Source organism: Electrona antarctica, assembly GCF_951216825.1.
Source record: "Electrona antarctica genome assembly, chromosome: 20".
Classification (NCBI taxonomy): Eukaryota; Metazoa; Chordata; class Actinopteri; order Myctophiformes; family Myctophidae; genus Electrona; species Electrona antarctica.
Genome location: NC_136801.1, coordinates 18,233,427 through 18,521,784, shown reverse-complemented (window position 1 = coordinate 18,521,784; position 288,358 = coordinate 18,233,427). Strand labels below are relative to the sequence as shown.

At 42.3% G+C, this 288,358-nt stretch overlaps 1 protein-coding gene and 1 long non-coding RNA gene across 2 annotated transcripts in view; one reads left to right on the top strand and one right to left on the bottom strand.

The window, feature by feature from the left end:
* Nucleotides 1–75,955: 75,955 nt before the first annotated feature.
* Nucleotides 75,956–174,444, bottom strand: LOC306913087. The gene is made up of 4 exons (XR_013788476.1): nt 174,283–174,444; nt 172,422–172,795; nt 80,678–80,842; nt 75,956–76,107 (listed from the first exon to the last, which is right to left on the bottom strand). It is a non-coding gene; the product is annotated as an uncharacterized lncRNA (long non-coding RNA).
* Nucleotides 174,445–238,729: 64,285 nt separating this feature from the next.
* Nucleotides 238,730–288,358, top strand: part of LOC306912890 (cadherin-18) — a gene marked incomplete at both ends in the record, with an annotated part of 114,942 nt that continues 65,313 nt past the window's right edge. The window contains 3 exons of the mRNA XM_079489344.1: nt 238,730–238,987; nt 254,438–254,732; nt 271,621–271,740. Coding sequence (XP_079345470.1) covers nt 238,730–238,987; nt 254,438–254,732; nt 271,621–271,740 — 673 coding nt within the window. The remainder of the gene's footprint in view (nt 238,988–254,437; nt 254,733–271,620; nt 271,741–288,358) is intronic.

The following is a 288,358-nucleotide window of genomic DNA, read 5'->3' as shown; positions in this document are numbered from 1 at the left end:
CCATATCGGACAGCATACTATAGCATGCCGCTTTTCATCATTTTTGAGGATTTGAAAAAAAGATGAAAATCACTCCGAGACGATGGGCTATAGCCCATGGTCTCGAACGGCATACTATAGCATGCCGTTTTCCATCACTTTTGAGAATTGGAAAAAAAGACGAAAATCACTCCGAGACCATGGGCTATAGCCCATCGTCTCGGAGTCATTTTCGTCTTTTTTTTTTAATCCTCATTTTTCATCATTTATGACCATGGGCTATAGCCCATATCGGACAGCATACTATAGCATGCCGCTTTTCATCATTTTTGAGGATTTGAAAAAAAGACGAAAATCACTCCGAGACCATGGGCTATAGCCCATGGTCTCGGAGTCATTTTCGTCTTTTTTTTTTATCCTCGTTTTTCATCATTTATGACCATGGGCTATAGCCCATATCGGACGGCATACTATAGCATGCCGCTTTTCATCATTTTTGAGGATTTGAAAAAAAGATGAAAATCACTCCGAGACGATGGGCTATAGCCCATGGTCTCGGAGTGATTTTTGTCTTTTTTTCAACAGGCCATGGGCTGAACTTGAACCCACGACCTGTGGCTCACATAGACAGCAGCTTATCACAGAGTGCCACCATGCTCTCTGAGAAACTCCTCAGCTTTCCATCTCTTTCCAGTTCTCTTCTGGATGTTATTCTCCAAAACATGCTGCAGAGTGAAAGTAGGAGGAACTCAGCTGGATTTGAACTCACAACCTCTGGCTCACATGGACGTCATCTTAACAAGGGTGCCACTGAGCTCTCAGTGATTTTTAGCTTGTAAGTTGTTCTTCTTGGTGTCACTTTTCAAATGGGGCCTTGGGATCATGTACAGAGCATTTGAATGGTGCTGTGCATCAAAGGTGTCTTTAGTGCTTTTAAGTGTTATCGTGGATGTTAATCAGATAATACAGAGGAGAAACCATGACAGGACACAGACAGCCTCCCCATTGGTGGATGTGATCCTGGCAGCCAGCCCAGGTGTGTTCTGGTCCTGTTGATTGAGCTGAGAAGGACCTATAAACCTTCAAGGTTTATAGGTCCTGCTCTGCTCAATCAACAGGACCAGAACACACACTCGTTACTTTTCTTCCAGTTTATTATACTCGTCGTCACGCTACTAGTCCTACATACTTACACCTAGAAACCCCATTCAAACCTACTTAGGTTCATCTTACGGTGGACATGTTTGCCTGAAAAGGAATCTTTGAAATGTTTCATAGTTTTAGAAATATAGTGCTTTCAAATTTGAGAAATCTACAATGGGGCTCAATGGCAGATATTGGCACGTCAAAACAGCACTTTCACCTAGAAACTGCATTCACACTGTTTCAAATTCAGCTTACTGTGGAGACACATGCTGGAACTTTTTACTTTGAAATGTTTTGTAGTTTCTGAGTTATTTAACTTAAACGCCCAATGCATTCTCAATGGCAATAGCACAAACTTTGGCATGCTACTAGTCCTACATACTTACACCTAGAAACCCCATTCAAACCTATTTAGGTTCATCTTACGGTGGACATGTTTGCCTGAAAAGGAATCCTTGAAATGTTTCATAGTTTTAGCATGCTGTTTTTCATCATTTTTGAGGATTTGAAAAAAAGATGAAAATCACTCCGAGACGATGGGCTATAGCCCATGGTCTCGAACGGCATACTATAGCATGCCGTTTTGCATCATTTTTGAGGATTTGAAAAAAAGACGAAAATCACTCCGAGACCATGGGCTATAGCCCATCGTCTCGGAGTCATTTTCGTCTTTTTTTTAATCCTCGTTTTTCATCATTTATGACCATGGGCTATAGCCCATATCGGACGGCATACTATAGCATGCCGCTTTTCATCATTTTTGAGGATTTGAAAAAAAGGACGAAAATGACTCCGAGACGATGGGCTATAGCCCATGGTCTCGAACGGCATACTATAGCATGCCGTTTTGCATCATTTTTGAGGATTTGAAAAAAAGACGAAAATCACTCCGAGACCATGGGCTATAGCCCATCGTCTCGGAGTCATTTTCATCTTTTTTTTAAATCCTCATTTTTCATCATTTATGACCATGGGCTATAGCCCATATCGGACAGCATACTATAGCATGCCGCTTTTCATCATTTTTGAGGATTTGAAAAAAAGATGAAAATCACTCCGAGACGATGGGCTATAGCCCATGGTCTCGAACGGCATACTATAGCATGCCGTTTTGCATCATTTTTGAGGATTTGAAAAAAAGACGAAAATCACTCCGAGACTATGGGCTATAGCCCATCGTCTCGGAGTCATTTTCGTCTTTTTTTTAATCCTCGTTTTTCATCATTTATGACCATGGGCTATAGCCCATATCGGACGGCATACTATAGCATGCCGCTTTTCATCATTTTTGAGGATTTGAAAAAAAGGACGAAAATGACTCCGAGACGATGGGCTATAGCCCATGGTCTCGAACGGCATACTATAGCATGCCGTTTTGCATCATTTTTGAGGATTTGAAAAAAAGACGAAAATCACTCCGAGACTATGGGCTATAGCCCATCGTCTCGGAGTCATTTTCGTCTTTTTTTTTAATCCTCATTTTTCATCATTTATGACCATGGGCTATAGCCCATATCGGACAGCATACTATAGCATGCCGCTTTTCATCATTTTTGAGGATTTGAAAAAAAGATGAAAATCACTCCGAGACGATGGGCTATAGCCCATGGTTTCGAACGGCATACTATAGCATGCCGTTTTGCATCATTTTTGAGGATTTGAAAAAAAGACGAAAATCACTCCGAGACCATGGGCTATAGCCCATCGTCTCGGAGTCATTTTCGTCTTTTTTTTTAATCCTCATTTTTCATAATTTATGACCATGGGCTATAGCCCATATCGGACGGCATACTATAGCATGCCGCTTTTCATCATTTTTGAGGATTTGAAAAAAAGGACGAAAATGACTCCGAGACGATGGGCTATAGCCCATGGTCTCGGAGTGATTTTTGTCTTTTTTTCAAATCCTTGATGAAAAATGGCATGCTATATAGTATGCCGTCTGAGGCCATGGGCTGAACTTGAACCCACGACCTGTGGCTCACATAGACAGCAGCTTATCACAGAGTGCCACCATGCTCTCTGAGAAACTCCTCAGCTTTCCATCTCTTTCCAGTTCTCTTCTGGATGTTATTCTCCAAAACATGCTGCAGAGTGAAAGTAGGAGGAACTCAGCTGTATTTGAACTCACAACCTCTGGCTCACATGGACGTCATCTTAACAAGGGTGCCACTGAGCTCTCAGTGATTTTTAGGTTGTAAGTTGTTCTTCTTGGTGTCACTTTTCAAATGGGGCCTTGGGTTCATGTACAGAGCATTTGAATGGTGCTGTGCATCAAAGGTGTCTTTAGTGCTTTTAAGTGTTATCGTGGATGTTAATCAGATAATACAGAGGAGAAACCATGACAGGACACAGACAGCCTCCCCATTGGTGGATGTGATCCTGGCAGCCAGCCCAGGTGTGTTCTGGTCCTGTTGATTGAGCTGAGAAGGACCTATAAACCTTCAAGGTTTATAGGTCCTGCTCTGCTCAATCAACAGGACCAGAACACACACTCGTTACTTTTCTTCCAGTTTATTATACTCGTCGTCACGCTACTAGTCCTACATACTTACACCTAGAAACCCCATTCAAACCTACTTAGGTTCATCTTACGGTGGACATGTTTGCCTGAAAAGGAATCTTTGAAATGTTTCATAGTTTTTCATAGTTTTAGAAATATAGTGCTTTCAAATTTGAGAAATCTACAATGGGGCTCAATGGCAGATATTGGCACGTCAAAAAAGCACTTTCACCTAGAAACTGCATTCACACTGTTTCAAATTCAGCTTACTGTGGAGACACATGCTGGAACTTTTTACTTTGAAATGTTTTGTAGTTTCTGAGTTATTTAACTTAAACGCCCAATGCATTCTCAATGGCAATAGCACAAACTGTGGCATGCTACTAGTCCTACATACTTACACCTAGAAACCCCATTCAAACCTATTTAGGTTCATCTTACGGTGGACATGTTTGCCTGAAAAGGAATCTTTGAAATGTTTCATAGTTTTAGCATGCCGTTTTTCATCATTTTTGAGGATTTGAAAAAAAGACGGAAATCACTCCGAGACGATGGGCTATAGCCCATGGTCTCGAACGGCATACTATAGCATGCCGTTTTGCATCATTTTTGAGGATTTGAAAAAAAGACATTTTCGTCTTTTTTTTTTAAATCCTCGTTTTTCATAATTTATGACCATGGGCTATAGCCCATATCGGACGGCATACTATAGCATGCCGCTTTTCATCATTTTTGAGGATTTGAAAAAAAGATGAAAATCACTCCGAGACCATGGGCTATAGCCCATGGTCTCGAACGGCATACTATAGCATGCCGTTTTGCATCATTTTTGAGGATTTGAAAATGTATGACCATGGGCTATAGCCCATATCAGACAGCATACTATAGCATGCCGCTTTTCATCATTTTTGAGAATTTGAAAAAAGATGAAAATCACTCCGAGACGATGGGCTATAGCCCATGGTCTCGAACGGCATACTATAGCATGCCGTTTTGCATCATTTTTGAGGATTTGAAAAAAAGACGAAAATCACTCCGAGACCATGGGCTATAGCCCATCGTCTCGGAGTCATTTTCGTCTTTTTTTTTTTATCCTCGTTTTTCATCATTTATGACGATGGGCTATAGCCCATGGTCTCGAACGGCATACTATAGCATGCCGTTTTGCATCATTTTTGAGGATTTGAAAAAAAGACGAAAATCACTCCGAGACCATGGGCTATAGCCCATCGTCTCGGAGTCATTTTCATCTTTTTTTTAAATCCTCATTTTTCATCATTTATGACCATGGGCTATAGCCCATATCGGACAGCATACTATAGCATGCCGCTTTTCATCATTTTTGAGGATTTGAAAAAAAGATGAAAATCACTCCGAGACGATGGGCTATAGCCCATGGTCTCGAACGGCATACTATAGCATGCCGTTTTGCATCATTTTTGAGGATTTGAAAAAAAGACGAAAATCACTCCGAGACTATGGGCTATAGCCCATCGTCTCGGAGTCATTTTCGTCTTTTTTTTTAATCCTCATTTTTCATCATTTATGACCATGGGCTATAGCCCATATCGGACAGCATACTATAGCATGCCGCTTTTCATCATTTTTGAGGATTTGAAAAAAAGATGAAAATCACTCCGAGACGATGGGCTATAGCCCATGGTTTCGAACGGCATACTATAGCATGCCGTTTTGCATCATTTTTGAGGATTTGAAAAAAAGACGAAAATCACTCCGAGACCATGGGCTATAGCCCATCGTCTCGGAGTCATTTTCGTCTTTTTTTTTAATCCTCATTTTTCATAATTTATGACCATGGGCTATAGCCCATATCGGACGGCATACTATAGCATGCCGCTTTTCATCATTTTTGAGGATTTGAAAAAAAGGACGAAAATGACTCCGAGACGATGGGCTATAGCCCATGGTCTCGGAGTGATTTTTGTCTTTTTTTCAAATCCTCAAAAATGATGAAAAATGGCATGCTATATAGTATGCCGTCTGAGGCCATGGGCTGAACTTGAACCCACGACCTGTGGCTCACATAGACAGCAGCTTATCACAGAGTGCCACCATGCTCTCTGAGAAACTCCTCAGCTTTCCATCTCTTTCCAGTTCTCTTCTGGATGTTATTCTCCAAAACATGCTGCAGAGTGAAAGTAGGAGGAACTCAGCTGTATTTGAACTCACAACCTCTGGCTCACATGGACGTCATCTTAACAAGGGTGCCACTGAGCTCTCAGTGATTTTTAGGTTGTAAGTTGTTCTTCTTGGTGTCACTTTTCAAATGGGGCCTTGGGTTCATGTACAGAGCATTTGAATGGTGCTGTGCATCAAAGGTGTCTTTAGTGCTTTTAAGTGTTATCGTGGATGTTAATCAGATAATACAGAGGAGAAACCATGACAGGACACAGACAGCCTCCCCATTGGTGGATGTGATCCTGGCAGCCAGCCCAGGTGTGTTCTGGTCCTGTTGATTGAGCTGAGAAGGACCTATAAACCTTCAAGGTTTATAGGTCCTGCTCTGCTCAATCAACAGGACCAGAACACACACTCGTTACTTTTCTTCCAGTTTATTATACTCGTCGTCACGCTACTAGTCCTACATACTTACACCTAGAAACCCCATTCAAACCTACTTAGGTTCATCTTACGGTGGACATGTTTGCCTGAAAAGGAATCTTTGAAATGTTTCATAGTTTTAGAAATATAGTGCTTTCAAATTTGAGAAATCTACAATGGGGCTCAATGGCAGATATTGGCACGTCAAAAAAGCACTTTCACCTAGAAACTGCATTCACACTGTTTCGAATTCAGCTTACTGTGGAGACACATGCTGGAACTTTTTACTTTGAAATGTTTTGTAGTTTCTGAGTTATTTAACTTAAACGCCCAATGCATTCTCAATGGCAATAGCACAAACTGTGGCATGCTACTAGTCCTACATACTTACACCTAGAAACCCCATTCAAACCTATTTAGGTTCATCTTACGGTGGACATGTTTGCCTGAAAAGGAATCTTTGAAATGTTTCATAGTTTTAGCATGCCGTTTTTCATCATTTTTGAGGATTTGAAAAAAAGACGGAAATCACTCCGAGACGATGGGCTATAGCCCATGGTCTCGAACGGCATACTATAGCATGCCGTTTTGCATCATTTTTGAGGATTTGAAAAAAAGACATTTTCGTCTTTTTTTTTTAAATCCTCGTTTTTCATAATTTATGACCATGGGCTATAGCCCATATCGGACGGCATACTATAGCATGCCGCTTTTCATCATTTTTGAGGATTTGAAAAAAAGATGAAAATCACTCCGAGACCATGGGCTATAGCCCATGGTCTCGAACGGCATACTATAGCATGCCGTTTTGCATCATTTTTGAGGATTTGAAAATGTATGACCATGGGCTATAGCCCATATCAGACAGCATACTATAGCATGCCGCTTTTCATCATTTTTGAGAATTTGAAAAAAGATGAAAATCACTCCGAGACGATGGGCTATAGCCCATGGTCTCGAACGGCATACTATAGCATGCCGTTTTGCATCATTTTTGAGGATTTGAAAAAAAGACGAAAATCACTCCGAGACCATGGGCTATAGCCCATCGTCTCGGAGTCATTTTCGTCTTTTTTTTTTTATCCTCGTTTTTCATCATTTATGACGATGGGCTATAGCCCATGGTCTCGAACGGCATACTATAGCATGCCGTTTTGCATCATTTTTGAGGATTTGAAAAAAAGACGAAAATCACTCCGAGACCATGGGCTATAGCCCATCGTCTCGGAGTCATTTTCATCTTTTTTTTAAATCCTCATTTTTCATCATTTATGACCATGGGCTATAGCCCATATCGGACAGCATACTATAGCATGCCGCTTTTCATCATTTTTGAGGATTTGAAAAAAAGATGAAAATCACTCCGAGACGATGGGCTATAGCCCATGGTCTCGAACGGCATACTATAGCATGCCGTTTTGCATCATTTTTGAGGATTTGAAAAAAAGACGAAAATCACTCCGAGACTATGGGCTATAGCCCATCGTCTCGGAGTCATTTTCGTCTTTTTTTTTAATCCTCATTTTTCATCATTTATGACCATGGGCTATAGCCCATATCGGACAGCATACTATAGCATGCCGCTTTTCATCATTTTTGAGGATTTGAAAAAAAGATGAAAATCACTCCGAGACGATGGGCTATAGCCCATGGTTTCGAACGGCATACTATAGCATGCCGTTTTGCATCATTTTTGAGGATTTGAAAAAAAGACGAAAATCACTCCGAGACCATGGGCTATAGCCCATCGTCTCGGAGTCATTTTCGTCTTTTTTTTTAATCCTCATTTTTCATAATTTATGACCATGGGCTATAGCCCATATCGGACGGCATACTATAGCATGCCGCTTTTCATCATTTTTGAGGATTTGAAAAAAAGGACGAAAATGACTCCGAGACGATGGGCTATAGCCCATGGTCTCGGAGTGATTTTTGTCTTTTTTTCAAATCCTCAAAAATGATGAAAAATGGCATGCTATATAGTATGCCGTCTGAGGCCATGGGCTGAACTTGAACCCACGACCTGTGGCTCACATAGACAGCAGCTTATCACAGAGTGCCACCATGCTCTCTGAGAAACTCCTCAGCTTTCCATCTCTTTCCAGTTCTCTTCTGGATGTTATTCTCCAAAACGTGCTGCAGAGTGAAAGTAGGAGGAACTCAGCTGTATTTGAACTCACAACCTCTGGCTCACATGGACGTCATCTTAACAAGGGTGCCACTGAGCTCTCAGTGATTTTTAGGTTGTAAGTTGTTCTTCTTGGTGTCACTTTTCAAATGGGGCCTTGGGTTCATGTACAGAGCATTTGAATGGTGCTGTGCATCAAAGGTGTCTTTAGTGCTTTTAAGTGTTATCGTGGATGTTAATCAGATAATACAGAGGAGAAACCATGACAGGACACAGACAGCCTCCCCATTGGTGGATGTGATCCTGGCAGCCAGCCCAGGTGTGTTCTGGTCCTGTTGATTGAGCTGAGAAGGACCTATAAACCTTCAAGGTTTATAGGTCCTGCTCTGCTCAATCAACAGGACCAGAACACACACTCGTTACTTTTCTTCCAGTTTATTATACTCGTCGTCACGCTACTAGTCCTACATACTTACACCTAGAAACCCCATTCAAACCTACTTAGGTTCATCTTACGGTGGACATGTTTGCCTGAAAAGGAATCTTTGAAATGTTTCATAGTTTTAGAAATATAGTGCTTTCAAATTTGAGAAATCTACAATGGGGCTCAATGGCAGATATTGGCACGTCAAAAAAGCACTTTCACCTAGAAACTGCATTCACACTGTTTCGAATTCAGCTTACTGTGGAGACACATGCTGGAACTTTTTACTTTGAAATGTTTTGTAGTTTCTGAGTTATTTAACTTAAACGCCCAATGCATTCTCAATGGCAATAGCACAAACTGTGGCATGCTACTAGTCCTACATACTTACACCTAGAAACCCCATTCAAACCTATTTAGGTTCATCTTACGGTGGACATGTTTGCCTGAAAAGGAATCTTTGAAATGTTTCATAGTTTTAGCATGCCGTTTTTCATCATTTTTGAGGATTTGAAAAAAAGACGGAAATCACTCCGAGACGATGGGCTATAGCCCATGGTCTCGAACGGCATACTATAGCATGCCGTTTTGCATCATTTTTGAGGATTTGAAAAAAAGACATTTTCGTCTTTTTTTTAAAATCCTCGTTTTTCATGATTTATGACCATGGGCTATAGCCCATATCGGACGGCATACTATAGCATGCCGCTTTTCATCATTTTTGAGGATTTGAAAAAAAGATGAAAATCACTCCGAGACCATGGGCTATAGCCCATGTTCTCGAACGGCATACTATAGCATGCCGTTTTGCATCATTTTTGAGGATTTGAAAATGTATGACCATGGGCTATAGCCCATATCAGACAGCATACTATAGCATGCCGCTTTTCATCATTTTTGAGAATTTGAAAAAAAGATGAAAATCACTCCGAGACGATGGGCTATAGCCCATGGTCTCGAACGGCATACTATAGCATGCCGTTTTGCATCATTTTTGAGGATTTGAAAAAAAGACGAAAATCACTCCGAGACCATGGGCTATAGCCCATCGTCTCGGAGTCATTTTCGTCTTTTTTTTTTTATCCTCGTTTTTCATCATTTATGACCATGGGCTATAGCTCATATCGGACGGCATACTATAGCATGCCGCTTTTCATCATTTTTGAGGATTTGAAAAAAAGGACGAAAATGACTCCGAGACGATGGGCTATAGCCCATGGTCTCGAACGGTTTGAAAAAAAGACGAAAATCACTCCGAGACCATGGGCTATAGCCCATCGTCTCGGAGTCATTTTCGTCTTTTTTTTTAATCCTCGTTTTTCATCATTTATGACCATGGGCTGTAGCCCATATCGGACGGCATACTATAGCATGCCGCTTTTCATCATTTTTGAGGATTTGAAAAAAAGGACGAAAATGACTCCGAGACCATGGGCTATAGCCCATGGTCTCGAACGGCATACTATAGCATGCCGTTTTGCATCATTTTTGAGGATTTGAAAAAAAGACGAAAATCACTCCGAGACCATGGGCTATAGCCCATCGTCTCGGAGTCATTTTCGTCTTTTTTTTTAATCCTCATTTTTCATCATTTATGACCATGGGCTATAGCCCATATCGGACAGCATACTATAGCATGCCGCTTTTCATCATTTTTGAGGATTTGAAAAAAAGATGAAAATCACTCCGAGACGATGGGCTATAGCCCATGGTCTCGAACGGCATACTATAGCATGCCGTTTTCCATCACTTTTGAGAATTGGAAAAAAAGACGAAAATCACTCCGAGACCATGGGCTATAGCCCATCGTCTCGGAGTCATTTTCGTCTTTTTTTTTTAATCCTCATTTTTCATCATTTATGACCATGGGCTATAGCCCATATCGGACAGCATACTATAGCATGCCGCTTTTCATCATTTTTGAGGATTTGAAAAAAAGATGAAAATCACTCCGAGACGATGGGCTATAGCCCATGGTCTCGAACGGCATACTATAGCATGCCGTTTTGCATAATTTTTGAGGATTTGAAAAAAAGACGAAAATCACTCCGAGACCATGGGCTATAGCCCATCGTCTCGGAGTCATTTTCGTCTTTTTTTTTAATCCTCGTTTTTCATCATTTATGACCATGGGCTATAGCCCATATCGGACGGCATACTATAGCATGCCGCTGTTCATCATTTTTGAGGATTTGAAAAAAAGATGAAAATCACTCCGAGACGATGGGCTATAGCCCATGGTCTCGAACGGCATACTATAGCATGCCGTTTTGCCACATTTTTGAGGATTTGAAAAAAAGACGAAAATCACTCCGAGACCATGGGCTATAGCCCATCGTCTCGGAGTCATTTTCGTCTTTTTTTTTAATCCTCGTTTTTCATCATTTATGACCATGGGCTATAGCTCATATCGGACGGCATACTATAGCATGCCGCTTTTCATCATTTTTGAGGATTTGAAAAAAAGGACGAAAATGACTCCGAGACGATGGGCTATAGCCCATGGTCTCGAACGGTTTGAAAAAAAGACGAAAATCACTCCGAGACCATGGGCTATAGCCCATCGTCTCGGAGTCATTTTCGTCTTTTTTTTTAATCCTCGTTTTTCATCATTTATGACCATGGGCTGTAGCCCATATCGGACGGCATACTATAGCATGCCGCTTTTCATAATTTTTGAGGATTTGAAAAAAAGGACGAAAATGACTCCGAGACCATGGGCTATAGCCCATGGTCTCGAACGGCATACTATAGCATGCCGTTTTGCATCATTTTTGAGGATTTGAAAAAAAGACGAAAATCACTCCGAGACCATGGGCTATAGCCCATCGTCTCGGAGTCATTTTCGTCTTTTTTTTTAATCCTCATTTTTCATCATTTATGACCATGGGCTATAGCCCATATCGGACAGCATACTATAGCATGCCGCTTTTCATCATTTTTGAGGATTTGAAAAAAAGATGAAAATCACTCCGAGACGATGGGCTATAGCCCATGGTCTCGAACGGCATACTATAGCATGCCGTTTTCCATCACTTTTGAGAATTGGAAAAAAAGACGAAAATCACTCCGAGACCATGGGCTATAGCCCATCGTCTCGGAGTCATTTTCGTCTTTTTTTTTTAATCCTCATTTTTCATCATTTATGACCATGGGCTATAGCCCATATCGGACAGCATACTATAGCATGCCGCTTTTCATCATTTTTGAGGATTTGAAAAAAAGATGAAAATCACTCCGAGACGATGGGCTATAGCCCATGGTCTCGAACGGCATACTATAGCATGCCGTTTTGCATCATTTTTGAGGATTTGAAAAAAAGACGAAAATCACTCCGAGACCATGGGCTATAGCCCATCGTCTCGGAGTCATTTTCGTCTTTTTTTTTAATCCTCGTTTTTCATCATTTATGACCATGGGCTATAGCCCATATCGGACGGCATACTATAGCATGCCGCTGTTCATCATTTTTGAGGATTTGAAAAAAAGATGAAAATCACTCCGAGACGATGGGCTATAGCCCATGGTCTCGAACGGCATACTATAGCATGCCGTTTTGCCACATTTTTGAGGAACTGAAAAAAAGACGAAAATCACTCCGAGACCATGGGCTATAGCCCATCGTCTCGGAGTCATTTTGGTCTTTTTTTTTAATCCTCGTTTTTCATCATTTATGACCATGGGCTATAGCCCATATCGGACGGCATACTATAGCATGCCGCTGTTCATCATTTTTGAGGATTTGAAAAAAAGATGAAAATCACTCCGAGACGATGGGCTATAGCCCATGGTCTCGAACGGCATACTATAGCATGCCGTTTTGCCACATTTTTGAGGAACTGAAAAAAAGACGAAAATCACTCCGAGACCATGGGCTATAGCCCATCGTCTCGGAGTCATTTTGGTCTTTTTTTTTAATCCTCGTTTTTCATCATTTATGACCATGGGCTATAGCCCATATCGGACGGCATACTATAGCATGCCGCCTTTCATCATTTTTGAGGATTTGAAAAAAAGGACGAAAATTACTTCGAGACGATGGGCTATAGCCCATGGTCTCGGAGTGATTTTTGTCTTTTTTTCAACAGGCCATGGGCTGAACTTGAACCCACGACCTGTGGCTCACATAGACAGCAGCTTATCACAGAGTGCCACCATGCTCTCTGAGAAACTCCTCAGCTTTCCATCTCTTTCCAGTTCTCTTCTGGATGTTATTCTCCAAAACATGCTGCAGAGTGAAAGTAGGAGGAACTCAGCTGGATTTGAACTCACAACCTCTGGCTCACATGGACGTCATCTTAACAAGGGTGCCACTGAGCTCTCAGTGATTTTTAGGTTGTAAGTTGTTCTTCTTGGTGTCACTTTTCAAATGGGGCCTTGGGATCATGTACAGAGCATTTGAATGGTGCTGTGCATCAAAGGTGTCTTTAGTGCTTTTAAGTGTTATCGTGGATGTTAATCAGATAATACAGAGGAGAAACCATGACAGGACACAGACAGCCTCCCCATTGGTGGATGTGGTCCTGGCAGCCAGCCCAGGTGTGTTCTGGTCCTGTTGATTGAGCTGAGAAGGACCTGTCCTGCTCTGCTCAATCAACAGGACCAGAACACACACTCGTTACTTTTCTTCCAGTTTATTATACTCGTCGTCACGCTACTAGTCCTACATACTTACACCTAGAAACCCCATTCAAACCTACTTAGGTTCATCTTACGGTGGACATGTTTGCCTGAAAAGGAATCTTTGAAATGTTTCATAGTTTTAGAAATATAGTGCTTTCAAATTTGAGAAATCTACAATGGGGCTCAATGGCAGATATTGGCACGTCAAAAAAGCACTTTCACCTAGAAACTGCATTCACACTGTTTCAAATTCAGCTTACTGTGGAGACACATACTGGAACTTTTTACTTTGAAATGTTTTGTAGTTTCTGAGTTATTTAACTTAAACGCCCAATGCATTCTCAATGGCAATAGCACAAACTGTGGCATGCTACTAGTCCTACATACTTACACCTAGAAACTCCATTCAAACCTATTTAGGTTCATCTTACGGTGGACATGTTTGCCTGAAAAGGAATCTTTGAAATGTTTCATAGTTTTAGCATGCCGTTTTTCATCATTTTTGAGGATTTGAAAAAAAGACGGAAATCACTCCGAGACGATGGGCTATAGCCCATGGTCTCGAACGGCATACTATAGCATGCCGTTTTGCATCATTTTTGAGGATTTGAAAAAAAGACGAAAATCACTCCGAGACCATGGGCTATAGCCCATCGTCTCGGAGTCATTTTCATCTTTTTTTTAAATCCTCATTTTTCATCATTTATGACCATGGGCTATAGCCCATATCGGACAGCATACTATAGCATGCCGCTTTTCATCATTTTTGAGGATTTGAAAAAAAGATGAAAATCACTCCGAGACGATGGGCTATAGCCCATGGTCTCGAACGGCATACTATAGCATGCCGTTTTGCATCATTTTTGAGGATTTGAAAAAAAGACGAAAATCACTCCGAGACTATGGGCTATAGCCCATCGTCTCGGAGTCATTTTCGTCTTTTTTTTTAATCCTCATTTTTCATCATTTATGACCATGGGCTATAGCCCATATCGGACAGCATACTATAGCATGCCGCTTTTCATCATTTTTGAGGATTTGAAAAAAAGATGAAAATCACTCCGAGACGATGGGCTATAGCCCATGGTTTCGAACGGCATACTATAGCATGCCGTTTTAAATCATTTTTGAGGATTTGAAAAAAAGACGAAAATCACTCCGAGACGATGGGCTATAAAAATGGCATGCTATATAGTATGCCGTCTGAGGCCATGGGCTGAACTTGAACCCACGACCTGTGGCTCACATAGACAGCAGCTTATCACAGAGTGCCACCATGCTCTCTGAGAAACTCCTCAGCTTTCCATCTCTTTCCAGTTCTCTTCTGGATGTTATTCTCCAAAACATGCTGCAGAGTGAAAGTAGGAGGAACTCAGCTGTATTTGAACTCACAACCTCTGGCTCACATGGACGTCATCTTAACAAGGGTGCCACTGAGCTCTCAGTGATTTTTAGGTTGTAAGTTGTTCTTCTTGGTGTCACTTTTCAAATGGGGCCTTGGGATCATGTACAGAGCATTTGAATGGTGCTGTGCATCAAAGGTGTCTTTAGTGCTTTTAAGTGTTATCGTGGATGTTATCAGATAATACAGAGGAGAAACCATGACAGGACACAGACAGCCTCCCCATTGGTGGATGTGATCCTGGCAGCCAGCCCAGGTGTGTTCTGGTCCTGTTGATTGAGCTGAGAAGGACCTATAAACCTTCAAGGTTTATAGGTCCTGCTCTGCTCAATCAACAGGACCAGAACACACACTCGTTACTTTTCTTCCAGTTTATTATACTCGTCGTCACGCTACTAGTCCTACATACTTACACCTAGAAACCCCATTCAAACCTACTTAGGTTCATCTTACGGTGGACATGTTTGCCTGAAAAGGAATCTTTGAAATGTTTCATAGTTTTAGAAATATAGTGCTTTCAAATTTGAGAAATCTACAATGGGGCTCAATGGCAGATATTGGCACGTCAAAAAAGCACTTTCACCTAGAAACTGCATTCACACTGTTTCAAATTCAGCTTACTGTGGAGACACATGCTGGAACTTTTTACTTTGAAATGTTTTGTAGTTTCTGAGTTATTTAACTTAAACGCCCAATGCATTCTCAATGGCAATAGCACAAACTGTGGCATGCTACTAGTCCTACATACTTACACCTAGAAACCCCATTCAAACCTATTTAGGTTCATCTTACGGTGGACATGTTTGCCTGAAAAGGAATCTTTGAAATGTTTCATAGTTTTAGCATGCCGTTTTTCATAATTTTTGAGGATTTGAAAAAAAGACGGAAATCACTCCGAGACGATGGGCTATAGCCCATGGTCTCGAACGGCATACTATAGCATGCCGTTTTGCATCATTTTTGAGGATTTGAAAAAAAGACATTTTCGTCTTTTTTTTAAAATCCTCGTTTTTCATAATTTATGACCATGGGCTATAGCCCATATCGGACGGCATACTATAGCATGCCGCTTTTCATCATTTTTGAGGATTTGAAAAAAAGATGAAAATCACTCCGAGACCATGGGCTATAGCCCATGGTCTCGAACGGCATACTATAGCATGCCGTTTTGCATCATTTTTGAGGATTTGAAAAAAAGACGAAAATCACTCCGAGACCATGGGCTATAGCCCATCGTCTCGGAGTCATTTTCGTCTTTTTTTTTTTAATCCTCGTTTTTCATCATTTATGACCATGGGCTATAGCCCATATCGGACGGCATACTATAGCATGCCGCTTTTCATCATTTTTGAGGATTTGAAAAAAAGGACGAAAATGACTCCGAGACGATGGGCTATAGCCCATGGTCTCGAACGGTTTGAAAAAAAGACGAAAATCACTCCGAGACCATGGGCTATAGCCCATCGTCTCGGAGTCATTTTCGTCTTTTTTTTTAATCCTCGTTTTTCATCATTTATGACCATGGGCTGTAGCCCATATCGGACGGCATACTATAGCATGCCGCTTTTCATCATTTTTGAGGATTTGAAAAAAAGGACGAAAATGACTCCGAGACGATGGGCTATAGCCCATGGTCTCGAACGGCATACTATAGCATGCCGTTTTGCATCATTTTTGAGGATTTGAAAAAAAGACGAAAATCACTCCGAGACCATGGGCTATAGCCCATCGTCTCAGAGTCATTTTCGTCTTTTTTTTTAATCCTCATTTTTCATCATTTATGACCATGGGCTATAGCCCATATCGGACAGCATACTATAGCATGCCGCTTTTCATCATTTTTGAGGATTTGAAAAAAAGATGAAAATCACTCCGAGACGATGGGCTATAGCCCATGGTCTCGAACGGCATACTATAGCATGCCGTTTTCCATCACTTTTGAGAATTGGAAAAAAAGACGAAAATCACTCCGAGACCATGGGCTATAGCCCATCGTCTCGGAGTCATTTTCGTCTTTTTTTTTTAATCCTCATTTTTCATCATTTATGACCATGGGCTATAGCCCATATCGGACAGCATACTATAGCATGCCGCTTTTCATCATTTTTGAGGATTTGAAAAAAAGACGAAAATCACTCCGAGACCATGGGCTATAGCCCATGGTCTCGGAGTCATTTTCGTCTTTTTTTTTTATCCTCGTTTTTCATCATTTATGACCATGGGCTATAGCCCATATCGGACGGCATACTATAGCATGCCGCTTTTCATCCTTTTTGAGGATTTGAAAAAAAGATGAAAATCACTCCGAGACGATGGGCTATAGCCCATGGTCTCGAACGGCATACTATAGCATGCCGTTTTGCCACATTTTTGAGGATTTGAAAAAAAGACGAAAATCACTCCGAGACCATGGGCTATAGCCCATCGTCTCGGAGTCATTTTCGTCTTTTTTTTTAATCCTCGTTTTTCATCATTTATGACCATGGGCTATAGCCCATATCGGACGGCATACTATAGCATGCCGCTTTTCATCATTTTTGAGGATTTGAAAAAAAGATGAAAATCACTCCGAGACGATGGGCTATAGCCCATGGTCTCGGAGTGATTTTTGTCTTTTTTTCAACAGGCCATGGGCTGAACTTGAACCCACGACCTGTGGCTCACATAGACAGCAGCTTATCACAGAGTGCCACCATGCTCTCTGAGAAACTCCTCAGCTTTCCATCTCTTTCCAGTTCTCTTCTGGATGTTATTCTCCAAAACATGCTGCAGAGTGAAAGTAGGAGGAACTCAGCTGGATTTGAACTCACAACCTCTGGCTCACATGGACGTCATCTTAACAAGGGTGCCACTGAGCTGGTGTAAACCACTCCTACAACTGGCTTTTGTGTTTGAGTGGTGTAAACCACTCCTACAACTGGCTTTTGTGTGCAGAAAAAAATGAGCATGGTTGCTATGTTCAAAATAATTTCTGACGTAATTAAATCACACCCGGGTGAACTGGATGACCGTAGCAACCGTGGTCATTTTCTCTGCGCAAAAAAAGCCAGTTGTGAAATCACATCCGGGTGTGATACATACATTTATCAAAAATGATAGCTTTTTTTACTTAACATATTTTGTGTGATTTCATTACGTCAGACATTACGTCAGACCACAGCTGATCATGCTATATAAAACCTTACACCACTCAGTTCACACAGGTGTGATTTTTAGGTTGTAAGTTGTTCTTCTTGGTGTCACTTTTCAAATGGGGCCTTGGGATCATGTACAGAGCATTTGAATGGTGCTGTGCATCAAAGGTGTCTTTAGTGCTTTTAAGTGTTATCGTGGATGTTAATCAGATAATACAGAGGAGAAACCATGACAGGACACAGACAGCCTCCCCATTGGTGGATGTGATCCTGGCAGCCAGCCCAGGTGTGTTCTGGTCCTGTTGATTGAGCTGAGAAGGACCTATAAACCTTCAAGGTTTATAGGTCCTGCTCTGCTCAATCAACAGGACCAGAACACACACTCGTTACTTTTCTTCCAGTTTATTATACTCGTCGTCACGCTACTAGTCCTACATACTTACACCTAGAAACTCCATTCAAACCTATTTAGGTTCATCTTACGGTGGACATGTTTGCCTGAAAAGGAATCTTTGAAATGTTTCATAGTTTTAGCATGCCGTTTTTCATCATTTTTGAGGATTTGAAAAAAAGACGGAAATCACTCCGAGACCATGGGCTATAGCCCATGGTCTCGAACGGCATACTATAGCATGCCGTTTTGCATCATTTTTGAGGATTTGAAAAAAAGACGAAAATCACTCCGAGACCATGGGCTATAGCCCATCGTCTCGGAGTCATTTTCGTCTTTTTTTTTAAATCCTCGTTTTTCATCATTAAGAGTACCACAGACGAAAAACTGTCTAAGTCCAAATTTCAGACTGACCCCTCCACGAAAAGGCCTTGTTGTCCTGAACCCTTATCTATCATTTATATATTATGGATCAATAGTGTGGACTTAGACTGTTATTCGTCTGTGGTACTCCATGGGCTATAGCCCATATCGGACGGCATACTATAGCATGCCGCTTTTCATCATTTTTGAGGATTTGAAAAAAAGATGAAAATCACTCCGAGACCATGGGCTATAGCCCATGGTCTCGAACGTCATACTATAGCATGCCGTTTTGCATCATTTTTGAGGATTTGAAAATTTATGACCATGGGCTATAGCCCATATCGGACAGCATACTATAGCATGCCGCTTTTCATCATTTTTGAGGATTTGAAAAAAAGATGAAAATCACTCCGAGACGATGGGCTATAGCCCATGGTCTCGAACGGCATACTATAGCATGCCGTTTTGCATAATTTTTGAGGATTTGAAAAAAAGACGAAAATCACTCCGAGACCATGGGCTATAGCCCATCGTCTCGGAGTCATTTTCGTCTTTTTTTTTAATCCTCGTTTTTCATCATTTATGACCATGGGCTATTGCCCATATCGGACGGCATACTATAGCATGCCGCTTTTCATCATTTTTGAGGATTTGAAAAAAAGGACGAAAATGACTCCGAGACGATGGGCTATAGCCCATGGTCTCGAACGGCATACTATAGCATGCCGTTTTGCATCATTTTTGAGGATTTGAAAAAAAGACGAAAATCACTCCGAGACCATGGGCTATAGCCCATCGTCTCGGAGTCATTTTCGTCTTTTTTTTTAATCCTCATTTTTCATCATTTATGACCATGGGCTATAGCCCATATCGGACAGCATACTATAGCATGCCGCTTTTCATCATTTTTGAGGATTTGAAAAAAAGATGAAAATCACTCCGAGACGATGGGCTATAGCCCATGGTCTCGAACGGCATACTATAGCATGCCGTTTTGCATAATTTTTGAGGATTTGAAAAAAAGACGAAAATCACTCCGAGACCATGGGCTATAGCCCATCGTCTCGGAGTCATTTTCGTCTTTTTTTTTAATCCTCGTTTTTCATCATTTATGACCATGGGCTGTAGCCCATATCGGACGGCATACTATAGCATGCCGCTTTTCATCATTTTTGAGGATTTGAAAAAAAGGACGAAAATGACTCCGAGACGATGGGCTCTAGCCCATGGTCTCGAACGGCATACTATAGCATGCCGTTTTGCATCATTTTTGAGGATTTGAAAAAAAGACGAAAATCACTCCGAGACCATGGGCTATAGCCCATCGTCTCGGAGTAATTTTCGTCTTTTTTTCAATCCTCGTTTTTCATCATTTATGACCATGGGCTATAGCCCATATCGGACGGCATACTATAGCATGCCGCTTTTCATCATTTTTGAGGATTTGAAAAAAAGATGAAAATCACTCCGAGACGATGGGCTATTGCCCATGGTCTCGGAGTGATTTTTGTCTTTTTTTCAACAGGCCATGGGCTGAACTTGAACCCACGACCTGTGGCTCACATAGACAGCAGCTTATCACAGAGTGCCACCATGCTCTCTGAGAAACTCCTCAGCTTTCCATCTCTTTCCAGTTCTCTTCTGGATGTTATTCTCCAAAACATGCTGCAGAGTGAAAGTAGGAGGAACTCAGCTGTATTTGAACTCACAACCTCTGGCTCACATGGACGTCATCTTAACAAGGGTGCCACTGAGCTCTCAGTGATTTTTGAGTTGTAAGTTGTTCTTCTTGGTGTCACTTTTCAAATGGGGCCTTGGGATCATGTACAGAGCATTTGAATGGTGCTGTGCATCAAAGGTGTCTTTAGTGCTTTTAAGTGTTATCGTGGATGTTAATCAGATAATACAGAGGAGAAACCATGACAGGACACAGACAGCCTCCCCATTGGTGGATGTGATCCTGGCAGCCAGCCCAGGTGTGTTCTGGTCCTGTTGATTGAGCTGAGAAGGACCTATAAACCTTCAAGGTTTATAGGTCCTGCTCTGCTCAATCAACAGGACCAGAACACACACTCGTTACTTTTCTTCCAGTTTATTATACTCGTCGTCACGCTACTAGTCCTACATACTTACACCTAGAAACCCCATTCAAACCTACTTAGGTTCATCTTACGGTGGACATGTTTGCCTGAAAAGGAATCTTTGAAATGTTTCATAGTTTTAGAAATATAGTGCTTTCAAATTTGAGAAATCTACAATGGGGCTCAATGGCAGATATTGGCACGTCAAAAAAGCACTTTCACCTAGAAACTGCATTCACACGGTTTCAAATTCAGCTTACTGTGGAGACACATGCTGGAACTTTTTACTTTGAAATGTTTTGTAGTTTTGAGTTATTTAACTTAAACGCCCAATGCATTCTCAATGGCAATAGCACAAACTTTGGCATGCTACTAGTCCTACATACTTACACCTAGAAACCCCATTCAAACCTATTTAGGTTCATCTTATGGTGGACATGTTTGCCTGAAAAGGAATCTTTGAAATGTTTCATAGTTTTAGCATGCCGTTTTTCATCATTTTTGAGGATTTGAAAAAAAGACGGAAATCACTCGAGACAACGGACTCGGAGTTCGGTCTCGGAGTGATTTTCGTCTTTTTTCAAATCCTCGTTTTTCATCATTTTTGACCATGGGCTATAGCCCATCTCAGAGGGACAATGGACTATAGCCCATGGTCTCGGACGGCATACTATAGCATGCCGTTTTTCATCATTTTTGAGGATTTGAAAAAAAGACGAAAATCATTCGAGACCATGGGCTATATAGTCCATGGTCTCGAATGATTTTCGTCTTTTTTTCAAATCCTCGTTTTTCATCATTTTTGACCATGGGCTATAGCCCATCTCGGACGGCATACTATAGCACGCCATTTTTCATCATTTTTGAGGATTTGAAAAAAAGACGAAAATCACTCGAGACAATGGACTATAGCATGTCGTTTTTTCACGATTCTTTCAAATTCTCAAAAATCGTGAAAAATCGTGTGTCTTGTTTAATAATCTTGAGGATCCGCAGCAGTAGTCAAACCAGACAAACGCAGAAAATAAATTAAAAATAATAAACTATGTAAGTGTAAATACAACAAAATGAGCAGGGCACTTCAGGGAATTGAACCCTGTCCCGGTAAACCAGGGGTGCCAACACCAGTGCCTTCGTTTTAGTTTTGTTGTCTTACAGGCCCAGTGCCTCCCCAGTGTCCCCCCAATGCCTCCCCAGTGCCTCCCCAGTGTCCCCCCAGTGCCTCCCCAGTGCCTCCCCAGTGTCCCCCCAATGCCTCCCCAGTGCCTCCCCAGTTTCCCCCCAGTGCCTCCCCAGTGCCTCCCCAGTGTCCCCCCAGTGCCTCCCCAGTGTCCCCCCAGTGCCTCCCCAGTGTCCCCCCAATGCCTCCCCAGTGTCCCCCACCAGTGTCTGCCCAGTGTCTCCCCAGTGTCCCTCCAGTGCCTCCCCAGTGTCCCCCAGTGCCTCCCCAGTGTCCCCCCAGTGCCTCCGCAGTGCCTCCCCAGTGTCCCCCCAGTGCCTCCTCAGTGTCCCTCCAGTGCCTCCCCAGTGTCCCCCCAGTGCCTCCCCAGTGTCCCAACAGTGCCTCCCCAGTGTCCCCCCAGTGTCTTCCCAGTCTCCCCCAGTGTCCCGCCAGTGCCTCCCCAGTGTCCCCCAGTGCCTCCCCAGTGCCTCCCCGCAGTGCCTCCCCAGTCCCTCCCCAGTGCCTCCCCAGTCCCTCCCCAGTGCCTCCCCAGTCCCTCCCCAGTGCCTCCCCAGTGTCCCCCAGTGCCTCCCCAGTGTCCCCCAGTGCCTCCCCAGTGCCTCCCCAGTGTCCCCCCCAGTGCCCCCAGGGCCTTTAAGAGATAGAGATCCATTAATTATACATTACCTGTGTGATATCTTACACTATGGCCCATTGTAGAGCTACGCGTTGCTGCCATGGAATACATTTACTGTATATTTGATATACAGTATATACAGTGGGTGTTTTGTGTGTCCAGTAGATCCTCTATCATCCACTCCGCGACCAACACAGTCTCACTCGCAATAAAGCATGGACTTCGTGCCCTTGTCGTCCCACCCCTAATATTAACACTACAATTATGAAAAGTGATATGGCCACTGTCACGATCCATACACGTGGCTGTGCAGACCACAGCAGAGTTGCAAATTGTGAAAAACAAGCTCCCACTAAGCACCACAGGGATGGCAGATCAGTGGTGACCTTGAGTCAACCCACTGGATATACAGATCGTTCCCATATTCATTCAGATCAGTGAAACCATGACTTACCAATCATTAAAGGACTTATAGATTTGGCATCCTGGCCTTGCCCCTCTCCATTCATCATGCAGCTAATGAAAATCACTTTTAAGGTAACGGTCTCTCACACTCACTCACTCACTCACTCACTCACTCACTCACTCACTCACTCACTCACCCGTTTGTCTATTCGTCCCTGCAGATCCTTCAGCCCAGCCATTGGTGTGGAGCGTTCCCGACACTTCGCCATTGGTCGCCTGCTCCTCATCCTGCTCCTCCAAACGGCTCCTCCACCCGAGTCCACCTGATGGCATAAAGCCACCCTGAAGACTTCACTCCTGGCAGCTGTCATTCAGTTAAACCCTAGAGTAGAGTAGGCTAGTGACAGCGTGCCCTCTGTGCAGGGAAAGATCACTCATGGAGTAAAACATCATTGTAAGAGTTGCTATATTTAATTCATTCATTGAGAAAACCCCCACAAGAGTTCATTGCTACACGCCGTTTAAAGTGCATACTGTGTTATGATCAAGAACAGGTAGTAGGTATTTTTCTATAGTATTCTCACTGTTATCACTTAGGTAGACAAGCAGGCTCCTCACACTGTATTTTTGTTAGTATTTTTGTTATTTTTGTTATTTTTGTTAGTTGTTAGTTGTTTGTTAGTTAGATAGTTAGGTTTCCTTTTGCTAACCACAGTTAGGTTTGGGAGGGGTTTTTGTTATGATAAAGTGTAGATATTTTGCACTTGTAGCACTTATTATATTGTTACCTGTATGCCACAAAACAACAACTGGAATAAAACTTCACTTTTGGCATTAAAACCTTGCGCCTTATTTAAAATAACCATCATCACACACACACACACACACACACACACACACACACACACACACACACACACACACACACACACACACACACACACACACACACACACACACACACACACACACACACACACACACACACCTATTTACTTTGTAAAAATTGCACATATTACTTTTTTGTTTTTGTTTTGTTGGCTGAAAACATTTCATTTAAAAGGTCGAGAGAGATTACTGCTTTATTTTATAGCCTTTTTGGCTGATTGGTGACTCTTCTTCTTAATATTATGTGCTATTTTTACAAAGTAAATAGGTATAATATTACTAGTAGAGTAATAACTAGTTAATGCCCAACACTGACTATAGTATACTTTTAGTATACTATAGTATGTGTGGGCATACAGTAGATGCCTTCCAAAATAACATATAACACACAAAGCAGTAAATAAATTAAGTAAGTAAATTATGCGTGACACATTTGATTGATTTGTCAAAATCAAATGTTTTTCTTTCCATCTCTGATCTTAACTTTTTGTTTCCACACACCTTGACAAGTTGTAACTCATCTGCTCAACTACTACACCCTTTTTGTCCAAACTTACAAATTATAACCTAAAAGGTTGACCCACTAAAGTGTTATCAGGCAAGTATAGACATCATGTAGCATCAGTATATCAAATATAGTTCTCATAATATAAATACAATGATGGGAGATTATCTGACTGTCATGGTGACAGTGCTCAGAGCCTGTTTAGCAGCATGGCTGTGGAAGCTGTCCCTTAATCTGTTCATTGGGCATTCAATGCCGCGATAATGCCTGCCTGACGGCAGCAGCGTTAATGGCTGTGGTGGTGAGTGTCTTTGATGATCTGATTAGCCTTGACTATGCACTGCTTCAGGGAGGGAAGCTCACCTCCAATTACGAGCTGGGCCATCCGTACCACCCTTGAGGGCGGTGCAGTTCCCAATACCATAACCAGACGCTGATGCAGCTCCTCAGGATTCTTTCTACGGTGCTGTTGTAGAACGTGTGAATTTCTTCAGTCACCTGAGACAGTACACACTTTGCTGAGCCTTGAATGTGCCCTTGTGAAATCCATGTGAGGTCTTATATGTCCTTGATGTAGATGGGTAGTGCTCTTTTTCTCTGCTTCCTGTACTCGACAACATCAATTTGTATTTGATAGAAATGCAATACAAAAAAATGAAAAGTACATTCAACACCCGTGAAAAAAGGGGTGCTTTTCAACTCTGAAGGCAAATGGGGACAGGGGCACAAGCCCGCCAGGGGCCCTATCCTTGCGCATCATCATGCCTGGAGAAACTAGTCTCTTGGCAGTAATGTGTCGCTTGATTGGTAGCCTAATAGGCCTAATGTGGAACCAATGCTACATGGATTGTTGTTCAAGGTCCCACCAAAATGTGGAATGTTCTACAAACAGCAACCAAACGTTTCTATTCCTGTCCTAAAAACATAGCTGTCCTCAAATTAGAATTGGATTTAGATAATCTTATCCCCTACTATATTTCCCCTAGAGAGTCAAACAACACACTACCTCATGCATGCAGCAAGCTCTCAGGAATTACAATTCAATTCCCAAAGATCAGCGGGACTGAAACGTTAAAGCAGCAATAAACAACTGAGAAATCTATCAGTGTTGTTGACTTTATTCTATAGTATCATCCTCTGTCCCTCGACCTCACCCCTTTTCTTCTGTAAATATATCCAGTATTTCTGTTACTAGTGTTGTTCCTGATATGTAATGCATTGATTATTGTATGTCTTTCGTGATGATTAATTGAGTATAATGGACCACAACAAGACCCCTGGGGCTTTTTGTTAAACTTTTAGCATAGCTTTTGTAACTCAATCAATCAATCAATCAATCAATTTATGCAAGGAAACACACCAGCACAATAATATAGTGGCCGTCAGGCTGACAGAGGGAAATGAGGGCTAAACTATGTAAAAAAGAAAGGGCTAAATGTTACCTAGTATCCCTTTAAAGCTCTATTGCTTTACTCCCTGCACCACTGAGGGTGACATTTATCATAAGTAAATTAAAATCGGACTTATGGGCATGATTTTATTGTGTTGCCAACATGTGATGGCGTAGCTAATGAGACTGTGGTAATGGTGCATGTTCTCCCACAGGTATTGTTGCAGATGTGTCATTTTGGTTCTGCCAAGAAATTGCTTTGCCTTAGGCGGTGTACCCTAATGAGCTTTGATTTTCTTTTTCCTTTTAAAGAAAATAAAGCACCTGCCTGATAGTCCCCATTCTCCTGAAGAGGCCAATGAAAGACACAATTCATTTGGATTGTGTCCATTATTGTAACCTCGGCTACATTGAAAATGAGGGCTTGCCCCTCAACTAATGGAGTGCTTACTCAAAGCGCTGACAATGGTCCATTCATTCATACATTAGCAGTTGAAGCGGCGAACAGTCAACCACATCCTCACTTCCCACACCAATCTTGGCAAGCTAACACCGACCGACTCATTGGAGCCTGAGGCAATGTGGTGTTCATTGTCTTGCCCAAGGACACTTCGACATGTGGACAGGAGGAGCCGGGTTTCAAACCGCCAACCCATGGATTATTGGACCTCCTGGCTGCTCTACCTCCTGTACTGACTGTACTCCTGAGTCTAAATAAAGTAGTAAAATAAAGTATTCTCTGTGTATATGACTGTGTTAGACTGGGATCAGGTCGCTTTGCAGCAGGTTGATGATAGTAGCCTGTCTGGTAGCCTGGCTAATAAGCCAGACTCATATCACACTGGCAATTTTTTTTGCCAACGGCAGATTCACATCTGGCTTATTAGCCAGGCTAACGATTGGCTCGCTTAATGTAAATCGCTCTGGATTAAGAGCGTCTGCTAAATGTCTAAATTATAAATTGTAAATTCTAACTGTCTGGGTCTGGGGCGGATATGGAAACTGGTGTATGCATGTATGTGTGTGTGCATTCTGTAGACCGCACTGGCCAATTAGGATTTCCTGGTGTGGAAAGTGAAAGTGATATTAGAGAGTATCTGTGTTTGTGTGACATAAATTATAACACACTTCCCTCTGTGTATAAAATATGCAAGTATGCCAATCCTGCAATGGCATTAAAATAAACAGATACCATGCAGTGCTTATCACGCTATGCTTTCAACATCAATGCTTTTAGAACTAACGGAAAGGAGCGCACACCAGTAGTGGCAAGGTGCTGACCACAGGAGATAAAACTTTGACATGAGAAAAGAGGCCGCACAGCTCGTAGTCACGATGCTATAAACTTTTTAATAAACCAACGTTTCGGCAAGCAGGTTGCCTCCTTCAGGGTATGTACATCAATGCTTTCAACATCACCTGATGTGAGGGGGTAGTTTGCACAGAGCTGAGACCTCTGAGCATTTTACTGAGGGCGTTATAGGGGTATTCTAGCAGATATTCTGCTAGAATTATCAGAATTATGCACAATTCTAGGGTCATTAAAATGCAGGGACTTTTTCAATGGATTTGCAGCATCTTACACCGTGGCCTTCTTGCTAGTTAATTCAAATTAAGTCCATAAATTGCATTTGTGTGTTTTCCCACATGAAATGTGTATTGAAGTGCACAGTACTTACTCTGTCAAGAAAATAAAGCTTTTTGGGGTTCCAAATTAAAGCCAATCTCTGCAGCCAAATATATATGCTTTATAGAAGTACAATTTTGTAGAAAGACAATTTCACGGGACCGCACCCACGAAATACGCTTGTGTTTGCGCCACTACTTCTCCGCACATATAAACACGCAGGTCTTATTGAAAATGAATTACAAGGTGCGTTAATCGCTGACCATCTGAAAGCAGGAATCAACAGTAAATATGCATGTAAGCATGTTAACACAATTTCTCCCAACAGGGTTTTCTTTTTTTTATATCACAAAATAAATAGCAAAAATAAGTATTAATGTAGGTATTAGAACTAGAGAGGTCAGTATGAACAGACCAAACAAATACTCATTTCAAATGCAGATTTGAAATATTAAATAATATCCCATCACAAGGCTTAAGGTTAACATTAATCAAAACTATATGTATTACTTACAGATGATGCCTTTTTGAGGGCAAAACATGAAGGAAGGAACTGGATTCTGGATTGTAGGGAGGACTGCACCGCCCCAGCTATTCATTTCAATGGAGTTGCTCAGTGGCGTTTGAAGCAGTAGCGTTTCCAGGAATTACATTTTGGGCAGGCAAGATGTGTTTTCGTCGTCGTCGTCCCCACAATCCCCGCACAATCAGAAGAACTAAAGGTTTTCAAAGAGACATACGAGTAGGCTACAATGGCTGAAAGGTAGCATTTGCATTCCAATGGGTGATTGAGGGTCACGCTCTACGCGCAAAGGCCAGTCTGCTGCCCACTAATAGTTCTCAGGTCTGATGTTTGTCCTCTCTTTTTTCTCAGTGTATGGATTTTGGGCAGGCAGAAATGGTTTTGGACCTGTCCTCGCCTTATTGTACATACGCTACTGGTTTGAAGCACCCGGAAGACTGCCGGAAGTACCATTATAACTTGGCTCGAGCAGAAGGTGAGAGCGGTCTCAACTTTGAGGTCAGGGTCAGGGCACTTTACGCACATGACGTCACTGAGCGTCCGTCCACCTCCGTGATCGTCCCGGAACTCCTGCAGTCCCAGCTTTGGCCAGTAGGGTATTGGCAGCTTCAGTAGAGCACCAAAGTCATGACGTAACTCGCTCATTCCCTCGATTCCCCTGGTTCACAGAAGTAATTTCTCTATGGAGAATAACATGGGGTCATCTTAAAATCGTTTCATATAAGCATTGTGGTTTAAAAATAAACAAGCTGTCTCTGTGTTATTGTCAGGCAGGTGTCTCTGTATCGTTTGCGACAGTCAGTCACTCATATATGATATTTTTCACTGATATTTCTAGCGAAAATGTAACTAATTCAGCAGCAGTAACAATAGCGTGTCTCAGTCAGTTGATTCTTCATATCCATATGAGTGAAGTGGCCTGGATGATTTGTTTATTTTTCAAACACAGTTCTTATATGAGGCGATCTAAAGTCCCCCTATGGGGATTATAATGCAAATAAAAAGTATGCGAACCTGTGGATTTGCACCCTCTACCGATATTGACGTCAGACTTTGGTGCTCTGTTGACAATTTACAATTTAGGCATTTAGCAGACGCTCTTAATCCAGAGCGACTTACTGATTTTGTGTTTACTGATTGTGAACAGAACATAACAAAATGCCACACTGTGCCCGATATTGAAAAGCCTGGAATAGAGAATAGAGAGTGTTGAATGGAATTTGTTGCGTTAATCAAAGTGCCATTGAGCAAGGCATTGAAACTGAGTGACACAAATAAGTGTGATGAGAAGCCTGTGTACAAACCTGTGTGTGATTTGAATTCACATTTTAATTGCCTTGTGTAATTTCACCATAACAACCGACATCTAATTCTTATTGGATTAACATAATCAGGTGAGTGTTAAGGAAACACCACCTTAAATAACCTTTGTTTAACCACAGGGATCATTAAACTTCATCCAAGAATTGCTTCAGGCCATGCAGAGTTTAATGTCATGCCATTAGAAATCAGTCCCAAACACATTGTTGTCACATTAAAACCGCAAGCTAGTACTGAAGCAAATGCCAGTATAGGCCTATAACACATGCATGTGAATAAGTAACTAAATTAAAAATAGGATTTCTGTAAGACATAAAATCCAATTATGTTTTTTTCCAAAGCATTGCAAATGGAAGGTGAAAATGAAAAAATAAAAATACTGCAGAATTGTGATGATATTCTATTTTGTCTGCCTGAACAATACAACCACAAATGGAAACAAAACAATCTCTCTCTCTTTCTCTCTCTCTCTCTCTCTCTCTCTCTCAAATGCAGTAATCCCCTATGACCGATACCGATGAGCAGATGATTGAAGTGAATCAGGTCCCTCTTTGTATCACAAATCCAATCTCCTGGAAAAGAGACACAGAAAAGATTCACATCAGCAAAGGCGAACAACCTGCAGCAGTGTAAATTTAGAAAGTAACACTCTTGTTAGGGGCATCAATTGGGCTTTGTTAAATTGACGCCACTAGAAGATGGTGATTATCAATTTACTTATTGCTCAGAGAGAGAGAGAGAGAGAGGGAGAGAGAGAGGGGTGGCAATAGGGCTGGTGGGTGGTCATAGGAGGAAGTGAAGGACTGGATCAGGTGGGTGGTGCTACGGTGAAATCCAGGTTTTAATTGCAACCATAGGTCGCACTTACTATTAAAAAAACCTACATCTCCCGCAGTGAGATGTAGGGGCTTCATATATGGTCACGCCTTGTGACATCGTGCCTCCATATATGGTCACGCCTCGTGACATCACGCCTCCATATATGGTCACGCCTCGTCACGCCACCATATATCGCCATCTCCATATATGAAGATCACGACACTGACCTCATCTAACCCTGGATAACCATTCATGGAGAAGACTGGATGATCACCTAGATCTGCATATGGAGCCGGCCAGCAACTGACCTCAAACCTCTAACCCTTAGATCTCCAATATGGAACTGACCTGTTCTGACATTCCATATTATGTTGATCTGACCTCATCAAACCCTGCACTCAAGATACACTCCATATATGGCCAGTAGGCCTACAGAATTCATTCCATATGTTGATCTGACCCCCCATGCCAAAGCGGCAGTGCTCGCCCAGCAGTCTTCCATCTGCTGTCACCCAGGCGGATGCGTGCACGCCACTTCGCCCTAAAAAGGACGAGGTCCACATAGAACTAAAAAACAGCGCTAGGATGCAACTGGGACGTATCCTCAGTGATGTATCCCAAGGTCATCGGGTTTCGGGTCTACCAACATCATACCCCTCACTCGGGTGACGCAGCCGGGGTGATCAAGTCTTGACTTACGTCCCAGTAGCTACCCTCGATCAGTCCCATTAGGGAAAAACCAGGGACACACAATCCGCTGCTCCAGAACTACTCTGCTGGTACCGGGCGGCCCATCCAGCATGTGGAGGGACTAGGCATTGTGGGTTGACTCCTGGCCGGGAACCTCCTACGTCTCACCAGGTCCTCTCCTGCTCTCACCCCACATAAAAATAATTGTAGATTATTCCTCCTTCTATAATAATAATACCTGATTATGATGTTTTGCTTATATGAATCTTTTGAAATAATATATTTTTTTTTAATTTAGGAAAATAAAATTAGATTTTTACTCGAGTCGTGACCGATAAAAATTGGTCTGTGACCCACAAATGGGTTTGGGAAACATATATGTGATGGTCCTCGCCACTGCAGGAGAGAAGTGGCTGGTCAAGGGGGGCAGATCCCGTGTCGTCGGCTTTCCAGCAAGTGAGTGCTCTGTATAGGTTTTGTCCTTGAAACACACTTAGAGGGAGGAGAAGGAGGGTCACGGGCAAATCCCCAGCGAGGCCACCGGTGACAGGATGCATTTGTGCAATAGAGTGATGATGAGAGGGTTAAGGAGAAGGTGCAGGAAGCTGAAGATCTACCTGCGCGCTTGTGTGTGTGCGCAGGTGTGCGTGCGTGCACAGTGTACACATGTGTGTGATAGAGCGAGAGAAACAGTCTGCGTCTGCACCTTTGTGCGTCTGTGAGTGTGTGTGCACGTGTGTACAGTACGTGTGTGACTGTGACCTCTCCCTTCCCTGAAACGCTTGCAGTTTACTGTGGTAATCCCCAGCAGAACAGCTAAGGGGAATATCTGTGCTCTGTGTTTCCCCAGAGAAAAAGGTATAAGGTGAAGGTGACATGGGGAACTTATGATCAAAAATTGTGCTCAGCAGGTTAACAGCTTTCCCTGCTAGTGATTACTGGGCCTGTAACTTAGAAGACATACTGTAGTAGGCTCGTTAGTGATTTATAATTGTCTGATTCCTGTTAAGTAAAACTGTATCACTTTCTGTGGTGTAAGTGTTCTAAATCTACAATGATGGTATGCTTGTGTTGTGCTAAATAGTTACATTTCATTCCAGTTTTAACGTCACAAATGGTTAATTTATATTTATACAATCATACACATAGCCAACACAATCAATACACAACTCTGTATTGAACGAGGGGATTGCGCAATAGTCCGACATCCCGTTAGTCCGACTACGACGTGGTCGGTTAAGACTCACCCGTGTCCGGTTAACGCCTTTAGCGCCATCTAGTGGTAGCATACGCACACCTAAAGAATGCCACGCGTCCACTCCAACTCTACGGTGCTTGTTTCCTTTCCGGGTTATTCAGGAAGGTGGGGGCTGTTGTTATGAGCACAGTATCAGTCGCATTAGCTCAGACCCCTTAGCTATCATTACAACCAGTTACATTTGCTCAGCTATGCGGTAAAAACTCACAAATGATTTACGATCGTCGGGTGCGCGGCGGCCCACCATGGACAGCTCTCGAACCTTTAGAGATACAGCGCTTTGAAAATCCTGTTATAATGGAGGCTGGATGGACCTGGATTTAAAAATCCTATAGCTGGTGGGGACGGAGGCTCTCCATATTAACCGGAGCAATGCTAAAAGGTAAATAAACGGTCGACACTTTCATATATGGAGTATACATATTACAGGTATAGGTTGTCTACGAACATACGTGTAGATAGCACCAGTAGGTACCGTTAGCCTAGCTACGTTTATGAACGTAGATGGCAGCGAAAAATGTAAGACTCACACTATGGCATTTGTGTGCAGTTATCGTTAAGGTTAGGGTTTGTGGTCGGACTAATGAGCAGTCGGACCAGTGCCATGCAACCATTAATTGAAAATACAGAGGTCTTATACACCCGTCTTAATCAATGGGACACCAGTGGACAGTGTACACGTGTGAGCAGCTTCAAGTACCTCGGTGTGCACATCAATGACTCAAAGAAGCAGAGCTCGGGTGGTGCACTGGGAAAGTCCCTGCATGCCCACCACCACGGAGGTTGTGGGTTCGCTTCGGTGCATCTAGCTTTGTTGGGCTTGTATGTAAAACACAATTGGCCCGTGTTCAGGAGAGGGAAGCCGGGCGGGGAGGGTGACAGCACGTAATCCTACGGGCTGTGGCGGCACCTGTCAGCGGGGGGAGTAGGATGGAGGTTCTACATCCTCCTGGTGGGGGCTCGTATACATTGGGGAGAAAAAAATGGCGTAAAAATAATTAGCTACTACTACATTTAGAGGGAAAAATATAGATTAAAAGAAGAAAGAATATCCAATCCAATCCAACTTTATTTATAGAGCACATTTAAAACAACAACGTTGACCAAAGTGCTGTACAATTAGGCAAAGCAGCAATACAAAATAATAAAATACAGTAATAAAAACAATACAATACAATCAAACAGTTTAAAAGCCAAGGAATAAAAATGAGTTTTAAGATGTTTTAAAAACAGGTAGTGTTGGAGCCAGTCTGACACGGCTAGGTAGCTGCTTCCACAGATAAGAAGCAATGACTGGAAATATATGACTTCGAGATATGCATAGACTGTGGTAAAGAAAGCCAGACAATGCCTATATCGCCTCAGGACGTTCAAGGTATCTGAGTAGGCCCTGAAATCCTTCTACTATAGTACCGCCTAGACTAGACAAGGGCCCACACTGTCTGGTAGAATATAGCTCTCCCCAGGATCTGTAAGCCTAGTAACACACCATTTATGACAATGCAAACTGACAAGCATTTGAGGTGTCTCAAAGCCCAGCCCAGGGCTCAAGCCTCAGAAAGATTAGTCTTTTTCCCCCTGCATCTGGACACTGCAGTGCATGCACCATCTTTAATAATGCAAAAAAATGTATAGGTCTAGATATCTGTCAGTAAACGTAAAGATCAAATTAGCTTTGGGGGTCATGCGAGGGTTGCTTGTAGTTCACACAAAGCTTCAGACGTGCTAAACATACATGAGATCAAAACCATGGCACATGCAGCAAATGGCGAATAAAACTACAGCATACTTACTTTGCAATTATAAAGAGGCAGTCTTGGTAATTGTGTTTCGATCCGTTTCCATGCACATTTCTTATTATTCATGTTTAGTAGCGCCTTTAAGCTGCAGGCTAATGAAAATTTCCTCAAGCTTGCCCGCAGCTAAAGATGCCTGGCAATAACGCATTGAATCTTGACAAATATCTGCTCGTGTGCAAGGAAACGTGAACCTATCATGCAGAGTGCTGTACTCATTTAGCTGCCAGAAGCCCTTTAAGTCAGTCAAACATTTTAAGTCAGAGCATGTCGCTTTTTAACTCTTCCCTCTGTGTGTAAGATAGCCTTGTGGTGCCAGACCACACGCCAATTGAAGACCACATGGGCATACAGTGGGTGGGTGCAAGATCATTCACTATTTATGTATAATGGGTGCTGGACTGATAATTGTATAGTTTTTGTGCACTGATAATTGTCTATAGCACCGCCGTGTGAAAGCAGATGAGGGCATTTATTGATTTATTAAAATGTATGTTTTTTTAATTAAAATAAATGTTTTATGATTTTACTTTTTTAAGAACACTTTGGAGAACACAGAGTAATGGTGTAATTATTACACCATTAGATCACATTTACATTTTTTCCCTCTCACACACCCCTAGAGGCAGCTTGAGAACCCAAGATCTAGAGCAGGGAGCATTATGATAATTTCCTGATGAGATGAGATGATAATATACACACTTTATTGAGGCACTTTATTAATTCCCGAAGGGAAATTAAGGCGTTTACAGTAGTAGCATTATCAACTGAATATATGCAAGACAATGCAAAAAACAATACTCAGCAATACACAAAACACCTTCACAACCATATACAGTATACATAGGCCTATACACTCCTAATCACAAACAACCACTCACATCCGACACAATCAACGTGAGCAAGCAACACTGAGCCACATTCATTCGGGTTGTTAAACAGTTTGTAACTACGTTTAATAAGATCATAAGGCCGCTGCGTGTCCATGAGAGGTGTATTGTGTGCTGGGTACTTCTTCATTTCATTATTGAGCCCTGCACCAAAATAACTTTCATCTAATCTGGAGTGTGCAGGCCTTCTGCTTTTCTCTCAAGAATACAGGATGACATAGTTGACAAAGTACAGCTTGTGATTTCTAGTGCAGACACATTCATGCTTATCATCCTGCTTATTGGCATCTTTCAACCTGGCATCCAGTAAGGTTTTGTGCTGGTGAACCCTTGCGAAACAGGATAGGATGATTTAGATGTATCCAGCATGATGTAGAAAAAGAGTCCAGCAGAGACTCCATTTACAAACAGTTTTTAAGCAATCCACAATAGGACAATCAATACATGACTTCTAAATACAATAGGAGGGAGTTACATGGCTGTTGGCAGAAAGGAATGGTACACCTATGTTTTGATACTGTAGGTAGTGATGACCAGACTGAAAATGCTCATCCTCTTCCACAAATCATACATAGAGTGGAAGGGAGGGGTTATCCAGTGTGGAGTTGAGTTTGTCCCTCGTCCTCCTCTCTACAACTATGCCCATCCATCTCTAGACCAACACTGGAGCTGACCTTCTTTATGATCTTATTAACCCATTTTGGGCGAGAACCCCTTTTGGTGTTAGCATTATGTTATGCTTTAGCTATTGAAAAATAGCAGATCTACAAGCTCATAGCGCGCCACCGAGTGGCGCGCTACGAGCTTGTAGGTCTGCTATTTAAAAAAATCGAAGAACGACTGACATAGAAACATAGCTTTCTCAGAAAACTGTCAGGATGTAGAAGACATTTTTAGAATCTGATCTCAGGTGAAAATAGGTTAAACTTATCTAGCTCCCAGGCCTGGATGCCACCTCCCCAGCATGGTACATTACTAGCTCCCAGGCCTGGATGCCACCTCCCCAGCATGGTACATTACTGGATCTAGCTCCCAGGCCTGGATGCCACCTCCCCAGCATGGTACATTACTGGATCTAGCTCCCAGGCCTGGATGCCACCTCCCCAGCATGGTACATTACTGGATCTAGCTCCCAGGCCTGGATGCCACCTCCCCAGCATGGTACATTACTGGATCTAGCTCCCAGGCCTGGATGCCACCTCCCCAGCATGGTACATTACTGGATCTAGCTCCCAGGCCTGGATGCCACCTCCCCAGCATGGTACATTACTGGATCTAGCTCCCAGGCCTGGATGCCACCTCCCCAGCATGGTACATTACTGATGCCACCTCCCCAGCATGGTACATTACTGGATCTAGCTCCCAGGCCTGGATGCCACCTCCCCAGCATGGTACATTACTGATGCCACCTCCCCAGCATGGTACATTACTGGATCTAGCTCCCAGGCCTGGATGCCACCTCCCCAGCATGGTACATTACTGGATCTAGCTCCCAGGCCTGGATGCCACCTCCCCAGCATAGTACATTACTGATGTCACCTCCCCAGCATGGTACATTACTGGTGAGATGATAAGAGATTATCATCATCATTGTTGCTTTCCATGCAGGCAGTACCTGTAGTGTTTTCTGTTCTATCACACTATATTGGAACTTGACCTGCATGCCCTATATCTGTACTGGACTGTACTACTGATTCACTCTGGGAACTGCATAAGCATAATATATGTGTGAGGCCATGTGTTCTGCTTTATGATGACATTGCAGGGCAGATTCAATAATACAGGATTGAAGATCAGAAGGCTGAGGAAGGGCTATCAGGTCGAAACGTGTCCGCTGCGTGTCCATGAGAGGTGTATTGTGTGCTGGCTACTTCTTCATTTCATCATTGAGCCCTGCACCAAAATAAACTTTCATCTAATCTGGAGTGTGCAGGCCTTCTGCTTTTCTCTCAAGAATACAGGATGACATAGTTGACAAAGTACAGCTTGTGATTTCTAGTGCAGACACATTCATGCTTATCATCCTGCTTATTGGCATCTTTCAACCTGGCATCCTGTAAGGTTTTGTGCTGGTGAACCCTAGCGAAACAGGATAGGATGATTTAGATGTATCCAGCATGATGTAGAAAAAGAGTCCAGCAGAGACTCCATTTACAAACAGTTTTTAAGCAATCCAGTTGAATCCACAATAGGACAATCAATACATGACTTCTAAATACAATAGGAGGGAGTTACATGGCTGTTGGCAGAAAGGAATGGTACACCTATGTTTTGATCTTACTGTAGGTAGTGATGACCAGACTGAAAATGCTCATCCTCTTCCACAAATCATACATAGAGTGGAAGGGAGGGGTTATCCAGTCAGTGTGGAGTTGAGTTTGTCCCTCGTCCTCCTCTCGACAACTATGCCCATCCATCTCTAGACCAACACTGGAGCTGACCTTCTTTATGATCTTATTAAACGTATCTAGCTCCCAGGCCTGGATGCCACCTCCCCAGCATGGTACATTACTGGATCTAGCTCCCAGGCCTGGATGCCACCTCCCCAGCATGGTACATTACTGGATCTAGCTCCCAGGCCTGGATGCCACCTCCCCAGCATGGTACATTACTGGATCTAGCTCCCAGGCCTGGATGCCACCTCCCCAGCATGGTACATTACTGGATCTAGCTCCCAGGCCTGGATGCCACCTCCCCAGCATGGTACATTACTGGATCTAGCTCCCAGGCCTGGATGCCACCTCCCCAGCATGGTACATTACTGGTGAGGTGAGATGATAAGAGATTATCATCATCATTGTTGCTTTCCATGCAGGCAGTACCTGTAGTGTTTTCTGTTCTATCACACTATATTGGAACTTGACCTGCATGCCCTATATCTGTACTGGACTGTACTACTGATTCACTCTGGGAACTGCATAAGCATAATATATGTGTGAGGCCATGTGTTCTGCTTTATGATGACATTGCAGGGCAGATTCAATAATACAGGATTGAAGATCAGAAGGCTGAGGAAGGGCTATCAGGTCGAAACGTGTCCGCTGCGTGTCCATGAGAGGTGTATTGTGTGCTGGCTACTTCTTCATTTCATCATTGAGCCCTGCACCAAAATAACTTTCATCTAATCTGGAGTGTGCAGGCCTTCTGCTTTTCTCTCAAGAATACAGGATGACATAGTTGACAAAGTACAGCTTGTGATTTCTAGTGCAGACACATTCATGCTTATCATCCTGCTTATTGGCATCTTTCAACCTGGCATCCTGTAAGGTTTTGTGCTGGTGAACCCTAGCGAAACAGGATAGGATGATTTAGATGTATCCAGCATGATGTAGAAAAAGAGTCCAGCAGAGACTCCATTTACTTGTAAACTAACCCCATTTACAAACGTTTTCAGTACAACATACAGCTACAGAACAGGCACACAAAAAAACAGACCACACCCAATTTCCCGACCTGGTACATACAATATAGCTCCCCGACTCTACTATTACTCTACCATATGTTGCGTGCGTCTGTGCATTCGTGCGTGCACTCTCCAGCTTGGATGATGAGGTCATCTATCCAGCACTATGTCCTCGTCGACCTAAGCCAGGGATGTGGTACAGCTTTACATTTTGCAGACTAAAGGTACAGTGGTCAAGTTCAGCCACCTCTATGTGCAGCGGTGAGATACTGTATGGGATTAAGAATTGTCAGCTCTGATATGCTCCCCTTCCCAATTGCTGCTATCATGGGGCTTTATCTGTTTCTTTATCTCGACTCTATCCATATCTTTATTTGTTGTTATTTCCATAATGTTGTGTTAGCCCAGTATATTTGCAGACCTTACCACACTTGCATTACGCTGCTTGTACCTGTATGAATGGCGACAAATACACCTTCTTGATTCTTAATGCTGTAGGTAGGTGGTAACCTGACTCCGCCAGATGGGGCAGCAGAGAGTCCCCCCTCCTGGCCAATCAGCAGCAGCTATCCCGCCTCTAGCTGCTGCTGATTAGCCAGGCCGTTTTGTGGCCGGGCATCAAGTCTGCCTGAGAGTTCCCAGATGGGAGCAGGAGGGGAACCCAGTGTACTCTCTGCTGCCCCATCTGGCGGAGTCAGGTTAGGTAGGTGGCCGGCATGCAGGAAACCTAATTTATACCTAGAACTAGGCCGGTGCCCATTGGGAACAATGCCTGTTGGGAACAATCTCAGTGTCTGGATTTCCCCAGCAGGATAAATAAAGGTATCGGTCTAACACAATGCCTTTGGGAACGCATGCCCCTTTGGCTATGCAATACCTTTGGGAACGTATGCCCCTTTGGCTATGCAATGCACGCTCTACTCATCGGAGTACCCATTGGGAACGCATGCCCCTTTGGCTATGCAATGCACACTCTACTCATCGGAGTACCCATTGTACATAGCTGTTGTGTGTATCTGTGGTACCCGTGGTCAGAGTAGGCTACGTAGTGCAGTACTTAGTACTTAGTGCAATATCTAAGTCAGTACGTCAGTACTATGACATTATATTGATGCTATACAATATATATATGCAAACTTTGAAAGTCAATCATAGCCAATTGGAATGAAATATGAAATATCTGACAGACAGACAGACAGACAGACAGACAGACAGACAGACAGACAGACAGACAGACAGACAGACAGACAGACAGACAGACAGGGGTGCCTGCATGTGCATGTTGGAGATAATACATGAATGAAAGAAAGAAAGAAAGAAAGAAAGAAAGAAAGAAAGAAAGAAAGAAAGAAAGAAAGAAAGAAAGAAAGAAAGAAAGAAAGAAAGAAACATCTATGTAAGAATCCCCCTGTTCAAATGATTCACTTTTTATACATGGCACAAAAGGGGAGGGGGGCAGTGTGCAGAGCAGGAACATTGTAATCCTCTTAGTGACATGTACGTGCACACAGGCTAATTGACAACAGGAACCAGCTTGCATTTATAGCAGCCGTATCACCGTACAAAACCTTTTCTGGAAAAACGGATTCCATCCTCAGCCCCACCCACCACCTCTGCACTCTGCTTCCTTCCTTCTTTTTTGTAGCAACCATAGTTATTACTTTCCCCCTATTGACAGGTTCTGATGGAGGGGTTTAGTTTGGTGCTGCGAGCCCTGGAGCTCTCTTTGCTACTTAAATCTCATTTCACTAGGATAGAGTGGGAGGAAAAAAAGGAGAGAAGGGCAGAGGTGTCCATTCAGGAACAAAAAAAAAACTGGGTGGCCAAAAAACTTGATCATTTAAGTGCTAAACATAACAGATCTACAAGCTGTAGCAAAACATTGTGAGTGTGTAGATCTACTATTAGATTAGATCTACTATTATTTGATCTATAAAAAGAACATTGATAATTGTTTTTTAATGTCTGCCTATAATGACATATTATGAAAGTGGCTGATGAAAGCATGGCTGCAGACAAGAAAGCACAATGCTATAACATGTGTCACGTGTCACATGTGAAGTGGATTGAGATGCATTCAGCGCTGATATAAAACCTGATTAATCTGTTAAAAACTGAATTCTAGGTTAAATGTGAACACTAAGAACTTCAGGCAATTGCCATCCCCTGGGACCCCAAATGTTGCCCCTGCAGGGGCATATTGGGTAGAAATGCACTCATTTAAATAAAAATAAGTCTATGTCACAAGGACAGAAGTTGAATAAATAATGTGGCATGAGCCCAGAAGTTGATAGAGGCCAAATGTTTGACAGTTCGGGGCCCATTTCAATAACGGAATGAGCAGTCAATAGAACATTATTGATCCAATTTGTTTGCTGTTCGCTGTATAGCAAGTAGTGTTGGCAGGTGTGTCGGCAGAGGTGTCTGTCTATACTCTATAGTGTCCAACCCTCTGCATAGCGTATAGGAGAGTGTGTAAAGGCATGTGCAGCTCATTCAGATGGATCCAGCCTCCCAGATAAGAAGCCAAATGTCATCATGATGAGAGGATTGTGAAGGACAGAGTTTTGGCTTGAGGACTTAAAGTGTGATTTTGATTTGATTCGATTTTGGTAAAAGAAATATGAGTCAACACAATAAAGCCTAACTTAAACCCAGGATATACAAGCGTAATAAGACTTTTCCAATGTGGTCCTGCAACACACAATAACAATAAAGAATTGACATAGCACACAGCTCATGGCATGAACTACAAAATACATAACACTGAAAATCGCCTAAAATCCCTAACACATGTCAAACCATAAAAACTAGCCTGTAGCCGTAGCGTATTCCATAACAGTATGTTCACACTTTTTAGATTGTTTACACAGTGGCAGACACACGGAGGCAGCTCATTCCAAAGATAAATACATGTATATACTGTATAAAGAACTCTTGCCACAAGTGTGTATTTGGTTTGGCTGTTGAAAAGTAACATGGCTACTGGTGTGGCATATGTCAGTACTCTTAAACATCACCACATGAGGTCTGGTTCATACAAGGACACTGCATTGGTGGCACAGGGGTGCAGCAACAGATAGCCCACCATGGCACATTGCAGCAGTCAATGCAAGACTACTGACAACTTCAAGGTCATGTACTGTAGCAGTGTAGCACATACAAAGGATGTATAAGATCACTAATCATTCGGTGTATAAGCTGCAGGTTTATAACTAGGCAGTAAAAGCAGAATATCACTTTAATACAGGTTTGGTTTGTGTAATTACCTTGGTATGTGCTGCAAATATTTGCAAACATGTATTCTTTCATACTAAATGATTTCTAGAATATAGACCCTTGAGTCATCCAGGTGTAACAGGTGTCACCTTAGTTCAACTTGACATTTCAGAACATGCACAAAATATACAGTATTATTTTATCTCAGCTCTGGACAAGGCTGGAAAAAGTATTTCTGAGCACAATACCAAAATACAATGTAATGTGACTTCAGAAATTCTTACCACCTAAATGTTAAAATTGTGAGAAAGAAAGAAAGAAAGAAAGAAAGAAAGAAAGAAAGAAAGAAAGAAAGACAAATACAGTGCAGTTCTTCACATACTGTACACTATGTTTAGAATAGATATACAAATATGTCGTTTTGCCATTATTACAGGTCATGAAACGTTTCTAACATCTTGGCAGGTAATTTGATAGTCCCCCATTGTTCATTGTATGAAAAATGTATAGTTCATAATTTGTCCTGGCACAGCATGGTGCCTTAAGAAAACAAATTGCTCTCTGTCAAAGAAACTTTCTCAGCTTTCTAACATAAGAACATACCCAACACTAGAAAACAAATCTTTCTTCCTTTTTTCCCACCACTGAATCGAAAGGTGTCCATTTAAAGCATGTTCCTCTGTGAATGGCTGGTCTGGGCAAATGTCACAGAACAGTATCGAATCGATCAGATGTGTCACCGAACCGTGAGACATGAATTCCATTGAGCGTTGGACGGCCATCAACTAGTTTGTCCCCTCAGGCCTTTGTTCTTGCCCAGGAGCATTCTCACAAATTCAATGAATACTCATACAGTAGTACGTGTGTCGTGTGGCACATTGGTTTGCCTTGAGAGAGGTTGGCGTTATTAATAATTGAATGTTTGAATGTTTTTTTCATGAAGGTCCACCTGTTGCTGGTTCATCCTCACATCACACATGCTAGTCGATCGGTACATTCCATCTGTTGCAACTTGATTGAACAGAACATAAAAAAATAGCAACAGAGACAAGCAGTCCCACACACGCTGTAATAATATAGATGCTAGAGGGAAAATGCATGGTTTATTTGTATTTATAGATTGTCTGTCACGCAATCTGTAGTGAGGAAAAAAGATACGGTATCTTGGCTTGATTTACTCGTTGCAGGTGGTTTAAAAAAAAAAAAAAAAACAGAACAAGGAAGAGAATAAATTATAAATGTCAGTTTGTCAGGCCCCCTGAGAGGTTGAAGGTGTTTGTTTTGTCATTGCTATCCTCAATTATTCGGAGACATCATTCTCCTACCCGCAGGCACAGCATGGCACACCCCTACCCTGATGAATACCCCAGAGCTGTTTCTATAATTGTGTTTACTTGTTTACTTAAGGGCTGATGAGTAGAGATACAGTAGCGGTCATGAATGACATTTGGGGGAAGCAGGGTGTTTTAAAGACTGCAACAGCCTTGTATTTAACACCTGTGCCAGCCCCCTCCCCCCAAAGATAATATTTAATATGTTTGTCATTCTGGACCGCGTTAAGGAAAATGTGTGCTCTTAAAAAAAGATTAAAATACATTTGCATCCGAGATGGGATCAATGCCACTTGATATCAAGCATTTGACCCTCAGGCTACATCTACACTGAGATGGTTTTGTATGAAAACACCTACCGTTTGCTAAATTTGCACCTATCATTCACAGCATTCTGCTTTTCTTTTCCAGCTAAACTGTAAACATTTGGTTTCTTCGAAGTAGTTTCTGCAACTACATCAAATGGGCACGCATGTCCAGTGTACATGAACGATCATGTGATATGTGCATGCCTAGCGTGAGTGCATGAATGGCCATGTGTTTTCAGGCTTGGAATATGCACAGAGATTACTCCTGAACACTGCTTACTTACCTGCAAAATGTCTTAGTGAAAATGTAGATAAATAGTTATATCATAGATCAGGGGTTCCCAACGCTTTTCGCTCGACAACAAGAAAAATTGGTAAATCAGCTCCCAGCAAGCCAAATTACGTCATGATGACGTTATGATGACGTCCTCCGGTGACTTTCAGGACTAGGCCAGATCACAGCCCATATGGGGATGATCTTTACGTCATTTCCAGGACAAAACTACGTCTTCACCAGTTGAAATAATATAGCTAATTCTGCGCCAGATCTGACTAGTTATGATATGACTAAGTTGATCTGGCATTCTGGCCTCGATCGAACTCTCTCCGATTCATCCAGGAACGTCCGTCTTAGTGGGCAGAATTTATGTTGGTTGAAATCAGGTGATATTCTGGGCCAGATCTGATTAGTCTTGGTTTGACTTGATCTGGCTCCAATAGAGACGTCACTAATGTGTCCAGGTCCTGATCGTGCTTGCTGGGCTTTCACTACTTGTACTTTTTCTTCTTCTTCTAATTCATGGATTTTCCTTTTTTAACTGTATTTGTCAAATACAGTCAAAATATTTTATTATTTGTTTTTAAAGCCCTAAATGGTTTGGCCCCCCTGTATTTATCGGTTCTCATGGACCCATACTCCCCAGCCAGGGCCCTGAGGTCAGCTGACCAGCGGCTCCTGACCGTGCCAAATTCTAATTACAGGTCCAGAGGCAACCATGCTTTTTCAGTGGCCGGCCCCAAACTCTGGAACATACACATTAAGTCTGCCCGCTCCTTAGAGGCTTTTAAGGCTTTTAAGTTTGAAGTGCTTAAAACACATCTCTTCTCCCTGGCTTTCAATGTTGTTTGACTTAACCTGTCTAAATACTTGTGTTGCTTCAATGTTGCTTCAATGTTTTTTTACTATACTATTTGTGTTGATTGTATGCTTGTTTTATGATCGTGTACAGCACTTTGGTTGACCTTCTGGTCTTTGTAAATGTGCTCTATAAATAAAGTAAAAAAAAAGTGACATTCACTTGTGACAATACACGTGAACAATACAGCCCATGTTGGCTAGGTTTATATCAACACAATTCCAGTAGGAGAGAGAGCTTTCTCCAACCCCAGTCAGTGTCAATAGAGCATGGAGGAGATAATGCATTCCATGGGCCTGCAAGGGTCAGGTGTTAAATGGACTACCAAGGACACTGTGGAGGAAGAAGACAAGAAGGAAGGTTGAAAATAATACGGTGGTAACAATGGCTTCTGAACTCATGTCTCATAACCTCTAACCTTAGAGATAGTGTAGTAGCTTGTGCACGCACGCACGCACGCACGCACGCACGCACGCACGCACGCACGCACGCACGCACGCACGCACGCACGCACGCACGCACGCACGCACGCACGCACGCACGCACACACACACACACACACACACACACACACACACACACACACACACACACACACACACACACACACACACACACACACGGGTGTGTGTGTGTGTGTGTGTCTTTTCATTTGAAAAGTTTTAGTCAACCTTAGAATTAGGTATCTACTGTGGCCGGTGCGGAAACAAAAGCGTTTCCTGAGAACAACACAGGTTTACTGGGTTTTTGCTCCTCCGTTGTGCCAAAGGGAAAGTCTTTGGCTTCATACATCATGTGGAACGCTGGACAGCAGCATATCAGATGTTTCCCTGTTGAATAAATATGGGCTGGGCGTTCCTCAGCCGTAGAAGTGCATTTTTCACCGAGACCCGTTATCGCGCATGGTGGACAGGCGCTGCACACCATGGATTTCCTGTGACTGGGGCCAGCTTCAGAGGACAGCTCAGCGAGGCAGTAATCTGTAAAGAAAAGAGGGTTCGGTTCCTATAGAGAACATCACTCAAGCAAAACACAGTCGCTGAGATATGGCTGGGAGTTGCTGTTGTGGGCTTTCCAGTCATATCAGATGTTGCCCTTATGAATAAATATGGCCTGGTGTTACGTGCTAAAACTGTATTTTTCACCAAATTGTGACTATTATACGCCCAAGAAGTATTCACATTAGAAATTCGAAATGACTGGTCGAATGCTCTGAAAAGCCACAATATAATGTTATGCTTTTATTTTAAACATGGCAACAACCAAAATGGTACTAACATACATTAGTGCTGTAATTCTAATTCTGTGTGGGTATTAAGGTTAGCTACTTACAAAATGACCCTTGTAATGCAAGCTCTAACACCTTTAAAACCAGCTTCATTAAAACGCAAAACAGACAGAACCTCCACCTCTACCTTTCACCACTCCTCCCTCCCCCCTGGCCTCTCAGTATTGGTATTAATGAGCAAAATGATTTTTCATGCTTGTCACAGTCATTTCAGGGAATAACTACTGTCGGCTGCATGGCCCCAGGGCGTCTGAATAATGGGTCCACGCCAAAGTGTTCTTTCACAGTCGCCTGGAAATGAAAACATCATGTTCATTTGCTGCAGTGTTTTTGATAATAGGTTTGTAGATATAGGCCTATGTATTGATATGTAATGTTGAGTGGTTGGGTGGACAATAACACTGTGCAGATACTAGTGTAGACCAGTGGTTCCCAAAGTGGGGTCTGGGGACCCCCAGGGGTCCTTGAAGGAGTTCCAGGGGGTCCTCAGCTAAATGATAGTTTGGAACCAAATGGACCCTTATGGGTCTGTAACTCAGAGAGTGTACAAATGGAACCAAATGGACCCTAATGGGTCCATTTGGTTCCATTTGTACACTCAGAGTTAAATCAACATTGATTTTACAATATCAATTGGGGTCCCAGAGATAGAAAATGAGAAATTAAATGGGGTCGCATATAGACTAATGCAGGTCAAACTGGGGGTCCTTGCATGGCTGAGGGAAGTAGGGGTGCTGGGGGGGCTGTAGCACCCCCTCCCCCCAGGCACAGCCCCCCCTCGAACAGGAGAGAAAGAAAAAAAAAAGAGATTTAAATATGCTGTATCACAGTATTGGCACCTTATCCTGGTTAATTGCCTGTGTCAGTTCGTTCATATATAACTTGCGTGTGGAGAGGGAAAGTAAAGGCCACGTTTGCGCGTGAAAATGCGCGAAAATTCGCGTGCATGATGCGCGTGCACGCGCATTTTTGCGGCGCGCGATGCGCGCGCGCACCCCCAGGTACACGTTCAGCCCCTGCTAGTGTAAAGTACTTCCCACGGGCCTGGTCCTTGAAATTAAACGGGTTGAGAATCACTGCTGGCATATATTTTTCAAGTGGGGGGGTCCGCCGGCTAATCAATGTAAATTTGGGGGTCCTTGGCATGAAAAGGTTTGGGAACCACTGCTGTAGTGTAGAGAGAGAGAGAGAGAGATACTGAGATAGACTGATTTAATTACAATTAAACAAACTCAATAACTAGACCGAAAGTTTAGCCTCAGTCTCTTGTTAAATACCACCGCACCAAGCCGCTTGCCAAGCGGTAGTATTTGACGAGTTGGGTAGTCAATTGTGAATTCAATTCACAATTGAATTGATTGTGAATTCAGCGGTGAGCTGAATGCTGTCTTGATAATGTCCGCTTTTACGGTCGTCCCGTTTCGTAGGCTACCCCGCTAACCACGGGGTTATAAAAACAGACGGCACGCTTCAATATATTTGATGTAGTAATTCTGGGATCCACTCGTAAATTCCGATGGCTTATCATGGAGCTGTATGAATAAAACCAAACACTATAAGCTAAAACCATAAATGATTCCGGGGCTCCAGACAACAACGCTGATTGATCAGCTGGCATATCTCTTGAGAGATTCTATTTTACTTTGTCAATCATTGCTGTATTTGCATCGTGAAGATGCAGCATCACTCCCGATCTTCCGCCGTAGTCTGAAAACCCACCTTTTCAGACTCCATCATGGCCCATAGCACTTACCCTACCCCCCTTAGACAGCACTTCTTAGACTTATATAGCATTTGAAACAGACTTATAGCATGTCATGTAGACAGCACAATAAGTGCATTGTATGTAGTCATAGCACTTCATAGTATATATGTACAGCATAGTATAGCATATATGTGTAGTTTATATGTATAGTATCATTATATAGATATGTTCTAGTTATAGTTTATATGTATAGTGTCATTATATAGATATGTTCTAGTCACATTCTTAGCTTACGCATGTTTCGCGATAAATGCATTTTTACATATGTGATGTATTCCCATGCTTTTTGTTCTTGCCTATTGTAAATCGCTCTGGATTAAGAGCGTCTGCTAAATGCCTAAATTGTAAATTGTAAATTGTAAATTGTGAAGAATTTCCCCCTTCTCTCAAGTTTCAACTTCCAACACGAAACAAACTTGTTTCGCTTCTTTTTTTCTGTCCTCACCTCCTCCCACGACGGTTCAATGCCCCCCTCTCTCCACCCCTCCCACCGAGACTGAGGTGGGCGGGGATAAGTGGTGAGGAGGACAGGGGGCTTGGGTGTGGACATTGTTGGTATTGCAGCTGAAATGGCTTGGAATAGTTTCATAGAGAGGATCCAATCCAATCCAATCCAATCCAATCTTATTTGGGTCAGTGACGTGACACCCCTAAAAAAGTGTTTTTTAAAAACCTTTAAATAACAGGAATAAAAATCATTTACTTTTGTTCTACTCACTCTCATCTTTATGGAAACATATTTTGTTTTTAGATATTTTATTGGAATCAGAATGTATTCAGCATTTTGTTGTACTTGTGCCTAAAATCATCATATGGTGTGACATGACAATAATTGTTTATAAAATGAAAATGGAGTACACCTTTCTTAAGTTACTCACTTTATCAAAGTCCTTTATCATAACTAACCTGTAATCCACTATAGTTTTGTGAAAATTTCTTAAATCTGTATATTATTTTCGTAATCAACACTCAATGTGAGGCCCATGTTGTCGGTCTTTCAACATATTTTGTATTTATTGTGACACAACTTTCTCTAAAATTACACAAATATTTGTGACTCATCCTGATACTATTTGCTATGTAATCCATGAACATTAATGGTTTCATCATTAATAAAGGATTGAAAGGATGATTTTTTCACTATTTGGAACGTCACACCAAATTATTTAGTGTCACAGTCACACCGTATGATCATATCTTCATTTCTCAAAGCAAACTGTGTTTTAACCTACCTATTAGTGAGTACTGAACTTTACAGATTGATTAAACAATTACTCTGGAAAAACAGCAACAGGAAAATTGCTTTAACATTGAATAACATGCAAATGACTTAATAAAACAAAATTAAACACATTTTATTGTGGATAGTTGCAGATTTTAGGTGAAGCTGTTTAAAACAAATGTTTAAATGGACAAAAGAAACATGGGTCTTTGTTATTTATTGTTATATCTGTAGGAAAATACAGTTTGCATCATATGGTGTGACAAAAAAGTCATATGGCGTGACAGGCAGACAGTCACACCATTATGATATAGTGTCACACCATATTATGTTTTCTGCACTTAACATAACCTTGAGGCTACTAGCTACACATTAGCATGCTAACAACATGCTAGCTATAACAAAGCAACATAGATTTACATGTAATTATGACCAAAAAATCTAATAACTTTAGCTTTTTTAATGAAAAAGGTGTCACACCCACAGACACTCGGATGAGTCGCATTGGTCAGCGTTCCAACAAGATCGTATTTCATGGAAATGTTAAAATGATAATTCACCACAGACACCTGTCATGCTATTGTAATGCAAGTGCTGAGCAGCCTTACTGAAGAAGGATCTCTCTATCCCAATGGGTGTCCAAACAATTGCCTGTTGAAATTTCCCAAAATGGTGTCACACAATATGATTTTGGTTTGGGGGACAAAATCTTTTTGATCAGAAATTACTGAAAACATTATGCTTGGACTTTGAAAAGATTAGGCTCACAAATAAACATCTATATTATATTTATGGAATTTTTAAAAGAATTTTAGCATTTTTTCCCCTTAGTTTTATTCAAGTTCCTACTTTGAGAAACAGGGCCAGGACAGTCGCACCATATGATTTTTGCTATGTTTGGTTGAAAATTCTGAAGAAATGAGGAATGAAATGTTTTAATCTTGAGTATGTTCACATGAAGCATAATGTCCTGCACAATATTCAGAAGGTTTTTGACAAATATATTGTTTATTTATACGCGTTTGACACTGAGGACAGCAAAGGACAGCATGTCACGTCACCCACCCATTTATAGAGCACGTTTAAAACAACAAAGTTGACCAAAGTGCTGTACAATTAGGCAAAGCAGTAATAAAACATAATACAATACAGTAATAAAAACATATACAATAAAATCAAACACTCAGGAGTACACATTATTCACGGTTTAAAAGCCAGGGAATAGAAATGAGTTTTAAGGATGAAAATTAACGATTTGAGTGGATGTTTAGGCTTCAGTGGGTATAAAGAGGTATTAAAAGGAAACATTTATATAATAAATTTGATTTTAAATTCATGGTGGAGCCCCTTTAAAAGAATATGGACAATTGAGTTCATGAAACTATCAAAGAGTCATTTGAAAAGTAAAAAAGAATAACTTATGGTTAAAAAGGGGGAAAAAGAGTAATGAGAAATACATTTATATAATATTTAGTTAAAAACTGAACTGGATGTCCTGTGTATGTTTACAGGTGCATTAGTCATAATTGCATTTAAGCACTTCTGATGCACTTTGGCTAGTAACACATTCTATGCTTAAGCATACTGTAATATGCCTTTCCTATTAATGTGATATTGTGCCTTTGTTTTTACAGAATGTAATTTTGGGTAAAGAGTCACTGCAGTCATTTACTGATGCTACAATGATTGTGGTATTATTCATGAAGAAAATGGTAACAGGGTCACATGGTTATTGTAGGTTATAGACATAATGCTGCTAAAATATTGTGAAATGATGAGAAAATGTATTTGTAATTGTGAATGTTCGATTATTGCCGAAATTAAGATAAAGTACAGTTTGTGTTTGGAAGAGACAAGATTATTCACACATTGCTCCTTTTACAGGGGCGCTACACTTGGTCAAAGGTGACACCTTGGGGTGGGAGCGTATGTTCCCTCTAAACTAACACTAATACCTACCCTAACTCCTATCCCATAAGCCTAACCCTAAACCTAACCCAAGCCTAACCCTAAACCTAACCCAAGCCTAACCCTAAACCTAACCCAAGCCTAACCCAAACTCTAAACCAAAGCTACAGGGGCAGACAGGAAAGCACAAAACAAAACTTCAAAATAAAGGTACACAAGTGTAAAGTAAAACTCTTAACTAAAAACCCAGGAACATAAGAAAACACAGCAGAGTTACAAAACAGGTCACGGATCGTGACAATAACAGGTTGAGGCTATTTCTGCAGAACATAGCAGTTAGACATTGAAATAGAGCAGTGACCAGTGAAGGGTAGCGATAACCCAGTTATCCTTTATTTATTTATTTCCTTCCACTGATCCCATACATCAAATCTGTCTGGCAGTTAAGTGAATGGTTGTGTGTAATTACCTTGTGTGCCGTCTCTTTAGCAGTCTCCTTCAAAAGGACAGCTTAATCATCTTCTGCGTGCACGTCATGATGGTAAATTAAGACAAATGGCAAAAGTTTGGTGACAATGTGAAACTGAGCAAAACTAAGAGGAAGACAGGATGGTTAGCACTGAATTAGGATGGCTGAGACGACATGTCATCTTGTCACTCATCCTGCTATATATACAGTGCAGCGTTCCCAGCTTTTTCAATTATCTGGTAGTTTCATTATTATTACATTTTTATTGAAGGCCCCTATTGTTTTTCTACCGTCTTTTCTTCTTCTGCCACTTGCAGTTCTGTCAGTTCTGTGCTGTCGCTTTCCACGCAATTCGGCAATATGGTAGAAGAGGATCATGGGAAACGGTCAAGAACTGAACTGAGTCAGACCCTGGGGCAGACCACGGTGCAGTTGGAGGAAATACATCAACTCACTGGCCTTGGAACGTCTCAGGATCCCCCAGGAGGAAGTCACTAATGTTGCTCTAGAGAGGGATCAAGTCTGGAGCACTCTGGTGGAGCTGTTGCCCCCGCGGCCCGACTACGGATAAAAGAGGTTGAAGATAGTTGGATGGATGGATGGTTGGATGGATGGATGGATGGACCTCTGACCTTTAGATCTCCCCATTAAATATTTGTATGAATTATATGATATCTATCCACTCCTGGGATTTCCGTAGCCTGGTTAACCACTTCCCCTTGAAATCGTGTTTCCATTAATTTGTGTGGAGTTGAGTTGAGCCTGGACCCTGCTAATGCATGGTTGGGAGTACAGTGTTGACAGACAACCCCTTCAGCCAATCAGTGTAACAAACAAAGTGACGTCATTTCCAGTCTCCAACCATGTCATTTTTTGCATGGAATTTGCAATATATATTTTACGTATAACAGCAACATGTAATTTTGTTCACATTACTAAGGCTCTTTGATATTGATTGATTGATTGATTGATTGATTGAAACCATTATTTCAGGGGAATCCAATTGAGACCAGGGTCTCTTTTTCAATGGCGCCCTGTATACAAACAAGAACATTTACAGCAACGATTTTACATACATGACATGGACACACAGTACAACAAATTATATTATTACATTGCCCCTACAACGGACATTAATATACTTGGCATCTTTGACCAACAAGAATACAAAATAATACAGATACATTTCTCTGTCGTGGTTCGCCACTCTCTCTTTCTGTCTGTCTCTGTCTGTTGTTGTTTGGAAGTGAAGCGAGTGCAGACGGTCGCATACATGCATATGCTACGTCATAACTGTGCGCAGGCTGTGCAGGCTAACAAAAACAGATCTACAAGCTACAACGCAACTCTGTTTTTACCCATTGATAGCTTGTATAGATCTGTTCTATTTTTGCATGCCATGCAACAACCATCTACTATGCATAACTGAACGAATGAACAAAAACAAATGACGCTCATTTGTAACGAGTAACGAAGCGTGTTTTGGCAGAGTAAATAGTTATTATATTACAATTTCTGCAGAGTAATTCGTTATACTACTCGTTACTGGAAAAAGTAATAATATTACAATAATATGTAGCTAGTAGTACTGCCCAACACTGCATATCACAAAAAAAATCGGACCCCATGGCTATGCCTTCCCTGAGAACCGTGGGCCTAATTCATACATGATATGATGATGGACAGTATAACATTTATGCCATAAATTAGACTTAACCCATTATGTCCTGATAGGCAGATTCTATAAATGTCTTCCATAGGTTTACATGACATTATTTTTCCTTTTTCTCATCTCCTTTAGCCTTGTTTTGTTTTGTTTTGTATTCATGGACAGATCCTGTTGTTGTTTCTTTGAAGATCATTGTGCTGCCATTTGTGTGTTCTGGAAAAATATGTCAATAATTGTTTGAAAATTCTATGTCAAACATATTCCAAATCCTTAAGATTTATGAAAAAAACTTCAGTGGCTCTCAAACTTCTTCATGTATAGGACACCCAAAATGATGTATTTGGCTGCAGACCCCCATCTCAAAATATTTTGTTCCAGGCACCGCCAGAAGCAAAGATGTTAAAAAATGTTCGCTCTAAAACATTCAAAGATTTGCACAAATCCTCATGATTTTTCAAAGATGTACAAGCTCATATGGCACAAAGTGACACGCTATGACCTTGTACATCTGCAATTTTGAATAGCAAAATAAGTCTAACATGACACAGACGCTTTCCCGGTTTTAATGGCTTAAATGTCCCTCTGTAGGCATAAATTCAGCATTGTATCTCGTATGGCCCACATGTGCACCCAGGCAGTGTTGCATGCCTCACATTCCGCAGCCACAGGAGGAACGAGAGGCGAGAGAATACGACAACACATCCGTCACACGTCAGCCCCGCATCTAAATGTGAAGTGAGTTCATCAGCGAGTCCTCCATCATTTCCATGTGGCAGTTTATCATCAGGAGAGTAGCCCCATCATGCAATTTAACGCCAAACTGCTGCATGTGGCACCCTGCACCCCCACCCCCTGCTGTGCATACGGGTCGGGTTGGGGTAGAACGAATGTTCTGTGTGTGTGTGTGTGTGTGTGTGTGTGTGTGTGTGTGTGTGTGTGTGTGTGTGTGTGTGTGTGTGTGTGTGTGTGTGTGTGTGTGTGTGTGTGCGCACGTGCGCATCCACAGCATCCGTGCTTTGGCTGAGGAGGATGCTCAGCCTGTGGCCTGTTCTGATGAGATAAAGGGAGATGAAGATAAGAGCCGGCTTTACAGGGACAGTTCTGGCTCATGCACAAAGATTATCATGCAGTCACAACCATCCGTTGCAAATGCATCCTTACAAAAAAAAAGAAAGGAAAATGAAGAAAGAAAATCTGATAGTCTTCTGTGTCGGTATATGGAACACTACAGGAATTGGATTTTGCATGTAATTGCTGAAGGTCAACCTAGATTCCTCTGACTACACGTCCTAGTGTGAGCGAATAGGGGAAGCGGATAAACTTTGTTCTTTGTTTGACCGCACAAAAACTCGGATGTGTGTCTCAAAGCATATGATTATTGAGAGAATTGCGGAATTGGCACAGAATTGGCGGTACCATTGTCAACAGCATCAGAGGTTGTTGCAATTACCTGCACTACTTCACCGTGCTATGACGAAATAAACCCATGATAAAATGTAACAACGTGTAAGTCCCCTAATGCAATTCCAATGATAAGCTGTGTTGTTTTCACCCCATGAAGGAATGGCGGATTCGGCTATGCCCCAAAATACCTGTATGTGTCTCAAAGAATAATTATTTGTCTCCGCCAGGCCGAAGGCATGGCCGAGATTAGGTTTTGGCCCCTGTCCGTCCGTGTGTGTGTGTGTCCGTGTTTCCGTCTGTCTGTATACAGTTAATCTCTGGCACCGTTGACATGATCAACGTAAAACTGTGCACACACAGGCCAGAGCAGAAGCTCTGCCACAAATGTTTCAAATCTGCCTTTTATAGTGCCAATTATTGCCAATTAGGCCAATTATTGCAACAATTTGTTTTGCTATTAGTCATACAGATTTTGTCCAAACATCACTCAAATTGGTACACATTATCTCTATAGTGATGTGATCTGTGGTCTGATTTCTCATATTCCACCCCGGTTGGCTATGATTGGCTTCCAAAGTTTGTCGGGGTGGCTGTTTGGCACAACATGAGAAATAGGATCCAGCAGGACAGCACGCACATCTCAAAAACTTCTACGAGTGTTGAACAAAGATACGTATATGTGAAAGGAGATGAAGTTCGCACACCGGTCTTGAGCTCCAAGCTTTTATTTCATGAAGAGGATACAACGTTTCGACCCCTTCAGGTCTTCGTGAGGAAGACCAGAAGGGGTCGAAACGTTGTATTAGTTTCGTTGTTGTACAGCGTATGTACAATTTAGGTATTTAGCAGACACTCTTAATCCAGAGCGACTGTACAACAGCCCACTTCACATTTTGGCCTATAACTCATAGGTCATATACTGTACTGTAATCAACATATTGTTGTTTTCCATGGATAGGCTAACTTGGATCATGACACAATTTACAGGGCCTGATTTTGCCAGATTAACTTTTTGCTGTACTGTACCCCTACAGATTTCCAAAAGCAATGGTGCAGTGAAGATCCGGCCCTACTTCAAAACATATCAAACTCAAATAATTTAGTTAGATTCTCGTTAAAAAACCATCCCCTAAAAATCCCTAGAATGTGGAAATGTGCAACTTGAAATGTTGACACGTCTGTTAGTTTGGATGGTAGAATAAAAGCAAGCAACTACACGTTTTCAGCTTCCTTTTTTTGTCTTGACAGTTTCACGACAGGCAAGTTCATAAGTGAGGTTCCCTAAAAGGTATTGCAGTCGCACCATCCTCCATAGAATATGTGTCCAAGTAGTCTCTATGGGCGCTAAACGTTCATGTAAACAATTTACTGAATGCTAGTTCTGTTGATTAAAGGCAGATCACAATCTAATTCTAACCTTTTTTTTCTTTCCAAGGTCAAGGCGTTATGAGTCTTGGAATGCCAAATGCATGCACAGGGTTAATAGGGTCCACCGCTTGTACATTTCTCAACTAAACCCTCCTGTGAGACTGTATTCAGTATTCAGTAGCAGCACTGATATTGTGCCGGTCTCCTTCCCCTATACAGGAATGATTGATTTACATAGCAAATGCCGCATTCAGAGCATGTCTATAGCCATAGTCAGAGTTATGGGCCACACACAGCCACACAGCCACACACAGCCTGTGGTCAGAGGTCAAAACATATTATATCTGGAAAATGCAGATGCACTGATGTAGTTGATTATTTGGAACAGGATAATTACTTGCACAAGCAGAGCGTGCAAGTAATGTTGTTTGTCCAGTGCTCCGATGCGTATGTCTGTGGCTGCGTATGACGTAATGATTAATTTGTGCTTGATATGGCATTGGTTTCAGATTACATACATGTATACATAGGGGCATTACCTTTAATCCACCCGACACTGAAAAATATCATTATTACGTCACCATCGAGAGCCAGTTATACCCTGGCGTTGGTACATATCTTTATCACGTCATATGCTGCCACCGGACTAGCCCCATATGTGCCCTCTCCCTACGCTCATTCTGTAGCTCCGAGATGAGGTCACAGAAAGAGCCCCTCCCACCCCGTTCAGAGACGGCGCATGTTTCCACAATTCCCCATTGCTTACCCTTTTCTAAACAATTAACCAAAACCTTGAAGTGACGTTCCGGGTTTACACTAATTCAACGTCAACAACGGAAAAGAAAATCCAACTTTAAACGGTTACACGAGCGTTACAGCGGTTGTTTAGCATGTTTTTCAAGGAAGTTGAAAAGCTTTAGCGCCTCCCCGGCGCCTCCCCTGGTCGAAAATGTCCAACTGACTTCAGTTCACTCGACATGCCCGCGCACACGCACCAATCCCTTGATAAACATGGAAGCGGCTGACTAAACCAACCGCTGTAACGCTCGTAACCGTTTAAAGTTGGATTTTCTTTTCCGTTGTTGACGTTGAATTAGTGTAAACCCGGAACGTCACTTCAAGGTTTTGGTTAATTGTTTAGAAAAGGGTAAGCAATGGGGAATTGTGGAAACATGCGCCGTCTCTGAACGGGGTGGGAGGGGCTCTTTCTGTGACCTCATCTCGGAGCTACAGAATGAGCGTAGGGAGAGGGCACATATGGGGCTACCACGGGACATACACATCAAACGACCCAAGTAACCACAGTATACTGCTAATCAACTTACAAATTACATATACATATAGAGGCATTTCCTTTAATCCACCCGACACTGAAATATATCTTTATTACGTCACCATTGAGAGCCAGTTATAAAAACAAATAATATTATACTATATACTGTACGTGATAAAATATTTTTTTTCAACTAATATATAATCTGATATCCATGTTTTATTTTTCTTTGAGAAACTACAAGTGGATCCTAAATCGATGGGACTGTATTTATTTTATAGATAGAAGCTTTTACCATACTTCTTGGTACTTCTTCTACTTTTACAAACTACTAACATACAAAAAAATCCCTGCACACACTGATCACATCTGCAACTGGCATCAATGAAAACGTTGATGTATTATACTAAGCTAAATGCAGAGCTGGTCGGTGTGTGTGCAGGAATATATTTGTCTTGTCATGTAGACAGCACAATAAGTGCATTGTATGTAGTCATAGCACTTCATAGTATATAGTGTATAGTAGTCATAGCACTTCATAGTATATATGTACAGCATAGTATAGCATATATGTGTAGTTTATATGTATAGTGTCATTATATAGATATGTTCTAGTTATAGTTTATATGTATAGTGTCATTATATAGATATGTTCTAGTCACGTTCTTAGCTTACGCATGTTTCGCGATAAATGCTTTTTACATATGTGATGTATTCCCATGCTTTTTGTTCTTGCTTATTGTAAGTCGCTCTGGATTAAGAGCGTCTGCTAAATGCCTAAATTGTAAATTGTAAATTGTCTTTGATGTTTGGATTTAGTTTTTGTGGGGGGTTTTTTCTGATTCCCTGCACTACATCAGTGAATGCAGCTTGGTGATTTCTTTGATAAATGCTGATAGCTTCGTTTTAAGACATAATAAGCCCCATTATGAATACCACATTTGAAGAACAGCAGCATAATTGTCATGTCATGTCAAATCATTCTTGCCAGTTACTGAGTAATTTGCGCCATGTCTCCCATGAACCAATTTGATATGCTGCAAATACCTTTGCTTCAACAAACCCAAAGGACCCTCTGTCCGCACGCACGCACGCACGCACGCACGCACGCACGCACGCACGCACGCACACACACACACACACACACACACACACACACACACACACACACACACACACACACACACACACACACACACACACACACACACACACACACACACACACACACACACACACACACACACCTGGGCTGGAAGGTGTTGACGGTTTGACAGTTGACAATCTGTGCTAAGCTAATGAAAGGATCAAAGCCAGCTGGGGACAATTTTGAGAGCGAGTGAAGAAATGAGACATTACGGACGGTTTTATTTTTTTAATGGACGCAAACAACTGTATGTCTATGGTGTCCTGCTTTTCAAATGGCTTTGGAGAGTTCAAAGCAATCAAAATCCTTTCCTCCTTCCCTCTCCACATCCCTCTCTCCGACTTCGCTATCTGTCCGCCTGTTCTCTGGCATCTCCATAGCCAATATGGACACGGTTACACATCATTCATGACTGAAATCATTGCACCTCTGCTCTGTGTCCATGGCAACATTTGGAGCAGCTGGAAATGTCAGGAGGTGTGACCCAAATGGCTCACACTGTCTGTGAGACATTCCAAATGGCATCAATGAGCCAAAGCATCTGGCTCACAGGAGTTGTTTTACACAGTAAAGATTTGGCTTAACCCCCAGTTGGGGCGAGGCTGCAGCCGGCTGTGGTCACCAAAGCCATTATAATACTATACATACACAAAGAGAAGCAATTCTATAAGTCCGACGTCATTTTGTAGCCCTACGTTACGTCCGGGTCCAAGTGGCACCAGCTCCTGTCCGCATCTCATTGTAAATAGAATATCTAAACGTGTGAATCTTTTCACAATGACGTTATTTTTCAGAAAGGAAGCCATTGAGGGTTAAAATGCGTCTTAATGCTTCCAACTCAAGTAGAATTATTAATGTTCTGTACAAGTGTCCATGACAAAGAAAATATATGATGTGGACACAATAAAGACTATTATTATCATTATTATTGAAGGTGGTAACAGTGCATTTGCTCAGTACAATATTTCGGGGGCAAATTTAGAATGTGTGCATGGGTCTTAATGGGATAAACTACAACAACACCTATTATCTGCACAGTTCACAACATGTCCACGTTAACCTCAACAACCAAAACTAAAACATAATTTCAACAGCATTTGATTTGCAGTTTTTTGCACGTGTTGCTAATAAAACCTCTCACAGTGGTAGGATATACAATCTGTCCAGAATGTTACTGTACAATCATTACAGCTAGATGTGTTTGACAACCTCTGCCGGCTCATTCACAGCCAGATGTGAGCTGGAATATGATCTTTCTTTCTGACAAGACAGCTGACACAGGGAGGCACAAACCAAGTTCATCAAATACTGTATCTCAACCTGAACAGCCCCCTTCTATGTGGATGCTCCTACAGCTGATGCTGTCAGAAATCTGGCTATGTACTGTACAGAGCTCAATCTTTTTATTTCCCTAACCAGGTTACCCATTAAAGTACAACGTGACCCGGACAGCTTGCCAAGCAGTCCGGGCGCCCGTTCTCAGTGTGGACAGTGTGGCGTGGGACCCGATCCCGGCGGCATTTGCTTTGATATTCCAGGCAAACATCAAACTATCTACCTAAACAACGTTTTTATCAAAAGAACATTGTAATGATTTGTGGTCATTAAGCAAACAATAAAAATAAAAAGTATCACAATATTCCATAGTATAGCATCTATCAAAAAAGTTAACTAGAAGCCATAACTTCAGGCAAGATCTGTGGAGGAAAAAAAGCTGTTCTAAAGAGGAGGGGTGTATAGATTCCTAATTCCTTGCAAGAAAAGTGCACTCCTCGAACTGCAGATCTCTGCCAGGCCTGGTTGTCTACCCAGGGCTGAGATAGCCCAACAGGACAGGAGTAAGGTGCAGAGTCTGCAGACTGTGCACATTTGTAGTGCTCATTATGAACATAAAGAAAGCAGTTTTGGAGGTGTGCTCTATAGAGGCCCCTCAACATCGGATTATAATTTGGGTGTGATTTGATGTGGCGTTCATGATATATGGTGTTTTTTTCAGAAATATCCCCCTGCCCATAAAAATGCTTTGTTAAAAAGATAGGGTTTTAGTACACTTTTAAAAGCAACAATGGTGTGGTCCTCTCAGGTGGTCGGGGGAAGGACCTTTCACAGATGGGCAGCAGCAGAGCAGAAAACTCATGGTGCGGAACTTGGTCTTGTGGGAGGATGGAGAAGGTCGGTATTGGAAGAGTTTCAAGTGGTAGTTTCAGAGTTCTTTGAGGTAGGGGGGGGGGGGGGGGGGGGGATTGCCCTGGATGCACTGCCGTGTCATAAAGGAGAGCTTGTATTCAGCCCTGAAGGAGACGGTGAGCCATTGAAGTGAACGGAGGATGGGTGTGATTGATATGGTCAGCAAAATGGGCAGAGGTTTGATTGATTGATTGAAAATTGTATTAACAGTTTGCAGAATTACAGTACATTTCAAGCACAAACTCAATACAAAGGCTGTTAACTGTGAGTGGACGACCCAATTAAGCATTACACTTGTTTACAACAGGGTCCACCATGTTCAATTCATCAAAACATTTAGAGACGTACAAATAGACACTTCTATATAGACTGTAGCTCTTCTCACAACATTGACGACACAGGTCGGTTCTTTATAAACGGGCATTTATTGGGCATTCTTCTCATCCCTCTGCTGTTCCATGCCGTGAGAACTATGTTCACACATAGACAAAGAATATTGCAGTCACAAGAAAATCTTATGTTCATTCTGACATCTTGGGTCAAGTTTGTAAATCTTTAGTTTTGTGTCACTTGGATTATTGTTCAACTGTATGGTCATCTACGTCTAAAACAAATCTAGCTAAATTACAGGTTGTACAAAATAGGGCAGCCAGACTTGTTCTGGGCTGTTCTATAATAACTAGTATTGTAAATATGCACTCCAGCCTCTCATGGCTCACTATTGAGCAAAGAATCTCCTCAAGTTTGGCCACATTTTTCTTTTGTGTTATTAAGTCAAAGATGTCTCTGTTTTTGTTTGAACAAATAGATTATTGTCAAGATATACACACCCACAATACAAGACATGTTGTTAATGGGCATATCGCTGTACCTAGTTCAAACACAAACGCAATGAAAAACAAACATTATTTATAGAGCTATAGATTTTTGGAACAAGTTAGCACTTGATATCCGTCTAACAAATAATACATCAGCCTTTAAGAAAAAGGTAAAGAGTTATTTACTTGAATGACCTTGAACAACTTTAGGCTAAATACATTATATAATTCTATTTATTATTATTTGTTATACGTAATTGTTATACGTAATTGAGAATTGATGTATGTGATTTAATTGTGTTTATTATATACTGATATTGATGTAACTGAATTAATGCAATTCATGTTTTAGTTTTCTTTCTTTTTTTATGTGTTTTGTAAAATATGTTGTGGGATCCTTTTCAAATAAACAAATAAATAAACAAATATGGTCGTATTTCTACACTCTCATCAGGATCCTAGCAGCGCTGTTTTGAATGTACTGAAACCTCTGGAGGCTTGTGCTAGGCAATTACAGACGCAGACAGAGGTGAAACCATAATCTCCCATCCCAGGCCACTCCAGCCAGTCGGAGATACAACAATAATATTCTCCTCAGGCCAGTGTAACGCACTGGGCTTAATAAAGTGAGAATCCGCTGATCACAAAATGTTAAGTTGCAAGTACTGTGCAAGGACATGCAGAAGAACCCGTCCTCTGTGTGTGCTCCAAGGAGAGAGCTGTGTCCGTACCTGCTGCCTGCCTAAAGGACAATCATTTATACAGGGATGTACATTTTAGCTGACACCGTTATTCAGACTCATTTGTTCAGGATGAATGAGTGAGTGAGCAGGAAGGGGTTCACTTCACTGTCTTGGCTCTGTAGCAGGAGTGGCTGTTGATGATGATGGCAAGATGTTTGAGTTTTGGAGTGGTAGTGTTGCACCCACTGTTCAATATCTCTACAGTATCAATAATCAAATCTGTATTATGGAGGATTCATTGATTTGCAACTGCCAGGATGAGTAGAGTAGAACAGGATTACTGTGCAGGCAGAGCAATTCTACTCAAAAAAGGACTTTAGTTAATACTAAAAGTTCACATACTCAAACCAAAATAGGATCAGAATAGGAGTGTGTATGTGTGTGTGTGTGTGTGTGTGTGTGTGTGTGTGTGTGTGTGTCTCAGAAAAGAAGATAGAAGATAAATGAACTCCCCGCTCCCTTATTGGCAACTTTTCATGAAAATAGTAAAATATACAGACAGCTAGACTGATTTGAAATGCATCGCTCTTTCACACATTCAGCCTCATTCACAACTGTCTGAATGAGGCTAAATGCCCAGAATTAATTTAACCTGCCACAGAGCAGACACAGATAGGCCTACAAATGAACTAAAAATCACACTGCGTGAAGTGAGGGGCGCTCTTATCATGACCATACATCATCGTACATCATATCATTCCGACCAATCACAATTTGCGTCCTCAATTTTGTCTTCAATGTTTGTGTTTACACACTTTTGTCTTCAATGTTTGTGCTTACACAAACACTCGAAGCTGGACATAGGAGGTAGCGCCCCTCAAAAATAGACGATGTCTGTATGGGAGGCAAAACATATCACTATTGTCATGGCTGGTTATTGTGTGTGTGTGTGTGTGTGTGTGTGTGTGTGTGTGTGTGTGTGTGTGTGTGTGTGTGTGTGTGTGTGTGTGTGTGTGTGTGTGTGTGTTAACCCGGTCAATGCCAAATCTTGCACACACACTCCCTGGATGCCAACGATGACCCTCTGCCCTAAACTTTCCATGACGGCCTGCTATAGCGCCACCAGGAGACTGACTTTTGAAAAACACATTTTTTGATATTACTCCTCCAGATTCTGTCCAAAAATCCCGCAAATCGTTACACACTATCTCTATAGTCATGTGTTCAAGACGGATCTGTCCAATATTTCAGATTCCATCCTAATTGGCTAACATTGGCTTTCAAAGTTTGCAGGATTGGCCCGTTTTGAACAAAAAGCCTCAAATCGTGAACGCAGCGTGCAATTTACGTGAAATCTTTCACAGACTTTCCTACTAGGCTGAGGAATATATCCCACCCTTTTCACATTGGCCTGTTATAGCGCCACCAACAGGTGGATTTTTGCAAAACACATTTTTGAAACAAAATGCCTCAAATCATCTAATTGCCATCCAAGGCGTTAGAAGAAATGTCACCCTTTTCACATTGGCCAATTATAGCGCCACCAGGAGGCCACAACCTGACCTGCCCTGGTGGAGACCTGTGCCCCGAGGGGCCCCGAGGGGCACAGGTCTCCGTCTTCTAGTTCCATATTTTCTCATTTGTATGAGGGTAATTTACAGCACAGGTAACAAATAGAGCCCTTTATATAAAATATAAATATGCATACTGTTATATCTTATATTACAATTGGGTTAAAGGGGGGGTGGCTCATGCATACATGTATATTTGTGACACAAAATCACACCTGTGTGAAGTGAGGGGCGCTCTTATCATCTGCGCCGACCTCCTCCACATGCCCTAGTTCTTTCACGTCACTGAGATAAGGCATTACACAAAGCCCCACACTATACCACTTCTCTTTCATGTTATACCGAAGCAAATAATATTAACGAGAATTATATACATAGCCAATTAGCCGATTTGATTGTCAATGGCATTTAATGTTTAATGTGTGTTTGAGCCGATTTGCTCAGACACATATGACGTAAATTCTCCTTTCATTGTCAAGTTAGGACAAAAAGCTGTATATAGCTGTGTTGTTTTTATATAGCTTTTAGTTTTAGTCATAGTCTCTCGAATAGTTTTCATTTTGTTTTAGTCACATTTTAGTCACCTGGTTAGTGTTAGTCTAGTTTTAGTCGACTAAATGTCATAAGGTTTTAGTCGACTAAATCTACAGGTGATTTAGTCGAACAAAATGTATTTTGGCAGGCCTTGATGACTGTTTTTTTCACTTGCTGAAAATAGCTGATGTACAAGCTCACAACACGTCGTGTAGATCGGCTATTTTCAGCATGCAACCAAGAGTAAAATGACTTTTACTGGATCTCTTGTCCATTCCTAACATTTTAGTCTAGTTTTTATTTGTTGATGAAATTGTCAATATATTTAGTCTTAGTTTTAGTCATCATAGCTTAGTTTTCATTTAGTTTCCGTCAGTGGAAAAAGGTAGTCGACGAACATTTTTCGTCTTAGTTTTAGTCGACAAAATCAACACTGGTATATAGGAGGGGCTAGCGCCCCTCAAAAATAATTTAAAAAAGCAAGGTGTTGAGAGAATACTGTACATGTTGGTAATTCATAAGCACTGGGTTTAAATGCTGATTTAAATGATGAGCAAATTTGTGTCCTTGTGTGACCCAAATATCTCTTAATTTTCCAAGAGAGGGGCAATATGGTAGAAGACTGAGCAGATGGAATGTGCTTTTGCAAAGTTACACATATCTCACCATTAGGGACTCTGCATACTTGTGAACTTTAGCAAGTTAAATTTGACTGTTAACAAGACTAGTGTGAGTGAGAGGCAAGGCTGCTCCATGTTGGCAACATTGTGTGAGAAGGTGTGGACTGTGTGTGTGTGTGTGTGTGTGTGTGTGTGTGTGTGTGTGTGTGTGTGTGTGTGTGTGTGTGTGTGTGTGTGTGTGTGTGTGTGTGTGTGTACACACACACTATGGCGCATGGCATAGTTTTGCTGGATAACCTACTAGCATTAAACCAAGCATTTATCACCTGTGTATCAGGAATGCATACATGCTCTCAGTAAATGCCATTGCTATCCAGCCATATGATTTTGAGATATTTGTATATGAGTGAAAAGTTGTGCCTAATTGTGGTGACAAAGTGACAGCCATGGTGTGATTTGTCTACCGTTTTCAGTAGTATATGCAAAATCAGGATGGTTCATACTCTGAACTAGAGAGGAATACAAATAGGAGTGGTTTTGCTTTTTACTTTTACTTGAGCAAACTTTGTGAAGAAGAAATACTATACTTTTACTCGTTACGTTACATTGGGCTACATTCTATTTGTTACTTTTATTTTCAATGCAAGATCTGTTTATTTCCATTTCGCCAAAGGCTCTGTCACGCAACTCACATTCTCTGCTGGTTGCACACACAGCAACACAGGGGCTACTGTATGCCAGAGTGGACAACATCAACAGTGATCGACGGGGAAGCCACCAAGTTATTAGACCCCGTCCATTACATATTCACTGAGGTATACACAATTACAGCATGCGTGTAACTCCCTCCAACCGCCATCTATGGAGATCAATTGAGGCCCACTCGCCCACACCCAAAGTTCAGATCAATACGTTAATTACCACTAGGAAGTGCTAATCCATTGTAAATATATGCGCATGTGTATGTGGTGGACTGGTGGCTGCGGTATCTACATCTTCTATGCAAAACAAAACCTTTAGACATGGATAAAACATGCATACCGAAATATCCATACTCCATAGTAATGACTTCCTCTTGTTTTACAAATATCACTGCTTCTCATTCTTCCAGTTCCTTACACCATAGTGGACATGACGTCGAGCCTCACGGTTCTTCATCCACTATGGTGTAAGGAATCTTAATAAATATTTTAAGCTTTAGCGCTTATTCCAGTGTGCGGACCTTATATGTTTTCAATTTGATCTCTGTTCATTGAACCTCCAGGAGAGTAGAGCTGGCTGATGTTAACACACCCAAACACTCTTTCATATTGATATTGTGCTGCCTTATATGTTTGGTTTGATTTTATGTGCAACCTGAATAGCAACTAATACATTTCCCACACGCGCGTTGCCAAGTCGTCCGATCATTTTACTTTACCACGGTCCCTTTTTCATGTTATGTTAGTAATGCATGCTACACGGTAGGTTCAACTTCACTTCAACTGCAAAGTACTTTATTTTCCTTTTGGAACTTATTTTGCTTGTAGCTTGTATCTAAACAAATGGATGATGCTGATATGTTGAATGCTGACATAAATTGGTGGATTGGTATAGCTACATATGTGCTAGACTCCTAGCAGATGTATAGGCTTTGTTTGCAATAATAAACGTCCATTAGCACATTTAGGAACCAATAAGCAGAATTGAAGTTCTATTATTTTCACTTGGCATTTTGGATTCGCTTCCCGAGCTTACTGTGTATGTTCCAAATCACTGAACGTGTCCGTGTTGATGCTTGTCATTGTCACTAGAGGGCAGAAATGTGTTTATGCCAGCTTTTATGTTGAGTGAGTAACCAGAATTTTCGACATTCATCACACGGGCACCCGTCTGCTCATTGCCGTGGTAACAGATGCTGGCGTCATTAATCTGGAGTGCGTGGTGGAAACGACAGCGGTCCACCAGCCACCCCGTTGCCTATAGTCCTGAACTAACACAAAGTTTGCAGGTGAATCCGGAAATGTCTACTGGCTCACGCCTCGTTATCATTAGTGCCACATGGCTCTCTGTGGTGGAGGCAGACAGGTGCGATGGACCACTGACCCTGTAACTCTGTGACTAATGGACCCAGCATCAGCGCAGTAAATCTCCCAGGCAGAAGTGTGTCGCCCAGACCATGAGGATTCAAGTGGGGTCGGTAGAGTGGGATGGGATGGTTGCAGACTGGATACTTAATGTGAGGGTCTGGCACAGAACCCAATTAGCATTCAGGTTTATTTATTTAATGCCAAGTTGTACAAGTTGTATTGTTCTTTTGAGTAACCAATATTGAGTTACCGTGCTTCACCTAAGTAGCTATTCATCCTGTGCAGGCTGCAATCTTTAGATCCCTCAATGACCAAATGAAGAGACAAGTGAATATAACAAAGGAAACCGGTAGTTCACTTCTATTCCTCTCTACTACTATTGTGAGACATGTGCGCCGTGCGCACATTAAATGGAGGATTCTCACATTGGATGGTGTCACCTCAATAATTACAATCAATGCTACTCGATATAGTCTGTCATTTCCAACACATATTTTAACAAGCAGCAAGCTATATTTGCTTCAACTAATTACATTTACAGAAGGGTGTTTGCAGAATAGAATGCATACATGCAAAAGAGGGGAGACGGTGAGGAGATGACATAAGGCGTGGCCCCTGAGTATGGGTCCCCAGCATGTAGAAACTGCCAGATGCTGACTTGCACATGTTGAGCAATTTTCATAATTGCCATAATATGTGGAAAAAGGGGGGAAAAAAATCTAAAGGGGAAAAAAAAATCTAAATTTCATCATGTTTTAAGAAGCATATGATGTGTCAAACTAGGAGGTTTTCATGGGGCTGAATCCATTCCAAGCATTAGTTTTGCACAAAAAACACTCCTTGGGCTAAAAACAGCCATGGCCGTCATCACAAATGTGGATTCAGCATCATGAAAACCCCCTAGTTTGACATGTCACATGGCTACCTAAAGCATGATGAAAGTTAGATTTTTTTTGCCTTCTATAGGTTGTTAATGGCATGGTCACATTATGCCAATTATGACTCATTATGTCATAATGACTCATTATTACAATTATTGCTCAACATACAGTATGCAAGTTAGAATCCGACAGTTTCTACATGCTGGGGACCCATATACTCAACATTTGTAACATAAAACCTTGGTGTACTCAACATGTATGGGTTCACAATGGGGCTCTATGGGCTGGCAAGTAGACTATTATAAAAAAAAAAAATGGAAAATTTAAAATGGAAATTTAGAGTTGACATAGTATACTCTTCATGTGACCACCGCGCTCTGACTTAAGGTGCGTTACCCGTTCAAATCATATCATACAAACAAAGGTAATGGGTCGCACACACCAAGACTGCATTTCAATGATTTATTCCTGCATGTTGGACAGGAGACAAACGTTTCGACTATCCAGCCTCCATCATGTTTTTTTTTTACATAGTACACATAGTCCATGCATAAACTTTCATTGATGATTATATCTGGTTTCAGTATTCATTTATGATGTATTTTCTCTTTATTAAGGTTATTGTAGCGGTCAATTTGTATTGGTGGTGGGGAGGGGGGCGTGAAATGTTCTATGAGCAGGGTGTGGCTGTAAACAAGCATCTCGAGCTTAGTCCACTTCCCTGGGAAACAAAGAACATTTTAGGGGGTCCCCAGCCAAAAACATTGAGAACACCTGCCTTATTAGATCTTTTTAGATCAAGAGTACACAATTAGAGAATGTAGAACAATTGTTATTTTGATCAACGTTTGCCTGTTATGTCTCCTGTGGTACCACAGTCACATCAATACAGCATGGAATTGTTGACAAAATCTTATCCAACGACAACAAAATATTCTAAGTATTGGCTCTGAGAGGCTAAATCCCATCAAATGGTGGTCCGTGGATCAAATGCTGAATAAATATGGACCGAATAAATGGACCTTGCTATGAAAAGGGTTGAAAACCACTGTCGCACACTGATTGGCATCAGTCACAGCAGGTGATTGAAGGAGCGGATAAGGGCTGGACAATAGAGTCGCGGTCCGCCATCAATTTTTGTCAGTGAGTAATTTACTGAGTGTGGACTTGTTGCGTGGAGTGTGAAGGCAAAGATCGATGTGGACATGTCGTCCATACAGTACATGTACAAGAACACAGAAAACACACACACACACACACACACTCTGTGAACATTGACATCAGAATGAGCATTTACGGTACATGGTCACCACCAGTAATTCTTTTAATGACTTTGGTGGGATTGATAATAAACAGTGAAGGAGTGTAGAAAAAAGTTATTGCATGTACTAATAATGTAATACATATCAATTGTATTCATTTGACATCCTGGTTTTTCCACATTGTTATTTGTCTATGGCACTTTTGTATTGTATCTTGGCCTCCTTGATTGAATTTACTGGAGATAAATAAAGTGTGATCTAGTCTAATCTAAAGTGTTGGCATTTAATGATATATTTGTGCAGTGCTTAAGTGCCCATGCTTAAAGTAATACTCCACTTCAATCTTACCTAACCTTCATGTCTGTATCGGTTGGAGTAATCATAAATACACAGTGCTAAATCTGTTAAAGGTATATTCAGTGATTTCACTTAATTCAAATATCACTTATTTTTTCTTATTTTTTGGATAATCCTCCCTACTATAAAGTGTGCTGACCATATAAGGAGTTCCTCCCTGTCCCCAGTGAGCCCCTGGGGTCAAAAAACCCTAGTTTCGGTTTGGGCTTTGGGTGGCAAAGCCTTCATCCAATCAGGATGAGAGGGGCCTTCCTCCAATCATGATCGAGTGGGGCGGGCCTTGGTGCACATGCTGTTGGTCTGTTGTACTTCCCCCACTGTAGAGCGTGTGCATGTGCACATCTTGTTACCGGGTGGACCGGGTATTTTTCCAAATCACCCAAATCACTGAATGCTCCTTTAAAGCTCTCTATATTATCAAAGCAGCAAATCTAACGTGCCGCATTGCAAGACCAAGGACATGGTGGTGGACTAGAACTTTTTATTTTGGCCCAGGTACCCCCTCATCCTTGCCACACCGATGAGCATATACTTACAGTACAACCACATGTGTACATTTAGATGCCGTTGGAACTATTTGTATTAAAGACTTTCAATCAAAATCATTCAGACCCATTTCATAGTCATACACGGAAACCACTACTACGAAATGAATCATGTGCCAATAGTAATTTTATCCAAATGTAGTGTGTGCAGGCACACTTCAATTAGATAAGCATAATAGTAATGGCACAGATTAAACAAAGACTAATCTCTGAATTATTAACCCATTTTGGGCAGGAACCCCTTCTGGTGTTTTAAACATTATGTTATAATTTAGCTATTGAAAAATAGCAGATCTACAAGCTCATAGCGCGCGTCAGTCAGTCAGTCAGTCAGTCAGACAGACAGACAGACAGACAGACACACACGTTAGACAGCTATGTGTGGTACACACACATTAGTTAGACAACAAAGCGCTGTTGTGGCAGTCTGACACAGACACACACACACACGTTAGACAGCTAACTGCGCTAATTGTTGTTATTGCAATTTACGAGCTGCGTTCGCTTCCCGCGTTCACACGTCTTACTTGTACTATTTTGAGATGATACTATGTTCACTGTTTAGCCTGTTTTCATTGCGGCTCAAAAGGCACACAGAGAAAATCCCAGACCACAGAAAATCCACTGAACGTTCAAAGTTCAAGTTGTTTGGGTGTAATTGAGGTCATAAAAGCTAAAAGAAAAAATAAAAATAAATGAAAATTAATGTCATGAAACCTTTAAGTGCTGCAGTCTGTCTGTGCCTGCCTGGCTCCTTGCCTGGCTCCTCCATCACAGAGGGAACATGACATGGACAGCGCTGTCACTAGAGCTTTGTCAGCCCTATGCCTGTGATCCACATTCTCGTCTTGAAGAACGACTAGCTTTATAATGAACAGAAGGGCAACAGGTCGACCATGCAGGCTGCCTTGTTTTGCCAATGTATCATGGGTGGTTCACACTGCTCAATGTCTCGGACAGTGGCTTTCAAATGCGTTCTCTTACTTATATGCTCACAAGTAGCACAGCGATCTGTCAATAAGGCTGACCGAGTTCCACTCAAAATGATTTTTGTTTTTCCTTCAAAGACAGACAAACACAGTCAACCTTGAAGGGAGCAATATTTGATACTTTATATACAATTGATTCTAATCCACATTCTGCCTTAGGCCTTGGAATTTATTTTCCATTTTCAAAGCCTTGGTGGCTATATGTGTGGTTCTTGCTCCACCATCTACAGTATCTACTGTACTGTCACAATCCTCAACCTTACGTTTGCCACATATTTTAGGTTGTAGCTTATCTTGTCTCAATATTATATTATATATTATATATACCAATATTCTCCCTCAATTCACAACCTTGATTCGGTTGACACTTCCAAATGCTGGTGATTAGACTGACATACATTAGCTGTTAAACTTGAACAGTTAAAGGATCTGTCCATCCTTTCAGGCTTTAAGATCACACACACACACACACACACACACACACACATCAGTAGCAAGTAACAGATATTAGCAGAGCATGACAGTGTGATTTGACACTTTGACAGGACACATTGTTGGTAAAGAACCCCATGGTGACTGTTGTGGACAAAGAGTAGTCTCTCTGACCACTTTGCCGTGTCAGCTTTTTGATTTAAGCAACAAGCCGTGACCTAACTCTATATCACAATGGATCTAGCTTATTTGTGTCTGCTCTCAGTGACAGGTTCTGCTGTGTTTTTCACATTTGTTATGCTGAATTTCAAATGTTTTGTTCACACTTTCACACAGCAATCTTTCCATCATGGGAATAGTTATTGGTCACTAAAATCAGCAGGCAACCTGCCGCCCTATACAATGGTTTTAGCTCAATCATGTTGCCTAATTTCACAGCACTTTACACTTTACTGGTGGTCTAATAGCAGGACTGATTACACTCAGATTGAAACAAAATCAACCCCAAATAAACTCTTCAGTCACACTGTTGAATGACCTGGGTTACACTTTTGAAGAGGTCATTCAGCAGATTGTCAGCCTTGCTTCATTCAACAGCCTCGTCGGAACTAAAGAGGCTCAATAATTGATCATTTTCTGCATTCGGATCGAGTAGCCACTCTACTGTGGGGCGGGAGTCGGGACAGTGATCGTCAGTGAGGTGTACAGCTTTTCTTCAAGGGCCTGTAAACATAAACGCTCAGCCTTTATGGTGCAAAATGATGCAAACAGCCACAGGGGGTATATCATGTGAGCGAGACCTTCGTAAAAACGACCTCGGGTGTTGTTTAACTAGGAGTCTTAAAAAAGAGAACATGTGCCCGTGTCATTGTGATATGGAACGTGTGTCCCCTGACCGTGTTACCCACTCAGGCGGTGGATTAATGGGGCAATTGATCAACGGGGCAGATGTGTGTGTCGAGAGCAGCTGATCGCTCACCTACAACGTGGTCCAACGCTGGAGGCACCAATCACTGCCGCAACAACCAAAGTGATGGTTACAGAGGCACGCACGGCTGGGCCTGGCGGCAGTTGCCCCCAATTCACCCCTATCCCACCTCCACCTTTAACAGCCCGGTTTCCCAAAGGATACATGGTGTAAGACTTGTAGTGCTGCACATGCTCAGATGCCTTCTAGGCCGCACACAGAAACCTGTGAACATAGACATTCCGTGCATAGATGTGCCATGCAATGGTAGGCCTCAGGCCTCAGGTCTACCATTCTGAAAATGTATTTAATAATATTTGGACTGCTGGCTGACAGTTAGCCTGGCTAATAAGCCAACGGCTGATTCGGTCGGATTATGGTCTAGAGAGTCTCAATTGTACGCCCATTTCCTACACCAGAGAACTGGTGTGGCCAATCGGGACATGGTATGCAATATGGGCGGGCTTTGGTACATTGACGTTCAATGCTTGAGACCTTTGACTGACAGTAGCTCTAACCAATTGCGTCAAAGAGAAAATGTTTGAACCCGCCCCCCGGGAAACAAGATCCATACACAGCATCTCGAGACTCAAATACCACACGACTTGTGATTTGAGTCTGGCTTATTAGCCAGGCTAGCTGACATGGGGCTCTCTTTACTCTTAATAACAAAAACATATATATATACATAAATATAATAATATATATATATATATATTATTATTATTATTTCTTTAAGAGTAAAGAGAGCCTACTATCAGCTGTCCAGCAGTCAAAATATTATTAAATTAAATTTCAGAAGACCTGAGGCCTACCATTGCATGGCACATCTATGCACGGAATGTCTACAGTATGTTCACAGGCTTCTGTGTGCGGCCTAGAGGGCATCTGAGCATGTGCAGCACTACACGTCTTACACCATATGCGTTTGGGAAACCCAGCCATTGACAGGGGAGGAAGTGAAGAGGAGCCGAGGTGGCAAGAGGAATAGGAGGGAGAGGAATTCAAGAAGCCTGCCTGTGGGTTCAGCAGGGCAGAGATTTTACGGACGGGAGGAGGGATGCAAGGTGTTGAGCTCAATCACAGAGCCAAGGGCATGTTCGGAGGGAGAGGGCGGGAGAATGGGGGCTCAGTGATGTCGATGTGTGCGGTCCACGGTGTAGAAAAAGGTTGGAAAGATGTTTGCGTCACTTGTCTTCTGTGGAGGGGAGCGAGCGGCACAACGTTGGAGGGAGTTGGTTGTGTGTGCGTGGTATTGGGTTATTGGTATGCAATCGGTGCACACGTGTAGCTGTTTTAAACTGAGTATGATGGTCAGCCCAGTGTGTTTCTCCTTCATGGCAATTGGAAATCAAGAGAGAAGGTGTAAAATGATCTAGCATTTCTATGTGGAAACCCCCATATTGTTGGATACCATTTTCTACAAATACATACTCTGCCATTGAAACACAAGAATACAGAACATAACTGTATTACTACTATAACAATGTTCAGAATGTACAAACATTGTCAGCTATTTATCTGGATCAAAACAGTGTGTCAGTAATCCATCCACAAAGCTATTTTCAAGGGAGGAAGCACAACTTCAAAACAGCATGGAAGGAGAGAAATGAACCAATACACTTTGTTGAACCTTATGGCCCTGACATGTGATGCATAGAGAATCACAGATTATTGATTGGCTGGTTGAAATGGAGATCTATTAGCTACAGTCAAGCTAGACTGATTGCACAGACAAGTAATGAATATGTGTGTGCACGGCACAGCGGGCATGCACCCAGGAATGAAGGAAATACTAAGTAAAACTAGACAGAGAGCAGGGTCACGTGTGCACTATGCACACCATTTCTGCTCTGCTCTCCACTCCCATATCTGAACATTTATTTATCGAGGGAGCATTCATGGTCACAAGAAATGCGTAGTAAGAAATCGAGGTATTTCTACACGTCTAATCAATCTTTCAAATGGAATCAAGGACATCGCAAAGATTTTGGGAACAAAAAAGGGCACATTTTGAAGCATGTTGATAGCACCACAAAATGAGAGAATTAAATGTGAACTAAACATTAAATATGTGGAGACTCGAGGCAGAGAAAGACAGCCCAAAGTCGTGTTGGATGGAGAAGAGTCGTCGATGGCCTATGCTCCATTGGGAGCGATTGGTAAGTAAGTAAATAAACAAGATCTTCAAAAGCTGTATTTGTAAATGATCTGTTATCGGAGTAGTATGTTGATTTATTGTGTCTTACTGACACATGGTTGTGTTTGAAATCCTCATTCTTAATCGTTCACTTCCAACCTGAAAATCATTACAGTCTGTTACGGCCGCAGGCCTATAGTCTGTGTTGGTGCGCACAGTGCGCGCCCCTTGCCTAACCCCTCCCTGCAGATCCGTCAGCGCAGCCATTGGTGGGGAGCGTTCCCAACGCTCCACTGTTGGTCGCCTGCTCTGCATCTCGCTGCTCCAACCAGCATCTACACCTGCGCCCACCTGACGGCATAAAGGCGTCCTGAAGCCTTCACTCCCGGCCGCTGTCCAACAGCCAGTCTCCAGAGTGGAGCAGGCTAGAGGCAGCGCGCCCTCCGTGCAGAGAGCATGCACGGAGTAATACTATGGAAACATCAGTATAGCAAGAGTTGCTATGTTTGATCACGATCCGTTTATTGTGTCTGTTGTTATCACCTTTAGTAATTCTATATTCTGAGCACCGGGCCACGGAAGCCTGCTTTTTGTACAGTTTGTTAGATTAGATTAGAGTAGGCAATAGTAGGGCACTGTTGTCACTTTATTTTCGTTTGGTAGGTTAGTGTCTAAAACTCAAGAGGTTAGTTTTAGAATGCTTTTGATTATTTCCCTTAGTTGCTCCGTGTTGTCATTTATCGTTTGCAAAAGGTAGTAATTCATATTGAATATATATGTAAATATATCGTTTCACTATAATTTGTATGCCACCACAAGAATAACAAAACAACTTTGGCATTTTACCACCTTGCCTTATTACAATAACCGTCCTAGACTCGGTGAGTCGTTACAGCCACTCATTATGTGTTATAGTGTACCACCCTCCTGGCCCATAATCAGAGTTTGAATTCTCTGAATTTCTATCACGTTAAGCCATTAAGTCGGTAGCGCTGTTGCCTCACAGCTAGAATGTTAAGGGTCCAATTCCTGCTGGGGATATGTTCTCTCCTCCGTGTCATCAGCACGGAAAGGGTCTTTCTGTGTGTAGTTTTCATGTTCTCCCCGTGTCCCTATTAGGAACCCTCACAAAAAACATGCAGGAATCCTGGTCTCTATACTGGGGGGCCTGATGGAGGGGGAAATATTGTGTGTTCCTTCCACGCGCTATGTCCTACCGGGGAAACTCCCCCCCGGTCAGGTGATGAGAAGCATGAGCTCAGCTCAGGGCTCTCCCCAGGTTGGCAGAGGGAGAGTAGCGCCCAGGATTACAGCATAGGCAATTGGTACCGGGTGGGTTACAAAGTTTATATCTTTGTCTATAATATGCACTAGTGCATCTGAGGCTACTATGTATTGTGATGCAAGTAGCCCTTTCATGCATGTGAATCTTGTCATGTGACATTTCGGTGTTTTGCGTGTAGTCACATATTTGCCTTCACTTTGCATGCAAAGTATGGTAAAGCATACTTATCTGCCCGTACACTTGACACTGCACTCCCTTGGGGCGATAGCATTACATAATACACATGTCAAATGTGAAGGTGATTGGTTGGACACAATTTTGTGTGCGTTTTCAAGGACCCCCATAATAGGTTGCATTTGGACACTATCAGAGTTACAGACGTGTGTAATGGTCATTCATGGCTAGCTCTTTAGTCTACTCATTTTGTATGTCCATGGCAAAAATAGAATTTTGACAAAAATGTCCACCACAAGCCAGCATGGCGATGATCCCTGCATGTTGGTGTTGTGTAGTTGATTGGTATAAAGCTGAACTTTCACTCAGCAATACACAACCTGACGCTGCACTCTGTACCGCACCACTGAGCCACTCCACTTGATCAATTTTGATCAGACCAGGACACGAGGAGACTTTGAGAGTTGGAGTTGTGCGAGCTACTACCTGATAGCCAAGTGTAGGTGCTGTAAAATGAGCCAACACGATTGGGCCAAATCCACTGTTGTTGCCGTTGGTGTGCCAGTTCTAGAGAGGCGCTGATCTGTCCGCCTTCACACTCAGCACTGCACTCCCTTGGGGTACCAACAATATACATGCTGAATTGTGAAGGTGATTGTAAAAATATGAAACACAGACACAGACACAGACACAACACAGTGACACACACAAAATTACATTTTATTCATAAAAGAAAGTTATACAGTGACACTATTAGGAAATTAACCAACCCTAACTGCGCATGGATGCGCATTTAAAATCGGAATGAATGTTTCTTAACCTCATCCAGGCTGATATCATTAGCCCCCCCCCCCCTCAGTAATCACCTCAGTAGTTTATTATTGTAATTAAAAATGTCATTCCTGGCCAGGCACCTTGGCCGGTAGCCCGAGTCTGGCAGTGTGCCGCGGGTTCGACTCCCGATCCCGACGGCCTTTGCTGCATGTCACTCCTCCATCTCTCTCCCCCATTTCCTGTCAGCCTACTGTCTGTCCCTAAAAAAAAAGGCGAAAGCCAAAAAAAAAAAGTAATTCCTTTTCCCGATATACAGGCATGAGTTGAATCATATCATGGTTTGAACTTCCAAGCCCTAGCAGTGCCTTGGCGCAATAGGTCCACTCAATATTCCCACCAGTCGAGGCAGGCATCCTCCCGGGATGGGCATGTCCTATAGATGGTACAATGGTAAAAGTTCAATCAGGCGGCAACGATTGAAATTGCTATCAGCTTTCCTGCGTTGGGTGCATTTACTTCAGCCTGTGTTATCAGACAGTGTATGTTGGCATCTTCCTTGACATCAGCTGAGGTGATGCAATATAGACAACAACGAGTTTGATTTTGCGGGGCAGGAAATAGGGTCTAAACTGATCACTAAAAGTTAACTATATCAGGTCTGTGAGGCAGAGACACTCTGCATTAGAGATTGGCGAAGCAATTTCCATTTTTTAAAAGCTTATAAGAGTTAAGGCTGGCCCTGGCTTGCCTGCCGGGGACTATAGCCATTAGATATGCTACTATAGGCTTAGACTGCTGGGAGACTTCCTGTGACTCACTCTCTCCTGCTCCTTTCTCCCTTCCTTTCTCTAAGGCTAAGTTGGTAAGGAATGTCGGTAAACTCTAGCAGATGCAGCAGATGATATTATGTGGACGTAAAAATTATACGTTAGGTTTCCATGCATCAATGCCCCCACCTCAGTCTATTTTTGAGGAGTGCTGGCCCCTCCGATGTCTGGCTTTCGGAATTACTTCATGTGGTCTATGGACTTTTAATGTTTGTTTAGAGCACTTTAAACACATGTAGAGTACGCAGCCAAGTCTATGGACTTTTAATGTTTGTTTAGAGCACTTTGGTATGTTTGTTTTAGAGCACTTAAAAAAACATCACCAGGTGCCGCTTACTTCACACAAGTGTGATTTTTTAAATGTTTGTTTGGAGCACTTTAAAGGTTTCATGACATTCATTTGTCAGTGGATTTTCTGTGGTCTGGGATTTTTTTTGGTGTCTGTGAAGCCTTTTGTGCTGCAATAAAAACAGGCAAAGCAGTGAAAACAGTGACATCTGCTGGCAAATCCCGTCATGTACTGCATGGGATTTGCAGGCTGTGACATCACAGTCAACAGGAAAATCAGAACACTTGTTTGAGGCAGTAAACCCCAGACCACAGAAAATCTACTGATTGTTAAAAGTTCAGGTTTTTTGGGTGAAATTGTACGGAGCCCTGGAGTGGCCATGGTGAGAAAAATAATTTATCTCGACCGCGGTCGAGATATTATTATCTTGACCGGTCGAGATAAATTATTTTTATCTGTACAATTTATATCCGTACAATTGAGCTCAGAAAACCTAAAAAAGAAATAAGAAAAATTACAAAAACTTTTTTTTGTATCCCTTTAAACAGAGTGGCAGCCAAGTCTATGGGCTTTTAATATTTGAGCACTTTAACCGATTTAATTTGTGACCATGTGGGTTAAGTTTAAAGTAATAACACAGAGCCATCTAGAGAATGAGACACAACTAGAAAAAGTGCCCCTCGGGGCACAGGTCTCCACCAGGGCAGGTCAGGTTGTGGCCTCCTGGTGGCGCTATAATAGGCCAATGTGAAAAGGGTGCCATTTGTTCTTATGCCTTTGATGGCAATTGGATGATTTGAGGCATTTTGTTCCAAAAATGTGTTTTGCAAAATTCCACCTGTTGGTGGCCAATATGAAAAGGGTGGGATATATTCCTCAGCCTAGTAGGAAAGTGTGTGAAAGATTTCACGTAAATTGCACGCTGCGCTCATGAATTGAGGCTTCTTGTTCCAAACGGGCAAATCCTGCAAACTTTGAAAGCCAATGTTAGCCAATTAGGATGGAATATGAAATATCGGACAGATCCGTATTGAACACATGACTATAGAGATAGTGTGTAACGATTTGCATGATTTTTGGACAGAATCTGGAGGAGTAATATCAAAAAATTTGTTTTTCAAAAGTCGGCCTTCTGGTGGTGCTATAACTGCCGTTCTGGAAATTTTGGGGCAGAGGTTCATTGTTGGCATCCAGGGAGCCAACACACACACACGGACGGAGTGCAAAATATACTCTCTCCCCATGCCTTCGGCCTAGTGGAGACAATAAAGTGTAGGACTTTATATGTAGGCTTAATACAATATTATAATCACAACTCATGAGCTTCAACAACAGCCACAACAGACACACTGTAGATCCACATCAACATCTTCAATTCCAAGTGAACAACAGCCACAACAGACACACTATTCCCTCCAAATTTCTCAGAGACTCAGCCATCTCTATAGCTCCAGTCATCACCCACATAGTAAACCTCTCCATCAAACAGGGACAGGTCCCCCAAGATTTCAAACTGGCCAAAGTAACCCCCTTGCACAAGAAAGGGAGTAAATTAGACCCCGGCAACTACCGCCCTATTTCTATTCTTAGCTCCATCTCGAAAGTGATGGAAAAAATAGTCTATGAACAGGTTGAAAAGTATCTTGCCACTAATAAATTAATGTACGAGTTCCAATCTGGCTTCAGAACGTCCCACTCCACTGACACATGCCTTCTCTATTTGAGCGACCACATCAAACATGAGGTGGATGCTGGCAAATACTGCGGCATGGTCATGCTGGACCTCCAAAAGGCTTTTGACACCGTGAACCACTCCATACTGGTTAACAAGCTAAAGGCAATTGGTTTCGATAGCACATCAGTGAGCTGGATGCAATCCTACCTGGAGGGGAGAGAACAGATGGTGGAGGTGAATGGAACACTGTCCCCCCCCCTCCCAGTGAGCTGTGGCGTTCCACAAGGGAGCATACTAGGACCTTTACTGTTCCTAATATATGTTAACGACATGTCTTCAGCTTGTGACTGCAACTTGTTCCTGTTTGCAGATGACTCGGCACTGCTAGTCTCGGACAGGAACAAACTGCAGGTTGAAAAGGCCCTCAGCTCTGAACTCGGTAGAATCTGCACCTGGCTCGCTGATAACAAACTATCTTTACACCTGGGAAAAACTGAATCCATTCTCTTTGGCTCTAATAGTAATCTCAGCAAGGCAAATGGCTTCTTGGTTAGAGTGTAAAGATGAAATTACCTACCTAGGTTCCATCCTGGAGGCTAATCTTTCGGGTGATAAAATGGCCACCAACGTAATCAAAAAGGTCAACCATAGAACAAGATTCCTTTACAGGATCTCCTCACTGGTCAACAAAAACACCTTGAAGACCTTAACAGGAGCCCTTGTACAGGGTTTCTTTGACTATGCATGCACCTCCTGGTACCACAGCACCTCAAAGGCCCTTAAAACCAGGCTCCAGACTTCCCAAAACAAACTGGTCAGGCTCCTACTTGACCTCGCCCCCCGAACCCACCTCACCCCTGCCCACTTCGACAGGCTGGAATGGCTTAGGGTCGACGACAGAGTACAGCATCTTGCAATGGGTCTGGTCCACAAGATTCGATACACCACCAAGATACCCATGTACTAGATACTTCCTTAATGTTAACGAAGTCCACACCCACAACACCAGAGGGAGTGCAACGAACCATGTACAACCCAGATTCGGCACAAACAAGGGACTAAATTATTTTCGCTCCTATGCCACCAAAATGTGGAACGCCCTACCAACTGTTATTAAGACATGCGAATCCCTTGACTCCTTCAAAACCGCCTCAAAGGGCACCTACGGACGGCTGCAATTCGAAACTGGCCCCTGTAAAATCGGAGTCCCTCAAACACGAACGCAAGGACAACACAAGAGACGGTCGCGGCCACACAGCCAACTCAAGGTATGGCCACTGAGCCGACTTGGGGACCCAACGCAAGGACAACACAAGAGACGGTCACGGCCACACAGCCAACTCAAGGTACGGCCACGGAGCCGACTTGGGGACCCAACACAAGAGGCGGTGACGGCCACACAGCCAACTCAAGGTACGGCCACGGAGCCGACTTGGGGACCCAACGCAGCTCCTCCAAGGAAAACAAACAAATTAACGGAGCTGAACGTGAATCCCCCCCACCGCCCACCCCTTTTTTTCCCTCACTGTATATGTTTCTTTTCCCTTTTTACCTCCTTTATGATGAATTCCTGTTCTGTCTATATAGAAGTGTCTATTTGTACGTCTATTTGTACGTCTCTAAATGTTTTTGATGATTTGAACATGGTGGACCCTATTGGAAACAAGTGTAATGCTTAATTGGGTCGTCCACTCACAGTTAACAGCCTTTGTATTGAGTTTGTGCTTGAAATGTACTGTAATTCTGCAAACTGTTAATAAATTCTTCAATCAATCAATCAATCAATCATCTTCAATTCCAAGTGAACATGTGTTCTCACTACCGTCAACGGCAGATCAACATGCAGTGCATGTTGAGTTGAGCATGGTGGACCCTATTGGAAACATTAAAGATGGACGCCCAGACAGGATATGAGTCCAGCGTGTGCTGCATTGAAATCGGCTCGGCAGTCTGCGGTTGGCTCTGCGTCCAGCAGGAGGCAGTATATGGGTTACAAGCAGCAGCAGCAGCAAAGAAAGAATATAAAACAAGCTTCCTACTTTGAGCTTGACGTCATCAGTTGAGTAAATGATGGCCAGGGTCAAACTTTGGAACCCATGGATGAAGAGATAGAGCCCCCCTCTCCGTCTAGTTCATCCTCAGACGACGCCTCCAGCAGCATCTCCAGTCATCTCCATCCTCCATACATCTGGCATAACTGTATCCTGTCAAAACATACAGTAAGTACACAGCTTAATTCTAGAGACAGGTACAGTACAATCACTGAACATGTTTAATTTCCAGCCAGGCAAAGGTTTGTTTTATAGCCTATTTATAATTGTATCATTGACAAACAAATATTAAACAACAGAGCAACTTAGGGCTTTCAACAAAGTACTCAACTTGATCTGAAAATGTGTATTTTCAAATACTTTTAAACATAATGATATGGCTCAACAAACTCTATTGTGCAGGGTGATTTAAGGACATTTCTGAAATTGCGAGGATACAATTCTGATTAAATGGGTTAAACAAACCAGGCGCCACTCACACAAGTGTGATTCTTTTCATAGTTTCCAGCTTGCAAAAACTCCCTGCTGGCATTTGAAATGGGGAGATTAATTTGTATCGAGTACAATCGTGTCAATTAGGAAACGCACTCTGGAGCTGTCAGCAGCTCTCGTATTTACTAGGAAACTAGTAAAAAACATGTGATGTCTTTGCTTTGGCTTCAGATGAATACAAGCCATGAAAATGTCTTGTGAAGAAAATATTGGTACTTGCTTGATACTTGCGCAAGCAGAGCGCGCAAGTACTGTAATGGGCTCTGTATATGTCGGTGTGCGTATGTCGGTGTTGTCCGTCGGCCAATGGGGGACAACCATTCTTGATGACGTAACTAAGGTACGTGGGTAAGAATGGTGGTCTCTTATTGGCTGGTGATAGTGACGTCACGTAACTAAGGTACGCTTCAGGGTTGGTATAAGGACAATAACTTGTCTAAAGGAAGAACAGCCGTTTTAATAGACTAGTTAGTAGTTAGTAGCAGTACTTGCATGCTCTGCTTGCGCACAACTTGTGCGCATTTAGAATCGGAATTAATGTTTCTTAACCTCATCCAATTGTGCATTTCTAGTTCATTATGAATTGCTGCTCTGCATGCATATATTCCATCTTCCATTATTGACTGCTAGTGGTGTCAAAGTTCAAAATCTTGTGACGACTCAATAACAGTCTTTTTTACTAAAAAATTATGCCAGTTACTAGAAATGCTTATGCTTCTCCGGTTATGCATTCCTAACGGAAGTGTTGTCTTGCAGTTAACAATAGAGATCACACTATGATGTCTATAACATCACATGACTTCAGATTACTACTATGACGTCATATTGATGACATCAGTTGCCATATATGGGCATAAAACACAGGCACAGACAGAGCGACATATGAGATCCCCCTATATGGGCACCAAAGGCACAGACAGACAGACAGACAGACAGACAGACAGACAGACAGACAGACAGACAGACAGACAGATCAAGTTTGATGTTGACCGCTCAGATGGCATACTGTATGCGGTATGCGGGGGAACATGTGGATCCATTTGAAATGCAGATACGTAGCAAGAGGTTCTTATACAGCGACCGTGCCTATGACCGTTTTTACCTGATAGATGCATGACACAGGACAGGAGAAGAGTTGTTTGTAAACTACCGTTTGAGGTTATTGTGTACCACAGTATTGTGTTCAGAATTAAGTGTGAGACATGACAGAGAGAGAGAGAGAGGGGGGGGGGGGGGGGGGGGGGGGGGGTAACTAACAAACTGTGCTTCTAGAATAGTAGCAGTTTAGGATTAGGATAAGTGAGTGCATCCAAGAGAGAGAGAGCGTGTGGGGGACCAGGTGTCTCATCGTCCCTGATAACCCCTCAGCCCAGTACTCCCCCAGCCCCCCCCCCCCCCCCCCCCACACACACACACACACACACACACACACACACACACACACACACACACACACACACACACACACACACACACACACACACACACACACACACACACACACACACACACACACACCTCAGCCCCAGCTTCCACAGTTATTGTAAGATTTGGTAAGCTCGTCACAGCTAACCCAGCCCATCAGAGGACTGCAGGGGCTATTTGATACATGCAGGAGTCATGAATCACGCTCCACGGTGGGTGAGTGAGGGCTCTCTCTCTCCCTCCCCCCATTCATAATTCATCCTGCTTTCTCTGCCTCCCGCTCTTCTCTTTTTTTCATACCCCTTCCTCTTGTACTCCTCCTCCTCCTCCCCTTCCTCCTACTCCTCCTGTGCTTCCTCGGTGCTGCTCCTAACGCCACCGTCTATCCTCAACATCGTGTTCAGCACCGTCCATCCTCAGCATCCACGCCACAACTAAACCTGAAGCTATACCACTACACCCGTGCCCCCTCCATCCATATATTTGTGAAAGGGAAGAAAGAAAGAAAGAAAGAAAGAAAGAAAGAAAGAAAGAAAGAAAGAAAGAAAGAAAGAAAGAAAATGTCTCTTACAGAAGTTCCTGTCTTGGAACTTTTCTCGCCGAGCACAGCCTGAAATAGAGACGGGATGAAAAAATGTCACACGTCTTCTTGTTGTTTTCTTTTCTTTTTTTAAGGGGAGGCACATGCATCCGTGTGTGTGTGTGTGTGTGTTGTGTGTTGTGTGTGCGTGCGTGCGTGCGTGCGTGTGTGCGTGCGTGCGTGCGTGCGTGCGTGCGTGCGTGCGTGTCATGGTGGGTGGCGGCTGTGGCAGTTCTTTCTTGAACTGTGCTCTGCTACATCAAAAAGGAGATGGAAGGCAAAAGAAGAAAGCAAAAGAAAAACAACTTGATTGTCATGATGCATTAGGGGAATAGGCATATTAGCGGTTGTGAGAGGTAGGTGTGACATAAGATGTTATGGCCCCCATGCTCCCAACGTTCCCTGCCACACACACACACACACACACACACACACACACACACACACACACACACACACACACACACACACACACACACACACACACACACACACACACACACACACACACACACACACACACACACACACACACACACACACACACACACACACACACCTTCCATCCTCCCACCCACCGAGCATTAGGCACCTCTGACTGCACATGGAGACAAATGGGGAGGTTTAGAGTGTGAGTTCACTCTCTGGACTCTTGGTGGAGCTCAAAGGAAACCGGACAGCGGAGCTTGTGTCTGAGGGAGGCACAACGGATGATGATGCAGTATTAGACTGTGGTCTACCTTTTCCTCTGCGTTTCATAAACTGAGGGTGAATTGCAGGGAATCTGGTCACACAATTCACAGCATGCCTTCAGACTGAGGCTTGGTTTATACTTCATTACACGCGGTGTCGCATGCCACAAATGCCAATCTACAAGTCATCACAGCACGACACGATGTGAGCTTGCAAATCGGGCGTAACAATGCTGTGTGGTAATGGGCTGTGACAGGACAGGTTTCTGTTTTGTGCATATTAAAAGGACTCTGTCTGGACACTGAGCGATACAGAGCCAGTGCTGTCCAAAAAAACCTGCGAAGCTATGAAATATTGCATTCCCCTAAGGCTTATTTGTCTCTTAGTTCTCCTGGGATTGTTGTCTGGTAGCCGGTTGCAGCAGAATGTGTTCATATAGCCTCACACTGCTCTGTTTTCTGTCTTAGATGATGAAAGACTTTAAAGGAATAATAAGCCGAAAAGATGGGCAAACATATAGGTTTTATACTGTCGTGTTTCACGACTCAGAGGTCCAACAAAGGTGGAATATTTGATGCGTCCGTTTTATTGTTTCCTGGGTCAAGTGGAATGGAGTGGGATTCTACCTTTGCTGTCTCATTCAAAGCATTTCAACCTTAATACAGGCGTACAAAGAGAATTGTGGACAGAGCCTGGCTCAAAAATAGATACCTTGAAAATTCGAGCACAGCAACAGCATCCCTTTGCGTTCTGGACGGCTTCCCTCTTCTCTTTCAGCATTCATGTGGCTATAGTGGAGTCAAAGTATAGATACTCCTGGTCAAAAATTACTCCACAACAAGTTTTCAAATTTGGACTTAAGTTAAAGTACTCCTCCTCCAGTACATTTCCCTCGAATTCTAAGACATTTCCAACATTTCAAATATAGTGACAATAGCAGATCTACAGGCTCACAACATATCGCTTCACTATTTCACTATATTTGTAATAGGGCTGCATGGTGGATTCGTAATGTTATTTTCCCGTCCTAGAAAAGTAGGGGAGTCATAAGTAGACCTATTCAACAATACAAGTACTGTAGTTTATTTGCTAAGATGTGTACGACGTTTTAGGCATCCGACGTGTTAAAGAAGAGGACCTCAAAGTGCCATGTATTGCATGTTGTGCTTTAATATATTTTGATGGAATTTATTATATCGGGGTAAAATATACCCAATGTTAGTGATGGTGTTAGAATTTTCAACGTTGGTGTTCTGTGGTTAAGTGCAGTAGTAAGGTAAATGTACTTCATTACTGTCCACCACAGCAAATTCAGCATGCATGTGGCGTATGGAACACTGGAGAGTTGCTGCTGCAGAGGACGAGCAAGAGAGAGCAAGGAAGTAATAGTCAGGGGATATTAATACAATCTGGGAATACATTTCTTACCAAGAATTTTCTTCACCAATGTGTGTATAAAGGTGTCTACTAACATATCTCACATTGGTTTATATTCAACCACCCTAGGGGAATCTTTGACAGCTGCTGAAAGTTTGGGTACCATACAACCATTATAAGGCAAAATGTTCTAAATTTCATTATGCTTTAAGTAGCATGTTACGTGTCAAACTAGGGGGTTTTCATCATTCTGAATCCATTCCAAGCATTAGTTTTGCACGAAAAACACTCCTTGGGCTTAAAAAGGCCATAGCCGTCATCACAAATGTGATGAGGTCAGCACGTTTGTGACACAAGTGTCTATGGCCGTTTTTGCACGCGTCTCTGGCATGGTCGGGTATTTTCGGTTCAGGAGGTAGACCACCGAAGACCTCTAGCGAATCTTTATTTACTGTTGGGGTTAGTAGGACATGATACATGCACCCATGTATCATGTTTTGTGAACTCAGGTCAGGAAAGCATTTATGGCCATAGCTACGCCTACGCTTCATCAGTTTCAATTTACTGGGCCCTGCCTTAACTGACGTGCAGTACTTTTATAAGTGAGCAACTCGACATTAAGGCCAAAACGGAAGGTGCAAGGTGTATTACAATTCTCAATAATCTCTATACGCAAGTACATTTAGATTGATATACGCATATAACAGGCCAGGCCATGGATAACGAACAATAGGAAGAAAGGGTTATTGTTGCAGTGCATGGATAATAGAAAAGAAAGAACGAGGCTATTGTTTGTGGTAAACACACTCCTTCTAGGCCAACAGGGATAATTAACAATAACAGAAAAGGCCTATTGCTTCTGGTAAATGCTCCTACCAGGCCATTTAAATGTGACTGCTGTGATAATGGACCATATCTGGGTTTCACAGTAACAGCTAGGTGAACTTTGCACATACATCTGTTGATTAAAACACCTCCAGCATGATGCACGTGATTACCCAGCTGCTACCTGTTATTGGAATTCAATTAGACAGCACCCTGGCAATGCATTGTGTTCCTATTACACAGAAAACAAAGGTCTTGCAGGTCACTATACTGTTGATACGAAGTGTTTCACTGGGAACAAAGACTGAATAGTAGTTAGAATATAAAGAGCCAAAGGGGCATCAATAGCATCGTGGTATAAGAACCGTGTTCCAAAAATAAACAAATGAGCCCAGAGATTGTATGGATATGAAGCATCAACTGACGGTGAAAAGGGTAATAATTAATCCAAAGAGTAATATAATAAATCACCCACCTATAGTACAAAATGCCTAAAAATGTCAGGCCTAAAAATGACCTAAAGACAACGTCTCCCATTACCCAGTGTCTGGATCATGGCACTATGCAGTACCTTCACACATAATCAGCGTCACGTTGTGTTGCACTGGATGTATTATTTCTGAGGGAGGGTAGTGTTCTCAGTTATCATTGTTTCATCAAACTAAATAATAACACGTCACACACTGATAGCTACTGTCACAAAAACTGCATCTTTCGAATACTCAATTGCCAGGAGGAACAATGCCAAAGGATTGCGTTTTGAAGCACCCAGAAGAACCGTCTACTCGATTTGGACACCAAAATTTGGTGTCCAAAATGCGGAAGTGCAAACGAGCGCTCAATGTTAAAGCCCAGCTGCACGGGGTTTCCTCGTCATAACTCCACAGGTCCGCCTGCAGTCCCCACTCTTACCACTAGGGCCGAACGCCTCAACGTTGGAGAGCCTCACTGTGGGCTTGCGTCATTGAGGTCAGTGGTCACGCAATATTTTTGAGCCTATCCGTTCAAAATGTACATTGAACATCCAAATCTCTCCCCGTTCTCTCTATTTGGATGTATTGTACTGTACATGTGCTGCAATGCAAGTTGTAAGTGTCGGTGACACTGGGTTCTTTTAACTTCAATCACGTCTTTATTTTGAAATGTATTTGTTTATTTACGTTATTTTTTGTTTACTTTATTTTGAAACTTCCGGTATGTTTGGGTTACTTTTGTATTGAAACTTCCTGTTACCGCACTGCACTTAGCTGAGGCCTGCTAGCCTCACATAGCCTGGTTAATAAACCAGACCGAATCAGCCGTTGGCAAAAAAAATTGCCTACCAGCGGATTACGGTCTGGCGAGGCTCAGTAGCACGCCTCTTTCCTACAACCGAGAACAGGTCGGACTAATCGGGACACGGTATGCAATATGGGCGGGCTTTGGTACAGTGACGTTCAATGCTTGAGACTTTTGACTGACAGTAGCTCTGACCAATTGCGTCAAAGAGAAAATGTTTGAACCCGCCCCCCGGGAAATGAAATCCAAGTGGAGCCAGCCCAGACTAATATACCGCGACAGTGTTGTGTGATATTAGTCTGGCTTATTAGCCAGGCTAAGCCTCACACACATCACACACACTGAGTCAGAGAGGGGTAGAGACACACACCAGCGTTTGTTTGCAGTTGCATACCAGCGTGTCTGTTATACAACGTAACAAGGTATGAAATGTTTGTAAGACGCAGTTTTAGTGAACAGTTGACTGAAGGTGTTCTATTGTCTATGTCTACAGTACCTGTCACGCCATGTTGTGACCATTGATGTGACTGTTTGATGTGCGCCCCAAAGTTCAAGTTGGTTCTGCAGTTAGCACCCTCGATAGGCGGAGTGAGGTACAATATTGTTTCTTTGTTTGTTTCAATTGGGGTTTCATTCATGATTTACCTAATATGTAATTGTATTTTCTTTGGGTATTTCGTTTTGGTTTCTGGTGTATTTGGTTATTGTGTAATATGCATTTGCTTTGGTACCCATTTGTCTTACTTTGAAATTGAGTTATTGTATCACTGCATTAATTATAATTGACGGTAACTTAACCATTTTATTGTTTGTACTACTGAAGCAATGAATTTAATGCACAGATTTTATTATGTGAAACTATGAAATGTATATGATTCTAAAAGTATTTATTTATTCTATTATAGTTTTCACGGTGTTGGAACAAAATAAATACACCCGTCGAGACCATCCATCTTTGTCATCATTTCAACAATCGAGGGCCGCTACACAAGTCAACCGCTAATATTTACAGGCTCTGACCGGTTTGATCTGATTTAATTTGCTCAATGGACTTACTCTGGAAATGTGTGCACTCTAATCAATTACTCCGATAGGTCAGTAGACAGTAGACACCTTGCTGCCTCCAGCCAGCAAATGCTAATCCCCTAATTTGATGATGATGAGGCATTATTAATTAATCGCCTTTATCAATGTTCTCTTTCTTTCTCTCTCTCTCTCTCTCTCTCTCTCTTTCTTTCTTTCTTTCTTAATTTCTTTCTTTCTTTCTTTCCTTCCATCTACCCACACTGACACCCTACCCTCCGTGTCTGTCCTAATTTGTCCCTCCAATTCCCAAAATTTCACAATCATCTCTCTCCAACTTCTCTTTCTCTGCTTCTTTTTATGGAGATGGTGAACCATTAGGGAGATGATTCTCCTACTACAGACTTCACAGTGAGCTCTGCCAGAGAGAGAGAGAGAGAGAGAGAGAGAGAGAGAGAGAGAGACGCCGCTTCAGTCTGAGAGAGATGTTCCGCGTGAATGGTCTCTTTGGGTGGGAGGGATCACACTTCTCACCACCCATTAAGGCATCCTAAAAAGCACTTGTGGGGTTGGAGAAAGATGGGTCACACTTTCCACACAGCCCTGTGGTGGTGCAGTGTGCCCACCACCATCTCAAGAACTATACAGCAGTGGTTGCCAAACTGTTTCATGTCAAGGACCCCCAAATTAACACTCATTAGACCTGGGACCCACAATAGAAAATATATGCCAAGGACCCCCATTTGAAAAGATATGCCAGGGACCCCATAACAGAAGATTTAGTGATTTTCAACCCGTTTAAATTCAAGGACCCCCAGTTTTACATGCAATAGTCTACGGACCCCCATTTAATGGCATTTCTAGCTCTGGGACCCTCCATTTATATTGTAAAATCAATGTTAATTTAACTCTGAGAGTGGTTCCATTTGTACACTCTCAGAGTTACAGACCCATAAGGGTCCGTTCCAAACTATAATTTAGCTGGGGACCCCCTGGAACTCCCTCAAGGACCCGTGGGGGTCCCCGGACCCCACTTTGGGAACCTCTGCTATACAGACTGCAAAACTATAGGCAACTATAATGAGAACATTCTCTCATTACATGCGTAAACAACAACAACCCCTGGCGCCTGTCAGAAGCACTAAAAGTTCTGGTCAGTCTATACAATTGTCTGGCTTCGGTCGCGTTGCGAAAAACACTCTTCCTCACTTGTGCAGTAAGACAATTTCACCACATTTAATGAATGCAATCATATCGGGTATAACAAGGCAGCACTGGAGGTCCTTAATTCCCCATGCATAAGGAGAGCTCCCCTTAGGGAGGACCATGTAGGGAGTTCACAATCAGGACAGAGGACGTCATGAAGGTGGAGTCACATCCAAAACAAAGTAAAAGTTTAAGGCGAAGCCCAACTGTATAATATTCTGAACATGGATTCTGCCATTGATTCCCCCGGTGGAATGTACCCTCAGAGCTACAGGTGGCACCTGGCTCTTGCTGGTAAACGATAGAGCAATAGTATCCAAAATCCAATGGGAGGGGTGTTGCTTAGTAATGGGCTTACCACTGTGAAGTTTTACCCATGAAACAAACAACCTCCTCAGATGACATAGTCCTCGCAATGTATGCGTCTGTTGTTCCTGAGATAGGAGATTGAAGGCTTAGAAGCCTCCAATTCCACAGGAACACACCCCATAAGGGGATTTATTTGGGGGTGGGGTTAAAGCTGGTTTAGGATTAAGAATCACCCTACAATAGTCATCTGCAAATTCCATGTGCTTTGGGTGCACTTAAGAGGGCCTGCAGATATGTGCTTGGCCATAGCCAAAGCCAGGAGCAATGCTGCCTTGTGAGACAGCACCTTCATCTCCATTTATCCTAAAGACTAAGGTCCTCATTCACAACGGCGTTTACGCTCATACCGTTACGTAACGTGAGCGGAGCGTGAGCGGACAGGCATTTACGTGGATTCCCACATTACGTGGGAATTCATGAACTTCAACGTGAACTTGACGGTGACGTCGGATGGTCGGAATCTCCGCTAAAAGCTGCGCCACCTCAGAGGGTAGTGTACGGCTAGCGTAGATTTATTCTGAAGGCTTTAGTCTTCTGAATCAATTAAAAGTCCCCAAACCTCAGATACATGCATTCTAGAGGCATATTGGTCAAGTTAACCTATGATCCTATACAGAAACTGCCCCGCAAGCTCGACACCTTTTTATTTATTTATTAGGATATTTCTAGCATGCTCACTCTCAGAAGCCTCTCTCAAAATAAAAAATAAATAAAAAATGTGCCGCTAATCAGGACCAGCTTGTTCTAAGTGATCAATGGCACTATATAAGGACCCCGGGGAGCAGCATAAAACCTGTGTGACTGAACAATCAACAATATGGCTGATTTATTGCTGCTAGATGATTTGGCCAACCGAGCTATGCGGAGAGAACGCATCTTCAGAGACCGGGCTAATTTTTTTGAGGAGGATGACGAGTGGCTCCGGTGCCGCTTTCGGTTGCCAAGGCACTGTTTGGTCGAGCTGTGCGATGCACTGGAGCCAGAGCTGACCAGACAAACAAACAGGTACGGAAAATGGTTTCAATTGAATTATTTTTGCCCAGATTTAGACCTATGCCATGCAGCAGTTATTTGTTTACAATGCATTATATAAAATAAATGAAGCCTGTTGCCGTTATTAATTATTATTATTATTATAGGTCACATCCCATCCCTGCACATGTGCAGGTTTTCTGCACGTTAGGATTCCTGGCCACTGGATCCTTTCAACGACTAGTAGCCGATAGATCCGGGATCTCTCAGTCATCCCTCAGCCGCACGCTCCCCAAGGTGCTGGATGGCATCATCCGCCACATGGTTCCAAAATACATCTCATTCCCCTACAATGCTGAACAACAGCGACCAATAAAACAGGACTTTCATTTCACTGCAGGATTTCCAAACGTCATCGGGGCAATAGACCCATGTGCGCATCAGGGCACCTGTGGAACCATACCCATTTTTAAATAGAAAAGGCTACCATTCCATCAACGTGCAGTTGATTTGTGACGCACAAATTATTTTTTTAAATGCAGTTGCCCGTTGGGGGGGCGGCAGCCATGACTCCTTCATCCTGCAAAACAGCAGTGTGGGCATGCGTCTCGCACAGGGGGCTGCTGGAGACGCATGGCTCATTGGTGAGTGTTTTTTCAATTGTATATATTTAGTGCCATTCCCCCTCACTTGGCTCATGGACATTAAATTGACAGAATTGTATGGCTAACCATATCTATCTCTATACCAGGTGATAAAGGATATGCCGTGGCAACATGGCTCATGACGCCACTTTTCACGCCCGAGACCCAACAAGAGCAGGCATATAATGACTGCCATGTCAGAACCCGTGCAGTTGTGGAGCGTGCCATCGGGAGGCTGAAGGTCCGCTGGCTATGCCTGGACACGGCAGGAGGGAAGCTCCTCTACAAGCCCGATAAGGTATTTTTCAAAAAACCACACACACACACACACACACACACACACACACACACACACACACACACACACACACACACACACACACACACACACACACACACACACAAGACCATCATGAGCTGAAAACGGTAGGCATTAAGGCATGCTATAACAGAACAGGTTTTGTTCAGTCTATTAATTTGTTCCCATCTATAGGTTTGCAAGATCACGATGGCCTGCTGCGCGCTCCACAACATCGCCGAACGGCATGGTGTGCCCCTTCCAGAGGGACTGGCACTGCCCCCACCTGCAGACATGCCGGTGGACCCACCCATTGGCGCAGAGGCCAACAGGCCAGGACTGGCCCTGCGCCGACAACTGATCGCTCGTTTTTGAAGTAAGGATGAATATAGTTTAATTTAATTTATCATTTTACTTGATGTTTTTCGACCCTCTAATTCAGTTAGTTTTAAATAGTTTAGCGGATTTGATATAGCCAGTTTGTTTCTTGATCACATGGTAATAGTTACACAATACAGTTTCATATCGGTTGTTTTCGTTGTACATTTTTTTTTCCTTCAGTTTGTTACTTCGTTAGTTTTAGTTCACTATATAATAACCTTGAAGAATAGACACATGAAGCAAATTCAACATTTCGTTTAATGATTTTATTCATTTCTCCTGCAGGCTATGGCTTCGAGGGCTGTGGCGATCCTGCCCAGAATCCCCACACCCTCCTCCATGACAGAGGCGACCCTTTCCACCGCCCTCACACCCTCCTCCACGACAGAGGCGACCCTCTCCACCGCCCTCAGCAAATGCCCCTGGTTCTGCAAGACCTCGGCTGATATAACTTCCACCCGGGCGTCCCGGTCAGCCACGGGGGCAGGCTCCGAGGCTCGCCTAACTCTGGTTCTTGCAGAACCAGGAGCATAAGCCGAGGTAGAGGGCACCTCATCGTTGTCTGGTGGAGGCCTGCGAGCAGCAGGGGCAGAGCCGGCGGTGGTGGTGGAGCACTGAGGCCGAGGCTGAGCGGATGGCCCGGCTGCAGCAGAGGCCTGGGAGGTGGTGGTGGTGGTGGTGGTGGTGGAGCGCTGAGCCCGAGGCTGAGCGGATGGCCCGGCTGCAGCCGAGGCCTGGGAGGTGGTGGTGGTGGTCGAGGACAGCGTGCGGCACCGAGCTGCCTGCGAGGTGGTGGAGGCACTGGAGCGCCGCGAGGACGCGGACGCCACGGAAGCAGCATCATCATCTGTTAAAAAAAAATGAAGATTATCATTTGATGTGCCTTTTTCCCCCATTAAAAATCAGTTACAATTATTTATTGTGCCTTTTTCCTTATTTAACAACATCGTATATTTTATCTACATTTAGTTATGGAGCAATGCTGCTTGAATCGAGTGTGTGGAGCCTGTGTTGTGCTCAATATCAAAGGAGAAGCAGGACAGTTCAAGTCTATAATGTGTTGATTAAATGCAAGCCTATAGGCCTAATAGTTTAAATACCATCAGATGCGTCCAGCTGGAGATCCAAATCCAGCGCATCGGTGTCCATCCCCACCGCGCCTTCTATGCCGTACAACGACACCTCTCCTATAAGAATTGTGTATTGTTTAATGTAGGCATATATAAAAGAAACAACAATCATGCACAAATGTAACGGTATATGGATATAAAAAAGTAGACTGGTACCAATTATGGCACGGATTCGCTCGTCCAGGTACCTGCGTACCTGTGGTACACACAGCTCTTTGAATTGCACGGCAAAACAACGTTGCGTGATCGGACGGAATTTCCCGCATCAGTTTACGCTTCCGTTCCGCTTCCGTTACACTCTTGCGTATTTCTCCTTTGTGAATGAGGACCTAAGGGAGTTAATCTAATGTCAAAGGTATGTCCCATGAGACTTGGTAACTGGGCAAAGGCACCATGTTCCCTTCATAAAACAGACAGGTGGCAACCAACATGGCAGGCCAATATGGCCAAATAAATTTCAACTATGAAGCCTCCTTCAGTGTAACCAGTGGCACTGGATCAAGGAAGCTTTGAGAAGGAAAGGAAATGGTCACGTGACTGGGCTACGCCATGACACTTTCATGGGAGCCAAAACTCACACCGGAAGTTCAATGAATACATGGCAGTGAATGGAGCCGGCTGGACAGCTCATAACAATTATTTATTCAGCTATTTATGAACAATTGAGACCTTTGTCATATAATTGGTTCAGGAATATAAATGAAGACATAGCCCAGGTTGTTTTTAATCACTTGCTTTTCAATTTGCACAGAGTTCACAGTATATAATTGTATTTGAGGATCTAAACAGCAGCAGGTATCGTTTCTGGCTAGGAGGTATCGCGAGATTTGACTGACAGACAGGAAACGGTGGGAATTCTTGCGATACTTTGTACGTTCAGAAAGGTGCTTTGTGCTCTTTAGATAGCATACCTCTATAACATTACACAGTGTACACATCGAAAAGCAACACAGCAGACAATAATGTGTTACATGTCTTCTGTTATTTTCCAGAAGCGATTACTTTACAAAAGGTCTCAGTCATTCAGAAATAGTGTTTGTTCATGAGCTGGTCACTGAGCTCTCATTGACTCCAGTGCATTCTGCAACTTCTGGGTGTAGTTTGGCTCCCATGAAAGCATCCATGAAAGTGGCATGGCGCAGCCCAGTTACGTGACCATTTCCTTTCCTTCTCAAAGCTTCCTTGCTCTGCATCAGGAAGTAGGGCAGCCGTCTTTGAATCCGAAGGTTCCGAGTTCGATTCCAGACTCCTCCAGGCTAAGTGTCCTGAAGAGCAGGTTGGTGTCTTGCATGGTTTCCTCTGCCATCGATGTGTTAATGGGTGAATGAGAAGTACATTGTAATGTAAAAAATATATAAATGCAGTCCGTTATTTTCAGCATGCGACACCATTGTACAACGGAGCATATAAACATTAGACAAACTGCAGGAGTCTGAATGACCCCTGAACGGTGGTGTGCCACTGTGCCACAGACCTATACCGCAAAGATAAAAAATGCAAAGTAGTTCATAGTATAAAGACTTAACATTAAATAAACATGAAACAAGAAAACATGAACAGCGGAGCCACAGTCAGCGCCATGCCACTCCGTTGACACTGCACTTGTGGTACTGAAGTAGAGCCCTGCAAAGAACTTCTGTTAAGCTTTTCAACGCACGCACACACGCACCAACACGCAAGTGGGACACAAACCCATGGGCAAGCGCTTGCACATCATCACAATAAACAATGCCAGACAATATGAGTACTGTATTTCAGTAGGAACTAGGGATGAGCGATAGATCGGCAAATACATCGGTATCGGCCGATGATAGTTGTTCAATTGGCATCGCTCCGATGTTAGAATTGGAACACTGCCCACAACACAGCGCTCACATGGAACAGTAAATTAACGGGAACTGCCCATAGATCCGAAGTCCCGTTAGTCCGAACATGCATTAAGGTTGGCGAACATGACACGGCACCAAATTAACAGCTACACGTTAAAAGTAAAACCAACTATACTTACTACTGAAGAGAGGAGAAACAACAATTCACCATTTTTGTGTCAGAAGAAACTAAAGTATTCATCGACTGAAATGCTGGGTATTATTTGTTTGTTTGTTTGGCAAAAGAGATGTAGAACACACAATTTAAGCTTGGGTTTAAAAACACTCAATATGCAAAATTCACCCTTTGTCAGCCTTCTGATTGGTCCCTGAGTAACTAAACCGCAGGCTCTTTCTGCCTTGTTCTGCCCTGGTTCCGCCTTGTTTATGTTGAATTTGGTAAAACATATTTTTTGGAAAAAACTAAAAACAAACATGATATTCCCAGTCACAATGCTGCACCTGTGATGTTCCTTTTTACTGACACCAAATTTAAAATAACAACAGAATATCAATACGAAGCAACTGAAAAACCTGTTATTTCAATGGTAGTGGATGGAGAGAAAGGATTTTTGTCCAACCACGAAACGGCAACCAACGGGTGCGAAGGGGTGCACAACCACTGGCGGGACTTAACAAAGGGTGAATTACATGCTGCCTCAGCCGTCTTTGTTTTAACTCTGGGAACATAATAGTTGTTCCTGGACCGTCCTGGACGACATGTAAACATCTAACAATCATCAATTCAATAAGGCATCTCATTTCATATTTCATATTTATTTGACTATTATATTTAATGTTTCATCCTGCACTCATGGTGCTGTGACACTGCTCCAATCCACATTAGACTATTAAAGCCCTGCTCCTGAATATTTTGTGTTGTAACCTGTGTGGGAACTCGATCACATTGCCTCCTGCAAGCATCTGCTACAATTATGGCACAATATGCATTGTAAAATATAGCAACATTTGATGTACGGCTGGCATATTAAGTTGTATGCATAATGTACTCCATCAGAAATGTGGAGGAGGGTGATTTAAAGATGGATGGATGATCGTATCGTTATTTTTGTACTTTTTTCTGTATTGTAGGTGTCTATGGAGTTAACATTACAGTAATAGACCCCCAGCCCCCAGGTGTGGTTAGAATATTGAAATATGTCTTCCTTGTGTATTTTTGGTTTCTTCCTGACAACTGAAAGCCTTTGAGTCAAAATACCCAATCGAAATGACAGTGATATAGTGACATCGCAATATTATCACAAAACCGGAGAGACATAACACAATAAAGCTAATGTATGAGGTGTCGGAATCAGTGTGTTCAGTCTGTCTGCAGCTGGATGAATATAAGTGATATGATATGATATAGTACTTTATTGTCAGTTCACACAGAAATGTGTCTTGCAACCCAGCAGAACACATATAGACACATTTCACATAACACAAAGAACAAGACAATTTACATACATAAAGACATGAAGACAAGAGCAATGTCCACCGCCTAGATTACCCCATGGCTACTACAACTCCTGATTAAGCCTCAAAGTCGACTGATGGACAAAGGACCTCTTTAGTCTGACCTTATTGTATGCTGCTACACCATATCTCCTTCCTGAAGGTAGCAACCTATATTCTCCATACAACACACATTAGAGGTGATATTCCTTGCTAACCTTAGGATGCTGTTATCATACGTGGATGTACAGTATAACATTTCTGAAGCGGTTGTCCAACAATCTTTGAACAAATGTGTACCACAGACGAAAAACAGTCTAAGTCCAAATTTCAGACTGACCCCTCCACGAAAAGGCCTCGTTGTCCTGAACCCTTATCTATCATTTATATATTATGGATCAATAGTGTGGACTTAGACTGTTATTCGTCTGTGGTACTTCAGTTGTTGCAGCAGTTGTGACTTTAGGGCTGCAGACAAACATCCATACCAGGTGTGAAACCTAAACTACTAACACGACCAAAGCCGAGTAAACAGGAACATTGTGGTGAATGAATGAGAGAATGAGAGAGAGGGAAATCAATCTGGATTGTAATGGAACCCCCCCTGGTCTTAAATACCCTTGGGAGACTAGCCAGGTGCTCCCAGTTGCACTGATTAAGCCCACCCACCGGGGACCTACATCACACACACACACACACACACACACACACACACACACACACACACACACACACACACACACACACACACACACACACACACACACACACACACACACACACACACACACACACACACACACACACACACAGCAGGAGGGCTGTCACACTGTGATAGAAATCTCCCAAAGGGCACCCACAGGGGGCCATTTTCCGATACCCCAAAGTGAAGCACTGCAGCACGAGCAGACTATTAGCAGCATGGGCAGCAGCTACTGTATCTGTGCAACCTCATTTTGTCTTAGCCTCCTCGCCGTGGAGTCAGTCCCCAACAGGCGCCCTGGGATTACATGCATTTGTCAGGACAGGAGCATGAGCGTATAATGTAAGCCCATGTGGTTCTCAAACTTGTGTACACAAGTGTACTAAATAACTAATGGAACCATAATGGGCCCGTCCATTTGGTTTGATGTGCACACTCTCAGTGTCAGACCTGTTAATTCTTTCTTTCCCAAGTCCGTATATATACGTACGTCGACTCTAGGTGGCGTCATATCCCAAGTCCGTATACGTACCCCAACGTCTATATAATGGTTGATGCCTACGGAAGCATTTAACATTGGTCCGGTTCCCATAGCAACGCCCCACCGTTCCAACTATGGGATTGCATATATATTCTCAGTGAACATCAGTGGAAGGGAGGATTTTCAAACAGTCATAACTCTTCTTCTAAAATCGCTGTCCTTGGTGGATTTTCTGCCATCCACATTTCGGATTTAATTTGTGCCTTTGTACCGCGATGCTGGCGCCATGTTAAAGCTTCTGACGAGAGGTAAGGAGCGTGTGTGTGTTTCCAATGCTGTTCCAACTCTGTAGCGAGTGTGTGTGTGTGGGGGGAGTGAACGTATATGGCCCCTGGAGCTGGTGTTTATGCTAACAGCTAGCCACAATTATAGAGTTAAGGGTCCATTTGGAAGCCCCCTCAAAGAACCCAGAGGGTCCAGGTCTAGCCTCACTTTGAGTGCAGAGTAGATTTACAGTTTTGATTGAAATGTAAACAGCACGTGGTACAGTCAGACATTAAGCAATTTTGACCTGAGATCAGATTCTAAAAATGTCTTCTACATCCTGACAGTTTTCTGAAAAAGCTATGTTTCTATGTCAGTCGTTCTTCGATTTTTCAAAAATAGCAGATCTACAAGCTCGTAGCGCGCCACTCGGTGGCGCGCTATGAGCTTGTAGATCTGCTATTTTTCAATAGCTAAAGTATAACAGAATGCTTGAAACACCAAAATGGGTTAAGCAATTGTAATTATTTTTTTCATTGTGATCTATTCTATGTATGTTCAATGTAGGCTAATGAATAAATAAATAATAATCGCAAGACATGGCCAAAGCATTTCCGGGGGTCCCCAGCCAAAAACGTTGAGAACCACCTGTTGTAATCATCCAGAATCTATTTCAAAATGTTACGCAATGAGCACTTCTCAATTGGATCACTTGCTCACTTTTGTTTCTGCACGATACATTATTACTTGCGCGAGCAGAGCGTGCAAGTATTGTGGTCGTGCTGGTACGAATGCATATATGCTCGGAGGTATCTATACTGATGTTGATGGTGACGTAATTAAGATATGTTTCAATGTCGGGTTATAACTGGCTGTCGATGGTGACATAATTAGGATATTTAATTCAAACTTTATTCAAGACACTCACAGGGGGGTCCATAGGGCGGAACACATAAAACATAAAAACACAAAAGTAAACAAACTATAAATAAACAAAGCATAAACAAACAAACAGGGGGGACTTATCTCTGTACATACAGGCTAGAACACCAGTGGCTCCACAGCTTAGATGACAGCCTGACAGAGCTCTTAGCAGGGTATGTTCCAGTGTCGGGTGAATAAAGGTAATGTATGTATGTATACATGTATGTAATCTGAAACCTATCTTTATTACGTCACCATCGAAAGCCAGTTATACCCCGGCATTGATACATATCTTAATTACGTCACCATCAACATATATACCTCAGTATATATAGCTCTCACAAAGTTACCGATTTATCTTTATTTTTGTCTTTTGTGTTTGACAACCACAACCTCAGGCAATTCCACAGGAGCGCTGCTACAAAATAAGATCAAAATGGCCTTGCGTCAGGAGCGGAGAGGAGGGGCGGAGATGCATAATTCTCTCCCACAATGTGGAAGGTGCAGTCTTTAGCCATGACCTATTCTTTTTGGCCAATGGGAAAGGGACGTGTGCCAGTATGATTAATGGTCATGATTACCTACTCAGAAAATGTGGTTTTCTGGCCCAGCAGCTCCAGTCTTTATGACTTAAACCCGGGGCAAGATGCTTCATCATACACGCTATACACATGGGCAGGATTCCGAAAGACACTGCACTGCCATGACCAAACGCATGACCTATAAAGAGTGTATTGCCAATGCTGTCCAACCTTCTTTGTATAAGGGAGGGAATCCATACAGGGATCATTACATGGATATTTACAGCCACGTTTATGCATGGCTATTAGCCCTCTCCGCTGGTATTGAGTTTGATATTAATTATTAACCATGACGTAAGCCCTACACTGTGTCGCATGACAAATAGTAAACATAGCCAATATACAAACTCCCAATGAGTCACACATGGATGCTTTGGGACCTTGCAGATCGGCTACTTTCTTATTTCTATGACCCAAAATAGGGACGACAGGGTTAACCTCCTAGATCCATGCTTTTTTGAGTGTGTCCCTGGCTGGCTGCCTGGGTCTGTCTGTCCGAGCCAGAAAATAGCGTTTGGTTGGTTTTCACCACCAAGTGTCACTGTTGTGCAGCCTATAGCACGCACGCAAGCACGCACGCATGCACGCACGCACGCACGCACGCACAGCACAGCACAGCAGTACAGTACAGTACAGTACAGTACAGGGACTACCTGTCATTTCTCAACCATTGCGGACGCAAACACTCAAAATTGTCCATTCATTGTCAATGGCATTAAATGTTTGTGTTACGACAAAGTTTATGTTTGCACACACACTAAAAGCTGGCCATAGGACGGGCTATCGCCCCTCAAAAATAATATGTAATTCAATAACAGATTGTACTGAACAGCAGTGCCGGACAGAGTAATGCGGTGCTGAGGTTCGGAGACCTCTGAAATCTCCCGCTGTACCTGACATGAATCTAGAGTGGCTGTTTCATATCAGCCAGGAGGCTCATGGGGGTTTAGCAGACACTGACCAAATAATCCTGGGAGCCTCAAGGTTTTAATCAACAAAGACACAAGATTGACACTGCTCATTTGGAATGCGCCCACTGCCCAAGTGTGTCCTTGTCATGCGTGAGCACGCCAGTGTGCGTGCATGTGCGAGTGTGTGCATCCGTGCGTGCATGCACTGCTATTTATTTGTGTGTGCACTCAGGCAGGGGCAACATGTGTGTGCCCTTTTGTTTAAATTACACTCTGAGGGTGTAAACAACATGCACCATGGCCCCATGAGGGTTGAGGGTTGTTTAAGCTTTTGCTTTAGTCTAAGGGTTTCCATGTGCTGAGGAACTCCCTGGAGACCCCCCCCACAACACCACCACCACCACCAATTAATTAACCTAGCGTTAATTCCTGTCATAAACACAGCAGCCATGCTCATTAGGACCTGAGACTGCTCTGTCTGAGTGAACGACTCTCCATCTTGCCGCGGAGCGTCAAAGGTTAGCCCCTTGAAAAGGTTACATCTCCACATGGCATTTTGCCTGATGACTTTATTTGGTCTTTTGTTTACGAGAAATAACGGCTTCCTTGTTGTTGCCACATGGGATTTAGCTCCCCATTAAGGTTTAACGGGAAAATTAGCCGTTGTTAAATCGTTATGAGGCAAGTGACTACCAAGTCAATGCTTGTCAAATGACTGCATGCACATAATAAACAGGAATAAATAATTAAGAAACACGGTCCAAGAAACATGTTCTCAAGTATCCTATAGGCCTTATAGGGTCATGCTGTACAGTAGCATGTGTTCAAGTCATTATTCTTTAGAAGCAGAGTTTCTGCCACCACTTCACTAACATGCATGAATGGAGAAGGGGAAAAGGTCTTGGAATCTAAAGGTTCAAGGTTCTCCATGGCTGAATATCGAAGTGTCACTCTCTCTAATATGAACCTCACCCCTGCAGTCTCCTCCACCATCTGTGTGTGAAACTGTGAATGGTTGAATGTGAAATACATTGAAGTGCTTTGGAGGGCTAGGAAGACAAGAAATACTATATATCCATCCACCCATCCATCCATCCACCCACCCATCCATCCATCCATCCATCCATCCACCCATCCATCCATCCATCCATCCACCCATCCATCCATCGACCCACCCATCCATCCATCCATCCATCCATCCACCCACCCATCCATCCATCCATCCACCCATCCATCCATCCATCCATCCAACATGTTATTTATGGGTTGTGCACTCTGTACAGTAATGCTACTGTATATATTATGCTCTATATATTTTTGTCAAAGTTTGTCTGCCACCTACCACTTGGGAATGGCTGCTTTAGCTTAACCCATTTTGGGCGGTGTTTTAAGCAATATGTTATACTTTAGCTATTGAAAAATAGCATAAGCTCATAGCGTGGCACTCGGTGCCGCGCTATGAGCTTGTAGGTCTGGTCTGCTATTTTTTTAAATCGTGAAAATGTGGCGCAAATCTTTGAATATATATTCTTTCAGGGCGAACGTTTTTAACTCAAATCTTTGATTCTGGGGGGGTCCCTGGAACAACATATTTTCAGATGGGGGTCGGTGGCCAATTAGTAATTTTTGGGGTCCTTGACATGAAATAGTTTGAGAACCACTGACATAGAAACATAGGTTTTTCAGAAAACTTTCAGGATTTAGAAGACATTCGTAGAATCGTCCTCAGGTCGAAATGGGTTAAACAAATGCACAGGCATGGTTAGTTTATTTAGCGTACTCTGGCATTGTATTTGGGACAGTGAGGGTTAGAGAGGGTTAGCATGGGCTCTGTTGAGTAAGTCTGATTCTGTCTTGCTTTTGTATTGCCCAGTGTGTGTATCACATGCACACCCCATGACATATGTGCACTCTCTCAATCTTTCTCTTGCTCGCTGCCCCCACCTCTCGCTCTAATGCCAAGATGCTGCAATGGAATACCTAAAGCTATAACCTTTAAATGTCTAATCATAATAATGACCCCTCTCTCTATACAATTCAATTCCAATTAAACTCAAAGCGCCTATGTCTGTCTGTCGGCCTCAGCACTGCACTGATTGCAAGGTCAAATCCTCATTGTCAATGTACTTGTCAATTGAACCAAATAGACAGCGGAGCAGACAGACAGACAGACAGACAGACAGACAGACAGACAGACAGACAGACAGACCCTTTCTATAGGCTACGGATCCCCAGCTTATTTGAACAGATAACCATTCATACTGTACCTTCATTCAAGAGGTCTGACTGATAAATAGATATGTTTTAATTATTTATGAATAGGCCTTAAGACGCCTATAAAGATGGCAGTGCATGAGCTTAGTCGAATATCCCAAAACTTGTTTGCAACACTGGAGACTAGACATCAAAGTCACTAGTGGCGACGTTCACCATTTCAATAGCAATGATATTTGTCATATCATGTCAACCTACTTCCTTGATGTGCCAGGTCCAGCACCTGACAGCACAGCAACCTTTTCCTACTGTTTCCTTTTAGCTATCATTGTGAGACTGTTAGTTGACAGCTTGTCAACACTTGACACTCTCACGATGACAGCTCGCACTGCCCAAGTCAGGAACGTAACTCTGTGCTCTTTAGATGCCTCAGTAAAATAAAATAGCTCAGAGAACAATGTGTGATATTATATTTTCCTGAACAGATTGGCTCAAAGTTCTTTATTATTCATATGCTTGTCCAACTGGCTCTCTTCAGTGCACTCCATCACTATCGGCTCCAGTTTGCGTTTTCCTAGAACGTACTGTAACATATCTGACCTCTCCTTCTTTACGAAGCCTTGTTCCAGTCTACTACCAAAAGAAAATGTATTATTGGTGAAGTCAGACTGTTCTAATAATAGCTGTGGCCTCCATATCACATTCTGATGGCTCTGAAAAGATACTCAAATTTTTTACTTTTGACTGTTTTTTTACTGTTACAAGTAAAAGTGTGTGTGCGCGTGCGTGCGTGCGTGCGTGCGTGCGTGCGTGCGTGTGTGCGTGCGTGCGTGCGTGCGTTTCCTTTCTAACTCCCATTAGTAAATATCAGTTTTATTTTGGTGAACTATGTAAAGTCCTATAAATATCTGGGTTTCTATGTTGACGAGCATATGAGTCTGGTTCATGGTTCCACAGTCCTCTCTGAGTCTGCAGGCAGAGCCTTAGGAGGAGTAATTGGTAAAATTACTGCGTGCGTGGTCCAGCCTGCCACTCAATTAACTCTGGCACTGCTCCCACTCCCGCCATATCAACCCACAGCAGAGCTCAGATCATTAAAACTAAGGCTACAGTATGTTTATACGACAATGCTCCCTGCAGAAAACGGCTATAGTGTTGTATCCTATTAACTCACCACCAGAGTTAACACATTGTATAGTACTGCCTTTGCAGGTCATTCCGGGCGTTTTCACTAACCTTTGAAAAATCTGAGAATAGAGAATAGTGAAGTGCATGAGGTAGTTTATGAGCCAGCCAAGTACAGTTTTCCCACATCATACCTGTTGTCACGGAAACACTCACACTGTAAATCACTAGTATCACAACAAGGGCACATGGCCATGAAAACACTTCACTGCTCTGTCATTTTCTGTCTCTTTTCATGAAGGACTGGCTGAATGAAAGTGCTAAGGATCACTCTTGGCCATAGTGTGATGTTGGCCACCAGGAGTGTGGCATGCAGCCCATAGCAGCTTTCTTGGAAGACTTGCTCTCTTCTGTGGCCCCTGTTGATTATGCTGTCTTTTTGAGTGGTGTAAACCACTCCTACAACTGGCTTTGTTAGTTTACGTGTCTGTCTGTCTGTTCGTACCAAAAAATTAGCATGGTTGCTATGGTCACCCAGTTCACACGGGTGTGATTTCATTACGTCAGACATTATGTCAGACCACAGCTGATCAGTCTATATAAGACCTTACACCACTCAGTTCACACGGGTGTGATTTTTCATAATCCCACTTGCTTGTGCAGAAAACATGCGTGTTTATGCGACGTGTGCGTGCGTGCATTTACACTAAGATGGCTGTTACACTTCTGGCATTACAATATATACGGTAGCTCCAACAACGTGAAAGCTCGATTTCCCCTGTGGGATGAAATTATTATACATTACATGAACCAGCCAGGTCTCGAGGGTCAGGTGAGGATTCTCAAACTATTCAAACTTGTGTGCCTCACCAGAAGCTTCTGTGTAAATAATTTATTTGGGCTGAAGATCAACCCAGCAGCACTAAAAAGGCACACACAGGCAGCAGCGATGGTTAGGTTATCAAGCAACAGTTGCACCCATCAAATGTAGAATGTCCTCACCTCCAGCTGCAAATGTATAGCTACATCTGTCGCCATAACCTATGATCGCCGGTATGTCAATTCAGCTGAACTTTTGATAGGCCTAATTTTCTGTGATTGGCTTCCTCCTGTGAGGAACACAGAATGTGGCCAATCACATTTTAGATGACTTAACTATAATGTACCGTAAGTCGAGTCAAATGTACAATGTTTATCTTGTAATGTAGTGGAGTATAAGCCATGAGTTAGAAAGAAAATATTCAACCAAAGTACAGATCCTCAAGATAAAAACATAAAAAGAGCGCAGGCATGTCTCGCGGGACTCAGGACCGCTTCTGATGGTGAGCGAGTCGAAAACCTAAAATCTAGTGATGGCACCGGGCAGGCACAGCATGAGTTTTGCATATAGTACCTATTCATAGATTGGAAATTGGTTTCGATATGTGGAATTTTGCATTTACTTGTAACAGAGTATTTCTATATTGCAGTATTGATACTTTCACTTAAAGGTAGGGCCGGGACTTTAACGCGTTAATTGAGATTAATTAACTACAGAAAAATTAACGCGTTAAAAAAATTAACGCATTTAATCGCACCTTTTTTTTCCACCGCGGAACGTTTCTCCCTGGGTGCGTTTCTAGTAGTACTGAATAGGCTGTGGCACGCCAGCAGCAGCAGCAGCAGCAGTTGTTGTTTTTCACTCTACACTACAGGCTACAGCTCCGTCAGAAACCCAAAGTCCAAACCCAAATTAATCGAATGAAGAAGCCGCTTATATCGCTTTTGCTCCATGGATGGGACATTTAGATGTAAAAGCTATCGGATGGACGCGTGGATAGCGGCATGGCTGTGTGCAATGTCAGGGAAAGGATCCATTTATGACCAACGTTAGCTTCTATGCTAGGCTTGCTAGCTGCTTCAGTTTAACATGTCTCACAGACCACCGGAGACGCGCGGTGATTTCACCACAGCACGAAGCTGTCAAGCTGTCCTCGATGCGAAACATACTGAAGTAGCAAGCGTGGGTCAGCCCCAACCTCATGTGAAATGTTTCCCCCATAATAAAGTTGTTTTTATTTGTTCTCATGCCCCTCCATGCAAAGCACATTTGAGTATTCATATACACACTGAAGACACTATATAGGCACTTGCTGCTTATGTTTATCTGTTGGGATAAAAAAAGTTGTATTGCTTAAAGGGGAATACCACTCATTTTCAACATTTTTCTATGGAGTTGTGTGCACTGGAAATAATAAAGTCCCCCCATTATGTGTTGCCTATAGAACTGGAGGTCTGAAAAAAACAGTAACATTATGAAGTACATTTTTGTGATGTCACTGAGATGTACTTCATAATGTTACTGATTTTTTTCAGACCTCCAGTTCTAGGCAACACAGAATGGGGGGGACTTTCTTATTATATCCACACAACAACTCTAAGGTATATTAATGACAGTAAAATGTTGAAAATTAGTGGAATCCCGTAGTCACTATTCACTGGGATACCAAAAAACATTTGAAAAAAAAGGTTTCTCACTGTTCTCGGGTTGAATATTGATATGCGATTAAAATGCGATTAATCGAGATTAATTAACTACAAAGCCTCTGATTAATTAGATTAATTTTTTTAATCGAGTCCCAGCTCTACTTAAAGGGTAAGACCACTTTTGTAGAGGTTTGGGTTGTGTAGTTACCTTGCCATGATGTAACTCCAAATGTGGACAAGAAATCAAAAATAATTTCTCCAGTGATTAGAAATTGATAATTCAAAATATGCTCCTCATTGACTTACATTGTACGCTGAAACAGCTCTCAAAGTCACTCTTTTAGTATGTAAACAAACACAAACAAAGTTGTTTCAGACAATATAGAGCAACACCAAAACTCATGTGGTTTTATTTCTTCATAAAAATGGTAACTTCCTGTTGATTTTACTATATGAAGATCTGGATCCGGATCCATGGATCCAGTCCGGGTTTTCTTCTGAATAAAAATGGACAAATCAACAGGAAGTTAACATTTTTATGAAGAAATAAAACCACATGAGTTTTGGTGTTGCTCTATATTGTCTGAAACAACTTTGTTTGTGTTTGTTTACGTACTAAAAGAGTGACTTTGAGAGCTGTTTCAGCGTACAATGTAAGTCAATGAGGAGCATATTTTGAATTATCAATTTCTAATCACTGGAGAAATTATTTTTGATTTCTTGTCCACATTTGGAGTTACATCATGGCAAGGTAACTACACAACCCAAACCTCTACAAAAGTGGTCTTACCCTTTAAGTAAAATAATTTAGTGCTTTTTCCACCACTGTCTGTATGTGTTGGTGTGGGCGAGGTCGCACAGGGATGAATTGAGCAGCTCTGTCTGATGCCCAGAAGCATAATATGGGGGGGGGGGGTGATTCCCCGGAGAGGCAGATGTTTGGCTTCCCATGCGGGAGCCCCGTCTTTGAATCCAGATGGCAGCACTGCAGGAGTCTCTGTCAACTATCTGTTCCAGTGTTTCTCAAACTTTTTTTTAATATCAAGGACCCCCAAAACTCAGGGAGCATACAATTGGAACCAAATGGACCCCTCGTACAGACATTTTAAAGTACAATACCTAATTTTGAGACATAGGCTAGTATTATACAACCCTCTTTCATTATTCGATACATCTCTAAAAAGGACTGTCATCAGGTATGCCATCATCTTGTCAAGCAGGGACATACCGCTGGCTCTTTAAGGAACGCTTCACACATTTCCATCCCTGTTGGCATAATTATAGGGCATATGGGCCTAATAATCATATAATCTTAAAACGACAGTATGTACCCTTTATTTAAGTTAAGAATCCATTTCTGTGATGTAATAGTAATGTCCTATGCTTATAAAATACATTACGTTAAATAGTTGTTCATTCTGATAGTAAGCATTGCTATAGAGCAGTGGTTTTCAACCAGTGGTCCTTGAGGTGGTTCCAGGTGGTCCCCAGCTAAATGATGGAGAGTTGGTAACCAAATGGGATGGATCCTTATTAGATCTTTAACTCTTGAGAGTGTAAAATGAAACCAAATTGGTTTCATTCTACGCTCTCCAAGAGTTAAATTGTTATTCTAACATCTACATTACTTAATTTACAAGAAGTCTACACAATTAGAGAATGTAGAAGAATTGTTATTTTGATCAACGTTTGCCTGTTATCTCTCCTATGGTACCAACATCAATACAGCATGGAATTGTGGACAAAATCTGAGAGGCTAAATCTCATCAAATGATGGTCTGTGGCTCAAATGCCGAATAAATAATGGATGATGTGAAAAGGGTTGAAAACAACTGCTAGAGAGTATTCAGTACTATAGGACTAGTCTCTTTGTCTCTCCAGCTCTTTGGTAAACAGAAAACACATTTTCAGGTCGGGATACCAATTTTATCCAATCAGTTACACGATAAACCATTGAAATTGGAAATTTCACTTACCCTACCTTTAACCGCTTATAATGTACAATGCTTTTCGTTAGAGGGAAAGCCCACCCTGAATATCAAAATCAAGCTAAATTATCAGAAGACATAACGGTAACTATTTTAATTGCTGTTTAGTGTTGATAGATAGTTCCTTAATGGAATAATAAAGCTCTTCGACAGACACAGTAAAACGCAAGAAAAAAAAACATTATGTCACCCTAAATTAATAATGATGCATTAAGCTCTTTTTTTTTTAACTTTTTGCTTTTAACTGCTTCTAGAAATGAAAACACTAAAATGTTATTACCACACTATGCAAAATATGCAAATGAAGTCTAGTCATGCAAAAAAGTGTGTGTGTGTGTGTGTGTGTGTGTGTGTGTGTGTGTGTGTGTGTGTGTGTGTGTGTGTGTGTGTGTGTGTGTATCCTTGAAAAATCTTCCTTCCAATTAGCTTTTTAATTTTGTACAGTATAATTGAAAGCCCAAAGGCAGCTTAATGGCTTATATCCATGTAAAATCATGACAAAACATTATAAATCAGGGGTATTGCCCCTTAAAGTGCTGATAAGGCATTTCTCTGAGACATCCTCTGGAGACCCGGGGATCTGAGTCGGAAAATGAAGTTGACGACCCGCTCTTTAATTATTTGGACACAAAGTCGAGTCGTGGTGTCGTTATTACTGACCTGTGTTAAAGACTAATGTCTGTGACAGTGCGGGTGCCACACAGCGAACATCAAGGTTACGCGCGCTCTGCTTAACAATCAGTCATTTGTCAGTGGTGGAAAGTAACCAAGTACATTTACTTAAGTACAATTTTGAGGTATTTGTACTTTGAAGGAAATAAAAAACCTTATGCACACCTACGAGGGTCAGGTGCGCGTCGAAGAAATGAACTGGAGTCCTACACACGCCTACACACGCCTACACTTGCAGAATTTCAGACGGTCAGACCTTCATCTGTCTCATCATGCACGATGAAGGTCTGACCGACCAAAACGTTGCTTAAATAAAATTATGTAAGTGAAGACAAGAGTCTCTTATCAAATCCACTGTTGATAGTCAGGTCAGTCAGTCAGTCAGTCAGTCAGTCAGTCAGTCAGTCAGCCTGCCTGCCTGCCTGCCTTGATATCTTGTTATCAAGATGTGCTGTGTGTAAATTTAAATATTGCTATTAAGCTGGTACTTTTGGTCAATGCATTTAGCATGCATTTTGCTTTACATTAGTGCTATGGGCAGTTCTGTCTGTCAAATGCTACATGGTTGAAAGTCCAACAGACCATGGAATTCAAAAATATATTTCTTAATTCAGCAGTAGTCCCATTAAGAGGTGTTGCTTAGTTTAAATCCTTGCCACGTACAACAGTGAATTTTTTTTTTAGGTATGCCACTTGTGTGTACTGTGTAGGGAGCCGTAATGTCACAATCAGAGGCACAAAAAGATAGGCTGCTAACGCTTATCTTTAAAAAAAAGTAATATTGTGAAACAAAGCTACAAAGTGCTTGCAAAAACATTGTACAAGCAACCCTGTCAAAGTAAGCTTATCAGCAAAAGAATGCAATGCACAAATTAGGTCACGTAGAACGGCACAAAACCAAATTCAGATGTTTTTAATGGGACAGTTTGGTTGCATGCTGATATAGTGGCTGGGAAAGACCGGGAAAGAACCGGGAACTATAGGATTATTACAATAATAATGCCATAAGTAAAATGGCAGTAATGTCTAGCATAATGTATAAACCCCACATAACACATGCATGTGTATAGGGATGATGTATAGGGATGAAACAAAGCCAAACAACAAACGCATGCATTTTAGGTACTGTACATGACCCTGCCACTGTCCTTGATCAAAAGGCAGGTGGATTTGATCCCCAGGCACTGGAGAATGGCTCCCAGAAATGTGTACATCTACTGCATTTTAACTTAACTTAATACATCTAATTGCAATATTATGCATGCATTCTGCCCTTTCACATTTGGCACTGCTGCTAAAGACATCACACCTGTCTTAACACATTCACTGCCAGGTATTAATGAATTTGTTCTTCCAAAACCGCCAGTGTTTTTTTTCAGTCAAGACACTTATTTTGATGGCCACCGGGACCCGAGACGGCGAGACGTGAACCTGATGTGGGGTCTTTTCTTTCACCTATCCTATAGATATCAGGATCTGAATTTCCTGTAGCATACAAATTGTGTTCTATTCATCAACATAAGTCCTGGATACAGCTTCAACAATAGCTAATTGTAACTTTTCACTTTGATCATTTTTCTACCCTTGCAGACAGTGCCTTATGATATGTTTATATTTAATATAGATTATTATGGGCTTGTATTAAAGCACTGAGTGATTCATAGGCTTGGACTCAATGTCCATTTGAATTTATCTCTCCATGTTAATGATTGCCCCTAGGTCCTAATGCATCGGAGCTGGCTAAATATTTCCAGCTTTATTACTCATAAAGCACTAACGATTATATTACTCTTCTCTGGGAAGATAAGATTATGGCTTCAGGCTCTTTGAACTATTCCTCTGTTGATTTCCCTGGAGGCCAAAGATTGAACTTTAATGTGTCTTGATCTTTACCAAAACTCCCTGCTCCGAGGTACTTCATCTCACGTGTCATAAGGCCATGAGTGAGTGATCCAACAGACAAGTGGACATGGCAAGGTTCTGACCTGAGTCCATGAACATCAAATTAGCCCTCATTGAGATTCTTAAGTATATTACTAAATGTTTCAAATGGTGAAGCATTCAAGATGACAGAATGTAGCCTGGATTCCCGAGCTATGAAAATCCACTTGGAAACACATGACAAAAATAAATGCACAGATCTGTGAACCAATGCTGTTTTCGCCGGCAAATTTGAATCTGCCCCTTCTAGAGCAGAAATCACACTGACTGGGGCAGGCTATGGGGAGGGCTCTGTCTCCAACAGACCGTGAGGGTTCAGCAGGTTGTGGAACTAGGAACAACAGCATGAACCTCTGAATAATGTCCTGGTGAAACTCATCACTGTCAGGTGAAGAGATATCTGAAGAAGACATGATTGTTGTCTGTACTCTACTTAATAAGTTAGTAATGACAATAATACACAGGAAAACGAAGGGGAAGAAAAGAATGAACAAACCATGACACCGTTTATTTCTCGGTTAGTGAATATGGCGGTTTAGGCTTGCTCATTCTCCTGTTGCACTCTCTCAAAGATAACGGCATCAATTAGGCCCTAAAATGTCACAGCAATAAGTGAAATAAGAGAGATCAAAGAGATGGTTGGTGAGGAGGACCTGACCAATTTCTGGACCCCTGGGGCGTGATGCAACCACCTGCAATGCGGCTGATGTAAAGTGTGACTGACATAGGTTTCTTTACGGTGACCTCTGCACGAGAGATTGTTCCTTTCTAATTGTTTGAGGCTGGTATGTGGGCTTGTCGCCACTACAATCTGTGAGTTGCCTTCCCGATTGAGATGTACGCCTTTTAAAAAAACAGTAAAGGTAGTTGCACACTGGACACGTCAACCGCCTGAGGCTACTTTTGGCATGTGTGCTCACCTCATTCTCATGACTTAATAAAGAATGATAATTTCACCAACTTTTTTGTTGTGGAAAATGTGTGATTGATTATTCTTTCTTCAAAGCACGCATTTGTTTATCTCAATAGAGTAAGGGACCGGTCATGGTGACAGCATGTCAATTTCCAGATCAATTGTTGGCTTTTTGCCTCCAGCCTCTGCATTTCATTACCATAGTAATGGCTTCTTGTCCCTCCTCTTAAAGTGACGGTTGCACATTTCTGGTTGACATGGAGATAGATGACAGTAGCCTACCTGAAAATGATTTATAGGATGTGTAGCAAATTATGGTAGAACATTGAATTCTGAAAAGGTTAATGAATGCTCTGTCCGGTAACAAAAAGGTTGCGTGTTTGTACCCTTTGTTGATCGGTATGCCATGAGAATGTGGTATTGTGACAAATATGCTGTTAATTGCGAATACTTAACAGGAAACCTTTGTTTTACAACTACTAACTACTAAGTCAATTACTTAACGTGTGTGCTTTGAATAATTTCCCATAGACCCAACACACAAGTTAATACAGTATGCTGGAATAAGGCCATTTTACACTGGCATCTAGTTTAAAAATAAATTAAACTAAACTATTGTGTCTCGTGTCGTGTCGCTACTCAGCTGACTTTCAACTTGGAGTTGAGCTGAATGTCTGCCAGCACTCAACCACCACCCCACAACCGTCCCCTCAATCTGAGGATGCGGGTGTTAACTCCGTACAGTATAGTCGCTGCTGGGCCTTTTTTTTGTTTTTTTGAGAAACACGTTTGTGTCTGTAAGACTGCTGCTGCATTAAAGCTGAAAAAGCTACAGTACTAAAGACTTCACTGTGTGAGTATGGTCATTTTTTTATGTGATAATTAATCAACATCAAATCTGGAGCAGATTAAGTGGGCTTTTACTTTTGTGTACATATTTTTTATCTTTAAATTCAAAGGTCAACAGTGGCAGCAAGTACAGTAGGTACACTTCGTCTAGTCAGGTTCCAGTTTCAGTGTTAAGCATTTTCTAATGCCAGTTAGACTACACAGAATACTTTTTTTAATATAAAACATAGAACATTTTCAACAAGCTTTGAAGTGACATTTCAGCGCACTACAAATGTATTGCCTTTTTTCCATCCTGGCAACGAATCCCTACCAAGAGGTTCTGATGAATGCTTTGTGTGTACACAGTAAGAAACTGAGAGTTATTATTTCAGTGAAATAACCTGAGAGCAGCATGCTCTGCTTTCCTATTCTGAGTTGCTGCAAGAACACTTCTCTCAAATGTATTTGAACATCTCTATTGTCGATTTAAATACGCACAGCATGTAGAGAGAAATAGATAGATGGATATGTTATGGTGAATTTGGAAAATGTGGACATTTTGAACATTTTGAATGTCCGTATGTTGTATTAGGATTATACTCAACTGTATGTGGATTTAACATGTGGATTTTACCTGTCGATTTGACCTTGTGCTTATCTTCCTATTGACCTACCGTTGCATTGCTACATTTTCACATGCACCTTTATGTCTAACCTCATCTACAGTACATACCGTTTATGCTACACATAAACATATCACATATCACATACATATCTTTGACTTTTATTTTTACCGTTTGTTCTTGTACCTTTCTCTGCCCCCCCCCCCCCCCTCCCCCCCTTACTAAAAACTACAAATGAAAGAGCGTGCACATCAAATAAAATACAAATCACTCACTTCTTTACACATCTAAACCTCAAAACATGTGATGCGACAATAAAGTGATTCTGACACAACCACACAAAACATGTCACAACAGAGCTTCAAAAAAAAAGATAAGATGTCACATCTAATCAAAGCAAAAACAAAAAACGGCAACTATGACACATTTAATCTGTTCACAAAGAGATCATTCAACAAAACAGCCAATGAATATTGTAACAATTACATTTCCTACAGGCTAAACAAATTGCATTTGGTCTGAAATGTTAGTGTTATATTTATTTTCTTCTAAACAATGCAGACTTAAAATATGAATCTCCAGACATAAATCACATCCATAGAGTTTTGACAAGGAGTTTCTGTTATAAAAGAAAACGATGATTCAACTGCATTTTCAGCCCTATTTTCATTCAACCCCATGTCAATTTTGTTATTGTTATGAAAACATTTCTTGTCATATGCTCCCTGATTCTGAGACAACAATTGCCTGACAGCCAAACAGCGAGAGTCCCTTTATTCTGCAGGTTATTTATCCTGCTGCACAGATAATCAGGAAGATGCCTGTGTCATTGCAATTGGAAGACTGATGCCTGTGTCATTGCAATTGGAAGACTGATATCTATCAATGTATCATCTTACACTTGTGAAAGTGACTGGCCGACCTGAAAGAAGCCAGGTGCAATCCGTATATTTGCCAGTCCTCTGAAGTCCCCACCTTGAGTGACCTTAAAGAAGGACAACGACTGATTGAGTTTTGTCCTCAGACAAATCAATACATTTTTATTCATCCACGCCGCTGGCACACCGCTCAGAATTGGTTAAGGGAATAAGTCTGCCTCTATTCTCCCATTTGTTTTGCCATTCAGAATTCTGCAACCCGACTGCCATATCAATGCAAAGTGTAACCAGTCTTTCGAGGTGTAGTCAACCTTAAAGATAAGGTAGTGGACAAACAGTCTGCGGTAAATTGTTGCAGGAAATGTGATAGCATCTGTCCGTGTGCGTGCGTGCACGCACGCATCCACATGCGTGCGTGCACGCACACATCCACATGCGTGCATGACCGGCATTGTGAGGCATGTTCTCCACAACCCGGCCATGATAATGAATGCTGGTGTCTTAGAAGAGCATTAAGATTACCTTGAAATGAAAGCTTGATGAAAGCTTTATACCATGCGAAGTTTGGACTTTGAATATGAAACTGAGCCAGTGATCAAATGAGGGCCCTGTGGCAATGTTTTCAGTTAATAATGAGGGGGGGCAGTCAGTGGTTTCAGTGAATAGCAATAAGGAGTGTTACATGCCCTCAAATCTAAGGGCACCAGCTCAGTAAAAGGCCATTTTTCTTTTCTTTTCTTCTTTTGCAGAAATGTGTATAAGTTAGCCATTCTAGAATGTCTCTGTAACCCAGTATCAACCATACAATAAACAATGCATAATTACAAATACAATTGCAGGCATTTACACTTATCCACAGCAGCTTACAAGTGCGAGATCAGCGCATATGGAAACAAACAAAAAAACGAAACAAATGGACATAAAAGTAGAGCATAACAAACAGGGTAAATGGTCACATAAGTACAGTAGAGTGCAAATAAAACAACGTATGCAGTGCTTCAAACTATTTGAAATAATCTGCAATGTTCTCTCAGGATGAGGTTTATATCTATCCATCCACTCACCTGCCTAATCTATATAACGTTCCTGGGGTTAGATTTTCGTGTGTAGATTCACTACATTGAGAATTTTAACTAATGCATGAATGCCATGCATGAATATTAGATTCCCTTATTGCTTTGGCATTTCAAAAGCAGATAGGTGAGCTACCTGTGAGTGATGGCATAAGAGTGTCACATGATTTTGACACTTTATATATTGCTTTGGCCTGAGAATGTCAGGATGTCACATGGGAAAGGTTATGTTTATTCGGTCAGACAACTCTTGGATTGAAATAAATATGTATTGAGCATAAATAAATATACTGTAATAATATTTATTGAGTATAATTATATAAGCATATTTTGGCATCAAGGCTGTCTCAATTCATTCCCTGTAAACAAGAAAATATAAAAAATAATCTAATCTGCCAAATAAACTCACACAAAACAAACAAAAAGTTCAGAAACATAAACATTACCCACAGTAATAAGGGGAAAAACACATCTTGGCTATTTTTACACTTTATTAATTTTACACTCGGTAGGGAACTCGATAGCGTGTGGAAGATCCATACGCAGCCATGGCTGCTGGCGGTATCTCTCTCACAGGCAAGACAGAACTTGTCATCATTGAAGGCAATCTCAATGCAATCCCAATCGAGGTGATATTCTGGAGCCAGTGGCGATCCCATATCTTCAGAATCAGGGACCTAACGCCATCCTCCAGGATGACAACACTCCCCCCCACAGAGCCAGGATCATCAGTACCTCCAGAATTTGGGAGTGGATATGATGGTACCATGAGTCCAGACCTCAACCCAATGAACCTATAGCTAAGACCCGGGCCTCTCCCACTTAGACACTCCCACTTGGACACTTTCCAGTCGGGCTCATTCATTCCAATGTAAATATGATGGATTTTACACATTAAATACTGGTTCATTTTTGGAACCAGACCTTCAAAATCTCTTCCAAATCCGTCAACATGGCCTGCCATATGCACTGGAAAAATATGTGTTTTTTAAAACAGTGTTTTATAATATAGGAAAACAATTGGTGGAGAGGTTTGTCTATGTTATGCTTAGCTGTGATTGGACCATAGCAGTTTGGGGAGGAGCTTAGTTATAGGTCACTTGTGGGATCAGCTTGGGCGTGCTATCAGTGTTTCCACACCTGAGCGGAAAACGAAGAAGCTGTGTTTTACGTAATTTCCGAGTTTTTAGACAGCTGGTGGATGGAAAAGAAGCTCCACCTCCACGGCTGACTGCCGCGACGGACAGATTCCCGGAAACGCTCTCCTCCGTGGCAGTCAGCTTAATTTCCATCCACCAGCTGTCTAAAAACCCGGAAAAGAAGCTGCGGACAGCCGAGAACGTCCGCGGCTCTTTAGTAAGTGTGGCAGCACCTTGTACGTGCTAGAGTGACCAACAGAATCACATTGGCTGACATTCAACAAATCCTGGTTGAGGAATGGGATGCCAACCCACAGCAAAATGTGGCTAGGTTGGTAACCTGCAGCATTAGGAGGAGGTGCCATGCTGTTGTGGCTGTATGGATCTTCCACACGCTACTGAGTTCCCGAACACAGAGTTTAAAATTAAATACAAAAATGGCCATGTGTTGTTTTGCTTTTTTTTGCTAGTGGAATCATCCAATCAACTAAGCAACTCAACGCAAGGGTGAATACCAACCATTTTCCATTTTGGCACATTTTGGGGGGCACTACCCACATGTTTAGATTTGTTGCTCATTCCACAAAATCCTGGTGATTACAAGCTGTACCTCGTTGTAAAGGGGACTAATCAACAATAAAAAGTATATAAAATACAATACCAAGTGGTAAAGTTAAGTTCCCCCACCCAGCCACCCCACACACATGTGATACATTAAATTTAGTTTGACTCGGTTCCACAGACAAATATTGTGAAAATAGCCGAACTAAAGTGAGTGGTTGTGAATTTGTAGATTGGCTATGTTCAAAATGTTTGCTTCTTTCTTAGGTAATATTTGACAATTTGGCTAATGTTTGACCTTTTTTATAGTAAAATTATTACCATTACTTACTGACATATAAATGGTCTTATTATTAGTTATTAAGGGACCAAGAAGTCACGAAGTGACTTTGGTCACTTATTGTTTTTGTGTTTTAAAGGGACCAAGCGAAGTGACTTTGGTCACTTATTGTTTTTGTGTTTTTCTTCTTCTTCTTCTTCTTCTTCCACCAAAAATAGCAGTTCTGACTGAACCGTGCAGTCGGTTTTCGTGAAACGTGGGAATCTGGTAGAGGTCCATGCCAAACGGTGACTATGCAAAGCCCATGACCATTGGCCAAAGGGTGGCGCTATAGCACTCAATTGAAAATGCAAACTTTGAACATGCATATCTCATGAACCATTTGACCATTGGCAATGACACTTTGATACACATAATATGTGTCTCCTCATGCCGAACAACTGTCATATTCTGACTTTTGACCTCTGACCTTTAGATCACCCGCCATTTTGAATTATATGAAAAACATTTAAAATGTATCTCCTCCCAGGCTCTTTGATCAAAATGCACAAAAACGTCTACACGTGAACTTTGGACCTATACGGACAATACATCGTAGTAATTTATTTTTAAGTGAAAAAATTAAGTTTTTATCAGCCAATGAAAATTGCTGGTTTGTGAAAATTCTTCTTCTGCCTCTAATACATACATGCAGCGTCATATGCTTATGTCACTTTACAGTATAGTAGAGGGTCATGCCAAATAGCACTGGAAGCTAATTGGCCAAAGGGGGGGCGATATAGCAATCTTTTGAAAATGAAACCTTTGAACAGTCATAACTTATGCTTTGTTTGGCCAAAATTCATGGCACTTGTTTCCACATGTTCCTTGACTCGGGGGGAACACATCTGTCACTTTGACAAGTAAGCTCCGCCCTCAGATGTTCCGCCATTTTGAGCAGTTTGAAAAATGCTTATACGTGATTTTCTGCCCTGATTTTTGAGCAACTTGCGTGAAACGTTCTACACACAATCTATGGACCATTAACTGAAATTCCAGTTGAAGAGAAGTTTGTACGTGAACACATGAACAGCACACACACTGTAGAAATGGATAATGACATGCCCAAAACGAGGACACATACTTGTTACCAGAGTATTGGACTCGAGTCATGATGACTCGACTCGAGTCCGACTCGAGTCATTGATTTGACGACTTGCAACTCGACTTGGACTTAAGGGTAAAAACTTGAGACTCGACTTGACTTGGAAGACAATGACTCCAGACTCGACTCGACTTGAGACAAGCTGACTCGGACAACTTAAGTAACCGGCCTGTCCGGCCATTCACTGTTATAAACAGGCCTGCACACAACTGGTGCGCCAAGGATGCAAGGCGCATTTGCGCACCAAGAGCTGCGACAGTTATATGTAGAGAATCTGACAGGTATTCAAAAGGAACTCAAATATGATGTTATGTCCTGTAAGTAGACTTAGAAATAAAACTAGTGTTGACTAATCTTTACACGTGACTCTTATTTTGAAGAGGAAGTCAGAGCACAGGAAGTCTGTTTCAGTTGTAAACAAGCTACTATGACACTTTCCCAAAGTTTACGGTGCTCCTGTCATAGTGCTAGTCGCTAAACGCAACCATATTTACAATGTGAAAACCATGCATCTGTCACTTGAACAACACTGGAATTACTTTATTTAAACATGGAACCTGCAGCAGTAGGTGAGTAATTCATTTTATCTGTGTAGGACATTTCAAAATAATTATGTGCAGCGCTGGTTATAAATGCAGGTTTCATGTAATCATGTTGGGTCAAATTGACCCAACATGAGCCACGCATGTTTTACACAGTTGAACAATAAGCTTGTCCGTCGGGTGCAAACTTCCTTTCCTACTTTCCTCTTACCTGTCTTGTTTTATTGTTCCAAATAAATTATTCCATTTGAAAAGTCCTTAATTCAGCAACAGCTTCCAACAACAACAACACAAGACGCTAACTTAAGTTGTGATCGTCCAAAAAAAAAGGAAAAGAAAAACATCCACAGCTGAACATGGGGAGTTGACGAGGCGGTCGCGTTGTCTCTCACTCTATCGCCTGTAGTCAATTAAACATCGTTAAGCTTCCCAACGTCTTTAACAAACTACACTACAACAGAACATTTTTATTTCCTATACAGAGCTTAAAATGAACTGAGACAAAATGTGTGGCAGTGAGTGACATGATTTCTTTTTTCCTTAAGACAATTTAATGCAGACACAGGCCTGTACTTCTGTGTCTGAATGGGAAAGTCTTATTTCTTTATTTTTCCTTTTTAATTGTCATAATAATAATAATAATAATAATAATAATATATTATTATTATTATTATTATTATTATTATTTTATTTTGTATTATTTTTGTACTTGCTTTAGGCCTGTCTGTGCATGGGCAGGGTATCAGTATTATATTCATATAATTAGACTGGATATTGTGATTTTACATATTGTAATTGGCATAAGTTTGATATTGGCATAAGTGTTCTTTTCCTGTTTTTTGAGTGGTGCAACCACTATAGACAGCTATGTGTGACTTGTGTGTGTCCCTGTGTCCCTGTATCCGAGCACGGAAATAGCATAATTATTGTCACCACCATCAAGTGTCACTGTTGTGCAGCCTAACACACAGACAGAGGCCAGGGAGGAGAGCTTGTACAGTACAGTACAGTACAGTACAGTACAGTACAGTACAGTACAGTACAGTACAGTACAGTACAGTACTCGACAATCTTGTGACTCGACCCGACTTGACTTGACATAACCTTGTGACTCGACCCGACTTGACTCGACAACCTTGTGACTCGACCCGACTTGACTCGACAACCTTGTGACTCGACCCGACTTGACTTGACATAACCTTGTGACTCGACCCGACTTGACTCGACAACCTTGTGACTCGACCCGACTTGACATAACTTTGTGACTCGACTTGACTTGACTTGCCCACAACAGAAAAACTTGAGACTTGCTTGAGACTTGGACCAAATGACTTGCTACTCGACTCGGACTCGGATCGGAGGGACTCGTGCAATTGTCTGCTTGTTACCAAAAACACTGAATGATGTTACTGTTGACAATGAGAAAACTGACTGTGTCCAGATAGCTCAGTCAGTAGAGCTCTTGCCTTTGGAGCACAAGGTTGTGTGTTCAAATCCGGGTACCGACAACTCAGCCTGTGATTCTTATTTGTGCATATTGTTCTTATTGTGTCTTCTTTCTTGGTCCCGCCTTATCGCTGCTTGCAGCTATATTTTGTATTTTATTTTAGCGGTATTAAAAAGGTCATACAACAGTGTCACACATACAATGTGCAGATACCATGTAAATGTTTCTTAAAACAAGTGGAGCAAAACTAAACGACCAAGTTGGAGGACAGTTAACGTTAATGTGTATTGGCAGCACTATTGATATGTTTTCAAGTTTGACACACAGCAGTGAAGTTGGCACAGTTGGTACTAAAGGATAAACAAGGTGGGCCTAATGAAAAGGGACAGCCCACCACAAGAACATTGGATTTTATTGCATTTCAATTTACCAACTTGGCCATTGCTCCTTATATCCATTTCAAACACTTTGGTCTACAACACATTCAAAAAGTATGATTATCATGGTGACCAGTCTATAGTACACTCATGTCATATTGATGTCACCAGCGATCTCCATGGGCATAAAAAGATACAGACAGACACGTACATCACGAGATGTTATCGTATTTGTCAATAATTCCAAAAATGCCCAAATGTATGCCCATCATTTGGCCATATCACAAAACAGTGTGTGAATTTACTAAATTCCCTGGCTACTGATTTGGGATCCGGTTTGGCTTTTTAAAATAAGTTAGTAAATCAGTAAATCTGACCATAGATCTGTACAATAAGGGCCTTTCTCGGCCCCACCCCTCTCCAATTGTTTATATTGTGTTTAGTTTCCAAGAAGGCCGCAGCACCAGGAGGGGGTGGGGCGGAGGTGAGCGGGTGGGGTCGACATATGCTTTTCCTGGGCTGCGTTCACACATTCAAGACACCTGTCTTGTGTCTGTCTTGTGTCTGTGTTTAATGGCCGCTCCAATGCATTTCCAATGGAAGCCCATATGGTTTGACCAAACATTTTGTTTGATGGGGGGAGGGGGGCAGAACACATCCATCAAAGCTGTGTTCAGACACAAGTCAGGTGTCAGACACAAGGCAAGTGTCTTGAACGCAGCCCAGTAAGGGCATATGTCGACTCCACCCGCTCAACTCTACCCCACCCCCTCCTGGTGCTGCGGCCATCTTGGAAACTAAACACAATATACACAATTGGAGAGGGGTGGGGCCGAGTGTAAGTTCCAGGAAGTTGTCTGCTGTATGTCCAGAGTCTGGAGTGTGTGAAGTGTGTAGCCTACACGCACGCACGCACGCACGCACGCACACACGCACACACACACAAAAATCCTACTATAAATGTGCCACATCTGTCTTCATGTGTGTGTGTACGGTTGTAATACACGTAACTTGAGAACCGTTTGCCCCACCGACTTCAAATTCTACACACGCGTTCCACACCCCCGCAGGGAGTGCAGTGCCCGGTATCGAGTCGGTCAGACCCACGGTTCTCCAGAAGGCTCTGGTCAGGCTCTGCCAGTGGGCCTAATCAGCCTAAATCCCCTCACCTGTACAATTTCCAGCCTCTGCCTCAGCCAATTGATTGCCAACCCCACACCTGCTGTGGAAATATCCATGATATTGATATTGTTCAATAATGAATAGGTACTATACCAGTGTTGACTACTGCTAGCACAGACATACCTAAAAAGGACCCCCGCCTGTGAAGTCCCAAAGATAACAATGGGGGTAGGGGTTGAGGTGTGAAAAGGCTCCCTCTCAAGGGAAGAGAGAGGATGTCAATGCCAGAACCACTAGTAAGTTCCACCAGCAAACTGCTTCTCCCATGCCAGACCTCATGGCTAGCACATGTCAGTGGGAAATGTACTTCCTGATCTTTCAACCAATAGTAAGGCACAGGAAAGGCTGTTACAATGTGCTCAGCAGCAAATGATGTCAAGCTGGTACAGAACCGCCCACAGGGCGGTCTCCACTAAACAGAGGTTTTATAAACCACTTCGGCGACTCTAGTAAATCAGATTCTGTAACCATCAACCAAGAGTCCATACCTCTCCAAACGGAGAAGAGAGAGATCCGGATGGGGATCTGGTAATTACTGTTTATATACTGCCTACTATCTCTGTTTAATACAAATTATTAGAACGTATTATGGGAATGTAACAAATGTATATTCTTGTGTTTCTATATCTATTTCAGGTTTAAAATCTATGCCTATGCCACCAGCATATAATCTATGCCACTAAACCATACCTGACACTAACATCTATCAATTAAGACTACTTATAATTGGTTATGATAGACACTTTTCACTGTCTTTAATAGCTCAATTAATCTGTTACCATACTTACCTAAAACCAGGCAGTCTGTGCAGATAAGCCATTTATAGATGTGTTAACTAAATGTTGTTTGTTGAAACCGATGAATTAATAATAAAGTTTATAAAATACACTCTGTAGTCCTAAAGTATGTGGGCGTGAATATTAGCTATACGCTCTTCCGAGTTCTCAATCAAGGTGTCTTCTACCTATAGTATAATGTGACAACCACAGAGTGCTAGAAAGATGTACACCTGCCAATTCATTACTTGACCAGTCCACTTTTCACAGTCAGTTTGCAGTCTTCACACACAGGCAGACAGACAGAGATCTCCATGTGGGACACAGACAGACAGTTAAAATGGGTGCTATGACAATGGGTATTGATACTACAGAGATCTCCATATACACAGTATGGGCACAAAAGGGACACAGACAGCTAAAACGGGTGCTATGACAAGTTGACAACGGGTAACCAAGTTGCATCGTTCCCAAGTAGGCCGACATGCTGACGGGCACATACAGGTCTAGTCTAAGAAAAGGTGATCTTTAACACCCCCACCCCGTTATAGTGTCCCAAATCTCTCTCTATGTTATTCTTTATTTTTTCACAAATGGGTTCCCAGATTGCATTGTCCCACGCCTTGTTGTAAAGCCCATAAAATGAATGGCTCTGTTCGATCACTGTGCCGACAACATCCCCCTGATCCGTTTGCATGCAAGGGCAAGTTTCTCACACGGCAAACTCAAATCCCAAGAAAGCTTGTTTAGCCAGATGTCTGCAGTTGAAGAGACATAATCCATTTCATTAAATGCTCTCTTCAGTTCAGCATTCATCAAAGTGTATTCCTTGCAAATGATTTGTCCGTCCCCCCCCCCCCCCCCCTTTCCAACAATATGTAGGAACCAACGCCTTTTATATTCTTTTACATTCCAGTTTATAGCATCTTGTGCACTATTTAGGACCCGTGCTGCATTTTTCCTCATTGCCCATTATATTTTTCATAATCCCAGACCATACTGTTCAGTCGGTAACAACAACATACTGATTTTATTTAGATATGAATGCTACATCATCATGGGAGTCTAGTGGCAGACAATACTTTTTCAGATAACCATCTGGCTACTGCCTCGCGGAGGCAGTACAAATAAAATTAGCTTTTTCTGTGAAGAGAAAGACACCACGAGCGTCTTCACAAGTCGGGGGAGGTAAATTATGTTCTTATAGTGTGAGGAACAGACGACACCACAAACCTGCTGGCTGTCTAAATCCCTTGTGCTGTTTGTTAAGAAGCTCTGTCCTCTTGTGTAGCTTCCAGATTAGAAGATTCCCAGCGATGCATTGTCATGGCAATGGCGAGTAAAGCAATCTGTTTCTGATCATGTTTGTTCCTAAATTAGATGTCAGCTTAACCCAGGATACAGTGGAGAGGAGGGCACATTGTGTGGTAGAAATGAAACTAATTGAATCTCAGTAATATACGTTCAAGTGGCTGGACTGGCAACAGGGCTGAATCAAAAATGTTTTATGTGAATGGCAAACAGAACTAACAAAGGATAGACTTGCTCAGCTTCGTTATTACTTCACCGCTGTAATGCAACTGTCTAATCTCCATTTCCCTGTCGGGGCAAATTCACTTTATTCCACACTTAATCACTTTAAACCTTATGTCCCTATTTTAAATATTATATTCAGGAAACCTCTAGTTGTGAATAAAAAACATTTCTAAGTGGATGAATGACGACAGGTCTGTTAACCAAGATGATGTGTAATGGTCCCTACACACTGTGGGAGTTTTAACGTTGTCGGCAAGTCATCAGATCGTCATGTATTTCACACTACAGGAGTCTTTTTTTTAAATCGGCTGTCATTATATATTTGTGGCTTTCACACTAAACGATTGGTCGCCAACTAGGGATAACACACTGCAAGAGTTCACCAAGATGCAAATCTTCAGATCGTCAGATCGAGAGTTTTGTCGACGAGTGCCAAAAATGCAAATACCGTGCAGTGTGTACGAGCCATTAAGAGGACTTTTCCAGGGAAGAAAAATGAGTTAGAGAGTTAGTGAGTTAGTGGTGTTAGTGGTGCATCTGGCTACACAATTGGCACGTGCTCACGGAGGGAAGCTGGCAGTGACAACACACAGCAGTGTGCATGGGGAGGAACCAATTGGCATAACAAATACAATTTGGGAGAAACAATGGGTTAAAAAGGAAGGAGAAAAAAAAGAGTTCAATGGTTTCTATTAATTCTATTGCTGGGAATGAGACAGCACACATAGGGCGCCTCACCAGGTGATCAGCTTTGATCAGCTCTCGTATTGAATATACCCCCTGCTTGGCTCTGTGAATTGAGCAGACCTTCTTTTCTTACTAGTTATTGTTTGGACTGCAGAAGCGATCGTGTTCGGCCACAGTGATACACAAATTAGTTATCACCCGTGGTGAGTTTCAGTGCCATTGATTTTGAACTTGTGCAGAAAGCCTAGGCAATCTCAAACGCCATAGGGAGTGGAGTAGCCCCCATTTGACCTTGAGAAGCTTTTCACACCAAACCAAATCCAACGTGTCTCAAGGTGTTCAGTCAATCACCCCGCTGTATGTGCAATTGTTGACACTCGAAACGAACCCAGACTGATTTGTACTGCGTGTGAATTCAACTTCATACAGAATACACACTACATTAGTTAGTTGCATATGGCTTGCTGCCTTGCTCTGTTCCTTGGCATTTAATGTGAATTTCTTTTCTTCATCAACTACTTAAACCTGTCAATAACTGAACCAGGGTGACACAGTCATGCACATTAGTTCTACTCTAAGATAAGGGGGGGGGGGGGGGGGGAGAGAGAGAGAGAGAGAGAGAGAGATGCATTGTGTGAGCTTATAGACAAATCCAGAAACGGATCTCATGGTCGCAGCTTACGTATTTCCTGTAGGCGGACTCGACGTAGCTGCAGGGTTTAAACCCTCACCAGGCGCACCTCTTCTACTATAGTGAACGGCAGAGTGACTGATGTTAGTCTGCCTCAAACGTTACTCTTTTACCTGCTTTTTACTAACACTAACATTACAAAGATGCCCAGAACATCGAGATGAACCTGTGTAGTTTATGGCTGCTCCAACAGTAGTGGCAACATTAAAACAAAATAAAAACGGAATGTCAAAATATCCACCACGGTGGCTGAGACCAGAGCCATTGAGTAATGGTTGAGACGAAGCAGTGAAAGGTCCTGAAAGATACATAATGTCAGTCTTACCCAATACCCAATCTTTCTGTTTTATGAACACAAGGCTGCTGTATTTTATACCTCATACTAAGCATTTAAAGTATGAGGTATAAAGTACCACTACTGTTGGAGCAGCCATAAACTACACAGGTTCATCCCGATGTTCTGGGCATCTTTGTAATGTTAGTGTTAGTAAAAAGCAGGTAAAGGAGTAATGTTTGAGCAGACTAACATCAGTCACTCTACCATTCAATGTAGTACCTGATACAGAGCCTTGAGGTGAGGCGCGTCTGCCGGTCGCTCTATTTGCACTACAGAGATATGAAAGTGAAATAGGGGGCTTTGAAGACCTTTTTCCAGCCGAGAATTTGAGTAACTCGGTAATCTTGAAAAGAATAATCAAACATCATGTAAATATGAAATAAATGCTTAAACATGTAGCTAGGTGTAATTTAGAGTCCACAGAAGTGAACCTTTCAAGCTGTTTTCTGCAAGACATTACAAGCCATATCTCTAAACAACTAATGTAATTTTGAAGCTATGATTCCCTGCTTTCATATGACATGAAAAAAAAATCAATGATTTAGCCTTGGTCAGAAGTGGTCACATATATAGAAAATGTGTGTAAATGTAAAAAAACAAAAAAAACATGAATTCACAACACTGATGATAGTGCTGTCAAACAAGTCTATGATGCGATTTATGAAATATGAAAAAGTTGAATCTGCAATGCAATATTACAGGCCTAGAATATGTAGTTGGGGTCTCTCTCTCTCTCTCTCTCTCTGCCGGTGATAGATGGCAGGAGATGAGTTATGATCCATCTGGGCTGAGAGATTTTGATATCCCACCCTGTCCCGCGTCAGGCCATGCCGCAATGTCAACGCCGGTCCACACAATGGATAGGGGCACAATTGGAGCCGCTGGCGGGCTGCAACCCGTCAAAGAGTTGTCATTGTCAACACACCTGTGAGCCACATTGGTACAAAACATTGATTATCTGTGCATGTGGTGAATTGGAACGGATGAGATCGAATTACACACATTTTCACGCGTGCATGCACAATTGCACACATGCGCGCACGCACATGCACGCGCGCACGCACGCACGCATGCACACACGCACACACAGGTAAATCATCGATTTAAACGAATCGGTTTAACAGATTATTAAAAGATTATCGATAATGTATTACAATCATTGACTGATACATGTCATTATAGGCGAAAAGTTTACAATGAAAAATGTAAAAAGAAAATGAACAAAAAGTTAAGATCGCCCAACTACAAGCTCAGAACGTCGTGACAAAACGTACAGCATCTGAGCACAAGAAAACTTAATATACATCCACCATAGCATAGCAGTAAACAACATACTGTGCATCTGTGAATAAGACCTGATTAGGTGTAATCAAGCGCAGATGCAGAGAGCTAAGTATAGTACTTACCGGGTAGCTAGACTATGAGCAGTTGTCTGAACAGGAGACATTTTCAGAAAATGGGTCAGTGAATCTGCAAAACTGTCCTAAGTTATTTCAATTATCTCTACATTTGACTCCATTTCAAGCTGTCACATATTTTGCAGGTTTATGTCACTTTCCAGCTGATGGATTTCTCATTTAGAATGAAACCCTTCATATTTTCCATTAACTATCCTCCGAATTTACCACTCAGATACCGGGGGAGACAGATCAACGCTACTTTTATATTCCACAGTTAATTGGATTCACATGGTGTCCCAGACCTAAAATTAGTCCGTTCTTAGAATAAAACCCAGAAGTGCTCTGGGACCCCAGGAGCAAATATGAACATTGCCGCGCTACCGAGCTCGCAATAACCATTTTTGTCCTTATTCAGAGTCATTGTAAGCACCACACATAGTACCAGTATGTACTTAGCCATTAGACATGTATGAAAGAGAAAAGGGGTTACTGTTTTTATTGGCAACCAGGGACCTTTATAACACTTACATCAAGGCTAAAGTAAACTCTAGAGCCTATGTTGAAGCCATTCTCCATTCAATTAATGGATGTGTCTTGTTGAGTAGGCTTACAGGTTAAGTGAAGGTCAGGTCTATCATTTTATGCATGTACGATACAAGTAATAATGTTATTAATCTGCTCACGTGATCCGAATGGGATGAGTGCTCAGGCGCCCTCTGTGCTGGGTACTGAGGCGAGAGAGAGAAAAAGAGAAGCTACAAAGCAGGTGCGGCAAGAGGGAGAGGAGAGAGAGAGCAGCAGCAGCGAGAGAGACGGTGAGAAAAGGTGTGAAATAATAATTGCAATGTGTGTTGAAAAAGGCTCTTTTATCCTTCCGTTCCTGCTGAAATCTGCCTCTACCACGTGGACCCGACACCAGTCGTTGACACCACGTGATAAGTGATTCGAGTGAATGACCTAACACATGAACTTCGGTAATTGCCTGTATTATTCTAGAGTGGACCTTTGACATCATACGACTATGGATGGGCGCGATGGCCTCCCGATGACCGGCAGACACTGCCTATCAATACAGTCGCAGCGGAATTAACGGCATTGTGCTGTAAATCAAAGTGTCAAATTATACATGCATAGAAAGGAGGCACGGCTCCCAACGACTATAGCAACGTTAATTGCATGTAATTTGGGGATGAGGCAGGGAGATTTTTATAATACGTTATATATATATTTGCGACCGCAGGTCACATTTACTATGTTTGTATTCAAACTCTAGACGGGTCCGCCCCAAAGTTATTAGTGCAGCCGTGTGTGTGTGTGTGTGTGTGTGTGTGTGTGTGTGTGTGTGCGTGCGCGCGCGCCGAGACGGAGTTATTTCATGAAGATCAAGATTTAACGTCCTGTCTCGATGCAGCCCACGTCGGCTACACGCTATCACAAACATTTCGCCCTGTGTAGCCTGGCTATCCTGTGTGTGTGTGGCGTGCACAGAGAGAGAGAGAGAGAGAGAGAGAGAGAGAGAGAGAGAGAGAGAGAGAGGCGTCCTGTGTCGGTCTCGCGCTTGTATCACAGCATCCTGCACATGCGTGAGATGTCAAAATGAATTGGAATAAAAAACAAATTATGTGTATAGCCTATATCGGGTCTGGATCGCATCTTGGTGAACTCTTGCAGTGTGTGATGCCCAGTCGGCGACCAATCGCTTAGTGTGAAAGCCACAAAGATATAATGACAGCCGATTTTAAAAGAAAAAGACTCGCCGACAACTTTAAAACTCCTACAGTGTGTAGGGGCCATTACACAAACATTAAATGCCATTAACAATAAAGATAATTTAATAATTTAATCACCATTACATCACCTAATCAACATGAGTTAGACTTTAATATATTAGCGCCCCTCACTTTACACGGGTGTGATTTTTGTCTCCACCAGGCCGAAGGCATGGGGAGAGAGTATGTTTTGCACTCCGTCCGTGTGAGACTGCCTGTGTGTGTGTCCGTCCGTCTGTTACCAGCTAATCTCCGGTACCGCTAACCCGGTCGATGCCAAATTTTGCACACACACTCCCTGGATGCCAACGACGAACCTCTGCCCCCAATTTTCCAGAACGAGCTGTTATAGCCCCACCAGGAGGCCGACTTTTGTAAAACACATTTCTTGATATTACTCCTCCATATTCTGTCCAAAAATCCCCCAAATCGCTACACAGTATCTCTATAGTCATGTGTTCAAGACGGATCTGTCCGATATTTCATATTCCATCCTAATTGGCTAACATTTGCTTTCAAAGCTTGCAGGATTGTGTGTGTGTCCATCCGTCTATTACCAGCTAATCTCCGGCACCGTTAACCCGGTCGATGCCAAAGTTTGCACACACACTCCCTGGATGCCAACGATGAACCTCTGCCTCAAATTTTCCAGAATGGCCTGTTATTGCACCACCAGGAGGCCGACTTTTTTAAAACACATTTTTTGATATTACTCCTCCAGATTGCAGCATGCAATTTATGTGAAATCTTTCACAGACTTTTCTACTAGGCTGAGGAATATATCCCACCCTTTTCACATTGGCCTGTTATAGCGCCACCACAGGTGGAATTTTGCAAAACACATTTTTGGAACAAAATGCCTCAAATCATCCAATTGCCATCCAAGGCGTAAGAAGAAATGGCACCCTTTTCACATTGGCGTATTATAACGCCACCAGGAGGCCACAACCTCACCTGCCCTCATGGAGACATGTGCCCCGAGGGGCACTTTATCTAGTTTATTTTATTGTGCGACAGCAGAGCCATTTGAATAACAGCCAACTAAAGGTTAATTTATTGAACAAATGTGTTCAAATTAAAGAAAGTGTTTTGCGTATAAATTAGCTCTCACTGGATGACCGGGGCACAACCAGGAAACACCAAAGAGGAATCAATAGTGTTGTAATCAACGGGAGACCAATATACATGCACAGCCGGAAGCACTGTTCTTCTCCCATATCAAAGCAGAGCAGTGTGTCAGCTTTACTTTATATTTAACCTATTAAGACCTGAGTCTTCTAAATCCTAACGGTTTCTGGGGAAAAAAAGCTAGGTTGCTGTTTAAGTGGTTCTTAATTTCTTTCACATTTAAAAAAATAAAAATAAATTTTTGAATAGCGGTGGTAAAAATATAGGTGAAACAGGTGGTTTCACAGTTTTGAGGCCAAGTCTTCTTCATTGGCGGTAAGAAACGAAACTACGAGAGCACAAGAACTGATGACGTACGTGCACAGGCCATCTTTGAATCTGCACTGTCACAAGCCTTATGCCTGCAAGGCTATACTAACTGAGGTAATTAATATTGTACAAGTCTGCTAAGCCATAACATTATGCATGCACAGTGGGGAGCATGGTTTCCCTTCTCCTATCATGGCTAAGCAGCTTGTCTAAACACAAGATGGCCATTAGGTGGTATTTAATGTGTCGAGAGGGAGAGGAACTGCAGTATTGTGGTAGCGTGGTGCAGTTGTTTAGAAGGTGTTTAATTGTTGTTGAGAGCAGGCATCGAGGGTAGGTGATTCCAGGATACCACAATTCACAGTAGAGTAGAGTATCATTGGCCTACTTCAAGAAAACATCTGTAATTGGAGGCAGCCGCATAGCCAGGCCCCTTTACCAGTTCTACCTCCAACCGACCTCATTTGTCTTATCGAAACTCGATTTGCTTTTTTGTATGGGTCAACATCCTAAATAGCACAAGGGCTAGTCACATTGTATCATTATTTATTCTATTTATTATTCTGTATACATTACTGTACATACTGTACATTTTTCTGCATTTATTCTTTCATTTACTGCATTACTGTATTGCACTTCTGGCTAGACGCCACTCTTCATTTCATTGTCAAAGTATTTGTATACTATGTGCAGTGACAATAAATTGAATCTAATCTAATCTAATCTAATTAAGCCCTATATACTTCATACATAGAATAGCAAGAATATAGCTCACAAGACCACAATTTACAGTATATCTGCTATTTTCTGTAGCCTACGTTTTATGGAAATTAAAACATTTCTGACATTTTTGGAGAATGTTGAAAACTTGAAAATCTTGTGTGGCGCCAATTTATACAATTGGGTGGTTGTATTTTTGGGGACTGCGCTTAATTCCAACATCCCTTTTCTCCGATTACGTGGCTTCGCATGCGGTTATGGTTAGGGTTAGTAATGGGACGAGTCGGACCAACGCGGCTCGTAATAATGCATATTTTGTCTACGTTACATAGTGCAGCTTCAAATCCTGCCCATTAGCGAATTAATTTTGAATCAGACTAAAGACCCACCTTTTCACTGTGGCATTCAGCTCAGTCTGACACGAGTGTAGTGTAGCCCACTGTCTGTCAGGAAACAGCAACAAGGTCAACAGCCACTTACACACAGCGTTCCTCGAGTGCCTCTAAAACAGATCCCTTGACCAGGGTCCACGACCTTGTCTTGTTTAATGAAATGTTGTGGCCATGCGTAACTTCTCAGCCTGTTAAACAGCCTGCAGTCCTGTCTGTGCGTGAGCGATGTCGACTAGCGGATCGGATCCCCCTGCCCACTGGCCTGTGATGCTAAAATCGTTTGGACAGCCTGCACCAATGGAACCTTTACAGAATAATGCCTAGTGTGTACTGTAGTTGGCTGGGCAGAGGGATGAGGAAATGAGGCGGTAATAATAGGTAGTGAAGTATTAAGCAAATGGGGATGGTGATGCTTGTACAGCAGGGTGGCTGGATGGTGGTGTGTGTGTGTGTGTGTGTGTGTGTGTGTGTGTGTGTGTGTGTGTGTGTGTGTGTGTGTGTGTGTGTGTGTGTGTGTGTGTGTGTGTGTGTGTGTGTGTGTGTGTGTGTGTGTGTGTTAACTAGATGCATGTTGCACAACTTACTTTAGCATGTCTTCTAAGTTGTACTTAAGTTATAATGTATTCTCTCCCTACCCCCTCTTTCTCTCGCTGTGTCACATCAGACGTGATAGTCAACCCCACACACACACACACACACACACACACACACACACACACACACACACACACACACACACACACACACACACACACACACACACACACACACACACACACACACACACACACACACACACACACACACACACACACACACAGCCCTTAAAGTAAGTGTACTTCAAACTACTTCATTAATCCCACCAGGGGCAATTAGTTTGATGTGTGTTTTCAGATGACAGGGAGAATCCATAATAGATTTGAATACGAGTGAGTTAGAACAAATTAAAAACAATGACTGACTTTAAATGTGGTAAAAGCAGCCTGGGGGACTGCCTAGAGGTTTCCCAACTATTTTCCCTCAAGGACCAAATTGTTTTAAGACTACCAAGCCAAGGGCCTAACACATTTTGCAAGTTTCCACTAAGCCAGTAAAAGTTGTTTTGTATGTTTGTATATTGTGTTAAGGGGCCAAGCCCGAAGGGATTTTGGTCCCTTATTGTATTTGTCTGTTCTTCTCCTCCACCTTCAGCCAAAAATAGCAGTTCTGGCGTGAGGTCGGTTTTCGTGAAACTTGCAATATGGTAGAGGGATATGCCAAACGTTGAGGACGCAAAGCCCATAACCATTGGCCACAGGGTGGCGCTATAGCGTAAACTTTTGAACAGGCATAGCTCATGAACTGTTTGATCGTCAGCAATAAAACTTCGATACACATATGTGTCTCCTCATGCCGAACAACTTTCGTGTTCTGACTTTTGGCCTCTGACCTTTAGATCACCCACCATTTTAATTATATGAAAACAGTTCAAATCTAATCCTCCGGGATCTTTGATCAAAATGCACGAAAATTGCAGTTTTTTGAAAATTCTTCTACCCCTAATACATACATGCAGAGTTGCATGTTTATGGAACAGTTGGCCATTGTGTGTGTGTGTGTGTGTGTGTGTGTGTGTGTGTGTGTGTGTGTGTGTGTGTGTGTGTGTGTGTGTGTGTGTGTGTGTGTGTTTCTCTCTCATGATGATTGCACTGTTTTGAAGTGTCTGTGAATTTACAGTCACAGCAAATCACAACTTTAATCAGTTCAGTTCAGACTCGGACTCTGTTATGACCAGTGGTGGAAAAAGTACTAAATTGTTTTACTTTCCAAAAGTAAAAGTACTCATTATGCAGAATGTCTCATTTCAAGTTTTCAAATGTATAAAAATCTTTTGAAAATAGCCGACTGTGAGCTTGTAGATCAGCTATTTTCAAATGGCCTGCCCTAAATGTATATACTGTAGGGCTGAAGTGGTTAATGTATGTTTTGTAATAATAATCAAAATCTACAATATAACTATAGTAACCAAAGTTTTCAAATAAATGTAGTCGAGTAAAAGTACAATATTTGCCCGCGCGCCGTCTATTGGGGATCCAGAGGAAGGCTGCCAACCGTGCTTACCGAGCGGTGCTGTGGGCAAATGGCTGTCATTCATAGCTGTCACCGAATGCAACGGCCTGTCATCTAGACCTTTGTGGTTTACTTTTCCTTTTAGACAGCAAACCATCTGCTACCTTATATCACCTAGACAGTATTGCAGGTTTAGCCCCATTTCTGAAAATAGGGCTTATGTGGTTACATAAACTCTATATTAAAGCATCTGGTAAATGCCTAACGCGTTAACATATGGAATCCCCCCCCCCAAAAAAGTGTGTGTGTGCGTGCGTGCGTGCGTGCGTGCGTGCGTGCGTGCGTGCGTGCGTGCGTCCGTGCGTGCGTTATCTTGCCATACAAAACTGTAAACTGTTTATAAAAACATGCTCTTGGTCACGTTGCTAATTCTGTTATAGACGTGCTGACGATTGGGCGTGTTACACAGACAGACGCTGACCAGATACATCTGTGTATTTTACCAGGTACATTGTGTTGTTATTGCCTTGAAATCTATCGTATGATTATTGATGATGGTGTCAGTCTAACATGAGACATGCCCATGACATGCTGAGGATTGGGTGTGTTACACAGACAGAAGCTGACCAGATATGTCTGTGTATTTTACCAGATTAAACTGTCAACAAAGAGAGAAGTCTTCTGGAACCTAAACCTCAGGTCAAATGCTTGGCTGCGGTGTGTAGTACCAGCATTCAAATCCGAGGGGGGTAAAAAATGTCTGGCCTTTTTTGGCCCCTGGTTGTGGAATGATCTACAGTCCAGACTAAAATTGGCTTTGAAAGTTCCCTTGAGAAGTTTCAAAAGGATCATCTTTGATGTACAGTCCAACAGCTGCACATGTTTGGATATGTACTAGCCTATGTTCATGCCTATTTATTTATTTATATATTGGTTCAGATCGTGTAGATTGTGTATATGGTGTATTTTGCCCTGCTACTAAATAGTAGGATTGGGGACTTTTTGTATTTATTCATAGGTATTGTAAGATGTATTCTGGATGTTGTATTTGCTGGTCCAAAATGTAACATTGATGATGTGGTATTGAAGTGTAATTTTATTTCTGCCTCTTGGCCAGTTCCCACTTGTAAAAAAAATAATTCCACAACACAATGCAGATCAAACGTTACATATGTAATACACATAATATTTTATTATTATTATTATTATTATTATTATTATTATTATTATTAACCCAGTCTATGCCGGACCCACGATTTCTCTGGAAATCGGGAAAACCCTCTTTTGCCAAAACGAGAAATCTTGTGTTTGGTTAATATAATTTAATCCAGACTTAATAGTATTTTATTTAACGTTTTTAGAATCCGTGGCTAGCCTCCGGTGGCACCCATGTTATGACGTCATCGAATATCCAAAACTACCAATCCAATACAACTATGAACTATCCAATACACACACAATCCAAAGCATTGTTAGGGCTAAGATTCATATAATGGACCATGTTTAGTTGTTTACAGCTCAATACAACTCTAATCCGACCTCGCGAGTGGGAAGCCATTGTTGACATGTTGAGATGACACTCTGGATTGAAGCCCGGTGAATCACACTATTACTTCCTCCTCAACTAGTTTCAGCGAGCATACGCTTAAGACTGCCTGAAGTGCTGTTGAACAATTCATTAATTAGTTAATTGTGAGCAATTGCAAATTAATCGTCTATGTATCTGTTCAAAATCACAACAGTACACATTATTGAAATCAATTAGCAATCCCCCAAACCCCAGAAACTCTCAAAAGGTACTGCATTAGTGTAAAAACAGGAGCACATCCGATGGGTATAATGATCTGCTACATTTAAGATTGCTTTGTAATACTAGGATGGTGCCCGAAGGTGGACAGCAGTTGTCCAGAAGATGTGGATCGAACCACTGAGGCGACCCCACCAACCCACATTACAAAACGTTTCATTTTATCTATTGTTCTGAACCACTTATATTAAGTTACATTAACGTTTCAACATACAGCACAACTACATGTGGCTGTTACGGTCACCAAAGGACTTTCAGCTGTTCCTTTGACAGTGAGTATTCCTGCGCCTCGCATCTCACCGCATGGCAACATTAGCCTTGGAAAGGAGAAGGAAAAAAATTCTATGTAATTTAATTTAGCCTAGCAAGTCAGTGTCTTTGACAGCTGCATCCATCATTGTCAACAGAGGGTATGTCAATGCAGACCCCAAGGTTTTGTCAAACGATACTCGGAATGGGAATGTCTCACTCAGGTGTCTCAGAACATTGCGGGAAGGAATGGATGGGGCTAAATGAAAGTGACAGGATACACCATGCCCTCCTTATTTTACAGCAACAACAACATCTTTCTGGCTGGCCTGGGAGCAGATAGAAAGAATCTTCTGTCTCCACTGTGACCTTGACGTTTGACTGTTTTAACCCAAAACCTAATCATCTATTCGGGCCCAGCCGCTGTATGTGCATGTGCCATGCATGTACAGTATAATGTATGAATATATTTATTTCAAACCGTGAAGAACACTTAAGCAAAAGTATGTTATTACGGTAGTGGTTCATGGTAAATTCATGGTACATTTTCTGTGGTCCTGTAATCAAGGAAACGGTGAGGAGTATCCACACAAAGTACAATTTTTCCCTATTGGTATGCTGAACCACCAGCATAAGACTGTTCATTGACATTCACTTCATTCACCACACTACTTCAAGTAGTGCAGTACTACACACCAACTAGTGGGCTTGTGGCTAGAGTATCCCATGTCCGCCCCGAGACTGGGAGGCCGGGAGTCTATACTCTATAGTATATAATATGAAAGGTAACCAATTCCCATTTCCGCTCTGCTTGGCACTCAGCATAATGCTTAGATTAGGGGTCAGTCCTTGTGAGTCACAAGGACTGACCCCTAATCTAAGAATTATGCTGAGTCACAAGTTGTGACGTACTAGTCCATGGGGTGTACTTGTAGATCCAGCTGGCTCACATTATGTTCCACTAATGGGGTTAACACTGTGGGTTACCAATAGTGGGGATCGCTCTGAACCACTGTATTTTATTTTGTAATCTTGATACACAATTTAAGTAGACCCAGGAACTTAATTTGCCCACTGCACAATTAATCTAACCATACATTTAAGTTTCTGTTATTTCTTTCTATTTTTACAATATTGTTAATTGCCTTGGCAACTGCTAATAATCCTTTACCACTCTTCTCCCGGAGGTGTTAATGGCTTAAAAATACTAATCAGTCTTCTATTATCATCTTATAAAACACACAGACAGACGTAAGGACTTTCAACCTGGTGCCTCTATTTTGAGAATTATAAGCAAATTTCTCCAATGTTATTAACCACACATGGGGACATGATTGAATCATACCTTCACCTTACACCTATTTTTACCTCCTGCTTTATCATTGAATGATTATTCCTCCTGTGTTCCTCTGGTTAAGACCGCTCACCAATGGTATATTGTATCAACCATATGTCCCCTCTTGCTTACAAGAAACAGATTAAAAGACAAACACATAATGCCTCCTCTCTCCATCCACTAATGACATGGGCTCAGACTTATTTCCATTTCTGATATTACCAATTCAGTATTTTAGCTGTGACGTGAGCGCGAGCACGTGAGATACTTCCGGGTCCTACTTTTGTGTCCCCATATACGCTTTTGTGTCCCCATAGAGTTATACTGTGACGCTCCGTCGGACTAAATCTGAGACGAAAACAACCACGAAAGTCTCATTTTACCGCTTTCCTCACAACAACAAAGCTGCGCTGCTCTCCCAAATCTGGCTGTGACAGGCTGTCTGCCCCACACAGAATAATATCGGCATTTTATTTCATTGTGTCAACTAAATCCTAATTAATGCAAACTAGATTCAACATACTCAAGCCTGCAAACATTCTAAATATGCCCCCGAAATATTTTACTGAGCAAATGGACTGTTACCACCTTCAATAATAATGATAATAATAGTCTTTATTGTCCACATCATTTTTTTTTGTCATAGACACTTGTACAAAACATTAATAATTCTACTCGAGTTGGAAGCATTAAGACCCATTTTAACCCTCAATGGCTTCCTTTCTGAAAAATAACGTCATTGTAAAAAGATTCACGCGTTTAGATATTCTATTTAAAATGAGATGCGGACGGGAGCTGGTGCCACTTGGACTCGGACGTTACGTAGCACTACAAAATGACGTCGGACTTAAATACTGAATACTTCCCCTATAGAGCGTCGCAGTCCCGCCTCCTACCCTGGACCAGGAAATGATTCTCCGTTCATTTTCCTCATAGACATTTCAGAAAGTATTTATTTAAAGACGGTTACGCCGCGGACAAAGCCAACTCGAGTCGTGACAAATCATGACAACAAACACAATTTTTTGGGCCGAAAAAAATGGCAGGTTACAACACTTTTTTGTTGTTTTTCTTCTTTGTAATTATTTGTTTGGTCCAAAATATTGTTTGTGTTGTCATGAGTTGTCATGACTCGAGTTGGCTTTGTCCACGGCGTAACCGTCTTTAAATAAATACTTTAAGAAATGTCTATGGGAAAAATGCATTGGGTTTCATTTCCTGGTCCAGGGTAGGAGGCGGGACTGCGACGCTCTATTGTGAATAGGAATAGATTCTAGACTCATTTCCACTCTCTCCCATCACTTATATGTCCCCTATTGTGTACTTTCACTCTCTCATATCCCCTATTGTGAAAAGGAATAGATTCTAAAGGAATGGATTCTAGACTCACTTCCACTCTCTAATAAGAACAGATTCTATAGGAAAAGATTCTAGACTCACTTCCACTCTCTAATAGGAACAGATTCTAAAGGAATAGATTCTAGACTCCCTTCCACTCTCTAATAAGAACAGATTCTATAGGAAAGGATTCTAGACTCACTTCCACTCTCTAATAGGAACAGATTCTAAAGGAATAGATTCTAGACTCCCTTCCACTCTCTAATAAGAACAGATTCTAAAGGAATAGATTCTAGACTCCCTTCCAATCTCTAAAAGGAACAGATCCTAAAGGAATAGATTCTAGACTCACCTCCACTCTTTCACATCACCTGATGGCGCTATCTCCTCCCCCCGGATATATACATGTCTGTGTGTGTGTGTGTGTGTGTGTGTGTGTGTGTGTGTACATACATATTTGTCTCCCAACGGGAGACAAATATGTATGTACACATATTTGTATACATATTTGTCTCCCAACCCTCTACATTTTTGTCAACTAAAGACCGACTATTAAAAAGTCTCCTACCATTTGTATTGTGGATGACAATATGACAATATCTGCAATAATAATGCTTCAGTTTCCCATCTACTGTACAAGGCCTCCAAGTGAATCTAATTGATTTGGCTTATAAAGAGTGTGTTTTGTTTAGTGTTTCTCTACTGTCGGCAGAGTATTGGCTGAGCATCCCTAAGTCAGTGGGAGGGAGGCTCTTTCATCATGCTCATTAGGATCAGATGAAGGCTGCCTGGGATCAAGCGTTGAAACAATTTCAGCGGAGTTTCCATGCAGACAAGTGAGTGATATACAGTATGTGGTTCTATCCACACACCCTTAGCTTGATTAGAAGAAAAAGATAATAATAACAAAAATAAACATCAAAGGCTTTTTACCTGACTTTCATCCTAGAAAACCAGCAGCTTCACAAATTCTCAAGTCAATTAGGGCTTGATAAATTACACTTCACATTGATGTTGTTTACACAGATGATTGCCCTAACTTTTTTACTCATAGCCTTCTAAGAAATATGTTACTGATGCCCTGTTAACATTGATTAACACCGACTGCTGTTTGGTTAGTGTGCAACATTGATGGCCAGGGAACGGAGATCGGAGGGCGTGGTCATCTGCAGGACACACCACATGAAGGGCATAATATGGAGGGGAATTAATTTATGAAGTTGCAAGCCGATTGAGAGATTTATAAACAAGTAAAAATCAATCCCAAAAAACAGGGAGCCAATGTAATGAGGCTAAAACTGGAGTAATATAAATATGATCTCTCATCTTCATATTAGTTCAAACTCTAGCTGCCGCATTTTGAACAAGTTGTAGTCTGTTAGTTGTTTTATTTTGCAGGACAGACAAAATGCATTGTAGTAATCAAGTCGATAGAAAACAAAAGTTTGGATCAACGATTTTGCATCGTCAGTTAGAAGATGCAATGGTTAATGTCCCTGTCTTAATGAAACAAAAATACCAAGGAGAGACTGTCCTCTTATGAATAAATACATAAATAATAATGGAGGATATTATACATGCTCACTTTACATTGGTACCATACTATATATTACATACATATGACTGTATACATTCCCATGTAGCTGCAGCAGCTAATGTATATATTTTAATTTGCACAAAATGCTTTAGCCTATGTATATTTATTTTTGTAATTTAAATTTGTACCCTATTTTTCACTATTATTATTGTATTTAAAATGCAACCGCAATTTGTGGGAAGCTTGCATAGGGCGTAAAAAAAAGAGGCATTTATGGATTGTAGCCATAAATAATGCACAACCAGGACATTCTCTGGAGTTGTACATGTACACAGTGTACTCATTATAGGGTCTGTCCCTTTGAAGATCAGGTAGGCAGACTGTACCCTCCTGCTGCTTTTGTCGATCTCACAGACTTTTGTTTTTGCGTTGGCTGTGCCTTGAAACGGTGCCACGGCCCACTGCGAGACATGAGGTGGATTAATGCTTCTTACTTTGAAACCTCAGTCACATAGCAGCTCCTCTACCTCAACCCCGGGAAATAAATCTCAAGTTTGCCATCTGTCACCACCGCCGTGCTTTGACTAATGTCCAGTGGCTCCGAGTACTGGACTTGATTTGTATCCAAAAAAATTCAACTGAAGGGAAACAGAGAGAGAGAGAGAGAGAGAGAGAGAGAGAGAGAGAGAGAGAGAGAGAGAGAGAGAGAGAGAGAGAGAGAGAGAGAGAGAGACAGGGAGACCGAGTCTGAAACCTGAACTCCCCCGTCTACTAGTCTGTCTGCCTGCCAAGAAACAGATATTCATAGAGGAGAGATGATAGAGGAGGAAGAGGAGGAATGGGACAGACAGAGAGAGAGAGAGAGAGAGAGAGAGAGAGGTCACTGCAATGTAAGAGTGACAGACATATAAAATATTTCCACAGGGACATTCCCCTATTCTAAATAAATGTTATAACAACGTATATGTGCGAGTGAGAGCATTTTGAAGTACTGCAGACCTAACCACCATCCATTTGAAGATGTGTGTAATTAACACATGACGGGAGGGTAGTTCAAAGACTACTGGCTATACTGTATGCACAGTCAATTAATGCACAGTATGTTTGCTGCATGTAACTGAACTGTTATACAATCAAACGCGTGCACTACAAACATGAAATCAATGAGCTGCAGTCAATGATTCTTGTCCAGGAAAGTGCTGTCCTTGGAAATATAATGTTATTTTTAGATTTCCCTATGTCTGTATTCATCTAGACATACTGTAATGTCCTAAATGAGTGCATATGCACTAGCATCATAGACCTTTAAAATGAGCAGTGTTGGCTTCAGCAGCCATGTTACGTTCTAAATATGTCATTCGATTTGCTCTAACGAGGCTCGTCAAAAGCACTCAGCAGATAAGGGGAGAAAAACTGAGAAAAATATATTATAAAATAATAAACATATACAGTACATTATCATTCGAATGACTTCTAAAAACGCCAGATGTCTATTTCATGAACATAATGAGATGCAAATTGACGTTGTCACAAATAATCAACCATGTTGATGTATAAGAATTATGCAGAAAAGGTGCTTTTACTTCCATATGCCTCAGCAGTTGAGAACGTGGGCAGAATGTTGAGGACTCCCCACAAGCGGAAACTGTTGGTGGTATAGTGCTGCTGAGCTTCAAACACGCGTGATGCCTGTTAGACGTCACGCAAAACAAACAGAATCTGACCCATAGTGCAGGGGCCAACACTGACATTTTCATGAATTGGTACCACTTAAAGCTGCTATAAGCTATATTTTTATTTTTTGGTATTCAGACAGCCAGCAATGGGTAGAACGCTCCCCCAAAAAAGTAGTCTCTGTGACACATCTAGGGGCCACAATCTGCATTCAAAGACTTTCCTAGAAGCTTTGTCATTGGTTGAAAAAAACCCAGTCGCAATGACTAACCAAACAGGAAGCAGACAGGCAAATCGACCAATGACAAAGCTTCTAGGAAAATCTTTGAATGCAGATTGCGGCCCCTAGATGTGTCACAGAGACTCATTTTTGTGGGAGCATTCTACCCATTGCTGGCTGTCTGAACACCAAAAAAAAAAAAAAAAAAAGGTCATTAAAATGTTGACATATTATTGCTTATAGCAGCTTTAACCCATTCTGAACGAGAACCCCTTTTGGTGTTTTAAGCATTATGTTATACAGTACTTTAGCTATTGAAAAATAGCAGATCTACAAGCTCATAGCGCAACACTCAGTGCCGCGCTACAAGCTTGTAGATCTGCTATTTTTGTATTCCTACATGTCTCTAGTTTATATTTTGGTATATGATAACTCTTCCAATTCAGTAGCTTAATGCCAGTTACATGTGACCATACCATTAATTAACATCCTATATAAGGCACATTTCATTATGCGTTAAGTAGCTGGTGCTGGTGTAAAGTAACATTTAAGTACATTTAATCAAGTACTGGAATTTTGAGGTATTTATACTTTAGTGGAGTATTTCCAATTTTCTATACTTTTACTTTTACTCCACTACAATTATTTATAAATATTAGTTACTAGTTACTTTTTAGATTTAGATTTGTATTATTACTACGTAGACATTTAACGTAAGGTATATGTTTTGGCTATTTGAAAACATGAGCTTATGCAGATCTGCTGCTTTCAAAAGATTTGCATAGGCTTCATTTTGAAAACTTGAAATGGGGCATTCTGCTTTTGGTATATATATAAGTATATTTTTATGCCAATACTTTTGTACTTTTACTGAAGCTAATTCTGAGTACCAGACTTTTACTCATGTAAAAATATACAAGTAGGCCTACTTCTTCCAGCGGGGAAGCATGGGGTCAAATATTAGTCTTTTGCATGACGCGGCTGTGGATAAACCCTGGCCTCTCAATCTCAGACACTCTAAGCACAAGGCCACATTAAGAACCACTCCAAAACCACTTAAGTCTGAGATCATAGGGCACAGTGGTAGTAGCCACAGCCATAGAGTCGGGGGGTTCAAAACCATCGCGGTGCATCCGGCTTTGTCGAGCGTCTATACGAACACAAATTGGCCCTTGTACGGGGAAGGGAAGGGGAGGGTGATATTTGTTACTACTGGTACTCCTACGGCACCTGTCAGCGGGGAGTGTTGGGTGGGAGGAGTATAGGATGAAGGCTCTACGTCCTACCGGTGACAACACACATAAATGTGTGGGGAGGTATCAATTGGCAGAAAAATTACTACATTGGGAAGAAAAGGGGGGTGAAGAGCAAAATTAATGTCACACAATAAACATAGCTATAGACAAATCCACAGAAGGGTGCCCTGGGCGCAGCTAAAGCCAGGTGTAACTAATCAGTGCTGGGGTGTATAGCTAATGGCCCAGGGAACACCTCTGTGGATTCGTCTATAAGCTCACAAGTCACAACGTGCTACAAATATGACGTGCAAAAATTAGTCCACCTAGGCCTAGGCCATTTGGATAATTTTTGCCTATTACGACATGCCCAAAATGGGGATGCCAGTGGTCAAGAACCACTCCAACAATAATTATTTAGAAACAGTTCATCATTGTATGGATAACATGGCAGGATTTCTGTAACTGTCTTCCGTCACTGCTGTTAAACTTGTCTGAGCGCAAATGGTAGCCCAATGGTTCCCACTACTTTGCCCGGCATCCAAACTCGGGAAAATAGCAGATTTACAAGCTCACAATACGGCACACAACGTTGTGAGCTTGTACATGAAACATGTTTTTGTATTTATTTATGGAAACAAATGATTAGATTGTATTCATTATTCATGAAATACGTTTTTAATTGATGAAAAGTTTTTTTAGTTCTCGTGTGTGAAACAGTGCTCGAGTCCTGGACGCAGCGCAGCACTTTATGAGAGCCCACGTAGCCCACAAACAGTAAACCATTTCCCTCCTGACACCATGGGCAGTGGGCACACATTACTGACTAATGAAAAGCCAATTGCTGACAGCCTTATCGATCTGCATGAGGACCCTGTGCAAAGCAAGGTGTATTTGCTCAGGGAAAGAAATGTCTAATTCCAAGGAAGGAAGAATTAAACAGCCTCTTTAGGGCATTGGGGTTTGCTAATGCTGGGGTAGGTGTTTGGTGTGTGTGTGTGTGTGTGTGTGTGTGTGTGTGTGTGTGTGTGTGTGTGTGTTATTTAACATTAACAGCCACACCCGTTCTAACTACGACCGTTAATGTAGTGGGTGCAGCTTTTGGAACTTTTGCAACTCCTGTGGTGGTGGCTGTGTGTCAGGATATCACGTCAAGATGTACTCAGCGACGTAGTCTACCGGCGACCACGCTGCCTGGCGGCCCCTCCCGTGAACAGCTGCCGGGAGGAGAGGCAGTGGACCCGGCGACTTCCCTGCGGTGTGTCGGTCCGCCATCGGGGCAGCGGTGTGAGGACTTCCAAGCCCATGAGAGCGGCTGTGGAGTGTGGAGGGCGCAGCGTCACCGGGAGAGGCCCGGTGAGTCGGCAACTTCCATACGGCGTGATCCGCTGTCGGAGCAGACGCGGAGGACGCCGCGCTTTGTCACCGGGGCGGCGGTGTGAGACTGGCTGGCTCTGTTCTCTCTGATGGTCCAGCCTGGGACATGTCCACAGACAGTTGTTGGAGGGTTTGGAACTCTCGACAGCTTGGAGTGTCCAGAGGATGAGGCAGAAGGACTTGCGAGGTGTTGTACTGTCCCTGTTGTACCGTCTATGCCACCATATGAGACTAAGCCTATTCCTGACCATCATCGTGTGAACGAATATGGCTATCAGAGACGCTGCTGAGTGACATTCTTGCTGTATCATGATTCCAAGACATGTGATCTTAAGTTTGTGATTGTGACATAACTGCACCCGTAATGTTTGTGTACTTGTGCATTTCCCTTTGTGTGGACATAAATAAATTATTAAAGTGTGTGTTTTGGTCCTTCCTTCGTGCAAACAACTTCTTGCATCTTGCTTGTGTGTTTGGCTCAGTTTCACATTATCATCATTGATTTCACAAATTAACAAAAAGACGAGGCCTTAGCCTCTGAGATAAATAACCTTCTGCAGCATGCTGTATTAACTATAATTCATCAAAGATGCCACCCTCAGTTTGAATGGGTGTTATAGTTTAACAATCAGTGCTGATATCCATTGATACTGAAACCAACCTACAAACCACGGAAATAATGCTTAACATAAATCTGCTTCAATCAATAATGAGCAACCAATGTCCTTAATACTGTATATATTTCTCAGAACACAATTACTGCATGCACAGCTGTCACTTTATAGATATACTTAAATCAAATATGTTGCCGTAAGCCCAGCTGTTTCATGATCACGGCTGAAGCACAGCTACCTTTTAAATATGCTACAGTGCTTTTAGTACACACGTGAGAAATATCACTTGAGCACTTCTTGATCTCATGGACATTAGCAAGAAAACGTTCCTTTAGGGAATTAACCCAGTGATTAAGGGGAGTTTACTAATCCAAATTTCACACAATATGAGCTTTTCTCAAGTAATGCCTCAAACTAGCCTGAGGGGACCAGGCTAGTTTAAAAATAAAGAGTGAAGATAACTAAAAATACCATTTTAGTAATCTTCACAGAGAGGGGAGAGGAAAAAAAGCATGTTATCGGGATCCACATGGGAACGACGTGCCTCCAATGTGGAATTTAGGACTTCAAGGTTAGTTTTCTATAAAGTATCTTTGACGTAGTCCAAATTTGGACAAGGTTTCAGCTGGGTTTTTCTTTTTTCCCACCACTCTCTATACGTTTGGGCAACTCGAAAGCAAACTCCACATGCCCCACCATTTTATTTACCTGCCATAGTGTCAACCCCTTACCCCTGTGTCGGATCGGTGGTTAGACTGGCATATTCGCCGATACCGATATGAACCGATATGACAATTGATTGATTGATTGAAAAATGTATTAACAGTTTGCAGAATTACAGTACATTTCAAGCACAAACTCAATACAAAGACTGTGAGTGGACGACCCAATTAAGCATTACACTTGTTTCCAATAGGGTCCACCATGTTCAATTCATCAAAAACATTTAGAGACGTACAAATAGACACTTCTATATAGACAAAGGACAGAACAGGAATTCATCATAAAGGAGGTAAAAAGGGAAAAGAAACATATACAGTGAGGGAAAAAAAGGGGTGGGCGGTGGGGGGGATTCACGTTCAGCTCCGTTCATTTGTTTGTTTTCCTTGGAGGAGCTGCGTTGGGTCCCCAAGTCGGCTCCGTGGCCGTACCTTGAGTTGGCTGTGTGGCCGTGACCGTCAAATAAGGGCCGATACCGATATCGGCTCTAAAACCAAACACTGCGAAATAATATAGACCTTTGTACTTTCCTTGTGTATGTACTGTATGTTTGTAATGCAAGGTTTCCTAATGTAAGGTACTGTTTGCTTGTTTTGTTTTATGTTTTTTATGTGGGGACTGTGGATGGGAATTAGCATTTTTGATACATCCGGTGTATTTACATAGCATCTATGTAATGTCCATTAATATGCATTGTCCCGTCTAAATAAACAAATAAAGTAAAAGTAAAGTAAAAGTTTCAAGGAGTTGCATTGGTGTGGTTTGGGCCTAAAGAGACTCGTTTTATGACTTGTCAGTGTGCGAGCTGCGAGGCTCTTCTGTATTTTTGTGGACTTAAATACTGGCTTCTTGCACCTGGCTATAGCTTTGGTAAACCTTGAGTTTAATAATAGAGCAAACTTTTGTACTTAATTTGCTATTATTTTCTGGCCATCTTCACAGTCAATATTTAATTTGTAATTTATGGGTACGAATTGATAAGCTACAAACTACAGCTTATAAATTCTTACTCATAATTAAGTAACAAATTAAATCTGCACACTACATACTGTAAAATTCAAACAAATTGCATCACACATCTTTTCAACAAATTGTTATGGAGTTGTTTTAATATGAATTAATTCATTGATAATTAACAGATAATTATCTTACTAGGTACAAACATGGTACTGCATCATCAATACTAATTAGTTCCAGGCCTGAGATCAAATCATCTAAGTATTTCCCCTGCCCATCTAAGCTTTATTACAGTATCTCTTAAATTAAAAAATCTGCCGCAGCAGCCGCACCATGCTTCATGTTCTTCTTCTTTTTTTTATTCTTCTATTTTTTAATGCACCCATACTGTACTTGCAATTACTGAGTGTTTTATTTGAAGTACACAACATTCTGGTATTGACAACAAAAACGTATCACAGAACGTTTAAGATAACATTTACGTCTATTTGAAAAGATGGTGGCGTGTAACCTGACTCCGCCAGATGGCGGAGTCAGGTTAGGTGGCGTGTGCATGGTCCCGAAATGAGAAAGAACATGGTAGCATTCAATTGCAAAGAGGCAATAAACCAAATGTCTATTACATAAAATGTAACTGCCCATTTGTGCTGCCATAATGTGAAGAGCACATGCAAATCTTGTCCTCAGCACCTATAGGACTGAGAAATCTACTTAATTACTGTTTGGGATCGACACTAACAGATGGCAGCATTACTCATTGATCCCAACACCTCCTGCAAAGTCAAAGGAAAGTCAGGCCCACCGTTAAATCAGAAAACTTTCAAATTACAAAAGGAATGCCTAAAGGCACCTGCAATTAGTTGTGTTGTGCACCTATTGTACAACTCTCTCTAAACTGCACCTATCTTCCCAAATAAGACAACTCAACTACATTAATCATGTTTTTGGTACGCAGGTGTGTTGTGTTTCTTCTTCCCAATCCCAGCTGCTCCCATGATGACTTGTGGTGTCTGCAGGATGCAGTGAGTTGCTAGCTTGAAGATAAAGATGCAATGATTGTAGATTTTTGTGGATAAAACATGGATATACTGTATAAAGCCACATGAACCACATTCTCCCCACAAAATGTGTTTGTTGGCTTGTTTTGTTTTTTGTTTAAACATTTTGTACCCATGAATCAGCACATAATCCTGTCCCAACATACATGTTTACTTCATTTTATTTGTTTATTTAGACGGGACAGTTTAAGGGCCCCAGACGGAGATCTCCGTCCTGTTAATTAGTACAGTATTTCCTGATGCCCAAGACGGAGAGTGATTAACAAGACGGAGATTAATGATATCAAAACCAGTCGCATCGCTCCACAGCCTAGGAGCGCCTGTTGCTTAAAACTTAATAACTCGCGATCTAAATCATCCCGTCTAATTCTAAGAAAAGATGATGTGTTAGACGGCCCACCGCTGTCCAGTCGCTAGTCGCGGTAGGTTTAATCATACCTCCCGTTAGTGTGTTTTGGCTACATTTAGCTGCTACACCCACATCCGGGATAACGGTCTGTCGTTAAAAGTGCTCCGCTGCTAATAAATCGTTGGGCACATTTATTTAATGGATTAAATAACCCCGGGCAATTAAGGTGGACATTTCATACAAATGCAATGTAATTATACAGGATTTAGAAAGATGCTAATTTTCAAAACATGAAAACGAAACAGGCAGGCAGTGAAGCACATTGCACTACGAGACAAAGCATAAAAACATGTGTGTGCTTCACAGGCAGGCAGTGAAGCACATTGCACTACGAGACATAGCATAAAAACATACAAAGTGCAAGGTATATTTTTATAGGGCATTACAGAATTGAAACTAAAGTAACTTGTGCATAAAGTGCAGTATTGCTTTCAAGTAATACAGAATACGCTGTGCACTAGACTGATGTTGGTCTTGAATTGTTTCATAGATGCCCCGGCCCTGTTCTCCATTTTCCCCACCCCTCCCACAGTAAAATGCAGCTAGAATGGTAGAAAGCTTGTCTTCATTCTAATGCGGTAGTACCTCAAAACGTTGTAGTTTGGACATCAGTATGAATGATTCAAGGCCAACATGTACCGTATTGTGCCGAATATCAGACGACTCTGATTATAAGACGACCCCCTTTTTCAAGACTCATTTGTGGAAAAAGAACATTGAATGTCAAATAGTCTAGTCCCCGATTATAATACGACCCTGATTTTCTAGGATATTTCAATTGGGGGGGGAAAAAGAGAGAGAGAGAGAGAGAGAGCGAGAGAGAGCGAGAGAGAGAGAGGTTGGGTCGTAACATAAATACAGTTCCTGTGCATGACACCTGGTGTGATTTCCAAGAAGGGCCGTGCATATTGAATCTAATCAAGTGAAACATAGTCAGCAAAACGTAATAGAGAATGCCACTTCTCGCGACTCGTGAAAATGCACATCATCATTTTTGGAGATCACTCAGTCCTCTGTGTGAATGGTCACAAAATTCATTCATGAGCCTTCTCTATCTTTATGTAAATGCACACCACATGGTGACAAAGACATTGACTAAACTGATTATATCAATACAATCAACTCTAATTTGCAAAGGCTCCATTCTAAAAAAAAATAATTGCCAGCTTGGGAATGGATTGCTATACTTTAGAAACGGCTACAATCGATTCTCATGTTGCCTTGTAGTAGGCTACGGTATTCAGAGATTGTACTGTCCTCAACAGATCTTGCAAATAAAAATAAATACAAATAAATCACACCCGTGTGAAGTGAGGGGCGCTCTTATCTTACAACATCAATTACAACATAATGTTTGTTTAAGCAACGGGTGCTAATGTTTGTTTTAGTATTTCAAAACAAGCATCGTTGAAAAACAAAGATTAAAGCTGTATATAGGAGGGGCTAGCGCCCCTCAAAAATACAAATCACATTCATGTTGATGTATGATCATACATCAACCAATCAAATCATCACTATATGCACACACAAACACACAAAGCTGGGCATAGGAGGGGCACGCGACATCATCAGTGATGTAGATCTGATCCTGATGTCATAGTAAATGCGACCTGCTATCGCAATTAAGCCCATATATGGAGGTCCCTGGCCTGAGGTCATCAATATTGGCCAGCAAATCTACATCTGACCTCAAACCTCAAACCCTTAGATCTCCATATACAATTTACAATTTAGGCATTTAGCAGACGCTCTTAATCCAGAGCGACTTACATTAAGCAATAACAAAAGCATGGCATACATCACATATATACAAAGTAGTTATCATGAATCATGCGTAGACTAAGAACGTAACAGTGGAGTATCTATGTAAACTATACATACTATACTATATAATATATTATACATGTGTACTATAAAGTGCTATGACTACATAAAGTCTGGATATATGTCAGAACCTATTCTGACATTCCATATGTTGATCCTTCCCCATCCATCCTTCCTCTTTGATGTCTCCCTTTTGACTGATACCTGTCCATTCAAACTCTAGACGGGTCTGCCCCTAAGTTATTAGTGCAGCCGCGCCCGGCAGCCGGTGAAAACTAGAGTTCTCAACAGGCCCGAAAATTGAGGCCCGGCCCTACCTGGGCCCTCGTCAAACCCTGTACACTCAAGATACTTCCCCGATGCCACCCTTAGATATATGGAGCTGACCTGTTCTGACATTCCACATGTTGATCTGACCTCATCAAACCTGTACACTCAAGACACGCCAGTACAGAATCCATATGTTGATCTGACCCCCCATGCAAAAGTGCCAGCACTCGCCCAGCAGTCTGCTGTCAGCCTGTCACCCACTTTTTTGGCAACACCTCTAGTAGCTCCATTGTCATTAACAGTGTCTGTCTATGAACTGCAATTCCCAGAATTCAGTTTGAATCAAAACCGTGGAAATACCACTCTAACATAAATACTGCAGGGTCATAGCACCGATGATATAGCCTCCCGAGATGGGTTTGTCCAGAACCAACAATCCAACCAATATGTCCATATACTGTATGGGACCAACTTCAAACTCAGCATGTACCCGCGTGAGTGCAGTGCCCAGAGTCGAGTCGGTCGGATAGGCGTATGACTACAACTGGCAATCCGACCAATATGATATACATAGATAGATCTCCATGTCTGGGCATTAAAGGAACAAGGGATAACATAATCAGAGCTCATATATGCATGGGCACAAAATGGACACAGAAAGACTGACAAGGAACCCTAACACTACTCAGACATCGTTCGGAATGACGGTGTGGCGTAGGTGTGATAGTGCTGCATAGCACTATCACACCCACACATACGCCTATATACAATTGCTAATAGAGGGTATGCGTGTGACATCATCATCAAACCAGGAAGTTATGCAGGAACGCCTACTGAGTGGCAAAAACTACTTTCAGGCCTTGACAGCCCATACATCCACACAGAAAAGTCTTATCTGATTGCATTAAACAACATTAAACAATGTTAAACTCACTTTGCCTGTTGCTTTGCCACTCGATTTGCCACTCGATGTGCCATTCACTTTAAGCATGCGCATACTCTCTATTTGTATATATTGTGTCTTGTATTGACCTGCTTTTTTGTTTTTCGGCATTCCGCTGCTTGTTATTTTTTATGTGAAGCACTTTGGGTTGCATTTTATGTATGAAAGGTGCTATATAAATAAAGTTTATTATTATTATTATTATTATTGCGGCTACAGATATCTCAATATATTGATAAAAGGGACACAGGCAAAATGGACAGACAGATACAGTGATCTTCATATCGGCATGAAAAGTACACAAATAGACAGATGGGTACAACCGGTATTGCATAGGCGACCTCAAGCTAAATCTGATAGACCCCTTTTGCTTTAATGAGGCTCAACTGTAACAGACTCTTAAGCCAATGTGCTCTACTTTCGCACTAGTCATCGGTTTCCTTTTGGTATGGAAATAGGCCAATGGGATGATGAGTGAGTGAGATAGACGGTGTATGCCAGGCACAGGCAGAGGGCTCTAGTGGGATCTGATCCAAGTGAATAGGCCAGCAATCTGAGCACCTATACTGAGATGCAAGTATGCAGTTTGCAAGATGTGCATATTGCACCCATGCTACAGGCTTCATTTAATATTTAGCTTTATGTTCTGTGTATTTTATTCATGAGTGGTGTGCATTGTTTCATTCCTTGCTGCAATGTAAGTTTCTCATTTGAGACAATTAAGTGTTGCAGTGAACTTGTACTGAACAGGAAGGAGTTCATGGAAAGCCTTGTTGGGATCACCACAGGCTTAATTCTACTTTGCTGAACATCCTTCTAAGCCCTTAATCTTGCTATGGGTCTAAGATGGGACATAAAAGATAGTCGAGAGATCTCCTAATATCACTGCAAAGAACAACGTGAAGATAATAAAAGAGAACATTCTGTTATTGAACATGGTGTTGTCTTGACTTCATGGTAAAGATTCAAGATTCACACTGTCAGTGCAAACGTCAGTGAGCCAGTCAGTGGGATCTAAAAAGGGAGTAACTGTAATAGGTCAGCTCTCCAAATAGCATAGTGATGACGTCTCTGAAAGAATCACAGAACCTTGACTGGCTCACTTATTCTCATTATACACATGGAAAACTAAACTGTAACAGGCTAGCAAACGGTGGCATGAAACAACAATATCTAAACCAATCCAAGTGTATTTATGAAGCAAATTTTAAAACAACTGTTGACCAAAGTGCTGAACAATCAAAAATGAATAACCTGAAATGAGCATTTTAAAAGACAAAAAGGTAACAATTATTTAGAGAGATATTCAAAATATGATTGGAGAGCCAGGCCATGTTGGTGGCCTCGGGCCATCTCGTGACATGACTGTTTTTATGCCATAATAAGCTAATGCACACAATCTGGATGCATCAGTGATTGCGTGGCGTACATCAGAGAGCCATTGGGAGAGAAAGACTATTTATTGAATGTAAAATGATACCCGTCTATAGGGTACTGTATCTCTTTTGAAGTGCCGTACAGACCATTTATGTTGAGCCATAGTAATAGGAGCACTTAAATGTTACTTTCGGTTATCAAACACAATCAATATTAATGCAGTCATCCATGCCATAAAAAGAGGACAAGCATCCACAACATGGATGCTGCACTCTCTTTTTCTCATCCTCTCTGTTGCTCTAATTTCCCCCATATACTGTAATTATCTACGACAGGGGGGGACTTAAGTTGTGGCTTGTTTCCAATAGTTTCCAATTTGTGTGTGAGAGAGAGAGAGAGAGAGAGAGAGAGAGAGAGAATTGTACACCTCTCTAGTTTTCTCTTTCTTGCTCCTTTTCCAATTTGCCATTTCCAATTTCTTTCCCACTGAATCACTGTTTCAAAGTGCTCCACTTGGAATCTTCGGTACATAACCGTCCAATCGGAATGAGCAGGCCCGGATTAACAATGGAATTTACTGGAGTTTAAGCGCCAGGGCCCGCAGCTTGCAGGGCCCTGCATGCGAAGACTATTTCAAATCGGCATTTTTGGTGAAATAGGACTCTCCCACTAACTTCGGAAGCCAATTATGGCTGAACGATACGGACTATCAAAGTTCTGACTGTGCTGTTTTAATCGGATAGGTCCAGAGATCATGTGTACCGATTTGTGTGAGATTTGGACAAAATCTGTAGGTGGAGGAGCAAAAAGTGTGTTTTGAAGAAAATCCAGGAAAGAAAATGATTGTTCGATTTACGGTTCAAGAGTTATATGGCGAAACGTAAAGTGGGCTGTTATAGCGCCACCATGAGGTGGACTCATATAATTATGAATTAAATTCATTTTAAATTGTTTAATTTTTATCCTACGATTTTGCAACCCTTTTTTTTACCCAGTGTCAATTATCTAATGTAATCCTGGGCGCTACACTTCCTCTGCCAACCTGGGGGGGGACTGACCTCATGCTTCCTTCTTTGCATGAGGCTGCTTCTTTTCACCTGAGTGAGTTTCCCCGGCCGGACGTAGCGTGTAGAAGGAACACATTATTCCGACCACGACCAGTTCCTTTCCCCTCCATCAGGCTGACCAGGGGGAGGTAGTTTAGAGACCAGGATTACTGCATGTTTTTTGTGAGGGTACCTACCCTAGAGGAGACGGGAAGAACATGCAAACTCCACATAGAAAGGCCCTTTCGCCAACCCCGCCTTGGGAATGGGCACTGATGACGCGGAGGAGAGAACACACCCCCGGCGCCCACAGCGTCCCCAGCGGGAATCGAAACCAGGACCTTCTAGCTGTGAGGCGACAGCACTACCTACTGTGCAATTGTGCCCCCTAATTAAATTAATTTTAATAATTATTATGAACCTCCCCTCCAAGTGTTGTAACTTGAGCCCTTACGCGCACGGTTTCTGAGATAAAAAATACTTGAATGTGAGTTTTCGCATTTTCCCATTCATGTCAATGGGGAAAATTGAATGCACAAATAATAAATGAATATCAATTAAACTATACAACATTTCTCTTAGCAGTAGTAGCGTGCCAAACTTTAGGGTTACTCATTGGATTGACATATTGCTTGTTCAGTTTGACCCACCAGTTTTGGAGATATGGCTTATAGAGTAATGTCTTGCAGCGAGTTGAGAAAACGGGCTTGAAAGGTCCACTTCTGACGACACTAACATTACACCTAGCTACATGTTTAAGCATGTATGTGCAGAGTCTGCCTGTGCTATTACTAATTTTGGATACAAAAATAAAATAAATTCAGTTTTTCTCTGGTGAAAAGCTGGAGGTTGCAGTCAAAGGCTCTCAGTCAAATCTGGTCGCTATTGTTTAACCTTTATTTTATCGTCATGTTTTGCAGAAGGAAGCAGGCTAGCTATCCAGACAGCTTAATAAGCTGTCTGGATCAATCCACTTTTTCTTTTAACTTGAATCAAAATGTACCTCCAAATAATTGGCAAAGAGCACCTGTACCTACATCAAATTATGAGAGGACAGATCAATCTATTATCATTTAAGCTGGCAGGAACATGGACAGACTGTTATAGGCTACTCCTGTTGTTGGAACATTGCAAACCGCACTCCTGGAGCTCCATGCATTATATGTACGGCTTGTACGCGTATGTCCTGTTCTTTTATTTTTGTCTTTCATTATGATCTCCGCCTTCACCAGCAAATGGATGAGTGAACCAGAGATGGAACAGTCACAGAGGCTACAGCTGTATCAAATCAGACAATCACAGCAGCTGCTCTAATCCGTTAAAACCAAGGAATATGAAAAATAAGGTCAATAAAGGCAAACACATCGGTATCGGCCGATTTTAGTTGTTTTTAGATTAATCGGCATCGGTTCGATTCATTAATCGGTCCGATTAATCGGTCTATCTTTACAGATAAACAAGCCCAAAGTAACAGCTTGAACAGATCTACAAGCTCACAATATTGAATATAAAGGTATTTAAGTTAAATCTGACTTGCCTAAGCCTGCAGTGCAGATAACCTGTTACATATATTTTTCAGAATGGACAAAATTATTATAATTTTTTAATACAGAATGAGATCATATTGATATCGGTAATATTGGCCATAACAGCAATTAATTATATCAGATATCCATAGGACATTTTCTAAGTGTTTGAAAAAGTTTGAATCGTTTTGACATTTTAAAAACAAATCTTCTCTTCTGGGGGGTCCCTGGCACAAATCATTTTCAGATGAAAGTTTGAGAACTACTGATTTAGAAGGCATTTGTAGAATCAGCCTCAGGTGGGTTAACTTTAATATGAGGGGTAATTGCTGAAATATATTCCAGTAATCCATAGCCTACCCTGTGAGATACCCTGTCTCTTCCGTCGTGTGCACGCTTGCTTTCTCTGAAGTGTTTTTGTTTGCTTCTACAGTATATGCAAACAAAAATAATAAACTTAACGGGAATCAGAAAAACAGTGTGCCTCTGAAGAAGCACCATGAGAAAAAAGGATGCATGCGATAATGAAATGCATTTATGCAATTAAATGCATTTATGCAATTAAATGCATAAATGCATGTGATTAGGATAATTATGTGAGGTCGTCGCGCAGATACAATTTCAGGAACATAATGCAGGAGGCGTGTCTGAAGCCTGTCCTGGACGGGGTATCGGACATAAAAAGTAAATCCAATGCAACCAAAATTGTCACAATTTCTAGCCTTGATATTTTTTGAGGGGCGCTAGCCCCTCCTATATACAGCTTTAACGTTTGTCTTTCAACGATGCTTGTTTAAGAAAACGCCATAGACAATAGAGAAATGTAATATTTGTTTTGAGGACTAAAACAAACATTAGCACCCGTTGCTTAAACAAATTGATGTTGTAAGATGATAAGAGCGCCCCTCACTTCACACGGGTGTGATTTCTTTCTTATAGACGGCTCACTGCCTCCTACAGAATCACCATACAATAGTCTCTCTCTCTCTCTCTCTCTCTCTCTCGTTCCTCTCCATCCATCTCCATCCCCCTGCCGTGGCATTTCTTTTTATCTGCATGTCTCGCGGCGGGGTCAGCAGAGCGTGGCTGGGACCGCGGCCAGCGCGGCGGTTGGTCGCTGTAACACCACATGCTCCATGTCAATTACCACCACGTCCTCCATCTCGGCGGAGGCCCCCAGGGGCCCGGGTCAGGGACATGGGGGCCTCATCTCAGGAACAGGCAGCTACATGGGAACAGCCTTAAGGAATCCACTGAGAGGTTTCTAACGGGAACGGGAATTGCCTTTGGATCACCCCGGCAGCCTGTGTCGCTTTGCTTCACGTGCATCCGCCCACGCACGCGGACACATTTGTGAAAGCCGGTAGCCTACCTTGTTCACAATTTGTCACATTGCGACTCACTTGTAGATCGGCTATTTTCAAATGGCTGAAATGTATATAGGGTTAAAGTGGTTAATGTATGTTTTGTAATTATAATTAAAATCTACAAAGTAACTAAAGTTTTCAAATAAATGTAGTGGAGTAAAAGTACAATATTTGGTTCCGAGATGTAGTGGAGCTCTATACTGTACTTACTCAAAATGTTACTTAGCTGTGTGCGAACTCGTAAGAAATCACCAAGATTTTGAATTTTGGCGTGGTGTTAGGTATGGGTATAAGGTTTTCAAAAAGCTGTTGGGCACGCCCCCTAGTGGTCTGTTTGCACAGACTGAAATATTAGATATGTATACTGTAGGTATGGTTGAAAACCAAAAAAATGGATATAAGAGATTTTTCAATGGATCATGTTACTATTGGGTGTGCTAAATAACATATTAAATTTTACGAACCATTTTCAAGATGGCATCCACGGTGGCTAAAATGAGCTATAATTAAGGATGTGACGGTACGATCCAGTTTCATCTAGTAAACCGGATTAATTTATTTAAACCGACCTAACCGTATTTTTATGTTTACCGACGGAAGCGGTCGCAAAAACTAGTCACCAAAAGCCAAATCTTTACAAGTCCCAGCTTTGAGTAAATGTAATGAGTTACTTTCCACCACTGTTCATTCTGTCACTAAACAGATTATGTGCCAGAGGATTTTTGATCTTTGATATTTTTAGATATAACACAGCGCTCCCTCACAGAATGAAACTATTATATATACTATACTATGTTGCTGGCAAAGTGGCACCCAAGCAGTGGTTTCCTGCTGCTCCAACAGTGATGACTAAGATGGCTGATGACTGCCGCCCTAGTATGAAAGAAGAGGTTGGCCTCATTGTGTTCTCAACTTCTCATAGAGCTATTTATGGCACTAGACTGGCAGCCACAGGCAAAGAGAGAGAGAGAGAGAGAGAGAGAGAGAGAGAGATCGATAAGGGCTACTCGCTGACTCCCATTACCCTAGTAGTAGAGTGATGCTGGGACTCATCAGCTTTGCTACCTTACCCCAACACGGGTCATGCCGGGCCACGCCGGTCAACTGCGTTCGCATTTCTCCCACTGGGTTCCCGATGCCTATCACCGGCCCGCTACGGTGCAGGATGAGTAATCCTACCTCCCCAGAAGGATGGAGTCTGTGGTCAGCATTGACCAGGAATCGGAGACGTTGGTTTATGTCTTGTTGGCTGCTGTGTTTGGCTGCTTGTTGCACTGCCTCTGTCTTTGTGTGTGAAGAAAGAATTCTTGCTGCGTTTAACAATAACTGTAAAATGCTCTTTCAGCGTTTCTTTAAAGCACTCATCCGGAGTGCCTCTTTGTCATAAAAGCAACAGGAATTGAGTTTTTTTTTGCCCTCCTTTTCTTCCTTGGGCTTATTGGTCTTAAAAGCCAAAATAGATAGGAAAGCACGACAATATCAGGGATTAGGGTTAGGGTTACAATATTAGCAAAGCCTTTAGCACGATACTGAAGTATTCTACTGTGCCGTAAACCCAGGGGAGCATAACTCTTCATTGAATAAACTGTAAACACAACAGCTTGTGGGCTTGAGAACTGTACGCTGTAGTGGCAGGAGATGTCATCCATCAGTGGGGGCTGAATTAGCAGAACGATCCCGGTTTTACAACTGCTCTTATTTTGAGCAACATCCCACCAGTTCATGGCACGTATTGCCTCTGGGAGTATACTATAAACAAGGGTTTTTCATAAATGCACAGGCATGCGTAAACACACTGACAAGCGAGCGAAACCTATGCAAAACAGTCCTTCTAAGTACATTAACACAGAGACACAACACATGCGGAGCTCCATAGGGTCCTGGGGCTAAAAGGCTTTCTGATTTACATTGCTAATCCCAGCTATAGAACGAGGGCTGGCAGAGTATAATAACTCTATACATCTTCGTTTCACTTTGAAGTAATTAACATAAGCTTAAGTAATAAACATAAACTATACATATATATAACTACTGTGTATATATATATGTATATATATATATATATATATATATATATATATATATATATGCCAGTGGCTTGTGTTTCATGTTTTATTTAATTAGGAGTGATGCTAATGAATGAACATGCATACAGTACCAACAAGGTGAAAGGCTACTTGGGGAGAGGTACGAGACTGGGGCTTATTAGGGAGTCACTGTATACCTCTGTGATGGCAGGGACAAGCAGCCTCATATGTGGGGAAATTGAGATTCTGTGATGGGATTTAACGTGATGCATAAGGCCACTCTGCTATAGAGAGATGGAAAAATGACTTTCATTAAATTACACTGAAGTTATATACGTCAGTGACGATAAGGCCTCTGTGGGCAAGCCATCTCAGCAGACATGAGATTGAAGTGTCCCGTCTTGCGCAATATGAAAGAAATAAAATATTCTATTTATTTTCCTGCTAGATGCATAGAGTAAATTAGATCAGAAAAGGGTGAGAGAAAGTCAATGTGACAGAGCAAATAAAGGAATTTCATAGCATATCTTAAGCAGGGCGTGGGGTTCTACACTGTAATATATTGCCACGTGAATACTACCAGTGAAACAACACAACACAGGGGTTTGAACAGTTTACTCATTGCAGTGCGGTGATTATGCTTAATACTGAGAGTTATTGCAAAAACAGATGCACGGCGGCTAATCCTCGTGATCCTTTTGAGTAGCTGTCAATACAAATAGCCAGGGACGAGTCTGTCAGGGACGACGAGTCACAGGCCAAGCAAGCAAGCACTCTCAGCATCTGCTTACAGAGACACCACAGTGCGATGGGGGAAGCGCGCTGCATGCTGAGACATAAGTGTCTCATTCAACCTTTTGGCTGCAATTTTCAGGCATGTGTCACGCAGCAGTCACAACACCAGAGGGAGTGCAACGAACCATGTTCAACCCAGATTCGGCACAAACAAGGGACTAAATTATTTTCGCTCCTATGCCACTAAAATGTGGAACGCCCTACCAACAGTCATTAAGACATGCGAATCCCTTGACTCCTTCAAAACCGCTCTCAAAGGGCACCTACGGATGGCTGCATTTCGAAACTGGCCCCCGTAAAATCTGAATCCCCCCCCCACCCCCCCCCCCCTTTTCCCCTCACTGTATATGTTTCTTTTCCCTTTTTACCTCCATTATGATGAATTCCTGTACTGTTCTTTGTCTATATAGAAGTGTCTATTTGTACGTCTCTAAATGTTTTGATGAATTGAACATGGTGGACCCTGTTGTAAACAAGTGTAATGCTTAATTGGGTCGTCCACTCACAGTTAACAGCCTTTGTATTGAGTTTGTGCTAGAAATGTACTGTAATTCTGCAAACTGTTAATAACATTTTCAATCAATCAATCAGTCATGATGCCTTGTAAACATTTGGAGAGAGAGAGAGAGAGAGAGAGAACCATAGTTGTCACGCGATGGTACTATTTTATTAGAAAAAAAGTAAAAGAAGATAATGAATATTCTTGAGGTTACTTTGGGGCTTCGGTGGCTGTCCCCAGATCAATTAAAAACCGTGAAGTGAGGGAGTCGGAGCACTCGAATGAGAGTAGTGAAAGTGCCACAATTAAATCCAGTGCCGGGCCTGCAGTCGTGACTCCAGAGTTAATTTTGAACCAATTAATCCGAATTGACTTGGCTGCGGCTTGACTGTCAGTTACACAGCCCCCTCCATAAGATTTTCATCAGCAAGCAATTGAACTTCTAATAGAGGGAGAGGGGATTGGACATGGATAGTGGGCCTACCAAAATGTTCAAAATGTAGTGGCTGGGTGAAATGACAAAGAAAAGGCAAACAAAAGGAAAAGATGTGATGATGAGGCTGTGAATTGGACTTAATAATATTAAAAATTGTGCTGGCTCTAAATATGTAACTCTGGTTTCTTATTACGTTCAAAACCACGCAAAAATGGTGTAACTGAGCAAATGGACGACACATGGACTCCCGCACTCCTTCTTCTTCACCGTTCACATTTTTTTTAAACACAAAATAACAAAACAGGTTAACAAAATTATTCAAAGCCCTGAAGGGTTTGAGGGTTTGTTTTTGCGCTAATTAATATTTAAACCAATGAAATCAGTAATTCACCAAACGGAATATAAAACATAATAAGTAACTCAAATAGCACAATAATGAATATGACGAAAAAAATATTTCTACTGATTAAATGGCTCTTACTTTAAAGGTGTGATGCGTGGCTATCAAACTGAGAATATTAAAAGGAATGGCTCCATCCAAATGTTTGAGAGAATGACAATGCAGGCCTTTTTGTGACAAGCCAAATGCACGTATTCCCTTTCCTGCCTGCGTTTTGGCTGTTCCCACTGTAGACCTGCCATAAAACATAACTGATCGGAGAAGGCAGAACAGAATTGATGGCGCCCAGGATTTTTAATGGGTCAAGATTCATGAGCTGCCATCCCCACATCACTTTTCAGGGTGAATTTGTTGTCGTTTTGGGATGGACCGGGCACCATTAATTTACACTGCATCAACAGACTGCGTTACAGAGCAGAATCTTTGCCAATAATCCTGATGCACTATAAATTCTTACAGCGCTAAGTATGTGGTCCATAGAGCGCAAAGACTACATGAGGACATAGAGAATACCATGATATAACTTGAGTCAGACAAGGCAATTTTTTCAATTTCTACAACAAACCAATGAACGTGAATTGTTATTGCTTAATGCATAAACCATGGCTTTAACTTCACCATCTTTACCTTGTGCTGCACAATAAAGAGAATGGCACCTGAAGAGAAAGTGGTTTGCTAGGAAAAACTGGCAAGTTATTCCGCAAAGTGTGACCCTTATATCTTTGTTCAGAAAACCATTTCAAGCGCCTTATCAAAGTCATTCTTATTCATTTATCATTTCCTGTGTGAACCGTGCCCACTCCATATATGGTTGTCCATTTCCCCATATTTGATTACACGCGCACAGAGAGCGAGCCGCACGCACGCACGCACGCACGCACGCACGCACGCACGCACGCACGCACGCACGCACGCACGCACGCACACACACACACACACACACACACACACACACACACACACACACACACACACACACACACACACACACACACACACACACACACACACACACACACACACACACACAGAAAGAGAGAGACTGAGAGAGCGACAGAGAGAGAGAGAGAGAGAGAGAGAGAGAGAGAAATGAAGCAGACCGGTTAATTCATATTACAGCAGGCCACAGTGGAACCTTTTCATTGCTCTCTCACCAGCCCTCACCCTATAGCCATTCTTGGAATCTTATTGATTACAGTGCATACTGTGGAGTATCTGCAGCTAAAGTAACGATCTGACAACCTTCATAGAAATGCAGCAACAAAAAACACAAACCTTCCTTTACCCAAGTAATGTACTCTGTTACTGTCCACACTGTCCAAAAGGACAGTTATCTTATCTTATCTTTCCTATCTGAACAGCACTTAATGGATACTACTACCGTGTTAGTGAATACTGAAACTGTACAACTTCTAAAGAGGAATCCCAATTCTCATGCTGTTGGAGAAAGCAAGTCATTTGTCACTACATGGCATCACGACGGCCATGGCTGTCAGTTTAGATTGGGACACGATGTCAAACCATTGATATGCAAGACCCTCATCAGAGCGAGTAGCCGCCTTCATTCTCCATTTCAGAGACAAATTGTGACATGATTTATGCCGGCTCTGTCATTTTCGGTGTGAGGATTATGTTGGTGTGGTTGTCATATCCAATTGCACATTGTGAGAGCACGGGAACATGAGCAATGAGTGTGACAGAGTTAAATGAATTGGTTAAACTCCTGCGGTGGGGATGCTCTTTGTCTTTTAAATGGTTTGATCAGTAGCAAGGCTGCCTGTCATGGTGGCAGGCTGCAGGAACTGTGCCGCTGAGATTATGTGGAAGCTCATTTGATGTATTTGCATTTACATTTACACTCTTTTCCAGAGTGACGTACAATTATTTTAACTACCGGTATGTTATGAGCTTAAACCTACAGTAGCATACTATGCACTGTCGGCACCACAACACCATGGCAATAAATAATAACAAACCCTCAGAGTGGTCATGATGGTAAAGTAAGGTAAAATACATCAAATTAACCTTAATTTCCTTCAAGATTGGCCTGATATCAGACATCATTTTCAAGTTGTTACACTACATTTTCATCTTCATTACTTTCATTCCAACTAATTTCCATGCGGGGTATATTTTCCCTAACCAATCACTATAGACTAACACATCTGCCTGAACGTAACACAAAGTCAACACTGTTCATTATCCATAGTGGTTTTCGAAGGTATTAAGAGTGAGGAGTGGTGTGCACTGTGCAGTGGAGCGGAGCAAAACACTAAGACAAGACATGCCGTCTAGGTATTAAAACCTTGATAGTAGAGTCCTTCTTGTCTGCAGTGAACACCATTGTTACTCCAACTTGGTTCTGCCGCGCAACTTGACAGGCACTTTGACAATGGTATTAGTCCCACATGTGGCACTGATTGCCTATAGTTGTTCTCCTGCAGCACTGGTTGGATAATCACTTTTTCAACCAAGAACCCACGGATTCATGTCATGATGGTAGATCAGACAGAGTCAGTAAACTCGGCGGGGTGGGCAGATTCAAAGGTCTGGACACAGGCAGCTAATAGATGGCACTCAAAGGAACACAGTGGAAATAGGCCTTCTGGCATTTTTGTGCTTTCTTAATTCAAGTGCTCAATCAATCAGTCGATCAATAAATCATCTGTAGCACGCATGCGCACACGCACGCCTGCACAGACTGTAGCAGTGGGGCTATATCTATTCACTGGTCAACAGTGTCAGATTGGTTGGACTGGGCCTATGTGTGTAAGTAATTGTAGTAACATTAGGTAAGTGTAGTAACATTGAATTAGACACTTCTATCACTCAGTTACAGAAGTGGCCTACAGAAGTTCAATTGTCTCTTCTGCATGGTCTTTTTCTTTACACATATTTATTTTCAAAACCCCTTTGTGAACAGGGCTGACCGCCAGCGAGCAACTAAAACACAGTGGTCGTGAATTAACTTAAATGGGGCACTTATACTGCCACGCAGTAAAAGTGAATAGTGACAAAGCATGCATTTCGCCTGGTCGTAGAGGGCACCATTAGGTGCTCCGTGTGTGAAACGTGAGATGAGGCGTTAGATGTGGCACGCTCCGGAAATGTCCAGTCATTGTCATGATCAATCATAAGGATATCGTTGTTCCGCTCCATCACTCTACTGCTCAACCAGCACCCCCCCCTCCCCCCTGCACACACGCACGCGCATGCACGCACGCACGCACGCACGCACACACGCACGCACGCACGCACGCACGCACGCACACACACACACACACACACCGGAGGAGTCTCCTATTGACTGATCATCAAATTGTTGGCTCAGGAATGCGACAAAAACAAAACATCTCCATGAATTCCAGGCTTCATGGGGTGTGTGATTGATACAAAATAAAGTCCAAAGGGAAGCGCGCACATCTCAAGACAATTACACAGGTGCTGAACAAAAGCTACGTACATTGAAAAAGGAAAGCAGTCCGCACACTGTTCTGGAGCTCCCAGGCTACTTGTTTATTAGACACAACGTTTCGACACCAGGACAGGTCTTCGTCAGGTATAATAATATAATGAATTGCATTTTTATAGCACTTTTCAAAGTGCTCAAAGCGCTTTACAATGTTCATTCATTCATACATTGGGAGGTGAAGCGGCGGACAGTCGACGCCAGCGTCCTCACTTCCCACATTCACACACCAATGGTGGCAAGCTCACACCGACCAACTCATTGGAGGCAATGTAGGGTTCAGTGTCTTGCCCAAGGACACTTCGACATGTGGACAGGAGGACCCGGGATTCGAGCCGCCGACCCAGGGATCATTGGACAACCTGCTCTACCTCCTGAGCCACAGCCGCCCACGGTATACCTGACGAAGACCCGTCCTGGGTCGAAACGTTGTGTCTTTAATAAACAAGTAACCTGGGAGCTCCAGAACAGTGTGCGGACTGCTATCCTTTTTCATTGTCATTTTTTTGTGTGAAAAAATGTTGAAGTATGTATACTGGAGTATTTCCGATTCTCATTACTTTTACTTTTACTCCACTACACCTCAGTCACTCAGTGACAAATATTGCACTTTCACTCCAATTCACTGCAATTATTTGAAAACTTTAGTTACTAGTTATTTTGTAGATTTTGATTATCATTAATGAGCATCACGGTGATCGCGCCTGTCACAGACATGCACAGAGCAAGTTCAGTCAGGAAACCACGATCAGTGCAGTCGCTGCCGGCCGTTAATTGGCCCGCCTCAGCATCACGCTCTTATCCACATAATTCACTCAGCCAATCACACACTCACTCCATCTTCATACCGGCTACATAAACTGGAAGGTTTGCACTCTTCCTCCTGCTTGCTTGCCTGCTGCTGCTCTGCTGCGCTGCTGTATACAAACCTGCTGTATACAAACGAGCTACCACCTGTCGTTTTGGATCTACCGTTTAGGTACGGGGGATTCAGTTCAGAGTCCCTATGGCCAGGACTGATGCGCTTGATCTGAGTACGCCAAACCATAATAAACATATTGCTCATTTATATTCAATAAATATCTATTCCGTTCATTCTTGAGTTGTCCTGAGTGAACAAAGCATACATTAACTACTGCAGCCCTATACATTCCGGCCATTTGAAAAGAGTCGATCTACAAGCTCACAATGCGTCACGATTTTGATTTCCAGACTTTGACTTGTAACAGAGTATTGTTGATATACATTTACTTAAGTAAAAAATCACACTTGTGTGAAGGATCTTATCAAATAAAATCGTCACATTCCGTACTACAAACACTGTGCTCATACACACAAACACACCAGGCTGTGCATAGGAGCGGATAGCCCCCTCAAAAATGTGAGTAGGGCCTACTTTTTCCACCATTGCTCATATAGCACACACACACACAGCTTTTCAAACGGCGTCTCTGACAGTCATTCATCCATGACCAAATGAGTAGGCTCCAGTGGTGTTGAGTGAGTCTATCTGTTTTGAAGCAGCTAAGGCCCAGAGCAGTCAATGTGTTGTGGAGGAAGAGAAAACAGAAAAAGAAAAAAAAACGTGCTTGTGATAAAAGCATCTTTAGCATGACAGGTGCCGCACCACCAGAGTCAGTACAATAATGGAACACAAAAGACTCTTTTACTGCAGCGGTTCTCAACCTGTGGGCACCACAGCATGGCATGGTGGGATATTGCAAGTGGGCCCCCAAATAATTGGAAAAAAACACATAAAACGTCACGGCTGCCGTGTTAAGTGATCAGATGAATGCTAAATGGTAAATGGTGCAATTATATAGCGCTTTCATCCAAAGCACTTTACATAGATTGATGAAACAATGACAAATCTGTGTAGGATGATTGCCGAACATAGCCGATTTACCTGCTTGAAGATTGGCTAAGTATAAAACAGGCTTAACATTTACAAAAACAACCTTCACTCTCTTTTTTTTTCTAGGGCAGTCATTTCAACAGATGTGACCGTGCCACAAGTTAATAAATCCATATTACACACATCCCACTTGTGTCACCTCTTGGGCCATCTGGTGTGATCTGGACATTAATCCATTGAGACCTGGAACGCATCCATGTCACGTTAGCGTTTAACCACATTAACCATTAACCCATTTTGGGGCGGGAACCCCTTTTGGTGTTTTAAACATTGTTATAATTTAGCTATTGAAAAATAGCAGATCTACAAGCTCATAGCGCGCCACCGAGTGGCGCGCTATGAACTTGTAGGTCTGCTATTTTTGAAAAATCGTTAAAATGTGCCTCAAATCTTTCCGAAAATTGTCATGATTTAGGAAAAAAATAAAATAAATTTTGACGTCAGGCCTGAATGGGTTAAGCAGTATAAAGTGCAGTTAGAAAGTCATGTACACATTGACTTTATAACTGCACTTTATACTTTGCTTAATGTTTGCCCATTATGACATGCCCAGAATAGGGATGCTATAGGACCGCATTGCGACATAAGGTTGGAGAGCGAAATATATCTATTGTTATTACTATAGAGCGTCGCAGTCCCGCCCCCTACCATGGCCCAGGAAATGATTCTCCGTTCATTTTCCTCATAGACATTTCAGAAAGTATTTATTTAAAGACGTTTACGCCGCGGACAAAGCCAACTCGAGTCGTGACAAATCATGACAACAAACAAATGTTTTTGGGCCGAACAAATAATTAGAAAGAAAAAAACGGCAGGTTACAACACTTTTTTTGTTGTTTTTCTTCTTTGTAATTATTAGTTTGGTCCAAAATATTGTTTGTGTTGTCACGACTCGAGTTGGCTTTGTCCGCTGCGTAACCGTCTACTTTTTGAAATGTCTATGGGAAAAATGCATTGGGATTAATTTCCTGGGCCATGGTGGGGGGCGGGACTGCGACGCTCTATAGAGACAGGGTTTAGTTTTTCTCTCTGTTTTAGGTTTGCATGATTTTAAAATGTATGTATGAAATTTGTTTAATAACCCTCCTCGATGACAAATCCATTGAGAAACGGATCTTTGCTCTCCACAGTCATGGAACTGCCAAAAACAACCCAACTAAATGTACACGGTCACATTTTGAGCTTGTAGAACTTTTGGAGAAAAAATAATAGGCATGCTGGGGTTCAAGTGGTTAGTGATTTTGTGGATGCATTGGCAACAGACATGCCAGCCTTTAGGAATTGGGTACAAAGTTTGAAACATTTTGAATATTATAACACAACTTTTATATGGGTCGCTGACACAAAATCTTTTCGAATGAGGGTCAATAGCTAAATACATATCAATGTTTGAGCTTCTGGAATGGAGCATTGAGCACGTTGCGTCGTTGCATAGGATTACTCATCAGCACATTAGCCCTGCGATAAAAGACTTTCTTCATGAAAGCACTAGAAGTCATTGCCCTTAATCTTCCTGCTGGGTAATGGCTACAGAACAGCGGTAACCGCTAGAATGGTGGGAATGGTGTACAAAGCAGAGGCTATGAGACTTTTTGTCTGAACGTGCAATACTTTGCTTTGCATTGCCCACCTCTAACTGCTAAACTGCAGAGCACATCACTCAACATCATCCAAAGTGCGCAGGAGGATTGATAAAGTTCCTTCCTCAAACATTTCCACAGAACCTACCAGCAATAAGGTCTGCTTTCTAAGATGCTGGGATTCTTCCCAGTGTTGGACAATATAATCAAGTTTTCAGCAGTACATTCTTTTTTAATATCAATGTATTGCTGAATTAGAAAAAAATACATTTCAACCAAAATGTAAAAAAAACCTAAGTGGTTGCGCTGTGACACGTTGTGAGCTTGTAGATTGGCTATTTTCACTATATTTAAAATTGTGGTTAATTCATAGATTTTTTTACTTTTTCGTCCCAAGAGTCCCTTCCTAATCTAGTGGAGTTACAAGTACAATATTTACAATGTACAGTAGAAGAGAGAAAGTCACGTGCTTGCAAAAAAGGGAGAAAGGCATGAGCATGCAAAAAAGAAAGAACGGATCAACCCAATGTCAATGAAACACTGCGGAGCAGAGCTGTGTGAGCACTGTGAGGTCATTTGATCCTTATACTATTACTACAATTAAAAATGTAGGCATTTAGCAGACACTCTTAATCCAAAGCGGTTTGCAGACCAGCACCAGCAAGGAACTGTATGTGCGGAACCAGTTTTGATTTGAATTTACAAAAAAAAGGAACACTTTTAATACAAAATTAAAGAAACATCCTGCCTACCAATGTCACTGGTAGGCGGGTTTATGAACTATCCACAGTCCTCCTCTGAGACAGTGAGTAGACAAAGATATTATAGAGCAATGAGTATTGGTAAGGAAAGGACCAATGATATGAAGTTAGGTTGAACAGTTGTGCTTTATGTACAGTACTCAAGATAATGTCCACCACTGCTGCGATACAAATGCAAAGGACTCGAACGATGAAACATGACTCCTCTTCTTGACCACATCCTCACAGAGTTCGTTGCCTAATTTACCTGATCGCGGGGCTCCAAATCCCTGCATGGGCTAGTTCCATCTGTCTAGCACCAGGAAGGTGTTAGAGCATCGGAAATTAATGATCTGCTATCACCACAGATAACGGAACGAACAGGAGCGCGCACGCACGCACGCACGCACACACGCACACACGCACACACACGCACAGTACACAGTCACACACACGCACACACGTGTCACATTGACACTTTAAATACAAATCTAGACTAATCACGTAACTAATTCGTATCGTATTTCATATGATCATAATGCACAAAATGTCAAGTCTGTTATTCCAAAACCCAGCAAAATACAGCATTTCTCTGCGATCTATTAGCCCATGACTTTTTTATTGCGCTAGTCATTTGGAAAGATACAATGTAATTCCAAATCACATCAATCATAGATCAATAGCAAAGGGATTTATGCAAGGCATTAAAACACATAGAACCACTATGGTAACAAATTAATGTAATAGTATTATATCAAATTCAACCTTTATAGGATAGATTATTAGGTATTAGTCATTCCAGGTGCGCGTCGACCAAAATGGCTACTGGACTCTCGGCAGCCTGCAGCCACTAGAGTCTAGACAGCTGATTAAATTAAAAGCAAATTCCTTGGAAATTAGTGTTTGTTTATTTATTTATATTTATTAGTTTTTGCCAAATAGGTTTTTACCTTTCATCACAAGCAATTACTGTAATGCTCATGATGGAAAAATCAATCATAATAATGTTATTAGTGCTTGATATCTCCTGGGGAAAAAAACCTGGCATTTCATGTATACGTAAAAAGAAAGGTGATCAGCTTGGAGATCTGGAGATGCATGCCATACAAATGCTAGCAAAACGGGAATATTCAGCAGTCTAAAGGACCATTTACAGTATACAAAGTTGGCAAAGTTTGGCTCTCCATTCGTGCTTGGTCCGTACTCTGCTGACATTTCTTTTTTTTCATATAATTCTTATCCCACGATTTTGTAACCCGTTTTTCACCCCTGTGTCAATTATCTAATGTGATCCTGGGCTCTACACACCCTCCGCCAACCTAGTCCCCATATATGGGGGACATGGGGAGAGCAACGGACTTGAACTCATGCTTCCTTCATGCCTGAGTGTCCAAGTTTCTCCTTTACACCTGACAGGGGGGAGTTTCCCTGGTTGGACATAGCGCGTGGAAGGAACACGTTATTCCAACCAGTTCCTTTCCCCTCCATCAGGCGCCCCAGCTGGCCAGGGGGAGGCAGTTTAGAGACCAGGATTACTGCATGTTTTTTGTGAGGGTACCTACCCTAGGGGACACAGGGAGAACATGCAAACTCCACACAGAAAGGCCCTTTCGCCAACCCCGCCTCGGGTATGGGCACTGATGACGCAGAGGAGGAAACACGCCGCCAGCACCCACAGCGTCCCGAGCGGGAATCGAACCCAGGACCTTCTAGCTGTGAGGCGACAGCACTACCAACTGTGCCACCGTGCCCCCTCTCTGCTGACATTTCTGCATCAAGCCCCAGATCGTTATGCACAGAACAAACTGAGTAAGAGAGTAAACTGTAATGTCTAGTAGCTAGTGATCCCTTGCAAGACGGACACAGAGGTTAGTATACATACACACAGTGTTGTGTCATCAGGGCATCAATATAGCTGGGGGGTGGAGCTTGGGGGAAAGTTCAGAGTTCTCCCAACCGGAACAAACAGTGGGGTGTTGGGTTTTCAAAACGCAGATGCTTTAAAATAATACTAATTTAAAAGTAGGCGTCATGGTTTGCCTATGCCTAGCCAAATAACAGGCACAGATCCTTGCTGCAGCTCAACAAGGAACGCTACTTTAGAAAATTAAACAAGCTATAGATTACGATTGGAATGTTTTTCTTGACTGCTGGACATGATCTAACACAACACAATGGCCTGATTTTATCCGCCTGGTAACAGACACTAATACATCTTCTATAGTATGATCAATTAAACTTACAATGTATTTTTAAAAAGCCATTAATTAATCAATGGCGTTTATAGAACTCGTTTTAGTGAATTCCAAGTAGGCTAGTACCGACATCAGTTTGCTATCATGCAGAGTTTATACAACACAAGCCAAACCACTTCTAATTCACGACGTCTTCTAAACATTTACTTAATGGCTGTTGGTTTTTGATATTATGGTAAGTTTGAGTGTCTGCCGGTGATTAAACACTTCTAGTCTGCACAATATTTTGTAACACAAGGGCGAGGGAGAGGGAGATGGAGAGGTCTCCAATCTCAGTAGTGCTTGTGCAATTTTGACGCATGCAATAAAGTATAAAGAGGTAGGCCTAAGGATAATATGACTCATTATAAACCACTAGAACCCCAGTTTCTATATTCTGGGGGGGGGGGGGGGGGGGGGGGTTTGTTCAAACCAAAAATGAACGTGATGCACTATGATCTCGTAGCCCTGGCCTGAACTGTTTTTCGCACGTTCTCCATTTACAGCGCTTACATAAACGTTCAGATTTCAAATATAAAGTTCTCACCCCAGGGCCACAGAGTGTCACATCCTTTTCTTCAAAGAGTGGAAGACATCCTCGTTTGAGTGAATGGTTCATCATTATATACAGTAGCCTGCCTGCCTGTCTCTTGCCTGTCTATAAAAGTCTGATCCAAGCAGTCCTCGCTCATGTCCTTGCTTGCCATGATTAGTAGGCGTGCACCTATCATGGTAGCAGAACACTTTTTCGCGCAGACGAAATGAAAGCCTGGGTATCGAGGCTAGCAGAACACAAACTCAGAGCAGTAATCAACAGTGAGTGGACGTGTGCAGATTTGACTACAAACATGGAACATTTCGATGAGCACATAATAGTAGTAAATAGATTTGTTTGACAAGATTTCATTTTTTTCCCGCCCAAAGTACCCTCAAGCAGCCAGCAGCAGATCTAACATAGGAGCGTAACAGAATGTACATACACTGACTTCATCAGGGGGATTCACCTTTGGGTGAGCCATAGAGATTTGGTTTCTCAATGCATACAGGAGACCAGCGTTTGAATCCAGGTTGTTACAGTACTTGTGGTCAGAAAGACTACTACAGTTATGCCGTCAGAACACAGTGGTATCAACATTTGATCACGCAACACTGTCAATAAATTGTCAGCCATTATTAAGCACAAGCTTTCGTACTCCAGGGCCTACACACAGTCAAACACAGCGATCTCAAAAGAAAAGATTGTTCATCCTGGACGCAACATGACATTTCATGTGTTTTCCATGGAGGGAACAAAAAAAAAGCACAATCACTGAAGCATGAACACTTGAACACTTGAGCTGATTGCATTCTGCAGAGCTGCTAATCTTTCATGTACAGTAGGGATTGAAACGCATACCCCTACATCAGGGGCTTTCAACTAGGGCCCCATAAAAAAGGAATAGAACATTTTCTTTATATATATATGAAGTCCAAGACCTCTAGCTCGAACCATAAGGAAATAGCAAATTCACTCATAGGATTATTGAGTGATCAACATACACATATAACATGTTTCATTGCCACTCAGTCATTGGGTCCCAAAATGACAGTAATAGTACACCAGATTGAATCACACTAGTATATATACACACAGCATACAACACAAGCAGCAGCAGCAAAGAAGCAAGAAAACTAAATTCCTACCTTGAGCCGTCTTCTACTAATCTACGTGACTTCATCAGTTGTGTAAGTGATACCAGCGTCAAACTGTGGAAGCCATGGATAGAGATAGAGCCTCCGACTCTCTCTCTAGTTCATGATGAGCCCTCCAGCGGCGTCTCCAGTCATCTCCATCCTCCATACACCTGGCTAGCTGGCCAGTACATTCCTCCCAGTATCAATGGCACGCTCAGCCTTGGATGTTTAGTATTGCACATAGCATGCTGGTGTAGTGCAGTGGTCAGGGATTTAGGACAGGCTCTAGGGTTCAGCATTCACAGCATGTCACAGGAGAATGGACTCAGGGCTGAGAAGAAGCTGAGCTTAGGGGTCTGGGGTCATCATCCTGGAACGTGTACCTGTGGAACATGTTGGAGGGACACCATGAGCTTTGAGTAGTATATGTGAGTAAGAAAGAAAGAAAGAAAGAAAGAAAGCTGACCAAGAGCCACACTGTACACAGTACCCTGTCACAACTTACTAGCAACAGCAGACAAACATACACAGCCTGTATAGGCTATAGGGTGTAAAAATGTGTACGTCACCAAGAGGGGGTAGCGTCTGAAAAGCTAGCGGCGCCATTCTTGTGGGCTTTAAACTCTAGCCCACATCACTCAGAATAGAGTGACAGTGGTATGTTTTTGTAAATATTGAGCTCGTTCTTGGCGACAACATAGTGAACCAACACCAGGATGGATAGAAAGAACGTCGGGCCCAAATACCTGACAAGGAAGATGTTGTGAACAAACACGGCTGTGCTTATACTTTGTTGAACGTTATGTCTCTGCGCCCGTGCGCCATACAGCCGAGATCCAAGCCATTCTATGTATTTTTGTAAACTTGTCAATCTGGGTTCCTTGATGCTGTCAAGCTCAACAAATCTAATTCCGTTTTCTGGCTCATTCCCTCGACGTGACCTGCTGTGGCACTTATTTACTGAGCAAGTCTGCACCATTGTGAGGTCAGTTTAAAAAAAGAACGTATACAAGCACACCGGATAGTCGCTCAATGTAAACAAACCAGACAAGCCAACAAGTATGGTGGCCGCTACCACGTGACACATATGTTGACGCCCCCTCAAGGAGATTTTGGTACGCTATATACGATTCATATACTGCATCCTTCCGGTTACAACATATACAGCCTAGTAGTATACTGTACAATAGCCTATTATATCCTGTCACAACATAACCTAGTATACTACTGTACGTACAGTAGGTTTGTCAAATTGTGTATACCAGTGACGTAGAGTCTGTGGGGGCCGGGGGGCCAGGGACCCCATGAGGAATTGGACCAGGCAGGGATCTCGGCCCCCATGAGGAATTGGACCTGAATATATATTCGCCTCGGTTCGTCCCGTTTGTGCCGCATCAGGTCGCGCCCGTTCGGGGGGGGGGGGGGGTGCGGGGGCAGCACGGGCCCCCATGAGGATTATGAAAACTATTCGTCCCTGGTGTATACGTAATGTTAGTTTTCTGATAAATAATACATTTTAGGAAGGAAGCTGTGGGGACTTTGGACTTTACTAGGGTATGCCTTGAAATAAATTGAGAGACAGAAATCTAGATGTGCAATTCACGTTGTAAGACTAATAGTCTTTCAAACAGTTACAAATGAAGTTTCATACAAGGATCCGGTGCTGTGACACCCCAAACAAAACATTGTCTGTTTATGTATTCAATACATGTATATAGGACATGCACACTGAGCTCCCTCCCTCACTCTCACACAGCTGTGTGCACACAGTCACACACACACAAGCACACGCACACACACACACACACACACACACGCGCACGCACACACGCACGCACGCATTAATGATTAGCATAGGTAGCTAACTCACCTGCAGAATAAAAACAAAACGACGAAGCAGTTTGTTATGAAGATGAATTAACTTCTCATTCAAACTGTCACACACTTGTGACTGAGCAGTTTTCACTTCCTAACAACCCAGACTACTCCACTCTCAACTTCCATGAGGTGTAAAGTTGCATTATAAGTTGTATATTTCACTCTACTACCAAACTCAACTATCTCGTTTCTCGGTGTGGTTTGTTTACACCTAATCTGAGTTCCCAGAAGTTTTATTTTTCGCCACTAGGGGGGCGAGAAAAGTTTACACCAGCTGTACGTGTGTGGAGGGGGAAGGGGGCGTGGCTACCGGAGGATTTTTTTTTTAAAGTGCAGTACAGGGAGTGATTAGTGTCTACTGTCTCTGTGACTCTGTGTAGCTTTGCATCTTTGTATCTTTTGCATCTGCCCGTGTGAAGCACTGCAGCATAAGTAAAGTAACGGTATGCCCAGGGCAAAGTGCTGATATGGAGTGAGGCTGGAAGAGTATTTTTCGATCTTTTACCTTGAGACATTACAAGAATCATCTTTTTCCCCCTTCTTTTTCATTGATTGTTTGAGTAGTTTATTGAACATAAATGTATAAACAGCAACAAGGGCTATTGGCTATTTTATGAGTATAAGTTATAGGCAGTGACAGTTCCAGCACAATTAAAATAAATAACTGTTTAAAGATGCAGTTGGTCATGGTCCCTCTAACTACCTAATGCGCATGATTTTGTGTTGGTTACTTGGTTTACTGATAATCCATAATGCTCAAGGTGTTGGATAGGCATGGACTGCAGCATTAGAGCAATCTGCATTTATTGATTTTGAAAACAGCTAGTATAGCCTAGTTGTTTAGTCTTTCAATTCATTATTTCATTAAGTTCACTCTCTCATTTCATCCTACTGCATTAATAGCTGTGCATTATTGCTGCTCGTTTGCTGGTGTGAAATTGCTCCCCAAAGGCTGTTTTTGGGGAGGAAAACCGAAAAAAGACGCTCAAAGGCATGTTTTCTGGGGCTAAAAACCCCCAAATCAACTACATTTTTAACACATTATTGAGAAGGCAAGTTACTAATACTCAGCCATCCACAAATATTTCACACACACAGGAGAGCGACAGATACAGTGCCAGGTGTGCAGGCACGAACCCCACAATATAAACAGACAGAGAGATAGACCTACAGTACAGCAAGGCCGCACTTAATCTAAAAACAAATTGTCAACGTATGCATGCCTTTGCCGAGTACAGATTCTAATCAACAGCTTGCAACATTATGCCAGTGGCTGACATAACCAGTAATTTTACCCTGACGTTTACTATGCAAATCTGGCATCCAACAACAACATTTTGAGTTGATGCACAACACCACACACATCTTCCCTGCCGCTGTCAGATTCTGCCTCATACCACTTACTTCTAATGAAAACAAAACAAAAACAAAAACAAAAAACAATGGGGAGCACCCCCTTTCCTAGTTGCTTTTGTGTTCCATATACGGTTGTTATGTAGGCCAGTGGACTGGTTCTCAACCACTGGTCCGGGGAACACCAGTGGTCCTTGAGGCGGTTCCACATGGTCAGTTAAACTTGGACAATGACTCCATGAGTAACCAAATGGACCCTACAGATCTTTATTATTCTTTAACTCTTGAGAGAGTCGGAGACGCGCTGGGGGCTTTAGCACCTCCAGAAAATCCCATAGCACCCCTGTAGCACCCCCAAGAAATGCTCAACCAAAATGTACTTTTTTCCACCACTGTCAGCAAATAAATGTATATTGGAGTCACGACAGTTCAAAGGCATGCCATGCGCGTTTGCATAACAACAGCTGAAACAGGAATTTAGAGAATCCGACCTCCAGACACAACATTCTGGTGCATACAGCCAGGCACTCAACGTGCCTAACGTCCTGTAAGTAGAACTTAGAAATATAACTAGTGTTGACTAATCATTCAACACTAATCATTACTTAAACATGGAACAGCTGCAGCATTAGGTGAGTAATTAATTGTATCTGTGTTGTTGGAAGATACAGTGGTTGAGCTGCTAACAAACGTCCTCCTGCTGCTCAACAGTTACAAATACACTGTGAATCATACGAGTCAAGAGGTGTATAGCCTCGGAAACCCAGATGTTTTTATTTCCAGAAAGAAAAAAAAAGAGGTGTAGAACCCAACTTACCACGCAAAAGACAGAAGCAGAGGATGTGACAGAGACAGAGCAGGTCGAATACAAGGCGTTTAATAATAACTAAACAACAGAGAACCAGAATGGAACATGAGGAGGCAAGTAATTAATCATGAACTGGGAGCAAAGAAATAACAATATAGCATCTAGGAATATACAATGAATCATTGATGGCTAACTGAACACTGAGATATATCTTTACAAACAAACAAAAAACTAAAGACACAAGGGCATAGACAAGGACAATAGGTAGACACAGTAACTCAACTGGCAATCAATTTTGGGGGACTAATAGCCAGGACACAGGTGGAAACACTGGCGAACTAAGGAAAACAGGAAACAAAAGGAACAATACGACACGATAATAACACCAGGGGGAACTGTACTGCAAAACTACATTACATAACACAGACATAACCAACCAGGGAAACCAGACTGAAGACAAACCAAACTCCAACAGCCATAACAGGAAGCCATGAATGTCCAGGGGTTAGAAATATGGTCAGGAGGGTCAGGGGAGCAGCAGAGACCATGACACAGATCATCACACATACAGTAGGGGTGAAAACTAGCCTTGGTCCAGTGCGTTAGCGAGTTCTCTCCAACACCCTGCCAGGAACGCCTCTGCTGCACATCAACAAAAAATTCCACTGCCATAATCGAGGGATGCAATTTTGTAGAAATAAATGAAACTACTTTGCTACTCACCGAATCAAAGACTGCTTTGTGTTGTTGAAAGTGTATTCTCCAGGCTGGGAAGCCTCTCGGGACACCACCTTCTCTGTATAATATACAGAGAAAGTAAGTAAAATATGTCCGGCAGACATATTTTATTTAGAGCGCCCTCTACAGATCAGAGGGTGTGGGGTCCTGAGAGGCATCTCAGCCTGGAGAATAAAGTTTCAACAACACACTCTGTGAATTGCAAAGTAGTTTAGTGTATTTTTTACAAAAGTCAGACCCTTCACATGGCAGTGGCATTTTGTGTTGGTGTGAAGCAGAGGCGTTCCTGGAAGGGCGTTAGAACGAACTGGACCAGGGCCAGGGCTGGACCAGGGCCAGGGCTATCATGAAAACATGATCTACGGTGTGACCTCTGGCCTGGCGGAGATTAAACAACGCAGCGTAACGTGATAGTTAAAAAATAAAAATGTACTACGTTTGAAAGATCTTGGTGCGGCTCATGAACTCACAAGATCGTTTGACATCATTATTCACAGATCTGTTGCGGAAATGCTAATTATGACTTTCTGTCAAAACGTTTGGTGTAGTGCACTGCAGAACGGCATGAAAAAAGGATTATCTATTAAGACTAATGCAACGTGCACCCATGATTTATATTGGTATTTTGCATAATTTAGTGCAATGCAGTATTAGGCTAGTTAAAATTGTATAGCATTCAAAAGCAAACTACAGCATTAGTTTTGCATCTTGTAAGTGCAGAAGAGACATGTAGGGACATCCCTAAGATGTACTCTTGAACCACCGGTGTATTGCATAATTTAGTGCAGTGTAGTATAACTTAGAACAGTCAAATATGACATTCAACAGTATTGTAAATTGTATATCATTCAAAAGCAAACTACAGCAATACCGGTAGTTTTGTAACCCTTGTGCAAAGGAATCATGTAATAACATCCCCACAGTGAGCCACCATCAAGGGATAGAGGCCTCTTCTAGGTAGCAGGTGAGCTGTATACACACAGACCTCACAGAGATTGAAGGGGTATATCCCTCCAGTGGTGGAAAGTAACTAAATACATGACTCAAATACTTTCATTAAGTACATGTTTTTTTATTTATTTTGTATTTATGTTTTACTTTACTTTAATATTTCCAATCTTCAGTACTTTTACTCCACTCCACATCTCAGGCAAATGTGCACGTGCTCTTTACTCCACTGCAATTATTTGAAAACATTAAATATGCAGATGCGTTGCGTTGTGAACTTTGGTACTTTAAGTACTGTGATGCCAACATAATAACAGAAAGTATAAAAATCTGATTACTTCTTCCACCACTGTCTCCCTTCCGTGTCGTGCAGACAATTTGCACATTGTCCTGCAGCTTTACCTCCTCCAGGAAAACCATAGAGGGCTCAGAGGCGGTACAAGCGAGGGCTCTCCTGCAGAAATTTCTGGAGCGGCCAACGCCTCTGGGGAAGCTTTTGGCAGAGGGCGCGGGGAGAATGGAAGGCGTGGAAGCCGTCTCGACTCGACTAAAGGCTGTCTGAAATACCATAGCCGACTTCAGAGACATGGCCAAACACTTTATTATACACACTCACTGATGTATGGCGGCAGAGAGAAATTTCTAGTCGTGTCCAGTTTGATATAGCACATTCATCTTCAACACAACACATGTATTATGTGAGTTCCTAAAAACTGGATGTGCCATTAGTAACAAACATTGACTGAAGGGGCAGACACGTGCAGGCACGCACGCATGCACGCACGCACGCACGCACGCACGCACGCACGCACGCACGCACGAAATAAGCTACATTCCGATAGTAATCGTTGTTCATTGTTTGTACTTTGTTCAGTAACAGGGTTTCCCCGTCTCTCCATTCAGGTCAGGATAGGTCAGGATACCAATTTCATCTAGTCAGGAGAGAGAAACTCACAAAGATAGTTTATCAATTTGCATTTTATAGTGTTCCTCTATGAGTTCTCTCTTCGTATAGGGAACTGAAACTGAAAATTTATTTGAATTCATACATTTTTTCTGTTTACCAAAGAGTTGGAGAGACGGGTGGACCCAGCCCTTTTCTGAATAAACTCTTTATAAGAAATAGTGCCTATTAACACGCATTTTAGCAAGAAATGCTGCACTTTCACCGCCTGTAAATATGATCAAACAATATTAGATTATATGTAAGAGAATTCACTACAGAAGTAAAAATGTGGTGCAACTGCCATTGATGATTTCACTTGACGGTTTGAAAGCACAATTAAAGCTGGTAGCTAGACGACAAAGTGGCTAGAGAGACTTCATTTTACTGAAGTCAATTAACAGTACGATGTATTGACTGTGACATTTACAATGGATAGCCTATGTGCTTTAAATGCATTAAGGGAATTAGGGAAACATCTACCTCGTGGCTCAGGGGTAGAGTGGCCGGATGGGAACCGCAAGGTTGCCAGTTCGAACCCGGGCTCCCCAAGAGTTAGTGTCCAAGTGTCCTTGAGCAATTAAGACACTGAACCCCTAATTGCTCCTGATGTGCTGGCTGGTGCCTTGCATGGTTTTCTCCGCCATGTGTGTGTGAATGGGTAAATGTAATGCACAATCTATGTAAAGCGCCTTGGATAAAGGCGCTATGTAAATGAACCATTTACCACACAAATATGACTATATTGTCATTGTAAGAGAGATCCCTGTACAGCTTTCAAAAGACAAAGGCATGCAAGAGCAAGGCAAGCTGACAGGGTTTTTACAGAGACTGTTCATGTCTAAACAAATACATTGCTTTGACTCATTCAACAGTCATTAATGTCCCCAAGATATCCTATAATGAGACAGAGACTGCCTACAGCTGTTGATCTGGTGCTTAATTAATTGTCCTTAACAGCGTCAGCTAAATGCAATGTAAAGCAAATATATTAATTTTATTATTTTTGCATCAATTGCAATATACAGTATAACCATAACCTGTAACAAACAAGCATAATGTAAACAAATGTACACTAAATTGAACAGATGTCAATACAAAAATTAAATGTGGAGATACAAGGTTTCTGCCCAACAGCAACGATATGTAAACAAATATACCGTACATTGAACAACAAATGTTGGTGCTTGAAATAGTTCACACCGAGGAAATCTCTTTATGTGATTTGTGTCCCTAAGTTGACAAGAACAGATTAGCGGGGTATTAACACTTAACAGTAACCCCAGTGGTAGCCGTGGCTAGTCCCGGAAAGGTTAGCTGTGTTGTTTATCGTGCACACGCACGCACGCACGCACGCACGCACGCACGCACGCACGCACGCACGCACGCACGCACGCACGCACGCACGCACGCACAATAAGTGAGTTTGCTCGCTGTCTGCTGCTAAAGCTGTCTTTGTATAATTTATCCTCTGTGCTAGTGGCAGAAACACTGGACTCCAAAGTCAACACACTCTTGCTACTGTGCCTGGAACAAGAATGTTATTATGCCACATTATACGGCTTAATGAGGTAAGAGATTAAGATGTTGCCCTCGCATGGAAAGGGCTCTATTAGCAAGGATGATTCAAAATGACTCCTTTCTTTCGCCTGGTGCCTTTCACAGCGTTATTTGGGGATCGAGTGAGCACACATGATGGACTTGTTATTGTGAGATTATGCCCTGGAATCACTCATTCAGATTTAATTCCTAAATGCAAAATGTGTGGTTATCAGGCGGGGATTTGGACTGAGCCGAGTATCTGTTTGTTTTCAAATCAGAGGCTAAACACCATGATATAAAACTACTGGTATCCACATTTCAAGGCTATTCACGCTTGAATCGTTTTATTCCAAAAGTAGATGGCCGCCATTGTGGGAACAGCCCCCATAAAGCTATTGCTCTAGGGATGTGCAGTAGTGATCTTACATGTAATGGTTTAATGAGTGCGTAGCCGTGGATGGCTAACACAGTTCACATAAAAAAGTGCTTGAGTGTTCAATACATCTTTTCTGCTGTCGAACAACAGAAGAAAATATGCATTCCAGATGTATTCCTGTGATAACCTGGGAAGTAAAAAAGGGCCTACCTCCCACACAGGTCAGCACATCTCGTGTCTGCAGGGAATCCCAAAGTTGCGATATGTTGTGGGAGGTCAGCGATATTGATTGCGGTCAGGTGTTAAAGGCAAGCTCACAGAAGCTTGCGCAGGCAAGCGCAGGAGGTCATAATGCCGACGCTTCGCCGTTCTTCGAAGCTTTCTTAAGTGTGTGACGTCTGGAACAACATCTGGTGTGTGTGTGTGTGTGTGTGTGTGTGTGTGTGTGTGTGTGTGTGTGTGTGTGTGTGTGTGTGTGTGTGTGTGTGTGTGTGTGTGTGAGGGTGTGAGTGATGTTTCTAAGTGTGAGACATCATGACCCTCTTGGTGAGATGCGTCTTTGTGTGAATGCTACCTCAATTCCTTTGCCTAGTACAATGACAATAAAGAGATTCTGATTCCGACTGATCTATTCAAAGTACAGTACAGTGGGAGCTGCAATTGACCTCCATAAGCTCTTGCATTGATTACACATTATTAAATGTTAATAGCATTTGAGTGTGGAAGCTCAAATTCATTTCCGGAGGTCAGCTGTGTCAGAAATTGAAAAAAGGTCAGGAAATACAGAATTAACTACATGGACATGAGTGTCCTACATGCATGGGCATCAGGAGATAATGTTGTTACTATTGTCAATGTTGCTCTTTCTGTAACAAGAGTGATGTCCATCATATTGCAGTGGTGGAAAGTACTCAGATTTTGTATTTAAGTAAAAGTATCAATACTGTCCATTTGTAGATCGGCTATTTTCAATGTGTTTTGTAATAACAATAGAAACCAACAAAGTAACTAGTAACTGAAGTTTTCAAATAATTAATAGCGTAGTAAAAAGTACAGTATTAAGAAGTAGTATTGAAATTTGAAAATAAGCACGTACTGCAAAGTTGTAATACTTGGTTATTTGGTCTTCATAATAGCAATGCTAGCAACTTTCACTTGTATTTGAGCACCGACGTCTGACGTCAATATCGGTAGAGGGCGCAAATCCACGGGTTCATGTACTTTTTATTTGCATTGTAATCCCCATAGGGGGATTTTAGATCGCCCCATATAAGAACTGTGTTTGAAAAATAAACATGTCACCCCGGCCGTTTCATTCATATGGAAGAATCAACTGACTGAGAGAAAACACTATTGTTACTGCTACTGAATTAGATACATTTTCGCTAGAAACAGACTGTATCATATATGAGTGACTGACTGTCGCAAACGATACAGAGACACCTCCCCGACAATAACACCGAGACAGCTTGTTTATTTTTGGACCACAAGGCCTATATGAAACGATTTTACGATGACCCCATGTTATTCTCCATAGAGAAATTACTTCCGTGAACCAGGGGATGAGCGAGAGACATCAGGACTTCGGCGCTCTATTTGACCAAGAGTATTTATCCTTTGACTCAAGTAGCCTACTGGGGTTAGCTTTGCCCACCACCACTGTACTGTTCCCCCCAACACAGCTAGCGAAGGTAATGGGCTCATTACCGACACCCCCTCCCCCACAAACCCTCACTTGTACTGGAGCTTGTCAGCCATCGAACATATTGAGCTACAGACATTGACATCCTTGACCTCCCGCCATTGAGACGCATGCTGGATTACCTGGGGACGCAGCGCTTGATTCTTTTAATCCTGGCCCTGTCTCACAAAGATTAGTGCCACACGAGACAGTCCCATGAGGGTGATGCTGAGAATGCACACATATAGACTACACCTTTGCCGAGTACAATGAAAATAAAGAGATTCTGATTCTGACTGATCTATTCAAAGGTGTGACCCACCCACATGTAATTGCACGGCAGGATTACGCAATGGGCCTATAGTGGGCCCAGGCCCAGGGACCCCTGAGCTAGGGGGGCCCTGGGCTTTTATGTGCGAGTGTCCAGGGGCCTGTTTTCTCATAATCTGACTATGCACGCACGCGTACACACCTTTAACCGGTGTGTTTAACTGGTGTTCAGAGATTGCTGGCCAGGCCTTTTTTTGTTTCTTGTGCTGGAGTACAGTGGGAGCTGCAATTGACCTCCATAAACTCTTGCATTGATTACACATTATTAAATGTTAATAGCATTTGAGTGTGGAAGCTCAAATTCATTTCCGGAGGGCAGCTGTGTCAGAAATTGAAAAAAAGGTCAATTTCACGCACGCACGCACGCACGCACGCACGCACGCACGCACGCACGCACGCACGCACGCACGCACGCACGCACGCACGCACGCACACACGCACACACACACACACACACACACACACACGCGTGTACACACACACCAGCCTTTGTCCCATTCCCTGGAATTGTTGTGATAATATCATTCCTTAGCAGCAGTAGAAGAAGCAGCACTTGCTAAATAGCTGTCAAGGCCTCTGGCTCTGAAATATTCATGGCGCTATTTCCATCTTTCCTAAACATTACTCATTCACCACTGGTGAATGGTAGGAGGAGGAAGTTAATAAGTAAGTTTCAGCAGGAAAATTTCGTTTGATTTATATTTTTCCATTGGGGATGTGTGTCTTTCTTTCCTTCGTTCACAGTTTGAGCTTCTGCCAGGTTATCCATTGTACTTACATGGTCCACTTATCCTTATTGACCGCTACATTAGCCCTTAACATCATCAATTTATAATCAGTTACAGTATAAATGTATCATCAGTTACAGTATACATTTCTCGTTACAGAAACAGTCTTGTGGTTGTGAGCCAATTGTAGTTGTTCTGCTATTCAGGTTATGCGTTTGAACATCTGCATACAGTAGGTTTTGAAATGGTAAGACTTTTATTTTTTTCGGTAAACAGGTGGGTCATGTTGGGCATCACAGTACATTTCGTAATTGTTACAAGTCATTTGTTGCATATATAGTATTAACATTCATTGTGTTACGGGTCATACAGTCCCAGGAGAGTAAGGGTCCCTATTTGAATAGTTCCAGTCCTTCTTAGTCCGTTAAATCATGGGTTCCCAACCACTGGTACTAGTACCACTAGTGGTACTTGAGCCCCCCTCTGGTGGTACTCAGAGGAGGTAGTTGTTCTGACCAAGCAATTGGTTGAAATTGAAATCAGCCGTGCTGAAATGAGCATGACATGAGCATGACCTAGCCGTAAGATTGTAGGACAGATTCATCACATTAGAAATATATCAGTTGTGAATCAGAGCAGCAGAAAAATTGTCTTAGGAATGGAACAAAAACAAAACAATTTAAAGAAATATAAATTACATTTTCCTCCTGGGTTAATAATAGCTGAATAGGATGGGGCAGATCTACGCTCCTGTATTTTAACATCAGTTATTACGGTGGTACTTGGAGTGCCAGATATTTTCTGTGGTGGTACTTCAGTATAAAAAGGTTGAAAACCCCTGCGTTAAATGGTAAGACTTTTATGTTTGACTTTGTCTCTAAACCAGTCATATCTCAGAAATCACAATGAAATAATGTAGGCCTATATCACATTCACCAGGATACATTGACTAGGGGTAGAGAGTAGAGACACTATACCGTGCATAGAGACTATAGCCTCTATCTATATGTTGATAACCACAGTCATCTCGCTTGACTATTGCAACATCCTCCATGCTGGTCTGGCAGCATGCTGTCTGAAAACCCTACATGTGACTCAGAATGCTATGGTTTCTGACTGGTCACTTGAAGGATGATGTCTACTTTTGATTTGTTTCACACAGAAAATCGGCCCTGGCATTTGTGGTCTTCACCGGCCCAAAGACGGCTCAAAGATGCTACTATGCCTTATTTATTACTTTTTGTTTTTGTTTTGGTTCAGCCCCATGACTGCCCAGCCCTTCTGGCATTTGCCAGAATTGCCAGACTGTCCAATCCCGGCCTGATTATTACCATATATTCTTTTTTGTACTTGATTGGGTTTTAGACTATAGTGTTATTCTATTTTAGGAAAGCCTCCTGTGCACAAGGGTTGAAAACTATAGCACTATGCAATGAATCTGGTTCGTCCAATGTGATTGTGATGTCCATGTCAAATAAATAAACATAACATAACACCTGGTCTGCCCATGTCATTCATTTGGGGGTCCTTGGCTTGAACCACTCGAAGAATAATAAGTCACTCTCATGTCTTAATAATAAAAACCACACAACACAACCATAACTGGTGTCACAAATGATGCATGAATCATACCTCTAAATTGCAGCAATGTCCATTGTCCAGTTAACGTTCAACTATACAAGGCTGTGATTGAACTCGTTATTACCTCCCAGTCCTGATGTTAATTTAATTTGCATCCTAATGTATTTGCCTCGTCTTCTACTGACTGGAAACCTCATCAAGTCTATTCTTCACTGCTAAGAAGACGACTCTCTCTCTGACTCCAGCTTCTCCGGATTTGCTTACAAATGCAGAACACGTACTGTTGATTGACATAGCATGGATTTGGAGTGTGGCTTTAATGTAAGAGAACATATAATGATTGCCACCTCCAGAGGAGCACTTTGTGTGGGAGACTAAGTTAATCTGTGCTCGGCGTGCAGATCAGCAGCTAGCAACATTTGTGATCCTGCTCACAACACAGCAGGAGACCATATACTGTAGCTGCTGCTGCAGAGCCCTGGTCTCAAAGGAAGATACTGTTGTTTTCGTAACCATTTAGAAATTGAATCTGAATAGAAAAGGGAGATCTGAGAGCGGCACATGGAGATATGTGTGCTGTGATATCTGTGTGCTAAGTACTGAGAGTCAGTACTCTCTGAGAGAGTAACCCATGTGACTCGCGCACGCACGCACGCACGCACGCACGCAGGCACGCAGGCAGGCACGCAGGCACACACGCAGGCACGCACACACGCACGCACGCACACACACACTCACACTCACACTCACACACACACAGACCCCACCCCCACCATTAGTCTTTCTCTATAGTGGAATGTGTCAAAATAACAAAAATGTCTAAGTTTTCATTGCATTAAATCTACACTTACAAGTACAATTTATTTTAAAAGTGAATCAAGTCAATGCAACTCGTTACTACCAGACAAGACAACCGGACGGGGAGAGTGAAATTTTGTCATTGCACGTATATAGGCTGAGGCATAACTTATCAAGGGGGGGGGGGGGGGGGGGGGGGATGTTGGGCGGGAGGAGTAGGACGAAGGGCCGAAGGCTCTACGTCCTCCCAGTGGGGGCTCCTGATTGGTAGGTGTGTCAGTATGATACAACAGCAGTGACAACACACAAATGTGTCCGGGCAAGAATACATAATAAGCACACAAAAAACAGTCACAGTCAAGGTCAAAGTTGAAATCTCATTGAGTTCATGAGGTTTGGTGGGAATCAATAATCTGTGGTGCCCCGAGGAGATAATTATCTTTTGGGTTGAAAAGGTGAAAGATCATGGTCACAATCAAGGTCAAGGACAAAATCATGTTATAATGGGCCGATTTGCATTAAACTTGGTGGGAATGATCCATAGGCTGCCCTTAAAGAGATTACATTTAGGGTTGGAAAGTTCAGTGGTCAAGTTCACAATAATTGACAAACAAGAGATGTTGTTGTGGGCAGGGTTTGTTGTACTGTCCAAGCACACCACTTTATCGTTTAGGCTTCATCCTTGCAAATGTGACGCCTCCTTACAAACAGACGGTAACCATTTATAAACTATGTGCTTTCACCATACTGTAGCTGCAAATGACACTGCTGTGAAGCTTAATGCTTTAATTTAAAACTTCCACTTTGTGAGTTGCTTTCTGGGCGGTTGCCCTTTGGTTTAATGTGCAAATTCAAATGAGTGCATGAGGACAAGATGACTGAAAACATTGTAATTGGAGATGCTTTGCACAGTTTGCAGACTTGTCAGGGACATCAGTTGTTGTTACCATTTTGCGGTCTTATTTTACTGAAATCATCTCTGCACGCGACTACACACCAAGCAGAGCATACTGTAATTTGCATTTTATTTCTGTCGTGATCAACTTATCACCATCAATTCTTCTCGTCTCGCATCCTCCCAAGTGTTATTGGGGAAACCATGTGATATACAATTCATACTTTGAATCTATTATTCTGCTTTAAAAGTGTGTTTATTTCAGATGAGGGGATTATTTTACTGCTACATCATTGCTTTGCTGACATATTGCCTCGCAGAGGCGTCACAACATTGTAATGATCTGAATTAATCATCTATTGCAATAAGACAGAGCAGGGAGTGCTTTTTCGTGGTTATTGGCTTGGCTGTGCTGAGCCAATAACCACAAAGTGTCGTTACACATCACATCCATGCCAATAACCACAAAAAAGCATGACCTCAAGTGATTTATTGCTTTTATCAAATGGTAACCAATACCAACAAAATTAAAATATACCGGTAATCAAAAATGTCTTTATATTGTGGGCCAATTCAATCTCAAAATAAATACTTGTTTTGATGTATTTTTTTTAATTTATTTAACCATGTAGTCCCATTGAGATTCAGAATCTCGTTCACAAGGTGGTGCCATGATGGCAGCATCAAGGAAAACAACATAAAGCAAGGTTCATTCTTAAAAATTCATTAGTGATTTATTCAAGTTTTATATAATAACCAGTAAGACGCCTGAGGGCGAGAAGCGACCCTAAAGGGCGAGGTCGTGCTGAACCAACAAAGCTTCTTAATACCTGGTGTCAGTGAGGTCAGGTCAGATGTAGAGTTGCTGGCCGGCTCCATATATGCAGATCTAGTATGTCAAACCATGTACGGTATGGCTATCCAAGTATCCAGGGTTTGATGAGGTTAGTGTCGTGATCTTCATATTATGGAGATCCAGGTGATGATAGTCAGCTCCACATACAGTATGGAGATCCATGTGTTGTACCAACTTGGTTCATTTGCAAGTGTGACTCGCATCGCGGCAACCACACTGGTTATTATGAGACTTGCACAATATGGCCATATATGGACATTCCCATATATGGGCTTAATATTGATGACATCAGGGATCTCCATATATGGGCATAACAGGGGCATCTGTGAATGCCCATATATGGACCTTTTTTTCTTTTCTTTTTTCCCCTTTTTTTAATTGACGTTTTCAGTCCTGAAACAACAGAGCTTCGTATTACGGCACAGTTGAGAAGCACGAGATAAAATATGATTCTAGTGTCAGTGAGGTCAGATGTAGCTTTGCTGGCCGACTTATGCAGATGTAGGTGATGATCCAGTCTTCTCTTGGACTAATGAGCCAAATAGAGATTGTGTATTCCCAAGGTCAATAAATACCACGCATAAAAGGCACAAAATTGCCTTGTCAGCTCAATCTCTATATCTCAACTATAAGACATCTGCACTAAAAATAAAACAAAGATAAAGAAAGGTAAAGGGGGAAAAAGAGAAATTCATGGACAGATAATACTTTCTGCTCTGTGAACTTCTCGTGAATTTTTAAACAGACAGCACTGCATGACACACTGACTCACTGGCAGTGGCACAGCTGGTGGAGGATGCCAGAGTGGTAGGAGCTTTTAGTCATGTCAAGGTTGAGTCAGTAGGCTATGTTTATAATGTTTCTCATGGTAGAGTATAGTGATGAGACATTTTTCTATTGAGCACGGCAAGTTGTGCTTTATTGTGGTAGTTTGAGCACGGAAAGCTTATTTAAATCAACCAAACTGCTTGGCCCATTGTGTAAGCATTCAATTCATTTGATTATTTCATTTTCAATGTGACAATGATGTTTTTCTGGCTGTAATATCATAAGTTGGACTGATCACTGATCAGTTGCAATTTAAAACATCTACAGCATGTTTGTCCTCCTTTGAACACCTGGCTGAGTCATGTACAGTAAAACCTGTGTGAAATACAGTAGATGCCTCTATCAAACCTTGTTGCAAATGTGACAGCATCAACAAGCCAACAAACCATCAGAACCATAAAATGTCTAGTTAGTTATGTCTAGTTATATTAATGAACTAAAATAAATAAATGTCATGTACCTGCGTCAGTAGTCCCACAACTCTAAGTATCAACAAAATAATCCAACAACAATAATCCAAAGCTTGTAGATCTTCTGTTTTTATCTACAAAGTTGGTTCCACTTTGTACAAAATCTCTGAATGGATTCAGAGCTAAACCCTCAGAAATGTTCTTCAGCTGTTTTCCAGCCCCACTACTCTGTGGTTCATCAATTTTCTGATTCTGGTTTAGTGTTGGCCTTAAAAGAGTATCTTTGACAAACCACCACCAAACAGGTCTCTTTTTGACACCTAAAATGGAACCCACTCACTTCCTCACTTCCTGTACTTTTATAGCTGTTCCTGCTACAGTACCTCACTTCCTGGAACTATTGCTAAAATGCTTTTTCCCCACAGCTCCCCTATGAGCAAACCTTGTCAACAGAAATTAATGACAATTAATTCATTCATTAACTATAAAAAACAAAACATTATTCTCTTGTTATCACCCAGAATGTTATGTTTCATTTTCTTTCAATACTCATACCAGGACAAGAAATACATTTCTTCACACATTTATGTGGCATTGTGCTAACCTGACGAAACATTCTTGTCACTTCAAGTTTTCATTTAGACTCTCAGGCATAATGAGGAGACTGCACATGACGTCACTAGAGAATGTGACTGACGCACCTTCGAAGTGAGTGAGTGAGTGAGTGCGTGCGTGCGTGAGTGCGTGCGGCGTTGGGGCCGGGAACGGGTGTTCTTTGAGCCAATTCACGTTCATTGTGGCACACAAGCAGTAACCGAGGCTGACTGAGACTTCAGCAGCGCAGGGATATTATTCTAATTGGTCCCAGTATTACTACAAATTCTGCAAACTGTTGTAATCTCATCTGTCACTTTGCATTGCCTAAGCTGTTCTTTTGCGGCACGGTACTTTAGTCTTACTTAATTTAGTGAGTGTTTCTTGGTTTTTCTTTATTTCTCTTTTCATTTTCTCCCCAATTTTGCCATTGTGATTTCCCCCATAGTAGTAACTTCTTTTGGTGCATCATGTGTTATTGGACATAAGCAGACACGCAGTCTCTCATTCAGCTATTATTATGGATGATTCAATGGTATTGTGGTTAATGTGCCGGGCGGCCGGGCACACTATTGGAGTCCCAGCTTGGGTTTCATCTGTAGCCGTTCCACTCGGGACCCCATATTGATTATCTCAATGACTCAAAGGGCAAAGCAAGTCACAAGTAACCAAAATCTAACAACAGCAAACAAGCTGAGCATTATAAATAGTCCAGAATCTAAACGGGGGGACTTTATTTTCAAAATATGTTAGCTGTATTGTGGAAAAGGGGCAAGGGTTTCTCGTTTCTATACGTACCATTCAGTGTCTAAAAATATTTGTAGTTTGGCGATATAAAGCATGCAGCATGGTTAGCCAAAGGTTTAGACTCTCAGATTCATCAGAATCGGAAAAAACCTCTACGAGAGTCTAAACCTTGGGCATGATGAGTTGGTGGCAATGCTACGGCATCATTATTTTTTGTCTTTCTGACAAACAACAACATTTCCTCCAAACAGTTTGCCTGTTGGCTAACATTGGATTTGTGGTTGCCATTTTTGGGGGGGATTGATTTCTGATTAAGGCCGCAAGAGGTTTTTATTACAAAAAACCCACACTGGGATAATCATGTGGAACACAAGGAATCAATCTTAGGAATACACTAGAAAATAGTAATGACTTGGAGTACACACAAGAACTAACCACATCACTAACTACGATGCAGATGCACTAACGAGAAGCTGAATACACAGGGGCATATATATATAATTATAGCCAAGGACTAACTAGACACAGGTGAAATCAACAGACAGTCAACACTCAACACTGGGATATAGGCGGGGACTAAGAAGACACAGGTGAAACACTTACAAATCACAGGACTGGTTAGACAAGACAGGAACAGATAACTAAAGAAAACAGGTAACACTTGGAACAATACTACAGAATAGATGCACATGCAACACCAGGAGAAACTAGTAAAAAGTTACAAGACCAAAACACTAAACATAGATGTACAGGCGCAGCATACCGTATAACAATTACAATGCATACACAAACTACTGATAAACTACACTATAGCCTACTGTAGTAAAACTAGATCAGCTGACCATGAGCGGTCATACTGTATGCTGTGCCTGTAACACAGCACGTCATCCGTATCACAACCTGACAGATTATGCTCCGTATTTTGAGTGGCCAGTGCCTTTTAAGTGGTGCAACCACTCCTATAGACCGCTATGTGTGTCCCTGACTGTGTCCCTGGGGGAACGTCCCATAGATCAGAAGTCCCGTTAGTCCGAACATGCATTAAGGTTGGCAAACATGCACTGCTCCCGTGCTTGCGGTTATGTTTAGGTTAGGGTTAGAGATAGGGATAGTAATTTCGGAACAATGAACCTTCTGACTAATGACACGTCCCTGCCAGGCTGTGTCCCTGGCTGTGTCCGAGCACAAAAATAGCATTTGGTTGGTTTTCACCACCAAGTGTCACTGTTGCGCAGCCTAACACACACACACACACACACACACACACACACACACACACACACACACACACACACACACACACACACACACACACACACACACACACACACACACACACACACACACACACACACACACACACACACAGACCAGACCAGACCAAGTTCAGTTTGCTTATGGATTAATGCTTTAGTTGGTTTGAGAGGTCTTAGAGTTTTGTATTTCAATATAGGACATACATCGCTGCCTCTCCCACAAAATAAATAAAATCTAAGTCATATTTTTATAGACCACACTGTATACTCCCATCTTGCCAACCACATGCCAGCGATCGTTTTGGATATCCAGAATTGATTTGCCAGGGTCTGATTCAGTGTTTTGTGTGTGTGCGTGTGCATGCCTGCGTGTGCGTGTGAGAGAGAGATGGGGTTTTGTGAGACAGAGAGAGTGGAAAAGATAGTGTTATTTGTGGTATTATGTTATTGTTACATACAGTATCACATTAAAGGTATTTCTTGGTGAAAACAAAGTGTTTTGTTTAAAGGTTAAATTGCTATATTCCGATCATTGTAATCATTGTAATACAGTGTTTGTTCAGTAACAGGGGTCTCCCTGTCTCTCCACTCCAGCCCTTTATAGTAAACAGAAAATTCAGGAGATTAGTGCCCTTTTATCAGCTTAAATTTTATAGTGTTCCAGTTCCAATTGTGTCTGCTCATTTCTTTGTGTCATCACTTCCAATTGCATTGTTTAATCTGTAAATTCTCTGTCCTTATTGGATAAAATTGGTATAACCCCCAAAAATGTGTTGCGAGACATGGCCCTGGTCTACAGCAATGATTAAAACACTTTAATTGCCCGGAACTATTTAATCCATTACATTCATGCGCCCAGTCGATTTATAAACACGGACGCCTTTTCCGGACGGACCGGACGGAAGTTCATGATGTTGTGTAGCAGCTAACAATAGCCACAGCACTCTAGAGTTGATCGACAACAACGGGAGACAAGAATAAATCTATCGAGACTAGCGACTGGACCGCGGAGCGCCGTCTAACACAGGATCTTTTTTCAGAAAAAGACGGGATGATTTAGATCGCGATTTATGAACGTTTTAAGATTTTCGTTTTCATCAGCTAAACAGAGGAGAGAGTTTTTTGATGACGTCTCACTCTTGCGCGTTACAGAGGAGAGCCCAGGAGGCGCGCCAGGGCTATACAGCCATGCGATCTGTTCTCGTATCAATAAACTTCGTCTTTTGGACAATACTTCGTCCTGGGCGACGGGCGTTACTAATAGAAAGGACAAAGAACTTCGTCCTGGGCGTTCGGAGTGTTAAGAATATAGAGCTATTTAAGACTTATTTGAACAAATAATATCACTTAATTATACCCTACCTATACTGTAGATCACAATTCATTTTTACATTCAACTGAGACTATATTCCGCATAGTTTGATCCACAACAGGCATTTCTCCAAAATATCAGTGCACTCTACACGCTCAGGATAGCGAGTGTCTGTGTTCCAAGAGCCTCAACAACACCTTTTTGTCAGGGTGCCGGGCAAAGAAGGTGTAGGACCCAAGTGCAGACAATAGCAGCGGAGGCAGAATTCAAGTGCAAGATCCAGGTTTTATTAAATCAATGCAGGATAACAGGGAACTGGCACGAGGAAACATAAGGAACTAATACTAGGACTGAAAAACAGGACTGAACACAGTGACTACAAACAACGACTCGACAGAGAACTGAACACACAAGGGCATATAAATAGACAAGGGATAACTAGACACAGGTGAACACCACTGACGATCAACACTGGGATAGGCTGGGGAACAAGGGGGACACAGGTGGAAACACTGACAATCACAGGACTAGTGAGACAAGACAGGAACAGAACTACAGGGGCAGACAGGAAGGCACAGAACAAGACTACAAAATAAAGGTTCACAGAGTAAAGCAGAAATGCAACTACGAAACAAGGAAAATACAGACTACAAAATCACAGGAACACAACAGAAGGGTAAAACAATAACAAACCAAGAACAGGGTACACAAGAAAACATAATACGTCACAGATCGTGACAGTGCCTCCCCCTCAAGGGATGGCTTCCAGACATCCCTAAACAATAAACAAAGTCCAGAACATCAAGCAGGGTGGGTGGTGGGGGTCTGGAAGGAGGGGCACTGGGACACGGGACCAGGGGCTAGAAAAAGTACTGGGCACAGGACTAAACTGACTGGCAGGGACTGGGCAGGGCAAAAACAGTCAAAACACAGAAACAACTACACCAGGAAACACACAGACAGGCAGGCGGGCAAACACACAGACAAACACACAGACAACAGGTGGGACAAACCAAGGGACAGACAGATCAACTGACAAACAGGCAGGCAGACAGACATGAAGTTTGACACAATAGGCGGGTAAAGGGGTCAGACGGGCGACAGGAGGACTGGGGGGTCGAAAGACGGACAAACAGACTGGCATTCACACTAGCAGACAAGCAGAGGGGGAGACAGGCGGACAGACAGACAGGGAGAAGGACTAACGGGTTGGTAGGTGGGGCAACCAACGGGCAGGACGTTACAGAGCGGAACAGAGGTGGCTGGGGATTGGACGTAGCCTGGGGAAACTGATGGCCTGAGACCTGGGGGACAAAGGGGGTGGCAGACAGAGAAAGGGAGCTACGCTGGGAACCTGGAAGAGTAGAAGGGCATGGAGACAGGGGAACATGGGGACAAGGAGACAGTCACTGGGAGCGAGGAACAGGGGTCAGGTAGCTGAAGAACACCCCCGGGGTCCCGCTGCCGTAGTGCAAGCCCGTACAGACGTGACGGGGCTGCAGGCGGGACTGCAGAGGGGCGTGACGGGGCTGCAGGCGGGACTGCAGAGGGGCATGACGGGGCTGCAGGCGGGACTGCAGAGGGACGTGAAGGGGCTGCAGGCGGGACTGCAGACGGACGAGACGGGGCTGCAGGCGGAGGCTCCTGGATGCAGGGCGGAGGCTCCTGGATGCAGGACGAAGGCTCCTGGATGCAGGACGAAGGCTCCTGGATGCAGGACGAAAGCTCCTGGATGCAGGACGGAAGCTCCTGGATGCAGGACGAAGGCTCCTGGATGCAGGACGGAAGCTCCTGGATGCAGGACGAAGGCTCCTGGATGCAGGACGAAGGCTCCTGGATGCAGGACGAAGGCTCCTGGATGCAGGACGGAGGCTCCTGGATGCAGGACGAAGGCTCCTGGATGCAGGACGAAAGCTCCTGGATGCAGGACGGAAGCTCCTGGATGCAGGACGAAGGCTCCTGGATGCAGGACGAAGGCTCCTGGATGCAGGACGGAAGCTCCTGGATGCAGGACGAAGGCTCCTGGATGCAGGACGAAGGCTCCTGGATGCAGGACGGCGGAGGCTCCTGGATGCCGGGCAGTGGAGCAGGTTCAGGTGACACAGGAACAAAACAGGCAGGAATTGTAGAGGGGGTTGGAGAAATCGAACCAGGAGGTGCCAACTGGGGATGAGGGGCACCATGACTCTCCCACCTGAAAAACGCCACATACTGGGCGAATTCAGGGTCCTTCCTCCAATACTGAGCAAGTTGTTCAAGGAATGCATAATCTTCAAAAAACACCTCCCTGGCCACCCCAAAGTTCTTCCATGTAAAGGGCAAGCTGGGCTGGCGTGCAGGCTGGGAAGCTGGCTGAGGGCTAGCAGGACAATGGCTAGTAGACTGGAGAACAGGTGGAGAGGCAGGCTGAGAGCTAGCAGCCCGTAGGCTAGAAGGCGCAGTTGATAAAGCAGCCCATAAAGCCTTAATTGTCCCCCCAAGCTTGTCTACTAGCTCGGGCCTGGAGTATGCCACTCGGAGGGCCTGCTTCAAACCCTCAATCTTACATTCTGCATCGGTGGAGTGACTCTGGCAATTATCCATAATGTCAATAATGGCGCGAAGCACCTCACCAAATTCATCCGCTGGGTCATCCGCTGGGTCCATTGAGGTCGAGTCGTTCTGTCAGGGTGCCGGGCAAAGAAGGTGTAGGACCCAAGTGCAGACAATAGCAGCGGAGGCAGAATTCAAGTGCAAGATCCAGGTTTTATTAAATCAATGCAGGATAACAGGGAACTGGCACGAGGAAACATAAGGAACTAATACTAGGACTGAAAAACAGGACTGAACACAGTGACTACAAACAACGACTCGACAGAGAACTGAACACACAAGGGCATATAAATAGACAAGGGATAACTAGACACAGGTGAACACCACTGACGATCAACACTGGGATAGGCTGGGGAACAAGGGGGACACAGGTGGAAACACTGACAATCACAGGACTAGTGAGACAAGACAGGAACAGAACTACAGGGGCAGACAGGAAGGCACAGAACAAGACTACAAAATAAAGGTTCACAGAGTAAAGCAGAAATGCAACTACGAAACAAGGAAAATACAGACTACAAAATCACAGGAACACAACAGAAGGGTAAAACAATAACAAACCAAGAACAGGGTACACAAGAAAACATAATACGTCACAGATCGTGACACTTTTAGCAATTTTCCATTGATTTCACCTGATCAAGTTCCATCACTTCGAAACCATCATGTTCAAGTTGCTTACCGACAGTTATATGCACAGATCGCCTTATCAATCACTGTTTTGCAAGTGGGGCTATTATTACGGTTATTAAAAGCACAAAAGAAAGGACAAAAAGCTGTCTGCCAGTTGAAATAAATAAATAAAATTTTACGTTCCGGCAGAGGTGGTACTGTATATCTCAACCATGTAGCATCTAACAGGGATATCCAACACCACCATATCAGCAGTACCGTGGCAACGGCCACTGGATAGCAAGGCAAGGGCTCGACAAAGGGGGGAATGGGGGTGGGGTAACATAATACATTGCTCACACAATGATCTGTGATGATGTTGGAGTGAAGCACCATTATCTCTGTGGATCATGGACATATATGTTATAGCAGAGCTCTAAGTATGCGGTCTGATTTGGTCTATCAGTATATAGTTCGACCTCTGTGCAGGGCAGGCCAGGGTGGTTTGGGGCACAGTGCCAGGGGCAACAACACGTGATAGTTATGAGTCCCTCATTGACATGCAAATTGTCCACACAGCAACATGACATGTTATCGCCTCGCTGCAAGTCAGCTTTTACTTAACATGCAAGCAAGAAAGCATGCGTGCAGTCACACTTTGCCTGTACCGTTAACGAGTCGATCCATCATTGTGTTAAATAATTTATTTTGGTCTTTATTTTGCTACCAGTGGGGAGGGGACGGAAAAATCGAAGCATGTGGATCTTGGCATCAACATGGGGGAACAGCGTGGTTCCGATGTGGATCTCTGTCTCCAGCCTGAGACATCAGTCATCAATGTCAGTCATCTCATCTATGACATATCCATGACATATACAGTATGACTCAGACAGTCTGTGAGTGTGTCTGTGGGTTTCTCTGGGCCTAATCTCACAAAATGCTGGACCGATCAGCACCAAATGTCTTGTGCACGATGCCGGTAGGTAAAGAAGTACCTCCTGCATGTTTCATATTTCTATGAAAGTGGTTCAAGGTTGTACTTTATTGTTACATCTTGTGTACAGGTACATAAGAGTAAAACTTATTTTTGTTTGGCTTCCTTCAGACAATGCAGCAGCAAATATCTAACCCTAACCCTAACTCTGCTTTAATGTGATTCATGATGTGACTTAGTGAGAAAAACACTGGACTCGATTTTCTGAAAATCCGAAAAACGCGCTCAGTGTGCAGGGACCTTAAGTGTCCCAATTTGATTGGCCAAGCTTTGAATGGTGTCGTGTTCTGTAGAGTTGACCAAAGTGCTGTACAGTAGGCATAGCAATAAATAAAAACACAATGCAACACAAGGAGAATATACAATACAAATAAATACAAATCAATCAGGGTTTAAAAGCCAAAGAATAAAAAATAGTTTTAAGATGGGTTTTAAAAACAGGTAATGTTGGAATTTAAAGTGATCCTTGGCAAATAAATGGCTGTAGATGGCTGTAGATCAGGGACCATTGGTTGAGAAACAGTGGGATGTATACACATGGGATGCACAAGTGATACAAAATCATCTTAGCCCATATCCTCACCCAACACACCCAACAGTGGTCCCCAGGTTGATTCTAAGTCAGGGTGGTGGTCCCTCATTCACAATCAGTTGAAATCCCCTGCCTTAGATGAATAACAAACTACATGAAAAACGGTAACAGAATGATTTACTGGCAACAGTTTCAGAAGGAGAAAGAACAATTAAATGTGACTTAAAGGGGGAAACCACCCATTTTCAACATTTTACTATGTCATTAATATACCTTAGAGCTGTTTTAGAGCCATTTTGTGTTTCCTAGAACTGTAATTATGAAAAAAATCATTAACATGGTGAAACACATCTTGATGACATCATCAAGATGTGTTTCACCATGTTAATGATTTTTTTCAGACCTCTAGTTCTAGGAAACACAGAATGGGGGAACTTTTTTATTATTTCCACACAACAGCTCTAAGGTATATTAATGACATAGTAAAATGTTGAAAATGGGTGGAATGCCCCTTTAAGCAACAGTTGAAACTGATTTGTTTCCTGGCTTGATTCCTGTCTTTCTTCTTGCGATCTTGATGACAAAATTGCATCACTCAGATGATTAAATTATTTGTATACTTTCTTCGCCTCAGCAATCCTCACTGATTGGAGCTTAACAATGTGGAAATTCTCCCTCCTACTCGAGCAAGAGAAACGGACAGGAAAATAAGCACAGGAATATAGAAAGCAGAAAGAAATAATACACCCCACCGGCAATAATTGCTATTCCTCCATACAGCTCAAAGACACTCACTGATCAAGGTTAGCCTAGCGTTACCGAGGGGTAGAATAATGTCTCCCTGCTGGGTGAACCCTGACCTTTAAGCAAAGCCTTAAGCCAGGATGGGAATGAGTGTACCAGAGCCTGAGTGATCAGTGCACATTAGAGATATTCTCAAGGTCATTCTCGAACCATATGAACAGTCAGCTCTCTCCAGTTGCTGAAGGCTGTGTCGTTTTTACGAAGAAGGCTTGACCAGAAGCACACTGCCTTTTCAACACTGCATTGATGAATCATTATATTTAATGGCCTGCTGACCAACATTGTCCTCAGGGGGCTGCGAGTGAGTGGGTGGGCTAGTGGGGGGGGCGATTGAATACCCCACACACATACTATCATTCTTTCTTCGGTAACAAACACGTTCGTAAATAATGTTTTTGTTTTTGTTCTGTTAGCCTAATAAATACATAAATAATCATAAATTGTCCTGTGTCTGTGCAAAGCAATCAACGTCTTGTAGGAGAGGGATTGGATTTTCTCATGATTTGAGAGAGACTCGTAACGTCTTGGCCTACATTCTATGATTGCACTCTTGTTTTTTATTAGGCTACACAGGCTACACTAATCCTAGGTGTTCACCGTGTACAAAATGTCACTAGAATTTGGTGACATTTGTATGCTCTCTCTGAGTTACAGATGGGTAAATTAATCCTGGTGTTTTTACTGTGTATGATCAATCAGCCAGTCGCTGTATTAAACGTTATCATTGTTGATAATAATAATTGTTTCCATAATGACTAAACTACTGTTTTGGCCTTCACTCAGAGATTGACAGAAGTCTCTGCATTCAGATGTTCTTGTTTTTGAGGGGTTGGATTGAAAACAGGTTCCATAATCTGTGTTCTAACTGGCTGATCGAGCCACCAGGCACCCCACTGCATTCTGATTGTGTGCATGAGTGCAACCGAAATGCTTTAATAGTGCAGCTTTAAACATAAAACATTTAAACAAATAAATAAAATAAACTAGTCAATCTCATCCCAGGTTTAACCCTAGCGTCTCATACTCTATTCTGTGGCTAACAATCAGCAAAACTAGCAGATCTACAAGCTCACAAGCTTGTATAGTGTAGCATTGTAGAGCAACAGCAGGAGACCAATATTTATGATATTGTCAGTGCCGGTTTGTGTTTGGTGGTGGCAGTCACTCCAGGAATCTATAGCCGCTGGGTACATGGAGTGGGCCTGATTGAGCCTGATGTCAATTTCACTTTGTGCAGAATTGATTGCCTCTTGACATTTTTGCCTTGCCACTCACATGGCCAGCCTCGTGTTTGTAATGTGAAACAAATCATGTGAATTCATCAACATATTCACACAGCGGGTGGGGAATTGTGAGTCAACATTACCCCAAATGAGGCAACCGCCATTTTGAACTCACTGGCACCCACACCCATGCAGATTATTATGATTGCGCAGGAGAGGTGACTCCAATCCTCTACTTTCATAATTATCCAAATATTAAATGCGACACTCTGGAAATTTACTTAAAAAAAATAAAATAATGATTCATTCCTAATATATTCATTTCCTCTATTTACGCTCACCATTTGCTGTCAGCTGTTTAGGCTACTGTAATAAATTGATCTGGATGTGGTGCCTGTTCCCCAGTTATGCGTTTGATCTTTGTTTTCAAAAGGGAGAGAGTTTGATGTTTCAGCTGCAGTTTTCTTTCCTTTTTCTGGGAGGGGAGTGCTGCTCAGGGGCTAACAGCAGTAGCTCAGAGTATTCTCCACAGGGGGAGAAGGAACAGTGTTTGGATTTTTAATGGCCGAGCAGGGTGTAACCTTGATGCTCGTCCAGCATCATATAAATTAGCTGTGTATAGCGGGAGGCAAACAAATTCTTTATTCTGCCCTGCTGGCGTGCGTCTCCCACCTCCAGCAGAGCTCGCTGACTCCACCATTTGTCTGCGTCCCCAGCCTGCCCCACGCACACACCCACCCGAAAGCAGAAGCTTGAAATGAGATTCACTCAACTGCATAATCCCTCAGTTCTGCTTAGTCGTGATTAATTGACCAAATGTTTCTTATGTGGACAGGGACCAACCGCAGCACCAGCTCACATCGTGGGGGGGGGGGAATGAAAAAATAATCCTTTTCATTCCTCTTCACAGCCACACTGGTCTTCATTTTTTAGCACATCCACAAAATGTCCTCTTCAGAGTTTAATCGTTTGGTGATCTTGTCCGGGGCGATGCTCCGTAATGTTGCGGTATCGTTAAGGGCTCTCCGGCAATTAGCCTCTCTGGTGAAGTGATTTAGAGACCTGTCATTAAAGGCCCGTCAGGGAAATGGACATCATGCAGCGGAATGGCCTTTCGGATCAATACCCAAGTACCCCTCAAAGCGCTGTGTGGCTTGTCATTAGGGGGAAGAAGTGTTTTATGCCTATGGAAGTCAATTTTGTGGATGAATATGAAGCCTGGACTCTCTCTGGCTCGCCCCTCCCTCTGTCAACAGACGATCAAAAAATCCATTTGTTCTCTATTGGTAGGCCTACGTGTCATTCGACCAGGTCGACACACCACCCTTAATTTTGGAGCAGATACTGTCAACACCAATTCAGAGCTTCGCAGCTGAATCCGTCGGCAACTCCCGTTACAATTAGTAATGTTAGGAATGTAAACACAAAGACCGGAAGTGGAGCGCTGAAGGAGAGTGAACGGCCGACATCCAGTCTCTACAAGTGTGTGTGTGCGTGTGCGTGTGTGAGAGAGAGAGAGAGAGAGAGAGCAGCTGTGCTTTAGAGATTCGGAAGCCACGAGCCAACCGCAGATGTGAACCAAGAGACATTGTGCCATCACCGTATAGAACTAGGTCCTGGATGATGGATTGAGCTGGAGAGCCAACTGCCCAACTCCACCCTCACCCCCACTCACCCCGTCCTCTCCCCTACGTCTGTCTCTGCCAGCCTGGCCTCTCATCCAGACACTCGCCTGCTTTGTCTCCAGAGCCTAATCTGTCTCTTGAACAAGCACCCTCTTTAGTTCATGGACACACGCGCACACGCACACACGCACACACGCACACACACACACACACACACACACACACACACACACACACACACACACACACACACACACACACCGCTCTCCCAACTCCTGTCGTCCTCTGTTAGCTACCTCTCTAATTCTCTACCTAAATCATGGGCGAACACTTGCGGATGCCCCTGCTCTCTCTCTCTCTCTCTCTGAACCAATGTGTCATGGTCCCCCCCCACATCCAAACCAACCACCCACACCAACCCGACCACCCTCTGTCCGTCTCTTTCTGTGCTCTGTTCATTATTCATTGCATTTCCCTCTGGAGCCTGGGAGGACTGAAAGTATAGCTGAATTCAAAGGTTCACTCAACAGCTGGCCCTGAGGTACCAGAGCCATGCCGTGTGTGTGTGTGTGTGTGTGTGTGTGTGTGTGTGTGTGTGTGTGTGTGTGTGTGTGTGTGTGTGTGTGTGTGTGTGTGTGTGTGTGTGTGTGTGTGTGTGTGTGTGTGTGTGTGTGTGTGTGTGTGTGTGTCCGTCCATGAGAGTGTGGTAGAGAAACAGAGAAAGAGCGAGAGAGAGAGAGAGAGAGAGAGAGAGGGTAGAGAGTATTAGAAAAGTGACGTGAGCAAGTTCAGTCAGGAAACTATTTGCGGTTGCTGTCAGATGACCATTGGTCAACTACAGTATATATAATTAATATAGAGCAGGGGTTCTCAACGTTTTTGGCTGGGGACCCCCGGAAATGCTTTGGCCATGTCTCGCGACCCCCGCTCTGCCCCCCCTCTCCACCCCCAATACAAACTGACTGCAAAAATAACCTTAATAATAGAGAAAATATATCATAAATGAATACTGAAACCAGATCTAGTATGTACTATGCATGTACTATGTAAACTCTTCATTTCCATTTTCCAGTCATTCAGTTGCAAAAAAAATTAATAAAAATAATAATAATTTCTTGTGACCTTCAAGGACCACCACCACCCCAGCTACCACCTGTTGTTGTTATGCCTCTACCAGCAGAAAGCCGATGGGCAGAGCCTTCAGTTTTTGGGTTGTCCGTCTGTCCGCCTGTCTGTCTGACTACACCATGGTCTTCTCTTCCCTTTAGCTGAGAGAGAGATGAACCCCCACTATATATTGTATACATTGTGCTGCATATTCTATAGATGTCATAGCCTAGTGTAGCATTGTGTTGGATTCATGTTAATGTACACTATACATCCTTCAGTGTCTGTCCATTCTAACCATAATGGGAACACAATCTCTGTAACACCTTGAGAGAAATTATGGTTGCAGTATTTGGTACAAACTTCTACTTGGACACAAGGACTAAGGTCCTCATTCACAACGGCGTTTACGCTCATAAAGTGACGTTACGTGAGCGGAGCGTGAGCGGACAGGCATTTACGTGGATTCCCACATTACGTGGGAATTCATGAACTTGAACGTGAACTTGACGGTGACGTGGGTTGGTCGGAAATTCCGCTGAAAGCTGCGCCACCTCTCATGGTCGTGTACGGCTTGCGTAGATTTATTAAGAAGGCTTTAGTCTTCATGCTGAATCAATTAAAAGTCCCCAAATCTCAGATAAAATATGTAGGCATGTGTCCCAACATTGGTCGCACATAAAAAAATTATAGCCTATATAAAAGCCAAGTATCACTTGTATGCCTAAATGCATGCATTCTAGAGGCAGGTTAGCCTAGAGTGCCATACAGAAACTGCCCCTGCAAGCCCGACACCTTTTTTATTTATTTATTAGGATATTTCTAGCATGCGCGATTGCGCTGCTCACTTGACAGCTTTCTACTCGCAGTGCAACGCGCTGTGAGCTTGTAGATCGGCTCTCGCGGACTCGCGCTGCATGTTAAAAAACAAACTCACAATTATAATAAGAACATACACTTATCTGGATTCTGCACTGTACGAATCCAACGTTGTTTAGTGTAGTAATGTCTGCAGTATAGGCCTATTTAAATTGTTTCGTTATGGAGCTCCTTTGAGTCAGTCTGACTGTCGGTGCGTGTGTGTGTGTGTGTGTGTGTGTGGGGGGGGGGGGGGGGGGGGGGATTAGCCCTATATACAAAATAGAAGTTTCACGTAGGCCTAAATGCATTTGCTGCAAGCACCTATCTGCCTCCATTTGCGTCGTGGTATTAATTTATAATATGTATATTGATCACATGCGGACGCCACACAGAATAGCCAACTCTTACCTGCAGCTGAGGAAACATACAACGTAGTTGGATCGGATGAAATATAGCCAAATCCCACAAGAAAAAAAAGAAAGAAAATATGTCCTGTGTCCATGCATGTCCATATATTTGCTTTCCAAATCCGACAGTGCAGGGCAGGGAATCAATCACCGCAGTAGACTAATCAATAGGGCCTTTTATCATTGCCGAGTTTTAATATAGCATTTGGTTGTGTGGTGAACAGTACAAATTAACTTCTTTCTCATTATGTGAAAGTAACTGTAACATCAGTTAACTTATTAACGTTCTGACATTTAACAAGGAGTGAAGCAATGCGTGCCAAGTTGGCAAGTTTCGTTTATAATTATATACAAAACTCGCGCTGTTTGCTTGAAGATCTGTCCGTGCAGAGACCCGCCTGTCAAACCAGGCGACACCAGGCGAATCGCTTGGGAAAAATGGGGAAAGGCTACACTCTGCGATCCGCACAAATGAAGTGATTACACCAGCTTCCCTGAATAAGACGGGAGCAAATCGCAGCGTGATCGGACAGAGAAATACGATGATATTTAGTATCTGTATACGCTTCCGTTACACTCTGGCGTAAACGCCGTTGTGAATGAGGACCTAAGTGATTAGTAGGGTGAAGGTCTCTGTATATCCTCCAGTCATGTTTATCCCATTCTGGTGAGCATGTTCCCTCAGGTATAAGGGAAGGCACAAACATGGCTTTAGTCTCAAGGATGAACTGATTACAAGTAGGTATACCATAGAGTACCTATAGAGTATTACAAGGATAGAGACTGAATCTGAATCTTTATCTTTATTTAGAGACTGAGGTCCTCATTCACAACGGCGTTTACGCTCATAAAGTGACGTTACGTGAGCGGAGCGTGAGTGGACAGGCATTTACGTGGATTCCCACATTACGTGGGAATTCATGAACTTGAACGTGAACTTGACGGTGACGTGGGTTGGTCGGAAATTCCGCTGAAAGCTGCGCCACCTCTCATGGTCGTGTACGGCTTGCGTAGATTTATTAAGAAGGCTTTAGTCTTCATGCTGAATCAATTAAAAGTCCCCAAACCTCAGATAAAATATGTAGGCATTTTATGTGGCACATAAAAAAATGATAGCTTATATAAAAGCCAAGTATCACTTGTATGCCTAAATGCATGCATTCTAGAGGCAAGTTAGCCAAGAGTCCCATACAGAAACTGCCCCTGCAAGCCCGACACGTTTTTATTTATTTATTAGGATATTTCTAGCATGCGCGATTGCGCTGCTCACTTGACAGCTTTCTACTCGCAGTGCAACGCGTTGTGAGCTTGTAGATCGGCTCTCGCGGACTCGCGCTGCATGTTAAAAAACAAACTCACAATTATAATAAAAACATACACTTATCTGCATTCTGCACTGTACGAATCCAACGTTGTTTAGTGTAGTAATGTCTGAAGTGTAATGCTTAATTGGGTCGTCCACTCACAGTTAACAGCCTTTGTATTGAGTTTGTGCTTGAAATGTACTGTAATTCTGCAAACTGTTAATAAATTCTTCAATCAATCAATCAATCAAAGTATAGGCCTATTGAAATTGTTTTGTTATACGGAGCTCCTTTGAGTCAGTCTGACTGTCGGTGTGTGTGTGTGTGTGGGGGGGGGGGGGGGGGGAGAGAATTGGCCCCAAAGAGAAGAGAGAATTAGCCCTATATAAAAAATAGAAGACCACATTAGCCTATTTGAATGAATGGCATCAGCGTGTTTGAAAGTCGGCCAGTCATATATCATAGTTTTAAGCCAGCTCACCTCCACTCGCGCTTGTTCACAAACATGACGGACAGACAGACAAGAAAGGCTGTTGATGATGATTATTATTACCACTGTAACTCGCTGATCAGTGATCAGCATGTTGACAGAGACTCAGCCAATTAAAGTTTCACGTAGGCCTAAATGCCTTTGCTGCAAGCACCTATCTGCCTCCATTTGCGTCGTGGTATTAATTTATAATAATGTATATTGATCACATGCGGACGCCACACAGAATAGCCAACTCTTACCTGCAGCTGAGGAAACATACAACGTAGTTGGATCGGATGAAATATAGCCTTTAGTCCAAATCAAAAAAGAAAGAAAATATGTCCTGTGTCCATGCATGTCCATATATTTGCTTTCCAAATCCGACAGTGCAGGGCAAGGAATCAATCACCGCAGTAGACTAATCAATAGGGCCTTTTATCATTGCCGAGTTTTAATATAGCATTTGGTCGTGTGGTGAACAGTACAAATTAACTTCTTTCTCATTATGTGAAAGTAACTGTAACATCAGTTAACGTATTAACGTTCTCAAATTTAACAAGGAGTGAAGCAATGCGTGCCAAGTTGTCAAGTTTCTTTTATAATTATATACATATAACTCGCACTGTTTGCTTGAAGATCTGTCCGTCAGTCCGTGCAGAGACCCGCCTGTCAAAATTAACTGCTCTACAAGCTCATCGCGGCTGTTATATATAATTTAAAACTTGGGAATCCTCTGTGCAGTCTATGATGACGTATTTCGATATTTCCTGTTGCCTTATATGGTCGTGGATGTTCCGTCAAACCAGGCGACAAGGCGACACCAGGCGAATCGCTTGGAAAAAATGCGGAAAGGATACACTCGGCGATACGCACAAATGAAGTGATTACACCTGGTTCCCTGAATAACACGGGACTTAACCGTAGCGTGATCGGACGGATTTTCCGCTATCTATACGCATGACCTTTACGCTTCCGTTACACTATGGCGTATTTCTCCTTTGTGAATGAGGACCTGAATCTTTATTGTTGTGTGATATAAGCATAATCGGGCCAATCTCACATGTCTTAGGAATGGGTGGACAAAAGGAGAAGTTGCCAACTTAATTTCTCTTTTTTAGGAATATTTTAAAAATAATATGCATATGAAATCTATTTTTTGTTTTTTTGTGAAAATCATGATGAAATATTAAAGAAGAGTACCTTAAGTTGCCATGTATTGCTGTACTGCAATATATTTTGATGAGAAATATTTTTTATGGAATATTTTATATTTGGTAAAATATACCTGTGTTTAGTGATGGTGTAACAAAAAATATGTTTAGTGTTCTAGGGTTACCTAACAGTGGAATATCTATCTAATGTGTATACACTACTATAGAGTGCTACGTTTACATAAAGTGCTATTTAAGTTACATAAATTGAGCCTATGCATACGCCTTTATAGGAGGTCGAGGCTTGGGCAAGTACTACGGCAAGTGCTATGAGCTAAGATGGAGTCTGAAGAGGTGGGTTTTCAGACTAAGGCGCGATTCATACTCCTATTTCAGAGCCGAATAAAAGTCGGTTCGGCTCTGTAGAGCCTACAATGTGACGTCATTTGAGGTTCGGGGGGGCGGGTACAGTCCTAAAGTCGGCTCTTCGGTGCTACTGAAAATTTCTGACGAGCCGAAATCATTTCGGCACTACAGCGCCGAAACAGCAGTAAAATAGGAGTATGAATCGGCCCTAAGGCGGAAGATTGGGAGTGAGTCTGCAGTTCTGATTGCAATGGGAAGTGCATTCCATAGTTTTGGAACCAGAAGGGAGAAGAGTTTGGGTTCTGACTGAAGTAACTCGATGACAATCTGGAAAACAGACTGAGTTGGAAGGGAAGCAATTAAGAGGTGGTGAGGAGGCGAGTGCACATTGCAGGACTTTTGCCAACAGGAAGCAAGCATCCGTTTTGTTATTTTATTCCGCTGGATGCAGAAAGATTACCACCACAATACTGATTACTGAGATTTGATCAGATTTACACTTGATTTATTACTATCTTAGTAATCATTGTCATGAATACTTTATGCTGTCAGTCGCTAGTTTAATCGCTTCTTTCAATTACCATGATATGCGTTTTTGTAAATGATGGTCTCATACATTTTAAAATTAATGATAAACTGGGTGTGATTCAAGGGCTTCTACTGGCTCTACTAAGCCCCGCCCTGGCTGCCCTTCCAGCCACTGGCATTCATTTCCGGTTGCTTTTTCGGGACCGGAAGTTCCAAAGCGGTGGATTTGAATTGAAAAGTGGTTTCAAAACAGGTCTGTATAAAACAATGGGTGATGTCACTGTTCCTTTATTTTTATTTTTTACAGTCTATGGGTGCCAACTGAGAGCTGTGCTTGGCAGGCTGTGATTGGGTTCTGAAATGTGCCACCAGAGCCTAATTATAGGCTGTTAATTGAGGAAAACAAGTATTCTAAAATGCCAGAGAGACAATATTTATGCCTGCATAATTTGGGCAGTATCATTTGATACATTTGGCAATTGCAAGTGCACATTATAAGATTATAAGATTCTGTCTTATTGGTGGCTATATGGACAGTTCAGAAACCTTCCTAACGATGATATTATTGATGGGGTTTAAAATGGGTGCAAGTGCTCCTTCAAGTACATGAGCAACTTTGACGTGATGTGATTTTCTTACGGGTGAATTTTACTTTTACTGGAGACTCTCTCTCTCGCATGGACTCTCGACGAAGCCGGTTGCACCACGATGGATTCGAACCCATAACCTCTGTGGTGGTGGGCAGGGACTTTAACCATAACGTTTATGGTTACCACTGTGCCACCCGGGTGCTAGACTCTTCCACACAAAGCACTTCTCTGACAATCATGGACATTTTTGAGAGACTTGCTGATGTGAGAGGAAAAGTACTATTCCATCCCTGTTTACCTTTAAATGGTCATGTATTGTGCATTGTCTTGTAAACTATTATGTAGGGCTATTCCACACAATTACACTTTATAATGGAATAATAGATAGAGAGAGGCATCTCTCATGTCTCTATCAGTGACAGTGCATTTGTGCCTTTTGTGTGCAAGCAGATCACCTGTTGTGAGCTGGGTAAGCAGGCAACTATGTTAATAGAGTGCACTTTCTGGCAGGACTTTTCTCTCATGATGAGCCCCGCATTTCGGTTTTGATTTCCACACCCTGTGTTTCCCAGTATGCTAGGCAGCTAGAGCATCTGCACTGCCCATTGAGCCAAATCAAATCCCTAGACTTGATGTGGATGGCGGCTAGTATATCCCGTGGTGGAGAAGTGAGCACTTTCAGCTCTATCCGGTTGTATATATTTCACAGCTAGACTTTCTGCTCGTGTTACAGTGCTATCAAAAAAGTAGGCCACATACAGAAGTGGTATAAAAACATTGCATGAACTGTATGCCCGGACAAGCTGCAGTTATGTAATAGTAATACTACTTGTGTCTATTTACACCCTGATGCTGTGTAAACATATTTTGTTGTGTGCTGTAGATTGGACTACTGTAAGTACTTTCAAGAATGCAGCTAATTCATTGGCATTATGATTAGAGCAGGGCAGCCCTGAGGAAAATCCCCACTCTGTATATTTAATCTATTTTCGGTGTTCCTACTATTCCCAGGCCATGATGCATATTGTGGGCAAGCGCCGGACTGGAACACCCATGCGATCTATGGACACATTCCTATTTCATGCAAGATCGCAATTTTACTGTAAACAGAGAGAACGAGGACAATGTCGATGTCACAGCCAGGAAGGGGGGAATTTGTTCTACTATATAATCCTTACTATTAGCAGTGGGCAGCCAAATAGCAGCACCCGGGGAGCAGTTAGGGTTCCGTGTCTTGCTCATTACGGACACTTCAACACAACGCCAGGATAAGCCAGGCTACCAGGTGTGTTTAGGCAGGGTGCCACCTGCATCTGGGATCTCTCTCTTCTTCTCCCGCCCGCCCGTCCGTCCGTCCGTCTGTCTCTTCTGCACTGTAATTGTATCTGTTACTTTTACTTCTTTTGTTTTATGCATCCCAAATGTCATTGCATAATTGTGTTTTTTTGCGTGATGTTTGTCAATGTGTAGCACATTGAATTGCACGCATGCACGCATGCACGCACGCAGGACAGTGAGTTCACTACATGTATTGAACTTGTCAGGCAGAATGTGCTAATGAAAAGATAAATGCCAACAGGGGGCAGTTCAGAAAGAGGAGGAAATTATAGGAGTGTGTTGTTTTATGGACACCTTTAAAAGCATCTTTTGTCTGTAATCTTCTGCTTTTCAAATGGCTGTGAAAGCATTTGAAAAGTTCAAAGCCATCAAAATAAAATGCATAATGCAGTACATGCGCGGATTGCGCCACCTCAGTCACCAGAAACTGTATCTTCTGGTGACCCATCATATAAGCCACCTTCCAGGGAAACTATTGTCACAAGAATTCATGCATTGTATGGCAGTGGAATGGCAATGAAAGTGGAGAAGTTACTTGGAACATAGCCATGTATTGCTCAGACTGAAGATCACTGGACATAAGTAAGCAATGTGATCGCGGTAGCAAAGATTCCGGTTTATAAATACATCAAAGATGCTTTCATAATCCATTTCTAATGGACAAAGCCTTGGCCAGGTGGTCAATTATAGGCTTGAGCAGTGATTCTCAACCTTTTCAGGCCACGGCCCCCCAAAATAATCATAATTTGAACTTGGGACCCCCCACCCTGACAAGCACTTAATTGTAGGAGTTCAGGCATTACATGTAGTTTGACTCGGTTCCACAAATACATATTGTGAAAAATAGCTGATCTACAAGGTCGCAATGTATCGCTATTTTCAAAATGTTGCCTCTTTCTTATTATTTGACAATTTGGCCAATGTTTGTCCAGTTTTTATGGTATAGTTTGTTATCTATTTTTCTTTCTTATTTATCTTCTTTTTTTAAGTAAAGGCTTGTTTAAAGTCCTTAACTTGTCACTTAGCTGTCGTCTTGGGACCCACCCAAAATCATGTGGGGGACCCCCGGCCCCTGGTTGTCCCGACCCACAGGTTGAGAACCACTGATAGCGGATAATCACAGTGTCTCCCCGTGACAATGCATTTGAGGATGATTTGGCCAAGTGCCTTAATAGTTGAGACATTTTTCAAACAGTCGTGCAGGGAACACAGTGGAGCTTCAGCAAGCCTCTCATGGGCACAAAGAGTTACCCACGTGCAGGATTGCAGTCTCGAATTGTTAAAGCGGGTGGAACACACAACAAAGACCCAGTGAAGGCAATGCTGTCACAGGAGAAGCACAACTTAGCCACGCTAATCTCAGCTGAATATGACAGGCTGGCAAAGTTGTAAACACTGCTGGAGCCATGAAAGTAAGGTGATTTCCCTATCCTCTCCCAAAAAAAGAAATCTGACAACTATTTAATATAATAATTTCTGAATAAATTATTTTAGGCCTGTCCCATAAATGGGTGTTATCTGAATGAAAAGTGTAGTCTCACACTGTTGGTCTTCTCTTCTGTGTTTGTAGGTTGGTATGTCACTCAACTCCTGGGTGGTGAGTGCCATGTCTGCCATGTCCACGCAAATACAGTATAGTGTGCTTCAAGGCTGTATTCACAGAGGAACAAAACCGTTATAGGTGAAGGCGAGCTCTACTCAGGGAGTCAAGTTGATAGTCTCTGTAGTTGATGGGTGCAGATTCTTGAAGATCTATGGAAAAGGGGAATATCCGCACTCTCTTGTATAAAGTTTGAGTTTCTTTATTTCATGAAAACACAATCAGCAGCAGTCCACCTAGAGAAACGAACATGTTTCGGCACGCAGGCCTTCCTCAGTTTGATACTAGTTTGAAACAGAGGACCTCAAGATATGAAATGGCTAAAGGTAGCAACAACTCAACTGTAGACGTTGACCGCAGGTACCTGCGCACAGAGGGATGAGGTGTGGTGACAGTTGAGTGAGATGCCGAAGGACAGAGAAACTGCTTCACAGCTTCAGATTCTGAGGATGTAATGAGCGACTGTTCATATTATGTAAAACATTGCACAGGTAATATAGGGGAATACTGGACAACTCACCCCGGTGAGTTGTCTTCACTTTCTGACATGGCGGGGTGAGTTGTCTGTACTTTCCGCGGGGGCGAGTTGGTAAAGGGAAAAGACGGACAGCTCGCCCAAGAGGACAGCTCGCCTTAATATTTCCCGACCACATAAGACAGTAGGCTATTACTATAAGACATTGTTAAATAAGCTGTTATTGACTTTTGCTGTCTGAAGAATGTGCATTAGGGGAGTTATATTTATATTATAAATAACAGGGCCAATTCATTACTGTTATGGATGTGAGAATGATGATGAGAAGAATAGGGTTGAGTGCAATAGGGGACAGAGCTATGCTGTTGTATTGATTAATAATCATCTATTTATTCACAAACTAAACATAACTAACTGAAACTTAAAACTTTAGGCATTTAAAAATAGTCTGTAAACACTTGAGTACACCATCACTACATGCAGACAGACAGCTCACAGAGGGTGATGGGTGACGGATGGTGCTAACAGACCCATCAGATTGGTACATTAATCGTAGGCTACTATGTGTTTTTTTAATTAAAACAAATTACAATCTAGCATCCTCCCCTGTACATGCTATTGTTCAATGGGCGGCGGTGGCTCAGGGGTAGAGTGGCTGGATGGCAACCGCAAGGTTGCCTGTTCGAACCCGGGGTCCCCCAGAGTTAGTGTCGAAGTGTCCTTGAGCAAGACACTGAACCCCAAATTGCTCCCGATGTGCTGGCTAGTGCCTTGCATGGTTTCTGGCGCCATCGGTGTATGAATGTATGTGTGAATGGGTGAATTGATGCACAATCTATGTAATATATAGAATATATAAATGCACCATTTACCATTTACCATTTTCAATACAGACAGCTAGAGGGTGATGGGTGAGGGTGCTAACAGAACAAATTGCAATCTAGCATCATCCCCTGTATGCGACTTACACAAAGTTTAACAATATAGTGGACATTACAACATATTACATAACGTTGTAAAATAGTAGTTCATAATAACAACAATGATTATATTTGTATTGTTTTATTCTGTAGTATCCACATGTCCTGCTGCATACACTTACCTGTGTATTGTATGATGGTTTGATTTCCATTGAGTGAGGAAACAATGTTGCACATTCATCTAATCATCTGGGTAGCCTACATACAAACAATAATGTTTGTATTTGTAAGGTTTATTAAATGTATGAATTTGACCTTGACAAACTTAAAGGGGAATAGCACTCATTTTCGATATTTTACTGTCATTAATATATCTTAGAGTTGTTGGAAATAATAAAACAATTCCCCCCATTCTGTGTTTGTGATGTCACTGTGATGAACTTATTGTAGACATTGTTGTTGTTGTAAAATTCTGAAAATGCAATAAAATAGGCTACTTCAATATCCAATAGGAACTATAATGTCACCATTAGTTCTAAATTCACTCCCTTTTCCATTACAGTATACGTTTGTCCCTTTATTTATTTGTTTATAAAGATTTCCTGTTTTGAGCTCAAAGGGTAGGGTATATTCAGTAAACTATAAAAAAAAAAAAAAAGGTAATCAAATGTATGCACACACACTCTGTGCTCACGTCACCCCGAGACAACTCACCCCGAAAGTGAAGACAGCTCACCGGGGTGAGTTGTCTTCACTTTCGGGGTGAGTCTGTCCGGTGAGTTGTCCAGCCTTTTGGGGTTAGATGTCCGCACTTTTTCGTCGGAGGTGGAAAAAGGGTGAGTTGTCTTGTTACCGTATAGGGCAGACACATTACGTTTCTAAATAGGCCTGTGCACTGTACACATGTAGCACTGTACAGTAGCGTTCATTTAGTTGAGATGTAACTTTGCAAAGAAAATGACAAAACAAGCTATTTCACTTTGAAGCAGATGTTACTTTGTAACTGTTCTTTATGTGGTGGTGGTATGTTAATTAAGTCTGCAATTCATTATAATGATCTTGTGTTGTGGGCAATGCCAAACACTCCCTGTCCTTCTTATCCTAAAAACTTAAGACATTGTAATTAAGAAAGCATATAATCAATTTGCAATGGTATAATAAAGTAAAAACAACAACTGATGTATCTAACCAGTTGTCAAGCTTTTCATACAGTATACTGTGTATTTGTTTGATCTCCCCGATACGTTTTTAAAGGATCCTGCAGGACAGGTAGCAGAATGGAACTGCACAGTGGCATGGAGGAATTAAGCTGCTCGATTTACACTGTATTGATAGTACTTCAAGCATAATATTGGCCTATAAATGAACATTGTAAATGTCTAGAATTCAATTTGATCTAGAATTCACTGTATTGACAGTATACTTCAAGTATAATATTGGCCTATAAATGAACATTGTAAATGTCTAGAATTCAATTTGATCTAGAATTCAATTTGCTCTGGAAGCCACTACTGTAAAAAAAAAAAAAAGCTAAATCAATATTTATGATACTAGAAGTTGTCATGCAACACCTGTTATACCCGTTGCCAGATTACCCGTTGAAATCATCTGTCCCTTTTGTGCCCATATGGCACAGTCCTTGTGCATTGGTAAATGTCTAGGGAGAATGTGTGGAGAAGGTCTGAAGAGTGCAAACTGACTGTGAAAAGTGGACTTGAACGGTCCAGTATGGAACTACAACCTTCCCGATAAATCAAACTCAGCTTCTTCTTTGCAACTGTAGAGTCTGTTCTCCTCTATGGCAGTAAATGCTGGACCCTGAAACCAACCTGCAGAAGTCTCCGGGTGGGTGCTACACCAGAATGTTGCGTGCAGTACTTAACATCAGCAAGAGTGCACAATTGCACATGTGAACAAAACAAGAATCTGTATACAATGGAATGCCAAGGGTGAGCAGAAAATAGCAGCCAGGAGAGTGAGTAGTGAAGACTTAATGAAGACATCAAGAGCTGCCAGCCAGCAAATTGGTACTGTGGGACCCAACACACAGGCACCGGTCACGAGGCCGTCTCACATTAACATACATGGATGTACTAGAGAAAGATGCAGGGGCGCAAAGTACCGCAGAGCTGGCCAGATAGTGGAGACCTGTGATGACTGGAGGAGATAATGGGGGGCTCGACCTATACAGTGTGACGTGTGTGCGTGCGTGCGTGCGTGCGTGCGTGCGTGCGTGCTTTTGATACATTAGAGGCTGATGCTAAATGAATATCAGCTGAAACCCACTTGTCGGCCTGACTGATAAATGATGCAACCATGTTTTGTTTTCTAATTAAAGGGGCATTCCACTAATTTTCAATATTTTACTATATGTCATTAATATAAAAAATCACACCCGTGTGAACTGAGTGGTGTAAGGTCTTATATAGACTGATCAGCTGTGGTCTGACGTAATGTCTGACGTAATGAAATCACACCCGTGTGAACTGGGTGACCATAGCAACCATGCTCATTTTTTGGTACGAACAGACAGACAGACAAACAGACAGACACGTAAACTATAACAAAGCCAGTTGGAGTGGTTTACACGACTCAAAAATAATTAACATGGTGAATCACATCTTGATGATGTCATCAAGATGTGATTCACCAAGCTTGATTTTTTCGTGATTTTTCTAAGACCTCCAGTTCTAGGAAACACAGAATGGGGGGACTTTTGTAGTATTTCCATGCACACAACAGCTCTAAGGTATATTAACGACATAGTAAAATGTTGAAAATGAGTGGTATTCCCCTTTAAAGTATTTGTTATACTTCTTATAGCCTGTGTGTGTGTGTGTGTGTGTGTGTGTGTGTGTGTGTGTGTGTGTGTGTGTGTGTGTGTGTGTGTGTGTGTGTGTGTGTGTCCTCGAATGGAAACATGTGGGCATGTTCATTTAAATTGTGTGAGGGAGAGAACATAGAAAGTGAAAAGATAGAGAGAGAGAGAGAGAGAGAGAGAGAGAGAGAGAGAGAGAGAGAGAGAGAGAGAGAGAGAGAGAGGCGCAGTGGGTAAAGGGGCTGGTATTAAACCTGATTGACAGGGGCTGAGCCGAATACCAACCAATCAGGTCCCTCCCTCCCTCGCTCCTCACTGCTGCAGTTGAGGAGCCGCGCTGCCACAGCCAGGCAGAGAGAGAGCGCGCCCGAGAGAGAGAGAGAGAGAGAGAGAGAGAGAGAGAGAGAGAGAGAGAGAGAGAGAGACACACACACAACCGGCTGACTTATTCCCTTGCGCGCACGCACAAACACGTTCACTCACACGCACACGCGTGCACGCTGTTGGAGAGGGACAGAGAGAGTGTACACTCACAGCTATAGCCGAAGCACGGAGCACTGGCCCACAGAGAATGAATGACGGAGGAGAGAGGGGGATAAACTGACAGATAGAGAAGAAGAAGAAGATGAGGATTGCACTGAAACTCCTTCATATCACCGAATATACGCGGGTTGTTGTGTCTGTAAAAGGGATTACTGGCAGGTAAGAGCGAAAAAAAATAAGTTTATTTTCCGTCTTTTCTGTCTTAATTTCTTTCTTTTTTCCCTTCTTTTTTACTTTACGTTGCTGGGGTTTGTGTTTTCATGCTTACATGGCATGAGTAAGAAAAAGACTGATTTTGTATAGGCCTATATCTGTGCAGGAAAGGAAAAGGAGAAAGCAATTCTCCTGAGTGCATGAGGTGTTTATGAATGCCTGTGTGTGTTTTTGCATGTATGTAGTAGCCTAATAGTCTACACAAGACACGGTTTGTTTGAGGAATGTTACGGAGAGTGCAGTGAATGCAGCGCAGCGCTAGGCTGCGTTCGCAGGGTATTATATTATAGGGCGGCTATAGTACTTTATGTTTCACCTGACCGTGTGCCTGTGATGTGTGCGTGAGTGCGTGTATGAATGTGCGCGCGTGCGTGGGCAATTCTAATCTAAGGAGGAAAGCAAAGCACTGAGGATCGGGAAACACTTTTCAGAGAGTCTATAGGCTTAGGCTATAGTTATTGTTATATATGTTTCTAATGAGCGGAACTCATCATCCCTCATTATGATCACCGCCTCTCCCTTCCTCTGCTCCCGGAGGCGGGGACTTTTTATTATTATTATTATTATTATTATTATTATTATTATTATTATTATTATTATTATTATGACAACGTCGTGACTGACTGAGCCAGGACTGGGACCCCACCCCGGCACCCCACCCTGGGGTTGCGGGCGTGGGCGGTGGTCACTGGTCGGGTTTGAGGTGTGCGTGTGGGGGCTACGGCTACCTGATCCATGATCCATCACATGGCATGTGCTGCTGCACGCGAGTAGGCCTATACCTATATACAGTAGCCTATACTGGACCAGACGGGAAATAATGCATGTGCACTGCAGGGGGAAACAGGAGTCCACTCATTGATTTCCACCTTTTATTAGCTGAGACCTCTCCTCTCCTCTCCTCTCCTCTCCGCATCACATTCCACATCAGTGAGGAATAAAAGCTCAATTCCTCTTGCATCACACATGACCAAGAGCATCCAGGGTGTGTGTGTGTGTGTGTGTGTGTGTGTGTGTGTGTGTGTGTGTGTGTGTGTGTGTGTGTGTGTGTGTGTGTGTGTGTGTGTGTGTGTGCGTGTGTGTGTGTGTGTGTGTGTGCGTGTGCGTGCGTCCGTGCGGGAGGGGGGGGTGCTGCATGTGGTAGTTGGATTGGTAGTGCTCCCTGGCCTTTTTATGTTACATTGATTGTTTGAAAGGTGACAAATGCACGGTTGTTTTTCCCTTTGGTCGTGGTAACTGCAATAACATTGACATGTGTGCATCACACATGTCATCACAATGTATAGCCTACATAAATGCACACATAATGCCTACAGTGAATGTACGCAAGTAAGCTATATGCATAATATGACAGACTGTTTTGATTATGTTTTGACGAGCTGTGTTGTGTGACTGTGTTAAAGTGTAATGTTTGTTCAACTGAGTGACAACATGGATCAGCCCCTCCAGAGAGTTGGGGTGAAACAAAAAAACCCAATGTGACAGCTGAGTTTGTTCCCAAAGGGGAAGCGTTTGCAACGAGGTGAGAGCGTGTCTCCTCCATGGTGACAATACCTCCATCCAACAGGGAACGATATATGCACGGCTGCCCTCTTCCGACAGCATAGATCTCGACCCAGCTAAACAACAACAACTGATGGATGGGAGAATCCGTCTAGAGTCGCACACAAACATACTGCATAATATAATACAGATAACCACATGCAGTGGCACGGAGCTAGATCTTGCAGTGTTGGAATGTACTTACCAGTGACTCTAAAGCAGCATGTTGGTGTTGTCTCAATGGGCTCTATCTACAGTTGGAGGCCATCGATATTGTCCTTTTCTTTTTGCTGAGGTTTGCGTGATCTGCGCAAAAGGACAGTTAACCCATTTGGGCGGGAACCCCTTTTGGTGTTTTAAACATTATGTTATAATTTAGCTATTGAAAAATAGCAGATCTACAAGCTCATAGCGCGCCACTCGGTGGCGCGCTATGAGCTTGTAGATCTGCTATTTTAACATAATAGATCTATTATAACATAATAGATCTGCTATTTTTGAAAAATCGTGAAAATATTTATTTCAGCAAACTGAAGGATTTAGATGGATTTTTTTTAATTTTGAGGTCAGGCCTAAATGGGTCAAATGATAAGGGACAATATCGGTGGCACCCAACTGTATACACAGCAGCCATATTGGAAGAAAATGGGGCCTCTTCTCTTGCTTACTTCCTTTAGTTACAAATGATTCTAATGAAGGCTCTCTTCCATTTAGTGCAGCGCAGTGGTCCTCAAACGTTTTAATTTCAAGGACCCCCTTAACTCTGAGAGTGTGTACAGAGTTTACATTTGTACACTCAGAGTTACACACACATAGGCGGTCATTTGGAACCCCCTCAAGGAACCATGAGGGTTCCTGGAGCCCACTTTGAGACCCACTGGTCTCACAGAGTGGTGTCCAATGAGCTAACAAGCACACTATCAGCGCCCTGAGCCTGTTTGACCATAATGAAACATAACCTTAATTAGCATCTTTGGTAAAACTTGTCAAGGAAGTAAGGAAGTGGCTCAATTTCTTTCCAATATGGCAGCTGTGCATATAGCCTAGGAGCCCACTTTGAGACCCACTGGTCTTACAGAGTGATGTCCAATGAGCTAGCAAGCACACTATCAGCGCCCTGAGCCCGTTTGACCATAATGAAACATAACCTTAATTAGCATCTTTGGTAAAACTTGTCAAGGAAGTGGCTCAATTTCTTTCCAATATGGCAGCTGTGCATATAGCCTAGGAGGTTCTGGTGCATTTCATAGAGATTTGTGCTCTGTGAATCAGCTCAACTGTGCTTTGTATGTGCTTCCAGGCCCAGCCTTCAACTAGAAAGCTATATGGAAAGCTATCATATTTTGATGATAAGAGTTTTCTGCTGCAGCCGCAGGATTTCCTTAGCTCTCATGTCTTGCAGGAGATTCCTAAGCCTAAAGGTGCGTTCAGACTTTAATTTAAATATTCGCCTCGGTTCGTCCCGTTTGTGCTACACCAGGTCGCGCCGTAGCCGTTCGTGGCGCTCGCGCAACTTCTTGTCTTTGCATTGACTTTGTATGTAATCACGCCGCTCTAACCATCCAAGTCTGAACGCACCATAAAGGCCTATTCATAGTCTGGATTTTCGGTGGTGAGGTGACCACCGCTCCGGTGGTGAGCTGACCACCGGAGCTGAAATAACATTGAGCGGTGGTGAGTAAAAACAGAGAGAAGGGCTGGGGTGGTGGCGGTGGTTTGCTCTTCACCGCGGCTCGTGACGTCATGTTGTAGTTCGGTGGTCACCACACCACCGAAAATCCAGACTATGTATGAGCCTTTAAAACAGAGAGAAGGGCTGGAGCGGTGGCGGTGGTTTGCTCTTCACCGCGGCTCATGACGTCATGTTGTAGTTCGGTGGTCACATAACCACCGAGAATCCAGACTATGAATGAGCCTTAAGACCTAGCTCTGGTCCATAGCTCTAATGTGATGCATTTAGAGCTATGTTACTCTCAACTTCCGCCGCTCGCATGATTGCAGACCAGCCTCTCGTCTTTAGCGTAAATAAAAAGAACGATTTTGCTACTCACCAAAACAAAGGCGGGTTGTGTCAATAGAAAGCCTACTTTCCTTAGTGGAAGCACTCTGAGCCCCCCACCACACGTATAAACGGTACTTTTTGGCCAAAAGGGGATTTTGTTTCCACCGGGGAAAAAATACTTTGTTACTCCACTGCTCCACTTACCCATGCTTTTCTGGGAATAGAGGGGCGGGTCAATCTAACGCTGGAAACATACGGCGGCTCCCTATTGGTAGGCCTACACCAACCTGGCTTGAAGGAAGAGCATGTGAGCATGTGCGTGTGCGTGCGTGCGTGCGTGCGTGCGTGCGACAGAGAGAGAGAGAGAGAGATTGAATACAGGTGCAGGGCATCAGTAATCAGCAGAGAGAGAGAGAAGCGTTAGCGGTCTTAAGCCACATTTCCAGGGGATCTCCCGCCACAAAACACCTGTGGTCTCCGAGGCTCTCTAAGCCTGAACTCAGACACAGAAAAACCCCAAAATGTTTTCATTTCATAGATTATATCCTTTAGAATTCAAAACATACACTATAAGATTATAACATAATGGTGTTGTGCATCATCTGCATAATATTATTAATGTTATTTTGTGATTCTATTAGATTGTGTTGTTTTTATTTATTTTTAACGTGCATATTGATTTAGTTTAGCCCCTGACCCTGTATCCCTCAAGAGGCCTTTCCTTTTGCCAGGCATCAATTGTTAATAAAAAGAAAAGGAAAAGAAAAAAAGATTATTATCAAATAATAGATATAAAGGAGTGCTGTGTGTCCGCGATTATACCATAATGAAAACAGGTGCTCTTTGGAGAGGGTTGAATGAATTCCAGTAGGTCAAAAGCATTCCATTCCTTTGTAAACATGCATGTGAAAAGCCTTTGACGGAGAACTTGAAAGAGGTCCAAGGCACTCTGTTCAGTTCTTATTCAAAAGCCTTTATTAAGCCATGGCAAAGATTAAAAAGGAGAGTTCCCAGGTGAGTGACCCTGTGTTTTGGCATTACAAAGCCTCCAACTTGGATCTCTTATTAAGTTCACCATCAAATACGCTTCAAAGGGAAGAAAGGATCCTAAATGCTTTTGACCAAAGGGAAAAAAATATAATGTTAAAAGAAGAAACTACTGTAGTATGTACCACCATGTTCATGGGGAGGCAGATGTTAACAAACATGGAGGTCAAACTACTACAAAATCTTCTTCTTCTTCTTCTTCTGATCCCTCATTTAAATTTCAATTCAAAGGAGCTTTATTGGCATGAGAAAACAAATGTTTACATTGCCAAAGCAAGTGTCAAAACATAGTAACATAGGGGGGAGTATGTACATTAACATGGTTAATAGTCCGTATTGTATTCCATTGAATCTTTTATCGCAACAGTTCACAAATGTTACTGTGTTCGCACTTTGTTGTATTTCTCCCAGTTGTTATGTGGGAGTTTTTTGTCATGTGTCATGCAGTATGTCTCTGATGTCTCTGTATAGTAGTGGGCAGGTGCATTCATAAAACTCCTCTTTGGCCTTCCTCTTCTGTCTCGTCCTGCTAAAGTACTTTACAGTTAAAGTGAACCCAGTACACTGCATGGGTCCCAGAACAAATTGTTTATGGCATAACGGTATAGCCTTCAATCTTTCCCTCAACCAACATTTCAAACTTCTGTTCTAAAGTGTCCCCGGAACAGTGACTCATGCATATTACTGCACCCTTGATATTAATTAATTGGCTAATGACAGCCACTCATTAGGTTGTCATTATTAATTTTCATCTCTTGTTTACAACTTTAATGTTTTAGTGGCTAATGTCATGCTCAAGTTAAGATTTACGTTATAAAATCCCCCCCATAGGAATGGTTTCTTTCCCACCAGACAATTCTTTCTTGAACATTATACAGCTAAATCTATGTCCAGGCAAATGTCCAGAGTATAGAGTGTATCTGCCAAAGAGATTATGGAATTTTAAGACAAATTAATTATTAATTAATAACTTACCATGTGGGGGAATTAGCAGACAACACTCTCTCTCTCTCACACAAGTAAGAGAGTGGAATTGTCTCTCCCTCCCTCCTCTCTCTGTCTCTCGCATGCACGCATGCTCCACATTGTAATTAGCAGGCAACAGTGCAACACTCTATCGCTCTGTTTCTAGCTCAACAGCACCACTTTGGCACCTGTTGGTACCCTGAACATACATAGGGACACAGGGACGGACATTTCTGTTCCTTGGAGTGGCAGCACCACTCAAAAAGCCGATCTACATGTGAGCTTGTAGTTCAGCTACAGTATTATCACAATATTTCTTTGTGGAAATTTTCAAACTACATGTAATGCCTACTCTTCCAAGTGCTTGTCATGGTGGCCCAGTTCTGATAAGATTTTTTTGGGGGGTCATGGCCTGACAATTTTGAGAACCTTTGCCATATTCTTATATCTGTAATGGTGTTATTGTTGGAAACAATAAAATGGTGGCAACCAAGAGGACTGCTATCCCTACAGATTCTCCCGTTGCAGATACTTTATGTGACATTAAGGCTCTGAAACAGCACTCTGGCGAAACGTCTATGTTTATGTAATTTAATGTAGTCTTAAAATTCCATCTACTCTTAGAATAAGTGGAAGAAATGGCCACTGGGATGAGTTAATATCTTCTTGTAACACGGGACATTGCATTAGGAAAACATGAAATTATCTCAACCCACTGGCAGGCTTTATTCCTTCCCTTGTTTGAAGAAGTAAGAGGATTTAAAAATGCAGTGTGCAACAGTAACTAACTGGATACGAAGGGCATTCTATGCAGTGCAGACTTCAGTGAAATATGAAGGAATATGTAACAACACAAAGTCTCTCAAACCACCCAATTAGATATTTCCTAAACAAAAACTCAAACTCTCAAAACAGTGAAATGCTGCATTTATTGTGCGCATATTGAAAAATCATATTTTTAAGTGTTCTGTAATTTGAAGCCTGCCTTTACATATAATATTTAAATCCTTGGCCCAGCTCTTGGCAGTGGAACAGGTAGGACATTGTGCCTTGAATCCTTCATGTTTATGTGATGGATGCCTCCAGCATTACAAGTATACATCACATGGCTAAGCTGTATGGATTTAATGCCCCTGTTGAAATACAATTTCTGGGGCTTATTTATAGACAGTACTTTACTTTGATGGTGTCAAATTGAAAAAGAAAAAATAATCACTTGAGTGTCACAGAACTGTAAAACGATGTCTCGCCACAGGTAGATCACAAAGCAATAGGGATCTTCTACCGAGGCGAATGTTTTACGCTCCCTGACAGACTAGTATAGAGAATGAAAACAGTAGCTTATTGTTCCAGTGGCACAATCAAAGGCCCATTCAGGAGATGAATCACGCATGTCTTCAAACCCCAAACACAAAGCAATCTCAGCCTCCTGCAGGCAAGCAAGCCGATAAAGGAACCTGAGAGTGTCTGATGGCACCATCACAGTCCATTATACAAATCCAGCATAGGCCTATCATAATCATAATCGCCTAATCGCAAGTATATCAATTTAACATTTTCAAACTTGGGGAAATAGCTGATCTACAAGCTCACAACATTGTGAGCTTGTACTACTTGGCTGGGCTACTTCCACTATTAAAGTGTATTTATATCAAACCCTGTACATGCAAGACATGCTCCATATATGGCCAGTACAGAATTCATTCCATATGTTGTTCTGACCCACCCATGCCAAAGCGCCAGCGCTCGCCCAGCAGTCTGCGTCAACCCAGGCGGATGCGTGCAGCTGTGCACGCAACCTAGGTCTCTTCTCGCCCCCAGGGCGTCTTACTGGTGTTATTCAATTTTCTTTGTATATTTAATTTAATTATCATAATATATGCTCTGTGCAACTTCAAAGCCAAAAAGCCAAACATAAATATATTCCATTGTTCAACGACAAAAGCACAATTAAATGGTTAATCGCAATTTTTTGTGACAATTAATCACCATAAACAAAATGTCACAAACGTGACAGCTCTAACATCGGCAAACGCAAAGAGACTCTACTCTGCACATTTGGCTCACTCGGTACAGTAGAACATTCACACATACATGGAGATTAATTTGACTTGGTTGCTTGCGCTTTATGCCGGCAAAGAAACAAAAATGAGGGACAGCCAGGGAATAGAAACCCAAAAGGGAAATAGAAAAATCCAGGAAGCATGAGTTATGCGCAGCGTATATGTCTTGGCACATCTAAATGCACAGAGTATAGTAGAGACACAATCTGTGCAAAATGTTGGACTGACTACTGCATGCTGGAATTCAGGTTAATGCAGTTGTAAACGGGGATAGGTGGAGACAAGTTGCAGAATGCCATAGTTATTCATGTCCACTGGTGCAGTTGGATTATAGTGGCTAAACTGAAGCCCCCCTTTTTAACCGCACGCACACACACGCACACGCGCACACGCACACGCACACGCACACGCACACACACACACACACACACACACACACACACACACACACACACACACACACACAGAAGGAAGGAAGGAAATACTATAGTTTAGAGTCCTGGGGGACCCTGGTCAAAAGTAAATAGGGTGTAAAGTGGTTATCCCACATACAGTAAGCACACCTGTTCTATATTTAGAAATAAACTAATTAGCTGCACTGTGTACAACAATTGACTGAAAAGTGCTGATGTCTGCAGTCTGAAGGCTACCTGTGATTTACTGCTTTGATAGGTTTGTGCTGACAGGTGCCTGCTATCACTGGGCTGCTAACTGGCAAGATTGCGGTTTTCTTAGATTTCTCTTTCATGTCCTCTGGTGTTTGTACAATGGTGGTGACCAAAATGACTGCTACGCTCCACTCTATACAACCTCTCCTGTTGTACTGTAAAAGGCAAAAGCCACTGTGACCTGTTCTTTTTCAAATGGGGTAGAATTGACTTTCTGCAACACAAAACTCTAATCTCTCAAGCGAGCAGAACATTCTTTGCACCATCTGATGGGTGAAAGTGGAACAAAATTGGAAAATGACCAGAGAGATTCTTCTTCAAGCTGGAGCATTAGATCGGCAGTAAATCGTCTTATAACCAAGTGTCGTCCTCCGTTATGGCTACAACTGTACTGTGATTGTTCCACATCTCCAGTATTTGTTTGTATTGCCAACTGGGTGGAGAACAGGTGAGACCTGAGAGAGAGAGAGAGAGAGAGAGAGAGAGAGAGAGAGAGAGAGAGACTGGTGCCACACAATAGTTATGTTGCAGCGTGTTGGGAGTGTTCACCATGAGCGTCATGGGAGACAAACATTGTTTCATGGTTGCACATGTTTTAAAGCTCAAAGGGAGCATTAAAAATAAACAGGAAATATGCTAGGGCTCAGTGGTCTTGAAGCTAGCATATTGAATTTGAATCTCTGCCAGTGTGCTGTATATAGTGTTCTCTCGCATGTCCTATATTGTGTTCTGGAATGTAATGCTGTTATCATTTCAATATATGTTTCTGGCATACTCGTGATTCTCTCAAACAGGCCATGGCAAATCCCATCTGCCATTGTTATGGTCTCAATTAAATCCCCATTTTCAATTAGGAAAATGTGCCATCTGCATATCTTTTTCCCCCATATATTTTACACTGCCATTTAACACTGTTATTTTACATAACACATTTTCTTACGTAGTAATATTAATTATAATTCCACTGTGATGTCCTCTGCATGGATAGTACAGACTTAGCTCTGGTCCATAGCCAATGCTTCTATGATTCTGCCCTGCATTGGCTATGCTACTTTCGCTTTTAAATCTCACATGGAACTCAGACCAGCCTCTCCTCTTTAGCGTATTTAAAAAGAACGTTTTTGCTACTCACCAAAACACAGGTGTGTCATTAGAAAGCCTACTTTCCTTAGTGGACGCACTCTGAGCCCCCCACCACACGTATAAACGGTACTTTTTGGGCAGAAAGGGATTTTTTTTCACCGGAGGAAAAATATTCTCTATGAAGCAGTTCTCTGGGCAATATCGGTAGAGGGCGCATTGGAGTAACTAAAAGTATTTTTTTCCCGGTGGAAACAAAATCCCTTTTTGGCCAAAAAGTACCGTTTATACGTGTGGTGGGGAGCTCAGAGTGCGTCCACTAAGGAAAGTAGGCTTTCTAATGACACAACCCGCCTTTGTTTTGGTGAGTCTGAGTTCCATGTGAGAGTTAAAAGCGAAAGTAGCATAGCCAATGCAGGGCAGAATCATAGAAGCATTGGCTATGGACCAGAGATAGTACAGACTATACTACAGTATATTGGCATTTCATTGAAGTGCATAATAGAACAGAGAACATGGATTGTTTGTGAATTATAGTTTTAAACTATGAATTATACAGTATTATATAAATTGCAGGTTGCTTATAGGCTAATGATTGCATGCGTATATTGTTGAAAAAAACCAAGGTGTAGGAGCAGTGCAAGTGAGTTATTCTGTAGTGTGGGAGTACACTTGTCATGCCTCACTGACAAACTTGATGTATACTGTACATGTATGTGTAGACTGAATGAGTCTCAAAATATATAATTATGCTGCTGTCTAACCCCAGCCTCAGTATAACTAGGCATCGGTCTGCTTTATGGAAGCACTGGTATGATTTATTATTGTAAAACTGATGTTTTTATGGGTTAGGGGTGTTTTTGTATGTAGTGTTTTATGTTGCCTGTTTTTATTTGACCCTGAGTCTACTCTGAACAAATAACGTTGATTGATTGATTGACTTGTAGCCTGATAAATCATCTTCCTCAAAGCTGCAAAAGGGTTTATGTCCTATATGGCAGTGGATCACAAAATGGGGTCCAGCGATCCCTTGCGAGGGTCCCCAGCAAAATGAATTGATGTTGCATTAAAATCAGTTTGTTCATTTGTTTAAGGGGGGGGGGGGGGGGTTGTCCTCTTGATAGTTGCAGACAGTGGAGAGAAACAGGACACAGGGAGAGAGCAGTGGAGTCGACCTGGCCCGGAAGTCGAAGCGGGGCTTCACTGTAAGAGCCTAATTGGTATGGACCCTAACCACTCAGTTATCGGGGCACCCGTAATTCTATTATTTTATTCTTTTCAACAGAAGGCCAATGATGCCATCCACTTGATGTGACACCTGCCTACGCTAAATTAGAGTATCACTCATTTTAGTAGTTCATGGACTGAATGACAAATAGCTAGCGAACCATTTCCTTAAAGAATATTTTACACTACTTTTTAGTTAACTCCCCTGAAATAAATTGTATTGAATCTTAGGATGAAGACTTAATTTTTATCGCTCCAAAAAGTATTGAGATAATTGGATTTTGGGAGTGAAATTGGAATAAAAGGCAACACTGAGTCTTCTTGTACTGTACCAGATTATGCATTGTCTTAACGCTGCACTCAGATAATAAAAACGTGGGGAAAAAGCATGAAGTTAAGCATGATGCTAAAAGCAATAATAATTGGGCGTGTCCGAGGTTATGCATCTGTAACTTATGTATCAGCGTGTGTGCTACTTGTTGTGGTGAACAAAGAACACTGGAATACCATTCAGACGGACAGTCAGTCAGTCAGTAAATTACACATACTTTTTATAATCTTAATAAGTAAGCTTCAAAAGAACAATGTTGATATAGGCTAACTAAGAGATTTGATAGCTTCACACTAGCTTCAAAGTTCAGCTTGTGCCATGCTTTTTGCTGTCTAACTTCACAGCTTTTATGGAAAAGTGTGAAACGAGCACCTATATAGACAATACATTTAAACTTGAAGCTGGTCCTTAGCACTGATACTGTAGCCTATATTATGTGAATGTGTGGCTTTTGTATTTTGGGTCTCTGAGAATGATCTGGAATTTTCCCTTTGAATGATTCTGACTTTCATGGCTTATAGGATTGGGTGTGGACCAAGCAGCAGTCTTAACCACACTGACAAATATGAGAACAGTAGCAGACTGATTCATCTGCTGCTCTGTCAGTGACAAATAGCTAGCGAACCATTTCCTTAAAGAATATTTTACACTCTGAAGGGAAGGAAATCTCATCATACGGGATATATATTTCCCCTTTTCAACAGTAGATGGTATGGGGTGGCGTTGACAAATGGAATATGTGGACTTTTTTTGTCATACCATTGCAGTATGACAGAATAGGTCTGTAATAAGTTCATAGTTCAGGCCATAATAGTTTTATATATGCTAAGTATATAAATATATCTCCACGCCACCTATCATCTTTTAGTCATCTTCTTCTAGTTTCTGCTCTCAATTGTTTGAAATTAAGTGGTATAGCACATTGCGCAGTACTACAAACGTTGAAAATCGAATTTGCATTAATGGCTTTTGTCTACATCGTCCTCAGACGAGCCTTCCATCGACATCTCCAGTCATCCCGTTCTCCATACATCTGGCCAGATCGTTTGCGCTTTTCCGCACCAGCGTCTTTCTTTAGCACGTCCACATAGGTAGGTGTAGGACGTCCTACTGATTGATGCCTGCGTGTTGGTTCCACTTCCCACAGTACAAGCTTTCTGGTAGGGATGGTCTTTACTGCTATCTTCTCTGACACACTTGGTAGCTTCCCATACAGATGTTTGTTGGTAATGTGTTCCCTCCTGTTTCATGTTCAGCACCACCCGTAGCATTCTGATGGTCTTGAGGTCAGTCTTGACATCAGACAGGGTTTCCATTGCACATGTACATGTTTTGCTCCTTACTCGAGTAAAATCACTCATGCTTTTGAAATCTCTGAGTTTGTATGAAGCTTGCAGCACTCCAGTTTGGATGTTAAACTCCTCGTATGTCTTTGGAATGTATTTGATATTGTATTGAACATCGACTGTCTCTGTCACAGCACTTATACAATACAATAAAAAGAGAAGTATTCGATTGCCACTAAAGTATGTTTCATACATACTTAACGTACCATTTGGGGATTATATTCCCTCCTCGGGTTGCAGAGTGTTTGTTCACCGTCTTTTCCTTTCCAAAGAGCTCTTAAAGGCAGAGTTATCATTGTGTAATCATTGTGTGTTTGCGTCTGGGACCCTGAGGGCTTCCTTGGAGAGTTCTATTCCTTCTCTTTGTACAGCAGAGTGTAGGCGGCTGCAGTGGCTTTGCCTTCTGGACACATTTCAGACAGCCTTCTGTTTTTTGTTTTTTTGGGGGGTTTTCTTTACACAGGAAAATGCCATCTCCCCTTCACCTCGACCTATTCATGTTCTGCAGACAGACATTATTATATTGTGTCCTAAAAATGTGCATCACCAAAGAGGCTTTTCCTCTTAAAACATATTCCGGACGGGAACCTCTTTTGGCCACAGTATGTACAGTATAGCAACATATCTTTTTTTTTTTGAATACATATTTTTTAGAAAGCTTATGTCAGGAAGAAGGCATTTTTAAAATCGGCCTCAGGTCTAAATGGGTTAAAAAAATCACACCTGTGTGAAGTGAGGGGCGCTGATGTAATGATGATGTAAAACAAACATTAAATTCGCTTTACTGTTAATGGCGTTTTTAAAACAAACATTGAACTAAAACCAAACAATAAACCTGTAGAGCCCCTCAAAAATTCACAAGTGAGGGGCGCCCATTGCGTTTATATCGGCCACATGACGTCGTCAATTAGGCCAGCTAGAACCGTTTAGTCTGTGGGCTAAGTCAGACCACCAGTATGGTCCTTTGAAATTAAACCGATTCAGTCGGTTGGAGAGAGGAGGGTTGAGTGGTAATCAATAATAATCGTAATAATAGTACAGAGATAGGACATTTCCAAACTTGAATTTGCTATATGGATTTAGTTGGCTAATATCTGATTCAATGCAGATATTACCTCCCACATACATTGTATGCACGATTCCCCAGGCTGTGCAATAGTCCGTGTGCAATTCAATATACTAAATATTCAGTGCACAATAAAATCAGAAGGTTTTCAGACGTTAACTTAACCAAATTCCAGCGAGATTCTTTTGGCTCGCGGCCGAGTATGGATTCTCAGAGACACGCCATGCCACATGCAACATCCAGAGGAGAAGGGATGAGGAGAGAGCAGTTAGTCATCTGTGTTGGAGTGCAAGGAGGAGGCCTGATGTGTGGTGCTGATAAAACATCAGTGCTCGGCATGCCTGTCAGACCCACTCAACCTCCGCGTGCATCGCAGAGACGGGCAAATGTGAGAGAGATGCTAATTGGGCCCTGCCAACGTTCCGCGAAAGGGAGCAGGACACGCGAGAGAGGAATGGAGAGATCGAAGGAGGGGAAGGAAGAGTGTGAGAGAGAGAGATGGACGTCCCTATCGATTTCACACATCTGAGGCAGATGAGAAGGGAGCTGCGGGGTGCGGTCCCTGCATTGTACACACACACACACACACACACACACACACACACACACACACACACACACACACACACACACACACACACACACACACACACACACACACACACACACACACACACACACAGGCACACTCTTTGCCTTGCTCGTTCACTCACCTCCGACTCTTCAACCATTACACCCCCGCTATACTTGTATAGTGCTTCTGTCACCGGACCGGAGGTTCTACCCCTATAGGCCCTCAGATTTGATCAGGTCCAGTAGGCTACATATTTGTCGGTGTCATTTCTGTCTCACCCTTGCACACATCGCCAAGCTCTTGAGCAGCAGCTAGCAGCATTGCTTGTGAATGTCCTCCACCATCACAGCCCACAGCCCATCACAGTCACGATGGAGACTACCTGATGTGGAGGAGAGTTTATAATGTGTGCATAATTCTGATTGTTTATAGCCTTGCTGCTACTATGCAGATCAGACAGAGCACCCCCCCCCCCCTGACCAGCATCAGAATATCCCACTTATTCTGGCTTTGAGCCCTGCAATGCTTGTGCGTTCGTTCTCAGCCACGGCCGAGGGGGACCATGGAGTATACTGCCTGCTTTTGTGGTCCATCTGTTAATTGCATTCAGCTGGTGTCCTGGGTCTAAACGAGGCCCTGTTCACGCAGCTGGGATATAAAAAGCAGCTGTACTCCGGGTGCCCAGGACAATCACTGGTTTCGATGTTCTCCGGCACCACTGCCGTGAGCGGCCAGCAGGGAGGCATGATGATGAGTGTGGAAACCTCCGTGTGTATTTATTCTCCCCCTGCACACTGGCCAGCAGATGGATGCTCTCTGTGGCGTCCTGGCAGTCCCCTGGATGCTCTCTGTGGCGTCCTGGCAGCCCCCACTGTCCGGACGAGAACAGAACTCATAGAATCCTATGAAGGGCGAGGTTGCGCTGAAACAACAGAGATTCTTAATACGGCACAGTTATTTTTTTTTTTTGTATTTATGTTTTTTTATTGTTCATACCAGCAGCAGTTGGTCACAACATACAATATCTCGCCAGGGAGAAAATAGAAATTAGGGGGTACAAACATTTTTAGTTTTTTCCCTAGAGGACGACCTCCTGCCTCCCACCCACCCCCCCACCCTCCCTCCCTCCGCCTGACAGTGACACTTATTGGAACTAAAAAATACAAGTACAAGTACAAAAATGAGAATAGCTCTGTTCATCATCGGCACTCCTTCCAGTACACCCTACCTACAGCCTCCACCCGCCTACACTGCGCATGACCAAACCTGCCTCCGAGCCCTGCAGGCCTATATGCATATTTACACCTCAACCTGCAGTCAGTGGGTGAACACTAAGCAGTGAGTATTAGAGAAAGAGGGGAGAAAGAGATGAGAATACATAAGAGGATATACAAATGTAGAAAATAGGATAGCAGCGTGGTCTGGGTGACTAACACCTCATGGTGTCTCGTCTGTGGGTAACCTCTGTAGGTTTTTGAAGTACTGTATGAATGGGTTCCATTTTAGAACAAATTTACCGTTTACAGTTAAAAAGCAGCCGTTACACTATTAATCTGGTGTCTGTGAGGTCAGATGTAGAGTTGCTGGCCGGCTCCATATATGCAGATCTAGGTGATGATCCAGTCTTCTCCATGACACGCGCTATGTATGGAGCGTGTCTTGAGTGTACAGGGTTTGATGAGGTCAGATCAACATATGGAATTCATTCTGAATTGGTCATATTTGGAGCGTGTCACGAGGCGTGACGGGGACATCACAAGGTGTGAGATGCAGGTTTTCATATAACCAATAAGACACCCTGACGGCGAGAAGTGACCGCGAGGTCACGTGTACGCGTCCGCCTGGGTCACGACAGACTGCTGGGCGAGCGCTGGAGCTTTGGCATGGGGGGTCAGATCAACATATGGAATGAATTCTGTACTGGCCATAATATTGAGCGTGTCTTGAGTGTACAGGGTTTGATGAGGTCAGCTCAACATATGGAATGACAGAACAGCTCAGCTCCATATATGGAGATCTAAGGGTGGCAGCGGGGGCAGTGTCTTAAGTGTACAGGGTTTGATGAGGGCCCAGGTAGGGCCGGGCCTTAATTTTCGGGCCTGTTGAGAACTCTAGTTTTCGCCGGCTGCACTAATAACTTTGGGGCAGGCCCGTCTAGAGTTTGAATGGACAGGTATCAGTCAAAAGGGAGACATCGAAGAGGATGGATGGGTGGGTAAGGATCAACATATGGAATGTCAGAACAGGTCAGCTCCATATATGGAGATCCAAGGGTTTGAGGTTTGAGGTCAGATGTAGATGTAGAGTTGCTTGCCGGCTCCATATATACAGATCTAGGTGATGATCCAGTCTTCTCCATGTATGGCTATCCAGGGTTTGATGAGGTCAGTGTCGTGATCTTTATATATGGAGACGGCCATATATGGAGCGTGTCACAAGGCGTGACAGACTGACAACCATATATGGTGGCGTGACGTCTCACGCACACACACACACACACACACACACACACACACACACACACACACACACACACACACACACACACACACACACACACACACACACACACACACACAGAAACAGAAACAGATGGGATCTCATTACGGAGCTAACAACTTATATCCGGGGTTTAGACGAGTGCAGCGATGTCTTCTAATTTGACACCGAAGGGGAGGAAAATGAAAAAGAAAAAAAAGGGACAAAGAAATAATAATATTAACAATAATAGACAACTGACTGCTGAATTGACTCCTCACAATCATAATTAAGGGCTGTTTAATTTGGCATGTAAAAGTAAATCTCTCTCTCTCTCTCTCTCTCTCTAACACACACAGCGTTCCTCTCTGTATAGTCGTAGGGGTAATGAGGTGGGATGGGGCAGGGAGAAGACACTGGGGGGTGTGTGGTAATGGAAGTGCCAAGGGCAAGGCTCCGACAGATGGCATTTGCGCGGTGAGGACAGGAGTGTTAGGAAGGGCGAGGCGTTGCAGATTGTTGAAAGGTGACGGTGGGAGGTGTGCGGGCGGTGGGGGTTCCTGGTGTTGGCTGGTGGGTGGGAGGGAGGGAGGGGGCTGGTGAGGGGACGAGGTGACTGACATATCGTCATGCCCACACAACTCTGTCGGTGTCATACTGCGATGGGCCTAATTAGCTCCAGGCCTAATCTGTGTTTAAAACCTGCTGTTGATTGGCTTTAATTATCCACAAGTGTTAAGGGGAAGGCGAAACAAAAGATTGAGATGCAATGTGGCGGCATCTGTCTTGCTGATGTGTGCGTGGCAGTTGTACTATAGAGAGAAGAACACAGTGACATTTGGGAGGTGGCTCATTGAAGCATCAGTTTGTTCAGTATAGCTATAGCTTGGTGTTGGTGTTTTGCAAGAGTGCAATGAACTGTGCACTTTAGTAATATGAATATAACATAACATGGATGTAAAGTGTAGTGCCCAAGCATTGGTGTTATGTTTGAATGAACTGTGTGCTCAAGCATGCACATAGTACTGTAACCTGTGTCCTGCTGATGTCTGCAGCATCAACCAATGTTTATATTAGGCTTGGTGATGCAACCATTTGGAGGTTCTACAGTGGAAAATATCTGGTGGGATTTAAATACATTTTCTAAACACAAACTCAAGAATAATAGTGAATTGCAAATGAGGAATAGGCCATGATTCCTCAATAACATAGCCAGAAGCTGGTGTCTAGCCATATGCATAATGTTTAAGTCAAAACAGCAAAAGGATGCTCTAAGTACTAAAGATGCTTGTAATGAAGGATCTGCAATTTTGTGCTGAAGTTGGAGAAACCACTTGCTTGTTAGCTTGTTTCAAACAGCTGGCCATGTGTGGATTGTATTAACTAGATTTGCAGGCCTATGCTAGCTTTCACATTCCGTCATATGCATTGATCAGAGCAATAGTCACAGAGTTATGTCCATTTGAAGTGTTAAACACTGTAGCTCCCCATTTAGTTTTTTAATCTCATTATTTTCATGGCAGACCCATGCAGTAAGCAGAATGGAGAAATCAACTGTCAAGGTCATCTGCCAGAAATATCTACGAAAGAAGGGCTCCCCTACTGGGCGGAGGCACAAGAGGCACTTCGCTTCGCAGACTCAGCGCCATCCGAGTTGCAACCCGATAGGCACAGAATCGTTAATCATGTTGTGGGGAGCACGTTTGCCCCAACTGATACTCAAAATGACTACTGGGTTGGGCTGCTGGATGCAAGGGGTTGGCTCTGGCAAAGTGTGTGGAAGGCCGATATCTCCCGTGTGCCTGAACTTCCTGTCACTGCAGATGCTATACATGGTGCTGAAGTAACTGTGGCTGCTGTCCATGGTTCTGAAGTAACTGTAGCTGCTGCCCATGGTTCTGCAGTAACTGTAGCTGCTGTCCATGGTCCTGCAGTAACTGTAGCTGCTGTCCATGGTCCTGCAGTAACTGTAGCTGCTGTCCATGGTTCTGAAGTAACTGTAGCTGCTGTCCATGGTTCTGAAGTAACTGTAGCTGCTGTCCATGGTTCTGCAGTAACTGTAGCTGCTGTCCATGGTCCTGCAGTAACTGTAGCTGCTGTCCATGGTCCTGCAGTAACTGTAGCTGCCATATATATATAACAACAATCACACTTGCAAATCAAATCATAGCTATGGGGTACACACATTGCTCAGCCAATCAAATCATCGCTATGGTGTACACACAAACACACAAAGCTGGGCATAGGAGGGATTTTCCGGGATTTCAATCAATTCAATCCAATGGAGCTTTATTGGCATGAGAAAACAAATGTTTACATTGGAAGCTCATGCTTCCGCTATGTCGGCTTTGCAAGGAAATAAAAAGGGAAAGCTTGCCTCCTTCCGAGAAGCACACGCCCCAGAGCCGAAGGAGGCGTGCTCCCTGGTGTGACTATTGTGATCATGGCAGTTCAATAAACAATGTTTGTGCCAGCTGTGGTGGTAGGTGTAGGTTTCCACAGCACTCCTCTGAAACAAAAGAGTGAGTAGACAAATAGTGCCAATTATATGAATATATCGGCTCCTTTAATGTGTTTGTGTTACGTAGGCTACACCATTACGCACGCTTGTACGTCTGGATTGTTTTAGTGTACACTGAGCACTTCCATCGGAAAATAAAATAAAGGGTTACCCCTAAAAATGAGTTTAGAGTCGGGGCACTACTCCATTTTCGAATTCCCAATCGCTCTCTCAGCCTTCTCTTATTTTATTTATTTAGTCGCTCTCTATACCCATTGACCTATACCTTACTCTTACCTTGACTCGGTAAAGCGCCATCAACTGAAAAACAGACCTCCTAAATGGGCTCAACTGGGGAGATCTAGAAAGAACGGCTAAAAGCCGAGTGAAATGGAGGACATTTGTCAACGGCCTATGCACCCTAGAGGAGCAAAGGGCTTAAGTCAAGTAAGTCAAGTCTAAATGGAGGGTAAAACGTTTGTATTTATTCCCATTTGGGAGAGGTGAGCACTCGAGAATGTTATGTTCTCTCCCTCTGTCCCTGGTGGGACCCCCCTCTTAGTTGCATGATATGCATTTCACCCGCTGCCACACCACTCCTCTCCAGCCTGCTGTTCCCCATGTGCAAAAGGTTGGTGCTGTGAAATGGAATGCAGCAGGTGTGTGCGCTCAGCAGGTTGTCACAACATTATTAGTGGCACCTATCTTTTCCACCTCTCCCTCATTCTCCTTCTTGCTCTCTAACATCCAATTCTGCTGTCTCCACTGCTTTCTAACACCCCCCCTCCCTCCCTCCCTCCCTCCCTCCCGCACGCACGCATGCACGCACGCACGCACGCACGCGCGCACGCGCCATACCATGTGCATATAAACATGCATTTCAATACAAGGTCATCAGCATGAAGTTTTGATGGTGACGGTGGTGTGTGTCTGTGTGTGTGTGTGTGTGTGTGTGTGGGGGGGGGGGGTGGATCTAAGTGCCAGCTGCCATTGATTTCATGGCTCTCTCAGATGTGTTTTGCCTGGAATCAGCATGGTAATCTGTCAATTAGTGCACTGATTAAAGAGTCCCCCCCCCCCAGTCAAACCTCTGGAAGCAAAATTCTCACACTGATATATGATTGACTCCAGCTGAGCAGCCAGGTAGCCATACTGCCAAAAGGATCATTAATGGGTCCTCACCAGGTGGCAAGGGAGAGCTTTTTAAATTGAAGCTCACGCAGAAGTACGTTTCCCCTGCAGTTCTCATTAATGGCCCAGCAAATGTTGCTATTTCCCCTGCTGGTGGCTGCAGAAAAACGAACACTCCATTCAAGTCAGTCAGGTTATGGCAGGACTTTACAGGCAGTACGGAGGGCCTCGGGATGCCCCAGGAGGAAGTTGCTAATGTTGCTCTGGAGAGGGAAGTCTGGGGCTCTGTGCTGGAACTCTTACCCCTGCGACCCGACTCCGGATAAGCGGTTGAAGATGGATGGATGGATGGATAGATGGATGGATGGATGGATGCCCTACTTTATACATTGTTGTATGGCAGTGGTGTTGCAAAAGTAGCTAAAATAGTAATCTACATAACTCACAGGCGATATATTGCATCTCATTGTGATCTTGCCTAATGATGAATGAACGTCCAAAAACAGCGATGCCAGGTTATACATTTTAGTTTTGGACAAACAAGGCTACCAGCAATGATGGTTAACTAAAACTAAAACAAGAATAACTAAACAAACATTAAAAACGCCATTGACAATGGACAGAGTTTAATGTTTGGTCTGTCTGTGTTTGTTTTATAACACCATTACATCACCTAATCATATAGCAACATGACTTTAATATATTAGCGCCCTTCACTTCAAAGGTGTGAATTTTATTTAATCAAGAGCTATGCTAGCGATGAGGCATTTTCCATGTGGCCTCATTCATCATATTCGCCTGTATATTTGTGTGACCTGCCTGTGTATTCTCGAATCACACCATTGTGTAACTGTTTGCCTCAATGTTCTAAAATGGTATTATAGGTTTGTTGATACATTGCCACTCTGAAAGGAAGTCATAAGAAAACACTTAAAACGTAATAGATCTCTATATTAATGGGCGTTTCATAAATCACTGTATGGGGAAACACGTTTAAGCACAGCTTTCATGTTGCCTATTCGGTATGCAGATGAGATGAGGGTCTTGCCCCAGATTACAAATGTTTGGCTCATTGCTTTAGCATTTACCCCCATTAATCTGATGTGGAACAGCCTTTGCCTCACCTGGCTGTGAGTGGCTGTGCTCAGCACTCTGTTACCAATACAACCCTTCCCCACTTCACCAAACATCACCCACAACTCTAGTTGAGCTGCATAATTCACGTGTTGAGATATCCGAAAAATGGGGATTAGTCAAGGCTTCTAAACATATTCATGAATGACTTTCCAAAGGAAACATAGATCCAGTTTCACATATTATTGCAAAGGGATTAACCCATTTTGGGCGGGAACCCCTTTTGGTGTTTTAAGCATTATGTTGTAATTTAGTTATTGAAAAATAGCAGATCTACAAGCTCATAGCGCGCCACCGAGTGGCGCGCTACGAGCTTGTAGGTCTGCTATTTTTGAAAAATCGTGAAAATATTTATTTCAGAAAACTGGAGGATTTAGAAGATTTTTTTTAAATTTTGAGGTCAGGCCTAAATGGGTTAATACTGTAGGTCCTGCAGCACTTTGAGTAAATGCTAAGCAACAAGAAACGTCTTTCAATATGCAATTTAGATTTAGAAAAAGTTCTATGAAGCAGAATCCCTTTCCATTTCCATTCCATTTCAGTGCCTTTTAAAATCACCCTCTGCCCAACGTTTGATTGGCTAAATGTCTGTTCTTATCATAGTGCATGTATTTCTTACTGACACTTTTATTATTAAACTTGCTCAGACACAAATTAATCCTTTGCAGCAGGTCCTGGCAATGCAACGAAGAAGTACTAGGGAAATAAGAAGCCGTTTCTTTTTTTTCTCCAAACAAAAGAACCCAGAATTTCACCACGGTGGTCATGCACTATTCTGATACTGTACATGTCTGTGACCTCATTTAGCAATGTAATTTACCAAGTAATGGGCTGCCCAGGGATTAAAGAAAAGTAAATTATTGAATCCAAACTGTGTTTGAATAATGTAAAATAGCTCACTGTTGTGAGCCTGTGTAGATCTTGTAGCTATTTTCAGTGTACGGCACCGGAATACATTTCCTAGAATGTGACAGTAAAGAAAACCACTGTCCTTAGTGGATTAAAGAAAAAAGAAAAAGAGTGTATTTTTGCACTAACACTTCTGTTTCTTCTCTTCCTTCTCTCTCTTGTCCAGGACATACAAAATGGCCGATGGGATTCACTCCTGTATTTGGTAAAAAAGAAAAAAAGCATCCCTGGAGCTGAATTTCCAAATCGTCGCTGTTCTCTCACAGCGTGGGAATATTCCACAATGTAAATGAGAAACCTCGACTTCACTCCCCCCACCCCACCCCACCCCCCCAAAAGAAATGATGGCTGCCGACCGTGACACTTAGCGGATCTATACCCCCCGGACCACCGGCTTTGCTCGGCTTGGATTACACAGCCTGCCTCGCCACTCGGAAGCTGCGGGGGTGGCTAGCGGAGGCCACTCGCGGCGGAGGTGGTAGCAGCAGCGGTGGTGGCGGCGGTCGTAGGAGGACCTTGACTATACTCGCCCACGCCGTGTGAGAAAACGTACAGGAGCACTCAAGGTCTGCCGCCATGAGGATACCCACCGTCTCCTGTCTCTGCCCCTTCCTGGTGTGCCTCTGCTTCCTCCAGAGGTGCTACGGGGTGAGCCACCACGCCGCCTCGGCCAAGTTGATCTCCCGGAATCAGACCAAGTTGCTCTCCAGGAATCTGACCAGGCTGGCCAACGGCCAGACGGAGGTGCACCACAGGCCCAAGCGAGGCTGGATCTGGAACCAGTTCTTTGTTTTAGAAGAGCACTTGGGACCGGAGGCACAGTATGTGGGGAAGGTGAGTGCTGGTTTAGTTTATTCCAACATCCACTCAAAGCCTCTGTGGTTCTCAAACATTTTAATTCCAAAGACCTCCGTAAGCAACCAATTGGAACTATTTTTACTCATGTACTAATGTAGTTATTTGACTAGGGTCGGCTCTGTAGTACTTGGTCTGCTCTTTCTTCACATGTACACCAAATGTCTTTACTGAAAATAGCCTATCTACAAGATAACAGCCTGTTGTAACTTGTGATAGATCAGCTATTGTTTGGCGAATGTCCCCCTCAGAATAAGGATGCTATGGTTCAAGTGGTTATGGTTTTCATGCTCTGACAATCATACCCAGAGGCATACAGTACAGAGAGTGTTCAGAGCTTGTTATTCTTTAGTCACTGTTTACATTCTGCACCACTAAGCAGCATAGCCAAAGTTTGTTGTCTGGGTCAAGGACAATTATTATACAAGACTGGCATGGAGAGGGAGTTTGTGAGCTATCAGTGATACTAGCTTTCTGAGACAGTTTGAAAATCTTTTGATCACAGGAGGCCTGCCTTTTTCCCTTCTTTCTTTTTTCCCTCCATTGTCTAGGAATTAGTAATTCCAGTAGTTTTTTCTTCAACTTAAAGTTGTCTATGCATATGGCTTACAGTAGATCATCAAATGATATAAGCTCATTTACGGTAGCCCACATTCCATATGCTTACAATGGCGATGACATCCCCAAAAAGAGGGGTAGCTTTGGTTGCTGGTCTGGTCTATAGGTGGCATATTTATATGCATTGCTATATCCATATTTGGCCAATGTAGACAAAGACCATCGCCACACTATTAAACATGCCCATACGCAGTGAGTTTGTTTCTAGATTTGTCCTGTATAGTGCGGCTTCACCACTGAACACCAAATTACGATTTGTGAGGCTTCTTCACAGTTAGACTACAGGGTTTTGTTTTAGGGCGGTAAACTGATGCATTCAGCCAATAACTACTCAGCACAGTGTTTTGTGCGAGTTCCACATATAGGCACTAACAAAATATCCTGTCAGCAGAGACATTCCCAAGTTTTGTGAGCTGCTTCTACAGATAGTGTGTACTGCGCCGCATCCTTGGAATAAGGCCAAGGAAGTCGAGAAGGTATTGGATATGAGAATAATAAACATGGAATTCAGTCTCTGCATTTGGGTTCAGGAGATAGCTATTCATTCTAGTTTGTTGGAAATGGGGAGGTAACAAGAGACTGTGGAGAAGTTTTTAGTCATTGCAAAAAAAAAAAAGAGTGGTGCAACTCCCCTCTCCCCCTACTCCCCCCTCTCTCTCTCTCTCTCTCTCTCTCATTAGCAGGCAACAGTGCAGCACTATCTCTCTCTCTGTTTCTGGCACAACAGCGCCACTTTTGCCCCTACTGGTACTCATAGTAACATAGTCACACACATAGTCACATAGGTTAACACGGACATTGCTGTTCCTTGGAGTGGTTGCACCACTCAAAAAAAGAAACCTGGTCTCCCAACAACCTCGATCAGAAACGGTCCAACGGTCACAATTAGTTTATCCTGCATATTACCACACTTCTTCCTCCTGCTTGACATCTTGTTTTGGAGTGTTGGGGATTCTTCCATAGCGCCATAGTGCTATTTGGCAGCCTCTGGACCAGTACCAGTGTCAAACTTCTGAATCTTGTGGTGAAACACTGGTGATCATTAAATATTTAACATTATCACCCTCGACCAAGAGACCTACTATGTCATGTTCTGTATCTACTGGTGTAGAAATCCATGTTTCAGTAGTGGAGGATTCAGTTTTCATTAAAATGTGAAATGTCCTCTCATAATAGACAAAAACATATTTTCCCCTTCCTCAATATGTCTATGCCACACTATTGCAGGACTGGGTTATGTTCCAATGTGGAATAAAATACCCCGCTTGTACCAATAGGCTACTGCCTGGTAAAGTTCAGATTTCAGGATTCAGGTTTCATTATAAAAAATAATAATAATCCAAATAAAATGTCAAGGCAGAATTTCATAACTTATTGAGACTCAGCCCCTTGAGATACAGCATCTCTTTTTCGAGGGGTTCCCATAAACTCAGGCAGGATACAAAGTATAATAGCACAGATAATTCTGCAATGCATCAAACCACCAACACCAGCCAACATAAAAGTAACGTAATAAAACCGTACACAGCAATCATTAAACCTCATACAAAACCTGACATTGACACAATAAAAACCATCATTATCGTCTTCCTATGAGTCAAAAGAACCTTGAGGTGAAATATGAGATGGTTTCACTCAGTTATGATGCAGACCATATTCTTACAAACATACTGTACTGTATGCATGACCTGCGTCACTTTTCGACTTCTGTCTCTCCAGTGAAGAAGAAATACCTCAAAATGATCATTTAAAATCAGACGGTATAGGCCATGTGGGACCTTTATCTTTATAGCCTCTTGATCGGTGATACATCACCCCAGTGACAATGGCCATTTTAGAATGATTGATGTTCCTCGAGGCGGAATGAAGGTGAAGACGGTTAACTGTGTCCATGCACTTTTTTTACACAAGCCGTGACACAAATGAAAACATATCCGTACAGCTCCACATGTAATATGAGAGAAAATAGCAACGGAGGCATGTTTATGATTGATTCACCTCTTGACGGAAGAACATTAGATAACAGATAAATGAGTTTTAACAACAAAAGCAGTTTCTGCCAGCGCACACGCGCACACGCACGCACGCACGCACGCACGCACGCACGCACGCACGCACGCACGCACGCACGCACGCACGCACACACGCACACACACACACACACACACACACACACACACACACACACACACACACACACACACACACACACACACACACACACACACACACACACACACACACACAAATAAACATGTTCAGCAATGTATTTGGTAGATTATTTCCTTGTTGCAACAATGCTTCTTGCCAATACTTATACCTTTTGAAAGCCTATGTATTTCCCTTTAAAATCGTGCCCCATTGGTAGGGAACATGTGGCTTTCGCCCATGGAAAATTACGACAAATCTCTGCCCTCAATGCCAAATAAGCGTATTCTGCACAGAGGCCAAATGATTGACATTATCTGACCTCATATCATGCACAGGTAGCTACACAACCCAATATTCTACCAAAGTCAAACATAGCTTTAAAGTTATGCATAAGCCAGCACGTTTGTGAGGTGTTGGTGTTAGTGGTGGTTGGCAGTGACTTTTCTCAGCTGTATAATAAAGCCACTGGGACCATGGTTAAGTCTCCTGCTTGCAGATTGCCTGCCCTTATCTCTTGAAATGTGAAAATGTGTTCTCTCTGCAGTGATCATTATTCTAGCACTCAGGCACAGGCTAATCCCCTCAACTACACTCAGAGCGAGAGAGAGAGAGAGAGAGAGAGAGAGAGAGAGAGAGAGAGAGGTGGTTATCAACACATACTGACGTTTTTCATGTATGAATGCAGTGTCGTGCAGACATAGCATAAAAAAGGCAATATACAAGTTTGTAGATGTAAAAATAAACATTTTTGCCTATGGCAAGGCCAAAATTGGTCTGCTTGAGGGGTGTATAAATATTTAACCAAACAAAAGCATTAACTAGAGCTTGTGACTAAGCTAACTACATTGGCGTTTGATTTTTCTTTGTTTTATCATTTCCTGGAAAGTCATAGTTGTGGACATACAAGGTTTCCACATGACAGCGACGATATGTCTGTATTTCTGTATTTTCAACATTCACACATTGAAGTGGAGAAAAAATAACAAAGGGGAAGAGGCAGACGGGTGTGATGACAGGGAGTAGAGAGAGAGAGAGAGAGAGAGAGAGAGAGAGAGAGAGAGAGAGAGAGAGAGAGAGAGAGAGAGAGAGAGAGAGAGAGAGAGAGAGAGAGAGAGAGAGAGGCAACGAGCTGAATCCAATATCCTCTGAATATTACCTTTACAGTTTATACCTCCACTGTCTCTTTATTGTATATAACACAAAATAAACATTTTCATCGAGAAATGCCCTCGCCGACACAGGGGACAGAAAGGTGTTATTTGTTGATGAAACATTGTTTCGTTCGTGGTTATTAGCCGCACAGTATAAGCAAACCGTAGCGTCCCAAGGTGCAGACAGAAAACAGACTCTCAGCATTTTCCGTGGCATTGTTGTAGCTTAAGTGGTACAAGAGCATTACTTAGGGAATAGATACAGCAGGTACCTTCCCCTCAACAATGGCAGTTTATCAGTGCACTAATTGCATGAAGAAGTAATTACTCTCATGGATTGTAAGTACCATTTAAATACAACCTTTCCCCTTTTAATGTCCCTGACTGGTTGGCTGGCCAGGCAGGCTGACTAAGCTGCCTGGTTTGTTTGGTTAGCTCTATAGCATTGGCCTCTTATGATAATATTGATGTACGCTGGGTTGGCCGCGGTGTGCATGTGCGCGCGCGTGTGTGGTTTAGCGATAAAAAAATTAAATACAAAAATAGAGTCCGAGTAAATACGTGCAGGCTAATCCTGGATGATGATAAGGAGCAACTGCGGAGACTAAACCGATGCGCATATTATTGGGGAATTGACTTGACACAGACATTTAAGTACATTGGGGGTCTCCCGATGGTTAGCATGAGAAACATTTAATTATGTGGTTTGGTCTCTGGTCTGGGCCTAAAGTGGCCAACAGACAGAATGACCGTTTTAATTGGACTAGACAGGGGAGAGAGACACATATTCATCCTTTCTGCTTTTACATTGTGTATTCTCCTTGCTTAATAAAATAATATATATTTAAAAAATGACCGGACATTAGCAAGTAGCAGTAGTGTTTTCTCCCCCTACTAGTATTGCTATCACTCTCGTATATATTTCCTGCATTGTTACTGAAAATAGCCTTTTATGAGAGATTGCAATGTGTACCAGTTTGTGCTAAACGCAACAAAAAGCAGGTGGATTTCAGTTACTGTATGCGTGTGTGCGTGCGTGCGTGCGTGCGTGAGTGAGTGATTGAGTGGACAAGCCGTGTGCTGAGCAATCCACAAGGTCAAAACACTGTAACTGGTTTCACCACAAGGTGAGACTTTTTGTTGGCAGTCACCCACATATAGGGATCTATATGCATGGCTCTGCAGAGCAACTCCTGAGGGAACGAGCGAATAAGCGACCCGCGGCCTGTCAAGTACCTGTTTTAATCCTCCTGAGGTGTCCCATAATCCCTGATGACATCGTTCTGTAGGGAGCCGATGCATTTCGGTGGGAAATGACAGTTGTGAGTGACTGAGAGAGGCATATGCTTTTCAAGGGAACATGCAGGCCTTGTCCAGAATGCACCAAACAAGGACACGTGGCAGCCTCCTAACGCAGTGTGTGGTGTCTCCGTGTCAATCACACATCACAGCAATGACAGGGTGCTTTTGACATTCTATGAACAACACTATGCTGAGTTGTTTGGTCGTAGGTGAATGTGAACAGTGGTTGAGGAGCCCGTGTGCAATGCACATAACTGCCAATGGCGCTGCTCAGTGTCCAACAACAACAGAAGGTTGTCTTAAATAATAATGGGAAACCCTCAGGTGTGATGTCTTTACAATGCATTCTCACCCTCAGGTTGTATACAGTGACAACCCTGAGTTGTCACTGGCAACATTGGCATCTGACAACATGTCAAGATGTTTGACGCGACAGTCTTTCCTGTCACATTGCATGTTGACGAGGATGACAACATGAATCCAAGCAAAACAAAAAATCTTTTAGAATAATAGTAAAATAATATTCATAAATAATATTAATAATAATAGGTTAAGGAACTTTGAACTGTGAGTTTTGAAATAAACCATAATAAGTGGAATCATGCTGACAGCTGACACGCTGGAAGTATTTTCCAGTTCTGTAATTATATGAGCTAAAGCTACTCTTAGATCCATGAGAAATACCCACTTCTTGCCTTTTCCATTGTAGAGTGGCATAATATTCTTCAGAAGGTGTCAAACTGTTTCATGTACAACTAAAAATGGATTGTGCTGTGACAGATTCAGGGAAGTATTATATCAATGGTGTGGGGAAAAAAGCTAAGCATGGCTGTCTTGGAATTGTCTTTTTACCATGGCTATGGGATGACAGGAACCGAGTGCGTGCGGTGCTTTGAATATTGGTTACACACCGTGCTAAGATTAAACATGAGCCATTGTGACTGTGTTTTAAATTAATAAAATAAATGCTGTGCAAACAAAAGTCAAGGCAATTACTTTCAAGCCGTAATTGATAAATGTGGTATCACTGAGGTTTATCAGTGCACAGACCACATATAGCTAGATTAATGAAGATGCACAGTGGGAGGATTGCATGTGCTAATGCCAATTTACATATGGGTGAATGAAACGTAGGACAATGGCATTTGAGGCATATAGATAGATCATATCGTTCTGTCGTGTGTAAACCTTGTATGTCCGAAACTGTTACTTTTCAGGAAATGGAAAAAAGGTTCCAATGGATCCAATGTAGTTATTATTTAGTCACAACATCTTGTTAACACTTTGCATTGGTTCAATACATTGCCTCGTCTGTACCCCAGCTTAAATATTTGATCATAGTTAGTCCCATACGGCCAACCCACAGGATAATCACTGGCATCGACTGGTCTGCAAGCAGCTAAATGCCCAACCATAATATTTCCTGACGTTAAATGGCTGTCCAGTTAATTTCGAAATCATTAGCCACGGTTTATAAAACATCCTAACTCCTTTGCAGTGGTGGCGAGAGAGAGAGAGAGAGAGAGAGAGAGAGAGAGAGAGAGAGAGAGAGAGAGAGAGAGAGAGAGAGAGAGAGAGAGAGAGAGAGAGAGAGAGAGAGAGAGAGAGAGCGAGCCCCATCTGAGATCAATAAAGTAGCTTGATACAGTGCCTATAATAAGAGAGAGGACGACAACATTAAAGCCAAGTGTTCATTCTCGGGGCACTAATAGTCACATTACTGTACACCAGGATGTTTACAATCCTGCAGGTTTGATTGATTGATTGATTGATTGATTGATTGATTGATTGATTGAAAACTTTATAAGTCAGAAATGAAAACAACACGAGGTACAGTAACACAAAAAGGTCCTGGGGACTTTAACTTGTGGTCCTATGTATTCAATTAATCAACAAAGCATGCAAAATGAACACAAAAACACACATCAACAAATACAAACACTATACATATAATTATAGACAAAAGAGATGGGAAAGATACATTTATCTCCCCTTTTGGTCTCCTGATAGGTGTTTTTTCGGGCCAAATTATAGGTGGGGACAGCGCGATTCATTGAAATTGGCCTTATACAACCCCACGGAAGTTGAAGCCAGAGGACAAATTATTGGGGTGGATTGTGGCGGTGTCACTGTGCAAAGTGTCCTTTATCGTGTCCCTTCATCACCGCCGCTCCTCATGCAGTGGCCATTAGTGGCGTGCTCCATCACAGAGCTCGACTATTACAAATCAATCACAGAGAGAGAGAGAGAGAGAGCCTAAAATGTGGTAATAATCATGATCAGACAATGACACACGCCCACATGAAAGCGATTAAGTGCTCTTGAGTGAATAATATAATAAGGGGTTAGAGATTTAATCAACACACACACACACACACACACACACACACACACACACACACACACACACACACACACACACACACACACACACACACACACACACACACACACACACACACACACACACACACACACACACACACACACACTCACTCACTCACTCACTCACTCACTCACTCACTCACTCACTCACTCACTCACTCACTCACTCACATTTATAGGAACTGATGCTCCTTTACTGAGCCTCCCTGCACCTACAAACAGTCAATATCACTGTCTCCTTGTCCTGGTGTGCCAAACGCTTTGCTCGCAAATTCTGGGCTGCACTGAAATCTCCACATGGGCAGTGTTACATTTTACATTAAGTACATGTTACTTACTTATCCCCATTACGCCGGCTGGCGCATAGGGCAGCAACAAAGTTCCTCCACTTGCATCTGTCTTTGGCCATCTTCTCTATGGTCCCCCAGCTCTGATGTTGTTGCTGGAGCTCCTTCTCGATCGTCCTACGCCATGTAATTTTGGGCCTGCCTTTCTTTCTCTTTCCTTCTGGGGTCCAGTGTAGTGCGACTCTTGGTATTGCGTTGATGTCCATTCTGAGCACATGTCCAATCCAGGTCCACCTGCGTTTATTGACTATACTGTGCATGTTGTCTTGTTGGGTGATGTTGAGGAGGTTTTTGTTTGAGATGGTCTTGGGCCAGAATATGTGTAGGATCTTTCGCAGGCATGATGTGTGGAAAGTTGATAGTTTATGGATGTCGTTTTCTGTTGTTTTCCAGCATTCTGCACCGTAAGTACATGTACATAAAAACAAAACAAAATAAGGGACCGAACTGTCCTGGCTGTCTATAGGCCTATGGGATGCCAAGTTGAAAGTGGTGAATGCACTTGATCAGAATTTCTCTACAGGGATCACAATGTCAACCTTGAGCCTTCAAGCTATCGATTTTTGCAGCTCTCGTTCAAGCCTTTAAAAGAGGACGACCTGGAGTCTCCCCAGAAGGTCCTTCATGCTATCACCACATCTATCAGCGTGGGGTTTATCTGGTCTTACTGCATGTAGTCACCACAGTCACACAGTGACACTCTATCACCCCCCCCCCCATTGTAAGTAGCTTGTGTCATTTGTACACTCTCAGAGTTATATTAACATTGATTTTATAATATAAATTGGGGTCTTTAATGTCATTAAATCGTGGTCCGTACCCTGTTGCATATGAAACTGGGGGTCCTGGAAATGAAAATGGTTGAAAATCACTGCAAAATCTTCTCTTATGGGGTTCTCTGCATATATTTTCAAATGGGGGGTCCGCAGGCGAATGAGTGTCATTTTGGGGGTCCTTGACATGAAAAGCTTTCATGCGGTAGCCACATGTACACATCATTTTACACTCAACTGCATTGTGCTGTGTGGATTGTAAAGGAGTTTGTGTGAGTGATTTATGTGGTGCTTCTCCGAGGTGTTAATGCTCCCCATAAAGTTGTCCTTCATATATTCACTATACACCACACAGCTCCTGATGATCATCTTCTTTTAACAACCACTGCAGAATCTTGTGTCGTTTGTCATCATACTGTACGTTTAGGAGAGCAAGGATAACAAGATAGACAACATAACTCCTTATTATAATTTTTGAGGGGCGCTATAGCCCCTCCTATATTCATCTATTAGTGTATATTCATCCTACACAAACATTAAATTCCTATTGACAATGAATGTTACGAGAATATTACGTCATAGTGTCTGAGCAAATCGGCTTATGGTCTATTTTTGTCTTACACAAACATTAAATTCCCATTGACAATGAATGGAGTGTTGTTGAGATGCTTTGTTAGCTCGTAGATTGGCTATTTTACCTAAGTGGGTATAAGTGAACAATTCCACAACATTGCATCACATGGAGACGGATACAGAAGAGCATGTGTCACTTGACCTGAGCTAGCGTGGTTCTTCTACCAGTCAGGTTGAATGATTTGCTTCCTCCAAACATGTGTGTGAATGGTCTACTTGACCAGACACATTACATGTTTCAGCTGAAACGAGGCTGAGCAGTTTGGCAGTCAGCATCAATTAACTGTTAACCATAATCTCTTTAGCGCTCGGCCAGGCACATAAATGGATAATCGCGTCCCAAATAGTGCAAGTGAAAGGCTGTTGATAAAAGGCAAATGCAATTTATTCATGAGTCTCTTTTAACAAACGGAATGGGAAAACGAAGGGAAAAATATATGGCTTTTCGCTCTGGCTGCCCCTGTGGACATTTCAACGAAATGATGCCTGGCGTTTGGCCAGGGATCCGGAATGTTCACGCAGACGATTTTAGGGCCCCTGACTCCGCTGATCCCTTTAAACTCCCCCCAGAAAAGCATTGCCCGCAGGCAGGCACTAGCCACATGTCAGTCATCCATTCTGCTAGACTTTAATAAAGTCAGCCATAGACGGTAGGAGATAAACGCAATCCCTCGTCCTGCTGTTCAGCAGAGGAGTGGGGCCTTCTCTGTAAGTCTTTGTGCAAGGAAACAACGCACTTCCGAGGTTGTATGGGTCACCAGACTCACTCTCGACTTATCGCGTTTGATCATGCCACACATGATACCATTGAGCGACCGCTCTGCATTAAAGTGGGCGTTCTTCTTCCTTCTTCCATCATTTCTTCTCTCTACAGTCTACATCTTACTGACAAAGCTCATTTTCCTTCTATAGAACACCCCTTCCCCACGCACGCACGCACGCACGCACACACGCACGCACGCACACACACACGCACTCATGCAAGCATGCAGTACTGTACTGATCAGTATGTTAAGCTCTTATCAGGCCTGGCCGCCATGGATTAACAAAACTGACACCTAATTACATTCAGTAGGCAGGGAGTTGTGACATTTTCTTTGTGATCATTATTAATGAACTATAAATAATAGATCCTGACGCTGAATTCACATGCATTATAGAAGCAGCCGCCACAGGGGAATGGAGGCCTAGTGACACCAAAGGTTGCCCCGAGCCACTTTCCTCTCGATGCTTAGCTTTTGATCATGCCTTTCAAATGGATAATCCAACTATACTAGTCCATACCCTGGGATGCGTGAGGCGCCCCGACTACAGTATGTGCAGACAAGTGACTGTGACTACTGTACATATCCCATAGCCTTCTCCTGAGATGCTAATAAACACCTTGCATTTGGGAAAAGTGACAAATCTGCTACATGAGTTTCTGCATATGCCAATGGTCAATGCCCATGTGCAATTTTAGATCGATTGACTAAACCACTGGAGGAGAAAAATGCATAACTACAGACTAGGACAGAAAGACAGAATAACGGTTTTCTTTTCTTTTTTCCTAAGAGTAGCATAGTAGCTTCGTAGGTCGTATAACCAGGCACGTGCAGAGGGGGGGTGAGGGGCTAGGGGGGCTTGAGCCCCTGCCCTTTTCCTCAAAGTGCCCTTCCCCTAAAAGTTTAGTTTTTTGGCCACATAAGGGCATGTGGGGGGGGATGTGTGGCCAATAAGGGCTTGTGTGGAGGGGCAATAAGGGCTTATGTGGGGGCCAATAAGGGCTTGTGTGGGGGGCCAATAAGGGCTTGTGTGGGGGGCCAATAAGGGCTTATGTGGGGGGGCAATAAGGGCTTGTGTGGAGGGCCAATAAGGGCTTGTGTGGGGAGCAAATAAGGGCTTATGTGGGGGGCCAATAAGTGCCCTTCAAGACAAACATTTGACAAGTAATGATAATTCCACTATCATAATGAATTATACTTTTAATGTGCTGGCTGCCATCAGTCAGTTTTAGTTTCAGACTAATGAGAACGTATTGCTTATTTTACTGTCCAATGACATGAAATGGCACAAGGGACGGACCCCACAAAAAGACCACCCCCAAAAATCGGCACGCATAGCGCGCCCACACATGTGCTCTCTGCACGGCCCTGCGTATAACAGTAGGATTATAGTAGGAGGATGATTTAGATGTGTTTGCACAGGGCATAACTGCAAGCTTCATGATCGGCTGTTCCGTCTAGTTATCATGTCCTATTCTCAGCTGGCCAAACAGAGCCATGTATTCAACAGTGTTCGTGTAATGACCCACAAACCTGTTGACACTTCCCATACAGTAGCTTAGTGAAGGCAGTAGCGATGTCCATGTGCATCAGGAGCTCACGTAGCGTGATAAATTTGCTCTCACGAAGGAAGCCAGTGGCTAAATTAGCACTCTGACTGGAGGCTAAATTAAATGAATGTGCAATTGCACATGGATGCACATGGAGATGGTGGTGTGGTGCTAATCCATATATTATTGATACTTCTGAAGGCCTTCTTGTCCTAATTTGACAGAATATCTTTGATTGGAAGTAGGTATGTCATAAACGACACACAAAGGGACATTTTACTGGTTGCGTGCCAGTCTTGTGCCTAATTTGGCCTATTTACAAGCTCTCGACGCATTGCAGTGTGGCGAGTCGTGAGCGTGTAAATGGGGTTGTTTATTGGTACGCCACCCCTAGTATAAATCAAACGTGTCGAATGGCTGATTTGGTAAAACCTGTTTTGTGACGCGAGCGAGCTGTCCGGCTGGGCCCACACCACTTCCATGTACATTCCACCAAATCAGCCCATGTTCTCATTACATGACATGTGCATTCCACCAAGTCACAGCTCATTGTTCTCATTACATGACCAGCACTCATGTCACCTCGATCATTATCACTACTTTATCACTGGCCAGACTCGACGTCAATTCTGTGAGTTAAATTTGGCGATGGAAGACTGTCACTTCAGCAAAAGTACTACAGTACTGGCCAGTGATAATTAAAGTAGGTGTTTATCATGAATAATACAAGCAATGTCTATGCAAAATTCCTAAATATGGCTATGGTGTCCACACAGACGTAGAGTACAACAACATTAGTGTATGTGAACACTGTACAGCTTAAATGTTTCATGACATTCATTTTAATTTATTTTTTTATTTTAGGTTTTATGACCTCAATTACACCCACACAACCTGTACTTTGAACATTCCGTGGATTTTCTGTAGTCTGGGGTTTTCTCTGTGTGTTCTGAGGCCTTTTGAGCTGCAATGAAAACATCTGCTGGCAAATTGTTACGTCATATATGGGATTTGTGGACTCTCATCACAGTCCACATAGGAAAATTTAACCAGACCACAGAATCTACTGAATGTCAAAAGTTTTTTGGGTGCAATTGAGTGCAGAAAACCTAAAATAAATTACAAAAACAAAATGTCACGATCCCTTTAATAAGGCACAATCAATTATTTTGTATTGTATGTTTCAATGGCTCAAGCATTGATCGATGTGTTTTACATTTTTCCTCACATCACCAAAATACCAAGACACAAGACACAAAGACCAAAATATAAGTCAATACAAATGGCCCAATAGTGCACACTACCAGTAAGACACCCTGAGGGCGAGAAGTGACCTCGCCCTAAACAGCTAAATTACAAAAACAAAATGTCACGATCCCTTTAATAAGGCACAATCAATTATTGTAGATTTTTCTTTATACATTCCCCAACTCTATCTATATTGGTCCAGTCTACACTGCCATTAATGTGCAAACATTATTTGATTGCAGAGCCCCTTGGTGGTGCATGTTTAATATTACCCATATTACCTACCACCTGATTAACTACCCGATTCAATGGGATCTTTGACTCCTCACTTAATTACAGGCGTGATATTAACCACAGAAAGGACAGTTGGCTCTCATCAAGAGAAGCCATGCTATCAACAGCAGCTTTCTAATTAGTAATTAATTTGCTACTCCTGGTTTTTGATTAGATTTGGCCCCTGCCACAACGCTCATCACCTTAAATAATGAACAAAATATGGAGGGAGGCAGGGTCATATAACTGTGTGCACGTGCATGTGTGCAGTATGTATGTATGCATGCAGACATGTGTGCTTGCACGTGTGTGTCTGGGGATCTTTCTGTAGTTGCAGTGGTGAGGGAGGGACCAGTACTCTGTGTTGTTTTTTTTGCAGATATTGCATGGGCGTAATGATGATTAACATTATTATTACTGGTTATTGCATGTTGAAGTCCAAATGGTGTGCGTGTGCATGCGTGTAATTAAGAAATGCCTCTTGCTGGGTTAATATTCTACAGCACTGGACAGTCTTGCTTTTTATCATGTATGTGCTGCTGCACTTTTACAAGTATTTTGGGGAAGAAAAAAATACGTTCACGACAAAGATATCTACAGTATTGGAATCGTTGCATGAAGGAAGACCTCTGTAAATTAACTGGATTAATATACAATAATTAAAGAAGCTGGAGCTTAAATGGACTTCAAGGTGGACCGAGAGCCCCTTGAGAGAGCAAAGCAGTTGCTCTCTCAATGCTCTGTAACCTGTAGTTGCAACACTACTGTCTAGCAACCAGAGTACAAGTTCCTTTCCTCGGAAAGCATCTGAGTAGGTAGACGAGGCACCCTGCAGGTAGACGGCTTGGGCTCGCAGAGCCTTCATCAGGAGTAGAGTTTGGACATATCTCCTTTCAGGGGGATGTTTCGCTGAGCAGAGGAGCTTTTGTTTCACCCGCATCTCCCAACATCATTATATCACATTAATGCTGATCCGAGTCCTCCCGCTCCCGCTGCTTTCACTTCGGGCACAAGGATGCAAGGAAAGCATTCTGTGGTCTTTTGATCTCGCCACTTAAACGTACAAATTATTGCAATGTACGTGTCTTGTGAAAAGCGCAACCTTGTTCTCAAAGGCAATGGCAGCAGGGATGCTGATTGGTTAATGCGTTAATGTAACGCCCAAACCACACCTATGAATAATCCAGGGCCGTATACTGTAGCATCTAGCGCTGTGTGTTGTTCAAAATAAACCTGAGACACACCCCCACTGCGGAAATTAAGACATAACGACAGGCATTAAATTGCGCCCTGAAAATAGGGCTCTGGGGTGTCTTACTACTGCTCTGTGCTGACTTGTGCATAAAACATAAAAACATAAAAATAACATAGAAATAAAGTGAATAGAATATTCTAATGAGTATATGTTTGAGCTTGGAAGTTGGGAAATAAATAATGTCTCTTTATAATAATAAATAATAAATAGTTTTCTCTTCCAGTGGTGGAATACATTGTTGACTAAATGGAACGTGTGCTGGCATAACTTCAGAATTACAAATCTTGTCCTCACAGTAACCTGATGTTCATCAGCAAAGTGTTTGACCTGCGTGTCTAGCAAAACTGTTTGTGGTCAGTGATGTCAAAATAGATGAGAAAGACTAGGGAAAGTATTCCTCATGTCACAGCCCTGGGCTGACACAAGCCCTCAATAATGCTATGGTCTGTACATTTTATTGTTGTAAATAGATAGCAGCATCATATTCATCAGTTACATGAAGATTGGCTCAGAATGCCATAACACCAGAATCTAAAACATATACCAGTACACAGTGCACAAATTGTGTCATAACATTGTGAATGTGATGGTTTGTACCGTGATGCAACTCCCGGTAGGGGAATTCTGTGGAACTGTGAAATATATTCGTGAAAGTTACATGAAATTGGCATGAACGGCTTAATAATATCTTGGCATCAATAATTGCCATACAAGTTCACAGCTTCTTTCCCTTGGTGGAATAAGAGGAGGCAATTCCATCTTCAAGGATTTCCCATAAAAACTCAAAACGCTTTCATCTTTCAAAATACAGTTCCGCAAAAACACCAGAGTACAGTAAAACTGTCAAGTGCAATGTTGAATGTTATCTATGATATATATATTATTTTTTAGACCAGAAGAATGTCAGTGTATATCGCAGGCTGAAGATTTTGCCAATATCTTATTCTCTTGTTGACATTCCCTCTGTTTTCCCTTACAGCTGCACTCAAACTCCGACAAAGGGGATGGAACAGTCCGCTATATCCTGAGCGGAGAAGGCGCTGGGAATATATTCATCATTGATGAGGTGACGGGGGATATTCATGCCACCAAGAGCATGGACAGGGAAACAAAGGGACACTATGTCCTACATGCACAAGCCCTTGACCGCAACACAGAGGAGGCTCTAGAGCCGAAGTCCGAATTCATCATCAAAGTGCAAGACATAAATGACAATGCCCCCAAATTCCCCGATGGACCGTTTGTTGCATCTGTGCCGGAGATGTCGGAAGTGGGTGAGTAACATCATCTGGTATTATTATTTTAACATTTGTTGAGTGAACACCTACTTTAACCACTTAAACCCTATTATGCTTTGTTGACTGAGGTCCTCTGTCCATTCCTTTTTTAACCAAATCTCTTCGCCAGAAATAACCAACCTATGAGCTCAACTGTCACATTGCAAACTTGTAGATCTGCTATTTTCTGTGATTGATCGCCATACGCAGAATAGGGATGCCAGGGTTCATGTGGTGAAAGGTTTTGAAAACTTCTCCTGACCACTTCAACTCATCAAGCTTGTTTCAACCATTTCAAGAAAATGTACTCAGGTGAATGATACAGCTGAACTGCTCTTTCTGGTCCAAGATAGGTTTTTATGACTTTTGCTTTTGAAATTAACCCATTCTGGGCGGGAACCCCTTTTGGTGTTAGCATTATGTTCTTCTATTTATAGTGACTCATAGGAATAGACTATGTGACAACCAGGTATAGTCTGGTGACCACCGGAGAGACGGGTGACAGCCGGAATGTAGACGGCACCCGGGTGAGCAGTATGGGTTAGCGCCCCAGCCTGTGTCCTCTGTGAGGCGGAAGCCCAACAACCCTCAGTGAGGCCTTTGGGAGGGCCATGCAAGCAGCAAGCGGAACCGCAGCACCATGTCCCTGCGGAACCATTGCCCACCACTCCTGAATGAACTGTCTGGTGCTGGGACTCTGGTGCAACGCACAGGTCCTGAGCCTGGTGAGAGCAGGAGTGGACCTGGTGAGACGTAGGAGGGGCCCGGACAGGAGACAACCCACAGAGCCTAGTCCCTCCATGCGCCATAAGTGTACCTCCCAGCCCTGGCAGAGTAGTTCTGGAGTAGTTGTGCCCCTGGTTTTTCCCTAGTGGGACTGATTGAGGGTAGCTACTGGGACGTAAGTCGGGACTTGATCACTCCCGGCTGGGTCGCCTGAGTGAGGGGTATGATGTTGAGAGACCCGAAACCCAGTTGACCTCAGGATACATCACTGAGGATACGTCCCAGGTGCATCCATGCGATGTTTTTTAGTTATTGCTTTAGCTATTGAAAAATACTAGATCTACAAGCTAGCACCGAGTGGCGCGCTACGAGCTTGTAGGTCTGCTATTTTTGAAAAATCGAAGAACGACTGACATAGAAACATAGCTTTTTCAGAAAACTGTCAGGATGTAGAAGACATTTTTTTAATCTGATCAGGTCAAAATGGGTTAAGGAAACCTCAGTAGCCCCTCAGTCAGGCCGCCCCCCTGGGCGCGTTCCTGGGAGTCTTGATGTTGCGGGGACCCGCCAGGGACCCCCACACAGTACTGTTGCACCGCTCACTTCACACAGGTGTGATTTTTCTCCAATGAACAGAAGCTGCCCTTCCCTCAGTCCACTGGATTCTGCCTGAGTGCAGAGGTGTTCAAAAAACATTGCACTTGAATATTTCAGAGTCGCCTTGGGTAAACAAAGGCACGCTTTCCTCAGTCCAATGGATTCTGCCCTCAGTGCAGAGTTGTTCAAAATAAATCATTGCGCTTTATCATTTCACAGTGGCCCTAAAAACAAGTGGGCTGCTGAAAACTAACGTGAGGGTGACTTTGGTTCAAATATGTAGTGGTCATCATTGTGCAAGTACTACTGCATTTATTCTGCTATAGGTAGCCATGATAAAAGACCCTACATCTGTATCTGCATTTGTGCAGTAGTGATGGCTTTACTCTGGACTCACACATGTGCAGAGTGGACTTTTGGCAGCGGTCAACTCCAAACAAACTGTGGTGCGTTGGACAGCTGAGGCTTGTAAATGTGGCAAGAACACAGTCATAGCACAAACACTCGCTACCATGCACTCTGTTGTTTACTATACTGCTTCTGCATGTGGTCACATGAGATGAAATGACACAAGGTGCTGCGTTTTGATTGATTGATTGATTGATTGATTGATTGATTGATTGATTGATTGTACAGTCAGACATTCAGGGCTAAAAGGATAGCACAAAAAGTTCTGGGGACTTGTTTCCATTGTAGTCGAGCAAGCCAGACGTTAATACTATCTTGTAGTGTGATGCCTCGTTGTTTTAAAATCTCTTAGTGTGTGCATGTTTAAGATAATCCTGATCTTGTGGTGTGTGCATGCTTAAAATAATCCTATTTGAGCATCGTATAAGATTCTCCTGTAGGGTGTGATGCATTACCAAATCGTTTAAGATAAGTGCATTATATAATTATATTACATTCTAAATGTGATTATATTGCAGTATAGACCTGATAGTTAAGTAGAGTGTTACCAAACAAACATGTGTTTGTGTATAGCCTACTATTGGCTCATGAATATGCATGGAATATTCCAGGGAGATATCGACTGTTTATAAAGTAGCTACCTATATGGCTCTATAGACATTTGCATATTCGACAGGCATTGTGCGTCCCCAATTAAGTTGTTAAACCTCCCTGTTTGCCAGCTCATTCTGCCTGCTGCTGCTCTGCTATCTTTTTGTTATGCTGTGTGCTCTGCTCCTGTTGCTTTGTGCATATGGCCTTTATGAAGTTTTACGCTCCGAACGCCTCCCCGGCATCCTCCCTGTGGGCTCTGTTTTCATGTAATCCCCTTAGGGCGAACTTGCTATTTCATAACCTGTGGTGTCTATTTGGCAAATTATTCAGTATACACATCTCCATGCTCATAGGGAAATATTTTTAGACAGAGCCTTGAGGCCAAAATCTGTATGCTTTACGCTCGTATATATTTTATGCCCAAAATATTTTCAATTTCATTCCAAGAGTTGTCTATCTGAACTAGGTAGAGGAAGGATAGAGCTACAGTAATTATAGACGTTGACAATGCATATTGGATAGATACATGCAAGAAGGTTGACTTTTAACATGCCCATCACTTCAGTGGCGGTTAGAGTGTTTCACGGGCCCTGAGGCGAGATTGACGGCCCGGAACCCTGCTTTTTTTTTTACACTGCTTATTATTGACAGGAAATGTAGTCTTAGTCGCGGTAACTTAACAGCGTGTTTGTGGGAGAGAGAGCCAGAGAGAGAGAGAGAGAGAGAGTATACAGTTTAATACCACGCATCGGAGCGGCCGGCCGACCGGCCGGGCCCCCCCCCCGCGGGCCCTGAGGCGACTGCCTCTACTGCCTCGCCTATAACGCCGCCACTGCATCACTTTATAGAGGAAATTAGGACACAAGATGAAAGCATTAAGCAAGATTTTGACTAAAGGTCTATGGTGCATTAAATGCACATTTATAATGCATTAAAATGCACTTATAAGGCTTCATAACACTCATACATCTATACGTCTATAAATATGCACAACAACTTATGTTTTAACTGCATTAAAAAAAGTTGCAAAAAAACAAAAGTAGCAGGTCTGCAAGCTCAAAACGTGCCGCTTTGTGCCGCCATTCGAGCTTGTGGATCCACTACTTTTGATACGTCTGTGTGACGCTGTATAGTATGATCAGGTAGTAGAGCATACATTTACGAAAAAACACAAACACCTGACAGTGAGGTAAGAGGTTTCTGCCCGACAACAGCCACATATGATATAGCAACAACTAGAATGACACAGAGGTGTGCCCCGCTTGAAAGGTTTAGGTGTGAACAGGTCTAAATGTAGTGTGCAGGATGGAAGTGGAGGAATGCGTGATGTAAACATGAAAACATCCGCAAACATGCTAATCCCCTCCTTATCAGTGCCCATTGTTCGGGAAACCTTTCTAACAAGATCGCTTCCTTTCCTTTCAAAGTTTCACTGTTGGCTGCAAACTTGAGCACTGCTCGCGCGGACGAAAAATCAATCACCATTGATGACCCGGGGGAACCAATCAGGCAGCGTGAAGGGGGGAAAATAATTACCCTTCCGCCAACCCCCCACGCTGCAGTCTCTTGTCCATTAAAGTCATTCCTCTTCGGTTTAGTGTCTGAGGCATCAAATCGGCTGTAACAATCAACTGTCCTCACACTCCAGAGCGCTAATCCTTGCAGAGTTTGTCAATACTGGGCGTTCTTCAGCCCCCAGGAAGGAAGGAAGCGTGGAAAGAGAGGGAGGGCTGTCTGGACGAGTGTGGCGGCTAATTGGTCGTGATGTTCTTTTTCCCTGTCTACAGTAAATTGATTATCTGGCTGAGTGCCAGGTGCTCCAGCATTCCTGCTTCAAGCCCTGTTCAGCGGCGCAATAAAAACATTTTGAGTGCTAGATGAAAGCAATATCAATTTTCTACTCCTGAGTCTTTGACGCCGGTTGAAATCAGAAATGGAACTGGGCTGGGATCGAGGACATGCTCTCTCAATAGCACGCGCGCACACGCACACGCACACACACACACACACACACACACACACACACACACACACACACACACACACACACACACACACACACACACACACACACACACACACACACACACTTTCCTGTCAACCACTTCGCTAGATTGGTGTTTAACAGGGTTTTAAAAGCCAAGGATTGCAATTCCTGTTAGGGGTGGTTAACTCCAGTGCCGATATCTAGGATTCTAGGTAGACCTTTATTGATCCTTGGGGGAAATTCAGTTTCAGCTTCACCCAGCTGATGACGGCTCAGGTGGTCATGATAAGCAAAATGTAGAAAAACTAATAATCTATCCATTCCACAATGTCAAGACATACATTTCTGCCAACTACTCCACCTGAGCCTACTATCACCTACCGTATGGTCATGAAGTGTGGTTCATGATCGAAAGAATAAGGTTGCGAATATACAAGCGGACGAAATGAGTTTTCTTCGACGGGTGGCTGGCATCTCCCTTAGAGATAGAGTGAGAAGTTCAGTCACGCGAGAGACACTCGGGGTAGAGTCGCTGCTTCTTCGCCTGGAAAGGAGACAGCTTAGGGGGTTCGGGCATCTGGTGAGGATGCCTCTCGGGCGTCTCCCTAGGCACGTTCGAATGGGAGGAGACCCCGGGGCATTTAGATCGTGTCAAAGGTCATAGACACAGGATCTGACACAAATTCTGAATGATAGTCAAGATTGAATTTATCCCCTGAGCAAGCAGGCAGGCTCTAGTAGTAATCCTTGCCGAGCCATGTGGTACACACCCTCGGCATGATGCTATATGTCGCAGGGACAGCCCTTGATGTTCCAAATAGGCACCCCATTCGGCCCGTATCTCTGTATTGGATAGGCGAAATCATCCGTTATCAGCACCTTCGAATAGGGCCAATATGGCCATACTCACTGTTTCAGTATGTCAGTATCACCTATTGTGACGGGTGATAATGTCACTGATGTCAATGACGGAGGCGCGCCGTGTCTGGTGGCCTTGAGCCACGTGAGGCACCGCCGAGCGAGGCGCTAGCCGAGCGAGTCACCGTGCCGAGCGTTGCGACGGCCACCAGACCCGACTCAGCGCCGTCCGAGTTTTGTCCCGATAGGCAGAGAATAGTATATATTAGTAGCCCCTATAGTTTCCATGCGCCGACAATAGAGTTGGAAATGACATGTTCAGCCAAGGGTGAGTATGCCAGTATGGCCATATTGGCCCTATTCGAAGGTGCTGTTAAGGGATGATTTCGCCAATCCAATACAGAGATAACGGTCGAATCCACTCAAATAGGGAGTCTTTGGTATGACCTGGCCAGGGATCAAACTCTGACCTCCCAGTGTCACTGTCGGCGGACAAACAAACCAAAGGTGCCCAAAAGGTAGATCGCGATATACCAGTAGATCACAAAGGCTGTGCAGGTAGATCACATGACATGCCCGTAAAGAATATTTAATTTAAATATAAAAACAATTTTTGGCATCTGCCACTTGAATTAAGTTGACTTGATTGATTGACTCACATAAAAATGCAATACTTTGTTTTCAAGAGTGTTGCTGCGCACAAATGTCGGTAGATTACAAATTAAATACAATTTCTCCCCTTTCCCATTCCAAGTGCATTTGTCTTAAATGTAATGCCAGCGTTGCGCTATTCCAAAGCCATTTTCAGCAATGGTATTATAATGTTTTCAGTGAGTAGATCTTGTTGAGCTGGTCATTTTGAAAGTAGCTCTCATGTCAAAAAAGAGTGGGCACCGTCTAACCACAAGGCCACTGAGCTGGTCAGGCTCTATTACCTCCCCCCAAAAAGGTCGGCACATGTGCAGGAGACCGGTTGTAAATCCGGGTTTGAAGAGGAAAGTTACTTATACAGGTAGCAGCTTTAAAATATTTAAGAAGAATACTTTAAGTTTAAACAACTGTATTAATCCCAATAGGGGCAATTAGTTTGGAGCAGATTTTAACAGAGAAAGTCGGTAACATACACCATTATACATATACATATTGTGCAAATATCCCAATCTCCCTCAATAGAAATATATTTTCGCATTCTCAAGTAACGAGGTAAAAACAAGGTCAAAATCAATAACAAGAGAAATGAAATTTGCAGAGGGGATGAATAATTTTGAACGGTGGTTAGTTTTGCCAGCAGGTAAAACACAACAAAACAAAACATGTCCAGGGGAAGCTTGCCGTTTTAGTAGTTTCACTACTCACGAAGTTGTACACAGATCGGTGCAGTTATTGGTGAAAACATGAACTGTCCTGTTGTAGCGCCACCATGAGGCTGATTTGATTTTTGTAAGTGGCAATTCTTCCTCTGCCTAGTGGAAGTGTTCGTGCAAAATGTCACAGAAATCACAGGCAGTTTTGTTCAAAATATTAATAAAATATTGTTTGTAATATATATATATAACTTATGCATACCGATATACAGATACTGTATGTATGTACTGCATGTAATTTTGTATTTAAGCATATCTATTTGAATGTATTACTGGTATTTTTTTGTTTATATTTAATGTCTGATTCTTCAAATTAGGGGAAGTTCTCGATAGGCCTTTTGGCTTTTAACTTCTCCTGCACAAATGAATATGTATGAATTAGTTTTTTGTTTTTAACCTGTTTTATGTGTGAAAAAAAAATCCTGCAAACTTTGGAAGGCCATCTTAGCCAATAGAGATGGAATATGGGGAAGCGGACACACCAGACAGGTCCGTGTTGATCACATGACTATAGAGAGAGTGTATGCCAATTTATGTGATGTATGGATAAAATGCGTACGAGTATAAACAATTGTTTTTTTGCAAAAGTCGGCCCCATGGTGGCGCTGTAACAGGCCGTTGTGAAGAAATTGGGGCAGAGGTTTATCGTTGGCATCCAGGGAGTGTGTGTGCAGTTTGGCATCGACCGGCCAACGGTGCCGGGGTTAGAGATACGAAACCTGACAATGTTAGTTTCCGTAGAGGGTCAGTGTTCAGTTGCTCGCGTTCATTTAAAATTATCCTTAAAACAAAAATAGTACCCAAGTATTTGTATGGTGGGACAATTTCCACAATCATTGTTTAATGATCATTAACCCATTAAGACCCGAGGCCGATTCTACAAAGGCCTTCTAAATCAGTAGTTCTCACACAAATGACACAGATGCTTTCCCAAATTGGAACGGGTTCAAACCTCAATTGGTTTAGACACATTGAAGCCTAAGAAGTTATGTTGTCACTCCAGGGCAAGTCAGTGAGAGCGTTCCCAGGGTCTGTGGTTGAAGAGATGTTGGATCATGATGAATGTGTTAGACTGTACGCGGAACAAGTTAACCCAGGTGCAGAGTCAAAGTCGGAGGCTGTATGAAGCCAAATAAATAGGAATTTTACCAACCAAAATGACAAAAAACACAGGCTGGCAGTACAGGTCTGAGGAGAAATTCAGAAAACACCCCATTGCTTTCAAAACTTGTAAACTTTGTTTTTATTTTAGTTAGATTGATGGATTCGAAAAATATTTGCCTCCTGGCAGTGTCCTTTTTTATTATAATGTTTAATTTATTTTAATTAACTTTTTTCTGTCTCAAAATAAGAAGCCAGGTGTTTTTGAGATTGACAGGTGTCAATAAGAACTGTGTTCCAAAAATAAACAAATGATCCTGGTGGTTTCACTCATATGGATAAGAAGAATCAACTGATGGCAAGACAATGTCAATGTTACTGCCACCAAATGGGTTACATGCCAGAAACAGACTGTATCATAATATGAGTGACTATCACTATTGTAAGCGATACTGTGCCAATTCCCTAACAATAAAAAGACAGTTTGTTTATGTTTGGACCACAATTCTTATATCAGAATCAGGTTTATTTGTCACAACACATTACAAGTAAGGTGGGTGAAATACTTTGTTGTGCAGGCACTCATTGCAGTTACAGGGGATGGTGACAACAAATTGAGCTACACAGCTGCAGCCATATTTCGGCGCTGCCCTCATCAGAAAAATTAAGAAAAGAAGAAAAAATAAGGATATGGGGGAGGCAGAGTTGGGGTGGGGGTGTTGACAGAGAGGGAGGGGGGGAGGGTGCATACATCACATCACATTACAATTTATATTGTATCGTGCAGGCACAGAATGTTCTTGGGTGGGGAGTAGGGCGGGTTGTAGGTCTGGGCACCAGTAAAAAAAACACTACCCTCACGCCACCCTTCAGGTTGGAGGGGCTGCGTGCGCATAGGACAAAAATTGGAAGCACAGCCGGAACAGCAGCGGGTAGGGGTTGGGGGGGTGGGGGTGAGGGCGGCGTGTGGTGTGTGTGAAGTGTTTGTTAAGTTCATTGTTTATTTTTGTGTGTCTTGAGCAGCCCTCCTGTGCAGACGGTGTGGCCTTGATTCCCAGACGAGAGCACCCTCAGTTGGCTGTGTGGGGGGGGGGGGGGGGGGGACTCTCTTTTGTCTTCAGCAAAACATCTGATCAGTTTTGGTTTGCTTCCATGTTGAATGTTGACATCTACAAAGTGCTTGTTGTCGCTTGATTTAATATGCTGAGATGATCAGTCAATTGACCTTTATATTAAAGGACCTATAACATAAAATTAAACTTTTTCAATTTCTTTTGTGTTTTTGGGGCTCTATGTGTTATCTATCCCCACAAATAACCCCACAAATTTGAACAATCAAGCTTTCATATCATATTGGTGCTTTAATGGAAATTGCACTCAGGAACAGCTCAACTGATTTTGTCCTCATTGTGATGTCATCAATGTCACCCTACTTTGTAGAATTTCTCCTCTTCTTCAGTCTTCAGTTCCAAATTTCCACCATTGTTGATTTTCCAAGCTGGCATGGAATGGAAACAAGCCTGGTTTTATCTAGCATCAGTATTATAATGACTCAAATATTAAATAATCTGCATATCAGCACCCCCACCACCTCAGGACATTGTGGTACTGCAGCTAAAACTGCTTTCAAAGTCCAGAAAGAAATGACAAGGACCGGTTATATCAGAGTGGTGATTGAGGCTCAAACCATTAGAAATAACTTTGAGGGACATAGACAATATGATATTAAATATTAAAAGCAGTTTTAAAATGCATGTTATTTGCGCTTTAAGTACTGTGTTCTGTACCGCAAATAAGACGGATCCCCAGAGCTACTGAGAGGTGCAGCATGTCACATAGACTCGCTTTGGAATATGTGTATGTGCACTTGATCTCGGAGATAACAAGAAAAAGAAAAATGCAAGTAATGTGATGGCGGCATGGTGCGTTGGAATCAAAAGAGTGTTGTAAATCATTCAATGGGTCTAGGTGGAGCCCTGTCCTATCCTCTCATCCCCAATTTAGTTTAAAAAGACAGAACTGTCTTTAATCGTTAAAATTGTTAAAATAAATACAATGTTAATAATATTTCATTTAAACATTCAAACATTTAAACATTTAAACATTCAGCAGTGACGGTAATATTTCAGCAGATGCTGAAGGTTCAAGTTCAAGAGCTCTTTGTCGTTCAGAGAGAGAGAGAGAGAGAGAGAGAGAGAGAGAGAGAGGACGGAGGTACATACTACAATATACAACTAATCCCACATGTGTGCCAGGGCTCCCGGGGACTATACAATATCTATTTGGGGCGTAAATTGATCTCAGCCGGGACGGGTTCGGGACTAGAGGAGTTTTTGCACTAAAAATGTACATATCGTGCGCACCTACGGGCAGCATAAGACTAGCAGCGCTGCATAAATGTTGCAGCGGCACCGGCAACACTTCAGCCACAAACTATTACTACAGAGAGAAACCCGCAAAACAGGCGCAGCAGTCCTGATGTAGCAGTCAGAAAAATGCTGCGTTATTTGAACAGGAGACATTGTTTTTATAAAACAATAAATAAATAAACTAAAACAAGGGAGAAGAACAGGAAGACAGACCATTCACACGGGCTCAGCGCTCTCTGCAGCACAAGGAAAAAGATGTACCCCTCCCTTTTCCACATAAAAAAATCAGACCCATCTGAAGTGAGTGGTACTGTACTGTACTGTACTGTACTGTACTGTACTGTACTGTACTGTACTGTACTGTACTGTACTGTACTGTACTGTACTGTACTGTACTGTACTGTACTGTACTGTACTGTACTGTACAAGCCCTCCCCCCTAGCCTGTGTGTGTCTGTGTGTTAGGCTGTGAAACAGTGACACTTGGTGGTGAACAAACGCTATAATGCTATTTTCGTGCTCGGACACAGGGACAGACCCAGCCACACACATAGCTGGCTATAGGAGTGGTTGCACCACTCAAAAACTTTCATATGATAACAGCCAAAACTTAATATATGTAAGGAAACTGTCGCAAATTAATACTGTACATGAAACAGTGGCTCTCAACAGCCTGTGGACGGTGGATGGAACAATGTGCTAGCATCCTGCTATTGGTAAGATAATGAAGATCCATAAAAGGATATCACACACCTAACACCAGAGGTGTTACCCTAACACCCCACACTGACAACTTCGACCCGGAAGTGAGAAGATCACAGTGGGCAAGTTGAGACTGTGCATTGATCAGCCCTGTGTCTGAGCCTGAGGTTCTCACGCACGTCAGTGAAAAGTGAAAAAGTTTTCAGTGCCACACACGTAGACCGAAAGCTTTTACCTACTAATTACCTAAATATTCTGTATTGTGACTGCTTTTACTAAAATATTAACTTAGAGCACATGGATATATTTATTTGTATTCAGATTTCCATTACTTTGCACATATTCAGAAATGCAACTGGCAATCCCTCCAAAATGTTTGGTTACCCCTCTGGGACTGATCTAAAGATTCTAAGAAGGCATTTACTTCAAGGATGAATGCATTTATCAAGGCTTATTATGATACCTTGATACCTATTATGATTCCTTGCCACTTTCAAAAGCAATACTTATATTATTGGTATTATTGAGAGCAATATTAATTTTATTTGGGGGTAAGGGTTAATTAATACTAGAAAACTGATCATTTTCTCATCAATCAGCCATGTATCAAGAAATCTGGAAATTAAATCTTTTAAGCCTCGTACGAAGCCAACTCGAGTCGTGACAAATCATGACAACAAACACAATATTTTGGACCAAACAAATAATTACAAAGAAGAAAACTACTTTCTAATTCTTTGTTTGGCCCAAAACATTGTGTTTATTGTCATGATTTGTCACGACAAGAGTTGGCTTTGTCTGCGGCGTAAACGTCTTTAAATAAATACTTTCTGAAAAGTCTATGAGGAAAATGAACGGGTCCGGGTCTCTCGAGGGGGCGGGACTGCGACGCTCTATATAAGTGGCAGAGAGAGAGGGGGGAGAGAGAGGTGTGGGGAGAGAGTACAGTACAGTACAGTACAGTACAGTACAGTACAGTACAGTACAGTACAGTACAGTACAGTACAGTACAGTACAGTACAGTACAGTACAGTACAGTACGGCATACAGCCACCTCACGTGGCTGTATGCCACACCTCGCGTGTGTTAGTTTGGCTGTTAGTTAAGCCTGCACGGGTATGGACTTTTTCCTCTGAGATGTATTGGAGTAGAAGTACTGAAAACTGGAAATACCTCAAATTTGTACTTTAGTAGGCTACAGTACTTAGTTATTTACTTTACAACGCTGTAGTTATGACAGTGACAACAGTGTAAACCACAGTTAACGTTACAGATGACACCACCACAAATAAAAAGAAAAACAGAATGAAAGTTGAAACATGCGCATTGTGGCTGACAATGCAATTTGTTTTAAAAATGTCGGGGTATGCTTCCAAAATATCAGGAAAAAACAATGACATGTTGTAATATAGTATTTTGAACATGATGGGAAAAATATTCTATTATCATTTTTCTTTGTGTCTTTGCAAAATGTGATGAAGGCACAAAGAAGGACTTCTGGCTCCTGTTTGTTTATTTTTATTTTTTTTCCCTTCTTTTTCTTCGGTTAGACGTAGCACGTGGAAGGAACCAGTTCCTTTCCCAGCCCCATCAGGCTGTTTGTTTATTTTCTGTCAGCGCTGCTAAACATTAAAACAAACTTAAAACGATGACTTTCCCAATACAGTCACCCTTCGTGAACCTTAGATCCATGGTTCTATATAGCCGCCTGCCAAGATGAAAGTCTGTTTGTATGACAGCTATCTCTTGATCCGCTTGTGGCCCTCTTCCATTAATGCGGTTTTGCTCTCGGCTTTCCGACTGACATGCATCAATATGCCTGCCTGCTCTCTGTAGACTGTTGTGTATATTGCAGTGGGTTTATATCCCTCCACAGAAGACCATTAATCTTTGAGATTCTGTTCGGTCTGTACTGGTGTGTTAAGATTATCTCCCAGGCCAGATTTTTCCCAGTCCTTCTTATCCCATATTGTAAAGCAAAAATGCTCATAGTTGGGGCTGCCAGGAGGAACCAGGGGGGCAATTGGAAAGGAGAGGAAGATGATAAAAAGAAGAAGAATAAAATGGGTTGTAAAGGACTGCATACTGTCTGGCTCAAGCTCCTGAATCATTAGTCACGGCCATTAAAAAATGATATGTTGCATATCATGTTTGTTTTCTCGGTCGGACTTCCAACCAGGCCGATCAGTATCCCTCGACTGCGATGATGTAAGTAAACAGCCTGAGCCTGAGAGTTTCAAATTAGAATGTGTGCCACTCTGAGTGCAGATCCCTGCCATGTCAGGCTGCCATACTCACAGGAGTGAAAACATAATCCCAGACGTCCTGGTGGGAATAACAATAGTGACGGTAGTAACGTTAGGGGGTATAATTTGAAAGGACTCCGAAGAATAATAACTTGAAATGAAAAGGAAATTCCTGCTGATTGTCAGGATATTCAATAATCCCCAGTCTACAAAAAATCTATCTTGGATTTAAGTGTCAAAATCAGTGATTTATTGGATTGGTTAGAGGACAAAATATTCACTGAGGACTATATTTTCTGCAACACCCATCTCGGTAAAAGGCTGCATGGAGAGATGCAAAAAGGAAATTCAGGCTGAATGCCAGGCTAGGCACACAGAACGGTAATAAGCTACTTTTAACATAACCTGCGACTCTGCGAGATAGTTCAGGCAGTTACAGTACACTCGAGAGGTGTACATGCATGTAGGCTACAGCACTATGTTGGAGATGTATGTGATGTGTCAAGCAAATTGGCAGTATATTGAAGCCGCTGAACGTTGTATGTGACTTGTTGCTCCCACCGTCTCCCCAGCCCCACTAGCATGGCCCTGCTTTCCCTAAGGGTTGCGTTTTCCCCTGGAGAGAGGGGGTTGTTATACAGTAGATGTACAGTATACAGTATATCTCTCCTGCTCTTAGACGGTTGTCTTCTTTCTGCTGTAAGCATGGACAAAGCTATAGTAGAGCCTGAACGCCAAGATCAAAATTATAATATTCACATTTGTATTTTAATTTTATGAATACATTATTCTCAATATACTCGCGTGATATCAGATTGAGCTGCAATTTTTACTGAGCGATGCCTCGTGTCTTGTATTCAATGTTGCTACTATTATTAAATGTTAAATGATGCACTTATAGAGAGCCTTTATCCAAGGCTCTTTACAATGTACATTACATTCACACACAATCCTACGCAGATGGCGGAGGAAACTGTGCAAGACCCCAACCTACTCGTCAGGAACAGCTAAAGGTTCAGAGTCTTGCTTCGACAGCAACACAGGCTAGTCGGGAAGCTTCCCAAGCAGCCACTCTACCTCCTGCTTCAGTGTATGTCAAACACTGAAGACGACACCACACAACTAAAACAGCGTGTCAGTGCGCACGCACGCACACACGCACGTGCGCACGATTTTACGTTTTTATACATATTCATTAGGCCTACTATATCCATAAATTTACCCTTGATGCATACTTTAGATTGTTTATACCAAAGGGTATCCCTCCAGACTGTATCGAATGCCTTATTGTAATCAATAAAGGAACAGAATAAGCTCAAAATAATTCAACAATGTGCTTCAAGAGAAAAATATGGTCACTGGTGGAGTAGTTTTTATAAAGCCTGCCTGGGTTTCCCTCAAGATAGAATTGTCTTCACAGAAATTTCAATCTCACTGTCACAGGCCCTAGTAGCTAAAGGCGTTAAAAGAAAATATTTGGCGGCAAATGAGTTAAACAGTGGTGGTAATGGTGGCTGTAGCTATTGGGGAATCTGCTGCAGGCGTGGCTGCCAGCTTGATGGGAGAGGAGAGACGGGTCGTGTTAGGCACAGTAATATGTAATGGCTTGATAGATTAAAACTATGCGAGGGTGTAGTGTAGTGTTGACTTTGACAAGATTGGTGCCCGTTTATGGTGTGCAAGGTCATTTTCCACTGATGGCAGATGTACTGTATGGAGACTGGCGGCAGTAATCATTTATTCTGTTAGAAAAACCTAGAGTTTTTAAAAGGGCATTATGTTTTGTGGCCTTCGCAATAAGTCAATTTATTAGGACAGTAGAAAAAGAGACAGATTGAAACCAATAGGAGGTGATGAAAGACAAGTTGATGCATACAAGCTGGGGGTACACATAAGATTATTTATGTGCCCAGGACCCTAATAGAAAGATGATCTGGCGTATACTCTGAGCACGGTGAAATATATCCATGGGTTCCACATGCATTTGATTCCCATCTGAACACATTCTGAAGTACTGTAGCTACAGCGTACTGGACTGAAGCTCTTCTAATGGGCTCTCGTAAAAATCGGTTTGGAGAATAATGTGTTCATACTCTGTAGGCACATTTAAGGCAGTAAGGCAGGTACTTTAATATGGTACTCCTATTGGAAAAGAATTTCAAAAAAAGAAGAAATGAATTGCAGCAGATGAACACTTCAGCTGAAATGCATTGTGGGCTATTGCAGTCACTTTATAAGTACATTAGCAGTTATATTGTGTGTGAATTGAAAGGGATACGTTACATTATCAATCTTTTTGGGCAGTGAGTGTGTTGTGAGAGATTTACCAATACACAATCTAATTATCTCCTGTGCTGCAGTGGTTTTCAAAATGGTCACGCTCAAGGCACTTTCTTCATAAAGAACATTTACAATGAGAAATGGCAATGGGATTAGGGACTTCAGTCTTTTTTTCCCAGCAGCCATGTGAATGCATTTGAATTTCAATTCAGCATGGCTTCCCAATAGAAGGGAAGGTGGCAGACTCAAAGTAATAGTTCATACAGTTCATTCACTACCACTGACGGTAAACAAATCACTGTGCCTGCTCTCAGTCGATATACTAAAAGCCCTTTTCTAAAATGCAATGGCCGCACGCTGTTCCTCACAGGAGGGAACCAATCACAGTTCCCGCTCTCAACAAAGGATGCACAGTATTAAAAGCTCTGTCCTGGAATCAGTCATAATGGAGACAAAATCCATACAATACCAACCACACTGCCGCCACTTGGTAAATAAAATACATCAAATAAATACATAAATAAATATACATTTTGATGCTATACTGAGTTTTCCATACAAATTGTATTGTAAGTAGCCTTGCCGAGCCATGAGGCCCATAGGGCAGGAGCCTATCTCCTGTTTCTGTAGCGTGAGGCAGCTTGATGTACAAGTATACCCCCTGGACATGAAGCTAGTATGTCGCAGGGACTTACCCCCAATCCAACCTTTGATGCTGAGTGTCAAGCAGGGAGGCATTGGGTCCCATTTTTACAGTCTTTGGTATGGTATTACCAGCTCAGTGGCCTTGTGGTTAGAGTGTCCGCCCTGAGACTGGGAGGTTGGTGTTCAATCCCCGGCCGGGTCATACCAAATACCAAATTGTATTGTATTGTATTACTGATGAATTGGGTACAATGAAAACAGGTCCCCTGCTTTTGGTTTTATCCTTTTAGCATAACCTTTGACTGTACGACCAGTTTTTTGCCTTTTACCCTGTTTTTTTTCCTACCCAATTTCCTCCTCACACACATTTCTGTATTGATGCAGCTATACTGTAGTGCACGTGCATGCACTACTTGTAGTGCACGTGCATGCACTACTTGTAGTGCACGTGCACTACTTGTTAATATAGTATTCAGTCAATCAATTAAACCTAGTTAGTATTCCATCAGGCTGATGCTGCACTCACACATGCTCACACTAGCGGCAAAGCGACAAGCTACAAGTCATTTCCAATGGAGACAAGTGACATGAAGCTATAAAGTGATGTTATTAGACTGCTGACCTAACTCACTACTACAACGTGTTTAGAGTGGGCTTAGGGATCAATGTCTGGTCTTTGTTATGTCTGTTTGTACAAGACCATGGAAAGGACCACAATGGAAATAAGTCTCTTATATTAGTGTGTTTTCTTATCCTTGACGTGTTATTTCAGTGAAAGCATTGTATTGTGCTTGTATTTCTCTTTTTTTAGCATAACGTTCAATCAATCAATCAATCAATCAATCAATCAATCAATCCATACATCATCGGTTCAAATAAGGCTCATGACAGGATTTCCTTTCATTCTCCTCTGTACTGTCTATTACTATTGTTTTATTTGACCAAACAAACCTTATGGTGAGGATAGCAAGATAAGGTGAAATAATAATTCTGCTGTTTTCATTTGCAGGCACATCCGTGTTCCAAGTCACGGCCACTGATGCTGATGATCCCACATATGGAAACAGTGCGAGGATAGTGTACAGCATTCTACAAGGACAGCCATATTTCTCCGTCGATCCCAAAACAGGTGCAGTGCAAATGTGCATGGCTGGCAGTGTTGAGAGTGTGTGAATGTCCATGTCCTTGCAGCTGTGCTAATTATCATTGCAAAGTCGAATGGAGGGGTTTCATTCCAAAAAGTGCTGCACACGCATCTTGGAACTATAGGCTGGTATACCGTAACCTGATGTTTGCCTACTGCTCATTGATCCAAGAATGTATCGTAGACGAGTGTGCCAATGAAGTTCTCACCATTTCATAATCAAAAGGCTTTACATGAGCTTCAATTAGAATTGCCATTCATGTACCAAATTATTGCAATGTGTACGATCTTGTGTTCTACTTCAATGCCTGCCGTTATCTTGGAATGAATGAAATGAAAGGAGAGCTGTGGAGAAGCGACTTTGGGCTTCTTTTTATGCAAAGTTGCTTGTAAATATTGGTAGTTATTGCGGGTTGAGGTTGTTTTAGGCTTGTTTCTAATCTAAATAATAGTATCTAGGATTTAGCGTTTTTTTTAAGTACTTTTGAAAGACGCCTAATCTAAAGTGTAGTTACTTATTTTGGGCTTGCTGTGTTGTTTAAACCGCAAAATGAATGTGCATTTGTCCACAAACACGAACAACCATATGGAAATATGTTGTGCCAGGGACCCCATATACCAGAGTTGTGTTGTTAAAATGTTTCAAAAGATACACAATGTTTTCCCCCTCCAACATTGTTTTTGAAAATAGCAGATCTACAAGCTCACAGCATGCCAAGCTTGTCGATTGTTGTAGTAATACAATCATTTTTATTAAAGTGCTTGTGTGTCCTACAAGCTTCTTTTGGGCTTGACCTGGTTGGTATTATGGCAACACGTGACTGTCACTGTGCACTGCATACTCTGGCAATGAAACATCGGCAAGTATATCTTACTGTAGCATGTGCACAAGATCGTAAAAGGCAGCACAACACGACCACAATGGAGTGATGGACCGACCTTATTGCTACTGCTGTATTGCACACCTCCATCTCCCCTTTTAGAAAGGCCATAACTGGCTCCTCAGGGGTCAGAGGATACATTTGCGGTGATGCTTTTGCTGTTGTTCTACAAAAATAAATCCATCTTTTGTCTGAATGGTCCTTTCTATTAAATGTTAATACTGTAGACCCCGCAGAGTGCAAAATATCTACCTTTGATGAGAGCAGCGCTTGAGTGCACTGGTATTGCATGCATGCGTCGCCAATATGAGAGAGACAGTGAGTGCTAGACAAAGGAAAGGAAAAGGGAGATAAGGAAATAGCATTGTGAGTGCTTCTGTGCTGTGCACAGTGCACACGAGTGTGCATGTGAAAAAATGTTGTGTTGTTGACAAAATGCAAACAAATCATTCGTCCTCTGGGTCAACTGGAGCAACGACCCGCACGTAGTCAGGTGGTCGCTGCCTGTAACAAAGTTATCTTGGCCCCATGCCCATGGAGACGATGCAAGCTATTGTTTTTTTTTAAATGTTTTTTTTTTGTGGCTTTCGCCTTTATTTTATTTTTTTATGGAGGGAGAGACAGTAGGCTGACAGGAAATGGGGAGAGAGATGGGGGGGAAGACATGCAGTAAAGGCCGTCGGGATCGGGAGTCGAACCCGCGGCACACTGCCAGACTGGATTGCCAGCCAAGGTGCCTGGACCACTGAGCCATGGCCCAAGCCGATGCAAGCTATTGTAAAAACATGAAGGATTTGGTGAACGATCACAAACAAAATTTGCTGAAAGTGTCACCTCCTGCCAACAGGAGAACATGGTTCAAGTTGACAGCGGAATTTCACTGCAGTGAAAAGCATTAAAAAAAAGTCTAAAACTAAATCTATGTTTGTACTGTATGTATCACGCACGCACGCACGCACGCACGCACGCACGCACGCATGCGCCTACTTTGGCCTACACACACAATACTGGCTTACTTTGTCACGTGACAGTGTTGTGACTCATAACGCTTCACAGTTTATGTATTTTTACCTATAATGACATGCCTAATATAGGACCACCAGGTTGAAAGTGGTTACATCGGTCTGTGTTGTGAATATTAAACCAATGAAAAGTATTAACGGAAGTAAATACTACATTGGATCCATTATCGCCGACTTCGTCAGCGACTATATATATATATATATATATATATATATAATATGTTACGTTGTTATTCTGTAGCAATGCTTAGTAGCTATTTCTCCTTTGCTTCAGTATGCAGTAGCTACCGCACCCAGAACACGTTGGGTTTTTTTTTTTTAGCTGACTCAGCATCTTGTCTACATTGTAATTCTGTGCGGGGTATGCTGAGGACGTGATGGAGGACGTTGGCAGGTCTCTCTCTCTCTCTCTGTCCCCCCAGCACACACACACACACACACACACACACACACACACACACCACATTATTCCGTGTACACATATTAATGCAGGTCTGCTGCTGCTGCAAAACGCCCCACTATCGAACTCTTTACGATGATGTAAGAGGAAAGAAATGGAGAAACTCAGACAGTCGGAGCCTTTTCTTTAGTGGTCAGTCAGTTACATCTTCGTCAAGTCATGACCTGAGGAAAGATGTAACATCGAAACGTTGTCATTCCTCCCTGGCTTGCACCCTGCTCTATTAAAGAAAAGGCTCAGTTGCTCAAGTCGCTCCAGTGCTTTCCTCTATATTCCTATATTCCTCCGCTATAATGCATGTCTTGCTCCTGAGATGCTCCGGACCAGCCTGATTTTGGCTTGAGGTGCGGTTGGAAGTTCCCTTGAATCCTTACTCGGTCAATTTAAGGGAGGAAAGTGTATAACGCTTGGACTGTGTACTTAAGGCCAAGTTTGAGGTACTTTTACTTCACTGGAGTATTTCCATTTTCTTATACTTTTATTTCTACTCCACATCTCAGAGTCCAATATTGCACTTTTTATTCAACCACAATTATTAGAAAACATTATTACTAGTTACTTTACATATGTTGTTTATTATTACAAAACACACTAACCGCTTCAGCCGTATATATATTTCGGCCATTTGAAAATAGCAGATCTACAAGCTCACAATGCGCCGCGATGTGACACATTGTGAGCTTGTACAGTAAATCTGTAGATCTGTAGATCGGTTAATTTCGAAAGATTTTTGTATACATTTTGAGCTTCTGAAATGGCACATTCTGCACATTGAGTTTTACTTTTGTACTTGTACTCAAAGTACATTTTGAAGCTTGTAACAGAGTATATCTACGATTGCAGTATTGATACTCTTACTTAAATAGGAAATCACCCAGTAGGAAATCACCCAGGAGTCAGCCCAGCTCCTAATCCAGACAACAGTCTTGACAAAACGTGACTATTGTAACTCCCTCCTTACTGGCCTACCGGCATGTGCACTTAAGCCTCTCCAACTGATCCAAAATGCCGCAGCTCGCTTGGTCTTCAACCAGCCAAAATTATCACATGTCTCCCCCCTTCTCCGCTCCCTCCACTGGCTCCCGGTCGCTGCCCGCACAGAATACAAAACTCTGATGCTGGCATTCAAAGCAACCAAGGTATGGCTCCCCCATATCTTGCAAGTATGATTGAACCCTACAAACCCTCCCGCGCACTCAGATCAGCCAACGCATGGAAGCTGGAAGTACCCTCACTAAAATGGAAAGTGGAATGCACTTCCCATTGCAGTCAGAACTGCAGCATCACTCCCAATCTTCCGTCGTAGTCTGAAAACCCACCTTTTCTCCATCATGGCCCGTAGCACTTACCCTACCCCCTTATATAGCACTTTTTGTAGACTTAGATAGCATTTGATACAGACTTATAGCATGTTATGTAGACAGCACTAGAATTGCATTGTATGTAGTCATAGCACTTCATAGTACATATGTATAGCATAGTATAGTATACATATATGTATAGTTTATATGTATAGTTTCATTATATAGATATTCCACTGTTACGTTCTTAGCTTATGCATGTTTCATGATAACTACTTTTATGTATGTGATGTATTGCCATGCTTTTTGTTCTTGCTTTATGTAAGTCACTCTGGATTAAGAGCGATTGCTAAATGCCTAAATTGTAATTGTAAATTACAATAAAAAAGTTATTTTTCCACCACTGACTCTGAAAACGCTCGGGGCATGTGTGTCTCCCCAGGGCCACCACAGCCGAGCAGCTGGGGCAGTGTTCTCGCTCAGTTTAATCACAGCATGTCAATCACAAACAGCTGTTGTTTTAGCCCTGACAAACGTATCAATACTGCAATGTGGAAATACTCAAGTAAAAGTCCGGAAAAGTAACTCAATATTTCAAATAATTGTAGTGGAGTAAAAGTATAACGTTTGCCTCTGAGATAATAATAATAACTACAAATGCACTCTGTCGAGGTGCCAACTTGTGCTGTGTGCAAGTACTGCTACTAACAAATTACAACTTATGTTCTAAATGCTTTAGACCCATTATTGACCTTATACCAACCTTGAAACGTACCTTAGTTACGTCACCCCACACACACACACACACACACACACACACACACACACACACACACACACACACACACACACACACACACACACACACACACACACACACACACACACACACACACACACACACACACACACACACACACACACACGTCCCCTATTGGCCGGTGGACAACACCGACATACGCAGCCGATTACAGTATACTTATGAGTACAAGTAATAATGAATGGCATTTCATATAGCTTTTCCAAGTGCTCAAAGCGCTTTACAATGGTTCATTCATTCACACATTGGGAGGTGAAGCGGCGAACAGTTGACGCCAGAATCCTTACAGAGAGATTCACACACCAATGGTGGCAAGCTCACACCGCCCGACTCATTGGAGGCAGGGATCAGTGTCTTGTCTGTCCCCCCAGGACACTTTGACATGCAGACAGGAGGAGCAGGGATTCTAACCGCCGACCCATGGATCATTGGATGACCTGCTCTACCTCCTGAGCCACAGCCGCCCCAGTAGAAGTAGTACTGAAAAGTAGAGTAGAAGAAAATTGGAATTACTCCAATAAAGTAAATAATATCTCAAAATTGCATTTAAGTTCAGTACTTGAGTGCATGTACTTTACAGTACACGCACGCACGCACGCATGCACGCACGCACGCACGCACGCACGCACGCACGCACGCACGCACGCACGCACGCACACACACAGTTATTTTTGGATCTCGCCCTGTGAACTTGCTCCCAGAAATAGCAAGGTGGCTTCACAGATCCTGTAAGTTGTAAGGAAAAATAATGTAGTGACAGAAGGTAGCGGTGGCTTTTGGCCTGGACATATGGTCCTGGGGGAAACCCTGGAGGGACTGTCTCAGGCTTGACCTAAATCCCCCCCCATACAGAGAGAGAGAGAGAGAGAGAGAGAGAGAGATTGCTGATTGATTGCTCAAAAGTGATATGGGCAAACCTTTATTGTGCAACTCAAGCAGGTTAATTGCAGCCTGGAAAGCACACAGGAAAGCCCACAGGCTTTAAGATTTCCCCATAACTCCAGTTATGATACAGCATTTCAAATTGGTAAATGACAAAAATATAAATGTGACAATGTGACAGAAGTAAATGATTGCTTTTTGGTTAATTAACCAACTAAATGAGAGCTCACCATGTGTTTTGGTAATATCCAAAATCTGAATTGTTTGATTACAATTATTGCTGCTGCTGCTGCTGCTGCTACTACTACTACTACTTTTTGTTGTTTATTTCAGGGTAAATGCAAGAGGAAAACTCGATTCTTCAAGCACTTGTTTTCTTCCATTTCTGCACTTGTCTCTGTGACCACATGCTGTGATTACCAATGAGTTGCCCATTAACCTTCTGTGAAGTGAGTAGATTAGCATTCAGTGTCACTCTTAAGTACACTTCAACCGGACATATGGACACTTTCACCTACTTGAAACAGTAGGCTATGCTGCAGCCGAGTGATTTCACCACTGTGCACATTTAGCCATTTGACTGTGGGCCAGTATTAAGTGGACATTTCTGTAATTTTGGAATGATCATTTCCCAGAACGACACTAATAGATGTGACTCAAACAAGGACAGATGAGAGCAGAATCTCCTTTCCCTACAAACCATAAACAAATCAATTCAGTAATGCATGTGTCACCTATTGCATATCACACATGTCGCCTGTCATATACAGTTATGTCACATAATTAGTGTCTTATTGTCACCTTTTGCATAAGTCACTTATCGCACATGTCACCTATTGCACATGTCACCTAGTGCATACAGTATGTCACCTATTGCATAATGTCACCTATCACAAGTCCATTACCACATGATTCCTTGCATACTGTAGCCTATGTCCCTAGATTTTTCTTACTCTCCTTGCCCCCCTCCTCTTCTTTTCTCTTTCTGAAAACAACAAAAACGATAGAGCTGGCACAAAAAACAAAATTTGCCCACTTCTTTACACCTTTAATTGTGATGTGACAATAAAGTTGATTCTCTGACATCCCGAGCCATGGTGGCTATTATGTGTATACCTCTGGACATGAGGCTAGTATGCCACAGGGACTTGATTGCTGAATGCAAGCAGGGGCTACATTTATTAAAAAATTTTGTAGTCTTTGGTATGACCATGGGATTGAATTATTGCAATTACAAACTACACCATGTCAAAGGAGCAAATATGACAAAGACTGCTCCGGTAAAACGTGGGTACATAGTGCATCTAATGTGGCTTTGTCCGGAAATTATAATTTTTTTGGGTGGAAGTTAAAAACCAAATATCAATTATAACGTGGTGTAGGATTTAAGATTTCCCCATAACTCCAGTTATGATACAGAATTTCAAATTGGTAAATGACAAAAATATAAATGTGACAATGTGACAGAAGTAAATGATTGCTTTTTGGTTAATTAACCAACTAAATGAGAGCTCACCATGTGTTTCTGGTAATATCCAAAATCTGAATTGTTTGATTACAATTATTGCTGCTGCTGCTGCTACTGTACTACTACTACTGCTACTGCTGCTACTGCTACTACTACTACTACTACTGCTACTGCTACTACTACTACTACTACTTTTTGTTGTTTATTTCAGGGTAAATGCAAGAGGAACTCGATTCTTCATGCACTTGTTTTCTTCCCTTTCTGCACTTGTCTCTGTGACCACATGCTGTGATTACCAATGAGTTGCCCATTAACCTTCTGTGAAGTGAGTAGATTAGCATTCAGTGTCACTCTTAAGTACACTTCAACCGGACATATGGACACTTTCACCTACTTGAAACAGTAGGCTATGCTGCAGCCGAGTGATTTGACCACTGTGCACATTTAGCCATTTGACTGTGGGCCAGTATTAAGTGGACATTTCTGTAATTTTGGAATGATCATTTCCCAGTACGACACTAATAGATGAGACTCAAACAAGGACAGATGAGAGCAGAATCTCCTTTCCCTACAAACCATAAACAAATCAATAATGCATGTGTCACCTATTGCATATCACACATGTCGCCTGTCATACAGTTATGTCACATAATTAGTGTCTTATTTTCACCTTTTGCATAAGTCACTTATCGCATATACCTATCGCACATATCAGCTATCACATAGTCTCCTATCACATGTCACCTATTGCACATGTCACTAGTGCATACAGTATGTCACCTATTGCATAATGGGGCGGCGGTGGCTCAGGGGTGTGACTGGATGGCAGTTCGATCCCAGGCTCCCCCAGAGTTAGTGTCGAAGTGTCCTTGAGCAAGACACTGAACCCCTAATTGCTCCTGATGTGCTGGTTGGTGCCTTGCATGGTTTCTGCCGCCATCGGTGTATGAATGTGTGTGTGAATGGGTGAATGTAATGCACAATCTATGTAAAGCGCCTTGGATAAAGGCGCTATATAAATGCACCATTTACCATTTTATAATGTCACCCATCACATGTCCATTACCACATGATTCCTCGCATACTGTAGCCTATGTCCCTAGATTTTAAAATTTGCCCACTTCTTTACACCTTTAATTGTGATGTGACAATAAAGTTGATTCTCTGACATCCCGAGCCATGATGGCTATTATGTGTACTGTATACCTCTGGACATGAGGCTAGTATGCCACAGGGACTTGATTTCTGAATGCAAGCAGGGGCTACATTTATTCTTTTTATATATTTTGTAGTCTTTGGTATGACCATGGGATTAAATTATTGCAATTACAAACTACACCATGTCAAAGGAGCAAATATGACAAAGACTGCTCCGGTAAAACGTGGGTACATAGTGCATCTAATGTGGCTCTGTCCGGAAATTATTATTTTTTGGGTGGAAGTTAAAAACCAAAAATCAATTATAACGGGTGTAGGATTTAAGATTTAAGAGAATCCTTAGTATTCTATGGTACTGTGCACGGTTGTCAATATTACAAGATTGGCTTGATGATGTTGTACCATCTGTCTTAAGTTGGTGCCACAATGTTCTGCAACTGCTCCCACTAGTAAAGCTCACACATGTTCTCCAAGGAGAGAACTAGTTTGGGGTCCAGTTGTGGAAATATTGGAGGAGAATATGCAGAAATATTATCAAGGGGTTTTGCAAAAGGAACCAAATTAAGGAACCAAGTTCCTGTCAAATACAAAGGCGTTATTAGGTCGAAGACAATATGAATATACAAATATATATATATATATATATATATATATATATATATATATATATATATATACAGTTGGAGGCCATCGATATTGTCCTTTTCTTTTTGCTGAGGTTTGCGTGATCTGCGCAAAAGGACAGTTAACCCATTTTGGGCGGGAACCCCTTTTGGTGTTTTAAACATTGTTATAATTTAGCTATTGAAAAATAGCAGATCTATAAGCTCATAGCGCGCCACCGAGTGGCGCGCTACGTGCTTGTAGGTCTGCTATTTTTGAAAAATCGTGAAAATATTTATTTCAGAAAACTGGAGGATTTAGAAGGATTTTTTAAAATGTTGAGGTCAGGCCTAAATGGGTCAAATGATAAGGGACAATGTCGGTGGCACCCAACTGTATATATATATATATATATATATATATATATATATACAAATATATATATATATATATATATATATATATATATATATATATATACACAATGATGTATGTATGAATAATGTACGTTAGTATGTATGTCAGTTTGTTTGTGTTATTTGGCGCGTATGTGAGTCATCAGTTTGTGAAATAGTGAAAAACAAATATTGAAAGAAAGAAAGGGATTGAACTATAGGGCAGACAGTGGTTCATGGTGACACGTGTGTCTGTGAACAGCTTAGGCAGTACTGGACCGAGCAGCGCAAAACGTGTAGCATGCACACGCCCAGTCAGCCAAGGAAATCAGCCAAATGTTCAAATCGGCGTCATGGTGGCAGCTATAGCAAGCCACTTCACATTACTGATCTATAAAAAAAGATCTGTTTTTCTATCAATATATGATTTTACTTTTAGCACAGGTGGGAATCTGTGTTTTCTCACTATCCCATGGACACAAATTCAAATAATAACAATCCTTAGTCAAATTGTGGTCGTGGCAAAGCATACCATCCCCCCTTGCAGACCGTGTTTAGAAGAAGATGTTTGTCGGAATCATTTGAGCGATCACTCTGAGGACGCCGGAGGAAATTTTGAATTCCATCCTTCCCCGGAGGAGGTTGTGTTGTTGTTCCCTTCAATAGATGCAGATAAATTGACTGTTAGGTACCACATTACCCCGGGGAGCTCCCTGGGACAAGGTAATTCAATTTGGTCTCTTTAGGGGAATGCTAGCTTTGGTCTGTGTCTTGGGCACTGAAACATACTACACTGAAAGCATTCCAGTGTGATTATGTTTGTAGTAGAGGTAACTCAGATCATTTACACTTGCTGGTTCCCACCTGGACAGGCCACTGGTGGATGTCAGCTGGATGTTGTGTCCTTGCTTGGTCCATGAAACATCAAGGGCAATGTTCCCCATAACGTTTCCGCATGAACCCTAGCGCTCCGGGACTGTGTTGCAAATCCATGGCGACTTCCTAACCATTTACACAATTGTCATTTAACTGTCAGTGAATTGCTTCTGTAGTTCAATGTAAGTTTATGTGTCAACAGTCAGTTGTTTCCCAAACCTGTGGCAATGCCAGTATATCAATGCATTGTTATGATATAGTCTCTGAATGTAACATTTTGCGCTGAATGTAATAAACAATGTACAGTAGAAGGTTGTGTGAACACCACATGTCAAAATCCATCCATTTCAAGTAGCACGTTCATGTACATACGTGCACACACTGTGTAATACCACAGAAAGGACATGCAATAACTTTTTTTTTCATTGGCCCTGACTTAGATATAGTATTATTTAAGTAATTGCAATTAGTTCTGTAGTCTTACTTCTGAAAACATCAATCACTAAAATGAATTGAGAGCTTATATATTTGCATGTGGGTTCACAATTTACTTAACATTTACTTATCACCAGTAAGACGCCCTGAGGGCGAGAAGCGCCCTTCACGCATCCGTCTGGAGGGTCAGATCAACATATGGAATGAATTCTGTACTGGCCATATATGGAGCGTGTCTTGAGTGTACAGGGTTTGATGATGTCAGATCAACATATGGAATGTCAGAACAGGTCAGCTCCATATATGGAGATCTAAGGGTGGCAGCGGGGGCAATGTCTTGATGATGTCGCAAGATGTCACATGGCATGACCATATATGGAGACGTGACCAACGAACCAATGGGAAATGCACGTTTTCATAGTAAATGCGACCTGAGGTCGCAACCAGTAATGCCCTGTGGGAGTGAAGCGTGCACGCATCCGCCTGGGTGGCGGCAGGCGGCTGGGCGAGCGGTGGCGCTTTGGCATGGGGGGTCAGATCAACATATGGAATGAATTCTGTACTGGCCATAATGGAGCATGTCTTATATGAATGTTATATAAGTGTTCCTCAAGATAGGCCTGGCAAGGTTCCTGTTCTATTGTGTACTATTATTCACCTGATGGTGTCCCTGGTGTCTAGAATGAAAGCTAGCAGTACTTTGAAGTGCTGGCAGGACTGAGGTTCAGAACTCACTGGGGAAAACAGCAAAAGGTTTATCCTTGGTACCAGGCGCTAAATCACTATCCAGTCCACACCCACTCTGAAAACGGATGCTGGGTCTCAGGGCCATGGCCACTTTCCTCAAATGCAGGAAAGTTTTAAAGCTGCAATGCGGAACTTATTTTAATAAATGTGTTTAATAAAACTTTATTGTAACCAATCTATTTGGCCATATTATGTTAATACAATGCAACTAACACTCTTGTGGTGGTTGGAGGTTGTCTTCCTATACTCTCCCAAAGACAAATTATTTTGTGGTTAGGTAGGACTGGTTGAAGTTGGTGCTGTGATTTTTTTCCCCCTAAAACATGATCATCAGGTGGCCACATCCACCAGTTCATTAAGTATACCTGGTTTCACCTTAGCACCACCAACCTGAACCACAGCTGTGTGTTGTATGATAATAGGGGAGGGGTTAGGGGATTGGTTAGGGTTATGTACAAAAATAGCGTATTTTCGATTAGGCCTTTTGACTCAGACATAGAAACCCAGAGCCTTCCTCGGCTCTGGGTTGTATGCTCTCAAGTGAGGGCAAGCTTCCATGTTGGTGCCAAGGAAAGTAATGAAAGGAAGGGACGTGAGTCATGTGACTTCACTGGACGCCGGGGATGCGCCATATAACAACACACTTTCGCCCTCATTGCGATACACGTCACGGCAATGAATTGCAGCTACCTTTCTATGTCTATGTTTTGAGGCTTTCAGCTTTCAGCAAATGCTAAGTGGTGCATTTATATAGCGCCTTTATCCAAGGCACTTTACATAGATTGTGCATTACATTCAACCATTCACAAAAACATTCACACACCGATGCCGGAGGAAACCATGCAAGGCACCAACCTGCACATCGGAACAATTAGGAGTTCAGAGTCTTGCTAAAGGACACTTGGACACGAACTCTAGGGGAGCCCGGGTTCGAACTGGGTCACTCTACCCCTGAGCCACTAACGCCCCAGGAAGAAGCCAAAAATACACAGGGAAGACATATTTGAATATTCTAACCACACCTGGGGGTCTAATTAGAGTAATGTTAACTCCATAGTCACATATACAAAACCGAAAACCGAAAACTCCATCATCAACAAGAGGTGGTGATTAATGTTGGATATCTGCTGTATATTATATTATGAGTCATGTCTCCTGCTGTTCCCTGCCTTGCCTTGTACTGTCTGAAAAATGCTGTATTTTTGAAGTTTGTCAAGCTGTTTTTCTGTTTTTCTTTGATTTCTTTTATTGTCTCTGTTTTTGTTATGTATTTTTTGTTTTCTTGCATTCACATTTCTGTTTCATTGTTCATGTTTCATTTTTTTAAATAAAAACAAAAAAAAAACAAGAGGTGGTGCATGAAGCTCAGAGCGTAATATCTCCAGTGCACAAGCAGACATTCTGTCTTGGCTCTCCAGTAGAAAGCAGTTTTGAGTAGGACATAAATCTGGCTCACTTTTCAAACCACGGTGAAGACTTGTTTGATAGCTGAATAGAATATGACAAAAACAAATTGATTAGCGCAAAGGAAGGAAAGAGCAAGAGAGGTTATACCACTGAGGCCTATAATAGATTACTGTCCTCTTCTGGATTGTTACAAAGATAATAGATCAATTCAAGAGGGGGGTAAAGCAATGCAATATCATTTGTAATACTGATGTGATGTTTATAAACAAACGCTACTCATACTTGGCATCTGTATATGAAGTCAGTTTTCATGTTTCAAGTTAGTTATAGTCTGATCATAACATACATTGTTGACAGCATAATTTCATTGCAGTGTTACAGGTATAACTGCGGAAAAACCTGAAAATTAAATCTACATCCAGATTCTAGAGGTTTATTAAACCGCTGTTAGTCACAAGTTCACTTTTGATTAAGAGTGACTTTTTTAATTGTTAATTTAATGGTAAAACAAATTATTATAATGTTGCTAGGATGCCTAACAACATCGCTTTGAGTTACAAATTAAAAATAATATATTTATATTAATTTAATATATTAAATTAATATTTAAAAATATCTATATTCAAAGATTTAAATCCATGTTCATCACGAAAACAGCAACAAGCATCTACAAGCTCATAGCCAATTCTTTGGCTATTTTTGAATAGCCAAAGTATAAAATGCCACGGATGCTTTCCCTGTTTTAATGGCTTAAGGAGCCATTTATGTGAAATACTCTCTCCTTATTACATGCTTTGCAAATTTCAAACGTGCAAGCTTTATGTAATCTCAGCAAAATAATAGTGGTTGATGACATTTATCCTTTTTCATAAGCGGGATCGTGTCTCCTGTCCTCCATCACGACTGAGGATGTGTCACTTGCCCCAAGAGATAGAAAGGGTTTTCCTCTAGAGTGTTATGTCTCCTGAACCCCCCCCCACACACACGCACACGCACACGCACACGCACACGCACACGCGCACACACACACACACACACACACACACACACACACACACACACACGACCCCAAATCCCCTCTACATCTTAAGTAGGCTAATTTCTCTGCTGATCTGGGATTTGGGAGTGTTCGACTTTATTGAAGTAGCTGACACAGATGGAGATGCTCATGGATTAGCCCTGCCTCCAGTCGGATCAACGCAAACACCGCCACTTTGTCAGTCAATCTGCGTGCCATCAACCCTCCCTGTACACACTTAACATGTAATAACCTGCTGAACGTAGCACAAAATAAGATATGGTTTCAGATGTTGTCGTGGCCAAGGTTATTCATTTTTATTTTCACTTTCATTTTGAGTTTTTGTCTTCAATTTAAAGGATACGTAGCTTGCAGAGTTAGTTCAGTCAGATATACTCGAGGGGTTTCATGCCGTGCTCAAGGGCGCATTCATATACTTAAGGGGTTAATATGCTGCATTACTATGTGGGTGTATTCAGTGTGTACAAGACCCACATGTCATTCGCTGATGTGGCAATCAGCTGACCAATTGGGCGGGCTACTTAAGCTCACTAGACTGCATGCTCTTCTTGCCTTCCTTCTGCATATGGTTCCTGGTTGTTGTTGTTATGTGATGTTTTCTCCCACCGCCACCCCAGCACCACCGGTGGGCTCTGTTATTTATGTTCCCCATGGGGGGTTTTATTGTATATCTATCTCCCTGCTCTTAATGTTTAATGATGGTGTTTGATTGTGCCGAGCAGGGAGAAAAATGTAGCAGAGCCGAACGCCAAGATAAAATATTATATGCACACTCTCATTCTATAATACATATTGGTTAAATCTATTTGTGAGTTGTCTGACTGAAGTTGATTAATTTTTAAAGCAGGTTTGCTAGTTTAGTTATTTTATTTCATTTCAAAATGTGTAGTTTTAGTTTTGTATTAGTTACACACACACACACACACACAACTAGGTTATATATATTATTATCATCTGATCATTTATCGATACAGTCGACGACCGACAGACAGACAGACAGACAGACAGAGTCGGTGCAAGTGCTCTCATTGGCTGCAATACAGGACTTCTCAGGACGCGCTCGCAACCCATTTCATACTGTACGATGTCCAGTCGGCGACAGAGCCAAATATCAAACCTGCTAGAATATTCAAAAGACGTCGAGGAGATGTCGTTTTGTCACTTTTATCTGCGCTATATCTTCTCGCAGAGCCTTTCACACACAGCGCGCAAAACCTCGCCGACCAAAGTCAGATCTTGCGTCAGATCGGGAGTTTTGTCGGTGTGCGCCAAAAATGGTCCCCGACAGCATAATCGGAGCAAATATCGTGCAGTGTGTAAGTTATTCTGATTTTGGATATTATGAACTGAAACCTCATCATGGGGCCTCTTGCCATAGAGGTTGGGTGGGAGGAATATATGTTTTTCATGCAATAGATTGCTATTTTCTTTTTGGACTTTGAGAATTACAAGATTTTTTGACAGACAGAAGATCTTGATTGGAGTCATTTAGGAACATTAAAATAACTTTACTTTCATGAGATGAAGAAGGGACAAAAGATCAGGGTTTGATATTGTCATATTAGCGCCTTAGTAACATTAGTATAGTAGCCTGTCGTGCAAATGGTATAACAGTCTCATTCGGAGAGCTGTATCACTTGTCTTGAGTTTGGTTATTTTGAAGGTTCAGCCAAAACAGCCTTGCAACCAATCAGAAGGTTTCATCCGATCAGGCTATAGCATAGCATATATATATGTTTGTAGCCTGCAGCCAATATGAAGAATGTTTACCAATTAAGTTGCTTATTTATAACCAGTCTTCAGGTGCATATTTTAGTGTGCTGGTTAAGTTTACAATGAGTAATACACCATCTGGATGTAATCTTGAATGAGATTCAAAATGGAGTAGCTTTTTAATTAAAATCAGGTGTGTTTGGAAGAACGTACAGCTACTATGGGAATCACATGAATGAAATTAAATGAAATGAAGATTAATTTATATTCATACAAGTTTATATGTCATCACGCCTGTTTGTGTTCAGTGGAAGTAATTAAGATTGGCTTTTCAGGGACTTTTGGTATAAAAATCCACACAATTAAACACAATATCGCAAATTGGTATTGTATTTTTGGGGCATTTATTGTTAGGTTTGCCCATATGATGACCACGGATATGCTCTAAAAGTGTGAAAAACGTATTTTCCATTTCACCACGTCTTTAATAAAGACAGACAAAGACAGAAATTGTATAATCACTTGATCATAGTCATAAGAATATAATACATTAAAAGTATAAAACAGATATGTTTTCCAACCGATACAATAATCATAAAAGCAGGCAACAAATAAAATAAAATCCAACATACACCATAGATATACCACTGCAGCAACGTCAAACGGCCCTCTAGATGAAGTGCATTAAGTCCAAGCCTTAGAAACATCCACCCTATTGCACAGTTATTTAACCTGCCAAGTTGCCTGCAGTGCTGCACAACATTTGAGTTAAAGGCAAAACAAGTATTGTACTGTCCCCAGGGGAGGGGAATTAACTTTTCTGCGTTCACCCAGTATTTGCTTTTCTCAGCCGAGCGCTCATGGGAGAGCTATGGGGTACAGTCTCTTACTCAGGGACACATCGACACGTAGTTGAGGGATCCGAGAGTCGAACTAACCTTATGAATGATCACCAGACGGCCTCTCTACCCACTCAGCTATAACTGCCCCATTAAGGAGGAGGACAGCTTGGGCCATTAGCTTTAGGAACAGAACAGGTTCCACTGTTCTGTTCCTAAAGCTTTTAAGTCTCTTGTGAGAAGAAATGTTATTACATTCTTTTTTTTTTTTTGCCAGGTGAGAAGGATCCTTTAGAAGTTTAGAATGTTTCTTTTGCAATCTAGGTTTATAGATCCCTGTTAGGGATGAGAGATCACGTCAGCCCAGTAGTCCTTTTACACCTGTAGTCTTAGGTAGGCATGTAACGATATATCGTATAAGTGGTGACAATTTAGGCAGGAAGAACACAGGGTGAAGATGGCGGGGTGTTGCAGACTGCAGTGCACAGACAGAGACACACAAACAAGCAGTAGTAGTGTACAAGAAAAATCACACCCGTGTGAAGTGACTCAGACAC